At 34.6% G+C, this 243,198-nt stretch overlaps 12 protein-coding genes across 14 annotated transcripts; 9 read left to right on the top strand and 3 right to left on the bottom strand.

Moving 5' to 3' along the window:
- The first annotated feature begins 7,019 nt into the window (after positions 1 to 7,019).
- LOC100372414 (uncharacterized) lies at positions 7,020 to 11,360 on the top strand. The gene is made up of 6 exons (XM_002732246.3): positions 7,020 to 7,250; positions 8,780 to 8,960; positions 9,370 to 9,489; positions 10,532 to 10,636; positions 10,825 to 10,969; positions 11,225 to 11,360. Exons 2-5 carry the CDS (start codon positions 8,783 to 8,785, stop codon positions 10,941 to 10,943), a joined length of 522 nt encoding a protein of 173 aa, XP_002732292.1. The 5' UTR covers positions 7,020 to 7,250; positions 8,780 to 8,782; the 3' UTR covers positions 10,944 to 10,969; positions 11,225 to 11,360.
- Positions 11,361 to 12,570: 1,210 nt separating this feature from the next.
- LOC100372565 (uncharacterized) lies at positions 12,571 to 15,378 on the top strand. Its single transcript, XM_006813393.3, has 6 exons — positions 12,571 to 12,699; positions 13,231 to 13,393; positions 13,979 to 14,107; positions 14,550 to 14,639; positions 14,840 to 14,944; positions 15,219 to 15,378. Exons 2-6 carry the CDS (start codon positions 13,243 to 13,245, stop codon positions 15,239 to 15,241), a joined length of 498 nt encoding a protein of 165 aa, XP_006813456.2. The 5' UTR covers positions 12,571 to 12,699; positions 13,231 to 13,242; the 3' UTR covers positions 15,242 to 15,378.
- Positions 15,379 to 16,441: 1,063 nt separating this feature from the next.
- LOC100376524 (solute carrier family 12 member 4-like) lies at positions 16,442 to 84,085 on the top strand. Of its 3 annotated transcripts, XM_085500344.1 has the most exons (26): positions 16,442 to 16,682; positions 27,738 to 27,764; positions 44,044 to 44,153; positions 45,113 to 45,247; positions 47,461 to 47,607; positions 57,230 to 57,415; positions 59,657 to 59,895; positions 62,009 to 62,214; positions 64,202 to 64,333; positions 64,904 to 65,002; positions 65,348 to 65,405; positions 65,500 to 65,793; positions 65,955 to 66,173; positions 66,651 to 66,755; positions 66,997 to 67,091; positions 67,852 to 67,931; positions 69,305 to 69,393; positions 69,791 to 69,897; positions 71,876 to 71,995; positions 72,386 to 72,475; positions 74,551 to 74,642; positions 74,909 to 75,016; positions 75,532 to 75,552; positions 78,053 to 78,453; positions 78,676 to 78,809; positions 80,269 to 84,085. In XM_085500344.1, the coding sequence occupies exons 1-26, from the start codon at positions 16,562 to 16,564 to the stop codon at positions 80,358 to 80,360; spliced, it is 3,507 nt and encodes a 1,168-aa protein (XP_085356470.1). In that variant the 5' UTR covers positions 16,442 to 16,561; the 3' UTR covers positions 80,361 to 84,085. The 3 variants fall into 3 exon arrangements, with proteins under 3 accessions (XP_085356470.1, XP_085356471.1, XP_085356472.1); XM_085500345.1 differs by lacking the exon at positions 27,738 to 27,764; XM_085500346.1 differs by lacking the exons at positions 16,442 to 16,682; positions 27,738 to 27,764 and adding an exon at positions 30,710 to 30,788.
- Positions 84,086 to 86,840: 2,755 nt separating this feature from the next.
- LOC100376370 (uncharacterized) lies at positions 86,841 to 104,487 on the top strand. Its single transcript, XM_002736115.4, has 20 exons — positions 86,841 to 86,874; positions 87,011 to 87,096; positions 87,789 to 87,866; positions 88,083 to 88,233; positions 88,738 to 89,001; positions 89,271 to 89,951; positions 94,030 to 95,513; positions 95,738 to 95,800; positions 96,354 to 96,639; positions 96,792 to 96,887; positions 97,361 to 97,568; positions 98,630 to 98,823; positions 99,036 to 99,153; positions 99,659 to 99,764; positions 99,987 to 100,107; positions 100,335 to 100,437; positions 101,898 to 102,036; positions 102,528 to 102,652; positions 102,844 to 102,992; positions 103,780 to 104,487. Exons 1-20 carry the CDS (start codon positions 86,841 to 86,843, stop codon positions 104,118 to 104,120), a joined length of 4,827 nt encoding a protein of 1,608 aa, XP_002736161.3. The 3' UTR covers positions 104,121 to 104,487.
- Positions 104,488 to 115,665: 11,178 nt separating this feature from the next.
- LOC144355068 (uncharacterized) lies at positions 115,666 to 129,970 on the top strand. Its single transcript, XM_085500658.1, has 11 exons — positions 115,666 to 115,672; positions 115,939 to 116,061; positions 118,145 to 118,334; positions 118,507 to 118,697; positions 118,912 to 119,120; positions 120,201 to 120,366; positions 123,521 to 123,697; positions 126,622 to 126,810; positions 127,414 to 127,587; positions 128,093 to 128,314; positions 129,011 to 129,970. The coding sequence occupies exons 1-11, from the start codon at positions 115,666 to 115,668 to the stop codon at positions 129,676 to 129,678; spliced, it is 2,316 nt and encodes a 771-aa protein (XP_085356784.1). The 3' UTR covers positions 129,679 to 129,970.
- Positions 129,971 to 135,503: 5,533 nt separating this feature from the next.
- LOC144355067 (peptidase M20 domain-containing protein 2-like) lies at positions 135,504 to 142,615 on the top strand. The gene is made up of 3 exons (XM_085500343.1): positions 135,504 to 135,952; positions 136,500 to 136,788; positions 139,538 to 142,615. Exons 1-3 carry the CDS (start codon positions 135,575 to 135,577, stop codon positions 140,137 to 140,139), a joined length of 1,269 nt encoding a protein of 422 aa, XP_085356469.1. The 5' UTR covers positions 135,504 to 135,574; the 3' UTR covers positions 140,140 to 142,615.
- A 1,052-nt stretch (positions 142,616 to 143,667) lies between these two features.
- On the bottom strand, positions 143,668 to 163,360 carry LOC100376218 (diacylglycerol O-acyltransferase 1-like). Its single transcript, XM_002736114.4, has 17 exons — positions 162,928 to 163,360; positions 161,453 to 161,540; positions 160,308 to 160,348; positions 157,911 to 158,005; positions 157,286 to 157,338; positions 155,435 to 155,537; positions 155,143 to 155,289; positions 154,215 to 154,286; positions 153,717 to 153,820; positions 153,170 to 153,208; positions 149,968 to 150,009; positions 149,419 to 149,463; positions 148,724 to 148,836; positions 148,539 to 148,604; positions 147,516 to 147,603; positions 146,095 to 146,157; positions 143,668 to 145,675 (listed from the first exon to the last, which is right to left on the bottom strand). Exons 1-17 carry the CDS (start codon positions 163,056 to 163,058, stop codon positions 145,508 to 145,510), a joined length of 1,458 nt encoding a protein of 485 aa, XP_002736160.1. The 5' UTR covers positions 163,059 to 163,360; the 3' UTR covers positions 143,668 to 145,507.
- An 818-nt stretch (positions 163,361 to 164,178) lies between these two features.
- LOC100376066 (TBC1 domain family member 20-like) lies at positions 164,179 to 178,333 on the top strand. Its single transcript, XM_002736113.4, has 9 exons — positions 164,179 to 164,597; positions 167,636 to 167,824; positions 168,920 to 168,997; positions 169,559 to 169,653; positions 169,969 to 170,060; positions 171,397 to 171,498; positions 172,469 to 172,610; positions 173,181 to 173,365; positions 177,714 to 178,333. Exons 1-9 carry the CDS (start codon positions 164,507 to 164,509, stop codon positions 177,934 to 177,936), a joined length of 1,197 nt encoding a protein of 398 aa, XP_002736159.2. The 5' UTR covers positions 164,179 to 164,506; the 3' UTR covers positions 177,937 to 178,333.
- A 5,033-nt stretch (positions 178,334 to 183,366) lies between these two features.
- Positions 183,367 to 200,018, bottom strand: LOC100375920 (uncharacterized). The gene is made up of 10 exons (XM_002736112.4): positions 199,868 to 200,018; positions 195,124 to 195,363; positions 193,448 to 193,623; positions 192,967 to 193,068; positions 192,376 to 192,494; positions 191,688 to 191,897; positions 190,832 to 190,953; positions 189,947 to 190,026; positions 188,265 to 188,608; positions 183,367 to 185,764 (listed from the first exon to the last, which is right to left on the bottom strand). Exons 2-10 carry the CDS (start codon positions 195,355 to 195,357, stop codon positions 185,286 to 185,288), a joined length of 1,866 nt encoding a protein of 621 aa, XP_002736158.1. The 5' UTR covers positions 195,358 to 195,363; positions 199,868 to 200,018; the 3' UTR covers positions 183,367 to 185,285.
- On the bottom strand, positions 197,332 to 197,874 carry LOC146742220 (paired box protein Pax-6-like). Its single transcript, XM_085500657.1, has one exon. It carries the CDS (start codon positions 197,872 to 197,874, stop codon positions 197,332 to 197,334), a length of 543 nt encoding a protein of 180 aa, XP_085356783.1.
- Positions 200,019 to 200,458: 440 nt separating the features above from the next.
- Positions 200,459 to 204,114, top strand: LOC100371875 (6-phosphogluconolactonase-like). Its single transcript, XM_002736088.3, has 4 exons — positions 200,459 to 200,807; positions 202,146 to 202,355; positions 203,204 to 203,344; positions 203,643 to 204,114. The coding sequence occupies exons 1-4, from the start codon at positions 200,544 to 200,546 to the stop codon at positions 203,760 to 203,762; spliced, it is 735 nt and encodes a 244-aa protein (XP_002736134.1). The 5' UTR covers positions 200,459 to 200,543; the 3' UTR covers positions 203,763 to 204,114.
- An 11,209-nt stretch (positions 204,115 to 215,323) lies between these two features.
- Positions 215,324 to 241,035, top strand: LOC102801560 (uncharacterized). The gene is made up of 32 exons (XM_085500656.1): positions 215,324 to 215,421; positions 215,637 to 215,943; positions 218,269 to 218,410; positions 219,779 to 219,901; positions 220,276 to 220,398; positions 221,308 to 221,424; positions 221,645 to 221,779; positions 222,558 to 222,680; positions 223,087 to 223,257; positions 224,651 to 224,776; positions 224,903 to 225,022; positions 225,200 to 225,384; positions 226,941 to 227,127; positions 227,394 to 227,587; positions 229,535 to 229,733; positions 229,947 to 230,125; positions 231,079 to 231,253; positions 232,205 to 232,315; positions 232,803 to 232,987; positions 233,174 to 233,327; positions 233,617 to 233,820; positions 234,770 to 234,901; positions 235,093 to 235,393; positions 235,496 to 235,605; positions 236,441 to 236,604; positions 236,917 to 237,009; positions 237,550 to 237,658; positions 238,137 to 238,209; positions 238,462 to 238,519; positions 238,661 to 238,731; positions 239,376 to 239,451; positions 239,870 to 241,035. The coding sequence occupies exons 1-32, from the start codon at positions 215,324 to 215,326 to the stop codon at positions 240,011 to 240,013; spliced, it is 4,689 nt and encodes a 1,562-aa protein (XP_085356782.1). The 3' UTR covers positions 240,014 to 241,035.
- The last annotated feature ends 2,163 nt before the right edge of the window (positions 241,036 to 243,198 follow it).

Here is a 243,198-nt window from a genome sequence, read left to right as displayed (position 1 = left end):
ATTCAATCGTGTCTAACAATGTATTCCTACATTTAATTTATCGGTAAGACCCGTTATAGTAGTAATTGTTGTAAAGTTATTGTGTTATTTCACGGGTCCTATTGAATACATAATTAGTTTGCCGTGGGGGGGGGGGGTAACAATATGAATGACGTCGCACAGTGACATGAAGTACAGACATTTACAAGAGACTGCATGTTTTAGCATGTGTATATTTCATCCAAGTCGGTTCTTTCTAATGTCATAATTGAACCACTCAGCACAGCATGGTATATTTACAGCTACCGATTGAAACTCCCTAGCCCTGTACCCAGTAGTAGTATTATAGGGTTACAGCGTTTTTTAAAAAAAACTAGAAGTGGATATTATGATTTCAATTGGTGAGGCATGGGTAAAACAAGGTGTTGGTTGAGAGTCGAAATTTTTAAAATTATTTAAACAATGTTCGAGCGACACGGATTCCCAATGTTGACAAGAACAAATCAGCAAGTGCTCCAAACTACACCAACATAAAAGATTTAAGCTAATTTTTCAGCAAGAAAAATATTTAAGATAATCCAATACATAGAATTGCTCTGACCAGACTTTAACTGTCCGCATATATTTTTTTTTAAATAGAAACGGGAAGACACTCTAAACTCTTTTTTTGTTCCACCTTTCATAAACTGTTCAGTATATTCCATTATATTATCGTACTGGATGTTATCCAGGAAAAATGTATCGAGCTGATGAGTTGTATCAAAGTTTCTTGGAATAAAATTTTATTGTTCTGTTTATAGTGTTCTCCCTCAGCTATTATATATTTAATGATACTACTATTGTAATTTTGGAACAGTGGTCTATAGTATGGAATAAACATATTGTTACAATTGATGATGATGATGATGATGAAGATGGTGATGATGGTGATTTATTCATAACTTTAATAATACGATTATTTCATAGTATTCAGCATACTATATATTCCTAAAGTACATTCCTAACTAGCCATAAGCCCAACCATGGTTGAATATACATGTAATAGGTTTTCCGAGACGTATTATACATATACTTAGTACCTTAGTCACGATGAATACATTTTCTCAAAATTTACAACAATGGACATGATGTCACACTTTACCCATAATCCTTTGCTGGAGAATCAAGATGGCGGTCTACATAATACTGATGAAAAGTTGAATATCTAGAGAATGAAAAATGATATAAAAAAAAATGTAAATTGCATTCTCCTGCATTTGTGGAGGTCTTTCTTTATGGAGCATTATGTTGTTTGGCTTGACTTCTCCTTTAAAGTTGTATTCCAGAAATTCTCTCACTCAGACCCCTGTGAGCATCATACGGGGTTTGACTTTTGTTCAACTCACAAGAAATATAATCCTGAATTAATTTGTTTAAGTGTTTTTGATATTTGATATTTCAGATATATCTGTTACTAGTATTATGTGTTGTATCATCCAAAATAAGCACAATGTAAGTATAAACATGTTATGTCCACAACTAAAATACGGGAATATACTATTACTAGAATATTGTAGTGGTCTGGCATTCACTTGGTTAGTCTGAAAGATACCGTAACGACCATCTTCAGTTCAAAAACTAAGGCAAAGCATATACCTTAAAGCGCGGTGGTCGTCGTGCAGCGCGTGTTCGAATTTCATGTAAATAAACAATGTATTTTACACGCGTTGTAGAAGTCGCTAAGAGTCCCACATCGAACAGGACGCGGCACGACGACTGCTGCCCTTTAAATTGGAAACGTCGTGCATGTATTTTTGCTTGGATGGCGTTCAATTGGGGTGGATCACTTGACACGTACCGTGCTGGCCAACTTCATTTAATTGCTTTCTGAGCGTGACGCGGAAGAGCGATAGACTATTGTTTCACGTGCCAACTTTCCCACGCAATTTGTGTATTGTCTTAATGCGTTGGTACCTACACGTAACAATGACATATTGTTAGCATATTGTTGTGACGTAATGTTAGCCACGTAATGTTGAACACAATTTATAAAAGTTGCTTAGTATTTGCTAAGTATCGAGCAATTTATGTATGTATTTATTTTTTATAACAAAATCTTTAGAAATCATGGCAGAATGTACAACAACCATGGATGAGAAGCGTGTTTCTATTCGCGCCTACATTCCTGTGTGCTAAAAGAAAATACCCCACATCTATTCAAAAGTGTCATATTCAAGTTATATATCCAAAATTGAACAAGTCAATTTATTTAAACATTGGAAATAAAAAGTGTTCCTAGTTTCATGTCATTCCGAACTGTGAATAGTCTATTGAATTTGATCTTTATTGGTTAAGGGTGACTTATTAGGTTAACGACTATCTTCACAGGATCCTTTTTAGGGCAAGTTCCAGACATCCCGCGGCAATTCGCTACGCATTGCAACGGATACGGTGATTTTTTACGAGCAGTATAGACAGTTTTACGTTCCTTCCGTTGACCCTATATTATTACAAATTCCGGACATGACATCAGGGCGTGAATGCTCACGATTATTTACATTTTCTGATACTTGTATACTTGATGTATGTGTGTCTATTTGAATCCAGAATCCAGTGTCATTAGACTGTATATTAATAATGGTAAGGACAAACCAACTTGGGATTCTTGCAGACAGGGTCCTGTGGGGAAAACGTGCCCACACACTTTTACTGTATATTCAATTTTAATATAATGGCCAAATACAGCATCGCATTTTACTAACTTGTTACAAGAAAAGACGAGTTGTTGAAAACGGGCAAATATTATTTGTGATCGTTGAAAAAAACGTTGTAAAACGCCTCCTCGTTGGGTAATCCGTTCATCTGCAAAACGTACAATATCGAGTCGAGTCGAGTACCTGCCCACAATACCACGGAGTTGTGATTTATTATAGTCCCTCTATGAATGGTATAAATCACTCAGTTCTTACCAATGAAACGTCCCAATGTCTATACTGCATACAAACGATACAATTCAAAACGGTAGATGATATGTACTGAATACTGTCTATACGTGTTCGTACAATGAGACCAATACAACGAGACAGACCTCTGCATGATCTCAGCCATTTTCAATAGACATAAACAGACAACGAAGGGTAATATTTTAAATATACTAGGACCAGTGATAATGAGTGAGTCAATCATTTGTGTCATGCTTGTGGTTTTCATGGCACTACGCCACTGACTTTAGGCCAAATGGGCACAACTATGAGATCACTTGTGAGATCATTTACAGCAATCGTGCCGGACCAAGTATAAACGTGACGATTATGAAACTATTCCGACTAACTATTTCAAACTATTAAGCACTGTAAGCACAAGTCTGTTGTTAAATTAAGACTATGGGCGCTGGATGAACCAGTGAACGTTCGACCATTTTTGGTGTTTTAGATGATTTGTTTGAATGTTAATTTTCCACGTTGATGTACTAGTACTCACCCGATCACTGTCACGACAACGGACTATTTGAATCGACAACAATCTAGTTGGTGAAATACAGAAGTGCACATGTGTTTTGAATATTTGGTACGTACTATTAATCCAGGAAGTATGCGCATTTGGAGAATTCCGTTATTTCTTCACAATGATTATTATAATTGCACATTAATAATATTCTTCAAGGATACAATGTTTTTAATATTATCAGTTACACATATCAACATGGAATATAACACATATCCACAAATACGCACAATGTTCCATACTGCACATTTAACAAAATATATTATATTTTCCGCTCGTTATTTTGTTTGATAGATTGCATTTCTTTTTACCTAATTAAAATAAATGTAGTTATTTATTCTCATTTACTGTGGTTTCACATATAACGTAATATAGTTATTATCTGCACACTCCCATGTATTCCAATTCTGTTTTACTTCATATAATCTGAACCTTTCTGTGTGTATATATCACAAATGTATGAAATAACAAAATCCTCCCGATGACTCTGGTTCGTGAGCTGCAGCCGTACAAAGCTGATGTCACTCGTCGTTTCTGTAATCGATACCGGAGCACGTGATAATTATCAAATTAAAGCGCGGTAGTCGTCGCGCTGCGCATGTGCCACATTTGTGTTGATAAACATTGATTTTCCCACAATCCAATGCGCTCTTCAAATGGAAATCACAAGTATGAAGTTTGACCTGGGTGCGACTTGCATTGATTACCGCCAGTGACTCCTTCGATACCTTCCAGTAACATGAAAATTACTTAATTAAAGCTTGGAAACGTCTCAGTTCGTACTCGTTGATCTGCGCAACAGTCAAAGTCGCCATCTTTGTTTATATGAGACCCATATATCTCGCACATGCGCAGCGCGACGACTACCGCGCTTTAAAAAACAAATTCTGCACAGGGGAAACAATTACTTAATTGGAATTGAAATAAGATTACTAGTTTAAAAAATAAAAAGAACTCAATCTTAGCGTAGTAATATAGTGAAACATTCAGTACATGTAGATCCATGTAAAGAATTTTCATTTCAGCTTCATTTAAAAAAAAACGTGAGAATACATTGTTTCTATGGGTCGCGCCCTCTTATGACGTCAAAATGGCGTATATGGTCGAAAGTAGCACGGCACCAGCATATTTGGTTTTGTAAATTTGTTTCATCTACAATAATTGTAAAATCTCCCAAAACATAATCTTCATTGATAGACGATCAATCATTGTCGCTATCGATTAAAGCGTTTCGATACTAATTATAGAGGGCGCAACTTACAGAAAATGTGTATTGTAGGTCAAGAATGTAGAACGTTTAAGAATAATATAATTATAATGGAAAGTAATTTTAAAGTTCCAATGTCCCCCTCATCACAAACATGCTATAATTTCGTTCTGCATCTCATCATATAAACCATATTGGTGACAGCAAACATGAGAGTCTATTAACAGAACAAAGACTATGTGGCATGCCATTGATAACGAATGTCACTGTGACATTTTGAGGGTTACAGTGAGCTCTCTACAGTGAATTCAGAATAAAGCGCATTCCAAACTACAGTAATATGATAATGTTCAAAATTGGCACAATTAATTAAATTCAACAAATATGAACTATTCGCAATACCTGTATTTTTCTTCTTTTGCCCCAATGATCCGTAACGAATAATCTTCACTAAATTTAATGTAATTGTGTGTGACATTTTGACTGAACGCATTTCACGAATTGGTACATAGGGCTGGTGGCATATAATGCGTTAATATAATAAATTAATATTGAGACCCCTATTTTCGACAAAATATAGAACTCTAATTAAAACTACCAAATTCTAAGGACAAGCCGCGTATAGATTTAGCCTTTTTCAATATGTCTCTACGTATGTAAGGAAATAATGAGACCTCTGAGTATGTTAAATCGTGGCCCACAAGGAGTCAAATAGTCCCATCAATTTATCCCAATTTTTAAATGTCCATGTTATGACAGTTCTCCCAACTACATTCTTCACCACGTAATTTAATCACAGAGATTCGTCGAGTCCAGACACAATTCGATATTTATTGTGACAAAAATTACATGTTTTACATAGTAATAATCTGTGTGTACGGCACCGGCCTGGGGGAGAATACCCACGAAATTGGGACTGATTGGTACGAGCGTACGTTTAGTATGCCAACTTGGTCAAAATCTTTTATTTGTTCGATTTTTCTTCACAAATTATCGAAAATAAAAGCAATTATACTCCATTTCTTACAGGTTGCTCTTATCCGATATGCCAGTAAGCACCGTAGTAACGAGTACACGTGTTTCTACATCACGAATATTATGTGAGAACTACTTATAATGTTGTTTGCGGTTATTTTTTTGACGAATATCGCCCCTAAAGTTAAATCGGCTTGTTTACGTGATGGAATGCTTGTATTTGTATTGTTTACTGAATATTCATATATATATATATATATATATATATATATATATATATATATATATATATATATATATATATATATATATATATATATATATATATATATATATATATATATATATATATATATATATATATATATATATGGAAATGTTGTTTCCCGGATGAAAAAATTATTTAGCGCGACGTTAACGTACGAGTATACGTTCCCAATTACAGGAGGAACCGGTCGCACCAAGCATCGAATTACCCCCTGAAATTGCTGGAACGTTTTACCAACTATTCACATTATTGAAAAAAAAGTATTGAAAATAATGAAAACAGTTTGAGCGTATTTTTATTTAGGATACCGAAACTGGATGTTCCCCTAGTTTGTTATTGAGTCAATGGAACCCAACGATCTAGCCGTTAATTGACAAACCGTCTAACTGTACTGCAACCATTGTTTGCTCGGCTCATTAGCAGACGTGGTAGCTTTCATGTCTTCAATATCATGCTGAAACCAGTTGAGTTGGTTTACGCGGGGGAAGCCGTTAATGGGGAACTGAATAATAATTGTGATTTTGACAAATATTCACTAAACGACAAGACTTATGCTCTGTGAGTATAAATTAGTACTCGATTTGTGAACGCATAGTGACAGTCCCCACAAACATACACCGACACGCGCACGCGCACAAATCGAAACACGGTGTTTTGAGGCTTCATTTTCCAGCAAATCCTAATATGAGGATTGTTCCCGAGAAATAAAAAAATATCCTCCCAATACAACCCCACCTGTAAATAAGGCTTTGATTTTATTACTTCTTATTCTAGTGGCTCATTTCCACGTCTTGGAACACGTATGCGTACCACATATCTTACAGGAGCATTTGTTGTACATTTCTCATTACCATACTTAGTACTCGTCAAGTGTTTGTGTAAATTCCTATGCAACGCATCAATACTCGATTGCCAGACATGTCAACAATTGCTTTGAGCATACGTTTGGGCGTAGGTCGACGAAGACACTATTAACATGATTAATGTTTCCCATGTCTATATCAGATTTTTTCGTCGATTTCTTGTCATCACAACACACGCACTCCCGCTGGGATATACAGAGTGACAGTCGTAAGTGAGCTGAGACGAGCTAGTTATACTGAAACACGCCTTGACTCGCACAGTGTGTTGTTCTATGGAACCCTCCTCTCATCACAATTAAATTCAAAAGGGGTTAACCTCTGAAATACAATTTAAATAACTTCATTATATATAATACGCCTGTACAATCGTATCTCTTCAATTCGCGACCCTGGGACTTGACATTTTTCAAAATTCTTAAAAAGTTCACTTCGTACGTTCATCTCAATCAAGCATCTGAACCATACAATAATCTGCGTAAGTACCAGTTTCTTTGCTTCAATTTCATTACATTTTTGCATTGAGATGAAGTATTTCAATTATTTAGTTAACGAATTTCGAGATATTGTCTGTGATGCCGTGTGATGTGCCAATACCTCTAAACCCTGGTTCTCAATTGCAATCATGTAACCTAGATGGTTATTTCTTGACTAAAAAGTCAGACCAGTTGCGCCAATGTCAACGAAATATATCAAACGCTTGCGATTTGTTTGTACGTCAAAATAGGTGCACATTTACGTTTTATTTTATTTACGAGTTTTTTTTTATTTTCATCCAGCGAATATGTGCGCTGCAAAAACTGATTTTGTTTTCGTTTCCACAAATCCGAGTGCATTGTGAGTACCAACAGCTAAAATCGAACAAAAATACATTAAAAATATTCAATTTTATTCACATTCCACATTAAATGTACAAGACTATTAGGCCAAACGAAAGATACGAAAATTGGATAGGTTAAAATAATATAAAATAAAATAAAATAAATTAAAATAAAATGTATAACTACAGAGTAAACTTACGGAAACACATTTATCATTCGCTCTTGTGTCAACTACAGATATATTTACATGTAAAGTTATACACATTTTTGCTACAACCGCTAGTGTTGCTCTTCTCTGTGAGTGATTGTCGGTCTATCGCCCATACATCCCCGAGTACCTGTGAATTCGTCGTTTAAGGAACGGGCCGTTATTTCCGTCGATGTGTATAGGATTGAATCAACTAAAATTTGAAGATATATCAATACAAATTAAACATTAAATTGTTCACTAACGCTCAAACAGAGGTCTCTTTTGGAGTTGGTATGTGTTTTTCGATTGCGTAATACATGTTCACAAAATGCAGGTTATTATCATGATGAACAATCAAATATTCGTGAATATAACGTGTCTTGGTCTAACCACTCGAAATACAGTTCTAAATAGAATAAAAAATGTTCTAACATAACCATTCCTTTTGAAATAAGGGTTCATTCCTTAATTGTGTATTAGATACACGTATTTCGGAGTGACATGATGTCTATAGTGAAATATGTCCATTCCCATTGAAACATCGCAGTATTTAACCATAGACCCTCAGGTTGAGGGTCTATGATTTAACACTACCTAGGCGCGGTGATCAAATAAATGCTTCGTAATCCGCGGTATGATAGCGGTGATCAATGTGATTTCCCAAACAATGCGATACTTTGCTCTTACAAACCCGCCTGAATATGCACTGACACGATCTTGTTGTGTTCTTTTAAAAATCTCAGACATTACTTAATCTCTGTTGTTGGGCATAGCCGGTTATTTAGTAATTATACACGGGAACCGTTGATATGTCACGGCGGGGGTTGAAACGAAGGTTGATTTGTACGTGACTTGCCCATCAAAAAAGTTCCCACACAGGTAACAATATTTTAACGGAAATGGAAATCGTATGCAAAGTATTGTGTTTGTTGTTTATAATTACTAGCAACTGGTAACTTCAGTAACTATATATTAAACTTTTTTTTGCATCATTAGACAATGGTTTGTAGAATTTTAATTGCGAGTGTTTTGGTTGCCATGGTGGTATGCTACCCATCCACGCGCAAAGAGTACTCCAACAGACATGCAAATTTGAGGGAACTGCTGGAAGGCGTTAATCGCATATTATTAACAGAAGAAACGGACGAAGTATACGAGAACGTGCGTGTACAACAGAGTAAGTATTTCCGCCCTCTGTCGACAGCGTTTCGTATAACATTGGATGTGCATTGATTGTTTTATTCGATTGTAGAGAAATATTTATAGACGATTATTCGAAAACACGATTGTTGAGTCTGAACACTGCCCAGTTACATTGTCGGAAGATAAAACTTTGTTACATTGGGCATTGGCATTGGTTTATTTTGGTCTTTACATGGAAATACATGTTGAAATAGCCAGTATGTTTCAAGCGTGTATGGTGAACCTCAGACAACTAATGCATTAGTTGAGCCCCTATTTTCGACAAAATATACAACTCTAATTAATTTATTAGTTGTCTGAGGTTGAACAAAATGTTGCAAGTCATATTGAATGATATGGGGATGAGTCAGTGATTACTTTATCCCTGTATTCTTTCATTTCAGAAAGAGGACACTGCTTTTACGAATTGGGATTCCAAAACAGATGTGAATCGGACAAGCCTTGGTGTTACACGGGACTGCTGTCTAATGGTTCCATGGTACCGGCGTGTTTTCCAACCTCGGGTGAGTACAACGGGGAATACGCGCATGAAGCATCGTTTGAGATCACAAGTGCACGGTCCAAAGGGCGTGGTGTAACTGCAATTGTGGAACTGTATGTACTGACATAGCTATCAAGATTCGACAAAGCCTTTACACTAAACGCGCCCTCTAGTGACGAAGCGCCGACGTCACGTCAAAATGGCGTAGATGTACTAAACTTACTCCAATAATTGGGATAAAGAAAGAATTTGGCAGAATTTCTAAAAATCAAACAATGACACCGTTTAAATGAACTGCAAAACAATAATATATTAAACTATGACCTCCGCTAAATAAATAATAAACAAATACATTGAGTAACGGGAAGAGCAAAAATAATAACAGTGGCAAAGAGAGAGCGAAGCGAAGATGCTGTTTAATTGTGTCCTTATAACACCGAACCATTTATTATTTATTTGTTTATTAAGTACGGCTGCTTTTTTTGCTAATTAGTTAATTAGCTCTACTAATTAGCTCAATTGTAGTATTTGGCTAGCTTTCCAGCCTTGTAGGGGTGTTTCTCTTCGCCCCCAGAACGAACCTGTTAATAAACATCCTTGATCACAGATTTGTACGCACCATGCACGTTCATGTCCCCAAACCTCATTGCCGTATTAAAGCGGGGGAAGTCGTCACCTGCGCATGCGTCAAATGGCCATAGCGCGTCATTGTTTACAAACAAGAATCTACCCATGAGCCTTTACGTTTTTAGCGTGTGTTGTTATCGTCGCTTGGGACTCAATTCCCGCGCGTGCGCAGCTGACAACCCTCCCACTTTAAGTATCATGGCATCATTGAAGATAACATGTTTATGTTTGACATGTAACGAGATGGAAGATAACACATATTTAATTAAAAAATGTTGAATGCATAACTGTGAATAAAATATTTGAATAAAACGCCTTGAAAGAGTCGAGTCAAACAGTCGGGAAACAACTCGATGCATTTCAAGTTCTTTGTATACAGAGGGCGCTCGTTCTCGTTCAACTACCGTGATTACTCATCATATGTCGATGTTTTTCAGAGCCATGTGCAGGTACCAGGGGTGCGTGCAGTCAAAACGAGATGTGCATCAAGGTTGGACGCACTGGTGGAGTATTTGGATTTGAATGCGTCTCGGGGCTAGAAGGTAAGACGTTACACTTCTACTTTATGGAAGATTCACTGAATATGTCATGTCTTGCTTGTTGATCCTCATGACTGTTTGCTTCGCTAAAACACCACAATGGAGAATTATGTATGAAATAAAACACATATTTACTGATGAAAACTAAGTTCACACAAGAAGTTCGTAACTTGTTTTCTCATCCTTTTCAGAAATTGTGGTGGAACCTAGTGATGATGACGTGTTTGTTGCCATCTGTGACTACTGCGCAACTACCGGTAGAATCTGCCAAGAACTCCCTGGCAATGACATTGGTTGTTTCTATTTATAAACACCCTACCTCGTGTTTTGATTAAGGTGATATATACTATTGTGATAATAACGACGAAGGCGAGATTATTTGAGAATACAGCTTTCCTATAAATCGCGCCCTCTCGTGACAAAGCGTTCTGTGGCGTGAATGCGTGCAAGGGACGTTCCCAGTCTTGTAACAGATGTGATCTGTAGTCGCTATATGGTAAATGATGGGCAACCACACAATCTAACACAATTATATATTTGACAGACATTGCTTTCACTTCATATAATTCTATTTTCATTTTATTTCAACAGTTTCTGGACTATTTATAACAGCGTAGATCTACAGGGGTTGCACGACTCGTCATAGCTTTTTATTTTCGTTTTTTAAGTGATATCTAGAAATGTAATTTTTTGAGAAATGTTATTAAACAATGGTCTATTTTATAAAGCCCCTGTCCATTAATCGCAAAAGTACTATGTTCTATCACATCTATCTAATCTGTAAAAGGTAATTTCGTCCCTCCAGTGTTGTATATGTTACAAACATATCGACAAAAATATTTGACGGATCCTACCCAACGAAAAAAAAAGACAATAACACACAGTAATACTGGTAAGCATGTACACGCTAACTACTATAGAAGTGTAGCCTCTGGCTGGCATGCATCATGTACACGCTAACTTCTATTATAGTGTGGACTCAAGCTGGTAAGCATGTACATGCTAACTACTATAACAGTGTGAGCTCAAGCTAGTAAGCATGTACACGCCAACTGCTAGAACAATGTGTGAACTCAAGCTGATAAGCATGTACACTCGAACTACTATAAAAGGATGGGCTAAAGCCGACAAGCATGTACACGCTAAATATTATAACAGCGTGGTATGTATCAGTAGTATTCACTCAGGTATGAAATTCCGAATGGAATTCATTGTGGTGCAAATATCATTCTATCTTTCCTGAATGGGGAGCGAAGACTTGGTGTATGTTTAGAAGTGTTATTTGGAGTGTCACGATCTTTGCGCCTCAAACGTTCCTCATCAATATGTATACGCGCACACTCTAGTGAACTTAAGGCGGTGTGGCTATTTCACTGACTTTACCGTGCCGCTTTTACCGTGTCCATTGGCTATCTCTACCCGAAATACGCGAATAAAATTTACCTATTAACAATTATATTCGAAATTACCTTTAGATGAATAAAAAAAAAACTATAAACTGGTAAAGTGCGACCTATAATATTGAAAACACCGACACTAAACGTTCAGCATAGGCTATAAAATTGACAGTGAAGGGGCACCTCTGACTTAGTGTAACCAATTTAGGTCTTACCCACCCTCGTAACGTCTCAGTGACTCAGAATAGAATAATTTAGTATACTGTGAATGTGGATTCATTCTTCATTCAATCACGTGATTAAATTTTCCGTAAAATCTAACACGATCTGATAGTCAACAAGTGTACTTATAATACAGTCGTCATGGTATATAATACCTTGACCGTGGTCTAATACTAGTTCATCTATTAATAAAACAATGAAGATCGGGGTGACAAGTATATACCAAGTGATCTCTATTTTAAAGAGTGTCCTCATGTCGCTCACATCTCGTCAACCATGACTGAAATGCTTTACATAGTTCAGTATTTGAAGTTGCGAGAAACATTGTGTCGAGGTCACGACTGCCTGCCGCAGCTTGATTTGCGTATTGTCTCTCACATTCCACCCACGAGTCCAAAGCGTGAAACTTGTAGTTTTTGAAGATTTTCGCCATTAAGAGATACCCAGGTAAGACAGGTCGCGTTATGGAGCGATATTTTTTAGCAATCTCACCAGGCCGATTCCTCTCACTGGATTTCGTTGTCATTGCTGTTATTTTGTTAGACACTAATACTATAATGTGAATAATTGTTGTGCCAAGAAGATATTTTTATTTTTTTAAACTTTTGTTCTGAATGGAATACATATCTATACTAGTGTTCTGGTGACTGTATTGCTGAATTACAATTTTATGAATACACCACCACTAACACTATTAGTTTTATTTAATATCGACGACATGTACTTAATAGTATACGTCAACACATTTGTTACTTCTGTAAGTGTGAAAGATATTCGAGCTAATTTCTGAAAAAAAATATTATTATAGTTATTATATCACATTTGACGTAAAGGCCTGCATACTAGTGTATACGCAATTGTCGGATTAAATTGCTCATGGTCACCGATTATCGGATTAACGCTACCACAATAGCGTCACGTGGTTTATCGTGTGTGTCGAGTATTTTGGTGAATTATCGCAACAAATTTATTTCATAGAATCTGCAAAGCATGAATCTAAGTCTGGTATGTCTACTCGTGACCATGGCGACAACGACGACGTCTGCGTATAACGCAAATAGACTGGAAGAGTTAAAACGTCTTATTGAGGGGGAATTGGACGAGGAACTGCACAAAATGGAAGAGAAAGGAATCTTTCCAAGTAAGGTTGGATGTTTGGTTCATGTTAAAATAGTAGATCGGCCTTGATAGCAAGGACAATGGTCAGAGCTGTCTGCTTGTAGCGAGTTATTGATCCATGTCAGGAGATGGGCAAACACAAAAGCCAACGTGGAGCTGTCAGTGTTTTATGTGACATTGATATATCGCTGATATATTCCCTGTGTTGTGGTATCAAGACGAATTATGTATATACTATACAACTTGTATAGTAGTAATAGGTATAGGTAATTTTGAGTATTTTTAGCATTGCTCAAAACATTTTATTGGTATTATTATTATTACATCTTGCTAAAAACAAAAGCAAATTAAGGTATGATTTATCGCAAAACTTAAAATGATTTGTATATCTGTGTGTAATGAAAATTTGGCAGACGGATTATTGTTGTTTTTCAATATTTCGTAACGAATACTACAGATATAAATTATACTAACAAGTTTAGTTAATATGTATTTATACAAAAAAATCATTTTTCATCAGATCACATCACTGTAAAATATGTAGTGAGTGGCAAGCAGGAAGCTATAAAATACGTTATCATATACTTATTTCGTCTTTTTAATCTAGAAAGAAGTTTCTGTCGTAATAGTGACGGCAATTTCGACAACAAGTGTCCTTATTCAGCTCCTTATTGTTTCACTGGGATAACATCCAACGGAGACGCGAGTGCACAGAACGTGTGTTCGCCCTCACCAGGTAGGTATTATTCCAATCCATTGGGCGCAGGGTGGCTACTGTTTTTGATAAAGTTCATCACCATACTTTAATATTAAATCAATTAGTTTAAGTCATAATGTGTTATGAAATTCACTTCTATGTCTGCAATTCAATGAGGATATTCATATGAGTAAATCCGCATTAATGAAAGATTGGATTATACATACCTAATATCATACTGTGGAGCTGTGCTCATATAATTGCCGAGGGGTCTATGAAAACTTACTGAGCCAAGAGGTCTCACTGTGCTAGGGGTACCAAATATGCATATGAGATCCCCTACTGAATACATAATATCCGATTAATTAATAATGTATGATTTGGAGGAGAGGGTTCTAATTCCTGAACCTACGAACATCATGATCCACCCCAACATCGCGTACACACTATGATGAAATAATTAAATTGTTTGAATTTTCAGATCCATGTGGCGGAGTTCCCTGTAGCTCACAAGAAAAATGTGAAACGTACTACCTGAGTGGGGAACCTGGTTTTAGGTGCACAATCAGTGGTAATCATTTTTACATTTGTCGTATATACTTGCAGTACAACTTGAATGCAACTTGAGTCATTGAGTAGAAATGTCATGAAGATACACATTTTCTGGTTTATCTTTTGAATCCTGTACAGACGACCATGAGGGCGCCTCTCACATGTGACTTGGTTGATTAACAATTCATTTTCTCTCTCTATCTCCTTTGCCTGTAAAAGACGAAGTTGAAGATTTTGTCCGTTTCTGTGACTTCTGTGAGAATGACCTTGGAAGGCAGTGCGAGACACTTTCACAAGGCGGGTTTGGTTGCATGCGGAAATCAGGTGACCATAAATGACGAGTAAATTATTAATACCAGGAACAATTGTGTTATTTCACAATAATTTGACGTGAATATATTTGTGTAAATTAAATTAATGATGTATGCAACATGTTTTGTTTTGTGACAAACTATTGGAGTACGGCGGGGGCACATTGAATGTCATCATGGCGGTGACAACTTGAAGAAGCTTGCGACCGTGACCGATACCCCAAAAAATCGATGTGATTCAAGGTTGCTAAGCTTATGGTGAATGTTTGAATTTTGTTCTCTTTCAGGAGGAAGTCGGATACTAAACTGACACAGAGTTGTGATTAATTGTATCTAATCTGAAGTACTTATCACGTGGTAGACCAATGTACCCTACTAGTAAATAACTAACATGTGATGTATATTACACCGTCAAATAACGTGTTAATAAAATTATTATGTATACTACATAGTATTTGCTGTCGAATTATGTTAGTTATTTTTTTTTTCATTCAGTAAAATATTTACCTCAATTTATAAATGTTGTGCACGATATTTGAATAATATCACTCGATAATAACAGTGTGGCACTTTTCGAGTTAGCTGAGAGATTTATGTTGATAAACAGTGATTTCCCACAACTTATTGAGTTCTCATAATAGAAGATTCCGATCTAGCCGCGATGTGTACAAAATACCAATTTTGATTTCCCTCAGAGAACCCATATCTCTCGTGTTGAGAAATGTACTCTCCTCCCTCCTAGTAACCATGACGATGTAACCATTTTCCAAACTTGTTAATCATAAATGACATGTTATGCTTTTATAGTTTATTTGACATGTAAACATGTCTAATTTCTATTCCGTCGATTCAATAGTGTACTCTGAATCACACCGTGACATAGACCCATCTAAACTAGTTGCTTTAACAGTCGCCCGATTGTGTTCACGTTTGTATTATAAGTTTTAAATGTATATTTTCAGTTATATTCAGGTTCAGATAGTTTGTACGCCGACTGCATGCTAAATATGTTTGTGTAATATGGGCACCAAGCCCGGTAACACCAGTATAACATACATTGTTTTCCGCGTCCTTGACTGGCTTTGGCTCCACCCACCACGCATTACAATCGCGCTTATTGCTTTTTATTACGAAAAATGATTTACTGTGCCAGTAAACAACGATATAGCTAAAGAAAAAAACATATATGAACCAGACAATGTTTTGCAATAACAACTTGTGATGCCTTTTTTTAGTAATGAATATAATTTACAACATTTCTTGTATGTAAAATCGGATTCACTAAAAATCCACCGCTCGCGAGACCGGATTGAATTGAGAAAGTAAAAAAAAAAATCAACTGATTCTGAGAAACGTTTACCAAAATTGACTTGGCCTGATTTACAAATTAAACCCGTCAGACAAGGTCTCGTTTAATCAATTGTAATGCTGAAAGTAATTATTTTAATACGAAAGTTTGAAAGTGAAGTTCATCTACCCGCCGTGCATTGTGGGGGTTTCGGTGAAAGCGAGGCTACACAAGACGCCATATTTTCAGTGATTGATTCTCGAGGAATAACAGCCAGGGTTTGCCAGCCTGCAGAAACAAAAGTAACAGTCGATTGCCGTGATTCCATAATACTCGTCAGCGATGTCTGTTCGATTCGTGGTTACGAAACCAGATGAGGATTTACGAAATACTGATAGCGAGGAACCGAATGCCAGTGACGGAAAAAATTCGCCAACGGGCATCGAAATCATCGATATTATCGGTAAGTCCGTCCGTCCGACACTGGCGACACCCGATTTTCCGATCAAAACTTCTTTAGTTTCTGTCACAATACTTTTCACATATTAGTTTATACCGAACGTTTGAAAACAAAAACATTAGTTCTTTTCTAACGTACAAATTTAATATGTCAATATTTTATGGAACTACATCTTCTGACGACATCCTCTTCGACAATGACTTGTTAAGTTGTGTAGGCAGCATGTGCGGAAGTACTACGGACTGCTTTTGAATATTGCCACCCATTTCCGTCCGAGAACGCCTGGAATTTATAAAACTGTCGATTAATCTGCCATAAAAGTCCTTCGACTAGAGCCCATAATATTACTTTTCCTATTTTCGAGAAGAATAATAAAAACAAAAGAAACATTCGAAAATGACATGTGTCAATATTATGATAAACAATGATATTGCTATTTATTTTGTACACTAACGACGCGATTCGCCGTCAATTTTTGAAGTGCCCGGGCTCTTTTGTCTATCTTTTTCTTTATACCCAAAAGAGGGATGTATTCAAGTGTCAACTTTGCTTTGTTTTTACATACAGCATATTTGAAAGGCTGCATATGATATATTTAAAGATGCAGAGAGTTATGTGAATTGAGTATTTTTGCCACGTTATCATTATTAAAGTCAAAGTCAATATTGTTTTACATATTTCTTCAAATTGTTGATTAAGACCTATATCCATTGGGAAATTACAGCCAAAACAAGGTCAGCTTGGACGTTCAGTTGCGAGACGTAACAAAAAACGCAGCCAGTGATACATTTTTAATATAAAAATACAAAATAAACGCAATCAGAGGCGCCGATCACACGTGTTGGTAGTAAATAGAACGCATTGTGACACAGTTTCACCAGCGTCTTTCACTGACGCAATATAATTATGCTATTTCCCAACGCACTTATATTTAATACATTGACGAAAAACACCACAAGAAAAATGTAAATCAGGCTTGTAATTACTAGTAACTCAACTCGAACGCAATACTCATCTCTGTAAAAGTGGATAAATTCGAACCAGCCAGCTCATGACCGGAGACGTCCGCTCGTCTTCGTTGATAACTCGCCAATTCACCATAATCGTGGTGGTGAACTGTTTAGCTGATTTTTTAAAAGATGGACATTCAATTCGTATTCATCCTAACTTATTTGAATATTCTTTCGGAAATTTGAGACATTGTTCAAAAAATCCTGTATAGTTATATGTCTGATGTCAACTGATAATACGCAATTATCCAGCCAGTACTAGAAATTATTACTGATAGTAAACATGTTTTTTGTATTGGAAAGTTGGATACTTGAACGTATAGTCTCCGGGCGTGCAGTAGACAGGCTTAATCGTACTGTCACATGTTTTTCGTCTTACTTAGCCTTGTCTTTTCGTCTTAACTGTCGCAGTCCGCTTCATTGATTGTTTAGTTTGATAATTTATAAACATATATTCAGCGTGAGACTGTTGCTTTCAAGTTGTGTTAATACAAAGATGATTTAAACTTGTCCCTTCCGTTACCAACATATTCAATATACGGAAATAGCATGTGTGTGCGTTTGCATGAGTGAAAGATGCAGGTGAGATTTCTCGTCGCAACATGTTCTATTTATTTCCAACGCGCGTGGTCGGCGCCTTTGATTGCGTTTATTTTGTTCTTTCATACTCAAAATCTATCGCTGGCACTGTTTATTTTGTCATGTCCCACAACTGAATGTCCAAGCTGACTTTGTTTTGGCTGTATGTCTATTTAGTTCAAAAATTAAGAAATAAATTATTCACAAATTTATAAAATTTGTAAAATGTGCCCAAAATTTGGGTAGGAAAATATATGTTCCAAGGGTGTAATAGTTAATCATTAGCTGATGTTGGTTTATTTTCATAAATTTAAAATTAAATGACTGTTCTCTGTAAACAATGCAAACACATGTCCTTTAGTTTTGTAATACTTGCTGACATCAAGAAGTCTTAAATTTTTCACTCAATGTGGTCGAGAAAATTTGTGTGATATTGAGATATATCTATACCATAGGTAACAATGCCAAATAACCTTGAATAGACAATATTTGCCTTTTTACTTCTCATTTTTGTACAACAGTTCTTCTAAATTCATACTTTGGCTCCAACTTTTTTTGATCACATACATAAAAGAAAAATTTTAGTTATCCTCCACAAATGAAAGCATGAATGGACAATGTGTACTTGACTGTTTCAAAGATCACTAGTAGTAGTTACTCATTGCACTTCTCTTCAAATAATAACATTTGACCTTTGACCTCTATGCTTGGTATGTAATCTGACTATACAGTGACTTCCCCAAGCATTCTACATACTTTTTTCGTAAATGGAAGAGTTTTCCTTAGACACAAAGCCTCTCTTGGCATATTTAGGTAAGAATTAACCTCATTTTTACATATCATATTAGGGTGTGTGTGTTTGTCCTTGTGTTACTGTGTTACTGCAATGTGTCACAGTCCCATGTAATTGTGTGTATGGCTTTTGTTATTATAAATACTGAACTTGGTTCTCCATTGGTTTAGGATGAACAGTTAAAAAAGGTAAATTTTCAATAAAATTCAGGACATTAGCTACTGATACAACATCAGTAGCTTTCAATTTTTAATGATAGTCAAATTCAAATATTTCAAGTATAGCAACTGACCAGATAGCAACAGTCAGTCTACTTAGACTGGCTGCTACTGCCTATTTTCCCATACTATGCGTCTATGGAGGAAGTGATATTTTGACCTTCTGCTCAGTTTTATAAATCCGGTCATCAAAAAGGTTGGGGAAACTCAAATTAGTCATTTCCCTTAGGCTTATAAAAGAAAAGAAGAAAAAAACTGTTTTGCTGATGTCTTGGTAGTATAAATGATGTAGATATAAATAATTTGTATCAGCCTGTGTGCTATTTATATCATAACTTGATCTGCTTGGGCCTCAGAAGAGGAAACTTACTTCAAATAAATGACGTACCGGTTGATATTTTTTAGCTTCGCTGTCGACTTTGTTGAGCGGAGCTTATCATATTAGTGATTGTCCGTCGTCCGTGTCAATGTTTTACTTTTTCGACTTCTTCTTGAAAACTACAAGCCTGAATGCTTTGATACTTGGTGTATATGTACCTTGGGTAGACCTCTCTCAGATTTGTTCATTTCATGATGATATCTTCAATTCTCTAATTTTGGTGAATATTTTTGGTAAAAAGTGATATTTTCGACTTCTTGTTAAAAACCAATAGTTCAATTGCTTTGATATTACGTATATAGATACTACATGTAGACTTTTCTCAGATTTGTTCATTTCGTGATGATATCTTCGATTCTTTAATTTTCGTGAATATTTTTGTCATTTTTGGTAAAAAGTGATATTTTGGACTTCTTGTTAAAAACCAAAAGTTCAATTGCTTTGATATTACATATATAGATACTACATGTAAACCTTTCTCAGATTTGTTCATTTCGTGATGATATCTTAAATTCTCTAATTTTGGTGAATATTTTGTCATTTTTGGTAGAAAGTGATATTTTCGACTTCTTGTTAAAAACTGTAAGTCTGATTGCTTTGATACTATACATATTGTTCATTTTTTAATGATGTCTTCAGTTCTTTAATTGAAATGTGCATTGCTAACAGCGGAGCTATCTCAGCTGATAGGATTGGATTGTGAAGCGTTGAGGCTTTCAAGGGAAATATGTCACGAATAAGTTATTTCGAAAAGTCAATTTTAAAAGTGATGAATGACCTTTTGATAATTATTAATATTATTGAACTGGTAAAGATTACATTTAGTACCCTAGCTAGCGATGGATTACGGTATCGATCAAAACACAGAATTGAGATGAACAAATATTTGGATCAAAGTTGAATTAAAATCAATTATCACATTTTTAAAGTATTAGAAGATTGCTGCAAGTTTTTTAGTTTTACAAGAAAATGATTTTCATGAGATTGGGGAAACGCGTCTTGGGGTAGGGAGTCATGGTGATTTTCATGAAAATTGGTTAAATGCCTGTAAAATGTTAAATTATGAAAATTTGTGAAGACTAAGGCTATATGACCTGTCTGTCACAGTATATGACTTACAGTACATGTACTTAGATTTTACTAAATGAAAAGACTCTTTGTACCTAAGTTTAAAAGAGTAATTGTATACAAGAACAGCCAAGCATTTTGGCAGTTGCAATATTGTTAACATCCCCGCTGAGTGTATACCAGTATTAAATGCCTATAATAATATTAGTTTGTGATTGTCTTCAGTGTTTTTTTTGCTGAAATATAATTAAAAATTCATTAATTCTCTGTTTTTATTTTGACAGTATTATTTTTGTGGGGGAAATAGGATCTGGGTATTTATGTGAATATGAAACCTTGTAAATCAATGAATTACCTGTATAATGACAGTTGATGTTCACCAGTGGGAATTCTCAAGTGATATGTGTACTGATATTTCCTACTTGAAGTCCGTAGTGTAGGAAAACCCATGTTTTTAGTTACATAGAGAACTCAGCTGTTTTCAGTTGTGGTGTTTAAGATTTGTCACGCTCTTAAGAGTAAGCTGCAGCCCTATTTTCATGTGTTGAAATAGCAAGAAAATTAAAAAACAATTTTTGAAAAGTATGCTGGCAATAATTTATGGGAAGCCTGTTAAAATGGGAAAATATAAATTCCACAACTGCAGATCAATTTCCAGGGACTTCTGTTTTATTAATTTCAAAATATTGATTGCCAGATAAGTTGCCTGTATGCTTCAAAGGTTTTAAATTAACAATTAACTTTAAAAAATACACAACGCCAAGGAGAGTATTGCATGGAGTTTTAAAAATCTTAAAAATTAAGAATGTAAAATGTTTAAAAAGTAAAAAATCAGAGTTCAAATAAATGAATGAATGAATGAATGAATTAAATAATGTGTCATTCATAATTCAGGGAATCTTCGTAAAAAAGTGTAAGTTTATTTTGTGTACTGTGCTCTCGCTGTCGCTCGCAAATGTCGTAAATTACGAAATTTGGACAAGATTTACGAACAAAATAAATATCTATTAGTAGGATTTACGAACACATTTTGTACAAAATACCCTGGCAAATCGCCCTCATTTAATTGTCAAGACTCGACTGCGATCATCACGCGTGTTACGGTTTGAGTGATTGCCATTTTAACAATGCCCCGTTACTTCTAAAATTGCAACAATTGTTACATGGTGATCGCGATCAACACGGAACTGCCACTGAATGTACTTTTCCACTCTAAATTTATTTTGGTGTCATCGCACATGCGTAGTTTAGTCGACATGTGTTTCAAGATACCCCGCAACTTTACTCTCAGTATGGGACGGTTTCATGTCGCCCTTATCAAACACGTGATTTGTTTATTTATTGAAAATGGAGACTACGTCAAAAAGGAGCAGACAACTGCTCGACGAGTATTTTTCACGACGAGATGGAGAAACCGCTAAATCGTGTTCAGAACCAGAAACCCATGGGTGTCCTAACCCTGACAGCACCAAGAAACGGAAAGTTGATCGTACTGCAGCACGATTTCAGAAATAATGGAAGGTTAGCTGCGGTTCCGTAGCTCTTTGGTGCGACATACAATCTAATTTTGCCTTACCAATTTCATTCGGACGTCTAGTTTTTATTTTTGACTCCCATGTGCGAAGCACAAAATGGGAGTCTTTGCAGTTAGTGTGTCTGTATGTGTGTATGTGTGTATGTGTGTATGTGTGTATGTGTGTGTGTATGTGTGTATGTGTGTCCGACTGTTCCACTGCTATCTCAAGAACCATACATCGGTTTTTGATGAAACTTGGTGCATAGATGCTCTGGGCCAATGCGCAGATTTGATTAGGTTTTGGTAAAAATCCATGCTCGTTAATTACCTAATTTGCATGATAATTAGCTAATTTTTAGCTGTTCTATGACTGTTCCACTGATATCTAAAGAACCACTCATTGGATTTTGATGAAACTTGGTACATAGATGCTCTGAACATATGCGCAGATTTGATTAATTTTTGGTAAAAATCCGTGCATATTAATTACCTAATTTGCATGATAATTAGCTATTTTTTAGTGGTTCCATGACTGTTCCACTGATATCTAAACAACCACTCATTGGATTTTGATGAAACTTGGTACATAGATGCTCTGAACTAATGCTAGGTTTTGATTAGTTTTTGGTAATAATCCGTGGATACTAATTACCTAATTTGCATAATGATTAGTCAATTTTCGGTTTTTCCACTGATATCTCAAGTACTAATCATCACATTTCAATGAAACTTGGTACATAGATGTCATACGACACTGCACAGACCTGATAGTTTTTATGGTAATATCAGTACATATTAATTACCTAATTTGCATAATTAATTAATTTTCAGCATTTGATATAAGTAGTTAGCATTACATTTCAATGAAACTTGGTACTTACATACTCAAGGACTATGCAGAGATTGATTGTTTTCGATAAATATTTGTGCATATTAATCACCTAATTTGCATAATTAGTTAATTTTCAGCTTTTCCACGGGTATCTCAAGTACTAATCATCGCATTTCAATGAAACTTGGTACATAGATCCTTTAGGACTATGCAGAGACCTGATTAGTTTTAGGGTAAATAATTGTGCATATTAATTACCTAATTTGCATAATTAATTTTCAGCTTTTCTACTGATATCTAAAGTACTAATCATCATATTTCAATGAATCTAGAATTATGCAGACCCAATTAGTTTCCGGTAAATATTTGTGCATATTAATCACCTAATTTGCATAATTAACCAACTTTCACACTGATATCTCAGGTACTATACATCACATATCAATGAATGTACATGGATGCTGTAGGACAATAGACAGACCTGAATAATTGTGGGTTAAAATCTGTACATATTAATTACCTAATTTGCATAATTAACCAATTTTAATCTTTCACACTGATATCTAAAGTACCGTAAAAACTCCAAAATTTCGACTGGTTTTAAATAATTTGTGTTAGAAATGTGACGTGTTTTTAGAGTCAAAATTAAGGTGCATTTTCGGACGGTCGAATTTTTCAGAATAGAAATCAGCAAAAAAAAATGGGGATGATAGACAGTGTGCTTCATTAGTTTTTAAAAAATGCAATGTCCGTCAATTGACGTAAACTTCCTCATGTTTCACGGTAAAAGCAAAGGTCGTGGCCGAGTTGTAACTCAAAATCTAAACAAAGTCATCAATCAGTGAGTATTATGACAAGCAAAACAAAACATCAAGACGCGGAGAAGAGGTCAGCACAAAACTAATAGGTCAAAAGACAAAGCTGTCTCGCACTACCTAGGAAAACTTGCGAATGTTCGAAGTACAGGTACCCATTGGACAAAAGATACATGGAAGTTTAGCAAACGATCTCCCCGACCCAGTGCAATGTATCCGGTTAGAATCAAAGCTCACGTGTCCCTTATTTGAGCACCGTACCGGTGATTTGAGGGACCAAATTCTGCCGTAAATTCGCCCTTGGATTAAAAAATATAATGGGATTTAAGAAAATAAAATGGGACTTTTAAGGTGTATTTTGGCGTCATTTTTCGGACATTTCAATCAATCCTGCCGGCTAAAATAGAGTCTAAGTTTTACCGTAGTCATTGACGTCTGTCTATTCAAGAGTACACGTGTATGATTTTTATCGTGACTAGCGTGAGCGGGTAAGCTTCCTTTCGAGAATGAGCTGTTATCACTGTGAACAATGTTAAATTATTCTTCAGATGACCAGTTTATTTTTTAAAAACAACTAATTTTTTTATTTAAAAAAAATCATGCCGTTTTCGCATCATCCAGCTTTTTGATTGGTTAATTAGCGATTTGACCTATTTGACCTAAGAGAACATGGCGGATATCCTACAGCATCAAACGTTTATACGAGACCGGAATCATTCGCTTACGATGAAAAGTTGACTTTTATTTGTATTTCATAACCATTCAACAAATTTATTTTGTGTACATTATTATAATCACTACTGAGTACAGTAATAATCAACAATTCAGAAACGCAGCATGCCGAGATTTTTGTGTTCGTTTTTATTTGAAACTTCGTTTATTTAGAATATATTTTCGTTACCAATAAAATAAAAATCTCTCAGTCAATCAGAAACCCGGATTCATGCCTTTGAGGAAGGTCCCGTTTGAACGCTCACATCGGTTTTTTTTTCGTTTGGGGGAAAACTAAAACTGGTCGCAATTTTCGAATAAGAATGAGTCGGCAATTTTTAGTGGAGTCGAAAATTTGGAGGTAAATAAAACACCAAAACCCGGCAAATAAATAGGCGGTCAAATTTTTAGAGGGGTCGAAATTTTGGAGTTTTCACGGTGCTAATTATTCCATTTCAATGAAACTTAGTACAAAGATGCTCTAGGACAATGTACAAACCTAATTAGTTTGGGGTAAAAATCTGTTCATATTAATTCCCTAATAAGCATAATAATTCATAATTTTTTGGTTCTAATCACATTTCAATTAAACTTGGAGACATAGATTTTCTGTTACATTGCGCAGACCTCATTAGTTTTACACTCAAATCTGGTCATATTAATTTTCTGATTTGCATAATTAGTTTTCAGCTAAGTAATTTCGAATTATATTTAATGTGTCTCCAATACTCTCAGCACATGGGAGTTCTTTCTAAGCTTTCTTTGATTGTTGTTGTATGTCGAACATGTCACGTAAATAATGCGGTCGGCAACATAGGGCTATGATTCCACAGCTAATGGAAGGTGAGACAATGTTAGCGAATCGATCGAAAAATACTATAATTTGTGTAACATTCTTATAGGCATTCTTAGCATTGAGATCGAGTTACAAGACCAAAAGTTACTTTTTCACTTTAATTCAGAAATTTCGATGAAAATAATAGTCATTTTGTGTCGTCATAAACGTCAACATGCGGGTTTGCATGATGAGCACGGGAGATTACTTCATAATGATATTGATTGGCATAGAGTTTTTTTTTCTGAGAAATTTCCAGTGAACTTTTGAATGATGACTATTTTCCCCACTGTTAACAATGTGAGTTTATCATGAATATGTTTAATTAATACTGAGTTATTCAAATAAAGGTTCTGGTGTCTACATTGCATATTTTGTTGTGATGTTTTGTTGTACCATCATAAATGGTACATTTTGTGGAGCAGACTGCCTAATTTGATGTCATGAAATTACACACAAAATTAGAGCTCAGGTTGCTACCAGCAAGCACCATTTTCAGCATGCTGTTCTTGTTTTTGGCGGACGACAGAGGGGACAGCTCCCTCTCCTTCTCTCTTCCCCGTTGTGCTCGATCGCGGGAAAATGCTCCGCAGTTTCCAGACAAAGTTTACTAATACTTTTTTTTCCTGATTAGTAAATTTACTATTACCTAGCAAATTCCAGAGAGAGCCCAGGTGTATCTGTATCACAAATGCAGACGAAGTCCAAACGTAAGATTTATGAGTTTCGCTTGACCATGCATGCATCCAATTATATACATGCTGCTTGTTGATTTTTTTTCATGTTGTTGAGCTACAGTGTTTCGGCGGCCATTTTTGTCCCATAAACCACCAAAAAACATACCATACCATCAACCGTTTCTCAGGTATGCCTTCACCAATTTCATTCAAAATTAATATTGATATCACTCAGTTTATATTGTTATTTGATTCAAAATGGCTGACTTGTGACCATTTTTGTCCAAAAAAAACAAGATTTGAACATGTTGTCAACAGTTTCTCGGACATGCCTGAACCAATTTCAACCAAACTTGGCATTGACATCACTCATGGCAGGATACTGATGCACGTCATTTTTTTTTGTGATTTCTCATACTTTTGACTGATTTTGTTGAAAGAAGATATAATGACCATATAATGTAAACATTGGCACATGATTTATTTTGTTTTTTGTTTCCATGACTTTTGACAGACTGGTGGCCATTCTTGGCCCCTAAAACACCAAACATAATTTCATTAATCGTTTCTCAGGCATGCCTCTGCCAATTTAATTTGAGCTTGGTATGAACAATCAAATGATGGTACTAATCCTTCTCCAGAAGGCCAAAGTGGTCAAGTTCCATTTTTTACCTTGAAGACACTGAAAATCAATCTCAATATCAGTCCGATCTTGTGATGTATGTGACTTAAGATTGCACTAAAAACTGAACAGGACTATGTCATTGACCTTTCAACCCTTGTATTATATGTGGTCACTATCAATGTAAAAGTGCATGGTGCTGGCAGAAGATGCGTTAAAGTTGAATTGTCAGCAAACGTCTATACTGATAGAAACATCATGACGCATCATGCTCTTCAGTTATTTATTGTCTTTACTACAATAAATCCCATCATGCATTGCTATTCTGTTCAAGTTGTGCTTCAGAAGCATGCTAAACTTAACTATTAAACCTTGAAAGTATGTGATGTTTGAAGTTTGCTCAGTTGCTCAGAAACACGAGTTAAACATTCGTCTTATAAATTCAAATGGAAGGGAACTAATGGTGTGGTGTGCATACCAGACTTGTCTTAATAAAAAATTCTTCACATCGATTATTGATTTTTTATTATAGTCCAATTTCAATCGTTGAACAGATAATCCTGCTTACGATTTGGTTGCTTGATGACACCCTGAGATGCTGAAAAGTCAATCACATCCAAAATTACAGTTTTCAGTATATGCATGTATTGTATGCGCAGATATTGGAAAATGCATTAAAATGTGAGCCATGTAATTTGTGGTACATGAATGGAATACATACATTACATTTACCGGGGGTATACTAGTACATATAGTATGGTCAGACAACAACTTTTTGGTACTAACTCAGGGAGTCTTAATCAAATTTGGTGAGATGCAGTATGTGTTGCTGTTGTGGACTCCCCAAGCTTAAACAAATGAATTTGAACTAAACCCTCAAGCACATTCGCCCAATTCATACACTGAAATAAATGTATCGTTCATATCACATATTTGAATATTTATTGCAATACTCAGAATTCAACTTTTTAATTTTACATTTTATTGTTCTTCATGCTGCCAGGAGATGGAAAACCTCCAAGAAAACCGGGTAAGAAATACAAATGTTTACTATGAGGGAGATGGTTGTTGTGTTCAAATTTCATCTGAACAAACACCGCATTTCACATGTGTCAGTAATGTTGCATGGGAGCCACATCCAACATGATATGCAGTGATGATTTCTGTAACCTTTTTAAATTTTAATGTTTACCTGTTGACTGAGGGTACACGTACTTGTGTACAAACAATTGAGGAACTAAAATAGACATTTTGTTGTGACAAACAGGGTGATTAACCTCAAGAAAACTTCTAAACCTACCAGCTACAAAATTATTAGTGGTATTTCTATCTTTCGTCTGTATAAGTGTGTGGCTGTATAAGTGTTCTGTATTTATCCGGTTATTGCCCAGGAGCCTAATCGTGATGTTCCCCTAGAGTATAAGCATAGTGCTTTCTGACCATTGTCTTTCAGAATAACTTAGCAATATCCAAGCAACACATGGTGCTATGTTGAACATATCATTCGCGACTATTCTTTAAACTTTTGGGTTTAATGCATGCTATTATACCTTGAGGGAGTCCCAACATTGGAAAACCAAGTGCACCATATTTGCTCTATTAGTAGTGCATACATATAAATTAAAGTATTATTTCTGTAATCAAAATTAATAATATTTTAATAACTCAGTATGCAATAAATGGGATTTTTATATGATCTTCTATTGGAGATGTGCTTTTAATATAGAAAATATGGTGCCATATTTGCTATACAATAAATGTAATTTTTGGTTTATTTGCACTTAGCTATTATAACCATGTTTAGACTATTAGATCTATATTCTGGTGTTGTGTGATGTATGATGTAAAAGTAAAAGCATATTAATACAAACAAACTCGAACAAAGTGATTTGCATGAAGCGTGTATCAAATTTAAACATTCATTTATGAATGATTCATTGTAACATCTACATGTTACAGCATAGAGTAATATGTGCATTCACGCTTTCTATGCTATGCACCAGCCAACGCACCAGCCAACGCACCAGTTCGGTGTTGTGCATAAGACAAGCTGAAATAGGTAACACCTCTATGAATTGAACACCTAACACAGGCTCATAGAATGTCATAATAACAATAATGAACAACCTACTGTGTGCTATACTGAATTCTGAGTCAATTCTAGTGTAGAATCACACACACTATCTCGCATAGAATTGACGACTCGTCAAAAATGGTACGCTACTGTGGGTCATTGATTATTAGTGTAATAAATACAGTACATATAAATGTATTTTTATGATAAGTTAATTTTATATTAAAAGACTTAATCATTTCATAATGCAATACTGAGAAAACTCAATGACATCAAAATGATGGATATTGATTATATATAGCTAATACTTGAGCTCCATTAATTCTGTTATGAACTTGAACTTGAGATTTTAGAGGGCACCCTGTCCCATTTTCAAGTTTGATAAAATTGACTTGGCTTATAAGATTTGTATATAGAGTAAAAACTACCATATTTTGTGGGGGCACTAGAAAGGCAAACTCCATTGGCATGGAGGCAATTGCCTTATAATGCCTCGGTGAAGTTCAAGCTCTGCTGTCATGTGACTTTTTAAAGGTGGAACGTACCAGCATAAAAATATACAATGAGTATATGTTAATTTATTTGTTATTGGTGGATGACTTTCAACTTTTCTGTAGATGGGTGATGTGTTTTCAAATGCAATGTAGACTGAATTTGCAGAAGACTATACATGTACACAATGTTACTAGTTTATATACTGTATTAAGAGCTCACATGTTTAAAAATACAGATGCCCTGGTGAAAACATTCATACTGGCAACCTCAATGTAAAAATGACCAAAGTAATATTTAGGGCCATAAAGATAGTTGGGTAAAAATCCCACCAAAACTAACACTTACTCACACACTCCATTCACTTTTAATAATGGTCAATTCAGTAATCCAGGAAAAATCAGTCTTTCATTTACAGCAAGATCCCAGTGCCCTGTTTCCCTCTTTGCACAATACCTGCGTTTACAAATGCTTCTCAATTTCTAAATAAATATAAATATTATATAATATTATGCATATTCCAATAATTTACATGCAGAAACCTATTTAACATCAGAGCAAAGGTATCTCTCGTGATAACCAAGCAGTATAAATAATGTCCTACCATCATCTAAAAATTGATGATGAGCTTGTTGCTAGGATACAGACTCTTGGGTATTACAGCTGATTAAATAAGTCACATAAGAAAGTATTCTTGCATTATTGCCTAGCTATCTATTTACCATGTTCACCTATGTACTTTACACAAATAAAACCCAAAATCCATGTGGAAGGCATTAAATAACGCAATGTAGTGACAATCAGGGTATTATGTTTTCAGAATTATCACACTATTTAGGTGTTCTTAAAAAAACATGGCTCTTTGTCACCCCTTACACCCCTTGGTTATAATGAGGTTATAAATGGTATGCTTATGCTCAGTTATTATCACCTGCCAAATATGCTAATTTTTCCATGGAGTGGTCTTATTTCCACTATAAAACCATTGATTTTCACGAGTACCAGTATTTAATTTCACTATTATGATGCTTTCAGCCATTTCACTGGGTTTTAAGTTCACAAAATTGACAGAGAAACAGTGAGCCTTAGTATTATTTTTACATGTTCAAGTGGATTTAATTTAATGAATTTTACGTATCTGCAAAATTAGTTAAAATAAAAAGCTGCGAATATAGTTAATAAGAATAATTAACAGTATATGCTTGCATTGAAGAAATATCGTCATTGTATCTTACATGTGCATGCATATTTGTAAGTGATTAAATTAAACATTGAATCAAGCTCGCTTACTCACCCAGCAGATATCAATAATGTATTTTTTCAGCATATTTTTTGAAGCTTACCATTGTAAGACCTGATATAAATAGTTGTACTGACAACATGATCTAAAAATAAAACACTTGTTGTGTATTGATACGTAAATGAAGGACGTCAGCCTCATGATTTGTGTACACTGCCCTGGAGTTGTTGGAAATGATGAAGTTGATGGTGAGAAAAATACTGTTGTTTTGATGCTAGCTATTTGTATGTATATGTTAACCAGACACCAGCACTCAGATTTGACATCATGTATGGGAGTTTACCACATAAAATCTATAAGCAAATCTATAAGTCCATGTACGCTGAAGTCAACGGTGAGTATTTGATAAGCTGTTAGGTAATGTGTGAAGGGAAGTAAGGTTTTAATTGAGCTACCTGTAATTATACACAACTCTTTAAAAAAAAAAACATAATATTGATGGGCTAGGCAACAGTTCTGAAAATTTTACATCACTCTGGCATGTGTGCATGGTGAATTTTGTCACAGAAACATATTCCATATTTGGGACCCTGTGAGAGGCTGTGTCTATATAACCATCTTTCTATCATAATTTTAATGCACTATGCGTTGTTTCAGCTAATCACTTGTGGGCCCTAAAGTCCATATAATCTTAGGTTTCCCGAATACATATGCTAGTGAATCGATGAGTCTCTACCACTGATTTTGGTCTTTTCTATCAAGTCTGTAACACTCACATGTGACGTGTGAATCCTATTTTAGCTCCGCTGTCGACTTTGTCGAGTGGAGCTTATCATATGAGTGATTGTCCGGCGTCTGTCCGTCGTCGTCTGGTGTCCGGCGTCCGTGTCAATGTTTTACTTTTTCGACTTCTTCTTGAAAACTACAAGCCTGAATGTTTGATACTTGGTGAATATGTACCTTGGGTAGACCTCTCTCAGGATTGTTAATTTCATGATCATATCTTCAATTCTCTAATTTTGGTGAATATTTTTGTCATTTTTGGTAAAAAGTGATATTTTCAACTTGTTAAAAATCGCAAGTCCAATTGCTTTGATATTACATATATAGGTACTACATGAGGACCTCTCTCAGATTTGTTCATTTTGTAATGATATCTTTAATTCTCTAATTTTGGTAAATATTTTTGTCATTTTTGGTAAAAAGTGATATTTTCGACTTCTTGTTAAAAACGACAAGTCCAATTGCTTTGATATTACATATATAGATACTACATATGGACCACTCTCAAATTTGTTCATTTCATGATGATATCTTCAATTCTCTAATTAGTCCCCGTTCGGACGCAGTGTTTTGCCCTGTGTGCGTCTGTGCGTCCGTGATCACCTGTATCTCGAACATGCATGGACCGATTAAGTTCAAACTTCACTCATACATCACACATTATATGGGACATATGCACATGCATTTTTTTCATGATCTGATTAACGATAGCCGAATAGCGACCATTTTAAGGCCGAAAATGCATCAAAATCGCACATTTTCACCATTCCGGACCCGGATCTCAGTTATGCATGGACGGATTTTGTTCAAATTTGGTACATACATTAAACATAATAGGACCTTGATGCACGTCATTTTTTTTTTTGGATCGGGTTCGAAATGGCCGACTGGCGGCCATTTTGTTTTAAAGAATTCAGTTCTGGATCCGTATCTGAGACATGCTTGGATTGATCGAGTTCAAACTTCACACACACAAGGTACATCATGTCACAAATATGTATGTGCATTTATTTCATGATCTCATTAACGATAGCCAAATGGCGGCCGCTTTAAGGCCGAAAATGCATTGAAATTGCACATTTTCACCATTCCGGACCCGGATCTCAGTTATGCATGGACGGATTTCATTCAAATTTGGTACATACATTAAACATAATAGGACCTTGATGCACGTAATTTTTTTTTTCGGATCAAGTTCGAAATGGCCGACTGGCGGCCATTTTGTTTTAAAGAATTCAGTTCTGGATCCGTATCCGAGACATGTCTGGATTGATCAAGTTCAAACTTCACACACACAAGGTACATCATGTCACAAATATGTATGTGCATTTGTTTCATGATCTCATTAACGATAGCCAAATGGGGGCCGCTTTAAGACCGAAAATGCATTGAAATCGCACATTTTCACTATTCCGGACCCGTATCTCAGTTATGCATGGATGGATTTTGTTCAAATTTGGTACATACATTAAACATAATAGGACCTTGATGCACGTCTTTTTTTTTTTCGGATCAAGTTCGAAATGGTCGACTGGCGGCCATTTTGTTAAAGAATTCAGTTCTGGATCTGTATCCAAGACATGTCTGGATTGATCAAGTTCAAACTTCACACACACATGGTACATCATGTCACAAATAGAGATGTGCATTTGTTTCATGATCTGCTTAACAATAGTGGAATGATGGCCATTTTAAGGCCGAAAATGCATCAAATTCACGTATTTTCACAATTCCAGAACCGGATCTCAGTCATGCATGGATGGATTTTGTTCAGATTTAGCACAATGTGTTGTACATATGCAGGTGCATTTCGGTCATGATCTGCTTTGAATGTATATGTCACTCAAATATGAACGGAACGGGGACGTGTCATTGACAATGACTTGTTTTGATGAATATTTTTGTCATTTTTGGTAAAAGTGATATTTTCTTCTTGTTAAAAACCACAATCATTTATGGTTAAAAATTATATTTTTGAATTCTTGTTGATAACAGCAAGTTCCATTGCATTGATACTATGCATATTGTTCATTTTCTAATGATATCTTCTGTTCTTTAATTGAAATGTGCATTGCTAACAGCGGAGCTATCTCAGCCGAGAGGCTGCTTGTTTTTTTATTCCCATCCTCAGATTGAGTTGAACTCTAGACTAATTATGCATCTGACATCGACTATACCACAAATTTTTATTTCAGAAAGTAGAGCCAAATGCGTAATTATATGTGGTATATTTCTCAATCAAGTTAAAAATATTGTTAAATTTAATATAGGCCTCTGTATCGTTAGAATACAGTCCTGTTCTAAACTAGATGCTGATTTAATAACACTTGAAAATTCACAAATTCAACCAGCAGATTTATTCCATATTGTGGCCATCTGTGTCGATGAAGGTTTTGAAACTTTTGGCCAGTATTTTCAGCCCTTTGTCTTCATTTAATTTTCAGCCATATACAAAAGGTAGACTTTATGCACATGTTTCACAACACATCGATTGAGTTTGTACAGCAAACAAGAGTGAAACAAGTGAAAATACAGCATGTGTTCTGCATATCAGTTGTTAAATAACATACTAATAATTTGCATATCACCAGTGAATATACAGGTCGATCACATTTGTCATAACTAATCGCAAACTCATGTTCCAACAATTTGGTGCATACTCCGATCGATGTGTTTAATATTCATTAGAAAGTATTTCACTCGTACGTATATGGATATCCCATGAAATTCTATAGGAACACCAAAAATGCAGGTGGGATGTTTTTCTTTTGCTCATTTGCATATCTGTAATCGTGAAGAAGATGTTGATTTTATTTGTCAGTGCAATAAAATAAACTGCAGTACAAATCATGTACTACTAATAATATATAGAGATAATAATATACATAATAATTCATATTATAAACAAACTATTAATTGATAATAAATATGTACCATCATAATATTAGTTGATAAAAAAAATGCTTACTGTGCAAACAAGTTTCTTGGTTAGTTCTCAAATAATAGATATGCCATGCTTTTCAGATATGCAACGTGTCAAGTAAAGGAAATGATCATCTTATGTCTGCTGAAATTTCCGTACACCGTGTTAGTCTACAATCACTTCTTGGTTTATTGTGTCTTGGACTTCATCCATGATGTACATTGTAAGAGTTTTAAATGTTCTACTGTGATTTCCAGAATTCATTGAAATGGAAGACATTACGCTCTTATGATCTTGTGGCCAGATACATTGTGGGGTGCGGATATAAATATTGAACAAATCTAGGACAGGTTGGTGTCTCCTCTGAGTGCAAGTCTAGTTCAATCTAACATAACTACATACAGAACTCAATGACCCTTATCATGAACAGTAGTGGTTGAACTACCTCTTCTCTTGCGTCAATGCTCTGTGAGAGCTACAGCGCTCATATCTTTAAATGAATTGTTTGCAATCCCATGATGCCTGAGTGCATACTTTGCAGTATTCTCATGATAACCTTATTCCTGCTTGTACTTACAGTCAAGCGAGAAATTATATAATAACCCCCAAAAACAGGGAACTAGATTTGTACCTGTGTGATTATTAATGTTCAATGACGAGTCTATCATGTGATAGTTTGTTGTTGCGTACCCAGTGTTCAAATCTGTAGGAGAGTTTTATGGAATTCTGTTATTTCTGCCAGATGTATAATAATGCCTCTTACTTTTGTGCTCTGTATATTCTTTATACTAGGAGAGATTAATTAACCTGTCATTGTCAGGAATAGGAATGATTGAGTGTGTATTTTTGAGTGACACCTGTCTAAAACTGTCCACAGTGACATTTGTAGAATGAAATCAGCAGGAAACTATGAAAAGCAGTAATGGATTCCGGAGAGAATACTTGCATTGGAATCTGGGGTTCTTTTATTGGATTAATGTTTTATCTGAGCATGTGTTATGATTTGAATTTCTGGTTCTAGGTACCCACCAACACATAAATGTATAATAATTACAGTCATCCAGCCAGCAACCCTAACTCAAATGAATATCCTCTAATTCAACTGGTTTTAGGTCCCCATCAATCCATACCTTATGTCATTGACTCTACCAGCAACCCAACACCATTCACCTCAACCCCACCCACCCATTAAGGTGGGTTCACTCCTCCACATTACACTCTTCTAGGCATTTTTTTAATATCTTTCAGCTAGCCAGTTAAAAAAACAAACAAAAACAGACATTCACGTTAAAAGTTATGGATGGGATGTTGATTCATCTAGCTTGCCTATTTATTCATGCAAATAGTTTTTAATGCTTGTAAGGGCCACGATGAGCACTGCACTGGGCGTTCAGTATGTAGCTAAAAATAGCAAGTACTGTAATTCTTCTATTAATCAGACCATGAAAAATAAAAATTTGGAGGTGGCTGAAATGTTAAGAGAAAAAATAAAAAAAAATTTTTTCAAGAGGTTAAATTATTGCAATGGTCAATGATAGGATGATTGTTGGATTTAAGATGTTAATAGAGTGCATTTGTGGCAGAAAAATGGTAAAAAAAACCTCTGACATTATTGACTCCCATGTGCGAAGCACATAATGGGAGTCTTTGCAGTTAGTGTGTGTGTGTGTGGGTGTGTGTGGGTGTGGGTGTGTGTCCGACTGTTCCACTGCTCTCTCAAGAACCATACATCGGTTTTTGATGAAACTTGGTACATAGATGCTCTGAACATATGCGCAGATTTGATCAGTTTTTGGTAATAATCCGTGGATACTAATTACCTAATTTGCATAATGATTAGTCAATTTTCGTTTTTTCCACTGATATCTCAAGTACTAATCATCACATTTCAATGAAACTTGGTACATAGATGTCATATGACACTGCACAGACCTGATAGTTTTATGGTAATATCAGTACATATAAATACAAATACATATAGTTTTTCAGCTTTTCTACTGATATCTAAAGTACTAATCCACATTTCAATGAATCTAGAATTATGCAGAGACCCAATTAGTTTTCGGTAAATATTTGTGCATATTAATCACCTAATTTGCATAATTAACCAATTTCCAACTTTCACACTGATATCTCAGGTACTAATCATCACATATCAATGAATGTTCATAGACCTGGATAATTGTGGGTTAAAATCTGTACATATTAATTACCTAATTTGCATAATTAACCAATTTTAAGCTTTCACACTGATATCTAAAGTACTAATTATTCCATTTCAATGAAACTTAGTACAAAGATGCTCTCTGACAATGTACAAATCTAATTAGTTTGGGGTAAAAATCTGTTCATATTAATTCCCTAATTAGCATAATAATTCATAATTTTTTGGTTCTAATCACATTTAGACTTGGTATATAGATTTTCTGTTGCATTGCGCAGACCTCATTAGTTTTTTCAGCGAAGTAATTTCGAATTATATTTAATGTGTCTCCAATACTCTCAGCACATGGGAGTTCTTTCTAAGCTTTCTTTGATTGTTAATTAACATTAACGTCAAGGTGGATTCTGAAAGTGGGCTGTGGCAATTTCCTAAAAGTTAGAATTACTCGAGAAAAACTTTTTTTAGCAAAAATGCTATCTAAATAAGTTTATGGTAGTTATTGTCCCACCTGTTTTATTATCTTTACCACGTGGTGATCCTAATGTCTGTAGTGTGTGCACTTTTAATTTGTCTTTTATTTTTCGTAGAAATTTAAACCATAAGCTAGACTTGCATACAGTTCTTTGTTTATTTGTTGTTTCTGTTTCCTCAATAAAATAAAATGTTGTGTTAGTGTAAATGGCATAAGCCAAGTTTCCGCGAAAATCAGGTTACCATACAAAAAAACAAACAAGGGACTGTATGCAAGTCTAACCATAAACATATTTGTTAAATATTTAGTCATAGAAGTTACATGGACAATTTAATCTGGGTCTCACCCCTATCCTTGTCTTTAACACCTCTTGCCATCTCAGCAACCTCTACATGTAGGTAATAGCATTATTTTATGATTTTATTTATTCTCAGTAGTAATCCAATTTTATGTTCAGTTACATGTAGTCTCTTACAAAAAAAGTACATGTAGTCTAAAGACAAAATATGCAGACTTATTCAGGACAGGAACCACACTGTTCTCTCTAAATAATAATGCCCATCCCAGTACACAGTGCTATATTGTTGTACACAATGCTTTCCTTCATTTCCACTTTACGGCTTGCTGCATTACACTGTCTACTCAGACATGCTATAAAAAATGAAGTTGTTGGTTCTGTACAAATACTATTCAGTTTGTTGATAATCAATGTTTAAAGCTCAAAATACAACACTGGATATTGTAGTCATTTCTTATGTCTTGTATAAAAATATCATGCATCTATACTGTATGAACAGTGTATTAAAGGTATAGAGTGAGTGTATGTGAATAGAATATCTTGCTAAAAGCGCACATTAACTGCACTGACCGACTTGTTATGCGCTGGGTGTCTTGAAAATTTTTATTGCTCATCGTACGTAGTTACCATAATATTTAGTGTATGTATGGAGTATATAAAAGCTATTAAAAAAGACTAAAAATACAAGTATAATGTAGTAATGAGTAAATAGCATCTGGCGTTTCACACAGAGTATTTCAAGCATCCATTTGATGTCCTGGCATGACGAGTTTCGTCTGAATTCAGCACTTACAACCTAATTGACACTGAAATCTGTTGCATGCACAACGCATATATAATCATTTTGGTAACATTGTCACAATGGGACAAATTGTTTTTCTATGTCTTAATAGTGTGAGAAAGCTTTTTTGTAAAATTGAAATAGGTCCCTGCATTGTTTGTTACGCAGCAGAAACACTGTCCTTTGCAGTCCAAGTCTTGAAAGCGTTATTCGATATCATAAGCCATTTAATTTATTTCCCAGGAAATTGTATTTCACTCCAAGACATCAGAAAATCAGTGTGTGTTTGATAGAAAGCTTGTTACACGTACATGTAAAAATAGATAGGGATTTACCTTTCCAGACAGGTTAAATGGATACCTCCCCTATAAAAATGTGCAAAAATTGTATACCTGTACCCTTCCACAGGCTATATGGGTATTTTTATGTATCGTGTATGTGATATGAGTTGTGGCCTAAATTTTTTTTTCACAAGCTCAATGATTTACCCAGCAAAACATAATGATTGCATTTACTGGGTAAATTTGGTTTGGAAGTCGATATTGTAGATAAGATCCAGTTCAAAACAACTAACTTGGCTCCTCTGCAGTACCTACTTTCCATAGTGATATGGTGATGATGATAGATGTGGTGTTCCATGTAAAGGTACTTGATAGAAATTGGTTTTGACATTTACTGTACTTCCTAGTCCTCAGGGATATTTATAATTGAATGAAATAACTTGTACAGTGTTATTGGACAGAAAAGAAACATCTGGCAAACATTCTTTTCAGGTCTTGAATGCATGCTGCCTCAGATAGTACATTGTATGAAACACCCACCCTTTCATACTCTGCTGAAACCTTGTGCCCCCACTCTAAATGTAATGCTATCAAAAGCTGTGATAAGTCATGAAATCAGTAAATTAAAAAACTGATCACCTCATCTGTTTGTTTGTTGTTGTTTAATACAAAATATAAGTAGAACTTATTTATCTAAAGCTTTATAAATAAAATATTCCCTTCACTTCAGGCATTTTGTAGTCAAATATTGTGAGAAATTTAACGTACATGTACATGTAGTATCATTGGATTGCTATATTCTTGTCCTGGAATTTGAAAATGTCTTGTAAAATCAATTTGCAGTTTGCGATCACCATGGTAACAGCTACCATGATAAGTGTATTCACTAGTTGACTAGCAAATACAGGTTAAACCCTGAATTCTAAATCTGTCAAAATTGCCTTCACTTAGCAGTAGGGTATGTAAACACGTGTCAAAGCATTTGGATAAAATGTGCTGTGCTAGTGATTAGATGACTGATGGGGAAAATGAGGAATTTCTGCTGACATCGCCTGAGAGTCAAATACATTTTAGGCTTTTATATTCAAGTGACCTTTTCACTGCACATGCAGATTATGCAATCATTGATGTATATTCCAGTGTACATACATGATTTGGGATGGACGTATGCTTTTACATGTACATACCATCAAGTGCTGCCTCAGGATAGTATAGTATAGTGACTTTTTGAAAAATTATAAACCATAGTTACCTGTAAGGCAATAATTGGTTGGACGAAGAATCAAATACTAAAACTCACACTTTTGATAATGTCAAGGTCCCTGGGGCACAATGTATATAATCAAAATGTAAATCAGATATTAAGTTGTGATTATTTCAGAATGCCTAAAAATAAGATTAAATCTCAGGAATCTGGTTGTATGAATGATTGGATGGTAATTGCTTTTTGATTAGCGTGAACAGGATTCCGGAATTAACTTGAGTTTGAAAACATGTTTACAGGTATTGGGTGTGTATTGTAAGAGAAGTTTTTTGGTGTCGTGTGCAGATCACAGGTTTCACAGATTTAAAATCGTGTGTAATTTTAGCTGATTTGGTATGTTGCATGGATATTCATTGGCTTGCAAAGAAAACGTCCTTACATGTAGTTCTTTGAACTAAATGTCATATTTACCGAGTTTCAATTTGTCTGTGTGACAGTCATTGTAGCTATCAGTGCAGTGAGCAAAAATAAAACCTTGCCTTTTATAAGTGCTGTACAGACCTGTCATGTGAAATCTCATACCTGCTTTCAGATACATGTAGTTTATTTCCGCTAAGTTGAGCCTGTAGAAGTTCATGTAACCATTTTCTGAATGGCAGTTTGTACAAGCTGCTTGATTACATATACACTACCAGTAATATATAATAACTGACTCTAAACTGGATATTACCGTATATTGTACAACGTATGTATAAACCATAAGTTTATTTGCACAGTATGCTAGAAATAGTACACCATTTGAGTTGGTTTAAAAATGACAATAATAAAATATTTTCATTGAAACATGAATTTTTTATTCACAATAAAACAGACATGAGTTTAATATGAAAGCATAAATCAATATGTATTTGTATTCCATTATTAAATGTATCGTAGCATTGGGAATCGTAATAATTGACAATCATGGCTTAAATCAGCTCTACTGTATCCATACAGACATACCAATTTAATCCCAATTTTAATTAATTCAATCTTCAGTGTATTTAAAATGAAATTTTAATTCATCAATGCATTCCATACATTAATAAGTAAACATCTGTACCTGCAGTCCAATTTATGTTGTAATAAGTATTTGATATGCTAAGAAATTATTCATCTGTGGCGGCAGCATCTGTTTATAACTCTTGAAATGTAATATTTAGTATGATGACCAGCCAAGCACGTTGTATCATTTTACATTAAAAATTTAAAAACATTGTCGTTCGCGTAAAGTTGAGTTTCTGAGATTCTGTTCACTGGAGTGATTATTGTACATTTACCAGACCGTTGCATAATATAATATAAAAAGGAGAAAAGATTTGATTAAAATATTATAGTTAATACTTTACATATTACAGTTCTTTCAATGTATTTAATAGAAATCAAGGTTAAAGGGTGATGGTCGCTGTGTGGCATCATATTTGATATGGGACTCACAGCAACATACACAATTGTTTTTTTACATGATATTTGAACTTGTGCTGCAAGACAACCACCGCCCTGTAATGATAAAACACACATACTTCTAGGCTATTTGGGAAAAAAATTAAATATTTACCGCATTTTATTCATGGTGGTGGATATCCACGCTGTATCATATAAAAACGATCACCAGTATTCGTTAAGTAATGATCAAAGACCAAGGTTTTAAATTAGTGGCATATTTAAGAGGTGGACGCTTTGCCAAATGTGATGCCAAATATAAAAGTTGTGCAAAAGTTGGGGGTGGGTGCTTGACCGGACATGGGCGCTAACGTGGTCGAGTATGGTAATGGCAAACATTGAATTTGAACAACGTACACCTAAACTGTTGTTTATCTGACCAAGTACATGTAACTGCCAAATATTAAAAGATATGTGTTGATATTATGAATAGTTTGTCTCAAAAAATATGAAAATGTGAAAATATTTGCTCTGAATTTTGGACACTCAAAGTGTTAAAATTATATATGCATGTACATGTATATTGTATCAATTGTTGATGCAAGGAATTTTTTATACATAGCTGATAACTATGGAATACATTAGATTAGATTTACCACCTAGGTCAATGGAATGCATGTCTCACTATCGATATAATGATCCAGATGAGAGTCTACATGTAGTTAAATTTCCATCTGCAGACCTGATGCGCTCGATTAATAATAACTTGGACAATTGTTAATACTGAATAAGTATCGTAAAAGGGAGTATTGCATTTAAATAACACAAATTGACTAATAAAACATGTTTTCAAATCTTGTTTTTGTCAATAACGCAATCTTTCACATATTTTTTTGATTCAATTTGCATATTTATAGTCGTCTAAATGATCAAAATGAAAATGAAGCAAAGAATAAGGTATTTATTACTCTCTGTACCCCAGAACATTCGTCCCAATGGTATAGGTATCATGCGGGCAATAGCATTAACACTGGAACGAACGATCTGGGGTATCGTCAGTGATCAGAAATCTGTTATCAACATCCAAAATAATAACTTACTAAACAATGTGAGTAGGAACGTCAAATTACTAATGTTTCTGTACATTTACAACAGTGTACATTGTAGAACCATATCTTGATTGAAAATAGCGCAGTGTGAATGTACTCTAATTATTTTATGATTTATGTAGTATAGATATCATACGATCTACCGAGCAAAATAGGTTAGTTTGAAATTCAAAATATATTTTGATACAATCAATTGGTGATGAGATACAAAAAGAAACAGGATGTGTGTGTGTTCTGCACATTTCCTGTTTTGTTCAGGATGTGTAGTTTCAGTAATCATAAACAAATCTATTTTTACATATCAAGTTAACTACCTATTTCTGTGATGGTGTTAGAAGTTGAAGGGATCTGATATGATGTCATGACGACATCATGCAGTACGTCATGTATGTAAAAATAGTGAAATCAACCATGTTCGGAAACCAGTTATGGGTCACACATTAACAAATAATTAGGAAATATGGGTCGCATTTGCAAACAATATACTGTAAAATACTTTATTTTCGCTTGGAATTAATTTTTACTATTTTCGCTGAAGGAATGATTCAATGAAAATAACATCCAGTGAATATACCTTTTTCCTATATTTTACATTCAACTTATCAAAAATTCCATACAAATCACCCAGAAAGTATTTTCAGCAAAAATTAATTCCAGCTAAAATAAAGTATTTTACAGTATATCAAATGATACAGTGCCAATTCCGACTTGGATTTAGAGAAGTGAAACCCACTCTTTAGTTGACACACAGTAGATGTTTGTTTAACCTTTGTATGTATCCATTCTGTCAGACTAACATATCGCCTAATTCACCGTTGGCAATGGCGATGAGTTAGCAGAGACTGAAAATTTGGGCCCAAGTTAGTATCTGAATGTTATGTACTCCTTCTACAATATATCTAAGACGACTTGGAATAAAACTGTTACTTTATTAATCAACTAGTATCTATAAATGCATATATAAATGATATCTACTAAGTTTCCTAGTTTTTCTACTCTCTGCCAAATAATTACCGTCGTGGGCATCATAAAACAGTACTGATTGTACTTATATCATAGCTTTGTTACAGGTAATTTTCATTAATCATGATAAAAATTTGGGTGTCACATCGCAGTAAATCATTATAATTTGTTATATATACCACCATAATGTTATTCCATAGTCATTATATCCCTCTAACGTCAGTGCTGTAATGGGTAATGACATCCTCACAAGTAGATAATGGACACTTGCATTTTGTGGTATTGCGTTTTGGCAATATTATTGTTATTTTACAACTCCAACAAATACATGTACGTTCGTTTTACTACATTGCCATGGTATTGCAAACTCTCCCCTGTGAATTTTGCTTGCAGTTGTACACATATAATTGAATGCTAAGATGGGAAATTACAGGAAATTAAGTTACTTAGATAATCTGGTCAGGGATCACTAAACTCTGAAATTACAGAGCTGTAACTGTAGTTTTTACTACATATGCTTAAACAAAATGTATTATTAGTCCTCGTTCGGACGAAGTCCAAAAATGGGGACTTATAATTCGGTCTCCGTCCATGCGTCTGTGCGTCCGTCCGGAGTCATATCTCAGAATCCCTTGGACTGATTCTGTTCATTCTTTGCATGTGCCTAGTACTTTATGTGGGACATATGCACACACAGTGGTTTAGCGATTCGATTTAAAATGGCGGACTGGCAGCCATCTTGTTTTTTGAAAATGTTGTATTTTGGACATGCTTTGTCAGTTTTCATTCAAACTTGGTACATAGATTATACATGTTAGGATACATGTCCATGATATACTACTACAAGGAACACAATCTGTTGTATACGCCACTTGGAACTCAAGTTTCAAGGACATGCTCGCGACAACCCCTCCTCTTTAATATGACGAGCACAAAGAGAACTTTTAAACATTTAACAGGGACATTTTCAATGACTTGTTTCATTCTCAATCTGTTGCAATTACATTTTTAAAGCATTTGATTTTAGTGTCTTTAGGTAAACATGGACGAAATTGAACATGAGAACTTCTGTTTTAAAAGTATATTTTTATGTGTTTTTTTAGGTGAGAATGGCCGTGAGTGTAGTGAGACCTCTCCCTTCATGCAGCTGAATGAGGTGGAGAAAGGTGTCAGTGCAGCACCTGTTGAAGAAAAGAACCTGGCACTATATGAGGTAATGTCTTTGTCTTGAGCTCACTGATTTTATTCAGGGTATTCAGTTTCAAGAACAGATGCTGCCGTGAAGACAAATGTATCTTTAACTTCTCAGCAAAAATTGAAATATTTTAGTAACCTTTTAGTAACCTAATATAAGTCCAGTCAAATTACAAACATACATGTATAAATACGCACGCACAAGATTCAGTAGTTCATTTCAATGTTACAAGATGTCATGATACCCACAATGCATCATGCTGTTTTTTCTCTACCCTACTACAAAATGACAATACCATAATGCATCATATCTATACTTCACTACCCTGATACATGATGAAATAATACCCACAATGCATCATGTTGGTTTTCACTACCCTGATACATGATGAAATAATACCCACAGTGCATCTTGTTGGTTGTTTACTACCATGATACATGATGAAATAATACCCACAATGCATCAAGTTGGTTGTTCACTACCCTGATACATGATAAAATAATACCCACAATGCATCATATTGGTTGTTTATTACCCTGATACATTTTATGCATTGTGCAGAAAAACAAATCATAGAGCATTATTGTTTTTATTGCACAATGCAATTGCAATAACTATTCTGAATAAATAAGAAGGGTGGTATTTCTGTTGAATATTGAAAACCATCCTTGTCGTAATGTAAAATTGTAATTTCCTTTTGGAAGTCAAATTGGTCATGTGATAAAAAGTTCATCATCTGATATCACTTACTAATAAAACTGATTGATAATAATACCATTATTGGCTAGAATTATCCATTCATCTTTGGTTAGTAGACGATAATAGTCCATGATGTCATCAATATCAACCAGCTCTTCAAACAATTGATATTCGATGATAACCTCATTGTATTAAATATCATTTACACATGATTGCCTAAAAATGAATGACAGTTATTGTAGTCATGGTTACTTTAGTATACTTGTTTTATTCTGTAGGATGAAATGATACAACGTCCCAAGATTTCCACACTTCTTAGTAGTTTAGTCAATTACAATCCCTTACCTCAAGGACCTGCAGACAATGAAGATACACAAGATCCTTCCTCTAAGAAAAAGACAAAACAAAAAAAGGTACGTTATATTTTATATCATTCTGTGTCATTTCTGTGAATCAACACATCTTTGTCTTTTTCTGATGTGTAAATTGTATTTATGTGCATTTATTATTACATATCTGTACATATCAAGTAAACTATTGCAAACTTATACCACGTCTGGAATTGATGAGGAGTTCAAAGACAGCCGGGATAGCCAATGAAAAATTGAGGATTACGGCGATACCATACATTGTGTTTTAATGAACAAATGATAGAGGAAAAAATAGATATTTTGTATTTATGTATAAAATTAACCGCATTTTCTTACTTCAGTGAGCAAAGCAATTGCTTGCTGAATCTTTCCATATTATCATTTCATCATGGTATAAGCCACAAACTCAAACTTGTGGTCGTTGGTTTACAGGATAATAGAAATTATATGATAATCTTCTAACTCGAACAACATGGATCATGCTGTAAGCCGATGGCCACTCATTGAATTTTCCATACATATTGATGTTTTTTCACTGTAGTAAGGTGGTCTCTCTGCCAAATTAAGATTACTTTTTCATTTGTCTCACAGAGATCAATTCATTGATTTGAAAATGTTAAATACATGATTTTTTTTCCTGATAATTTATCGTGTGTTTGCATTGTTTTTGTTGTAGGTTTCTGAATATATAAACTGTTCTCTGGTCAATACCATTGGATAGAACTGTTCTCTTACAGAAAATGAAGGGGCCCAGTTGAGTGTAAACTAATTAAACAAATGGGATTTATGTACTAAGCATAGAAAAAGAGATGTCTTCCCAACCTCAGTGCTTTTGTGATTGCTTTTACTGTCAAATACCAATCGTATGCTGTCTTCATGCTTTGTACACATAATAATTTTCTCTGCTATCCAGGAGTTAATTTGCTGGTTGCTGGGGTCATATTAATCAACAAAAAGTGATATATATATATATATAATTCCCTGTATGATATATTGTTGACCTGTATTATTTAGTATTTTTGTTTTTATAACAAAATTTTATGTTGATTTTACATTATTCACAAATGTTTTTTAAATATTATTTATTTGCCAGAAATTTATTTTATCAAAGACACTTTTCTCTGGTTGCTACACTACTATTGTTGAGTTTGCTGTATAGAATAAGTGATTTCATTACATTTCCATAGTAGAACTCAATGGCTGCTTTCCTTCAAAGATGTCTTATATAAACAAATTCTGATATACTTAAGTTATATAAACATTTTGTGAAACCATCCTAGACATAACTTAAGTGGAAATGACAAAGTGTGTTGTTGTTTGCAATTGTAATTTGGCTTAACAGACTTGCTGACCCCTTGAAATTACCTCAGGCAAAAAAGCATCTAAATTGTCGTATTCTAACAGGGTTTGCTCTAGTGTCTTAGCAAGATGAGTCCCATTTACAAAATTTTAAGAAATTGAAATTTGCCCCTGGTTAACTTTATTAGAGATTGGACCCCAACTTGCCTGAAAAACTGGGTCCCTCTTCAATTATTGGAGTCCGGGAAGCAATATATGGGGTTAACGCAATCCCTGTCTAAGAATATTGACGTTACTTGTTCTCTATAGTTATGAAATGCTGCAAATAATAAAAGAAAATACAGTGAATGAATTAATTTTTCACTTGGCTCTAGTTTCACTCTTGTGCAAGATACATCAAATTGAAATCATGTAAAAATTTAAACCATATTTAAACACCAATTTGCATAATAATTTGAATAATTATATCCAACTGAAATTAACACTCACAATGTACAATTATGCTAACTTTTATTACACCAAGAGTGATACAACTTAGTACAAGTTTTAAGTTTTCAGCGACTTTGACTTTAACATTGACTTTGATTTAAAAAGTCAGCAATGGCACAGTGAAAATGGTACTCTGTCAGGATAATGACTGTAGCCGTAGCCGACCATCGTGGCATTACTGCCATCCTGTTTGTATCCTCAGAAAAAAAAGTGTGTTTGCCACGTCCAACTTTAATCATCAAATCTATGAAGTCATGAAATTCATGAAATCTTTACTGATCTCAGAATGCAGTCTTGTTATACAGCTTATTCATTGAATGTCAATTGATTTTGTCATCAACAGTTCAGATAAAAAGATGACCTGTAATATATGATTATTTTTAGACTTTTAATTGAATGCTTTTGATGCTTGGTATAATTTTCAATTTGAATTTTTTTTTATCTGACCCCCCCCCTTTTTTTTTCAGGCTACCAAAATGGGGACTATTATGGGTGTATATTTACCGTGTTTACAAAATATTCTGGGAGTTATTCTTTTCTTGCGTCTTCCGTGGATTGTGGGAAATGCCGGAGTGCTGGAAGGATTTTTTATTGTATTTATATGCTGTTGTACGGTGAGTAAAAATTGCAAAATGAGTTATATATTATATTACTATATTATAGTGAAAAGTGCACACAAAAGCTATAGCATGTATTAGTTGAAGGCTACATTCCAAGGATTAAAGCTTCCTCTTAGTTTTTTGATACAACAATTTCTGCCTACAATGAGCACTATTCATATCTATGAGCGTTGACTGTGCGTGCAAATATTTTCTAAACCTTCTTAATTACAAGTTAGTTGATCTGACCATTCATTGTTAATACAATGTACATGTACTAGAATGGTGGTGTGATTTCCTTCATGAGTCTTTTATTGAGATATACATTGTGACGTTGTTCACCCACTTCACTCTTTGTGACAGGTAACTATGGAAACTGACACACATACACTAAATTAATATATAATAGATGCTTTATTATTTTATTATGGAATAATAAAGCATACAATTATTATTATTATTATTTAGTCTAGTGGAATTGTTGCTATATTTACTACACCGTATATTGGCATCGGTAAATCTAATTTCTAATGAAACATACTTGGGGGTTGGCAGGCATGCTGGCTGGCAGGAAGACAGGCAGACAAGAGATGTACAATGAGTACATAAAGATTCCAAGTGTACATAAGCAAAATAAATCACACAAATATTATAATAACAACTGAATGGTGAAATAAGTACCGGTAGACATATTTGCTCCTACTGTAAAATACTTTATTTTCGCTTGGAATTAATTTTGGCTGAAGGAATGATTCAGTGAAAATAAAATCCAGCAAATACTGTAGAATACTTTATTTTCGCTTGGAATTTATTTTCGCTATTTTCGCTGAAGGGATGATTCCGTGAAAATAAAATCCAGCGAATATACTTTTTTTCCTTTTAATATTCCACATTAAACTCATGAAAAATCAGTGAAAATAAATTCCAAGCAAAACGCCCAAAAAGTCTATTCAGCAAAAATTAATTCCAGCTAAAATAAAATATTTTACAGTATTAGTAGCATCTCTTTAATAGAAGCACACTAAACTGAAAATTGCATTTATTCTATACACAATCATCCAAATGTGACTTATGTTTTTCATAGAACATCTGTCAAGTGCAAAAGCATATGTGCTAATAGTAGTATTTTTAACCTTTGTGACCTTAAAATTCATCAATTTCCTCCAACCCAAATCTCAAGTTACTTGTCTGCTGCCACAGTCACTCTACTAGGACGCTTAGGAAGCGCTATTGTTAAAAGGTGTGAACGAGCAGCTTCTGAGAACTTACGCTGGTCTCAAAACTATGACGTAATTGTCATCGGAGGGCGCTGTTTTTCTCCATTATTCATTGCGTTCGATGTTGCTCGAGGCGACTGTGAATTTTTTTAATTGTGCTTTATTTTTACATCAAACTACAATCTCAACTGAACTATGACTAGGAGTGATATTGTATTTTACAGATGAGCGTTCTTTTGCAATCTTGAAGATGCTTTATCGAGAAAACCGGTGTTTTATTGACAGTCTCTTTGTCTCGATCTCTAACAGTCTTTCGGTTCGTAAAATAAACCCCTCGCTCAGTTTAAAAACAATTTTATAGTCACTTTATGGCGAAATTTTGCATGTTTTCGTCGTCTATGGAGGTAGTCGCCATGTTGCTTTATTGCATGGTTTTCAATGGAAGTAATCGGACGAAAGAGATTTTTGATTGTTGTGTTTTCATATTCCTCCATTCGCTTTATTTGACGACTGATACAAATCCCGTTCAGCTGTATCGGTGCTACGAGTCATATTTAGTTTCGTTTGAATATTTTTTGTCATGACTTTGCTTTGTGACAATTTTATGAATGGTTTATTTCAGCATGCTCGCACTGCTTTTTGATTCAGGCGAGACAGGGTAAAATACCCGGATGTTAATTTTTGTGTTGGAATTTTTTGGGTGATATACTAATGTAGTATTCTATTAACTATTAATAATTTCAGAATGCCATACAAGACAGCAAAATTTTCTCGGGGGAAAAAACGTATACAAAGTATGTTTATTTCCGCGTTTGAGACTGCTCTTCGGTGAAAGGGTAAAGTGCCATGTATTGTAATGCTTTGTGGGAAAAAATGACGCAACTCTCGCACTGTCTCGCACTGATTTATCGCGTGTTTTACGTCGCCAGTTTTATGCTAATGACTTCTTAGCTCGTTAACACCTCTTTTGTTAGCTCCGCTGTCGACTTTGTCGAGCGGAGCTTATCATATGAGTGATTATCCGTCGTCGTCCGAGTCAATGTTTTACTTTTTCGACTTCTTCTTGAAAACTACAAGCCTGAATGTTTTGATACTTGGTGTATATGTACCTTGGGTAGACCTCTCTCAGATTTGTTCATTTTGTAATGATATCTTCAATTCTCTAATTTTGGTGAATATTTTTGTCATTTTTGGTAAAAAGTGATATTTTCTTCTTGTTAAAAACCACAATCATTTATGGTGAAAAATGATATTTTTGAATTCTTGTTGAAAACAGTAAGTCCAATTGCTTTGATACTATACTTATTGTTCATTTTCTAATGATATCTTCTGTTCTTTAATTGAAATGTTCATTGCTAACAGCGGAGCTATCTCAGCCAAGAGGCTGCTTGTTTCAATATTTATGGAGACAAGGGTAGTTATAATAGAACTACGTGGCGCTTCCTAACCGTCCTAGTAGAGTGACTGTGCTGCTGCATAATAAATTTCTCTGTATTGTTCTGCACGTAAATACGAATTCAGCTGCATGGTTATAAAAAATGTATGCATAAATTAGATAACTGTACTATATATTTATGGTAGATGCATAGGATGTAGCTGAGTCGGCAATCTCTATGCTCTTTCTAAATGTTAACTAAAAAAAAAAATTTCCTAAGTACGCAAAGAATGAAATCTTAAGGCTCCTGATTCCAGCAATTTGTGTAATGGACAAAAATGATTATAAAAATGAAATTGAAGTATAAAATAATGTAAGTGTGAGTAGTCCATTATGACCAGTGTCCACGGAAATAGTTTTAAATCTTGGTGATGTTGCTGTTTCATAAAGAGTGATGTTTCCTGTGTAATGTACATGGGGATTGATGTGCAGGGTATTTATACATGACAAAATTGAGAAAATCAATTTTTATGTATGTAACTTGGAGCCAGCTTAGGAGGTAATTTAACTGCATGCAATGACGTGATAGTCAATAACAGTACACTCTTATAGAGTTTAAATTCCTATGGTATGGGTCAATTCTGTAGAATCAATATTAGTGTAAAATTTTCATGCGTAACATATCCATGTTGCATGTCTTTTCGGAATAAGTTATGAAAATAGTATTTGCTGTTGAAATTGGAAACTGCAGATTTCAAAATTTGATGCCTGTCAATACTCTTTGTATATATTCTAAGTTCCACCTACCCACAATCAGGCTTATTACTGTAATGGTTTCTCAAATGGGAAAATTGACTTGGATACTTGAAATATACACAGCAATGTGATTGTCAATAAAGCAACACTGCTTCATTACTGTCAAAAAAATATTTGTATAATACACAGCAAACGTGTACAGTTTGCTAGTTGCTTCAGTTGTTAAATTCTATTTACATCCCGGAAATTGATGCCACATATTGCATCAAAAGGAAATGGATTGTTCTTTGCCAGGGTACCATGCATTGATAATTGATTGTGTACAAGCTGCAGGGAGTTGTCATTTGAATAATATTACCATATATTTAACATAGTAATCTGGATGGCCTCCTATACTTAGATATAGTCTGTAGAAAAATATAAATTGCAATTGAGATTTGTGAATTGTTTCACGATGTCCACACGTGTACTATTAAACATCTCTAATCTCTTGCATACTATCAACACTTAATTCAAATACTGTATAATACTTTATTTTCGCTTGGAATTTATTTTCGCTATTTTTACTAAAGGAATAATTCAGTGAAAATAAAATCCATTGAATATACCTTTTTTCCTATATTTTACATTCAACTCAACAAAAATCAGTGAAAATAATTTCCATACAAAACGCCCAAAAAGTCTTTTCAGCGAAAATTAATTCCAGCGAAAATAAAGTATTCCACAGTACTGGAATTAGTGGAATTAATTTTCGCTGAAGGAATGATTCAGTGAGAATAAAATTCATTGAATATACCCTTTTTCCTATATTTTTCATTCAACTCAACAAAAATCAGTGAAAATAAATTCTATACAAAACACCCAAAAAGTCTTTTCAGTGAAAATTAATTCCAGCGAAAATAAAGTATTTTACATTAAACTGTATTCAACACACCGCCTGCTGAAAACCTTCACGGATAGCCAAACTGAATGGATAAAATTTTTGTCAGCGATCCATACAACTTTATGGTCATGACTAACACACTTTTGTGACAGGAATTTCCCTAAATTTAATAAACTCATTGTTTTCCTGGAATCAAGTTTGGATACCAACAATTCATATTTATTTATTTAACCTTTCACTTGGCAAAACATCAAGCATTTGCTTTTAAAATTTCCACATTGTTACTAGTTTGCTGTGTTCCATTTAGAGTGCATTTTTACTCCCCAATTTTGACTAAACTTTGTGCGTGCGTCTGTTCAGACCTGTATGTTAGACATGACTAGACCAATCACAATCACAATCAAACTTCACACATACATCATACAATTACATAATACATGTATTATGCATGTGCACATCAATTTGTTTCACGGTCTGATTCAAGATAGCCGAATGGTGGCCATTTTTGTACTAAAATTCAAATTCAAGCATTTATGGATGAATTTTGTTCAAACTTGGTACATACAGTACGTTGGACATTATGGGACCTTGATGCACATCATTTTATTTTTCAGATCAGATTCAAAATGCCTGACTGTCGACCATTTTGTTTTAAATGAATACGTTTTTAGCGTCATATCTCTGATACGCTTTGACTGATTATGTTCAAATTTTATATATTCATTTTACATCATGTTAAAGATATATGTATATGTATTCTAAATTGTTTTAATTAATGCTGTTCCAGAGCAATATTTCTCAATATGGACATGTACTCATTTGACGATCAGATGCAAGATGTCAATCATTTTAATGTGAAAAAAATCATAATCAAGCATCATTTTCTGGATCTATACTTCTGACATGTTTATGTTCCAACTATATTACTATAAACAAAACTATATATTTTAAATTTGATAACTAACTGGGACTGTACCATACATGGCTTGTTTTCTTTGCATTAATCTGTTTTTGCGTGCGTCTTGAAAAACATGATTAAACTGCCTTGAAGGAGAAGACAACTCAGTAGTGGGTAGGTCAAGTGAGCTGGCAAGAAAAATAAAATTGAAGGAAGTAAATTTCAAGCTATTGCTTTGTTAATAAATGAGGCTCTAGACTTGTATGTGCATTGTGGTATTTCTAAATTTCTACATCTCATTCATGTATACAATAGAGAAATGATCTGTTTATGATTGCAATTGAACAAAAAAGTGTCAACATTCAAGTTTTATTTGCAGGTTAATTGGGTGCCACTATATGTGAAAGGTGTTGCATACCTTATTGTTAAATTTAGCTTGTCTAGTCTAAATTGTATACTGGTGCATCTATGGTCAATTACTTAAAATGAAATCAAGTACATGATATTAGTACAAAAGACGAACACTGATTTTTCAGATATCATATTCAGATTGAGCTCCGATAAATAAAAGCCATTGGAGCCTTCCAGGGGTCCAAAGCTATCTATCCATGTCCTAGAATCATTGAACTCCATTGTCGACATAGTTTAAATTGTAATTTATTATAAAGTGAATTCACTACAAGATTCCCCTTTTAGATCAATAGACAATTATTGTAGTGGCAAGGCATGTACACTATCAAAAGCCATGGTTCATTGCTGAGACATAGGTATAAATGGTTGCTGTCATTACGTCTTGCCTTGCATGTATTTAAAACCTTGCTCATAGGTTCTTTTAATCATGGAATATACCTTAAACTAATTTCAAGGTAAATCTTTTATAACCAGTTTTTGAATATAGTGTCTGGTTTTGCATGCATACTATTTACACATGAATAACTGGGAGCTCTACTTGGTTGGTAATGTAATGTAAACTTGATGAATTTAGGTCAAACAATTTGTTAGGAAGATTTCTTTGATAGTATATGGTGTAACTAGATGACAAGATCCTTTGGGATGAGAAGCAATTATGTAGGCTGTGACTGTGATGTCTAGCCTTTCAACATAATTCTCTGATCTCAATCTCCGTTCTACTTCTTTCAATTCCTGCTTTATCTTACATGATGCATATGCTTTGATCACGAATCCTATACATTAACACCTAGTCACTTTTACATACAAAAAAGGTAACTAGGCATGCATGCTTTCAAACTGTGCTTCTTTGTAAGTGTTGTATCCATAGTTGATGCAGAGGAATTAGTTGCCATGGTAACCATAAATACATAGCCTAGATGGTTAGTGCTGCACTAACACTTAATTAAATTGAAAGTAAGTAGTTGATAATTGGCAATTATCAATAGATTACTGGCAAAGCTAGCATGTTAAAAAAAAAACGTTTAAGAATGTGAGCTTGCACTGACCTTTGAACTTTAGTACTATTTGCATAATACACTGAATGCAAAAGTAGCTGACCTATTGGTATTCTTTCTATCCTCAGAATTGTTTTTGTTATAGAAAATGGGAATGTAATATCCTGAATGTAAATAATAATTGATAATCATGCACTAATGGATTATTTACTTTTTATATATTTGGAAATCAGAAATGAATAAAGCCATGCATAGTTGTGAAAGCATAAGACTCTCTTCTCCATCAATTTTCAACACATGAAGCTTGTTAGCTGCATATATGATTTAAATTGATATCAAAATAATTTTGAAAGCAATTAATAATCTTAGTATGGTAGCTGAGTTTATTGTGCTTTAATAATTGTTTAAAAAAAAGTTACTACTATAAATGGATTTATTCAAAACACAATTTTTTTGGCATTTGAGAAAATAACTGTGCATTCACATATATACAGTAAGCCAGATAATGTAGTTAGTCACTTTGCTGAACTAAGGCATTATTTACTGCTCTGATAATGTATCAATAATTATACCTGTAATTCTGCTGACAGTTTGCATCTCCAAGGACTCGTTAAATACCAATCTTCTACTGATTTATTGTTTCCATCATTATGAACCTTTGAACCTCTAATATAAAGCTAGCAGTGACGGTATACAGCGTTCTGCAGCAAATTTTCATTTAAGGTAGCGGGACTATTATTTGCATACTTGTTTTCATCTTCTAATTGTGACTAAATGACTACAAATAGACCCGGGAAAGTATATATTTTTAGAATCGCCAGACTTCAAGCTTTTCACAAGTGTATTTTGCATGCCCGTATCTGCATTCTACGACGCGTTACTCAGCCAAAGGTGAAAAATTACTTTTTCTGTAAAAAAAATAATTACGCATTTATGCTGGCGATAAGAAGTATTTTTTTCATTTTTCCCAGTTGTTCCATAGTCTGGTAAATTGAATGTGTTTGGTCAGTTTTATTTAAGCAACGCGTTTTAAAAAATAGTGTGTTGAATTTCAATTACTGTTTTAGTCGCATTGCCTCCAACTCAAACCACAACACATTGGTAAATAATCCATGAAATTGTTTGTCTGGACACATTCAAGTTCCTCTCACTGTCACCTTAAAGCTGTGAAAATTTGGTGTTAATCCGACGATAATAAGTATACGTTATTTTTTGTTAAAGACCTTGTATTTTGAAAAACATAAACTCCTAGAAAACGTCCATGAAGTAACAGCAAAGATTTTCAAGCTTGTTTATCGGCACAATCAATTTGTTTTCCCATCAAAGTTTGTTTTAACATGTGTAGGGACATCCAAATGTGTAAGGCTATTGGAAACCAAAAAAATAAAGTAATGGGATAGCTATAATTGGATAAATTCGGCATATGAAAACACCAAAATCAATGATTTTTTTCAGTGGCTGTGTGACCTTGTGTCTGACACATTCATATGCAAATGACTAATCTGTGAAACAAATAGGGGCGAAGACAAACCACTCAAATGTTTGGAAACACTAATTGTGTGTCAGATAGCTACTGATAACACATCCTAACATTGCTTTGTCTTGAGTTTATCTTTGAAACTTATAGGCACACAGATTAAACCTGTGTTGTTGATTTTGGAAAACACTACTGAGGCTGCCTTGCTTCCCTTCAGAAAATCTATATTTTAACCAACTTACATGACATTCTATGTTATGTTGACTTTATCACATGAAAGTTTATAGTGCATTTCATCAATTAATAAATAAATGTGAAAATCGTAATTTTCAACACAAATAATAGTCTTGCTACCTTAACAAGACTTTTTAATATTCACCGAATTATATTCCAGCTACCGAATGTTGGGGCATTAATTATTTTAAAAATATGATTTAGTGATTGTTAGATTTTATTTTTTCTCTCTAAAAGTTTTATTGTATGAAATTGTTTTTCAATAGGTTAGCTCAGTTTATGCTCTGTGGTGTGTTTAGTCCATTTTATTGCTTGTTCATTGCCGAAACCCTAAAATATTCCCATGGGTGAAACAAGCAAAGTAATAACTAAAAGACATCTAAAAAATTTCCACCAACACATTTGAGTTTAAGGACCTCTTGCCCTGGATTTGACATTTATAAAAAAAAACTATAATCAAACAATGAATAATATTCAAGTAAAATTAAAATTTATAGTATCAGTGGGGCAGTCGATAGTGAAATTGACATATACCGGTAGGTTAAACATCTCCCTGTCATGACCAGACAATTTTGTACAGTACAACATGACTCAAACATGCATGGCGACATGCATCTTACTTCTCCTGTCATAAATTATTTTTATATTGAGGTATGCATGAACAGAGAGCGAACTAAAAATATATGATTGTATAAGTTGTGAATATATATATATTAGAGCAGGGTCTGAATTATTAGTATACTAGGCCAAGGCCAAGATTTGTGAAAAGAATGGTATTTTTCAAAAACAATGTCATAGTGTCCTAAGTGTCTCACCAAGCTCTATTTGTATGTATGTATAGGAGATGTTATAAGGAGCTTTGTTGTGAAATTCAATACTGTGGAATACTTTATTTTCGCTGGAATTAATTTTCACTGAAAAGCCTTTTAGGGCGTTTTGTGTGGAATTTATTTTCACTAATTTTTGATGAGTTTAATGTGAAGTATAGGAAAAAACGTATATTCGCTGGATTTTATTTTCACGGAAACGTCCCTTCAGCGAAAATAGCGAAAATAAATTCCAAGCGAAAATAAAGTATTCAACAGTAAATGGCTGCCAGTAGACTGTAACTTTATACGTTAAATGATGTGTGAATGAATTGTTGTGTCAGACTTGCTTCAAATGATGTGTGAATTAATAACAGCATTATATCATTATAGTCCCACATGGAATAATTTTAATGAAATTTAAATCCCATCTGTAGAGCTTGAATAATTAAAATGTACCACATCTGAAGAAATGCATGTTTATGAGGGATCTGTTTATTTATATTAATATAAGTTTATAATATGGTTGTTTTGTTATTGGAAAGTAAAACTAAAATTATCCAATTATGTATGTTATTTTTGCAGACCATGCTGACAGCCATCTCAATGAGTGCCATAGCAACCAACGGTGTCGTCCCCGGTGGCGGATCATACTTCATGATTTCCAGGGCTTTAGGGCCTGAGTTTGGTGGTGCTGTTGGTATTTTGTTTTATCTTGGGACCACTTTTGCTGCTTCCATGTATATCCTTGGAGCGGTCGAGATATTGTTGGTAAGGAAAACTACATTGGTCTCAGCGATGTAAATAGAACCTCATCACTCAAATATTTGCCATGCACAAATTTCTTCTAAAATTGTTTTGCTGGTATTATCTCCAAATTATGACTACAAGCAGAAAAATGTGTTTAATGAAATTTTTTTATTTTGGTACATGTATGAGGGAATTTTTGTACAGTAATGCTTTTTACCTTGCCCGTACCATCAAAGATGGAAGGGAAAGGTATATTAAGGGAAAAATTTTGTCCGGCGTTGTCGCTGTTGTCGTCGTCGTTAATAATTGTTATTGTGTGCATAATAACTTTACTAATTCTATTCCAAACTTCACCAAACTTGGTCACCTTATTCATCAGTATAAAGTCTTCCCTGAGTTTGAACAACAGATGTCCTGTTTGAAAATATTTTGCAAAAATTGAGAAAATCTGATAAAATATTTCGACTGTTTCTACTTGACTGATCACTGGTGATACACATCAAAGGTCACTGATCTCAGTGGAAATATGCATTGTTGTATGTGTTCAATGAAGCAAATGATTTATCTTGTAATAATATCCTTGGTAATGTATATCAGAATCCCATACTGGGTTTCAAAACCAACTCATGGAGAGAATGCACAGTCTGATACACATTTGCAAACCTACCAATAAAATCCTATCGAAAACAAGATGTCAGAAAATCAATATAAGCACTCCTGTGAACTGGGTGCCAAACTTTGATCAAGATCTGAAGCTAATAGAAAATCCGTTTGGTTCAAAGTTATCAAATCAAAAACAATACATAAAAAGCAAAACATTTAATCCACATTTTAAAAAGAAAATTGTTCTAAAATATATGTATTCTGTATTTGACAAACAGTTCATTTGACAAATGAAAACTCACAGGAATATGTTTCAGCTGTTAGAACAGAATGATAGAGTTTTTATAATACTGGTTTAAAAACGCACTTCAAAGATTGCAGTGTTTGAAAATGTAGATTCTCAGGAGGCAACAGTACTGTTGACTTCTCCCTCCACTGGACACCAACTAACTATTTAAGTTGATTTGCATACAAAGCAGAGCTTGCAACATGATAGCTATTCATAAAGGGTGTTTTTTTTTACTTTTCATATAATACAGTAGTCACACAATGAGGCAGTTCATATTTGTCTTAGTGAATCATTAATTTTTGACAAACACCTGTACAAAATACTTGGACAAAAGCCAGCTAAGATTTTCTGTTATCTTGCATGTTTTATGGAATCTATTCACGTCTAAATGCAGCACTTTTTTTTTTTTTTTGCGATGAGGCATTTGTTTTTATACTAAAATATCTTTACTTTGAATAAAGCTGGAAATTATGTCCCTTAAAATAATTAATTAAACAAATAAGGCATCAATGTTTTTGTAAGATATTTACATCTTTTAAGGACATTCGGTAGACTGATTCCCCACTGTTGGTTCAACCCCAAAACTTGTTTGTATTCAAAATTAATTATGACAATGCATATTTATATTGAAACAAACTATGATAAAGGGAATTATATTATATAACAAAGGGCAAGGTCACCAGAGTTCAACTATGTTATAATTGTAATAATCGTGTATGATGTTAGAATTGTATAGTCATCATCAGCGGCAAACAAATTCATACACTTCTTCCTCCCTTTAAAAATGCTCTTTTAATAGAAAACAAAGAAAGCTTAGAAAGAACTCTTGTGTGCTGAGAGTATTGAAGAAACATTAAAATTAATTCAAAATTTAAGATTTTAAGACGGAAGTCAAAAATATGGTACAGCTACTCTATTTGACTTGAGCTTCTAATAGAGGATGCCGGGGTTTTTTCTGAACAGGGGCGCAGCGCCCTGATACTCTTGCCTGGCGCCCTCTTACTGAATTGCCGATTGAACTTTCAAGTCATAAATATATTTCTTGAGCCGCTTCTGCTTCTATACTTCTGTGTACAACATAAAATCTTTCTCAAATATATTTTTCTCTGTGAAAACTTGCCAGCAACACCAGCTGACAATGTGGACACCAAATACACTAAACTTACTATTAAAATTAATTAAATGTTTCAATAGCCATAGATAAACCGTTAAAAAAACGCAGAAACCTTCCGATATGGCGTTTCCAGGTCGATCGCCTGTGTGTGCTCCCTCTTGTTTATTTTTTTCTAGAAAAACCCCTGGATACAATATATGTCATATGAAATATGATGGCAGAAGAACTGTATTAAACTTGCACTTCTCTGTTTCAGACTTACATGGCTCCTGTCTTATCCATATTTGGTGATATTAGCGGTGTCGGAGCATCCCAAAGTCCTGTTATGTACAACAACATGCGTGTATATGGTTCTATATTGCTTATATTGATGTGTCTAATGGTTTTCGTAGGTGTCAAATACGTCAACAAGTGTGCATCGTTGTTCTTAGCGTGTGTTATCATATCTGTTATATGTATTTATATTGGGTTTTTCGTACCACACAGTGGACCAATGTAAGTATGCCCTCGTTTATGACATCTTTTGAAATCAACTCTATTGATTCATTGATTCTCAATTTACAGAGGGAGGCACACATTTACTGTATGAAAGGTTGAAAAGCTATAGAGATATATTAAAGTCTATTCAATATCTTGAAAGTCAGTAAACCAATTTACTAATTTGTTTGCAGCATGTCAATTGATGACAAATTTCCAATCAAATTGACAAGGGCTCCATTTTGTCTTGTGTTCTTCCTCGCATCTGTTTACCCAGCTTCACTATTCACTTCATGTACGCCTACATGCTGTCTTCTGTATATTGCCAATCAGTTTTGTGATGGGAGCTGCTGTCGTTTTGCAAAATGAATTCAGATCTAATCTTTCACAAAAAGTTAACATAATTGTAACCATACAGATACCATAAAGATCATTGACATTTGAACATTTCCAGAGGGTTTGTCATAATTCTCTCAGCATTGTAAGACATTTATGATGTATTAATCTCCACATAGCAGTTTACTCTATTCAATAATGATCTGTTGTATAAATAGTTAGGCATGACTTAGGTATACATTAAGTTAATCTTGACTTAAGCTTCGACAGGATATTTGCTATATTAGTACCTCTATTAGTAAATGTCAGAAGTATGTCCATGATCCTATTCTAATGATCCAGCATGCAGTAAAAAATGCAATTTTGGGTGTATGGGTGTTTCTCGTAGATATAAACAGAATGCTGTGAGTGGCTGGTTATTAACATGTGGTCAAGGGACATACTGTGGAATACTTTATTTTCGCTGGAATTAATTTTCGCTGAAAAGGCTTTTTGGACGTTTTGCTTGGAATTTATTTTCACTGCTTTTTCATGAGTTTAATGTGAAATACAGGAAAAAAAGTATATTCGCTGGATTTTATTTTCAAGGAATCATCCCTTCAGCGAAAATAGCGAAAATAAATTCCAAGCAAAAATAAAGTATTCTACAGTACATGTATGCCCCTGAGGATCACATCCCTTGCTTTTCTGCCGGATTCCTTAATGAAAACATAACTTCATGCAAATGTGTACTAATCATCTTTAAACATTAAAACCATCCGCCAAGATTAAAAAAATCACACTAAAATGCAATTTTTGTGTTGACATGCACCTCTGTTGGAAATAGAATAAACCATAGTCCCTCTATAGTCCCTCTATATATCCCTCAGATTTTCTCGCAATAAAACAACATGAATATTAAGAATTTAGGGGTGAATTTGTACCTAATGTACTATTTAGTTATCAAGTATATGTGATCTTCTCATTGAATTTAAGATAAAGTGTTACTTTAATACTGGGAAAGTATAAAATGTGTATAAAAAAATGAAATTATTTAATTGTTGGAAAAACCTTGTACAATGATTGACATGGATATGATATATTGTTTCATGAGAAAAAAGAAGCAAATTTTTCAAAAGTTTGATGTAATATGTCATAAAAAAAAGCAATATACTGCAATAAATGTGCACTGTATCCTATGTAGGTCAAAGGTTGATACTTATATACAGCAAATAGTATAAATCTTTCTCTGTATGTTTCATCTGTCCTTTCCCTAGTTTACTGTCGAAATCTTGTGCATGTGATCAACTGTAACTATATCAACTGTAATTATATTCAGAGGTTCAACAAATATTAAATGTAAAAAAATAGTTGTAAAATAAAATATGTAAAATGTGCATTGAATACACAAATGCTTCAATTTTAATATACCGTAATTGCCCAATATTAACTGCAAATATCGTAGATCAAATGTCGAAAAGAAATATGCGACAGATATGAACATTCTTTTGTGACTTGTTTGTTATAAATTTCTTGTAAATTTGGTTACTCCTGAAATATCATGTACGCCACTTTTCCCACCATAAATTTGTTCTTATGTTTCGTAGTATTTTGATCAAGAGGTGAAACTACTACTATAAAAACTGTACTAAATGTCACAACTTTTATGCAACATAGACAATGAAGCTTCCATTCGTTATTTTTTCATAGATGCTGAAAATGAGAGGGGTATGGCTTCTATTAGAAGGATGCTGTTTCTGATACAGATTTGATTATATATACAATGAGAAATTCATTCATTTCATTTCTACATTAGGTATTGTGAAATGGATGGTGATAAAGCGCTACAGAAGGATACAAGTGAGCCGTGTTCGTGGTACTACGATGATGGCAACTATACAAGTTTAGCAATTATGTATTGTGATTACAACAATCCTAATCTAACCTGTGATGAGTACTATGCAAATCACGAGTTAAAATCTGTCAATTCCATCCCAGGGATTGCTAGTGGTGTGTTCATAGGTGAGTTGGCAACAATTCAAACTTTGTGTTTTTGAAATTTTTTTAATGACAGAGAACTATTTTGAAAATTGAGGTCACTATACCATCAGCTTTAAATACGTTCTACCTGTACATGCTATTTCAGCAAATTCGACTTGATCCAATAATTAAGCAAAACTTGAATTCAAATACTGTAGAATACTTTATTTTAGCTGGAATTAATTTTCATTGAAAATACTTTTTGAATGTCATGTATGGAATTTATTTTCCCTGATTTTTGACTAGTTGAATGTAAAATATAGAAAAAAAGGTATATTCACTGGATTTTATTTTCACTGAATCATTCCTTCAGTATTCTACAGTACCTAAAATACCTCATTATAATAATTCAGTCAAAATAATTTAATAATTACGTTTTGCTGAATAAGCTACATTTAACTGAAAAAAAAAAAAAAAGCAATGGTAGCCAAAATAACACGATAGCATAAGAGATGCACACTTTACTGTAAATTAAGATTTTTTTGCCCACTAGAGGGCACCAAATAATAGTTGGGGGCGCTGTGCAAATATTCTGTTGGGGCATCAGTTTTACTAGTATTTTAATACGTGTATGTCATACACAGACTCAGTTTTAGTACTGCTTGAAATATCAATATGTAATATTTGTTAATCTTAAAAAATCACCATCTGACAATCAGAGTTAATGATAAAAAAAGTTATCACCTAAGATGTTCACTTATTCATGGAACTGGATGATACACACATAATCTGTGATGTCACTTGTCCAACTCTATGTACAAGTAATGCCAATTGACAACCTCATACCATTATATATAGGCTAGAGTTTAATCAAATTATTCCAAATGAGTGCTCACAGCTTTAGTTAGTGATTGGGTCTGTTACATGTCAAATGTTACCTAATAACAGTGGCAACCAGTGTGCTGTATTTGTCATTTAAGGAGGTCAAGCTTCATTCTTTCATTATTATGAGTTATATTGGGTTACCACCAAATTGGTCACCAGACAATTTTGATTGAAATATGGAAATAGTCAAAATTTGCATTTTGCACTGGTTTATACAGCATAATTATTTCTGTGTATTTCAAAATTTTGCTTGGTCATATGGGAGAACAAAATTTTGTATTATTATGGATATTGTTAAAACATTTTAAAAATAACATTTAATTTCAATAAAAGTTTTCTATTATACACAATGAGTAAAGTCTCTTCCATAATGCATTGCACATGCTCAGTAGTGCAAAATTTGGCTCAATCTGCCTTACTCATGACGATAACAATTACTATACTGCATTCTGCTATTAAACTAACAGCACCTGTCCAGTTTAATGTTGTTATGCACTTGCAGAATACTGATACAAATAAAACTAAACTTTCTCTTTTTCTTCTATCCAACTACTGCAAAGTAATTGGTCTCCATGCCAATGACAAAATAAGGTCGGGTTACAATGTGATGTCAGTAGCATATGACTGCTGAAGACTGTTTTCAATAATGCTCATGGTTTATTTTTAAATTTCCACTTATATCTTATAATAAATATAATAATTATGCAGGAATTATATTAGTATTGATGATGATGTGATGTTATTAAAAAAAATTGAAAAGGTAGAACCAAAATTATGTGCAAAGCCAGAGATAATTGATTATAATGAAGGTTTATAAAAATTATTGAATGGAGTAAATTAAAGCAAGGCCAGGTTAAAATGTCTGCTGACTTGTCCACATTTTTAGAAGTAAGTCATCAAAGTATGTTCTATCAAATAAGCATTTAACTGTACAAAATGTACCAATCTATCCTATCAGAGACTAGATCTGTACGATGTCTATCATTGATTTATTTCTTTTGCAAAGGAGATGAAAAGTGTTACTTTACAATTATTTTCCTGAGAACGTGAAGATGAATCATTGTTTTTTTGATAAGGTAAATATTTAAGAGAAGCAATTCAGTTGTCATGGAAACTAATGACTAACCTCTATCTATCATTGTAGACAATGGGAAAAACTTGTACAGAGCAGAAGGAGAAGTGTTACCACGTGAACAAGGCAAACACAATCAGATTGTGGCCGACATGACAACTTCATTTACAATTTTACTAGCAATCTTCTTTCCGTCAGTCACCGGTAAGTTGTTTATCTTTGCTGAGTGGTCTTTTATCTTGTGCGTATTTCATGATGAGAACTGTGTCTAATAATGATCACTTGCGTAGTTCCAGCTGATGGATGGTTCTATCTATTCTTGGAGCAAATGGCCTAATCATTTGTGACGCAATAATAGAATGCTATTTATGTGTATTACTTCTGTACAAATTAGTATTTAAATTGGATTTACAGTTATTTGAGAAAAATACCATGGTTGATAACGCTTTAAGTTCTGAAATTCCAAGCTAAATTGAATAATTTTAATGCAAATAAAATTAAAACAGTGTCTTCGCAGCATTTTTCATTTTTTTCCAGAACAAAAAACAAAACCTTTAAAGCACTGTCAAATACTTTATTTTAGCTAAAATTAATCACTGATAAGAGTTTTTGGTTGTTTCATATTAATAAATTTATTTCCACTGATGTTTGATAAATTGAATGTAAAATATAGAAAAATGGTGTTTTCATCCCTTCAGCGAAAAGACTGGTATATTACAGTACACTACTTCTTGGTTTTGAACAATGTATTGTTATCTCTTCTTATTTCTTTAGGTATAATGGCAGGATCAAACAGATCTGGTGATTTAAAAGATGCGCAGCAGTCAATACCAAGAGGAACCATTGCGGCAATTTTGACAACTACTTTTATTTGTATCCTCCACTACTTTGTACAGAATTTTCTATTAGAGCGCCCTCTAGTGTTTGAATCTTGATAAAATTATAGTTGTTGTTAAAATTACCATATGTTACAAATTACTTCATTTGAGTTTTTTACTGTTTCAATTATATATCTAAATTATGACATGTACATTTCAAATATTAAATTTGTTCTGATGTACATTGATTGTCAGTCTAGCGTATCTCTGAACCAGGACCAATCACAAAATATCTTACAAAATCAATGCTTACTTTCAAACTATTGTAAAGCGGATTTTGACTGGCTCATTTTTGGTTCCTTCAAATCTTGTGACAATTTTCTTGACTATATTATTGTAGATTTGACAACTGTTTTGTTTTTTGGTGCTACTGGGAAAGGAGTCGTTCTCAGAGATAAGTAAGTTCTATCATTTTATGAATTCAACAGAAAATAACAAAATATTGTTCCTACTTTGAACTCCTCTCATCTCATTCTTCTTTCCATTTCGCAGGTTCGGTGAAAGTATTGGTGGTTCGTTGGTTGTTGCTCAGCTGGCATGGCCAAATGAATGGGTCATACTGATTGGCTCTTTCATGTCAACTGTTGGAGCAGGGCTACAGAGTTTAACTGGAGCACCACGTCTACTACAGGCCATAGCAAAAGACAATATAATTCCATTTCTAGCAATATTTGGACGTGGTTCTTCAACTGGGGAACCTACATGGGCATTATTATTAACGCTTTGTATATCAGAAGTTGGGATATTAATAGCTAGTTTAGATATGGTAGCTCCTATTATTACTATGTAAGTCAATTTTAATAATTTCCACTGTACATAAAAAGAAGGGTAAAGCCCCGACTCATTTGCATTCTATGCCGAATGTAATCTGTGATGTAGAATGTTGGTTGACTGCAATATGCTTTTTAAACTTCAGTTCTAATCCTATTCTAATCTCTACTCCACAGGTTCTTCCTAATGTGTTATATGTTTGTTAACTTTGCGTGTGCACTCCAGACATTGCTAAGAACGCCTAATTGGAGACCACGATTCCGTTACTACCACTGGACGCTATCATTACTCGGTGCTGGGCTGTGTATTTCTCTGATGTTTATTTCTAGCTGGTACTATGCATTGGTAGCTGCAGCAGTAGCATTATGTATTTACAAGTACATAGAATATAGAGGGTGAGTGTATAGATTTAATAAGATGATAACACATTCACTCTATATAATAGACAATTTATTTTGAAGTCTTGATTCATACACTCATTTCAATGACACAGACACATGCCAAAAATTATCACCTTCATTTTGAGAGGGAATCCACAATATATTAATAAGTAATGCTTCACATTCTAATTTTCCTGCATCAAGTTTGTCATCTTGAAACAAAGAGAAGAACGTCTGCTTTGTCGTCTGAAGACACAATCTGACTCCTGGGCTTTGATAAATTGAAATAAGTTTCACAGTTGATTCCCACAATTTTGGTTGAAATCGCTACCGTAACAATTGTAGTAGAAGCCTTCAGAGCTGAATCATTTTACATATTTCACTGACAGCCTCCTATAATAAGTAGTGCCAAATGTTTTTATCCTATGCTTAGTTAGTTTGTTTCCATGGTAGCGGGATACAACTGATTTTTCTAATATTTTTTTATTTCAGTGCTGAGAAAGAATGGGGAGATGGATTGAGGGGTTTGTCATTAACGGCCGCAAGATTTAGTCTACTCAGACTTGAAGACAACCCACCACATACCAAAAATTGGAGGTAAGTTCCCCCTGTACAGTAATGGAATGGTCCATACATTGGTTTCCTTCTGTAACACCATTTATTTCACTGGGTTCACAAACTTCGTAGGAAAACAATTATTTCTATTACCTTATTTGACATGTTCATGCAGATTTTACTTATCAGTGTAAATAGCAAAATTAATAACCAGCAAATAATAATTAATGCATTTACATTATTCAACCAAACAGACATTACAAATTTTGCTCATATTTTTCAGACCCCAAATTTTGGTTATGTGTAAATTGGATGGGAACTACCAACCAAAGGAAAGTGGGAGAAAACTACTGACATTTGCTAGTCAGTTGAAAGCAGGTATGTATCCAGTTTATGTCTACAGATTTATCACTGCAAGCCCCTATTGATTGTCATAATACAGACAAATTTGTTCCAAATATATTTGACAATAAATACATTTGTAATTATTGTATTCCACATTGTGAGTTGATCATTTTGAATCAGAACTTTAAAAAAATCCTATTAATAGATGTGACAGTTGAGCTCAAAAAACTAGTACTACAAATCGTATTAACTACTGTGGAATACTTTATTTTCGCTGGATTTAATTTTCGCTGAAAAGGCTTTTTGGGCGTTTTGTATGGAATTTATTTTCACTGATTTTTGATGAGTTTAATAAATATAGGAAAATATAGGAAAAAAAGTATATTCGCTGGATTTTATTTTCATGGAATCATCCCTTCAGTGAAAATAGCGAAAATAAATTCCAAGCGAAAATAAAGTATTCTACAGTATGAAGTATATAAAAATAATACTATTATAATATGTGGCACTTATTGTTTTATTAAATTCATATGGTTCTTATTAAGGGGTTACTTAATGTTAACGCATTGGCTGCTGTCACAATTTTTTTCCATTCATTTTGACGACCTGTAACCATGGAGGTTTTCAGTGATCTGTTAACCCCCAAAAAAATCACAAACCCCCTCAATATTTAAGAGAGATTCCCATTGAATACAGATGTAAAGATTGATTTGATGTTTGTGTATTGCACAAATAATATTTACAGAAACTAAATGTTATACTGTGTATTGACGTTTAGTATACATCATCACAGGTAAAGGTCTAACTCTGGTTGGCAGTGTCATTGAAGGAGATTTCCTCAATAACTACGGAGAAGCACAAGCAGCTAAATTAGTAAGTTGTCAATCACTATTGTAGAGAACAAATGAACAGTACTTCTTGTGTGTACTAGTATTGTTAATAGTTTTCGCTACTGTGTAAGCCTTAGTTTTTCTACAACTCTTAACCAGTGGCATCATTAAGTTTCTTGATCAAACTCACCCCAGTTGAGCAACTTCTGTTTTATGATGTATTTTGGTGTGATTTATTCTGCTTTTCTGTGGCAGCAGTTTTCCTGTGCTCATTTTCTGAGCCAGAATTCAGCAGTGATGTTATAGTAGTTCTCCTTGGTTGGTTGGTTCCTGTCCAGTATCTCAGAAAATTTAAAATCTATTTCTTACGGTGTTCAAAATGTCTTTATTCATTGCATGGCCATCCATAATGTCTATGAGTATGAGTATAATGAGTATGATTTGTGTAGCCTTCAATAATATGCTTGTCTAATGGTTGAATGCTACTGGTGTTTAAAGCGGGAGAGTCATCACCTGCACATGCGTCAGATGGCCATAGCATGTCAATGTTTACAAACAAGTGTCTACCAATGACACATAGCATTTGTTGTTATCATCACTTGGGACTCAATTCCCGCACATGCGCAGGTAACAACCCTCACGCTTTAACCTTAAATCCTCATAAAGTATATATAAATATAGTGCTTTACTGAGAGTAAACCAAGTGGTAAGAGGACACTAATACAGGATTGAACCATATTTTTTTTAGTAAACTGCTGAGTCAAAAAGCATTCAATTTTAGTCAGTAGACGTCCCAAAAAAAAACCTGTTGATTAACTATGTTGCACCTACAATGTCACTTGTTTCTGGAGTAAATTTTAGCAGTTTTTGGTGAATTTTCTACAAACCCTATTGTGGTTATGTATGCAGATGATAGACTGATGATCAGATCAGAAAAAAGCTGACCAAGAAGTACACAACGCACCTACAAAGCATGTGTTATCACTGGCCATTTGTTGCATTACTTCATCAATCAGCTGCTTAGCTCAGTCAGTAGAGTGATTGCTCCACAGCTTGGCTAATCAGAAGAAAGGTGATTCCAGTACCAGGTCTTTGCCACTAAAAATAATTTCTAATGTTGTATCTCATGCAAGTTCATCATGAGAGAACAACTTTGGTCTGATACTGCCCGATTAGGCATTAAAAACGTTCAACAGAGAAATCATTTGATTAACGAGTAAACCCAGACAGTTTGTAATAAAGAAACTGATCAATTCCAGAGAAAAGTGTTGGTTTCAGGATAAAGAAATGTGACATGTCAAACAGTGTTATAACAGTATTTAAATTTTTTTATAAAAAATGTATCGAATATTAGATTCAACAGGAAAAATGGAGTGGAGAATAATCGGGTCATGCATGATTTTGTTTCATTTCTAGTGTCTTCGAAAATACATGGCAGAGGAGAAGATTAGAGGCTTTGCAAAAGTACTGGTGTCTAAACGAGTATCTGATGGCATATGTTCTCTGTAAGTCGATTGTACTTATGTCTAACCCTTGTAGGGTGTGGCTGATGTGATGTTTGATGTATTGTTCACACAGTGTACTTACTTTCTAGTAGAATGTAGGTAGTTTTCTTCAAAAAGAATATATTGTATTTAAAAAGTATGTGATAAGTGTTCAAATCAATATCCAACTATTAATAAATTTTCACGTCTATTTATTAGGATGTAATTTAGATCCTAGAGAAGCATCTTCTCGGGGTTTTTTTGTTGAATGACTACCAATGATCTTAAAGGGGCACTTCCAGTTAAGCCTAATCTCACAACAAATTTACTTTCTGGATTAAAATTACACAAACAATAGTGTCCCATGATTCTTGTATGTGTATGCTAACTAAATCATATGGCTACATGTGTATTGCAGTATCCAGACATGTGGACTTGGTGGTTTAAAACACAACACTGTAGTTGTGGGATGGCCATATGGATGGAGACAGGCTACAAATGAAAAGTCATGGAAAGTATTTATTGGTGAGTCATTTACCCATGGTATCAAATACACACATGTCCAGATACACACATGTCCAGATACACACAGGTCCAGATACACACAGGGTCAGATACACGCAGGTCCAGATACACACAGGTCCAGATACACACAGGTCCAGATACACACAGGTCCAGATACACACAAGAGTCCAGATACACACAGGAGTCCAGATACACACAGGAGTCCAGATACACACAGGAGTCCAGATACACACAGGAGTCCAGATACACACAGGAGTCCAGATACACACAGGGGTCCAGATACACACAGGGGTCCAGATACACACAGGGGTCCAGATACACACAGGGGTCCAGATACACACAGGAGTCCAGATACACACAGGAGTCCAGACTAATCTGATTAAAATCTGATGTAGTGTACGGGCTTTAATTATTTTGGCTATAAACCTATTTTAATTTTATTTTTTATTATATTTGTTATTAATGCCTTTTTATTTTATTATTTTACTTTGATTTGATTTTGCGATTTTTTTTTAATTCCGCCCTACCTACATCTGATCCGATGTAAGTCCCGTTCAAATCTTGCATAAGTAACAACCAATCACAGCCCCGCTTTTATACAGGCTATCGGTTGCTTACTTTTCAGTGTATACGGGCAATCTTTCTGTACATTATATTTTGCCCACTTGAATAAACCATTAATAGAAAATTGCTAGTATATTTTTATTTACAAAAGAAATTCCACAGCATTTTACAATTTTTGTCATTACATTGAATATTTGTTTCATTTCCAACAAATGTGTACACTTCCAGATACATCTTCGCCAGCCAAGGTTTGTTCATTCAGTCATCGCTTCAATTTTACATCAAACACTGAGCATAATTATCTGGAATGGAAGCAAAACAATAAGTTAATTATAATGATTAGAACACTGTAAACAGCTATAGTAAACAATGCAAACTGATTTTAAATTGTATAATGGTCACCGGCCCACGGCATCGGCGCAGAAAATTGGAGCAAAAAAAACATTTCCTGATCAATTGCGATGTATTCCAAATAAAAAATATTTTATTCCAGTCCAAATCAGCTCAATTACTTTAATAAAGAGTTATTGAATAATGTACAAATTGTTGATACAATTTGATGAATATTTACAGCTACGGCTTCAATACCATAGACAATTTTGGCCTGATCGTCAACAAAACATCACCCGTCTCCAGGGCAAGCGACTGGAAAAATAACTACACAAAATAACGATCTAAACTCGAACCATTCGAGCCACAATATTAACATAAAAATGACTTTCGTTGCATTTGACAATGATAAACTTACCGAAAAGCTGTGTTTTTCTCGGTCGCTAACGTCTGTATAATCCGCCATTTTATTTGAGTGTGTTTGCCCCCGACTCTGCCCCGTGACGTCATCATGTGCGCTATAGAAGGAGGTCTGTGATTCGTTGACTAAAATCGTCGATAGTGGGTCTCATTGAAATCTCGTTACATAGGCATCGGGTCAGATGTATGTAGGGCGGAATTAAAAAAACAAACACGAAATCAAAATCAAAGTAAAATAATAATAAAATTAAAAGGCATTAATAACAAAAGTAATAAAAAATAATTAAAGCCTGTACACTACATCAGATTTTAATCAGATTGGAGTCCAGACAAACATAGGTCAAGATACAAACAGATCCTGATAAACACATATCCAGATATCCTCATTCCAGATTCACACAGGTCCAGACACAAACAGATCCTGCTCTGTAAAATTACTGTTCAGTATAATTAAGCTACTTTTTACCTCATGTCCATGTTGAGGTGTATAGTCTCTGAATTTTACCAGATATCATCCCCAAAACAGTTTAATTCAGTATAGCGCATTCTGATTTGTACTGACAGTGTTAATACTTCCCTTTTATGTTTATTTCTACTTTATAAGGCTAAATTACCAATTGTTTGACAATATTTGATATACATGTTTTTGTTTTGTGTTAATCAGACACCGTTAGGGTTGTGTCGTCCAATAAAAATGCGTTATTGGTACCAAAGAACATTCATCTATTTCCTGAAAATTCAGAAAAGTTTGAAGAGGGCACAATAGACGTGTGGTGGATTGTACGTATCCTTTATATGTAATGATATCTGACTGGTATAGAAATCCTAATAATGTTGGACTAACCTCCAATAATCTTGAACCAAGTCTCTATATTCAGTTATAGCATTCAAATCATGTAACGAAGGTTTCTGATTGGCTGAGTAGTATGCTGCTTGTAACATTAATTCTTATTCTTACTTTTTAAAAAATTAAAGCGATGTACTACTGATTATATGAATTACAATGAAAATAATGAAAATGACTGAGAGTATATATGTGGGTACTTTAGCTATCAAACATTATGACAGGGATATGACTGGTTGACTGAAATATTGGAGTTGATCTGTGTGGCATCACTTTTATTTTATGTTGTGTACATGTGTCATCAATTTCCTTAATCTAGCTAACTTACAGATGATGGAGGTATGTTAATGCTGTTACCATTCCTACTAAAGCAACACAAGACATGGAAAAACTGTCAACTTAGGATATTCACTGTGGCACGTATCCTTTTACTATAGTTATCACCCAACTGTAAGATTGGTAATACCTTCATTGCATCCACCGAATCGCACGGTCCCATGTCTTTGACCTATAGACCTCTACACGATACCGTGCAGGATCTCATAGGCTAATTGCGTATCTTAAGCAGTGAGATCTGATTGGGCGCACCTCGAAACAAGGTGCCCAATCAGCTTGGGCGAACCAAATTATAAAACAAAATATCACGATTCATGGGCGCCGCCTTTTTGTTTAAAATGAAACTCCAAAGAGGGATTTGTAACACGCAAGCTGATTGGACAATGATTAGCCACAACTGACTACTGGGGGCGCTGTTAGAATACGCATATTTGATGGTCGTCCTGCCAAAGTCTGTTTAGAGGCTTGGCCGAATAAACTTAGACCTTGGCTAGCGAAGATGCCTTCATTGATGCCGTTCTCGCATTGACCATCCTCAGTATGGTGGCCAATGAAATTACCATAACACACACACAGCCTCCATGGATAGCTGAAACCAATGGGAAAAAATGACATCATCAGGCGATGAGTCAATGAGATGGCACATGACATGACAGAACAAAATAGAAATCGTCACAATGGCCCACATCTCATTTTTGTTTTCTTTTTAGTTTCTCTGTGTGTGTACGCTTTTGTTTCGATAAAAAAGAAAAAAAAATCACTTAAAAGTTCTAGTTGTACAATATTTGCTATTTATCAGTTTGGTCTTCACTGCTGTAAAACATGTTGAAAAAGCGGCATGCAATTTTAGCGAATTTGGGTAAAATGACATAATAGCGAAATGTTTATTTAGCGAATCTCTCTTGTCATTGTTGATTTCTTTGTTTGGCCGCCATTTTGAATTTATAATAAAGTCATTAACATGTTGAATTAGCAAATCAGTTTTCTTGCTAAATTCGCTAAAAAAAGACATGCTCGCGAAAAAGACATTCCTACATGTCTCAGAATTACACTCTACATAGATGATAACTAAAAACCTAAAAACTTGACCTGCTGATGATTTGCAGTAAGATGTATAACCGCAAACAATTTCCACAGTTATCCAAACAACTATAGGCTTACTTACAGGGCATTTGTTCACAAGCTCGATACGAGAAGTGATGAATTACAGCTTACAAGATTTCTGTCAATAACAATCAAAAGTGGACACCTCAGATCCAGTCTTGGCTTGTTTATTTTGGCAACACTGCTCATGTTCATTCAACTCACAAAAACTCAGTAACTTGCTAAAACATGCCTGTAAGAACTCTGTCGGACTACGCGGCATCGTCTTGAGACAGTCCGCTACGCGGTTCTAATGGCTTAAACAAACTATTAACAACTCTGAACTCTAGGTGGCGCTCACAATAAATCTTCAAAAACAGTAAAATCTAAATTGTTGGCTTTACAAGATGTCTTAATCTGCCATTGCAACATCTGTTGTTTTTCACTAAAATCTAGTAGTGTGGAATGCTTTATTTTCACTTGAAATTTATTTTTGCTGAAGGTGTAAAATCTAATAATAGTAATATGAGGTTATTACAAGGATACCACAAAGTATGCACAAAAGCACTAAGTTGACCGTATCGACCAACACATAGCAGAGTATGATATTGCTGTACTGCCTGAGTGCATACTTTGCATTATTCTCAAAATAAACTTCCTATTATACATCTATTCCGTGCTTGCAATAATAACGTAATGAGAGATAACAGCTAGAAATGGCAAGGATGAACATTGTGCGCAGTGCGAACATTTGCTTTCCAGAAGGTGATTCTATTTTCATAATGCGCTTCTGTGTCTGGCGTAAACATGTCGCACATTTACCAAATTTGAAAGATATTCAAACGTATCACTTTTGAACACATTCATACATCATTTTATGGGCAGGTAAATTCTATTGTTTTCAGTGTCAGAGGTAATAATAACTAAATGTGATTTATCCAGAGCATTTACTGAGGTGATTATGTTTTGTGATGCTGAAACTTCAGATAGTCTCAATATCTGAGTACACATTGTTCTTGTTGTATGAGCATATTATCATGATATTGTGTTTAAAAACACCTTAATCAAATTCTCAGAGATGGAGGATAACAGCATACAAATGAAAAAAGATCTTGAAATGTTTTTACATCTGCTTAGAATAGAAGCTGAAGTTGAAGTCATTGAAATGGTTAGTAGCTAGTCTGTTTACAAGCCTATCTCTCTCTCTCTCTCTCTCTCTCTCTCTCTCTCTCCGTCTTTTCATACTACCTAGAAGAATAGAAGTTTGTCCATCCATGCATATGGTTTTGAATCTTTTTTATTTCATAATTTCAGGATGGTTCGGTCACTCTATCAAAATTTTGCTTTCAGAGGTGACACTGTTTTTATGTTGATGTAAATAGTTCAATGTTTGTACTGATATTTGCCATGCTCTGAATTGTCTGCTTTTCTCAGCTTGACAGCGACATCAACGCATATACCTATGAGAGGACGTTGATGATGGAACAGAGACACGAAATGTTGAAAGAGATGAAACTAACAAAGAAACAGTCAAGACGTGAGGTGAGAAATTCAAAAAAGTACAGACTTATCCTTTGTCTTGGCAGCTCATTTCTGAATATAATTCACTTCCCTTCACTCTATTTTAATTCCTCCTCAGTTTGAGAAGTTTAAGTCTGATAATTAATATAACTATACACATGTAGTTATGTTTGGCTCCCTCTGGTGGCAGAATTCATAAAGCAACCTTTTTTTGTTAGTGTTAAATGAAAACAACATTCAACAGGAACATGTTTTTTTTTGATGCAAATAAAAAATTTAATTTCACATTCTGTGAGTGGAGAGAAATCGCAAAACTTTGTAGCTGTGAACATTTAATTCACTGAATTCTGTCATAAAAACTCTCAAAACATAACAATTTATAGCTGTGAAAAAAAATACCAGTTTACAGATGTCACCTGCATTTCTACAACCTTTGACCTGAAGATTTAAAACTTCTCAAGACTTTTATAAATTGTCTTGTTTTTTTAAAAACTCTTTTATTCAGTGTTTATTTCCTTTTATGTTCAATACTGCAGGGATTTATGCTGACTGCGGAGGTGAGATACGTCACAAAAACACAATCTATTATCACTGTTATCACTACTACATTCTCATCACAAAAATGATTTCACTGCCCATGTGTACTGAGAAATCAGTGCTGTGTGGGTGTCATCACCCACGCTATGAGTTGGCATGGTTATCTACCCTATGAAGTAGATCTAGTAATATACAAAGTGATACTAACAACCCCATTAAAATTTACATAATTTGTTTGATAATTAACATACATCATTTGCTTGAGCATTCAACCAGAGTCAGTTGTCCAAACATGTTTGCTGGCTGATACATTGTGATGTTTTTATTTCCTGTTGGATGTCATCCGGAAAGGGAACTTGTACAGTAGATCTCGCTCGTTTATTTGTTCATTCAGACCGGCCTGGACCAATTTTGTTTGAATAGTGGTACAATGAAAAGTCATAATGGCATACATTTTTATGGATTTTTTTTTTTGTTACAATAATTTTTGTCAAGTTTGAGCATTTCTCAGGCAAATTAGTAATGACCAGTGGTGGATTACTGATCAGATTTGATTCAAAATGACCGACTGACTGATTTGTTTTTGAATTTCATCGAAATTTACCTGGTAACCAACTGGCGGCCATTTTGTTTTATTGTTAAGGTGTCAAGTCCCCCCTGATCTATGACACACTTAACCGATTTTGTTAAAATTTTGTTCAAAGGCAAGTCATATTGGTTTAAATATGCATACCAATTAGTTTTTATTTCAATTCATTTTTTTACATTACTCCTTCCTCCTTAATGTTGTCTGCTGGTGACCTGTCTAGATATTGTATGACCTTAGATGTTGAAATAGGTGTATGACCATGACCTTTCCAGATGTAAGGGGTTGGCCATTTGAAATCATGGGAGGGGTAGATTTGTTGAAAAAAAATTACAAGCCTGCCACTGAGAAAAAAAAATGCATGCAAGGTATTGCAGCAAAGAAAGGGCGGCATATTAAAAAAAAATCCTATTTTTCCAGCCCCCCCATAATTTCAAATGGTTGACCCCTAATATCTTTGTTGACCTCCGTAGATGTTGTATTAGTTGTATGATCTCACTGAATGTTGTATTAGTTGTATGACTTCCCTAGATGTTGTGTTAAGTGTATGACCTCCTACATGTTTTTTTAGGTGCATGACCCCCTCCCTCACAGATGTTGTAGTTGTATGACTTCCCTAGATGTTGTGTTGAGTGTATGACCTCCTACATGTTTTTTTAGGTGCATGACCCCCTCCCTCACAGATGTTGTAGTTGTATGACTTCCCTAGATGTTGTGTTGAGTGTATGACCTCCTACATGTTTTTTTAGGTGCATGACCCCCTCCCTCACAGATGTTGTAGTTGTATGACTTCCCTAGATGTTGTGTTAAGTGTATGACCTCCTACATGTTTTTTAGGTGCATGACCCCCCCTCCCCCACAGATGTTGTAGTTGTATGACTTCCCTAGATGTTGTGTTAAGTATATGACCTCCTACATGTTTTTTTTAGGTGCATGACCCCCCTCCCCCTCAGATGTTGTAGTTGTATGACTTCCCTAGATGTTGTGTTAAGTATATGACCTCCCTAGGTGTTCTATTATTTGTTGATTTCCTAGAATGTTGTATAACTTTATTTACTTCTCTCTACCTTCCCTTATTAAAAAAAACAAAACATCATATAATGCATGAGTTGACCATTTCAACTCATGACAGCTGGTTCAGACATTTGTTATCAATCGCCTTTGTTTTTTTGATATCAATGTTTTGTTTTGTCATATGCAAATCAGACACCTGTTGAATAGAAAGTTGATATAATTTTGGTATAACATTTTGCTTATTTTCAAGAATTTTTCAATAATTTTGTTTCTCATTTTTGGGCAAAATGGACCTGAATTTCTATTGGCTATAGGTCTTAATCAAAATTTGTGAAAAAAGTCTTTGAAAAATCAAATATTTTCTATTTTGTGAATGGAAATGAAATTTGACTATGGAATTCAAAGGTTTAATGAAAATGTGCTAACCACTGTCAAGTCTGATATGGTCCTATACTGTTAAACCATTTTTTCACTGGGATTAAATTTCATGGTGTTTTGAGTAATTTCACTGGGTTTTATGTTCATGAATTTAGCAGAGAAACAATGAGTTCTGTTGTTATTTTACATGTTCACATAGATTTAATTTTGAATTTTACTTATCAGCTAAAATAGCAAAATTAAAAACCAGTGAATAATGTTTTTACAGTATTAGGTAAAAACTTACATGATTCATTGGATGTGTATGGTCCATTTCATTGCCATATTTGCCCTATTAAAAGCGCATTTTAATGAGAAGTGCAAAAAAAAAATCGCATTTGTTGTATCATCAATTATCAATCATCAATTAAAATATTACTAATTTTTGAAGATAGGAACAAGTCTGTTATTTACATAAATTAAAGCACATGTGCAACTAATAGAGCAAATACAGTATATTTTATATCTATTAACAATTTAAATTGACTTGATTTTGTAATTAGGTTCAACGTCTTCTGGACCAAAGACATCCTGCAATGAAGGACCAAAAAAAGCAAGATAGTTTCAATGAATCAGTGAAAATGGAAGAACTGGCAGCCGCAGATGAAGCACAGTTAGTCGAAGAAGGATTGATGGAAGGCCTGGAAGAAAATGGAGAAATGCCGGGGGAGTTCAGCGCCACTGAGACAGACACCGAGAGCAAAATGGATGGTAATGATGCAGATGTTGAAAGCGACACGGATGAGGGATGTAAGGTTCCCATAGCAACCATTGATGTTGACAGTGAAACTACAGATACTCCAAGCAGACCAGCTGCAGAGCATAAGAAACTGCCAAGAAAACCTAGTACAAGACCAGCGAGGGAAATCAAAGAATACTATAAAAATTTACTTCATATCAAACCGTAAGTTTATGTTAATTTCACATACTTTTTCTGCAAAAACATTGATTGGTATATTTCTTGAATAATTAATTTTATATTCAACATAGATATTTTGATCAATGTTTATGACTGAAATTAACAGAGACTGTATTGTACATGGTATTAAGTGACAGTAAAGACATAAAGACCTTTAGTTTGTTGCATACATTTTCTATATTTTATTGCGTTGTGCTCTCTCCACAGGCATGCCTTGAACGTACGACGCATGCACACAGCGGTGAGTCTAAACGAAGTGATTGTAGAGAAGTCACATGATGCTAAACTGGTGATACTGAATTTACCTGGTCCACCTACTAATACAACCGGCGATGCGAACTGTATCCTTTGATTACTGGAATTTACCATTCATAATAGAACTTGCATGTTTATGACATGTTTATGACAATATTTTTCTAGGACATCATTACTGCTACTGTACCTACTCTCCCCTTTTAACCTAAAAATAGATTTGTGCCTATACTATAGGTGATTTTGAGATTTCCAAACCAGTTTAGTGGGAAACATTTTCTTTTTGTGTTAGTAATCATAGTCAGTAATCATAATTTGTTCAAATCATCTATTGAAATTGGGATATATCTTAAAAAATATTTCTACATTTGATATAATCTTATGAAAATTCTGAAAAGATTTTGTTACGAGTGCAGATTATGTATTAGGAATTTCTGATGAATTTTATAATTAATATATCTAATATAGTGTTGTGGCATTAGTACTTATATGTCACTATAGAAGTGATTTAGTTAATTAGTCCCCATTCAGACGAAGTCCGAAAACTAAGACTTATAATTCGGTCTCTGTGCATCCGTGCATCCATGCGTTCGTCCGGAGTCGTATCTCAGAATCCCTTGGGCCGATTCTGTTCATTGTTTGCATGTGCCTAGTACTTTATGTGGGACATATGCACAGGCAGTGGTTTAGCGATTCGATTCAAAATGGCCGACTGGCAGCCATCTTGTTTTTTGAAAATGTTGTATTTTGGACATGCTTTGTCAGTTGTCATTCAAACTTGATACATAGATTATACATGTTAGGATACATGTCCATGACGATTTATTTCACAATTAGATCAAAGATGGTCGACTGGCAGGCATCTTGTTTTTGTTTTTTATGCGGTATCTTGGACATGCTCTGTCAGTTTTCATTCAAATTTGGCACATACATGTACTTTATACATGTTAGGATGCATGTCCATGACAATTTGTTTCAAAATCTGGTCAAGGATGGCCGATTGACAGTCATCTGACTTTTTGGCCTTACTACTATATTTCCACAATTTAAGTACCATTTTCATTCAAATTTAGCACATACATCATACATATCAGTGTGTTTCATAATCAGATCAAAGAAGGCCGAATAACGGCTGTTTTTAGTTTTTGGCCATAAGACTACTACACGGAACACGTGTTTTGATGTAAATAAACAATCTGTTGTATACGCCACTTGGAACTCAAGTTTCAAGGACACGCTTGCGACAACCCCTCCGCTTTAATATGACGAGCACAAAGAGAACTTTCAACAATTTTACAGGGACTGTGTCATTTTCAATGAGTTGTTGTAAATTAAATCGGGGGAGTCGTCACCTGCACATGCGTCAGATGGCCATAGCGTGTCATTGTTTACAAACAAGCGTCTACCCATGAGCTTTTGCATTTTTAGTGTGTGTTATCGTTGCTTGGGACTCAATTCCCGCACGTTCGCAGGTGACGACCCTCATGCTTAAATCTGTCTCTAATTTGCACCTGTGTCACATTTTATCCTTGACAGTTACTTTAACAGATATTGAATTCTTAGAAGTATTAACTGAGGGGATTGACAGGATTTTAATGGTGAGAGGCGGAGGAAGAGAGGTGATTACAATTTATTCATGAGGCAAGACGGCAAAACTTCACAAGTATGTAATTCAGAAATATGGCGAAGATTGGTTTCTATTTTCAAACTTTGTGGATTTTCTTTGTTTCTCTCTTTTTTGGATCAAAAGTACTAAGTCACATACTGTGAACAAAATTCCATAGCATTCTCTAAATTTTGTAATTATATTTAGTGAAATTGTATTTTTTATTATTATTACATCAGGCCTATTCTATATTTGTGTCTTATAAGTTTACAAGTCTTTGAATTTAAATATTGAACAAATCATGTTTTATCAGTGCTAGCAAAGCAATTTTTTTTAAAGAGTACTTTTTAAATACAATTTACGTTATTTTGTATAGATAGTGTGTTACTATGGTGACATGAAAAACATATTTTTGTGACATAAATAATCCACTTGTACACGTCTGTGGTGTAATCAGGTGTATCTATAATCCAGTAATTTAAGTATGACAAAAACGCATTAAAAATCAAAAATAAATTGAATTATGCAATAACTGCTTTATGCATATTAAATATTCCTGCCTTTCCCAATCTTTCAAGTTAGGTTTTTATGAAATCTCTTCTCAGGTGTATTTGTTTTTAATTTTCATCGTATTTGCTATATTATATGGAATGCATATAATAAAAATCATGAATGAGAGAATTGTTGGTAATGGATAAAATCTCACTGTTACATATTACAACAAGCCTAGACAGCATGTACAGCAAAATTTGTATATTAGTTGTATTGCCTGGCCTCATAACGCTATGAGAAACCTGCTGAGCAAAAGCAGTGCAATAATTTTCCATGTCATGCATACCCAGGCCTGTTTGACCATATTTGGACAAAGGTATTCCTTTTATAGATTTAAAACAGTGCACATTCCAAGCTGGTTCCAGCCAGTCACCCATTACATCACAGCTGAAATTTGTAGCAAATTTGTTTTGCGATCGACAGAACAGAATTATGCTGTTAGGCTTTGGGTGATTTCTGGTTCAAAATAGTTACGATAGTCTTGTTGATATTGAGGTATCAATATGTACTGTAACACTATATACAATTTTCAAAATCCACATATTTTTACCAAAATTTCAATCAAGAAATTAAGTTCAATTTGATCCAAAATTATTCAAAAAAGAAAAATACAAGCAAAATTTTGTTGAGAAAAATTATGGCACTCAAAGTATTAATATTATTCATAACCGCCTTTCACCAGCTGCAGCAATGGTGGTTTGCACTATTTACAGACAGACTAATAACAAAAATATCTGCAGAAACAAGTGCAGATCCTTCTTGTTGAGCAAGGGTCATCTGATACTGTAATTAATGACCTCCATGCACACTCATGCCACCTCCCAATTCTAAGGTGACATTGTACATTGTATATGGTGCATGCTTGGATGTAGATTAAAAATGTCCTCTCTGTTCTAAAAATGATCCGATAAGATCAGACCACCACAGAAGAAAAATCATAAATAAGTTCTATGGTCTGTAATTTCTATAAAATCTTAGATCAAAGCATATCTTGATGGAGAAAATGTAACAAGAAAAATGTTTTTTTTTTTTTTTATGTGGATAAGATTTACCATTTTGGTTGTTAGCGAATGGTACAGGAAGGTGTTGAAAGCATAGACATATTTTTATTTATGTGAACCAGCAGTTTTTTCTTATTCCTGATTATTTTATCTATTTATACTTGTATACATCTCCTTTTTTTAATTAGTCCTTTTTAATACTTTTGTTGTTGTTGATATGTCATGTACATATGCTTTTTCTGAACATAGAGGCTAAATGTAATATTATTTTTGTGAAATTGTTTAGTTTTCTCGTGATATGAATGCACTGAATAGGGGTGTTAAATATCTGTCATTGTCATCGTTGTCATCGGTATTATACTGATAACTTTTCATGTGGTCATAAAACTTAATTAGTTGCTTTTCTTTTTCATACCAAGCTGTATTTTCAAATGGCAATCTTGCATGTATATTTCAGAGGTATCATTTTTTTAGTTTTATACTCAAAATGTTTTTTAAAAATATAACTTGCTTATTATTGTGGACATAATTCATGAGATATTAGTCTGATTGGTGCTCGATTTAAATTTTTTTGTAGTTTTCACTTCAACAATTTCAATCGTTGTTACATGTAGACAGTTATATTTAGATTTGCATGCCATATCGGAGGTTTCAAACAAATTATTACATATTAATCTTTTGTATAACGATTTTTGTCACCTTGTAACTCAAAATAAGACTGATTATTTTTTTTTTTAAATTATAATCAAGTGTTGTAGCCAATAAGAAATTATTTTCATTTGGTTTCATCAAAATTTTAAGAGTTTTGGAAAATGCATATACTGGGAACAATATAGTGTTCAAGGTCTTAAACAATCAGAGTAAGTTTACAATAGTTTAACTATGTTCTTTTTATTTGGTAAAATTATGAAATCATCTGATATTTTGTTGTATACCAGTAGTTGATTATGTGCATTTAGAGAGAGAGAGAGGTGTAGATAGAATACACCAATAACTCAGATTTTCAATCTCTTCCAGGGCTATGACAACCTTTTATTCATGTAACAATATCTTATTTTGATACTGTAAGCAATACTATTATGTTATATGTGTATTATTTGCTGTAAGTGACAACAGTCAGCACAAGATCCATAAGACTCTGTAAATTAATAGACCGTAGTGTCAAATAGTATCAAAACATTGCATGGGATTCAACAAACGCAAATGTATTTTTTGGTTATTTCCACACTTAATAATGTGCTATACACATTTAATGAGGGTCAATTTTGAAGTAAGAGGACGTCAATGCCATATTTCTCTCTGAAAGATCAGTATTTTGACATTGAACTACAAAGAAGTTCAAAATCAAATCATTTTTGTGGCCGACTTTCAATCAATCAATCAATCCATGCTTTTATATGAGATCTTGCAGTGAACTTAAAATTATCTCGTGAAACCATGTAATAATAACACACACCAAAGCCTTGCACTAAACATTCTATTTAAAAAAAATTCTATTTAACAATTTTAAGCACTATGTTATGTCTATATTACAAATGTTGTCATTAATGTCATGCAATATATTGCGCCACAGTCAACCCACATCATTCCGGCAAGATGTAACATGCATATTTTTCCTCAAAAGTGCTTGCCGACTTCCAAACATTTCCTGGTACTGTGGAATACTGTAGTTTTAGCTTGGAATTAATTTTCGCTGAAGGAATGATTCAGTGAAAATAAAATCCAGCGAATATACCTTTTTTCCTATCTTTTACATTCAACTCACCAAAAATCACTGAAAATAAATTCCATATAACACATTATAAAAAGTCATTTCAGCGAAAATTAATTCCAGCGAAAATAAAGTATTTTACAGTATGTATATTTGCATCTTTGGATAGAGATTTGTTGTTCTTATATTTGATTAAATGTATAACAGCAAATATATTAATGATGCTTTGTCAGGTTCAGAGGTTTTGTAATAAAGCACCATACGTGTAGAAGCGCAAGTACCTTGTGTAGTCTTCCATGAGTCCTGTCTTCGTCATGACATACCGGTAAACCAAATTGATGTCTATGTGCTTGAGAAAACATGAAGGTGGATGTGTACTTGATTTGTAATTGTATCTTCCTATTCTGTCAGGCATACCTTTATTTTCAAGAAATGTATATTTGTATTATAGGCAATCACCAAATTAAAAACAGTGTTTTTTTTTTATAATACAAAGTTTGACTGGTGAAAATGTAAGTATATGTCATCAAACTGTCTGTCGTATGGATGTATGTTGTGATTTCTGTGTAATATGTGGCTCTCTGAGCACTCGTTTATTATATTCTATCCATAATTAGAGGACACTCAGAGCAAATTCAAACCTCTGCCACAGCTGCTTATGTCCTTGTCTTTATTAATATCTCTACTCTATTGTATTCATACAACTTTTTATGAGAAAAAACCCTTTGTTATATTTACTTGCGTTTTCAGTCTCTTTGTGAAAAGAAAATCAAAATTGATCTTGAATATTTTTTTTACTGAACGAATTAGACAGCGATTCTATCTACCTATGAATAATCATTGAAAACATTTCTGTTTTCATGACTATGAGATCCAGATCTTCCTCAAACGATTTTTCATGAAAATTCCTGAACATTTGGAGTTATAAATGGAGAAAATCGCTTCCATGGCAACCAGACCCAAATTTTCCCAAACATGTATTTGATTGGAATCTTCCCTGAAAATGTCATGAACATTCGTTCATAACTATACTAGTTACCAATAGACTAAATTCCTGTTTCAATGATAACCACATCACTACCAAAATGACAATGGCAACCCATTCTGAAAATTTCATGGAATTCATCTTAAACTTTTTGAGCTGTACCGCTTTCTGATGGACAAGCAAACCAATAACCAAAATTGTGTAATTTGCTGCAATGAATGGTGTATCTGTTCCATTCAAGACATAATCCCCTCTTATATCCTTTGATACTTCCCCTATATTTGATCGTTTCGTATTACCTACAGCCATTAGAAACCATAGGACGGATTCTGTAGATGTGTTATTAAACTATTATATAGAGCAATACAAGACGTTGCGTTGCAGGTAAGGAAGCAATATATCATTACACAATACCCAACAACGCTTCCGATCGTGAAAACAAACGTTAGTTTTATGTAGGGTTTGGTTTGTTTTGCAATTCATTCCAAGAGCAGAATAAGTCACCCATCATCCCACAGAAAATGTATGCATTCGCTACAATGTTCATTTCGTCAACATTTCTAGATTATTGCGCACAGTAACTTTGACTTCTCTGTGTGGGTCTGTATGTGAAAATAAATAGGTCAACATTGTTTTATTAGGTGTACTAGTGTTGGGAATCGCGAATTTTATATTGCAAAAATTATGGTTATATTTACACTACGAGTAAATACTAGTAGTATAGTATATTTTATTTGACACTAAATAATATATTTTATTACATTATCTTATTAAATATAATAAAACACAAGTACACACACGAGACAAAAGAAAATACATAAATAACTAAAGTCTAAGTAAAATTACTTATAGTAAAATAAAATGCTGTCAATAAATTTGCTAGTACTATTGGCAATGAACCCATCTCTCGAACTTAAAATTTCTGTAAACATTTGTTGTTTTGATAGTTTAAGGATACTTTCATTATAAATGCTAACTACATTCAGAAATTGAGTACGAGCATTTGTTATTCCAGTATGGTTACAGTATAAAAGTGCATGGATTTCATTGCCAATAGCTCCATTGGTATATGGTGATTCGTCATATGGGGGGGGGGGGGGCAAGGGTTATTTTCGTTCAACGTAAATGAAATATTTTTTGTTCGTACAACGTAAATTGAAAAAATAAATTCCGTAATTCTGTAATCACAGGCTAGACGTACAGCGTAATCAATCAAATATTTTTTTCGTACACTGTAAAAATGTGTAATTTTTCTCGGTACGTACAAGAATTTACATCCAAATAAAATAATCGTAAAGAATAATCCAGGGAAATTACATTTTTAAATCTGTAAAACGACTACATGACACAATTCGTTACAAAATTGAATGTCAAGACGTAAAAGGCCCTCTAACCGAATGAAGAGCATTACGAGGGTAGTATGCGCATGCGTCTCTACACACGGCGTAGCAATGGCGGAGAATTTGAGTCGGAGAGCTCTTCAGATCATTCAATATTCCATTTTTTAACACTGTAAACTGTAAAAACGTATTTCTTTTCCTTGTAAATTGTAAAAAGCCATTTTTATTTCCCGTAAAATTGTACCAGTTACCCCCCTTGCCTCCCCTCTATATGGGTGATTCGTCATAAGGGGTATGGCCCGATCGGCCCTTCTAAATTCGCCCGTGGTTTCAGAAAAGAACAACAAAATATAGCTATTTCTGCTGAATCAAGAGACTATACGTGCACGAGTATTCAACTGTATTCTCATTCTTTTTGGGACATTCGTTTTTACTTCCGTCTCTACTTATTCTAAGCAAATAACACCGAATCTACTTATTCAAGCCTGACATGTGACATGTGGGTATAGTAGCGCCCTCGCCGGCTGAACGGCGAGGTCTGTATGAGGACGCAATTTCATTTCTGAGTTCTGGTCGGTAGAGGACGTTAGCATAAACTTTCTGCCATCTCATGCACTGGCGTTTGTTTCATCTCCCAAAAAAGTTTCATTTTGAGTTTAATAAAATAAATTGCAATTTGATTACTATGTTAATAACTTACATGCGTGAATGTGTTCTCCGCCTTTCGCTCAAGTAAATTCTGCTGAACAGTTGCCAACGGCAACGATGGAACGCAGAAGAGGGAATCGGACGCGGACAATCGCTTCAATAGAAACAATGAATAGAATACATCAGATGACCGACACGATTTAGTACAGTGCAGTGCGAAGATGTGACTGCGTTTGGTTAAGGGGAAATCATCACGGTTGTCGTCACAGTTGGTAAAATGGAGCCAGATATACAGCATTTTGTACCGCAAGGTAAGTGCTCAACTCAGTTGCCGTCACGCATCGATGTTATGATTTCGGCCGGCCATTATCGCAGTCATCGTACTCAGCGGACGCCCATACCGGTCGATCTTTGTCTCTGATCGATATTTTCATCTATGTTTTTTAGGTACCATTCCGACGGAAGGAGAATTCGTCAAATATCTTTGTGATCGCACATTTGTCGACTATTTCAACGTGTTTCTGTCGCTTCCGGTAAGATCCGAAACTGAACATTACTCCATTATTTTTTTTTTCGAGAAGAGAAAAACTTTCACAAACTAAGCAGTGTGCAAATCAGCAATGCGATAGTGGGGTGTATTTGCGTCAATGTTGCTAACAACTTCTTATTATTCTGGTCTACTTTTACTACTATGTAAGCGACTGCTAGTGATTTTGCAACATGGTGAAACATTTTAAAGATGCAATATGGACGAAAATATATATTTTTTTTAATATTATGTTTGAGACTCCATGTTGTAGACCAAATCGGGCTGTGTTTTACCATAAATTAAAAATACTGCATTTGCAGGACACATAACATTATTCGTTAGATGAAAAATCAAAAACACTAATACGCATGCGCATCGGTTGTTATTATACATACCAATTTCTTGAGTATTAGAGAATGTCATTGTGTCAAGTTCATCGAACGAAAAATCACCATGTGCTGCAATAACAGTGATTTGCAGATCATGATAGTCATAGTGTAATCTAGTCATCAACATACAGTATCAAAGAACAATATTTAAAATGACATCTTCTCCTCCATATCACCTTTTTTTGAATAAATATGGTAAGATGAAAGATAAATGTGTTATACCTTGTGCCTATTTCGTACAGTCCGCCCACCTGGGAGGGCGCTACGTCTGGTACACCACAGTTAACAAGGTTAACGTTTTTTGTAGGTATTTGCACAGAGACTCATCTACCGTTACTCGTTGCAGTCATTTGAACTAGATCCACCACTGAAGAGAAGTCAATATGTAAGTTTTTTCGTCATTTCTGAGCGTTTCCGTAATTACTCTGCTCACTGGTGGCCATGAGTGTTTGTAAAATATAACCGATAAAAACAATGCAATTGAAAACAGTGAAAACAATTGAAGTTGTAATATCATTAGAAATGACTTTAGGACTAGATACTATTTAGTTTTCATCAAAGTGATTATTTTTTTATTCATATTTTTTTTTGTTACGTTCAGGATTTGGACAAAGTCTGGTTAATGGCTTGGGTACGGACACAGAGGGCGCCACTGTTTTTCAAAACTGATCTATTCAATGAGTTTTTGTTATGCAAGTATTTACAGAAAACAGTACTTCGTTTGTCGGCAAGTTCGCATGACATTTGTTACAGTAAGTTGTGTATTTTTATACAAATATCCATGACGTCACAATATTTTGTTTTTTAATGTGTCAATATTTGCATTCATCGGATTGGGAATAATGGAAGGAATACTAGTATTAGATTTACGCTATAAAAGTTACTGCGTTCATTTAAAGTATTTGGGATTTACACCTGGACTAAATCTGCACATTATAAAAATAATAGTAACGCAAGGAGATGTTAAAACAATATGTTCTTGTATTAAGGATTGCGTAGTGTCAGTTCTCAAAATGTGAACAGAAAAGTTATAATTGCCTATATTCCCTTAAAATACATACATTTCAACAAGCAGTCGACAAAGTTACGTTTAAAAAAGAATATATGTATATTTAACAAGTAATTTGCAAATCAGCTCAGAACTGTGCATGTTCAGTCACAAATGCTGCCATGGTAATACTTCTGAACAACGACTCAGAGTTCAAAGAAACAAAGTTTGTTTCCATTCTTTATATGTACCGGTATATTTCCTCCAGGTGCCGTGAAATCCAAACGTGATGAACATCTTATGTTAAAATGCATTGGTAAGGTTTCTGGAATGAGAAAGTTTCGTAATTTTCTGTCAACTACGGCAGGAGCCAATAGTTTCAAGTTCTGGCTAGATGCCGAACAGTTCAGAAGATTACCGATATCAGACACCGAAAAGCATCGTGAGCTCTTTCGCCAAATTCAGTCGAAGTACTTCAAAAATGGTGCGGCGCTCGAGTTGCCTGAAAATGCTAAATGGGTTGCTTTTTCAGGTCAGTAGTAGTAGTTGTTGCTGTTGTTTGTAAAGTACTACGTAAGAAAACAATCAGTCATAATAACTTGTTGACGGCAGTTTATTTAAGAACCTATTTTGTTCAAATGCGCAATTGTGCTAAACTCCTGCGATACTTCAATGTACAAGGAAACAGTTTTTAATGTCCAAACGATTTCTTGAATTATGAACCTAATTTGTACTTATTTTGATAAATTTTCACTTAAAATAATTGAATGACGTTGAATATATATATTTATACACACACAGATAATTCAGATACAACCCGCTCCATGAGCTTTGACGGTGGGTCCTCTCGATTTCCGTCACCGGATTTCAAGTGTCGAGGAAGGCGTGGCAGCATCGTCGGCAGCGGAGTGGAATTCAGCGGAAGACTGCGCTCAGGATCCATATACGGTGATCACAACGTATCTATCTTTGCAAACAACGTGTTCGTCGCGATGCAGAATTTCGTTTTGAAGACTCTGCGGACGTACTGGTTGCCGAGATACGTCATTCACTGTAAAGTCACGTGGCACAAACGAGACTGCAACTTTGATTTGTCGATACAACCACCTGTACAATCAGATTTCGAACAGGCGGTTATGGACATCGTTGATGACATGGGGGATGCCGGGAAGAAGGCGAGGCAACAGTTTCTGGACAAACAGAAATTTAGCCATTTGATGTCTATGTTTAGGTCGACTGAAATACGAGGACCTCTTGAACTTATTGAGGAGGACGACGAGTTCCAGTTGTCGGACGATAGCAGTAGCAGTAGTAGTGAAGAGGACATAGTCGATGAATTCTCAGATGGTGAAAAAAATCAAGGTGGTGAAAAAGAAACTGAGAGCACAGGGCGGAAGAGCACGGGGCGTAAGAGCCGTGGGGCCGAGTTCGCATTACCTACTTTAGAAGAAGGCGAAGAGGAAGAGGAGGTGGAGGAAATAGGTGAGTACTAATAATTGTAGTGACTGTAGCTTATGTAGTTCGGGGTTATTTGTATTTGCCGGAGTTGCCTAAATTCGGTCAATTGCATGGGTTACTTTTGGCTACCTTGTTCTGTCAACTGATTTACATGACTTACTTAGGCCAGGATTACCTGTATTCAGTCAACATTATTGCATTGCATGACTTACTTAGGCCAGGATTACCTATGCTACCTGGCATGGCTTACTTGTGGTTATCTTGTTCTGTCAACAGAATTGCATGACTTACTTAGGCCAGGATTACCTATATTCAGTCAACATTATTGCATTGCATGACTTACTTAGGCCAGGATTACCTATGCTACCTGGCATGGCTTACTTGTGGTTATCTTGTTCTGTCAACAGAATTACATGACTTACTTAGGCCAGGATTACCTGTATTCAGTCAACATTATTGTATTGCATGCCTTACTTAGACCCGGGTTACCTATGCTACCTGGCATGGCTTACCTGTGGTTACCTTGTTCTGTCAACAGAATTGCATGACTTACTTAGGCCAAGATTACCTGCCAGTGTATTCAGTCAACATTATTGCATTGTATGCCTTACATAGGCCCGGGTTACCTATGCTGCCTGGCATGGCTTACTTGTGGTTACTTTGTTCTGTCAACAGAATTACATAACTTACTTAGGCCAGGATTACCTGTATTCAGTCAACATTATTGCATTGCATGCCTTACTTAGGCCAGGATTACCTATGCTACCTGGCATGGCTTACTTGTGGTTACCTTGTTCTGTCAACAGAATTACATGACTTACTTAGGCCAGGATTACCTGTATTCAGTCAACATTATTGCATTGCATGACTTACTTAGACCAGGATTACCTATGCTACCTGGCATGGCTTACTTGTGGTTATCTTGTTCTGTCAACAGAATTACATGACTTACTTAGGCCAGGATTACCTGTATTCAGTCAACATTATTGCATTGCATGACTTACTTAGGCCAGGATTACCTATGCTACCTGGCATGGCTTAATTGTGGTTACCTTGTTCTGTCAACATAATTGCACGACTTACTTAGGCCAGGATTACCTATATTCAGTCAACATTATTGCATTGCATGACTTACTTAGGCCAGGATTACCTATGCTATCTGGCATGGCTTAATTGTGGTTACCTTGTTCTGTCAACAGAATTGCACGACTTACTTAGGCCAGGATTACCTGTATTCAGTCAACATTATTGCATTGCATGCCTTACTTAGGCCAGGATTACCTATGCTACCTGGCATGGCTTACTTGTGGTTATCTTGTTCTATCAACAGAATTACATGACTTACTTAGGCCAGGATTACCTGTATTCAGTCAACATTATTGCCCATTGCATTGCATGACTTACTTAGGCCTGGATTACCTATGCTACCTGGCATGGCTTACTTGTGGTTACCTTGTTCTGTCAACATAATTGCACGACTTACTTAGACCAGGATTACCTGTATTCAGTCAACATTATTGCATTGCATGACTTACTTAGGCCAGGATTACCTATGCTACCTGGCATGGCTTAATTGTGGTTACCTTGTTCTGTCAACAGAATTGCACGACTTACTTAGGCCAGGATTACCTGTATTCAGTCAACATTATTGCATTGCATGCCTTACTTAGGCCAGGATTACCTATGCTACCTGGCATGGCTTACTTGTGGTTATCTTGTTCTGTCAACAGAATTACATGACTTACTTAGGCCAGGATTACCTGTATTCAGTCAACATTATTGCCCATTGCATTGCATGACTTACTTAGGCCCGGATTACCTATGCTGCCTGGCATGGCTTACTTGTGGTTACCTTGTTCTGTCAACATAATTGCACGACTTACTTAGGCCAGAATTACCTGTATTCAGTCAACATTATTGCATTGCATGCCTTACTTAGACCCGGGTTACCTATGCTACCTGGCATGGCTTACCTGTGGTTACCTTGTTCTGTCAACATAATTGCATGACTTACTTAGGCCAGGATTACCTGTATTCAGTCAACATTATTGCATTGCATGACTTACTTAGGCCAGGATTACCTATGCTACCTGGCATGGCTTACCTGTGGTTACTTTGTTCTGTCAACATAATTGCATGACTTACTTAGGCCAGGATTACCTGTATTCAGTCAACATTATTGCATTGCATGCCTTACTTAGACCCGGGTTACCTATGCTACCTGGCATGGCTTACCTGTGGTTACCTTGTTCTGTCAACATAATTGCATGACTTACTTAGGCCAGGATTACCTGTATTCAGTCAACATTATTGCATTGCATGACTTACTTAGACCAGGATTACCTATGCTACCTGGCATGGCTTACCTGTGGTTACCTTGTTCTGTCAACATAATTGCATGACTTACTTAGTCCAGGATTACCTGTATTCAGTCAACATTATTGCATTGCATGACTTACTTAGACCAGGATTACCTATGCTACCTGGCATGGCTTACCTGTGGTTACCTTGTTCTGTCAACAGAATTGCATGACTTACTTAGGCCAGGATTACCTGTATTCAGTCAACATTATTGCCCATTGCATTGCATGCCTTACTTAGGCCCAGGTTACCTATGCTACCTGGCATGGCTTACTTGTGGTTACTTTGTTCTGTCAACATAATTGCATGACTTACTTAAACCAGGATTACCTGTATTCAGTCAACATTATTGCATTGCATGACTTACTTAGACCAGGATTACCTATGCTACCTGGCATGGCTTACTTGTGGTTACCTTGTTCTGTCAACAGAATTACATGACTTACGTAGGCCAGGATTACCTGTATTCAGTCAACATTATTGCATTGCATTACTTACTTAGACCAGGATTACCTATGCTACCTGGCATGGCTTACTTGTGGTTACCTTGTTCTGTCAACAGAATTGCATGACTTACTTAGGCCAGGATTACCTGTATTCAGTCAACATTATTGCATTGCATGACTTACTTAGGCCAGGATTACCTATGCTACCTGGCATGGCTTACTTGTGGTTATCTTGTTCTGTCAACAGAATTACATGACTTACTTAGGCCAGGATTACCTATATTCAGTCAACATTATTGTATTGCATGCCTTACTTAGACCCGGGTTACCTATGCTACCTGGCATGGCTTACTTGTGGTTACCTTGTTCTGTCAACAGAATTGCATGACTTACTTAGGCCAGGATTACCTGTATTCAGTCAACATCATTGCATTGCATGCCTTACTTAGGCCAGGATTACCTATGCTGCCTGGCATGGCTTACTTGTGGTTACTTTGTTCTGTCAACATAATTGCACGACTTACTTAGGCCAGGATTACCTGTATTCAGTCAACATTATTGCATTGCATGCCTTACTTAGGCACGGGTTACCTATGCTACCTGGCATGGCTTACTTGTGGTTACCTTGTTCTGTCAACAGAATTGCATGACTTACTTAGGCCAGGATTACCTGTATTCAGTCAACATTATTGCATTGCATGCCTTACTTAGACCCGGGTTACCTATGCTACCTGGCATGGCTTACTTGTGGTTACCTTGTTCTGTCAACAGAATTGCATGACTTACTTAGGCCAGGATTACCTGTATTCAGTCAACATTATTGCATTGCATGCCTTACTTAGGCCAGGTTATCTATGTTGCATTGTATGGCTTACTTGGGCCGGGGTTATATATATTCAGTCAATATTGCAATGCATGGTTTATTTGGGCCAGGCTTACTTAGGCCGGGATTATCTATATTTAGTCAACATTATTGCATTACATGGCTTATTTAAGCCATAGTTACATATATTCAGCCAACATTGGGACTAGAGGCTACCGTACTCTTAGACTGGACAAGCTGTGGCAATTTTAGTGTTCCAACATTCGCTCACTCAGGCCGGGGGCTATCAATTCAAGCAACATTGTTACATTGTATGATTTAGGCCGGGTTAATGTGTAATTATGTATTTATCATTGTGAATAACAAAACACACATACATACATACACACACACACCGAGTGACGTCACCATGGACCATTCATTGATGTCAACCCCTGCTAATTCTCCCTCCTCTTGCTGCTTACAATAACAGCGGTGAGTAGTCCTGAAGACAGTCCGCAACCAAAAGAGCAACCCATAGTCGCGGACAAAAGCAACGTGGCTGAGGCGGAGGCGAAAAATAAAGACGCGAAGAATAATGTTTTAGATAAATATAAACGTCGAAATAGCAAGCTTGGAAGTTTCCATTCAACTGGCTCGTCGAAGGATAGTTTACTGTCTTTGGGCGGAACTGACACTAATAGTTACTACATGATGTCAATTTCCGGTAAGATACGACGTAAAACTGCCGCCAATCCAACTAAGAAACGACGTAAACACATACCTGGAGAAAAATCCAATCAGATGTCTTACGTGTTTGACTTCGAGACCATGACACTGATGCGACGAGACGAGTTCGATAAACTGAAAAAAGAACGGAAACAGAGAGACAAGGAAAGAAAAAAAGAAGAGAAAAGATTAGCTGCAATAGAGGCTGCGGCGTTGACAGCTATGTCGAAATCGAAAAAGGGTAAACAACAAGTAATGTCTGGCAGTAAAGGTTCGATTAAAGATGGGGGGAAAGGCAAAAGGGGCAGTTTACCACCAATAGCGAACAGAGGAAGACGAGATACAGTGTTTGCTCATCGGGCGCCAACTGTTGAACTATTAAAAGCACACGGCAAAAAACGAAAAGGTTCCCTGAAAACACCATTACCCAGTAACAACAAACAAAAGCGTAACTCTATTACCGGCTCTACAAGCGGCAAATCATCGCCAGGTTTAAAACTTTCCAAAGACACGATGGGCATTTTGAACCACGTGACACTGTCGAATACCTCGCAAAGGTTGTCATCGAAATCACGTTCTCAAGACTCGCCAACTAGTCGCAACAAGAAGGAGGGTGAGAAGGAGCACGAAAGGACATTCGATGAGCAAACACATGATGATGACGAATTACTATTACACCTACCCGATATATGTCTTTCGGAAGAGATCATAACACGAGGCATTCGAGAAGGCGATGGTGACTTCCGTCGTCCGAACTCCAGAGGACGAAGATCATCGTCTGCACAGAGTGAGCATCAGAGTTACGATCTGTTTCCCAGACTCTCCGAGGAGAAACTTCACACGGCAGCGCCGGTCAGCAAGCTCTGCGATGGCTTTATTGATTTCCATCTTGGTGAAACTAACTACAAATACACCCACATAGGTTTGGTTAACGCCATTGCTGCTGATAGACTAGCGGGTATGCCATTTCGTACATACCTCCAAAAACATAGGCAAGTTAAAATGATCAATTACTTGACCTTCTGGAACAAATCTCAAGAGTACTTGGCCACTGAATATTATCACAGTGACACAACAGACCGCTCTATTAAGTATCGCTGTGCTAAGGAGATCATCTCAATGCATCTTGTCAAAGGAGGAAAGTCGTCTGTGAATATAGGCGAACAGTTGGCCAATAAACTGGTTGAACTTCTTCCCGAGGGCCTAGGAAACCAACTGTTGATGCATGCTCAAGAACTAGCATGCGAGGTGAGTTCACGCTAATATCTATTTTTAAAAACGCAATTTGTTTTTGTTTTCGTGTGACGTGATATTTTTGTTTGAGGGCGTCATCATATAATAATCGACTCATTTTGTCCATCCTGGTTTGCAGCTATTGATGATGTAAAATAATTATAATCATGTATTAACTAGGCTGTAACTTAACTTTCAAACGTTCTGTGATAACACATGATTTAACTCTTATTTCTCAGGCTCTTAAAGATTCATGGATGATTTTCCAGAAATGCGACGAGGAACGTTTCTTAAGACATACAGTAAGACTACTCACATTATTATACAATGCATTAATTATAATTTAATTAATTTTAATTTGCTCTGAATCATTTGATATTTCGATGTGGGCAACGCTTCTACTCGCTCCCATGTGCGCTTGCACTATGCAATGTTTGAGGAAATGAGTGAGGGCGATCTTTACTACAACTGGCCGTTCACGTAATTTAGTATGCTTTATTGCTAGCTTATTATACTGCGTAGAATTCACGATGCTAGAAGTATATCCCTCCATCGGGAGATCTCACCGTGGTCACCTATTGACCATACGATTGGTTGAATTAAAACGACGTCAAAATAAGCATTGTCAATTAACTGGAGGTTCATGCCGTGTTATGGGAATTTCCCGGGAGTAATTCTAATAAGATATTTCTAGCGTTGGAGCTGAAGTTGGAGTGGAATGGAATGTCTCATACATTTATTTACGTTGAAATCATAGTAGTTCATTACGTTCATTAGTTTTCATAAACGCGCGTACAACGGAGTTATCATGCAACACAAACATTACATACATGTTTTAATTAATATATTAATTAGACTCGAAGAAAGAAGGTTCCTGAACACGAGGCAACCAAGGAAGACATAGGCAGAGTTCGGGGCACTGGCTTCCCAGACGGCCTCCCTCAAATTTCCAAGCCAGTACACACAAAGAACAAGAAAGGCGCCGCTGTTCTACCGTCTGCTAGGACTCAGCGTGAAAGATTCGACGAGTACCATGACGACAAAGAGACAAGACCGCACACAGAACAGGCGCCACCTAACGTTATCGCACCACACCGAATGGCAAGGGCGCTTAAGCTGGCGGGAGGAATTTCTCAACTCGGTGAGTATTATTTCTAATCAAACCAAAATTATGGCGCGGTACAGAACTATGATAACGTGGAATATAATATTCGATGTGAACATAGAGCTTCATCATGCGAGTCAAGATTTATTCAGATGTCGTGTTTTACTGACTCTATCCTCATATCCTAGGCATTGAAAAAGACGAAATCAGCGACCTGAGCGATATTGACGATGAAGACGATGAGGGGAGTCTTAAGAGAAGGGAACAAGTGGTCATCAGAAGACGTAAGTAGCACGGGGGAGGGGGCGAAGCAAAATTAGTTGAGCAAAATGTTGTAAGTCTGCTCTCCAGATCAGATAATGAATCCCTGTTGTAAGCGGTGAACAATGTTACACGGGAAACAGTTAAGGTCCAACATATATAGTTATAATAGTTATAGTCAGTGCATAGACAGGTTAGTTTTTTTATTTTGTCATCCAACAAATACTGGTGCGTTTGCTGCATAAACAACAATGTTTTTGTTTACAATAAATAGTATCAACTTTTAATTAAAGGGCGGCAGTTGTCGCGCCGCGCACTGTTAGATATGGGACTCATAGCGACGTATACAACACGTGTAAAATACGTTGTTTATTTACATGAAATTCGAACACGCGCTGCGCGACGACCGCGTTTTAATTGGAAATGATCAAGCTCAGACTAATAATTTGTAGTGTGAAAGTTAACGCAGTGATATCAATTGTTATGTACTTTTCAGGTAAGCCGGTCGAGATAATACGTATGACACCACGTGTTGCAAGTCGGTCAGCAGGTACAGCAAGTGGACTGCTAAGCGGCATGAGTAGACATAGTGTTATGAGTATGTCAGAAATTCAGATCAGAGATCGGGCTTCTGGTGATCAGCCATTTTTATTGAAAAGCATCCAAAAAAACGGGCGGACAATCAAAAGACCACCAAGACCAAGGTATGTATTTTTTTAACGGCAAGTTAGTTAAGAGTTTCAACACGTTTAACGAAGAATCCAACAAAGGCTGTCAGTGGAATTATGGTCGCGCTGTACACCTGAACTTTACAGGCACCGGCATCTTGAATTTTCAAGGTGAATGTTCCGGCGAAGCACTCCACTCTATATCACCTTGAAGTATTTCATTAGGACTATGTGTATGTGACAATGCCCTCACAGTTTAGAATCAGTTTAACAGCAGCCAATCATATAACTTCTTTCTTCAACGCGCTTGGCCAAGCTATCAAAATCTTCGAGGCGGAGCTAAGTCACTAAACGCTCCACGTTGCTATTTAAGACGCGCACCACAATACCATGTATTTCTATGGACTCTGCGCGAGCTGCTGTGCACTGGTCAAAAAATCGAGAAAACAGCACAAACTTAACTTTGAAGAAATCCAACCAAATTTAAATAGTTTGCATATGTAGGGGGTGACAACAACCATCCCATAATACCGTTTTCTGAGAATTTATTGGTCTTTGTTTCACCATGATGGTTGCCAGGCGGTGAAAATGCCTGACCCGAGAATAAATGTCGCAGAGCACAGCTAAAGCTGTGTTTGCTTGGATGTCGAGGCGATACAGCGACAATATCCATACATCATGCAACTCACTGATATTCAGACCAAAGCTATTCAAGCTTTACTTAATAATAGTGGTAATAGTGTTGTCACCACTGTTGACTATTATAGAAGAGTAGGTGTTATACCCCAAAGCTCGTGATATCACTGCAACACATATTGGCAGTAATGAAGCCGAAAATATCAGAAATGCAGAGCTCCGAGCGTTTTCTGGCAGTCTTTGTAACAAAGCTTTCTATTGGTCGGTAAACTTTCTATCGCGCAACCACGTGACATACACGATTATGAATGGTATTACCGCACGGTGTTGTAGAGAGAGGAATGTCCGAACGGAACAACACCGTGCAGGCGGACGATGAGGCACCGGCCGAACTTGCAATTGGGCCGTCATGTTTGCGAGCACACTAATCATATCGTTATACTTTTGTTGATGTCTTTCAGAAATTTCTACGAGGTTCTTCGTGCATCCGATCATTTGGAATACTTTAAGCAGTTCTTAATGAAAGAGAAGTCGGAAACACCGCTGTTATTCTGGCAGGCTGTAGAGACTATGAAACAGTGCAAAGATGCCAAGACGAGGTCCAAAAAAGCAACCGCCATTGCCAGGAAATTCTTCAGCAAAGCGACAGGATCAGGTAATTACAAGGAAATCAGCATTACCATGGCAATATTGTCGTTAATAGTCCAAGTAGTCTATTATACTTCGCATGCTGTGCTGTACATGGAGATATTATCACGGAATATCGTGCATGGCGGAATATTGTCACTCTCACTGGCTTGGTATCTATCATTCTATCTTCATTATTTTGTCGTAATTTGTCGTGTTTAACATCCTTCCATTTGATAGGTGCAGCGTTAGAATGTAGAGCCGAAGTTATTGGAGAAATTCCAAAAATGACCAATGTGACGCCGCCAATGTTGCTTTCTGCACAGGCTTGTATCGTGAAAAGTATGGACGAACAATGGTAAGAACTTGAGCGTTTATCGTTTTACTTAATCAGCCGCTTAACGTCCCATAATATGCATAAAGTCCATAACGGTTTTATCATATACCTTATAGTTATAATTACAATTTTATCACTGTGTGAACTCAAACATACGACGTAATTTAAAAATGACGCGTGTTGTTTTGAATGATGAAAGCTGATATGAGGGCGCACTTCCCGTAGCGTTACGAGGCCGGGCAATACAAGGTACTATATATGATAAAGCCAAAACAAAAATTAAATCTGTTTGTAGTCGGCGCGCACGTCTGTCCAAAAAGCCGCGCTGGTAAGCTTCTTTTACCTGAAACAAAAAAAGAGGAAATGGGTCTGCCGTTGATGACGCAATATCTTGTTTACGCATGCGCAGCTCAACTTTTGACGTTTATTGAAAAAAATCGCATCACTGCATGTTTTGAACAGAATCAAATCTCTTTTTTTTCACTCTTGTATCAATCTCACAATTAACATTTAACCTTGACTTTAGGTTCCAGAGATATTTTGACACATTTCCAAGTGATGGAATAGAACAGGATGCCAGGCATCAGGAGGTATCGGCTGCCCCAGACAAAAAATTCTGTCGCGAAAAAACGGTAAGTTCTTTTTTTAAGTTTCTCTTATTAATCGTAAACAAAATAATCCATATAAGTATGGTGCACCGAATGCCCAATTTGGAGACATTTGTTTCCGAGTAAATCTGTCAGGGACTCGGGCGCAATAACTATCGCCCACCACGTCGGGCTAGTGTCACGTGCGTTCATAATGTGTTCTGATTGGTTAACACTGTATTGACAATTGTATCCTCTTGTTCACAGAAAGCCTTCTGGGCTATGTTCATCCAAAATGTGATCAGTTTCCGCCGAGGCCTCATGACGCCAGCCACCCTGAACCTCTTCAAACAATTTTTAAAAGACGAAATAGCAGCTGACTTGGAAAGTAAGTATACCCCTCTCCAAACGATGTCCTTTGTTTTTGCATAGACCTTAAAAATAAATATTCACTTTTATGGTCTATGGTTTTCGTAATTCTTATGGAGTCTTGCTTTCAATTACGTATGTACTTGGACGCGTTGATCTGGGTAACAATAGAATACATCAATGTATTATTATGTAAAAAAAAAACCATCAAATTATTACATATTTGTACATTATTTATTATTATAGAACAAAGGATCACGGGAAATACCAGCAGAAAAGTGATCAGTCACAAAATCATTAGCGTTGAGAGACTAGAAAGTGACCTGGCTTTCTGGGCTGAAGTAGAGAGGTTCGGTATAATATTTAGATTTATCTCTTCCATTTTTAGCTCCGCTGTCGACGAAGTCGAGCGGAGCTTATACTATTACTGATTGTCCGTCCGCCGCCGGTCGTCGTCCGTCGTCGTCAACTTTACATTTTCGACTTCTTCTTAATTAAAGGCCCAGGTATACTATAAATACGCTCCTAAACAATAGGGATCATTTCCTTGCTTGTCACGCTGTAGTAAACAGCTCCAGCCAAGCTCCGGTAAAAACGTGTTTTCTCGAACTTACAGGTCGATTATGTCGTGCCAAAGTGGATGCATGTGACTATGAATATCACAGCAGTGACTGTGTGTAATATTTATGACAATAAATTGTGTACGAGCTGAGATTTTGGCGGATAAAAGTAAAGAACATGAACCGGGGAAAGGGATGCGCGACTAATCTTGAATAATTACTACTGTCAATCAAAGTCATGTGATGTTGGACCGCTGAAACAGGATGCATCATAGGCTACGCAAGTGATTAACACCATGCATTAGAATAGCCACACCTCCAATTCACACTTGCCCAGGGCAAGTGAATTGGGCCTTTAAGAACCGCTAGCCCAAATTATTTGATACTTGGTACGTGGGTGGACTTCTCTCAGATTATTATTTTGTGATTATATCTTTAATTCTCTAATTTTGATAAATATGTTTGTCATTTTTGGTAAAAAGTGATATTTTCGAATTCTTGTTAAAAACCGCAAGTCCAATTGCTTAGATATTACATAAGTAAGTACTACATGTGGACCTCTCTCAGAATTGTTCTTTTCGTGATGATACCTTTAATTCTCTAATTTTCATGAATATTTTTGGTAAAAAGTGATATTTTCGACTTCTTGATAAAAACCGAAAGTCCAATTGCTTTGATATTACATATCTAGGTACTACATGTGGACCTCTTTCAGATTTGTTCATTTCGTGATGATATCTTTAATTCTCTAATTTTCATGAATATTTTTTGTAATTTTTGGTAAAAAGTGATATTGCTTTGATATTATATATACTACATAGGTACTACAGGTAGACCTCTCTCAGATTTGTTCATTTCGTGATGATTTTATTCTTCAATTATCTAATCATTTTAATGAATATTTTTGATAAAAAGTTATATTTTCAAATTTTTTTTGAAAAAGCAAGTCTGGTTGCTTTAATACTATACATATTGTTCATTTTCTGGTGATATCTTCAGTTCTTTAATTGAAATGTGCATTGATACCAGCGGAGCTATCTCAGCCGACAGGCTGCTAGTTTGTATTTAAATTTCTGTCTGTTTTATAAACGTGATACAACCGGTTCATTGCGAACACAAACTACTGTTTCTGCTCTCAGCGTGAATCGCTGTGTAGTTATGTTGACACTCAGACTAGTTGTCTGAGATTGACGCTAAATGAAAACAATCATTGCATTTGTTTTCGAAAAACAAAATAATCTACTTTCAGATTTAAAGAATGCGTTGATGAGGTCGCCCGTGCAGCACTCACTGGGACGTACTCGCCAGACGACGAGATACTGGTTCACATGAAAGCCCAAGCTATCGTGGATTGTTTTATAGAATCACAACTGCCACCAAAACTGCAGGTACGACAAAGTTTTTCACAAAAATGCCATTATTGTGTTCAGTTGCCTATCCCACCTTAAGACGAGTTTCGTTGCATATGTGCCATTTAAATTTTCGATGGAGTGTTATACTTCTGGTTAGGGTGGTGTAAAACATCACAGGTAGCAGAAACTTGGCCCTGCGTGGACATCGTAACACTAAGATAACGCACCTACAGCTAAAAAAAAAGGCCTCCTATCGTGAAAACCATAATGTATAATCTATCCGTGTTTTATCCCATCGGTACACAGGCAGCGATTATTTGGCATTTTTAAGTGTGTTCAGTTGTCTAACTTAAAGGGGAACCGCTCAATCCCATGGATTGCACCAAAGAATCATGGGACACTATTGTTTATGTTGTTTACAATGTTAATCTTTTGTTATCCATTGTTATTTTAATCCAGAAAGTAAATTTGTTGTGAAATTAATCTTAACTGGAAGGTGCCCCTATAACGCAATGTTTTTTTTCCAGATCAACGTATCCCAGGACACAGCGGATGCCATTTTGGATGCATACCACAATGGTGTTATAGAACGGGGTCTTTTCCACGATGCAGCCGTCTCAATCTTCACAGTTCTTCTCCACTTTTGGAAAAAGTAAGTTCATGATAGTTGTTCGGTCACGATAGTATTATTATAAAACTTACTTACATTGTGCAACTTATGCAGTAAGAACCCACATATTTAAAAGGGTGATTTACGCATGCGCATTGGTTGCTACGACAACAACTATGTTTATTCATGATGGGTATATATGTTCGACATAATGACCGTCACATGCCTTACAGATTCTGTAGGGAGCGGTTTAAACCGAAACATTCGGAGAGTAGGAACACGATTGTGCCCCACGTACCCCCGAAAAGGGTCTCGAAGAAGCAGCCAAATTATCTTGAAATCAATAAAAAGAAACTTTACAAGATGGTGGCTGGAGCAATAGGTACGTCATTATTACGTCACGGAATGTATGTAGACGGAGTTGGACATAATTGAGAGACCGACTATCATTCGAGCTCAAAATATGCGATTGCACTACAAAGGGAAGCGCTAATAAAACTATAGGGAAAGCCTCAATACTACTAGCACGTAGTACGAAAAGGGGGCAGCCGCGAAACTAGCGATCTTGCGAATGACTGAAAAGAAGCTCATGAAGTGAAAGTTTTAGTTTGTGTAACATGGTAAATGAATGTCGTATAGATTGTTAACGAACATCATGTAGGATATATACAAAGTGATGCTGCATTGTTTGAGTCATGATTGAGTAAATCAGTTACAAAAAAACGCTCATATTTTAGAAACCGCGCCCACTTTTGCTCAATCACGCCCAAATTTGTAAGTCGATGTTAACCAAACTTCGAGTTAGGGGCAACATAAATTGTTACTCTTGTTTAACGTCTATATTTAGTAATTCGAACTTTTAATTAACAATTAACCGAACTTCCGAGTTATGGGCAACCTAGATTTTATGTTTGGTTTAACGTTGTATGTTGCCCGTAACTCGAGGTCAGTTAACTATTAATTAAAGTCCGAGTTACTAAATGTGGACGTTCAACAACAGTAACAATTTATGTTGCTCGGTCAACAAAAATAAAACTTTTTGCATGGTTTTTGCAAAAAAATAGTGTCAGCGATTTGACATGATTCTTTTCCCAACCTGAGATTGTTGAGCAACGGACTACAACTGCAATAATTTTAGCTGATTATTTTACTTATTATTTTGTTTTCAGACGACGATCCAATGATTTCGTTCAGTTTCTCACATGGTTTGCGATTGATATTACCACCCCAGATTCCCAAAGATCTAAGAGTTGACGAAAAAAGACCTATGTTCCTCTACAACTATAACCAGCATGGTCGCCAATATTCGAAATTCGTCGATGATAAGGGATGCAGATTCTCGCGGCTTGCAGATCTTCGAAAACTGAAGCTACCAGGGACCGGAGACTTCGGTGAATCGTCATCATCCTTACCATGGCTCCCCGCTTCGCCTGGCGGTAGAGGGCGAATCTCATCTCGAAACGCAAGTCGGAACACGGCGACCAGTTCAAGCACAGAAGAAAGCATATGATTCATATATAAAACAACTTAAATTAAATTAAATGAAACTCATTATTATCGTTAATTGCACTGTTTTGATGTTGAGTTTTTTTTTTTTACCGTAGATACTAGTTAAAGCTACCATGCATTGCGTAAAGTGCATATCGTTCCACCGACTCTTTCAGTCGATCTTTCAAGTACGAAACCACAAAGTCGTTTCATATATATAATTGTGTTACGAGGAAAATACTGTAAATTGAATTGTTTGTAAGTATAGTGTTATAAAAAGGCACTGTGAAAAGCTATCATCACGGGCAGCCACAAATACACACCTTAATTTGTTGATTTCATCATTTCACAAACTGAATAAAATTAGATACCGGTAATCGTATATAAAACCACAGCCCATAATTTAATTTTAAGCATATTGATATATCGTAGACAGCACAACGTGGAGACTCAAGGGTCTATGTTTTAATTGGATTGAGTAAGTTATAATATCATTCCCGCTTTGAAGTATGAAACACAAATAAGTGTCCCGATAGCTGTGGGCCCATAGCTCTTCTTGTGTCGGTCTTTAGTCTGTGTGGTGGTATTTTATTCATTTCTGATACATTTTACAGCAAGTATCAGAAGTATTGGGGCAGCCAATTTGCAAACTCGCTAGTGAATTGGCTAACTGCTTGGGTTTTGACTAAACGATTGACTTTCGCATCTCGCTGGCGCCGACTTGTGAGCGCGTCCACTCTGGGCGAGTCTATATTGCAGTAGAGGACATAGAAAGCTTTTTACGCAGCCTGTCTAGATTCCCCTGAGTAATTTGAGCCCCCGGTTTGAGCCTGAAAAATAACCAGTCAGCTGGCGTACAAGTGATAATATGATAAATGCGATTATTTCACCGATATTATATGGGGGTAGCCATCTTGAACACTGCTTGAAACTACATAATGTAAATAGTCAAGTTGAGAAACATTTTCCTACAAATCAGGGAAAAAATAACAAACTTTCACATACAAAAGATCCGTTGGGGTAAAATTAAGCCGACCGCTAAAAAGTCATTCGTCATTTTTACGTGGATACGAAAGAAACACTTTCCCTAGTATATTTGAAAGCGAAATCGCCACCTAACTGTAAAACCGTCGCTGATTAGCTCCCCAAGTATGACGATCATCCCCTACCTACCGTTATATAGATTTGCCGTATACTAAGTGGGCGTGGCCGCAAGACGACGCCAGCGAGATTCGAAAGCCAACCGTTTAGTCAAAACCAAAGCAGTTAGCCAATTCGCTAGCGAGTTTGCAAATTGGCTGCCCCAATACTTCTGAGACTTGTTGTAATAGTGTCATTAAATTTGTTACTATAGGCTTTCGTAACACAAACGCGCAATGCCACCCACCTAGCTGTGGGTCCTGGCGTAACTCGTTATTACACATACTATTGTCGCCCGTGAACATGATGTCGACTGATCAAGTACGCCGAGTTTGATTTTGCGCAACGGACGGCAAATTAGGAATCTTTGCAAAATAGTGACCGAGTCGCCAATGGATGCTGTTTCACATTTCTTACTGGAACCTCACAGCGTCTCATATTGTCATCGTGTGAAGTGTTGCTTAGATTAACGTGTGAGCCCCGATGGAACTCGTGGTGATGCCAAGTTTATAAGAACAAATGCCAAGTTTATTAGAACAAATATACTAGTACATTAAAATAAATCTTATTAAAAGGCGATAGTCGTCGCGCAGCGCATGTGCGACATTTGTGTTGATAAACATTGATTTTCCCATATATAAATGAGCTATTCTAATGGGAATCACAGGTATGAGGTTTGACCTGGGCGCGGACTTGCACTAATTACCGCCGATGACTCCTTCGATACCTTCCAATCACCTACAAACACCTAACTAAAGCTTGGTAACGTCTCAGTTTGTACTCGTTGGTCTGTCCATCAGTCAAAGTCGCCAACTTTGTTTATATGAGACCCATATATCTCGCGCATGCGTGGCGCGACGACTACGCCCTTTAACATAATTGACAACATTCATTCAGTGCAACCGAGTCTAGAAATAACTAAAATAAATGTCCCAAATAGCCTCAACAAGGGTAAGTGGGATATTCGCATATAAAATACGCGCAATCACGGTCATGCAACAAATGAGTTACCGTGATGCGACATATTTTTGCTACTTTCGATTATTCGATGTAAAACCTTCTCTCCAGGGCTCGGCTGCACTTTAATTTCCAATCCCGCCAAAACAGTCCGAGACAAACCTCAAATGTACAAAAATGACGCTCTGCGCACTAAATCGGTCCCAAAACAGACATATCTCGATATCTGGCTATATTAGTTATTTGAAAACTTGCGCTTCATGTGTTTAGGTTAAAGCCTGACTGACTTTGTAACCCCGCCCCTCATCCCCTGAATAAATTAAAAAATAATAATAATCATAATAAATCATGCCAAAATTTCTCTGTCTTGACATGCAAACAAATTCCAGATTATCGTGACAACATATTAAAAATATTACCCGCTTTCAAAAAATTCCTCTCGGAATAGATATTTCCGTCGATGAACGATGAAGCCGTCTCCATGGCTCAACTGATGGAGTACTGATCTACGGGAGCAAACACGCGACGTTCACCGCTAAGAGGTGTGCATTCTGCGGTGAGCCAGTGTGTGGTACATGATGTCTCTGTAAACGTCATATAAAGATATATTGATAAAGCACCCTTCAAAACGTAAGTACATGGTGGTCCCGATGTTGGCGATATCGCGGTGTCACGTGCCACTCACCAAATATGGTATTCCCGGCCAGACCCGCCTGGATCCCCCGGGGCCCACGTAAAACCCAATATGAACCCTAACCATAGACATTTCCCTAACCAAATGGCAAAGCAAGAATTAGCATTAAATTTATTATCTCTTTCACTTACGAGACGGACAATCTTATATAATAATAATCACACGTTATAATTATACATAACACAAAAAGATTGCCAGCGAAAAAAGAAAAGAAAAAAACGGTAATATATCCATGGTTATGTAATTTAGTGTCTTAGTTTATTAAAAATAATCGCTCACATCTCCCTTCTGTAGGCGTCCACTCTACGCATTTAAACAGTGACGAATTTATCGCTATTTGAGTTGACTTTTTACTAGTCGCTCCTCAGTACTGTAAATAAAAGGACAAACACACGCAGCGCGGGCGTGCTGGTGTGATGCATGACAAAATAGGTCTTCGTATATTATAAGAGAATATTTCAATGACACCGACATCTCGTTTAAAAATATTAATTGGCTTATTTAGGTCCCGTGTTATTACAAACGATTATTTTATCCCACTGGCCACTGGCGTAGCACACCAGCAACGTTTTGCCCAGCTTATGTATGCAAACTTGGTGACGTCATCTGGGTCAAATGTCAAATAAGTCAGTGTCAATTCTCTCACACACATACACACACGCACTGCACCATAAAACTCAGAACTAGTCGGGTCCGTGTACTTTCTCCTTAATACCAGCTGTTTAAAGGAATTGTTCATGGAATTGAATATAACTGTGCTGTGGTGAGTATAGTTCACAATGTCACTATTGAAATTCAAACTGAATTTTTATCTCGTATTGTAGCAGACGAAAAAAATGTGTCGTTCCAACTTTCCCTCCCTCTCAAGAGGAACGAACCCGTTTCCGGGGTTATGGTGTAGTGGGCCGGGTATTTCTCGTCATAAACTATAGTACAATACGTTCATTGCATTCATTGCGAGTGTTTAGTGTACTTGTATTCATCAATACAGGATATATTTTGCGTAATTTCCTTAGGGGACAAGCATTCAAAATCGGGGGGGGGGGGGGTGTGACTGGAACAGCATTCATGACCAGAGCAATTTTTTCGCGATGTCTTGTCTGAACGTTGTCATTTTTTTAAATGTGCCAATATATTTCCTCTGCAACACCTTGGATGCAATTTGTTTTTCTCTCAGCATCTAGTTTGCATTTTTTTAGCATATTTTCTAGCCATCCCGCGGTTTCAAATGATCGACACTTCATAGTACACCGAGCGAGAGACAAGTTTGAATGACAAATGGACGTGATGACGTAGGAGCCCTAGTATGGTTGTTTTCAATATATTTACATTACGCAGTTTTGTCACAGTGACAATAATTCACAGACTGATATAAAAAAATGTATTTATCACCTAATTTAAGTACTCAGATATGAAAGGCATTCGTGAGTAATATTAGTCCATCTTTGAACAGAGAATCTATGTCTGTGTGCTTTATGAAATTTTTTTCAGTTGTTTTGCCTGAAAACGTACTACAAAAAGTGAAAAAAATCGTGAAAACGTAAATACAAACATTTTTAACACGGTCTACGCTGTGCAAAGTAAAGTTATTGTAGTGAAATGATGCATGTGATAAAGTAAAACTGGGGAAAATAAATAAATGTTTACAAATATAGTTAGGAAAGAAAGAATAAACACTGATTTCACATTTGTCAGTTTATAAAGTTAGTAGTAATTTATTGTATAATCTAATGTCTTTGCAACTTTGAAAGAACTACACTTTTCTAACATAAGTTGTGCATATTTTAACTTAATTGACCAAACATTTTCTTAAGATTTAGGGTGTAAAAACATGTTATTAAACATGTTAAAGTAACTAGGTGATTTGAACATAACTGTGTTAACTGACAGGGACTTGTAGTTCAAACATATTTGAATATGCAAATGAGTCATATACAAATCTGTGTTGTGCAATGATGATAAGAAGTGCATATAAAACAGTACAGAATTCACCTTAAATGCTGAAAACTCAATGGCAACTATATCCGTGGAACTGCATGGTGATGTATGGCTATTGCCAAGAATCTCTGATGTGGATATCTAGTGAATACCATAACTGTTGAATTTATTAAAGTACACATAACTTGACATTCATGTGCCTACTCGCCTAGCTTGTCAGTTGAAAAGATTCCCATCAGTTGTTTTTTTTGAGGTTTTTTGTTTGGAATTTTAGAAAAATTGAAAGAAGATTTTTGTTTTCATAAAAAATCATAAATTTAATAAAAAGTCCATGTACATGTATGTTGATGTTAAAACGAAAAACGACCACATTTTCCTTTTTTTCTTAGCTTTGCAACAATTATTCTACTAGTTAACAGGAAATAAAATAAAGTATTATTAGAAATACCCTAGTCCATGTCCAATCAAAATCCAGTCATAATTCATGATGGGGAACTGATGCCAGGAAAGTTAATTTAATAACATTGAGTTCTGTATTCTGTTTTTTTTTTCTTTTTTTTTTCTTGTTAGTTTATTTTCACGATTATTGTTAGTGAGTGTATGTTTCACTCTGTTATGTAACCATTTAAATTCCTTCCAAAACGTTTTGAGCAGTTTTAGTAAATAAAATTGAAATTACATTTATTAACACCAGAATTGATATCCATTGTGAAAACACTAAGGTTGGGAAGTTATAAATATCTAGAACTTAGAATTGTAAAACTTTAAATTGGCTGATTGCCTAATTCAGTGACATTATCACTTACTCGGCTGAATGAGTGCACACAATCTTTGTCACGTAGAACAAACCGCCTCAAAAAGTTTATTACCAGTTTAATAAATAAAATAAAACGTATTACCAGGTAGTTTACTAGGTACCATTAAAAAAGAATACCCAGAAATCCTCAAAATCCAGCAAGAGGAGTTGGGTTACTATACTGTTTAAAATTCTGAAATAAAAATATATGGTCACCGAACTAAGTTTTCCACAAAATGACCTCGAAAATTGATCAAAAATAGTTTACTATTGGTTCCTATGGCAGAAAAATAGCATTATATCTCAAAATTTTGTTTGATGACCTATGCTGATATGTGGTGTGATGAGGACTAAATATGACTGTCACGAAAAATGGGAGAATTTTGAATATTAGTATAAGTTATTCATGGAATAAAGTGTTTACATGGAATCCTATGGAAAATTTTCTAAAATGGCCGTTTTTAGATTATTTTGCATATGTTTTCCTGGAAACACATCCTTCTTTCTCTAGAAAAAAACGTTAAATAGGAATGGTGTGCATGTATGTGAATCATCACAGCAATTTTTGAATGAATTTTGGAAATTACTCTGAAATATTTAATTTTTTTTTTATTCACAGGAAATGTGTTTTGAGTGTTGTAGAATGTTATTACATGTCCAAACAAAAAAACAAATAAATTGTAATGTATGAAACAACCAATGAAAGTAGCCGTTAATAAACTATAATGCAATAAGCTGTTATGAATCCCACATGCTTTACCATTTAAATAAAACCTAAATCTGTCTTGACAGATTTGTTTATTGTTAAATTTGTATATTTCATTCACAGAGTAGTACTCAAATGTTAATTAAATTTAATGAATGACACGAGAAGGCTATACTTTTGTATATCTGCTGAAAAGAATGTGTTTCTTATTAGATTTCATGTGATATTACTGATTCTAAAAATGTTTGATCTGCCAGAATGAGCTTGTGAATATGTAATCACTACATTGTCTATGGCTGTTATTAATTTGAATCGTTTTCATGTTAAAATTGCCATAGTAAACCTAGCAACAGATTGAAGGTCATTGATCCTAGATTCAAGGTATGCTGACAAAAAACCTATATAATCCGGTACATTGTGGTTATGACATGTTCTCAGGCCTCGCCTATATTTGATGTACTGTATACTGAGGTAGTGACTCTTTTTTATGTCACATTTATTTTGAATTTTATATAATTTATTTTTTATTTTCTGATGATTTTTTTTTATATTTTGCAATTTAACTGTGTTTTCTGAAATTTCTAGCTTGAGTTAAATAAGACTGGTATACCCAATATTGACTTTATTAACAATAACACTGAGCCAAATATATTGAATTGGATGCATACCATGTTTAAGTTTTGTTAAATATGATCAAAAAGAACTGGTACAACCATTTATTATTAATTGACAGATGATTGCAAGACATAAAACTCTTGATTTACACTTATGGGAAAAAAATATTGGTTGCCAGTCGACAGTGCTATACATTGGTGCATTGATGATAAGGCCAGACTTTTATTATCCCTTGTTTCGCAAACCCACCAAATGAACAGGAGCCGAAAATGAAATAAAACTAAAATTTTTAAATTTTATTTCAGCATAATTTCTCGCGCCCGCCGAAAAAATGCAAAAAAATGCTAAAAAAATATTATTTTTATCTTTATTTTTTTACCACCCGCTGCATAACAAATCCAAGTTGCATTTTCGTGGGAGTATCATGATCAAAGTATTGAAGTCTCTCGCAGATGAGGAACAAGGTTATACATGGAATAAAAATTTATTTCATTTCTTCTCTCCGATCAATGATCACACAATCTAATGGAAAAAAAGAATTCATTTTTTTTTCCGCCCTCCTCAATGCCTTATAAAAACTCGAGAAACAAGGAATAAAAAAAAGTCTGGCCTAAGGGCAAAAAGTAATGAATACCGGTAAATCCCAGAGGCCTTATCGAACACAAGCACCTAAAGACTTTGCAAGATTCTCCCAAATCAATTCATGAGGAAATCTTAATTCTCATTCAAGTATACATACTATGAATACCGGTAGACTCACCCAAGCTGTGTATAGTGCTCACCCCCATGTATGATTTGAACACAGAAATTTTCAATCTTATAAAATATTTAATTACGATAATAGAAATTAGTTGTAATTGACTAATTGTTAGCTATGTAATTCTTGTTTAAAATCCAAAAAGTATAGGACTCCTTTATAACTCATGCATTAAATGCATACATGATAGTGCTGCCTTAAGAGTACCAATTGTATATTCTTTTTCTTATCACAACAGTGTAGAGTCTTGTCATAGTGAGAAAGTTCTACTTGACAGCTTGTTTGGACTTTGCTCTTGAAGTAAAATTAGAACAGTTACGTTTACTAGCCTACTTCTCACTTTCAAAGTGACTGTAAACATACATAAGCAGTTTGTATCAAATATTCATGCTGTTAGTCAAACCTTCCAAAGAATGTCAAAAAATTATTACATGTAAAACGTGTGTATGTCACCACAAAGTGGCATAATACAAGAAAATTTATATCACATTGTTTGATGTCATGTATTGTCGAACGTTTTTTCATTGTACATGCTATGGAGCTTCTAGGTTTATATACGGTCAAATAGCTACAGTTTGTGATAACAATTGTTTATGTTGGCAAACTCTTCACTTTTCAGAATTGATATTTACTCGTAACACAATGTATGCAAGTAATTCATGTTAAACAGAACACTTATGCATCACCAAAATTATCATACTACTATCATATACTATACCCACAATGATATACTCGTATTTGGTGTTATTTAAGCAATGGTACCATGTACAACCAATTTCAATACTTCACTTTTTCTAACTGTAGAAATATACATATGATAAATAAATAATCACACAATAGTTTCTCCAACAGAAATTTAGGATTACCACCAGTGTACCTAGCATCAACCCTCATTTATATACAGCTCAAATTTGGTAGAGAAAGAAGAAAATAGATACAATTATAGTACATTTTTTGAAATTGGCCTTTAATTGAAGCCCATGTATAAAACATAATGTATGCTGTGGCAACAGGGCTTGAAAGGCACCCATTTTCAATATAAATTTTTTTAAATAGGAACAGTTTAAAGGGGTTTGACCTGAAGGGCCAGTCGCTTACACTATTTGTTGGTAATTTAATGATTACAAATCAAAAATGAGTTATATAATCTGCTAACCTGTGATCTAAGAATTTGATCTGACCAGTGTGACATTGTGGTGCACTGTATTCTGGGTAACCCAAGGTTAAATCTGAATTTCAACTCAAGTTCACATGGGAAGATCATTGAGAGAACGGCTGCTTGGGGATCAAGGTGTGAAGAGTAGTGTGAGTAGCTAATAAAAAAGTAGGCTATCAACCCTGATTTGGCCAAAGCCCCTGTAGTTTATATGTTTACCAACCTATCTATCACACAAGGAATGCAACACAAGTGTCAGCAATATATCGTAAGATTTAATTAATTAAAACTTTTAACCTACATGAAGAACTTAATTATCTTGCCAAGGATGGGGGAGATTGATGCCTCAACATCTTACAGAAAATGCCAGATGCTGAAACAATAAATGTAGCAGTGACATCACAGTATCAGCTTGATTGCAGTCTATGTATCAATGATAAAAATATATAATAATAATTGAGAAATATCAATAACAAGATATTTGTCTTATGAACACAAATACACAACATAAATTAATTTCTAACATATAGTTGTAGTGACTGGCAAGGGACAATATAAACTAGGAAATATACTGTATTTTTCAAAGCTAAAGCACCAAGGAAAACTTGCTGGGACGTCAATGCTTTGCTGTTTTGATGCTGATAATAAATCGTTAAAATAATCCATTGAAGTACTGTGGATACTGCTTAATATTGCTTAATTCTTGTTTGTTAAACCTCTGTGTGTACAGAACTTCAAAGATGTATTATGCAGAACATGGAACTACGGTAATTTGATATTAGTACTTTTTGGGCAAAATATGATATTTTCGGCAAAAATTGGAGTTAAAAGAATGTTTTGTTTTTCTGGTATATGGAGAAATTTTGTTCAAATTTATATACCTTAAAGACAAATTACTGTTTTTTATCGTGGTCCACGCACATTTAGATAGAAATTTTGAGCAGACTTAAGGGAAACTTGTGCCAGTTACATGTATGAAGGGATAATCAAAATAGTAATAAAAATACTAATAAAAATTCACATATTACACATCTATAAACTACTAAAAAATATTGTAAAAAAACAAATATGTTTTATACTAAAATTTCCAAGATAAAAATATAAAAGTCAAATAACCCAAAATATTAAAAGTTTATTTGATATCTACTTTATGAAGATGTTTAATGACATATAAATCCACCAATTCTAATAAGGGTAATGAATATTTTTAGCTCCGCTGTCGACTTTGTCAAGCGGAGCTTATCATATGAGTGATTGTCCGGTGTACGTCGTCCGTGTCAATGTTTTACTTTTTCGACTTCTTCTTGAAAACTACAAGCCTGAATGCTTTGATACTTCCTGTATATGTACCTTGGGTAGACCTCTCTCAGATTTGTTCATTTCATGATCATATCTTCAGTTCTCTAATTTTGGTGCAAGTCCAATTGCTTTGATATTACATATATAGGTACTACATGTGGACCTCTATCAGATTTGTTCATTTTGTAATGATATCTTCAATTCTCTAATTTTGGTGAATATTTTTGTAATTTTTGGTAAAAAGTGATATTTTCAACTTCTTGTTAAAAACTGCAAGTCCAATTGCTTCGATATTACATATATAGGTACTACATGTGGACCTCTCTCAGATTTGTTCATTTTGTAATGATATCTTCAATTCTCTAACTTTGGTGAATATTTTTGTCATTTTTGGTAAAAAGTAATATTTTCGACTTCTTGTTAAAAACCACAAGTCCATTTGCTTTGATATTACATATATAGGTACTACATGTGGACCACTCTCGAATTTGTTCATTTCATGATGATATCTTTAATTTTCAAATTTTGGTGAATATTTTTGTCATTTTTGGTATAAAGTGATATTTTCAACTTCTTGTTAAAAACTGCAAGTCCAATTGCTTTGATATTACATATATAGGTACATTTGTACTACATGTGGACCTCTCTCAGATTTGTTCATTTTGTAGTGATATCTTTAATTCTCTAATTTTGGTAAATATTTTTGTCATTTTTGGTAAAAAGTGATATTTTCGACTTCTTGTTAAAAACAACAAGTTAATTGCTTTGATATTACATATATAGATACTACATATGGACCACTCTCAAATTTGTTCATTTCATGATGATATCTTCAATTCTCTAATTTTGATGAATATTTTTGTCATTTTATGGTAAAAAGTGATATTTTCTTCTTGTTAAAAACCACAATCATTTATGGTCACAAATGATATTTTTGGATTCTTGTTGAAAACAGCAAGTCCCATTGCATTGATACTATGCATATTGTTCATTTTCTAATGATATCTTCTGTTCTTTAATTGAAATGTGCATTACTAACAGCGGAGCTATCTCAGCCGAGAGGCTGCTTGTTATTTTTATTATTGGTTTTGTAGGTCAAGTTGTCATAATTTATGGCTGTTTTTTTATATCAGCTTAGTAACTGTAACAGCTGGCAAATGCCAAGTGACAATTAAAGTACCTGTCTCTGCCAGGTACTGTACACATGTAGGTCTTATGATACTGTCATAAATATTATGGTGATTGCCTTTAATAAATAATGTCTAAAGAAATTTGCTCTTCTTGACGTGTGGTAGCTGACCTCTTATTAATGTGTGACTGGGTGCATTGTCTGTTACTTATGAATATGCTGTAATTTATGTTCGTACAAAGTTCATAGATTACTTATAAAATACATATCTTGTCTATTATCAAAATACTATATATGATCTATATATATGTGTGAGTTGGACAGGCATACATGGTGGTTCAGATGTTTTCCTTTATGCTGAGCTTACTGTTTCTCGTGCCATGTATGGTTAGTATTTTCTGTTCAGATCAGGAGGAATTTTAAAGTCATTGCTTTTTAAACTCTAAGGTTTAAATTCTACCATGTGCTGCCAGTGTATTCTTATAAGGAAGTATTTTCTTTAGGAGCATGCAAGTTCCTGAATGCAAGTTGAGTCTGACTTACTATAAAAGATATGTTTATCTACTATCAGAATTCTGTCATTAAGTTAGGTATTTTTTTGGTGAACTTACACTTAGAAATGATTGTCTTCTCAAATTTTGTTTATCTTTCAGACCTAAAAGAAAACAGGAATGGGAGTGGCATTAGGATGGGCTTGGTTGTTTTTCAACTGAAACATTCACTGTTTTTGTTCTTACTTTGCTGTTATTCCACACAAATTGCTTCGATATCTGTGGGTAAGTATGTGCTGTGTGCTGCAGCATGTGTGTGTCCCATGTGATCTAGAAACATTTGTAAAATACATTGTTTGTGAAAAATTGTTTGGCAGTTGTGGCATTTTGAGAAATAAGACATCCAAAATGCTCATTTGGACACAGTAAATTAATTATCCCAATCTTTGTGCAGATTATTAGACAATTTTCAACCAGGCTAGCCATGCATGAAAAATTGAGAACATAAGTTGTATTAATTAGTATTTTTTGAATTCATAGTACAGCATTTCATTAGCATGACATATACCTATACAGTATACCTATCAGTGAAATCAGAGTAAATAAATAAAGTAAAATAATTTAGACTGCTTGGTGTCAGACACTAGCTAGATAACAGATTATGGATTTTTGACAATCTGTCAAATCATGTGAGGCTCTTAAATGATGGCCAGATATAATCATTTTGATTGAAGGTGTGCTGAGTTTGTAGAGGCTGAACAATTCATAATTTCAAGATGTGTACTATTTCGTATAGAATAAGAAAACAACCTGGGTCTTGATGCTTTTGAAAATGTCCAGTGAAATGTGGTTTACGATATGTTTTTTCATGTGCAATCTAATATCATAGTGTATGTTTGTCTCTTGCTCGTGTATTCTCAAACACTGGAACAGATTACTATGTTATGTTATCTAAGTCACACCAAGTGCTTTATAGATTCTGATAACAGATATGTTATTATATATCTGTCACCATATCATCACTTATAGTGTGCCCTAAAATTTGCCGTATTGAATGGACTATCTGTATCCAAATGCTAATTCAAAATATGCAACAATTATGCAGTATTTCAAAGATGATGTTTTTGGAAATAAAGTTCACCATTTTACTCAGTTCCTATACATCCACAAAATGGATTGGATTGGTAAAATGTATAATAATAAAGGCATTACAAGTATGCACTCAGACAGTACAAAGTCACGTCATCCTCTGCTATGCGTTTGTCAATACTCCAGTTGCTGTACTGTCTTTGTGCAGACTTTGCAGCATATTTGTAATAACCTCATATTATAACTACATGTACTGAGGGTGGGAATGATCTGATTAGATTTTGAGATAATCTATACATGCATTGATTAGTAGATTTTACGTTTATCTGATTAGTAGATTTTAAGTTAATATACCGTATATATATATATATATATATAGTAGATCAATCAATTTAAATACAGTTGTACAATCATTCATAGATTTTTGAGTTTAAATCTACACATTGATAAAAAGATCTAAAGATAATCAATGTATTGATTAGTATATTTTACAGCAAGTCTCAGAACTTGTTCACTACTTTGGGTTTGACTAAAGAAGATGACCTACAATTTTAATATTACCCTTCATTCTGTCACCATCAAATACTAAAGATCTAAAGATAATCAATGTATTGATTAGTATATTTTACAGCAAGTCTCAGAACTTGTTCACTACTTTGGGTTTGACTAAAGAAGATGACCTACAATTTTAATATTACCCTTCATTCTGTCACCATCAAATACTAGTCATCTCTAAAAAAAACAATATTTTAAATAAGTTTGTAAGGTTTTACAAAATTTTTGATGTTAGTCAAGTTTTCAGCAAATTAGTGAGCAACTTTGATAACTTGCTGCCCCAATACTTCTGAGACTTGCTGCAAGTTAGTTTGTATATGCTGATTAGTACACAGCTCTTTAGCATGGACTAAGAGGTATAAAAATTTAGCCCATTCTAAGAACCAGTAATTACAAGCTAATGCTTGGTAAATTGTAGGATAATCTGTATATATTGATTAGTTAATTATAAGTTATTGTATACATACCTTGATTAGAAGATTTGTTCTCTAAGTTGATAGAAAATACACCTGTATATGGCAGCCAGGATAGTTTTTTGCATGATCCAGATGGAGAGGTAGCCAGGGTAATTGTACAGTGCCACTGTGCCTGAAATACCTGTTATTATTATTATCAATATTATTCTATTAACGTCTTAGATATTGTTTCCAGTAAAATTTGTTGTTGTTGTTGTTGTAGTTGATCATATGTTTATGTTATTTGATTTTAATATTCTTAATTTCAGATATATGTGAGCTGAGTAGAACAAACAAATATCTACAAGAAGATTCTCATGGATATATATTTTCACCAAATTATCCAAACAATTATAGTCATGACAAATCATGTGAAATTAATTTAATTGCTCCACAAGGATTCTATATAAGAACACATTTTCTGGATTTTAATATAGAACGTTGCAATAATGGATGCAAGTGAGTATATACATAAAATAGCCCCCTAAAACAAAAATGTAAAGTCTAGCATACACAAATGTTCAGCAAAACCATCCATTAGCCAACATATTTTGGACTTTAGTGCAAATATAAAGTTGCCTTATTCCCATGTTTTTCCTAAACTATTATGATTCTTTTTGATTGTTTTCAGTTGTGATAACCTAATTATTGTTGGTGAAGAATTAACAACTCCTTCACCATCTCTAAGAAGACACTACTGCGGTTATACATTGCCACATGATTCTATTTCAGTGCAAAATACAATCAAATTAATATTTTATTCAGATACAACTATTAGTAAGACTGGCTTCAAGATGGAATTCATAGTAGTTAAAAGTGAAAGTAAGTAAATTTATGTTAGTATTTAAATATCTGAATTTTTTTTAAAAATCAACATTTTTAGAATCCATGATAATCCATCTGAATTTGTTAATAATTCTTGACAACCATAAGTAACCATCTTATAGTTACGTATTATTTTATTGCCATAGTATCCAACAATTTTGCGATATGATAAGACATTTTTGTGTACTTTACCAGTCTGCTTTTATTTCAGCACCTTGTGGGACAAGAATAAGTGTAAACTCTGACAGCCATTATACAGAAAAGAAATCATCAATATCAAGTCCCAGTTTCCCAGAGCCTTATCCTTCTTATCTGCATTGTATGTATCATATTGAGGCAAATTATGATGCAAGAATTAGAATTTTATTTGAGGACTTTCAATTGGAAAGTACATCAGAATCTTGCCAACACTACGTCAAGGTAAGTTGATATTGATTGTCTTGTTGGTGTTAATTGTAACGCTATTAACTAACTGAAATTTCATTCATATATTTACAATATCTTTTCACCGTAAAGTACCTTGTTTGAGATGTTTTGGTTCAAATAAATACAGAATTATTTTTGGCAAATGCATAAGAGTTTAACACCATGGGACAGCATGTGTTGTGAATTTTCTGTAGTCCAAAACAATTTCCTGCTGTCTGTAGGTATTATATACCTACTTATAAAGGAAAGGTAAATATAATTCTATAAAAAAAATCTATAATTTCCACCATCTGTTAATACAGACTGCTCAGCAGACCAGATCACACAAGTTTTCTGTATTCACTGCCTTAAAATACCCTTTCAACAATATCTTAACACTTTCAATCCAGCAAGGAAATTATGGCAAATATATTACACCATAAAAACTAGAGGGTGAGCTGGAGCAATATGGAAATAAAACAAATGTAACAAAAGGAGCAAACATTTCCAGAATGACTGCACAAAGTACAAAAATCTGCAAACATGTAAATAAAAAGATTGTTGACAGGCATATGTAATGAGAATAAAATATTTGTAAGATTTCCAATGAATATTTCCTTATGCAAATTAGTCTAATTGATGATATTTTTACTGAATACATATCAGGATCTGTAGGATTCCTTGCATGTTTTTGTTTTTGTTTAGCTTTTACAATAAGAGTAAGAAAGAAACTTGTCTCAAAAGTGTGATTATAATCACATATTTAGGTTTTAAATATATCAGTCTCTGTGAATGTCTGTTTAATCTTGTTAATTTATGACAAAATGTCTATTCTGTATTATGTTGAATTACAGATTTAACATCATTGACATTTATTACCTAGTAGCTCACATTTATCTTTATTTTTACATCAAATTGTCATCATTGAAAATGTCAAATTTTGTGTGAGTGACTGTATATAAGTTGTAAGTGCCATATTTTTGTGAACTATGTTTACACTGGATATATTTCAGTCCATATCACTGGTTTAACAACCGTGCAAAGAAAGTTATACATGATCATATAATTTTATGGAAACATTATGTGTCTTTGTAGATATGGAACTCATCAGAGTTAGATGAAGACTCAATAGTTGGTCAATACTGTGCTGACAAAAGACCAACACCATTCCAATCAACAGGTCAAGCAGTAACAATTTCATTTTTTGCCAATAATAATACAAATGGTGTTGGATTTAAATTCTCTTATGAAATTGTCACAGGTGTGTAAAGTATAATTACTTTTATCATTTCGAATTATATGTTTTGGTCTGATATTATATGTAATTCTAAAACTGCTCTTTTTTGCCTATCACATTTGTCTACTCTATATTGCATGTTTACAAATACTGAAGTAGATTTTTTGAAAATATTTAAGGGAGAATAAACTGCCATTTTAATCCATGCAATACAGATCCAAAATCATCTTTGTAGTATCAAAGGTAAACATAAGGGTGGTGATTTATGTACCGAATACTCATCTGAAATTTGTTAATACAAAATAAGTAAACACATAATGGTATGTCATGTAAAATTGCATATATTTATAAAAATATCATGCAAATAGCTGAAAAATATTGTTTTTGGTTGATCAGATTGTCATTATACAGCTGCCTAGGTGCAGCATACTACATCATAAACATCCCCACATACATATATTTGGTACTATAAATCAATACTTTTATTAGACTGTTACAAAATCCACAACAAACACTATTCAAAAATGTGTATATTTCTTATTTGACAAGTGCAATGCAATTATTTTACATTATATAAAAATATATTTATATTATTAGCACATTATTGTACATATAATTATTGTAATCACTATTATTATAACTAAGATCAGATGACTTTATTGTACTTTAAGGTAGAGATGCAGGTTGGGAGACTATATTTTTAATTGCCTGTAATTACATGAGTAAAATATACTTTTTACCAATCAAGTTATATATCACTTGAAAGAGTTTTATTTAAACTTTTGAGTTTTATGGTTTACAATAATGTACTATGATACCATATTAAGTGGTGTTGATTTTGGGTTAAAATCATGCATTTTAGGTGAAAGTGCACTTAAAACTATTTAACTTTTGAATGCATACCCTGATATAAATCGTTCACAGTTAACAGAGCCGCTAATTGGCAGCTCTATTGTTTCTGTTCCAGTGAAGACAGTGAAACCATACAAAGCCATTTACTTAGGATAGACCTGAATAATGACCCCTAAAAATTTCATTGAAACAAATGAACCGTCTAGAAGTTAAATAGTTTTAAAGTTGAAATTTTGAGTAAAAAATGAAACTGAGATAATCGCCATTTTGTAAAAAAAAGTTTTAAAACGAATCATTCGCTTCATATGTGTAACAGAAACTCCTTGAAATATACCATACACCGTAATTTGCCGATGTTAAATCGTCAGGTAAAAAAAATAAAATAAAAATATTTAGAATTCGAGGGAAACGGATGAAAAATCGTCCGCGAAGTCTCAACCTTGCGTGAAAACTGTCATAGCGTTGTGTTATCAATTCCACTGAGGGAGGGACACAATGGATTACGTAAAGCCGATGACATATTCATACAGTTATATAAACATAGCGATCGCCATTGGGTGGGTTGAGTCTAAATTTACCTTCCCTCAAACCTTTAAAAAATACTTTGTATGATGCAGTTCCCGTGGACCATGCGAAGTTAGATGACCAGGTTGAAATGGGCCCTAATATTTTACTACACAACGGCTATTCGCAGTTTTTACTACTCAATCACCCAAACGCCGGTGAAACAAATTCGAAATAAAGTCACATTGAAAAGGGAACTATTGTAAATCAATGCAAGTTTCATTCAACTACAGACGAGACAGGTCGATGCAAATTAAACGAACCCTGACTTCTGGAAATACCTCATTCATAGAGTTCCTTAGTACCAGAGGTCGCCGATCACGACCATACAACGTAGTTTGCGACATCGCTACCGGTGCAGCTAGCTGACAAGGGGGTTTCCGATTAAGGTAACCAAGATGGCATCGCAGAGTGCATGATTTTTCTACGGTGTTTAAAAACAGCATCTCATTGCCGATTTTTCGGTAATTTCCAGGGTATTTTTGTTATTTTTAATTAACCAAGTATTTTATGTTTGTGTATTTTAACACTGAAAAGTTAGCGATGACAGCAACAGCTGTGTTGTTTGTCAATTGCATCGCAATTCTATCAGCACGATAATCATTACAGCGAAATGAAAAATGTTTACTTCAGTGGAAACGTTTTTTTAGTTTTGCCCACAATGCGAAAAAGCTTGAAATTTATACACTAAGAAAACAAAAGAAAGTGTGGCCTTGTTTTGCACGAAAATTAAATCGCCCTATCGACGCTACCTCCTACATGAAAATAAATGAAAATCAATTTATTTAAGGGTGAAAAAGTTTACCTATCAGTTACAAGTGTATGTTTTGTTTCATTCCGCTTGCATGCTGGAAGCGTCTACGTCTTGTCTGTTTTTGTAGTTTGCTAGTTGATCACGCTTGAGGTAAGTAAACAGAGAGCCAGGACAGGAAGTCGCACACCGGCTGCTCCGTAACTGGGGCCAACAATCATTTGCATATAACATTGACAGTGACAGTGACTTGTCAATCAAAGAGCAACGCAAACAAACTTTTGGGACTTTTAATCACATAAGCGTGCCTCGGTTCCCTATATTTTAAAATTGATTTTTGAGTATGTTCCAACAATGACAATGCTCCGAAATTTCAACTAAATCTAGCCAAGACTGTCTGGGTAAGAAAAAAAAAAAAAAAAAAATTCACGAAAAGTGCCGACGAACCTGCATCTCTACCTTATATAAACAACTAATGTAAAATGTAATTTTGTCTCAATATTACATGGACTATGAAATATGACCGAAATACACTCAAAATGCTCAGTGATGTGTCAATAATTTGTTCCTATTTCAGATGTGAGTTGGTTCAATAAACCAATGACAGGTAGGACAAATTTTAATTTAGGGTTCTCATTTATCAGCAATTTATTTTCCAAAGCCATAAAAGCTGGCAGCATAACCTTTGTATTACAAGCTTTTCAATGTCTGTATATTTTTAGTTTTTGCATCGAGTATACACTTCTTGCTCATAGAACTAGTAACAAATCAACTTTAAGCCACCAGAAATTGATATTGCTGAATAAAAGTTTAATAAGTCAAATAAAAAGTGGAGTAAGCAAAGTTCCGTTTCTACAATGACTGTGTGATTTTCTTTATATACTTACTAGTAGTGCCTTTACCCTTAAAAAATCCAATTCGCCAATTTTAATAATTTTTTTAATGAGATAAAGACAATAATCAAAAGTGAAAAGTCATGATACTGTGCATATTCAAACTTTATATATTTTTATTTTCTAGATTGTGGACATAGTACGTTAGATCCAATTGGAGGATCATTAATTAAGGAACCAATTATGTCTGATTTCTCTGTTGCTGGTGGACGTATATATTATGACTGTGTTTGGACATTGTCTGCTCCAGCAGGCCATAGAGTACTTCTTTATAATAAACTTTTTCCACATACTGGTAAGAAGAATATTTTAATATGATGTAAATTTTCCTGCATTGGTATATACATAAACATTAAATATGGAGAAAGGTTTACTGTAGATTTTATAAATTTCATTACCGGTATTATGCAAAGAGAACAGGGAAAAATAAAATAATAAAAGTAATTTATCCATATATTGACAATATTTCTTTTTACAAAAACCATATGTAAGCACATAGTTGTCTAATTTTTGTCCAAGATTTACAATAATTGGTTTCACTCACAAAACTCTGTATTTTTCCATCATTTTTGTGTTCATGTTCGGTCAGATAGACATCATCGTTTGAATTGCATGGTCCCGTGTCTTCGACCTGTAGGCCTCTACACTATACCGTGCGGGATCACATAGGCTAATTGAGCATCTTAAGCAGTGAGATCAGATTGAGCACGCCTTGAAACAAGGCACTTCCTGTTTTTGTCGCTATGAAGACATCCTTCCCACACAAACTGTGTCGATGGCCGTACCTGGCTTGGGTTTTAATTTAACTATTTTCGCTGATAAGTAAAAATTTGCTTAATTAGTCTCCGTTCGGACAAAGTCCGAAAACGGGGACTTATAATTCGGTCTCTGTGCGTCCGTGTGTCCATGCGTCCGTGCGTCCGGCCGATTCTGTTCATTGTTTGCATGTGTCTAGTACTTTATGTGGGACATATGCACATGCAGTGGTTTAGCGATTCGATTCAAAATGACCGACTGGCAGCCATCTTGTTTTTTGTTGTATTTTGGACATGCTTTGTCAGTTTTCATTCAAACTTGGTACATAGATTATACATGTTAGGATACATACCCATGATGATTTATTTCACAATTGGATCAAAGATGGCCGACTGGCAGCCATCTTGTTTTTTGAAAATGTCGTATTTTGGACATGCTTTGTCAGTTTTCATTCAAATTTAGTACATAGATCATACATGTTAGAATACATGTCCCCGACCGTCCGTGAGTTCCTGAGTCTGTCCGCCCGACCGTCCGTGTGTCCGTCTGTTCGTGCGTCAGTCTATCCAACGTCATATTTCAGAATCCTGTGGACCGATTCCTTTCATTCTTTGCATGTGCCTAGTACCTTATGTGGGACATATGCACATGCAGTGATTTAGCGATTCGATTCAAAATTGTCGACTGGCAGCCATCTTGTTTTTTGAAAATGTTGTATTTTGGACATGCTTTGTCAGTTGTCATTCAAACTTGGTACATAGATTATACATGTTAGGATACATGTACATGACGATTTATTTCGCAATTGGATCAAAGATGGTCGACTGGCAGACATCTTGCTTTTGTTTTTTTATGCAGTATCTTGGACGTGCTCTGTCAGTTTTCATTCAAATTTGGCACAGACATGTACTTTATACATGTTAGGATGCATGTCCATGACAATTTGTTTCAAAATCTGGTCAAGGATGGCCGATTGACAGCCATCTGACTTTTTGGCCTTACTACTATATTTCCACAATTTATGTACCATTTTCATTCGTATTTGGCACATACATCATACATATCAGTGTGTTTCATAATCAGATCAAAGATGGCTGAATAACAGCTGTTTTTATTTTGGCCATATTACTATGACACGAAACACGTGTTTTGATGTAAATAAACAAATTGTTGTATAAGCCACTTGGAACTCAAGTTTCAGGGACACGCTCGCGACAACCCCTCCGCTTTAATATGACGAGCACAAGTAGAACTTAATGGGGACTATGTCATTTTCAATGACTTGTTAAATCTACGTGAACATGTAAAATACCCGATAACAATGAAACTAATTGTTTCCTTGACAAATTTGTGAAATTAAAACACAGTGAATATGCTCAAGTCATCAAAATAGTGGAATTAAATGTCAGTGAAAATAAATGGTTTTACAGTGATACTTAATTTCTGTTTTACCTCACACATAAGATCCTATAAAATCTGTCTCAAAACAATTACATATGACTACAAGAGTTAATTTTGCAACGTATTTATATGGGTAATCTTTGAGTTGCATACTACCAGTGTATTAATGAACATTAGAACATTAAATTAAATACTAGTATGCAGTCACTATTTAATGTACATGTGACAAAGTGAGGACTTTGGCAACATAAACTAGTACTTAGATGAGCCAGTTATATATAAGAACGTTCTAATATATATTTAATGATAATATCGTATAATAAATATAGTCAGTAAAGTCAATCCAGTTTTATAATAATATAACATCTGATCTGAATTGATTATTCTTTGATAATAAATCATAAAAAAGTATGCACATTTCACCATTGCTTAGTTCATTGAGGTTGAAGCCGTATAAAATTAATAAATCAAAAAGTCACATTATTTGCTAGGAATGTCATATTGTGTATACCATGTCATCTGTATATATTTACCGTTTGTGAATTACTTATTAAATTATTTCAAATTTAGGTTGTTTTTTGACATCATATTTTTTTCTGATTCATAAAGTAATAATACATAAGCACAACCGTATTCTCACAGGGTTTTATTTTTCCTAATTAAACATGAAAATAAAGAAATGTTCCATTCGATCTACAGAGGAGGGGGGGGGTGTATTTCTATAAATTTGCCCAGTAATGATGACGCAGCTTTATAAAAATGTGACATCACAATCTTGTTCATTCTGATGGGTGAGTTGGTTACCCATGCTAAAATTACAGAGTTCCTGTTTTCTCTCATAAGATGTATGTGTTGCAGTCACTTCATTTAGATAAACAGAACACATTCATAAAAATGTTTTGACACATTTACCAAAACTTATCTAAGAATGTTGCTGTTTTTTTGTTTGGTGTACAAAAAATTTAGCGATGACAGTAATTTCTCTTTAATTTGATTGCATATTTATAACCACAATTGAGGCATATACACAACATTGTGATTTCAATGATTTTTTTTTTCCAGTTTCAGATGAATTCAATTCTGTAGAAATTCGCAATGGACGGACATCAGTATCTCCTTTACTACAAACAGAGAATGATCATTGGTCAACTGCAACATTAACTACAAGTAATTGCGTATATATTAGACTTACTGCATGGTTTCATTCCAGTGATGCATTTCTTATTGTTTATGCTTCATTCATTAGAGCAGGTAAGTTATTTTCATTGTATGTTAGTTTTTAACATGATATATGTATAGTACACTTACACTAACTCTGAGAATTGTACTGCAGCAAAAACTAAAGCAAATAGTCTTTTAGGATAATAAGGTCTCCATTTTGTCTCACAAACAAATGAAATGTGTGTCCATTATTTCATTGTTGGATTTGGTTACAGAGATACATTGTATATTGATTTAAAGTCAAGTATTTATTATCAGCCCATTTGTAAATTACATGTAACGTCATAATGCCTTGGCCAAGTTTATCAAAAATGTTTATGAGAAATGGTGGTGTATTATAACCTTGATTTTAGTGCTCTAAATACAATAGGCATGAGGACCTGTCTGTAAAAATACTGGAATTGTTTCTTGTCATTATGTTCTCCAGTTTGAAACAAGTGTAACATGCCATTATTGGGGGGGGGGGGTGCATATGTGTCAAAATGAAACAAAAAATGATGACAACTTAAACAAGAAAATAAAAATTATACATACAAATACTAGATATAGCAGCAGGTTTGAAATGCAATACTTAAGCTGTTGTTACATGTACATCTTTTTAAATTTCAATATATACATTATTTTTTTTTATAGAAGATGGTAAATGTGCTGATAACTTTTTTCTATGTGCGGGTGAAATGCGCTGCATACATTCCAGCTTAATTTGTGATGGGATTGATCATTGCAAAAATGGACCAAGTGGAAATACCAGTGATGATGAAAGATCTGAGCTTTGTTCATTCAGTACAACAGTTTTGAATGACAATGGTAAATATAGCCAGAAAATTGTTCCAGAAAATTGGTTATAGAGTATCCAGGCTGACATTTGTTATTATTGGGCTTTTTATCCTGAAAATAAGCAAGTGTTACAAAGTACTATATAAAATTGATGACAAAAAATAGCTAGGAAACTGAACAAGGCACAGACTTGTTAATTCACTTCTCAACATTGACCTTCAATTGTCTTCTCAACATTGACCCTATGTTCATCTACTAAATTGATGGGATAGTTATTCTATGTTGATACTGAATGATTTTCATGACAAGAAAACAGCTTTAATATTGTGATATACAAATTTTCATGAAAATCAGGGAGCATTGCGAAATATTGTATCAGTGAAGATTTCACTGAAGACTTTAGACAGTAAGTCACAGTTGTCAAACATTTCTTTTTGTGAATATTGTGAACAGTTTATATTGTTTTGATATATTTAATAGTATACATTTATATCTGCATCCCATTTTGACCTCAGTTAAACTTTCTATTTTTCAGGAAGCACAGCAGTGATTATCCAAAATACAGCGAGTCATAATGTATCAAGTAATGGGACAGAGGTCAACTCTTCAGTTTTTAGTCCAGATATCGCATATACAGTCAGTGCTATGTCTGTTCTCACCATGGTTATTCTACTACTTATTATCAGTATTAAAATTTGGATGAATAAGCGAAAACAGGCAAGAGCTGCATCAGCTAGCAATGACATTGGTTCAGAAGGTGAGAGAATTGCAACAATGTTGGCTAAAATTGTTTTGGCATAGAAGTTGAGAAGAAGTCAGTCAATAAAAATATGATTTTTGCCGCTTGTTTAGTCCAGTAGCAAGCATTAAATCAAAAATAAGGAAATAGAGTTTTCAGACCACCTGTTGGATTGTATGTAATTGCTTGACTGTGTACAACAATAAGGAAGTGTTACAATTGATTATTATAAATTTTTGTTGATGTACACATGAAAAAGTCATGGGGAAACAACAACAATGACAACACTCACCTCAACTTTTCACACTAATACTGCATGACAAAAGCCAGATTTCAACATAGCAGAACACACTAAGTTTATCTGGTGTTTGTTTGTATTCTGTTATTTTGGTATGTCACAGTCACAGAATTTGATTTTTCCTGTCCAATAACCTTTATGTTTATATAAAAAGAGTAAGATGCAAATAAGGAGTGAATGAATTGTAGCTACTGTAACATAATTTATTTTCACTGAATGAATGAATTAGTAAAAATACATTTTTTTTTTCTATTTTTTACATTTAACTCATTCAAAATCAGTAAAAATAAACAGCAAAAATGTTTTGGCAGCACAAATTAGTTCAAGCTAAAATAAAGTATTTTACAGCATTGCATATTTACAATGGAAGACAAAAGTAATTGTTTTGTCTAATATTTGTTTATGTACTTTTTCAGATGTTTTAGATACAAATACAGTCACAGTTACAACTCGAACAACTCCATTTATATATATTAATCCATCGTTTGATCCAGAGAATTTAGGGATTGTACCTCCTCCACCTTATGACCAAGTCATGCAGTCTATAGCCAGTCATAATGGACTAGAGTCAGGGACTGAAAATAGAAGACACTCAAGTGACCCACCACCGTATTATCCCGGACATGAAACACCAATCATGAATCCAATATACAATGCCCGTAATACTGTGTGGAACAATGGTTATCTTGCAAGCCATGGGTTTGAAGGTACCAACAATAGCATAGACTATGGATATTATGGAGGCAGTTTGCAGGTATCTACCAGTTTACCACCCCATAGAACAATGTATAATTCTGACAATTACATGTGTCAAGATGATGACAGTCATTATGAAAATGATATAAGTACTGAAAATAACAATGATACTGCCACAAGTGAAGATAGCCAAGATGATGGTAATATTTATTTGGGTGATGGAGAGGAAGAGCTTCATGATAAAGACAATGATGATATTCTGGATTGTTCACTGTTAGTTGTCTCATATGATAGAAATGATGACAATGAAGAGGCAAATAGCTCAACATCAGATAGAAACTCAGAACAGTCGTTATACTTGGATCCAGAATGTTCTGTTGAAGTTTAATATGAGTTAAGGCGTGAATCATAATATCTGAGGGAGAGATGAAGGTTCGATATTTTGTAAAATTGTTGGTCATCCCTTATATGATCTAGCAGTAATCTTCCTAACTACTGATCTGTGAGTCCTAATAATAGTAATTGTAGTAGGTACTAACTCGATAGTCAGGTGAGTTGAGTTAATCACCAGAAAATGCATTGTCCAAATTTCTTTAATTACCTTCTTACTTTATATGGCTGGGTGGATACATTCTTTACTTACATATGTATATTACAGTTAGGCCTGATATAGATGACACAATATACATAAGGAACTGGATTCCAATCTGCTTTAATTCTAGTAGCATTTTTGTTTGACTGTTTACTCACATCAAACTTGAATGTCTACAAATAGTTATGCACTGCTCAATTGTGTATTATCATGTTACAAGACCATATACGTACTGAGTTTCCTTGCTATGTTTTCACATATAGAGGAACATGGCTGAATATATGAATAGTTTTAGTTATTTATCACTGTGAAAATCATACCGTTAGTTACCGAAGCAGAAAAAAAATTGACCCTCATAAAATGTATTGGTTTTATACACCAATATTTGAATAAAGGAATTTATTTTGACTTCTGCAGGCTTTTTAGGCAGACTGGTTGAAACTACCAGTAGAAATTTTTTTTATCCAAGCAATTTTATATACTTTCACAAACAAGATATTGAATGTTTAGTCTTGTTGTTTCCAAATATTTTATCTCACATCAAAGCGTTACTTTTAGACATTTTATTTTTTTGTTGGGTATATAGCGTTTGGACATGCTGCTTTAAATGTATATAAGTTTCTAGAAATATAATGATTATGATTCCTGATTTTTGCACTTCAAGTGTAAATTGGTGGATGTGAAATTATTACATTGCTATATGAGAGTTACAAAAAGTGCAATATAAAATTTGCAATGAAACATTCTACCTGTGTACTGCTCTCGATAGAATGAACCATTCAGGTAAACCCTTTCAAATTTGAAGAGATGAATTCTGCCATTCATAAACAATGCAATGATTTCATTTATACTTTACTTTTACAAATATTCTGAGAATTATTCTGACAGACAGTTAGATTGTTAGTTTGCAAATTTGCATAACAATGTAAACTTGACGTCGCCTTTCTATTGACACACCCATAGTTTTTGATCATTCCATTATCATACTAGAACCTGTTCATTAGAATATACAAACAGGTTATTTTGAAGTGTTTCAATATTTCTTGAATTACTTATAGATCAACAAGAAATGAAGAATAATCATGTTGATCATCCCTATGGAATAGTCTATCTATTAGTGCTGGCAAAGTCTAGAACTAATCAACTGCCAAAGTACTTTGCAAAGTTGTGAGCCATCTTGCTAACTGAATAATTCTCAGAACTACTGTGAATTCAAATATTTAATAGTGAAGCATAGAGCAGCCATTATAACATATGAAAAATTTGGTTAGACTCAGTTTTTGCTTCGAAGCTTCAATATGCACATTTAATTATTATAGGAAAGTTTTTTTTTTCAAACATGTCTTCGTTGTGTGTTCTATATAGTGCCCTCTAGTGTTCAAATAGTTTCGTAACTGACTGTCCCAAGATTTAGAGAACCAATCCCTATCAACTTTGAATAACTGAACATGCACTTTACTAAAGCCATGCTTAAACAAATAAGGTGCTCTATTTTTACTAGAATATTATCATTTTGGGTTACATGGAAGTATATAATTGTATGATAATTTTCAGAAGTCACTATGATGTGTAAAATGTCATTTGTAAGCTTCTGTGTCATGTGATATATTTGTCAGAGTACTTCTTTAAATGTTAAACATATCTATCATTGTTTATATTAATATCATTGTTTATATTAGCTCATAGCTTGTTTTATCCATTTGCTTCAACACAAAGTGTTTTTGAATAAAAATGCTGGAATCTCTTTAATCACTCGCTAGGTGATCGTCGTGTCATAGACCAAATTCAAATGAACCTGCAGGTTGGGATCAATTATATTGAAACATATTGCCAGAATCATGTATATTTTTTTAAATTAAAATAAATTATATATTTATGATCTATTTAATTATTTTTATCACACTTGAAATTATGAAATAAAAGAGAAAAGTATTTAAATTTAAGTATCACTCATGTTCATTCTTTCATTTTTGCTGTGTGTTCATTATTGACAACTCCAATGTTTGTTCAGCTTCTTTTTCACTGCAATCAATTAGGTTGCCTCATTGGTCTACAAGCAAATAGGACATTGCCCTTCTGTAGATTATAATAATAATTATCAGAGTGATAAAGTGTTCATTTCTAGAATGTATAATATGAGTTGAAATATTGGGTTTTGAGGAAGTTGCTTACTGGAAGTATTTGGGCATCAAGTTGGCTTTCGACAAATCTGTTTTAGGTGTAAACAAATTAGGTTAAAATATTGGGAGAATATCTCACAATCAGGAGACTTTAACCCATTTTTTCTGTATGAAATAAGAAAGGTCAAGGTTTTAAACAACGGTAGCTCATCCTCAAAACGAATGTATTAATTTACTGTTGGGTTGTTGTAAAATTGCACAGTCCATATAAATGTTGCATACTTGGGTTGTATTCCTATCAGAGTCACGGTCTCCTAATAAGACCTAAATTTATCTTCTAAATTATCCCAGTTTGCTTTGGGGTAAGGCGCTTCTTTCTATCACTATACAGTTAATTAATTTCTAAAAATATTTTTGCAAGGTTGTAAGGTACCGGGTATTAAAATTGGTGAGTTTGACATTAGACCGGTGAGGGCGCTGTAGGTGAAAAATAAGGAAAGAAAAATGCACACACATTGAAACGAGGGTCTTGGGCCCAGTTAGCTGCGGTTCCGTAGCTCTTTGGTGCGACCTACAATCGAATTTCGCCCTAACAATTTCATTTGGACGTCTTTTTTTTAATTTTGTCTTTGTACGTACGTTTTAATTTTGTTGTTGTGGGCCGGCTAAGAGTCAGTCACGTAAATAATGCGGTCGGCAACATAGGGCTATGATTCCACAGCTAGGGTCCAGTAGGAGAAACTATTACAGACTATCTACAAATAAATGGCGTTTTCAAATTGAATATGCACACTCTGAAATACACGAAACTGTATGTACAAATACAAATATTGCTAAAGACAGACCAAAGTCCTCCAAGGATAATCTATTACAAGATGAAATCAACCTGTAAACAAAAACTCTATATAAGGTCAATCACCTTGAAAACAAAGTAAAACAGAAACTATAAGTATCAGCTTCGATGGGAAGAGTGGGAGAGCAGAGTAACATGCAGCAGGGACTGTGAAGATCAGACTGCTAGTAATTTGAAAATGCCAACATTGATATGGTAATAGAACGTGAGGTGATTGGCTGGGGATGATATTTGACCCCAGTCCTAACTGAATGATGTCACCAGCCACAAATCTAAAACTACAGAAATGTACGCAATTATAGAATTCAAAATCATAAACTCACACGGTCTACAAATAGAACTTAGACGACACCAGAAGCCCAAAATAAAAGTAGAAAACAGAAATAGATGATATCAGAGGTACATTACTTGGGGTTTGTAACTACGGTGACATGATACCAAGATCCCGTCACAATCTCGCTCTCGCATAAACGTTCAAACTCAGAAAAAATGCGAATGCGCATGCCCGAGGTAACTAGGATACTGGGATGTCCTGGTGGATCAAAATAGCTGCCCACGATATGACGGATTACGAGAACTATATTTTCTGTACATTTTCGATGTATTACATTTTTCACTATGATAGTGACAAGAAAAGTTTATTTTTTTCATTACAAACCTTGAACATTGATATGCGTCATGTCAGAAGGTCGTAGCCTCAGTCTCGCTATCTACGAGAAGAGACTTGAATGGGATCTTGACATGATGTCACCATTCAGTACTATGCGAGTTGCAAACCCCAAGTAATGTACCTCTGATGATATACATTTCATTACAATTTACGAAAATGATAGGAATGAGAGACAATGTATCATTTGAAAAAAACTTTGACAAACAAAATGTATAACTCTTGAAAAAAAAAATGCTGTCACTTCTGACAAGACCTTACTCGCAAACAAAAAATAATAATAATAATAATAATAATAAGATATTATATATACATGTAATAAATATTGTAGAAAATTTTAATATTGCTGTTTAATACTCAATACTGTAGGCCAAATTGTATCATAATTTATATTAAAAATGGTGCATTTGTAGGACACATCAGTATTCGTTAGATGAAAAAATCAAACCCACCAATACGCATGTGCAGTGATTACTATTGTACGTACCAAAAACAATTAGTGCACATGCGTAGTAAAGAATTCTATTGACCAGCGAATGACGAAAACTCTGTGTGTTACACGGAGAGCATTTGCAGCTCATGATAAATCAAAGCAAAATGTTTTCATCAACATTTCATCTTGCCTGGGGTAGTACTATCAGGGGGAGATTTCTGTACTCTCGGGTTCTCCACACTTGCCAGGGGGGAAATTCGTCTCGTCTCTCTATCTCGTCCCCTTGAGGTACGGGATCGGGGAAGTCACTTATACTTTACAGTCAAATAAGACGCACACAACGAAATACGTTTCAGCTCTCGTCTTAGTCGGTCAATCGAGCACTCTATAAGACACAGCGCCCTGGGGAAAAGTCCCCAAGACTCTCACAAGGCTGAACCAAGACTCGCCCAAGACTGGACTGCCTCAAGGCTCGCCCCTGGACTCTCTCGGACGCTCCAGGACTGCACTCTCTCTCTACTGCGTCTATCGTGCTGTGCTCCCCAAAACCAACTCAAACTCTCTTTATTCATTTTCAAAACTCTAACCAATCAAAGCAGTAAAAAGACTCTAGGGCGTAACCTTCAATCATAAAGCCAATCACACTAAGTACTGAATACGTCATATCTTTTCATTAATCGTTCACTACATTAATAACTATGGATGTAAACTGTCAGAATGAGTAGTCTAAAAAGCGGCGGTTATCTGGTAATTAGTTCCAAATCACTGAGCCAAGTTCCGTCCAAAACTTCAAATAGGCCTGAACGATGACAGACATAACACAGCAATTCGGCTAATAATCAACTAATTAAGTCGGTCAACAGATACGCAAAAACAAATTCATGACAGTACTTGTAAATCAGATTTAACAAATTATACCATGTTCAAATAAAATATCTGCGTAATATTAGTAGAAGTCCTTACCGAACAAGTACTTGCTCACTCTTAAGAAAATAAAAAAATATTGAATATATATATGATATGTACAAGCTGGGACTTTGTATATTTATGTATAAATATGCAAACAATATCTCTCTACCGTATTCAATGGCATATTTACAAAAAATTCTTAGTGTTACACACACAATATTTAGGAATAAAAATAATTTAAAACTACTGAAACTCAACAAATCTATATAAGAAAGTGCCTATGCATGAAAGCCGGCTTACAAAGCCTTTTTGTTACAATGCAAGTTTAATGTTCATTTATTGATCGTCTAATGTGTTCTTTTATTTTGTTATTTTCATCTTTTGGGGGATCTAGGTTACGAGACCTTTATGTTCTTTTTACATGTACTTTCTCCTACCCTACAGTTTGTATGATAAGACACGATCTTTCAATGTAGCGGTGTAACAAGTAAATAACTGGGCGGGCCATGCTAATTACATTTCCCATGACGCACTGGTTTGAACCATTCAGTTTGGAATACATAGCGCCATCAACGAATGACCTTTATAATACCGGGACATTGGAAATTTCCTGGACCTCGTTTTCATTCTTCTGTTTTGTGCATGCACTGCGTGTGTGATCAATCGAGTCACCATCCGTACTTTGAACGTGGAAAGCTATCGACGACGACATGGCGACTAGTGTGTTACAAGAGTTAGCTTGTCAAACCATCGACAAGAGAGAACCAGAACTATATCAAATCAGTCAGGACATCTGGAACAACCCCGAGCTCGAGTTAGAAGAGCAACATGCTCACGACGTTTTGACCTCTCTTCTCAAGAAGGAGGGATTCGATGTCGAAGAGAACTTTATACTTCCTACGGGATTTAGGGCCGTGTTTGGTACAGACGTCGGTCCAAATATCTGTGTAATTTGCGAGTATGACGCCCTTCCTGAAATCGGTCATGGGTCGGGTCGGAACTTAGTTACAGAATGCACCATAGCGTCAGCGTTGGGCTTGAAGGAGGTGATCCGTACGTCAATGGCAGCGCGTAAATCGGTTGGAAAGGTGAGAATTACTATAGAGAGCGGGGAAGCCCGGCGGTTGGAAAGACTGACAGAGTGAGGGAGGGAGAGAAAAAACATGGGGAGGGGTATCAAAAGATGAGAATATTTATTGTCCTGGTTACCGGATACACGAGCCTATACTGAACAGCTAGATATTTATGGTATTTTTTTTGTTAAATCAATAGTTTGTTTAAAAATAATCATTGAAGTTTGCGTAAGTTCTGTCACATATTCTAGTGTCGTACATACAGTAACATTTTTGTGAATTTCACCCCCCATCTAATTGTATATGCCCCTCCATGTTAATATTATGTCCTGAAATTGGGAATAACACTGGAGACCCAGGGAAGGGATTAGTTATGTATCAATCATAGACATTCCTGGTAGTGAAAATATAACGTTTTTCAGTAAATAAGAAAGCACTGTTAACACGTATTTATGATGACTGGAAGTTGTACAGGATGAAATTTACACTATTAAGTGCATGATTTAAACTAGAGAAATCAAAACGCATCTATGTACTAGTAACCATGTAATGTCCTTTTCAGGTAACTGTCTTAGGTTGCCCAGCCAGTGAGAGTGGTGGTGCCAAGGTTGATATGTTAACAGCTGGTGTATTTCAAAACATTGATGTAGTGATGAAATCACAGCCTCAACACCATAACATAGCAAAGGCAGTCTTACTGGACATGCTGCAGATGAAGGTAACTTATAGCGGCAAACCAACGCATGCATCATTACCATGGGAAGGCAGGAACGCTCTGGATGCGGCAGTGTTGTGTTATAATAATATCGCAGCATTGAGGCAACAGACAAAAACAAGTATGCAGATACATGGTAAGTCTATCAGTCTTGAATGGCATGAGCCAAATAGAATCAACCAAATCACTATCTCCAAAGAGGGATTCAATCAGTATGATACAACTCATTTCTTATTAGGTAGAAAAAAATAGATCTGTACATTTTGCACATTTCGTTGATACAAAGTTAAAAAAAAAAAGAGAACTTTTTCCAGAATTATCTAATTATTTTGTTTAATTTTGCACAATATATTCATATTAAATTCTGTGGCAAGTCTTAGAAACGCATCAATTTACGTAATCCGAATCTGTGATTACCGGTAGGTCATTTTGAGAAGCATTATAAATTTAGGTGAAAATTTCCAATCTAAAACTAATAATACTTCCAATCAAGCAGTGTTTCAACACGTAGTATAAAACACATTATCGTTGCTGTGTGTGTGTAGTAAATTAACGTTATGGGATTGAAACCTACTGAAGTGTTGTAAATTTAATCTCAACAACCATTAAGTCCTATCTATCGTAGTGTAACTAATTCCTCTATCTACCCTATCTTCTCATAAATCTACTCTCCGTCTCCATGATAATAGTTACTATAGTGTTTGTGATAGATTATTCTTTTATCTCGCTAATTGTGTCGCCCTCAAAAAAAACATCTAAATGTCGGAGTCATTTTCATCAGTGCAATTTATCTCTTCATACCCTAATCAAATTATTTTTTACCTTTTGACTGCTCTGAAGGAAAAAGTGATCTGCAGAATTTTGTTTTCTTGAATTTCCAAAATATTTAAGTAAATTATACAGAGAGAACCTTAATTATTTCACTGCTGTCTGTAATTCTTTGTTTCAAATTATATTTGACTACTGTACGTGAGATTATATTGCAGTGTTTACATTTTTTTTTAATAACATTTACGCTTAAACCACCCTTTTCATTAAATGTTAATCGTTTTCAATATTAAGTGTGCAATCATGTTAATATCAACTCGAATAAATTTGGCTCCATAAATTGAAAGCAATAATTTAAAAGTTAATTGATCAGTTTCTGGGTTTTCTGAAAAATAAAATAAACACCCCCAGCTCTGCATTTTGCCCCCCAAATCTGAATATTCCCCATTATGTGCTTTACAATACTTTATTTCAAATCTACCATAAAAATAATAGTATTTGCTAGGTTTGAGTCGATACAATTACTGTACTGCCTTTGTGCATACTTTGCTGTATCCTTGTGATAACTTCACAGTACAGTACAGTTTTCACGTACAACGCTGCCTCCGCTTTGCATGAACAAAAGGCAAGCATCGCTACAATGCGGCATCATCCCCGCCTTGCATTAGCTGTGATCATGAATTAGCTTTGCCTAAAATTTTAATAGATAATTGTTTTTCTCAATGCAAATGAATTATTTTAACAAGATAAACATTAGCAAAACTGCGTCACATTGCTATTGCATATCAATGAAAGTTTCTAACGCGTTTCTTGGCAATACGTGGAAGCAACACAATCAATAAAATGTTCAAGAGTGACTGTAATTGCCTTCATGCGTCAATAAATCTAATACCTTAAGACGTCATTTCTTTGAAAAATCTATGCATATATATTGTTAGGTGTTGACTGACTGAATAATTAAAATGAATTCATTCATCTCATTTCCTGTTTACGTTGTCATCTTTCACTTTTAAATATAATGGGCCAGTTTTGCATGATTTACTAAGTTAACTCTAAATACATATTATTAAATGGTGATTCGTAATTGGTTGCCATAACAACCATGCAACAATAAAAATTTTCATCTAGAAAATATTTGAAATGATGTGATTCAGTTCACTATAATACAGTTTTTGTATAACTGATTGTCATCGTTAACACTTTCTTGCGGCCAAAATAGCTCAATTAATTTTTATTCAATATTTTTTCTAATTTGTATGTCATGCATTGTGTAATCTCAACTCTGATGTCGGAGTAAAAAATATAAACTGGATACTCAATTTTGACATAGATCAGGTTTAGTGTAGCTTGAAAACTAAAATAAAAGTAAAGAAAAATATCCAGAGAATATGTAAAGATAAGCACTTATTTTTTTTAATTTGTTGATTGTTGAAACTGAAATACATAATGGGCCTGTTGAACCTATTCCTTTATAGGACCCACTGCATCATGGTTGATTTGCATTTAATAGTGTATTGCATGACTGTGAGGGAAATTGATGCGCTCAAAAGTTAATGTAAAATAGTCACTTATTTAATATTCAGTTTGATAAAAGCATTAATTTTCACTAGTATTCAACACATTGCCTGATGCTAGGTTTGCCAGTAAAACAGTGCTCTATATTTAATCATAGTAATTTTATATGTTCACACAGGTTTAATTCAGGGATTTTAGTTGCAATGAATACTGTAAACGGGTTAATTAATCATTGGGTTTTAATTTTGCTTATTTTGCTGACTAGAAAATGCGCTTATTTAAAACCCAGTGAATATGTTAAATTTAGCACAGAACACATTATCTAAATGATAAAACTGTGAATTTAAAACCCACTGAATATGCCTGAAATGGTAAATCAGTGAAATTTAAACCCAGTGAAAATTAGTCATTTTACAGTAATTGATGAATTTGGCAGTGGTACATACATTTCCTTTATTTGTTCCAAATTCATTTTATTTTCATTACCAAGCTGATAGTTAGACACTTTATACCGGTAATACTAATATTGTCCTTGAGTTGTCTCACAGAATACTGAAGTAGTTTTTCTGGCATTTATTTTCTTTTTAATTTCTGCATTGCAGGCATTATCAGTAAAGGTGGCGTGATGCCAAGCATGATTCCTGAGGAAACTGAAATGGAATTCTATTTACGAGCAGCAGACGCCAGAGATCTCCATATACTGCAGCAGAAAGTAGCAGCATGCATCATAGCTGCTGGGAAAGCTACTGGCTGTGAAGCACACTTTGAGTTTTCAGGGAAACCATTTCGTAATATGCTTCACAATGACGTGATGGTAGAGCTGTTCCAGAAACATGCCGAAATGCTTGGAGCAATTTTCCCATCAGACCCCGAAGTACTTGTCACGCCTACTGGTTCATCCGATATGGGTAATGTGTCGTATGTAGTGCCAAGCATTCGACCCACGTTTAGTATTGACACTCCTGCGATTGTGAAAACGGCCGCATACAACCAGGCTGTAGGCACAAAAACTGCACATAAATGCACACTGATAGTGGCGAAAGCCATGGCTATGGCAGCTGTGGAAGTTCTGGAGGAACCTGAACTCTTCGAGAAGATTAAGAAGAATTTTGAGATTGGATCAATACCACACTCGCCAAGTGATTCATTGAGAACTCGTTTATCGAGTTTTGGTTTCACTAATGGTGATGCAATGGAAAATTAGTTATTTTACAATCCTTTGTCGCGTGGCTTGGTCAGTTACCTGTATGCTATTTCTATTTAAACAGATGTATATTGTTACTCAAACCACCGATTGTACATGGAAATATATACAGTGTACAATATTATATTACAGAATTACTGTGCATTTAAATAACATGCATTTTAATTAACTGGGTGCATAAAAAGGGTACATTAAAAATAGAAGTCTTCACGTACCAGTACTTGTGTTGACAAGAAGTGGTTTAATCAATTTGATGTTAGGTTTTATTAGTCCCAGTTCGAACGTAGTCCGAAAACGGGGACTTATGTTTTGCCCTGTGTGCGTCCATGCATCTGTGCGTCCGTGATCACCTGTATCTCGAACATGCATGGACCGATTAAGTTCAAACTTCACTCATACATCACACATTATATGGGACATGTGCACATGCATTTTTTTCATGATCCCGAAAGATAGCCGAATAGCGGCCATTTTAAGGCCAAAAATGCATCAAAATCGCACATTTTCACCATTCCGGACCCGGATCTCAGTTATGCATGGACGGATTTTGTTCAAATTTGGTACATTAAACATAATAGGACCTTGATGCATGTCATTTTTTGTGTGGATTGGGCTTGAAATGGCCGACTGGCGGCCATTTTGTTTTAAAGAATTCAGTTCTGGATCCGTATCTGAGACATGTCTGGATTGATAGAGTTCAAACTTCACACACACAAGGTACATCATGTCACAAATATGTATGTGCATTTGTTTCATGTTCTCATTAAAGATAGCCAAATAGCGGCCGCTTTAAGGCCGAAAATGCATTGAAATCGCACATTTTCACCATTCCGGACCCGGATCTCAGTTATGCGTGGACAGATTTTGTTCAAATTTGGTACATACATTAAACACTATAGGACCTTGATGCACGTCATTTTTTTTCCCGGATCATATTCGAAATGGCCGACTGGCGGCCATTTTGTTTTAAAGAATTCAGTTCTGGATCCGTATCCGAGACATGTCTGGATTGATCAAGTTCAAACTTCACACACACATGGTACATCATGTCACAAATAGATATGTGCATTTGTTTCATGATCCACTTAACAATAGCTGAATGATGGCCATTTTAAGGCCGAAAATGCATCAAAATCACGTATTTTATCAATTCCGGAACCGGATCTCAGTCATGCATGGATGGATGGATTTTGTTCAGATTTAGGGCATATATTAAATATAATATAAGCTTGATGCATACCAATTTTTCTTCGGATCAAGTTCAAAATGGCCAACTGGCGGCCATTTTGTTTTAAAGGATTTAGTTTTCGATCCATATCTCGGACATGCCTGGACAGATCAAGTTCAAACTTCACATACACATCATACATATGCCTGTGCATTTGGGCCAGTCCTTTTAAGGTCAAAAATTCACAAAAATTGCACATTTTCACCATACCGGAACTGAATCTGTCATGCGAGGGCAAATTTAGTTTAATTTTTTTTTTGGATTGTGTTGAAAATGGCTGACTGGTGGCTATTTTGTTTTACTGAATGCAGTTCAACATCCATATTGTTGCCGCTTTGAATGTATATGTTACTCAAATATGAACGGAACGGGGACGTGTCATTGACAATGACTTGTTCTCATACAAACATCATTGACTCTGCTAAATAGCTTTTTATCAAAGGAAATTGATGATAAAGATTTCATGTCATTCTGGTCAACTTTGGTATTTGTTGACAAACATGCTTGACCTGTTCTGATCGGTCAATCAATGGGGTTTTATCTCTGCAAGAACAAGTTTTGTGGAGGACTTTTATTGAATATGTGATGCAATCTAAAGTAGGGTAGATAGAGGCTCCTTTCACTTTATAATCAGATGACATCGCTTCCAACTGCATGTGATTAGTCAGGTACAGGCCATTCTCTGAAGGCATTTGTCAACCAACAATTCTAGTGCTTTTATGCACAGGTGCCATATTTTTGTGCAATACATCTATATTAACAAATATAACTTGTTTCTTTCCTTCCTATATGGCATCCACTTAGTCTTCAGAAAGCAGCTTGTTTGTCGACGGGTGTTGTGAACATATATTCTACCTTGTATGTATGCTACCTTACCTAAAGGGTAGATTATTTGTACCTATGCCATGATTCAAGTACAAAATGTAGTTTTATTCAATCGCTGTCTAAATTGTATATACCGGTATATATTGTATATAGTGTTTTGGCTATATTTTGTAGCCACCGTTGCATTCATTGATTAAACTTCTTATACCTTGTTCCAAGCTTTATGTCGTGTCCTTTTGCAACTGCACTGAAAAGCACCTTACTTGAGTAAATTTTGACTTTTCCTGGTCAGTTGGGAGGGCTTTGGTACATAGGCAAGAAATAATGGGTGGAAAGTTGTCTTCTGTTAGTTTTGTATATCATTGAAACTCGACTGGTAGCCATTTTTGTTAAAAAAATAAATCGCAAAATTGGAACAGGTCATTAACTGTTTCTTGTACATGTCAGAGTCACTGTCATGAACTCCATAATGGTTTACTGATGCACATTGAGATTAGTTTCAAACCGATTGACTAGTGGCCTTTTTTCTTCTGATTTAACAGAATTGCCTCAAGTTTAGTGCGATGTACCTTGTAAAATTTGTTTTATAATCCACCATCATTTAATAAGTTTGTAGCTTTAAGAACTAGTTTGAAATAATCCGGATCCAAAAATGACAAATATTCATCAAAATAAGAAAATTGAAGATATCCCGAAATAAACAAATCTGAGAAAGGTCCACATTTGGTACCTACATGTATAATATCAAAGAAATATAATTTGCAGTTTTTAACAAGAAGTTGAAAATATCACTTTTTACCAAAAATGACAAAAATATTCAAAATTAGAGAATTAAAGATATCATCACAAAATGACAAAAGCTAAGAGGTCTGCCCCAAGGTATCTGTATATATATACACCAAGTATCAAAGCAATTATAATCGTTTTCAAAAGTAAGTTGAAAATGTAAAAAGTTGACACAAGCAACAGACTGACAATCGCTTATATAAGATCTGCTTCACAAAGTCCACACGTGTGCACCACATGAAAACATTGTCAAACCACACATCCATAATTTGCACAAAAATCACACTGGTCATGGTACTCATGACAGATTCACAGTGCTGGCAATGCTTCATGTGGAAAGTATCACTTTGGTGGCCATGTTTTGAGTATGTGCATTTGGTAGCAAAGGAATTCAGCGATTCATATTCTTAGCAGAGTTTAAAAGAGTCGGAATATGATCCACACATGACCCTATCTCAATCTGATTCAACAATAACAATATAACACGCCTTTTACCTGCATGTCACAATGAGAAATAAGGATAGAACCCAATCACCATCAAGTTGGGTGATGTTTTTAATTTTTAATGACCAGCCAAATTGATATTTGGGATAGTTATAAAATTATGATACACTTATCAGTATACAACAAATTCAACTCCTGGTTTATGTGCGTTTCTAATAAAAAAAAATTCTGGAATTACAAATGACTTGTGTGTGTAAAGAATTTATTGGAAGACAGCAAATCAAATCAGATTCCCATTGTACAGAATCTCGAAAAATACTAATAGTTAAGTTTTACTGTGAATTTTCTTCTAGACAAATAACTCATGAAATTAAGTACATTCTGGTAAGCTTTTGTATATATTCTTTTAACAAGAAATTCCTGTTAAAGTGAGGGAGTCGTCACCTGCACATGCAGCAATTAATGGCCATAGAGTGTCGTTTACAAACATGAGCCTTCGAATTTTTAAGCATCTATCCATGAGCCTTTGCATCTTTCAGCGTGCATTGTTATCATCGCTTGGGACTGAATTCCTGCACATGCGCAAGTGATAACCCCCTCCACTTCAGCTATATACCATCACCTGCACAATCCAAACTATGGACATAGTTTAGTAGTCTACCACAATTTATCTGTATCTGGAATCTGTATCGATAATAAATGACTAGAGACTGGTCAATATAGTTTTAGCCACAGTGACTAATACTAATGTTTTTATTTGCTAATTGTGTTGTTTTTGCTCTGTTATCAGCAAGTGGTTATGTAAATGACCTCATGGTTAAATAATTCAAATTTCAATAATGATTCAGCATACAATCAATAAAATGTTTGGTTCATGTTCATAGTATTTAATATATCTGAGCATTTGGAGACAAAAATAACAAAATTTATAGTAGCCAAAACCTAAAATAAACACCATTGGCAAAGTGTTAGTAGAAGCAAAGTATCAAATAAAAAAAAATTGCTTAGCACTCTCAGACACAAACAAATGAAAATTTCTGCTTACAACTAAAATTTTTCAAACTGTATGATTTTTTGAACGACTTATCAGTTAGCTCAAAAGTTAAATTAATAGAATAAACAGCCAATGAATTAAAGTACTGGCAAATCTATTTCTGCACAGGTATGTCTAACGCATGCTTTTTGGTTTATTTAGTGTACTTTTTTGAACTCGGCATCCCTCAAAAACTAATATTACATGTAATAATAATGTAAATAATCGAGTTTTCATGTTTTCCTCATAAAGCCATGTTGGCTGTTCCCTATCTGGAATTCCTCCCTATTTTGATGAAGCATACACATGACACCAACAGAATATTTGTTGTTGTACTTAACAAAGGAGCTCGGCACTAAACACAAAGGTAAGTTTACTGACTTAAAGTAGGATTTAGATTGTGTTATAATTCTCCTTGGAAGAGTTCTAAGCAGATATTTTCATATGCTTGCCAATCATTTCATAGAAATACCTAGTCATTGCACATTTTTTTTTTTTGTTATCTGACCACACATTTATTTGGTTTTACAACTTTGTTCCAAATACAAATGATGACATCATGTTCAAAAAATACTTTATCATAATTTACATAAATGTTGTGATAAACTATTACAGTTGTAATACCAATTTTCCATTATATATATTCTTTAATAAAAGTTATAAACTCTAACTTCTATAAAACTATTATAACCCAGTAAACATAAAGTAGACATTTTCCCCCACAAAAAATACTTATTATGCTACAAAATTCAGTCCAATAACAATTTCTATTTTTTAAACACAGTAGAAAGATTGTTTACTGACAGCGCCCTCTATAGACACAAATTATTCGTCTGTAGAGGGCGCTGTACGCCTAGTAGCACATGATTGAATTTTTTTCAACAAAGTATATTGGAAACAGGATTAGAAGGAAGCAAAAATTCAGAAATAATCAGCATTTCAATGGAGCCATAATTGGATCATCGTCTTCATTCTTCTTTTTGATGCACTCCATTCAGAAATCCCATTCGTATGAAATCTTAGTGTTTTGTTCATTGCATAAAGAAGACAAATCAGACCACTGTGGAGTTACTTTGTTGCAAGGCATTCTGTACAACATAATCATGGACGTACATCATTATAGCCACGGGTTGACCAGCAATTACTGACATCCACACCATCATGTTACTGTAGACAGGCGAAATCTTATGAACTCTGTTCACAACAAGAGCCAATGGTACCTGAGGAGAAAGCAGGATGAAGCAATGATAAACCAGCACACTCTTGAATGAAGTATGTTCATAGAAAATTCGATAAAAATAGGACTTACGAAAACAATGGACAACAGGAAAATTGACACAAATAGGTGATTTTCCGTTCATTGTGAGGTCTTATGTAATGCGTGAACGACATGGATTGAACGTACTCCACAAGAAGTATAAATAATAAAGGTGTCACGAGAATGCAGCAAAAAATAAAGGTTGATTATGGTAAAGACGATAGCTTGGATCTCCAATACGCATCAGTACTGCTTTCACACATGTACTTCATGTACCCTCATATTATTCACTGTTTAGCTGTATAAACTTCTACACAGTTATGGATATTACAATTGAACAGATTTTAGAAGTCAATGTATAACAAGTGTGATTACACTCACCTGTGTCATCATACCCATGAAAGCCCACAAGCGGAACATCTGCAGCGGTATACTCACGAGATACTGCGAAACAAAGACAATTTTATTAGATATATAATGGACTGGTGGTATAATCATCTCCTGTATTGTCACAACAGGTAAGATAATAAGCATTAAACACGACCCCTAAAGGTCACATATCCTGATATCTTTGTATGACCCCTAAAGGTCACACATCCTGGTACCTATGTATGATTCTAAAGATCACACATCTCTGTACCTGCTGAGGGTATTCTTGCACTATAATAGCATCAGATTATAATTCTATCATTGCCATAGTGAACTTTTTTAGAACTTAAATGACAAATGTTTGCATTTCGAGAGGAATTAATTGAGAATATCACATTGTGAATCTGTATCACTGGGAAGAATGTTCGGTCTTCAGAAGGTCATATATACAAATGGACTTATAACAGACAGCTGCATGTGTACATTATACATGTACGTTGTGGTTATAAGAACCATAGCACACTATGATCAGTATCCACAAATCATCCCCATTGTGTATCAATGTTTAAAAGTCAGTTGTATATGGATATGGACACAAAGAACATCAGTAAAATTGAATGTGATAATGTGAATAAAATAAAATAAATGAATTGTTTTTGGTCAGCTACTTTTCAAAAAACGTCAAAAAGCACATCATCACACCAATATTTGGAATATCCCTGGATCAGTCTAATAATTTGGGTGAGAATATATTAATTACAATACTTTAATTAATCACATCAAGTAGTAATGTTATTTCACAAAATAGACCCCCTCCAATTTGGTTATATACAGTCCTAAAATTTACGAAGAAGTTGTAGAAAAACACCTGAATTTGTCACATCAAAATGTTTGATGGTATATAATTATTCAAAGAAATACATTGGCATGTGACAACTTTCTTTAAACTAGTCATTGTTAATTTTTGTTTACTTTTATTGATTTTAGAAACAAAAATAATATTGCTGTAGATTTTTATCTACGACACATACAACTACTTGTATGTACATATTCCAATGTTTATACTTATGTATTGCCATATTCTGCAACCAATCACAATCCTGCTAACAGCACATTGCTGTGAAGCTTACCACCTGTTGACTGCAGGAGATAAATTATTTTCAACATGAAGTAAAAATATTTCACACTTTTCATGCAGTGGAATATTTGAATACGTTGCAATATCATGTTCACCAAAGAACGTACACAGTGGTTTGATTATCCAGTTATCTATAACTAACGTCTGAGTATTTTTCAGCATGGAAATAGCTAACGGTGCACAAATAATTTTTCTCTCACTTTCGCATTTGGCTAAGTTTCATAAGTATTGTAAATTATCTAATATCAGTGTTTGTGTGGGCAGGGATGAAGTCAGAAAAAGTTTTGAGACTCACCTCATGGAAGAATGCTGACAACATAAATACAGCAACTTGACCTTGCATTCTCGTGTAACCTCTCGTCAACATTGGTTTGTACAAATGTCTGAAGAAAAAAAAATCACAAGTTAGAATGACAAAACCGAATAAGTCACTGTGACAGAGACATTATATTCCAAGAGCACCACCCCCAACCCAAACAACTGTTTAAAAGGGAACTTTCCAAGCCCAGGGATTGCACCAAAGAATCATGGGACACTATTGTTTATGTTATTTACAAAGTTAATCCATCTTTTGTTATCCATTGTAATTTTAATCAGGAAAATAAATTTGTTGTGAGATTAGGCTTAACTGGAAGTGTCCCTTTAAAGAGTCAACATATACCATGTAATCATGTCTAAATACAGATGTGTCATGTTTGGAGATTTGGAAACCGAATTATATTAGCCAATCCAGTGAGCACATTATCTGCGAAACTGTTCAGATAACTTAATGTCCTTCCAAACAATTGAGAATGATAATGATTTTTCGTTAATTTTGAACCGAATGTACATAATTTCTCATTGACTACTTGGTTCATCAACAATATTGAAAAAATTATTCTGTTTATTTGTGAAATGTTACAAAAGTGAACTTTTGCTCAAAGGGTTAAATTAAATGGGGTCAACAGTGACATGAGTTTAGTTTACAAATACAGAGAATTGGAAAGTATGTAGCATTATATTAATGAAGCTTTGCATCCATAGATGTTGATTCTATTTCGAAATACTAGTAGCACACACTTAATTTTCATTACTAAGAACATCATTAGCATACAAATAACTTTCTGGAAAATTTGATCATGGCAGTAGAGCTGAACTTGAGATACCTGCACAGAACACTGATGTTTGTCTCTCGTGTAAACAAAAGGGGAACATTAAGAAGACAACTGTTGTCATTGTGTTGCCCATATTCATTTTAGGAGAACACATGGCTGGATCTCTGACTGTACAACGAATGATTCTGAATTATGATGATATTAATGCAAGTAAATTTACTCACCGACTTCCCCATTTGTGTACTGGTATATTCCAATTCTGCCAAAAATACCCAAGTGTTTCCGAATTCCTGTGAAGTATATAAAATTTACAGATGGCAGTCATTGTCCATTAGGGAAAGCAGTTTCTAAGATGATAATGTTATGTTCAAAGAGAAATAATAGTTCTCAGGTTCATACACACACTTACCACCAATCTCTATAAAATTCTCTGTCCCCAAACCTCAACACTTCCGCCAGGACATTTAAACAGGAGTGGAAAAACCAGTAAAACCATATCAACCAAATAAAATGATTTGGGATCTACAAAACAAAGAAATGAACATTTTATAATTAAATACTGGTAACTAACTGACATTTTAGTACAGATATGATATATGATATACGAATACGATATACGAGATATGATATATGTGCAGTGTGGTACGAATTAAGATATGATATATGTGTGACTATTTCTGTTTATTCATTGTAAAAGTGTTGCGAAAATCAATGACTACACAACTAATTTCACAATTTTATTTTCCCCAAAGAGACAAAATATTTCACTCAATCACCTAAAATTGTCATTTGCAAACTTTTTCAAGCGGTTGCTCGGCAAATCATCACCCCTTATAACACACAATTTTTGGAGCTGAGTACTAAGTCTGACAAGTACCGGTATGTTAATTTCATTAGAGACAAATTTCTGTGAATTTCATGATTGAGTGAAATATTGTCGAATTTTGTAGTTTTCATTGGGGAACTAAAAACAAGAAGTCACAGAGCGACTTTTGCAAACTTTCTTCTCAAGATTAAAAGTAAATCATCAAACCACAAGTAAACGCAGTGAAAATCACATCCGCTCATATACAGACATTATTTTTATAATACGGTATTGCTTACTGCTAATTTCATTGTTCTTTCTAAAATTCTTGATAAATCCATTTCCTGCAGAAGAACGAAGCACATCAGAACAAATATTAGACCAACAATCCATACACTGTATGATTATTGTATGTAAGATTTAGGTAACAAGACTGGGCATAAATACGATGAAATAAATTTTAATGTTCAATAGCGGTTGAAAAAAAACAACCTATTGGGGTACTGGTATGTTATAATTGTTTTTTTAGTATAGGGAAAACAATTGGGTATATCCAGTTTTCTAGAATGGCTGTACTCCACTTAGGACAAGAAAATTAATTTCTGTTTCTTGTATGTAATTCTGACACCTTTTCTGCATACAGTCAAAAGTTACTGTTTTATTTTCAACAACCTTTGAGTCTACCTTGTGAGATTCAGGTGAGTATGTAATTTTAAAGAGATATTCAACATAAGTTGCGAAGCCTTTATCTGGCATTCTTTTTTCACTACAATATTAGTACCAGTATATACATTACGGCATGATTTCACTTTTCTCTAACATTTTAAACACCATATAGATATACTTACACTGAACGGCTTCATAGAGTTTTGTACTGTGGGCACTATCCACTGCAAAAATAAAACCATCATAATTTGAAACAATATGATATTAAATCTGACATTCCTACATCAACAGCAGACAACCCCCTGTGACAAGACCTGATTGCCACGATCACCACGGGGAGTGCAGACTGATAGCATCACGCACAACGGTATGATAGTATGTATGTCATTTACTTGTCGTTATGGCGGTAAGTCACATTCTGATTAGTGCTCTCTCGTGTCACAGCGCTACTGGAAGTGCAGACCACCCAATGCAACATGATAAAAATGAACATGCTCAGAATCCATGCACAACAGAAAAATCCATTATTCTTTCGCATCACATCGCATACAACCCTCTACAATGTGAAAGTTGCATCGTGTCATGTCAGAGAGGGTAGTCTACTGCAGGATTTACATAAACTCTCCTTTCCTGAGCCCCTTGGTCATCAAGTTTGCAAAAAGTGAAGCTTCTGGAATTTACTGGAATGTTTATGTTGTCTGCCATGTTGACTATAGTGTGTTGTAAGAGTACAGTTATATTTGTTTTACTGCTATATATATATACCTCACTGTCCCTTATAAAATAATTAACATAAATTTGCATTAGAGATTTCAGAAATATAGGTTTGTTTTGGTGATCATCTCACAAGAGCATGACATATCACTTGCCATTCCTCAACTCATAAAAGGTTGGTTTAATTTAAGTACAAGCTAATTGATACCAGCGATATTGTTGGCGATCCGCTCCGCTCCGCTAGGATTGCCCTTATAATCACTTTTGTCGTTTTGTGTGTGTGTGTGTCTGTGTGTGTACATTTCCAGTGTTCCAGTGTTCACGTATTATTTCTTCTGTGACTTTTTTGGCTTGGCCGATTTCGTTCAAACTTGGCAGGTAGGTCACACCTTCACCCTAGTTATTAGGAAAAATCTGCAAAATATTTTGGCCCACCGTTGCCATAGCAACAGCCAAAAAACTGATTTTTGGATAGCTTCGCGCCAAATGTATCTCCTCCTACAAATTTGGGATAAAACACTTCAAACATAGCTCATTCTACTCAGCTTGAGTGTGGGCACAAAGTTACCATTTGAATTTTTGATATCTGTTTTCATTACCGAGAAATTTGACCCTAAAGTTGGGGTAACTTTTCACCAGCAAGGGCTTTTAACTCTGTGATTGTTTCCGCTCGGCCGGTTTTGTTCATACTTCACAGGTAGGTCGTTCCGTCACTAATTGGAAAACAATCCTGGCCCACCATTGCCATTGCAACATCCAAAAACTGATTTTTGAATACTTTCGCCCCAAATGTATTACCTCCTACCAGTTTTATCGGTGTCGCTGAGTGTATATGATAAAGGGAAGTTGTGCAACCAAATTTGCCAAGTTCGCAGTTTTTCGCCAATAAAAAAATAACTAAGGCAACAACTCACGGTTTTTCAGCATTTTTGTAATAAAGACATTATTCTCCATCAATAATCCGCCCAAAACAGGAACATTTCTACTAATTCTTGTGTTTTTTCGACGTTTTTCAAAAAACCTGCGATTAGGCTGTGAAAGTAGAACATTCCGGAGGGGGCGAAATGGAAGAGCCATATTTAACGCGTAAAAATAGAACGCGTATTTTGACCTCTATGCGGTCGTCGCCAAAGAGCCCCGCGTCCATCGCCTGGCAATGCTCTAAAATTGACTAAAATTTGGGCAGTACTGTCAGTCACGAAAATTGATGAATAAATTAATACACATAAAATATGAATCACGGGCTAATTCAATGGTCACCGAACACTCCACTGTGGCAGGATAGTAGCGTACTGTATATTTGACCCAGATTTGACAAGCGTGGTACAGTTTTTTGCGCGTGTCCGTAATAACGCGCACAAAGAATTGTGGGGCAGAGTCCTTTATTTGCTGGCATTCTTGATTTTTGACTGCAGTTCTTTTTTATATTTTAGAGTAAATGCTTTTGATATGCTCTTAGGTTGCTTAATATCCGTCTGAAATTCTGGGCTGTGGTCATATTTTTCGATTAGGAGTCGTATATTTAAATTACTCACTGTGACTAATGTTTTGCATTATGAAGTATATTATTATGAAGGTCAACACACTGTACTCTAGGTAAATATTTACCATCTCGTTATTTCATTATTTCGGTTTCCAGCATTTACAGGAAACGCTTCATTCTAGAAAATGCTATCGCAAAACGGTTGGAAATAATAAATGTAACAGCAGAATACGTCCTAGCACAGTCACTCGACTAGGAGAGTGATTGTGGTCCTAGTAATAAACTAAGTGACTTCCAAAAACTGAATGGTGTTTGCGAACTTCGTATTAGTTATAAACCGACGTTAGCTTCACGTTTATGTCACACCATGGAAACAGCCAAAAACTTGGTGCTTGTTTTTGAGCGGAGCGGATCGCCAACCAGCCTACCGGCTTGTTTTAATACCACTGAAATAGAATTACTGGTTACCATCTAACTACTTGTCACAGTACTGTGTTCAACCATACTTGATAATCGTAATATTTTTTTTTTATATATATATTCGGTGTCTCTCCATTAAAATATTGTTTTCCTATGTATACATTTTGAAAATTAATTCCTGTGAAAATGACATAATCCAGGAGAGCATTCATGAATGTTAAGCCACACCCAAAGATAGATTTTCTATGGATTGTAAAATATTCCCAATGCACTTTTTGAAGGGTGGTACATTTTGCACTAACCAGTCATTGGTGGCACTGTTGCGAGATACTGAAATAAAGTTTGGGTTTATACACACCAGATAACTCAAGTTTTTCGATAGCATGATGTTCCCTATCTGGATTAACCCTTCTCCACCCAAAATGCATGCAAATATATTGGTATTCTGTGAAATTGCCGCTGAATTATAACATCATTTTGGTCCATACGAATAGTTTCAGATATATTGCTTTTACTTTTTGACCAAAAGGTTTTTCAATTCTTATCAACATTGTATATGAGGAGAGAGCAGACTGTACACACCAAAAGTTGACAACGACGCTCAAAGGGTTAATTCTCCATCTTTTTCACAAGAATCATCCCTGGCCCTATTTAACATAAAGTAATTTAAAAACATTGTTCCTTCTGTAAAAATGAATTAAAATAATCCTTAGTCTACCCAAGCCATTAACACATATACCAATACTACCGTATATTAAAATTCCTACCTGTTGAATCAAGCCAAGTACAATTTGTATTAGAAAAACCTGCAATAAAAACAATGAAATACATCAAACAAAATTCTCTGGCATATTTTAATATATACAGAAACACATTCAGCAAAACACTCAGCAACTTAGCTGACAATTTTGCTGTTATGGTGTCCAAAACAATGTGGCACAGACAGTAAAATTGTTTCTAAAGTTACATGTTTAAATCAGAGGTACACAAAAATGCCATACAGGAGCTTTCAAGCAGAGGTTAGAGGTTCTCGATAAATTAATTAAAATATTTGTATTGTAACAAATCAGTAAACATATTTTTGAATTTTATTAGTTAGAACACTGAATCAGTATGAATAAGCAGTGAAGTCTATATGTGTTTATTCAATGAATATATCGAATTATGTAACAAAGCAAGTTTGTTTCAATAAAATAAAATTCAGCTTGATTGTAATCTGCACATGTTTGAAAAACATTTGACGTATACATAAACATTTATACAAAAAATTGAATATGCAATTCATTGAAAGTGTTGTGCATGTATGTTTCTTACCATTTCTACAATTCTACGGATTAGAAATCTTTTTCTTATTCTTTCTGATCTGGGAAAATTCAGTTCATAACAGAGTGTGGGAGCCAACAGAAAATAGTAAAGATCTAAAAAGTATATAAAAAAAAGTGTCAAAAAATACGCTAGTGTTACACATTTTTAACTAGAACATGATTGTAAAAAAAAAAACAGTCCTTGCTTTTATTTGTAGCCTTGATAAGTTTTATTAAAAACATCTAAAATACCACAGTTTCAGATATTTCCAACTAAACCTTGGCACAAGACAGTTTGCCATTACCGGTAATTCTATTGCGGCATTATTACCTTGTCAGTTTTACTGCACACTAAAATAATTCATTGAGTCCATGTGAATCTATCATAGAAATTAATATTAAGTCAATCTTATTTGGAAATGGTCGATGAAAAAGCTAAAATAATACTAATTAATTGAACATTCAATAGAGTTTGTACATAACCATGAAACACACATGACTTCCTTACCTTTGAGATTCAAATTATCTGGATACTGTACCAAGTGTGTTGACAGTTTACCATTAGGAATTGTATAATGACCTGTAAATGCAACAATATAAAAACTGTAAACATCTCACTTTACATTCACCTAATATCAGAAACTCATCAGTGAGTTTTGCCACTAGAAATATTCATTATTTGAAAATATAAGAAGGTGTTTAAGAAGGAGATCTCACAAAAGTCGCTGTGACTTGCTCTGATGATTTCAGTGAAATGTTTGCAGCTGCAAAATTGATTTAAGAACGTTCATAATAAGGAATTTTCTTGAAAGCCACTCTGGCCACATGTCTTAATGACCCCAGTGTCCTTGATACTGCAAGCTTGATTCTTCTTCTTACTAATCTGATGCACATCTTGCAACGTAGACCAGGAGTTTGTTTTATAGAGCATGGAAGGTTTACTGGTATGTGAAAACAACAACTTTCCTTTGACATGTTTTACGGCTAGATTAAATTATTTCTTTACTAAATAATAATCAACGAAACTTAGAGAAGTGTACAAATACAATTACCCTGAAATTGTGTAATTGACAATCTGTTTATGTCACTAGTCTCTTGATCAGAGTACATTCTACACATGATTCACCATGACCAAAGACATATCGTATTATATATTAGATTTTTTATGAGGGGTTAATTTCTGCAATTTCAAAGTAAAAGAGTTTAAGTTCCGCATACAAGCATGAGTGTAAAAAGTAGTGTAACATATTACACAGGTCTGTGCTAAGATAGCACGTACTGTGATGACAACACTACAATGAACATCACTGCTATGATATTATTAGTGATTTTCCCCCAACCTGAGAAAATTAAACTCTCACAAAGTTAAAGCGGTTTTATATAATACAGTATAGCAGGAAATGTGTTTACAGAAAGCAGAGTAACAAACAACATACTTTCAGATTTGATTCTTGATCTTCTGTGTCTTTTACGGCTGTGTTTCTCTTTTTCCAGCATCTGTCGGCACCATCTATTCACCAATACGTAGGAAATCAACTTTAAAAATGTTACTGTGTATATGGATAAGGCAAAAAAGGCACCAACTGTGGAAGAAAACAGACAGTGTGATTAAAGACTAAGTTAGGGGGTTAGGATGGGACAATGAACCCATATACAGAGTAGCTCATTTTGCTTATTCAACAGTATGAAATAAACTGAGAATATTAACAAAATATTTCCTTTAAATACCTGGATTTGGTCTGTAAGTTAAAATAATAGCCGGTGCGAATAACAATATTAGTGCTATATTGATACCATTCAGAACTTTTCCTACAGATTCAGATATACTTTTCTGTAAAAATAAAAAGCAATAATGTAAGACAGGAAATAACATCTCAATGCTAAATTAGGCATTAAAATTCATAATAAATAAATTCATGTTGAAAACAAACAGCACTTTAGAAAAAGACTTTGACAGTGTGATTTTTACCCAAAACAAAAAGCGATTGAAGAATATCCATATTTCTTGATTGAGCAAATGCAAACTGTTTGGTTTACACAGGTCTTATAGTGAAGCCTGTTTACACTAAACATTAAATTGTTTGGTTTACAGAGGTGTCAGTTTATAGAGGTTTTACAGCAAGACCTTTCTAAATTGAACATCAATGAGATTGAGAAAAAATTGTTTGATTTACAGAAATGTAAATCAATAACAGGCTTTGTATACAATTGTTCTAACAGAGAAGAAACTATGTTCACTGCCAGTGAAACAAGCAGCCTCTCGGCTGAGATAGCTCCGCTGTTTGCAATGCACATTTCAATTATAGAACAGAAGATATCATTAGAAAATGAACAATATGCATAGTATCAATGCAATGGGACTTGCTGTTTTCAACAAAAATTCAAAAATATCTTTTTTCACCATAAATGATTGTGGTTGTTAACAAGAAGAAATATCACTTTTTACCAAAAATGACAAAAATATTCACCAAAATTACTGTAGATAATTAAAGATATCATTACAAAATAAACAAATCTGAGAGAGGTCCACATGTAGTACCTATATATGTAATAATATCAAAGCAATTGGACTTGTCATTTTTAACAAGAAGTCGAAAATATCACTTTTTACCAAAAATGACAAAAATATTCACCAAAATTAGAGAATTAAAGATATCATTACAAAATGAATAAATCAGAGAGAGGTCCACATGTAGTACCTATATATGTAATATCAAAGCAATTGGACTTGCGGTTTTTAACAAGAAGTCGAAAATATCACTTTTTACCAAAAATTACAAAAATATTCACCAAAATTAGAGAATTGACGATATCATTACAAAATGAACAAATTTGAGAGTGGTCCACATGTAGTACGTATATATGTAATATCAAAGCAATTGGACTTGCGGTTTTTAACAAGAAGTCGAAAATATCACTTTTTACCAAAAATGACAAAAATATTCACCAAAATTAGAGAACTAAAGATATCATTATAAAATGAACAAATCTGAGAGAGGTCCACATGTAGTACCTATATATGTAATATCAATGCAATTGGACTTGCGGTTTTTAACAAGAAGTCGAAAATATCACTTTTTACCAAAAATGACAAAAATATTCACCAAAATTAGAGAACTAAAGATATCATTACAAAATGAACAAATCTGAGAGAGATCCACATGTAGTACTTATATATGTAATATCAAAGCAATTGGACTTGCGTTTTTTAACAAGAAGTCGAAAATATCACTTTTTACCAAAAATGACAAAAATATTCACCAAAATTAGAGAATTGAAGATATGATCATGAAATGAACAAATCTGAGAGAGGTCTACCCAAGGTACATATATACACCAAGTATCAAAGCATTCAGGCTTGTAGTTTTCAAGAAGAAGTCGAAAAAGTAAAACATTGACACGGACGACGGACAATCACTCATATGATAAGCTCCGCTCGACAAAGTCAGTTTAGTTCAGTTTAGACAAATTTTACCATACCTGGAGTTTCTTAGGACGACATTAGTGATGATGGCAACAGAAACAAAGCCGCTGTAACGATGTACAACTCAATTAATTATGCACTTCAAGAAAACTTACCTTGGACAAAAGAGTTTCAAAAGAGAATGTTGCAAAAATAAACACATTGAGTGCTGTAAATAACAAGAATATAGAAAAAAAAACTTTACCAATTATAGATTTAATAGCAAATTAATTTAAAGGACTCCAACACGTGCACATAATTTACTTTGCTGTTATACTGGTAGTTTGTCTGGTCATTGGTTCTTACCTACATGTACATTACATACACTGTACATGATACCAATTGATGGCCATACATTTACTCATATTTCTAGTACCTTCACAATAAGAATTTAACAGTGTCAAGTTCAATATAAATCCAGTGCAATGTATACAATGCATTCACAGTAAATGTCATTGTTCGCTGTGCCACAATATGATGCCTTAAAAAAAGCTGCTAATACGACCCAAACATTTAAAACCATATGCCTCTATAATACACATAACTCTAGTATAGACACTGGCCATCTAAACATCCAAGCCTCCATCTATTAATCAAATTTGACAAGTGCAATGAAAAACTTTTAAGCTGCAGCAAATTGATTTGGATGTTGGAGAGCAAGTTTTATACTATAAAAGTCTAAGCCTTAGAACATGCTTGACTTGAGACATTACAAAAGCGCACAAATGAGTTGGTACTGACCGAGTATGACTGCAACATTTGGAAAACTGTAAGGCGCTCCGTGGAGGTCCAGAGAGAGACTGATCACTTGGAACGGGTCAATAAGAATACCATATCTGAAAATGACACACATAATAATTATCGAATTTGCTCTATTAGTAGCATATGTGATTACATGAATTAAAGATATTCTGAGGTATTTCTATGGGCAAAATAAGTCAATTTAATTATTTTGTATACAATAAATGGCATTTTTATTTTATTTTCGCATCTTGGAGATGGAATCCTAATAGAACAAACACGGTATTACTTTTAAGGGACCCTGTCATCTTCATTCAAAGGGATTTGATAACCAACAATCAACAGTTAAAAAAATAAAACAATTCATACATTAGCACATGTGTGTATTAATTCAAAATTAGTAATTTAAAATAATGAACATTGTTATATTTTTTTGTTCATGATTTCCAAAAGCAAAAACACACATATCTACTCCTCATTACATAGGCATACAAGACTGCCTGTACCAATGCTGAATAAGGGTAAATTACACCATAGTCCTTGAAACACACCTTGATTGTGAACAATACTAAACACTTATATGCCATGGCTTTATCATATATTCCTATGTAGTACAAATGTATGTATATTCATGCAAATTGCAGCCTTGGTGTTAAAAACATTGCAATTAAAAACACTCTATAATAGACCCATTCATAATACTCTGTTAAGTATACAGGCACATGTTTACATGTATTTAGTTGCAGGAAGGGTGCAACCATACTGGGATAGACTGTGACGCAACTAAAACATGATAGCAATTTCCTGAAAGTTGGTGATTTGTTTTGAACTATGAATTTGAATTTATGCACTTTACTTGTTTGCCACCAAAATAGGCATTATATTACTATTGGTACCATGGAAACAAGTATCCCATTTTTTTATTTGCTCTTCCAGTTGATGGAACCTGTAAAATATCAATAACAGTGTTTTTAAATTTTCCATTTTCCATCTTTAATAATCAAACTTGTGTTAGTGTTCATCTCTATATAAAAAACACCTGCCTATAGTGACCACTATTAGGGTGTCCCAAGGCATAATATATGTATTAGCAACCTGTGTATAAAGACCACTTGTCTATAAAAGATTATTTTAATTTACCTTATTTATTTGGTCACTATACACAGTTTTGATTGGGAAAAAAACGTCAAAAAATATAAATACCAGAAATGATATTTTTCTAGTAATGTTAAGTCACGTTAATCTGTCTTATGTATACCCAGATTGATACCGGGACATGAACAATACTTTTCTACATAATAATACAGTTGAAAATACCAGCATACCGTCTGCCTGTGAGCGGATGAAATTGCTGTTATAATCCTTAAATATAAACCTCAGATAATCCCTGAATATAAAGATATTGGGTCAATGTCTGGTCATTTTGGGAAATAACTAACTACCAATAGGTATTCATGGCTACTAGAATGCAAGTATTATTGTAAATTGTTAAAGCAAAAACATTTTTTTTAAATTGATGGGCCAATACATACCGTGTTCTTCATAGAAATAATTATGATGACATAAGTTGTGCCAACGAAAATTCAAAGATCTTTTAATCTTGCATTCACACCAACATTTTTACAAGAAACATAAACATGGCAGCCACTGACTTGCAGATAGCCGCCATTGATTCAGTAAACCATGTAATTCTATCTTTTGTGTACTTTTGAAACAAAAATGTCATAATTATATACATACATATAGTACATATAAACTTGTTGGACCCAAGCAGCATATTTCGAGTTTTATTAAAGTTACTGTACTGGTCAATATAAAAACCTAAACTGCTTGAAAAATAGACATGTATCACGAGCACCCACGTTGAAATAATATAAACATATCGGTAAATGCAGTTGAATGCTTCATTTCAGGTCAGTAAAACATTAACAACACCTAATGCAGATGGTCGCAAGAGGCCATATTTAAGCCCCTATTGAGTCGTGGTAACATGTTCACATATATATTTGTAAGCAGTGCAACTATTACATAATAGTTAGCCGGTGCTGATTGATGCCCCTACAAACAGGGCTTAAAATCTAAGTTAATTTAAGTTTGTTACACTGATTTAATATGTTCACATCTATTTTTTACTAGCATCCAGAGAAAGAATAGATATTAATAAAATGCAAGTAAAAATTCTAAATTTTGCTTCACCTTTTTCTGACAACTTTAAAATGCTATTATTCAGATATGAAAGTATGATAGACTATCATTAAACGTATCCAACCTGTTGAATCATTGACTCAAGGTTATAGGTCAAGGTTTGATTACGTACTGGTACTACCGGGTAATACAACAACATTTTTGTTTTAAAATTGGCTGGTCAGTGTGTGAAGAGTTTTGAAATGTACTTACTTGAGAAGATTTTCCAATACAAGCCGAATATTTGCCAATCCCTGTAAATAATAAAATACTACATTGTGACATATGACCGGAATTGTAATACTGATTATATGTTAACCTAATAGATAGCATTAATGGGTTTGTGAAGCAAAGCATAAAACTGTATTTATTATACAGATAATAACACACATTTTATTTAAATTTGAAAATTATAATCCAATGGACAAACGCTTTCTTTGTGCAAGTTAATTGAGAGAGGGCATAGACTTTTCATGTATTGTTTCCATAGAAATTTAAAAAAACAGTGTCTTTGCATGGAACAGCTTTGGCCAGTCATGCCATAGATCTGTCGAATGAATCATGAATGAAAACTGTCAACTTGCATCAATTTTGTTAACATGTGTTGCATGAACAAATACAATGATTCAACTGTTGAGTAACCAGACATTATACTCTTCTCAATATTCTATCCTTACAGTATGAAAAATCAAATCTCTATTTGGGTCAAATTATTACAATCATTACTGTAAACTGTTTGCATGATGCCGATCACTGGTAGCATAGTGGTTGTTGCATCATCAAGATGAATATGCATGAGGTCATTTGATTTGGAGTTACAAATCAGTAATAAAAGCTAAAATATCAACAGGTGTACTATTGAGTTATTGGAAACATTTTATTACGTATTTGTACAGGAAGTAAACTTTCCTGGGATTCATAACAAATCACTGCAAGGCCTCAACAAAGAAATGCACATGAGATTGTAAATGTTTATTCTAGTCTGCTGCTGTATATGTTGTCTGATTTTTTTGGTAAGATCTTGTAATCTCAGATTATAGCCTTGAACAGCAACAAAAATTGAGTAAAGTGTTAAATCATATATATTCAATTTAAATCCACTTTAAATCGTGAATATATACTACTTAGAAATACACATAATATGTTGGTCAATATTGACGATTTGTTGGATATTTCACCACAACTAGACTGTTCCAATTTGATTTAAATCATCATCAATGATCATGAAATTTTTAAAAATAGGCAGATATAATCCAATTTAATTTCATTTGGATTTCAATTGCCAATATCATAAGTTTTAATGGTAGCCTTCATCAGTAAAAAAAAAATTATGGAAAATAACATTAAATATTACTTACCAAAAGAATGACACACAAGTTCATAACTCCTCTGAAATTTGTCCATCCACTGTTAGAACTGAGCAGTGAATCCATGTGTTTGTGGCATCTGAAATCAAGCATAGCAACTTATCATTACAAATGAAAATGTAGTAGTTATGTAGTACTGTAGAATACTTTATTTTCGCTTGGAATTTATTTTCGCTATTTTCGCTGAAGGGATGATTCCGTGAAAATAACATCCAGTGAATATACTTTTTTTCCTATATTTCACATTAAACTCATGAAAAAATCAGTGAAAATAAATTCCAAGCAAAACGCCCAAAAAGCTATCGCTATTTTCGCTGAAGGGATGATTCCGTGAAAATAAAATCCAGTGAATATACTTTTTTTCCTATATTTCACATTAAACTCATGAAAAAATCAGCAAAAATTAATTCCAGCGAAAATAAAGTATTCCACAGTACTATATTCGCTCAAACACCTAAAATTGTATTTACTGTATACTGGATCATTAAAATATGACTTAGTATGGTATTTACATGCGTGGCAAAACACAGAGCTCGACCCCAAGTATATTTTAACCCACTGTTGAAAAACATATACATGTATGAATCAATTAACTTGGTCTTGACCCCGGTTAGTTTAATTTCTAACTCAAATCCTGAAGCCACGCAACCAAAAAGCGATAATGATAGCTATAACGGCCTGTTTAAATGATGTTGGAACCAACTTGAAATGTAGCAAAAATATATCAGAGACACAAGTGACACAATGTTCTGGTCCACCATTTTTTTTAAAACACTATTAGTGATGGTGTGAAAGCTGCATTAAATATAAACTTTTAGCCAACTAATAAGGAATATTTACAAAGTACATGAACCCTTCATTTCTTGTTAAAAATGCACCAATATTTATTAGACGCATAAAAAGGACCTTACAAAAAGAAATTTTAAAACTATAATCTAAAAAAAAGCCTATTCTAAAAATATAAAACAAATCAAAAAAATATATGAATAAACAATAAAGACAATTTGCAACCAATATGATGTGACACTGTATCTACTGTAATTAGTGGTGGGAATTAGTTGCTAAGCCAGTTAAGTTATAAAATTTCTATAGGTTTGTGAACTAATAGTTTGGTGAATATGACTGTCGGCAAAGTGTCTTTTTTATTTAATAAAATGTGTATTCCAACAAAATACTACTTAGAATTTTAAAAATTGTGTGATTTTGTAGTGTAGAAACATATAGACCCTCAAAAAATTGATGGTCTTACCGTCTATGGTAGAAATTAAACATCATGTGTAATCATATGGTCTATGGTGGAACCAAGTTTTAAAATTTGCATGAGGTCAAACATCAAATAAATTATGAAAACGAGTGCTATGGAGCTTTATGATAAAGTGTCAGTTAAAAAAACAAATATACAACAAATACACACAGTAAACTCAAACAACGCCACCACAGATGCTAAGTATCTGAATCTGACTTACGGTTTATCTGGCTGTAGAGCGCGTTCTTTTTCTTCGTCTCTGACCATCTCGTCAACAACGTTTGTCGACATGATGCGACGAAGTCCCTGACGCCCACGTCTTCGTAGTACTTCTGTCTCTCCGTCAGACATCGTTACGCTTTTTTTTTGCTGTCAAACCAGAAAATTAAAACCAAGAATCGTGTGAACAGTAACGAACACAGCACTGAGCAGTATGACTGAAATTCGCACAACTACCACACCGAGGTTGAACTCTTCAAAATTTGGTTAATCACCAGACGCCGTCGATTGCAGGTTACAGGTAGGTAAACACAGCGTGGGTCTGAAAGCAAGGCAGCGAGTCGCCCTGTGGTCGGCGAATGCCCGGTTAATGACCAGCCAACAATGACCCGCAAATACGTACATGTATACACAGAGGTCACCACACAGAAGATGGACGTGCAGTTAGCTTCAGATTCAGATTTCAGCGTCTGATTCAGTGAGTTTCTCCCAATTGACAGAGCAAAATATGAATTACTAGTACTTTGCCTCTCTGCCTGTCCTTGTGCATGGAATTAATTTCAAACATAAACAACATTCTCATTTTAATACTGACAGAAAAATAAAATTCAGTCTACAAAGTCTTTCAAACTCAAAGTGGTTTTAATTGCCACACGTAATTTTGGAGTTACCAAGAGAATACCCCCCTCCCCCGGTACTGTGACTATTTTGCTATTTTCTTTATTATTAAAGTTGTTTTCAGGATTTTGGTGGAGTGAACTGTATTTCAGTTTTGTTTTGTTTTGAATCATAACATTACATAATATCATGTTAATTTAATCTTAATATTTGTTTCCTCTGTAATGTATTAGCTTAGTTTGTTTTATTTTATCTATTTATATTTGTTGTAACCTTTTATTCCTTCTTAAACTTTTGTAACCAATGCCAATCCCTCCCAGGAATGTGTAGGTGTTAATAAATTTATTATAATGCTGGTTCTGAATCTAAGGCTGAATATGAGCATGAATCTGAGGCTAGCTTTACACGCATGATAGAAAGTACCCTTAGCTTAGTCAATATTTGTCTATCCGATTCGAGTATAACTTGTGTAACAGTGGATTCTTCTTATGAACTTATATGTATTTGTAGGTGGTTTTAGTGTGATATTCGGGAAGGGAGGGGGTCTAATAATCATTATTCACAAACATTCATATCAAGATCGTACTCCGTAAGTTACAGGCGCAGGCACGTTTCCCAGCGTGCACTTGTCAAAATGTCAGCCTTCACTGTGTTTGACGTTTTCACACCTCTTCTCCTTTTTAAAACGTAAAGATGTTTTATCGGCGTTTGTAAGAAACGTTCCCGTGTTCATCGCTGTAATCTGCCAAATCCTGGCGGCCTCCCGGGTAATGTCAGTTTGGTTCTGTAAAAATAACGATCAAAGACGATATGTTTTGCGTGAGCAGATAATAATTTATTGTTTTTGAGTAATAACAATTTTGAGTCACAGCCTGCCGACATCCAGGATTTTTATTTCAAGCCTTACAGTTATCAATCCAAATAATTTACTTGTTCCTGTTCGAAGTATCACATGATAGTCTATGAATTCAACCAGAAAAAGTAGAACTTTGACAAAGAAGAAGCCCAGTGACCATCTATCGCCGGCGACGAGAGGGGCTTCTCCGTGCAAAAGTAGGTGCTTAGAACTTGGTTCATCCCTTAAAGCATTATTGGGAATATTTAATTAATGAGTCACATGCGTTCCAAATTATTGCAGTCATGCACCAGTCATTATAGCCCGGCTTCTTTTTAGACGTTATGGCTTTGGTCCGTTTTGGGCCCAATTAATTAATCAATCCTAGACGTTACGGACCTGAACACGGTGGTCGATCGTTTCGCGTTTATGCCTTTCTATGGTTTGTTTGTACATGATATCAGGGAGCTGTAATGAGTACAACCATAAAACTACAAACGGGTTTGTAGTTCCATGGTACGACAAATGTACAACTTTAATACTCACAGCATATTGTCCAGTGGTGCAATTAGGATTGGGATATGGTCAATTTATTTAGCATGACAATTTCCGCTATTGCCTGCCGTTGTGCAAATAGCTTGCCTATTTCCACCCCTGGTAAATAATTATCATTTTATCATCCTAACAAGAACAAGCCAAAAATGCATACATACCTCTCACCTACCCCGAACCCTATCGGGTAACCCCAATTTTGCCTTTAAAAAGAGAAAACAAACAAAAAATCATTTTGACTTTGTTCGAGATGGCGAACAAAAATGGCAAAAAGTTTGCTCATACATCAACTTATGTATACCACATGTCAATTAGTTGATTGTCTTGCTTCTGAAAGTTACTATTATATTGGCAGATTTGCTGACTGGAAAGAGACATATAATTCACCCAGCTGCGAGGCAAATAGCCATTCTGTTCTTTTTTTTAAGTAAAAAATGAGGTAAATTAACATTTTTCACTTGGGTGACACGTGTCAAAATACCCACGACAATTGAAATGGTAATAAGTGCAGTGAACTGATCACTTAACCACAGATGTCACATTCACCAGTTAAGGCTTTTCAACATAGTAGCATTAAAAAAATATATTTTCAACTTGTTTATTTTAAATTAATTTAATTGTTATATATATTTATTTACATGAGAAAGGTACAACAGTGGGGTAACTGTGTAGTATTTATCACCTGACTCATTGTAGTCTAGTTTGCATTTGAATTGCCAACACATTATAGGCAACACAAATGACACAAAACTAACTCACTGTGCATAGAAACTCATGCAACAAATGCAATCAAAAATGTACAAATAACCAGTTTATTTTATTCACACAACTCACCATGGAAACTTATTCCAACATAACCACATATATGCATCTTTCGAACTTTGACCCAAACTGAAATGTATTTTCTTTGTCAGTGGGCCGTACATGCCATGTACATAGCTGTCATTCAACCTAAATACAAAGATATTGAGTTAAATCGTAAAAAATGTCCTAAAATACAAACAAAATATGTTGCAGTACATTTTATTTTTAGCTCCGCTGTCGACTTTGTTGAGCGGAGCTTACCATATGAGTGATTGTCCGTCGTCATTGGTGTCAATGTTTTACCTTTTAGACTTCTTCTTGAAAACTACAAGCCTGAATGCTTTGATACTTGGTGTGGTAGACCTCTCTGAGATTTGTTCATTTCATGATGATATCTTCAATTCTCTGATTTTGGTGAATATTTTTGTAATTTTTGGTAAAAAGTGATATTTTTGACTTCTTGTTAAAAACCGCAAGTCCAATTGCTTTGATATTGCATATATAGATGCTACATGTGGACCTTTCTGAGATTTGTTCATTTCGTGATGATATCTTAAATTCCCTAATTTTGGTGAATATTTTTGTAATTTTTGGTAAAAAGTGATATTTTCGACTTCTTGTTAAAAACCAAAAGTCCAATTGCTTTGATATTACATGTATAGGTACTACATGTGGACCTTTCTCAGATTTGTTCATTTTGTGATGATATCTTAAATTCCCTAATTTTGGTGAATATTTTTGTAATTTTTGGTAAAAAGTGATATTTTCGACTTCTTGTTAAAAACCAAAAGTCCAATTGCTTTGATATTACATGTATAGGTACTACATGTGGACCTTTCTCAGATTTGTTCATTTTGTGATGATATCTTAAATTCCCTAATTTTGGTGAATATTTTTGTAATTTTTGGTAAAAAGTGATATTTTCGACTTCTTGTTAAAAACCAAAAGTCCAATTGCTTTGATATTACATGTATAGGTACTACATGTGGACCTTTCTCAGATTTGTTCATTTTGTGATGATATCTTCAATTATCTAATTTTGATGAATATTTATGTCAGTTTTGGTAAAAAGTGATATTTTTTTGAATTCTTGTTGAAAACAGCAAGTCCGATTGCTATACATACTATACATATTGTTCATTTTCTAATGATATCTTCTGTTGAAATATGCAATGCTAACAGCGGAGCTATCTCAGCCGACTGGCTGCTTGTTTTTTTATTTTTACTTGATATGAACACTACTTTGAAAATTATTTGTACCACGGCTGAAACAATCGCCCTGTTCAAGGATGTTGCTTTCAGAACAAGGGCCATAATATCAACTGGGGCCGAAAAGAAATCATACATTCCCCATACAGTCCCTGCTCCCCTGATTCCAATTCATTAGTCTGTAGTTTGAGATTGAGGCAAATCTTTGTGAATTTAAATATATTGAAATGCTATTCAAGAGCATTAGTAACCCTCATCTTACCAGCCCCATGTACTTTTACATTTCCTAAACCAGATAAGGGCTAATGAAAGTCAAACAATTAAATGGGAAGTCAGATGATCATCAACATTTGGGCGTGTTTAAGTCGTTTAGTACTTATTTCTCACAATTTGTGGATCAGTATCAATGCTGTATCTTTTTTATTTTTTTAAAGATATCGTACACAATGTTAGCTTAGTATTTCCTCCCATAGAGTACGTTGCATGTTTATTTTGTCCATGGTCCCAAATTGTGTAGCAATACACAGTGGATTCGCAAAATATCTAAAAAATATCAAAGATTTTGAAGAGAAAATAAATTTTTGGTGAGCAAATCTGCAAAAGTTTGCTTGGCAGACCAGATAAGAATCTTTGTTGTAAATTGTAAAGAATAGGCAAGGTATCCATAATTTCACTATGTTTGTTTTTGCAGTTGATGGTGACTCTGGCAGAAAGATCAAATTAGCTGCCATCCATAAAGCTTTACTGTCGGATCCAGTAGATGTAGCCACATTGCGCAAACTTGCCATCAGTCATGGTGGACTACTGAATGATGAACTCCGAAGAAAGGCCTGGCCGAAATTACTAAACGTAAATGTTTTTGAAATTCCACCCAAACCAGGTAATTCAGCTTCCACTTGAATTTTCAAGATATCAAGCTTACTGCTATTACGTTGAAGTATCTTGTAAGAAATTGGCTTATGTTAGTTGCTCCACCACATTGTTGTTACATTTTTTGCTGTTACAGTAAATCAATGTACAATTTCTGTCGCTATGTTGAGATTGTCGTGTCAGTCGATAAAATAAAACACCTTGAAACTGGAGTCTTTTTGTTGTTCAAGTAAAATTGTCTGGCACTGGTGATTTGATGAATGGATTTTAATGTGCAGTACTTTGTCACATCAAAGAAAACTGATAAAATATTGCATTGTAATTTTGATGTGATCGCAGCAGAAATGCATACTCGTAAATCCTGACAATTTACTCAATTGTCAGAATGAACTTCCACCAAATGGGAAAACATAGATTTCTCGAATACTCAACAGGCATTCAAAACAAAAACAAACTTGCGACCCTGTCAATGCATAGTTGGCCACCATTTTGTTTTCAGAACCTTGTTATCAGATTAACAAGTTTATCAGGTATAGTGGTACTTTTGGTGACCTAGTATGTGATCAATGAATACGATAACACATAATTAGATGCCATTTTTTCACATTGAAAATTTCCTGCAACTGCACTCTTGAGAATGGTGAACAACTCAGAATAAAGTAAAAAGTTTATAATCATTGTCGTATATGAAATGTTAATATTTTTAATAACAAACCTGATTTGTTTTCGCGCACAATCAGATATGACCTCCATGAATGTCAATCCTCTGAATAGTTAGTTACATTGTACTGGCAACTGACAACAAGATATTCTTGTCTGAGTTACAAGATGAGATTCTGCCAGTCTATTGTTGGAAATGTGTTTTAAGTGGCGTGCATGGAACTCTGTGCCAAGAATTGCCATAGCCAACTTGTATTTCATTTATTCAGTATACAACAAATGTTATATTGGGTCTTACGCTTCTAATGTAGCAAATACGGTACTGAATTTTATGAAATCTGAACATTTATTCCACCAGATTTTGTATCGTGTCACTCAAGAGATACATTCACTAGATTACCGGTATATTAATTCTGTTTATCTCCCATAATATTCTTGATATTAGATGCAGACGTAACCAGTCATCGCGATTACCACCAAGTTGTACTAGATGTGAACCGATCATTAAGGAGATTCCCACCAGGTATGTCGTCCTGGTCTCACTTGGCATAATGAGTCTGAGATAAACAGACAATTGAGATTCTGTAATTCCATTATTTGAAGCGTAGCCCTATATGCTGAAAAGATTGTTTATTTCCAACAAAAAGTCAGCAGCATTATACAAGTAGCAATGTTGTGTGATTAAGGTTATTTTGATTAAAGTTAATGCTAAGGCTGGCCATAGACCTTAAAAGACCTTAAGGTCTATGGGCTGGCCACATTAGATAAATTTTATTTTGAAGAGATGCTTAACCACACTTTTCTCATGAAAACAGGATGGAAATTGTGTACGTTTCCATGTGAATGGAAACTGAATAATATGATGAAGTGGAAGACTAAATTAGGAATTTATGATAATTTCAACATGACAAGTTTGTCAATTGTTGGCCAATTAGGCATTCAGCTGTGGGTAATTTTTAAAAACTCTAGCGCTTAACATATTGCCTGAACCAACTGAATTGGACCTCACTAAAAATGCATCTAAATTAGTAAAACATGGAAATCAAACATTTTATTTCAAATAGATTGTTTGTGTTTTTGTCAGGGATGCGAAATGATCAGCGAGAAGTGCTACAAGAACAACTCATCAACGTCATTGTCAGGGTTTTGTTGAGAAATAAACAACTGCATTATTATCAGGTATGTCTGCATTACATGACTCCACAAACATCTTTCATCAATGAGATTTTTTTCTGTCGCTCGCTTGCTTTTGAAGTTGCTATCAGAGGATTATGAAAATATACAAAGCTCAGAAAACGTCACAGCTTGCATGTATGAATTTTAGAAAACAATTTTTGTGAATTTTAGAAATAATTGTTGTGAATGCTCAATTTTTGAAAAAAAAATTAACTAACCAAAAATGTTTTTCTTTCTTTTAATTATAATTTTGTGAAAATTAGTTTTCAGTGTACAAAGTACAACCTTTGACCCGTTCTATTTTATATTGTTTGTCAGGGATATCATGACATCTGTGTAACCTTCCTACTTGTAGTTGGACAAGATTTAGCATTTGCTTTGATTGAAAAATTATCAACCCATCATCTGAGGTGAGCATTCAATGTCTTTGTTGCAAGTATAGGAGAACATACTTTGTACGTATGTACATTAACTGACAGTCGTTCACACCCAAAGATACAATAATTTTCTTGCTATTTTTTATTGCCATCATGTATGTGTCTGCTGTTAATTAAATGTTATATGAGCAACATGGTACTGACAATATATAGTGATCATGTCTTTGATTACACTCCATCACAATTTTGATTGTCAATCATATCACATCATGTCTTTGACTGTAATTCCTGTGATTAAAGATGGTCGACTGACATCAGGCAGCCCTCAATGGATAAATAGAGTGCAAATATTTAAACGTCTATTTAAAGGTTTCTGAAACAGCTTTTAGCTAGATACATATATATTCTGATAAAATAGTTTCTGCTATTTTATGTGATGTTTCGTGAAATTTTTGTCATTTTGTAAATTTATAAAAATGGACAAAAAATAATAATTATGTTTCTTTGTTTAGAGCCTTTATTTTAAAGCCACAATAGCTGTAACTGATTTTTATTTTTAATAAAACATTTCTTGTGTCATTAGTTTCGATTTTTAGCAGCCATTACCAAAATGTGGACACTCAGAACTAAGCAGTACGCTGTATACTGACATTGTACATTATATCCCTTGGAAGTAGAAAAAGATGGCTGCAGGGTTGCATCTAGGTCTCTAGAGGGCGCCATCTATTGAAATCTATTTTCTCAGGTCCTCATATTGTGGTACAAGATGCCAATTTATTGGGGGCCCTGGGCAAAATGTCAAGATATTGTGGGGCTAAGCCTTGCTTTGATAGCGCCTCACTGAAAATGTATGTGTTATATCTGATTTCTATAGTTCCCATCCCATTATCTAGTTATATCTATAAAAATCACAGCTGTTGCTGCTTCAATAATGGTGCCAAAATAAATCATAATCGTGTAAATGTAAATCAAATACATCCCTGATCCATGCACATCATCTTTTGTCTGACATGTGCATGTAGGTAGATCATTCTATAGTATCTATGATAAAATTATTAAAGGCTGGCAGTCGTCGTGCCGCGTCCTGTTCGATATGGGACTCATAGCGACGTATACAATGCGTGTAAAATATATGTTTATTTACATGAAGTTTGAACACGCGCTGCGCGACGACCATCCTGCTTTAAGCTTATCTTAGCAGTGTAAAACAGTTTCAAAATTGTTCTGATTATGAACACTGAGGGCACTGTCCAATTTCATACATGAGCAACAAGGGTGAAAATTCTACATTGAGCCTGTATTACGTTCATTTGAAATCTCTTGTTCTTCACTATTGGTCATTTAACTATTACTGTGTGTCATCTGGCAGAGATTTCATGGACCGTACAATGGACAGTACAAAACATATATTAAACTATTTACTACCTATCATTGGAAAGGCTAACCCTGAACTCAGAGAATTTATGGACAGGTAAGTATTGGATGTGAATGAATGAATGAATGAATGAATGAATAGTGGCTGTATTTTGGTGATATTTGACAGTATTCTACTTAGTTAAGTACTATAGAACTTTATTATTATTATTATACATCTGTCACTGTAACGCCTTAAGTTACAGCATCCCATAATTTTGTGGTATTTTACGGGATATTTTCATCCTATCATATTAGGAAATGCAAATTCCAAATATGGAATGATAGCGCATAAGCGTGCTCTAATAATAAAAACAAACATGGCTGCCACCAAAGTTTCACCAGACTCCACACAAACAAGTTTGATGATTCTGTTCTAAATATTTTGGTTTTTGGCATTTCCATTGTGTATCCTTAGAAGAAAAAGATGTATAATAATAAGGTTAATATGAGAATACCTCAAAATATGCATTCAGAAAGTACGTCACGCATTGACGTCCGCTGCACGTCGGTCGATACTCCATCTGGTACTGTCTTCATGCATACTTTGAGGTATCCTCGTAATAACCTCATAGTACTTCATAATCCGCCTAATTATAATTTATTTGTTGTGCACAAAGTAATATTGATGATACAATGTGATGCGACTTGTATGTGGTATTAATTCTCAAGGTGCTTTACGTTTACACAGTTCATCTTGGCATCTAACCAATGCAAATTATTTTCTCCTAGCCCATGGACCAAGATAAAGTAGTTATTAATACATCTGTGATATGATAATTAGCTTCAATGCTTGAATGGTTTTCTTGTGGACTCGAATACCATTACCTTTTTACGTGCTTTACGTTTCAGGTTATTTTCACCATGGCTGACATTTTGTTTTTAAATTTGATATATAGTCAGACTGATTCATTATCAGTAGGCAGTGTCAAGAATTAATCACCAGTGTAGATTAAACATAATTATTTAATAATAATTAATTAATCAGAAAGTAACTTTATTATTTTTCATTATTTTAAACATTCCAGGTCTACCGTTGGTACAGTATTTGCCTTAGCCTGGTTGATTACGTGGTATGGCCACGTACTGAGCGATTTTCGTAGTGTTGTTCGGTTGTACGATTTCTTCTTGGCCTGTCATCCTCTCATGCCTGTTTACTTAGCAGCTGCAGTAAGTCTTTAATTTAATAATTAAAGTTTTTTTTTATCTCTTGAGACTGGCGAACATTTTTAAATTAAAAATCAAATTAAAGTTATATTTTGAAACATGATGTGAAATCTTTTTGTCAATCATACATTTTTGTTCCAGTGCCTCACAAAGGATTGGTTGTGCGACATACTAGGTTTACTGCTTGTGTAATTCCCTGTGATGATGTGTCTTCCATTGTCTGAAAACTGTATTATCTCCAATAGAAGTGCACATAAACTAAAATGTAGTGTTTGTATGTCAAATCATTAAAAGCAGACGCTGACATTGACATTGACATATTTACATGTGCTGCTAATAGAGCAAATATGGTACTTTTGAATCATTTATTTGGGCAGGTTAGTCAGCATTTAATAAATGGGATTTAAAATGTTCCTATACTGAATTACACTGTAAGCAATGACTCTTGACTGAAGTTTGTACAAAGTCAAGATCAAACCAGGCTCATCTTATTTGCATCGTTGTACTTTGTGATCCAATCCAAATAGTAGACATGTTATCATTTTTCGTTGTAAAATTATTTCTTAATTTCAGATTGTGTTACATAGAGAGACTGAGGTGCTGAGTGGCGAGTGTGAGATGACATATGTACATAGTTTACTTTCTAAAATACCGCAAGATTTACCATTTGAAAACCTTATAAGCAGAGCTGGTGATTTATTTGTACAATATCCGCCGACAGCATTGGCGAAAGAAGCACGGTTACAGTATAAACAAAGGTAATTCATCATGGTTGGTTTCATGATTTGTGTCAAAGTGGTGACATACAATACAGCATCTTGTCCTATTCAACATAACATTTGTCACACAAAATAAGCCTGGGTAATCATATGTCGCGTATTTATTCCAAGATGTTGGTCAATACCTGTAGCTATTACAGTAAGTTGTGTCCATTTGGTTTAATATAAACAAAGAAAATATTTAAAAAAATGCATAAAAATGTTCAAAATAACATTTTGGTGAGAGTAATGATAGCGTTCAAATGGTTAAGGGGATTTAACTGAATTTATGCCGTTTTGGGACTGAAAATGAACTGTGTTGGGACCTGAACAAAGTTGAATTGTTTAATATTTGTTTAGCTTTGTATTCGTGATTTTCACAATGTTTAGACATTTTCTACAGTGACACAGATGAAAAAAATAGTTTAGACATTGAATTTTCAAAATTTTTATTTTATAATTTCTAATAACATCATATATTACTAAAATTCTGTCAGGGAATCACCATATGTTAGTCATTTTTCAGTATTGCACAGGGTCTCTGCATCTTACCATATTAGGAAATTAATTTAATTCCCAATAAAGAACAATTACAATAATTGTCACTATTTTGATTTTTGGATAATTAGTGGATTTTGTTCAAACTCATTCTTTTTTTGACTCCCATGTGCGAAGCACATAATGGGAGTCTTTGCAGTTAGTGTGTATGTGTGTATGTGTGTCCGACTGTTCCACTGCTATCTCAAGAACCATACATCGGTTTTTGATGAAACTTGGTGCATAGATGCTCTGGGCTAATGCGCAGATTTGATTAGGTTTTGGTAAAAATCCATGCTCGTTAATTACCTAATTTGCATGATAATTAGCTAATTTTTAGCTGTTCTATGACTGTTCCACTGATATCTAAAGAACCACTCATTGGATTTTGATGAAACTTGGTACATAGATGCTCTGAACATATGTGCAGATTTGATTAGTTTTTGGTAAAAATCCGTGCATATTAATTATCTAATTTGCATGTTAATTAGCTAATTTTTAGCTGTTCCATGATTGTTCCACTGATATCTAAACAACCACTCATTGGATTTTGATGAAACTTGGTACATAGATGCTCTGAACATATGCGCAGATTTGATTAGTTTTTGGTAAAAATCCGTGCATATTAATTACCTACTTTGCATGATAATTAGCTGATTTTTAGCTGTTCCATGATTGTTCCACTGATATCTAAACAACCACTCATTGGATTTTGATGAAACTTTGTACATACATGCTCTGAACTAATGCTAGGTTTTGATTAGTTTTTGGTAATAATCCGTGGATACTAATTACCTAATTTGCATAATGATTAGTCAATTTTCGTTTTTTCCACTGATATCTCAAGTACTAATTATCACATTTCAATGAAACTTGGTACATAGATGTCATATGACACTGCACAGACCTGATAGTTTTTATGGTAATATCAGTTCATATTAATTACCTAATTTGCATAATTAATTAATTTTCAGCATTTGATATAAGTACTAATCATCACATTTCAATGAAACTTGGTACATAGATGTCATATGACACTGCACAGACCTGATAGTTTTTATGGTAATATCAGTACATATTAATTACCTAATTTGCATAATTAATTAATTTTCAGCATTTGATATAAGTACTGATCATGACATTTCAATGAAACTTGGTACATAGATGTCATATGACACTGCACAGACCTGATAGTTTTTATGGTAATATCAGTACATATTAATTACCTAATTTGCATAATTAATTAATTTTCAGCATTTGATATAAGTAGTTAGCATTACATTTCAATGAAACTTGGTACTTACATACTCAAGGACTATGCAGAGATTGATTGTTTTCGATAAATATTTGTGCATATTAATCACCTAATTTGCATAATTAGTTAATTTTCAGCTTTTCCACAGGTATCTCAAGTACTAATCATCGCATTTCAATGAAACTTGGTACATAGATCCTTTAGGACTATGCAGAGACCTGATTAGTTTTAGGGTAAATAATTGTGCATATTAATTACCTAATTTGCATAATTAATTTTCAGCTTTTCTACTGATATCTAAAGTACTAATCATCACATTTCAATGAATCTAGAATTATGCAGACCCAATTAGTTTCCGGTAAATATTTGTGCATATTAATCACCTAATTTGCATAATTAACCAACTTTCACACTGATATCTCAGGTACTATACATCACATATCAATGAATGTACATGGATGCTGTAGGACAATAGACAGACCTGAATAATTGTGGGTTAAAATCTGTACATATTAATTACCTAATTTACATAATTAACCAATTTTAAGCTTTCACACTGATATCTAAAGTACCGTAAAAACTCCAAAATTTCGGCCGGTTTTAAATAATTGGTTTTAGAAATGTGACGTGTTTTTAGAGTCAAAATTAAGGTGCATTTTCGGACGGTCGAATTTATCAGAATAGAAATCAGCAAATGGAAAAATGGGGATGATAGACAGTGTGCTTCATTAGTTTTTAAAAAATGCAATGTCCGTCAATTGACGTAAACTTCCCCATGTTTCACGGTAAAAGCAAAGGTTGTGGCAGAGTTGTAACTCAAAATCTAAACAAAGTCATCAATCAGTGAGTATTATGACAAGCAAAGCAAAACAAAACATCAAGACGCGGAGAAGAGGTCAGCACAAAACTAATAGGTCAAAAGACAAAGCTGTCTCGCACTACCTAGGAAAACTTGCGAATGTTCGAAGTACAGGTACCCATTGGACAAAAGATACATTGAAGTTTAGCAAACTATCTCCCCGACCCAGTGCAATGTATCTGGTTAGAATCAAAGCTCACGTGTCCCTTATTTGAGGGACCAGATTCTGCCGTAAATTTGCCCTTGGATTAAAAAATAAAATGGGATTTAAGAAAATAAAATGGGACTTTTAAGGTGTATTTTGGCGTCATTTTTCGGACATTTCAATCAATCCTGCCGGCTAAAATAGAGTCTAAGTTTTACCGTAGTCATTGACGTCTGTCTATTCAAGAGTACACGTGTATGATTTTTATCGTGACTAGCGTGAGCGGGTAAGCTTCCTTTCGAGAATGAGCTGTTATCACTGTGAACAACGTTAAATTATTCTTCAGATGACCAGTTTATTTTTTAAAAACAACTAATTTTTTTATTTAAAAAAAAATCATGCCGTTTTCGCATCAAAATCCAAGCCAAAATATCGTACTACAACATCAATCTCTTCCGCATTGCGTTCAATAACATTAACATATTTAAATAAGCTATGGTAATTTGAATACGTTGGCATCATCCAGCTTTTTGATTGGTTAATTAGCGATTTGACCTATTTGACCTAAGAGAACATGGCGGATATCCTACAGCATCAAACGTTTATACGAGACCGGAATCATTCGCTTACGATGAAACTAAGTTGACTTTTATTTGTATTTCATAACCATTCAACAAATTTATTTTGTGTACATTATTATAATCACTACTGAGTACGGTAATAATCAACAATTCAGAAACGCAGCATGCCAAGATTTTTGTGTTCGTTTTTATTTGAAACTTCGTTTATTTAGAATATATTTTCGTTACCAATAAAATAAAAATCTCTCAGTCAATCAGAAACCCGGATTCATGCCTTCGAGGAAGGTCCCGTTTGAACGCTCACATCGTTTTTTTTTTTCGTTTGGGGGAAAACTAAAACTGGTCGCAATTTTCGAATAAGAATGAGTCGGCAATTTTTAGTGGAGTCGAAAATTTGGAGGTAAATAAAACACCGAAACCCGGCAAATAATCAGGCGTCCGAATTTTTAGAAGGGTCGAAAGGGTCGAGTTTTTACGGTACTAATTATTCCATTTCAATGAAACTTAGTACAAAGATGCTCTAGGACAATGTACAAACCTAATTAGTTTGGGGTAAAAATCTGTTCATATTAATTCCCTAATAAGCATAATAATTCATAATTTTTTGGTTCTAATCACATTTCAATTAAACTTGGAGACATAGATTTTCTGTTACATTGCGCAGACCTCATTAGTTTTACACTCAAATCTGGTCATATTAATTTTCTGATTTGCATAATTAGTTTTCAGCTAAGTAATTTCGAATTATATTTAATGTGTCTCCAATACTTCTCAGCACATGGGAGTTCTTTCTAAGCTTTCTTTGATTAATTATTTTGCGCACTCTTTGAATCAGCTAACTTAAAATAATAATAATAGCTCTGATCAAACAAAATCAGAGAAATCTTCCATTAATGTTGTGGAGTACAAACAAATGAACAAATTTAAAATACTGGTAATTCAAATTTACCAATCTCACTGTTTTTTTTCAGTTCAACTTTATCCAAACACGACGAGTTTGAACAGACATCCCTACGACAGAGACCAGACACAATACTGAGACAGAGAAAAAAGGGCAAATTAACGACGAGTCAGCTGAAAGATATCAACAAGAAAGAGCACAGTCCAGTCGTGAAGGTTGCTATATGGGCAATCACTGCATCGGTTGGTGCCGCACTGTTTGCTGTCTTGAACACTGCAGCTGAATGGATGTGATTCTAGTCAGACTTTGTGAATTTTTCCAACAAACTAGGGAGTATGCACATTTATATGCAAATTTTACACCTGTTTGTTTTTGTTGTCCAACGTAAATACTTGTAATAATGAAGTTTTGATTTATTATTGCCATGTATTTGAAATTTGTAAACATTCATGAATTTGATAATGACAGGTGTAAAATTTGCATTAAATTTAATAATGTGTATTTATTCATTAAATGCATCAGATGCCAACAATTGGTCATTGCACAGCTGTGAAGTATTATTCTTCTATAAATGACCTATTTTAAGAATAACCACATGTGCGATATTGCATTGGTATATAACCAAACATTTTTTCTGAAATAATTTAAGAAAGATGCCAGTATACACACTTCTAATGTGTTTTTTTTATTTCTCACACATGAATCACCTTGCTGTTGGTCTATTTATTTTTATGGTGCCTGCATTTACTTCTTGTTGTAGTACCAAGGATTTATAAAATAAGCGTATGCAACTTTTATATCTAATTACAATAATATGTGCTGTGGGTACTTGTAAAGGGTTGATAACGTAAACATTTATGTGCAAGATTATACACAACAGTAGACTCAGACTCGCTCATTCACATTTTTAGCATTTCTAGAAATGTCCGTTTTGATTTTTTTTTTTTTTTTTAACAGTCTCACAATTTATGTGATTTCATATTTGGTTCTTCATATATCATATTACATCAGTTGCAAACCCACATCTTATGGATGCTTGGTATAGTATAGTATGACTCATACTGGTAATTAGTCCCCGTTCGGACGCAGTCCGAAAACGGGGACTTATGTTTTGCCCTGTGTGCGTCCGTGTGTCCGTGCGTCCGTGATCACCTGTATCTCGAACATGCATGGACCGATTAAGTTCAAACTTCACTCATACATCACACCTTATATGGGACATATGCACATGCATTTTTTTCATGATCCGATTAACGATAGCCGAATAGCGGCCATTTTAAGGCCGACAATGCATCAAAATCGCACATTTTCACCATTCCGGACCCGGATCTCAGTTATGCATGGATGGATTTTGTTCAAATTTGGTACATACATTAAACATAATAGGACCTTGATGCACGTCATTTTTTTTGTTGGATCGGGTTCGAAATGGCCGACTGGCGGCCATTTTGTTTTAAAGAATTCAGTTCTGGATCCGTATCTGAGACATGCTTGGATTGATCGAGTTCAAACTTCACACACACAAGGTACATCATGTCACAAATATGTATGTGCATTTGTTTCATGATCTCATTAACGATAGCCAAATGGCGGCCGCTTTAAGGCCGAAAATGCATTGAAATCGCACATTTTCACCATTCCGGACCCGGATCTCAGTTATGCATGGACGGATTTCATTCAAATTTGGTACATACATTAAACATAATAGGACCTTGATGCACGTCATTTTTTTTTCGGATCAAGTTCGAAATAGCCGACTGGCGGCCATTTTGTTTTAAAGAATTCAGTTCTGGATCCGTATCCGAGACATGTCTGGATTGAGCAAGTTCAAACTTCACACACACAAGGTACATCATGTCACAAATATGTATGTGCATTTGTTTCATGATCTCATTAACGATAGCCAAATGCCGGCCGCTTTAAGGCCGAAAATGCATTGAAATCGCACATTTTCACCATTCCGGACCCGTATCTCAGTTATGCATGGATGGATTTTGTTCAAATTTGGTACATACATTAAACATAATAGGACCTTGATGCACGTCTTTTTTTTTTTCGGATCAAGTTCGAAATGGCCGACTGGCGGCCATTTTGTTAAAGAATTCAGTTCTGGATCCGTATCCAAGACATGTCTGGATTGATCAAGTTCAAACTTCACACACACATGGTACATCATGTCACAAATAGATATGTGCATTTGTTTCATGATCTGCTTAACAATAGCGGAATGATGGCCATTTTAAGGCCGAAAATGCATCAAAATCACATATTTTCACAATTCCAGAACCGGATCTCAGTCATGCATGGATGGATTTTGTTCAGATTTAGCACAATGTGTTGTACATATGCAGGTGCATTTCGGTCATGATCTGCTTTGAATGTATATGTCACTCAAATATGAACGGAACGGGGACGTGTCATTGACAATGACTTGTTGACAGATAGGTTAATATAATTTCTAATTAAGACACTGCTTGTAGTAGTTACTGTGGTGTTATTTTAACGACTTTGGCAGGTTTTTTAATGTACCTAACCAACTATCCATGCAGGAAAGTAGGTAGTTAGTTTTGTAAAATAATACAATTGAAAGAAACAAACTTTAAAGTTCTTGTATTTGAAAACCTGCCACTGTGAACAATTCTTGTCATATAATAGAATGCAGGGCCTCCTATGCATATCATTACCTGTACATTTACTGCAGAGCACAATGCTGACAACCCCTTTTACTGTTAGATACTTCTTTTACTCAAATAGTACAGTTTTTTTTTCAATGTGAATCCAGTTTTGGTGTTGCATATTTCACATACCATATATGGTAATCTATTGTATTCTTCAGGCAATGTACGTTATGCAATTATTTGTAGTATGGATGTGTAGAGTCAACAATATTGTCATTTCAATAGTTAAAGGGACACATGCCGTATCTGTTGACAGTAGTTTTCAATTTATATATATATATATACACGTAGTGCTTATGTTAGTGTGCAATACTGTTATTTTTTTTTTAGCTACGCATGAATGAAGCTCACTAAATTAATGCTTGATGATTGATTGTGTTCAAGTATTGATTACACTATCCACACTATAACAAAACTCTTCAATGTGGCAGAGTTACGTTAGCACTATATACAGCGAGTCTATGTTGACTGGTGGAGATCCTGCAACAAAGATTTGATACCAGTGACCATTCAACAACAATAACGTAATATATTTTTATTTAAACTCTGTATATGCTGTTGTGAAGGAACAACTACGCTGTTTTTACTGTATTTGTCGTTACGAACGCTTCTCTTAGAATGAATGTGTGAGCTGAAAATTATGACACTCCTGGAAGTTTAGAAATGATAATTATGTAAATTATTTGTACGGATTCTAATAGAACAAATATGGTTATATAAATATACAACTGATTATATTACTACCCGGTAGTCATAATTTGATTGTGTTTGGTCCTTTGTTATGGTTACAGGTAACCAGTGTTGAGTTAAAACAAAAATCATGTTTGAAATAAATCTTTGCTGAATATATTACACAATGTGATTTTTGGTTTATATGCGCTTATATTGTATATGGCTTCTAATAGAGCAAATACAGTATAATTAACAGTATTTTCATCATCAGTGCAAAGTTATTCATATATTGAATTAAAAATAAAAAAAAATTTAGTGTTTTACTTTTGTAAATCTTACAAACTGTGCAAGTAGACTCATTTGATACACAATAGAATATTTAAACTTTGAACAGTGTTTCATAAATGTGTATTTTAAACTCTTATAGTTGTCTTTGGTATACTTTGTAGTTTTTTTAAAGAACAAAACTTATTTTGCTAACTGCCAGTTGATTGGTAACAGGGCCATGTAACAGGATATTAAGAAAGATTTCAAGTAAACTTTGGGGTGCGTATATACCGATATATATTGCATATGCATGTAGTTGGCATGATATTGTTGTTTATAATTAAATAAATGCTGCTCCGACTGATAAATATGATATATAGAAGATAATATTTGGTAATCGTAGTCCTAAATAACTATTAAAAATAGCTAGACGTTTTGAGCAATGGCTCTTTATCGATAGCATAGAAGAAAGTGTTATAACGTACAGGTAGAACATAGGAACGCGCATTTATTTGTTCTATTGTGGAATTTTTTGTGATTCTAACTTATAGTTCATGCGCGTTCTTACGTTCCTATGTTCTACCTGTACGTTATAACACTTTCTTCTATGCTATCGATAAAGAGCCATTGCTCGAAACGTCTAGCTATTTTTAATAGTTATTTAGGACTACGATTACCAAATATTATCTTCTATATATGATATTGTTGACCATTTTACCACTATTTATTGTACATGTATTTCACATGAAAAAAAGTAGTCCTTTTTATACTGTCTTTTTAAGTCAAACTGTTGACCGAACAGTTGACAAATTTCACCCTCAGGCTATCAAATTGTTCTGATGTTGATACCAACAACTTATTTTTTACTGATAAATAATGTCTTGTGCATGCATGTGCATGGATTAGTATCTAAGCAACCGCCTATCATTGTGATGGACTATGTTCATTCATTTGGTTTGTACACTTTATTTTGTCAGTAGTATTATGGGATATCAAGTGCAATGTAATATGTAATAATATAATTTATTTTTGTTTTTGTTGTAAATGTTTTAATTATGATGATTCATAATATATAAATCTATGCTTGTGATTTGTCAGTGCTTTGTTTTCTTTACTCAGAAAAACTGTTCTGCAGCCATTACTGAAATTAGACTAGTTCCTCGGATTGTCCAAGGGTTCTTTGTACAACAATGCTCACCCCAGGGGGCCAAGTATCAGCTGCCATATCATTGGTTCAGATCAGACATGCAAATTGTCTGAATATAATCACATGATCTCTCACATGACTGGGTATGCAACTAATGAATACATTAACCTCAGAAAGTGTTATTTGTCATGGCATAAAACTTAAATTAAGTTTTCAAATCGAAAAATTTGAAGAGATAATCGAGATATTGATATCTAAGTATTTTTCATAAAACAGATTTCCAGTTTAAAATTTTGAGTTTTGTTTTCATTCCAAACAATCTGAGTACCAGATTTTCCACTACATAAATTACAAATCTCATTAAAACGATATGTGGAGGTACATTTCGATATTTTTGTATGTATTTATTTGATTTTGGTAGACTTGGTATAACTTGCATATGACTCTATTCTAAATCTCATAATTGCAGTAGATGTTTATTGAAACAGAAAACTCTGCACCAGGATTCATGATTCAAGCACCCCCTCCTGCTTGAAATTAAATAATCCTGTGATTGAAGTGAATAATAATTTATACTAGAGTGCTTGCAAAAACTTCTGGTACTGTCAACAGTAATATGAAACAGATCACTTTCTTACCAAACCATGAATTTAAATCCTAATCAAAATGTACTAGTGAGATTTTCGTCTTTTCCTCTTCTCAAAATACAATTACCATATACATACCAGGTCACTGCCAAGTCTAATCTTTGCTCATTAGACAAAATGAGTATTAACGAAGCAATAAGGACACGTATATAATTACCACTGTATCTAGGGTAGGATTCAGGTACAGGCATAAATATAATAATGCACTAGTACATGATTTAATTTTCAAATGGGTAATGGGCTGGGAATTGAATTTTCCAACAGATTTTCAAATCAACAAATGTTTTTGAGGTGAATATAGGAGACAAAAAGTTTTTTTTTTATTACATTCATTGCAGAATTTTATTTCATTAAAAATTGTCATACTGCTGTGCACAAGGTATGTGCTACAAAACATTGAGATACAAGTACTGTAAACAATTTAATTTTCACAATTTAAGGATTTTTTGGCATTCACGAAGGCAACATTTTGCAAATTCACCGATGCACTGTGTCATAAGACACCAAAGAACGTTTCACTGCTTGCTACGAAATTTCCCGGTTTTTCACCAACTTGAGAATTCATGAAAATTGTTAGTGCAAAATTAAAGCGGTTTACAGTATACAACAATTATATGCTTTTATACAAAGTACTAAATAAATTGTGTTTTGTAAATTTGGATGACCCTTGTAATTCAAAGTTATTTAACTGTAAATCGACCAAGCTTGACCAATTGGTTATAAAAATGATAAAAAAACTTGTCTATCTGGATACTGATCACAATAACTATAGTCACCAAAATAGTATTTTTTTTATATTTTACAACTGATTTTAGTGACCTTTAATTTGCATATTAAATGATTTTGATTAAACATTTGGATTCAATCAATTCACAGTCAGTACTGGGTTTTGATTGTGGATTCAAATTTCGTAGAGATCCACAGCTGAGACATTTTAAGTAGAACATTACGTCAACTACGTCTGGTCCTAAAATGACTTAACAGACTTGGTGATATACAAAGCACCATAAATAAAACATAAATAAAACAACTAAATGGACGGTTTTGCTACAATTTCTCCCGAAAAAAAACTTTACTTTAAATAATATGACTTATATTTAAAAAAAGAAATCTCCATAACTGTACCTTAACAATTTGTTCATCTATAGCATTTATCAGTTTTTCGGTCAAAGTACAAGTTATGGGATATTAAATAATGACTTAAAAACATTTTTATCACAAGACCTCGTCACAAATGTGAATATGAACAAAACAGATGACATGCCAAGATACTGCAGACTTACAAGTCTTGTTTTTGTTCATGTATGCTCAATATGGGTCAAATGTGACAACATGTGTTAATACATTTATTTGTTAATGTCTATGGCACTTTAATAAAATATATTGCTAAAAATATGATATGAAGAGGAATTGTAAAAAAAACTAAATAAATATTCCTTTTGATTAGTCCAACACTTTAGATATTTTACATGTCATTTCAGTTAGTGCAGTCAAAGCTAAAATCAAAATAAAAGTGTAAATCTGTGTGTGATATACTGTAAATTCTTTATTTTAGCTTGGATTTTATTTTCGCTGAAGGAATCATTCAGTTAAAATAAAATCCAGCGAATATACTTTTTTCCTATATTGTACATTCAACTCGTCAGAAATCAGTGAAAATAAATTCCCTACAAAACACCCAAAAAGTCTTTTCAACGGAAATTAATTCCAGCTAAAATAAAGTATTTTACAGTATGTGTGAGTACTGTAAATAAATGTGGCAAATTACGAGTATGTGAAGTTGTACTACATCACTCCCTACTACAGAGGGCTAATCACTCATTTTAAGCACTTGGTAAAACTGCATCAACTGTCCGATTGATAACAAATAAAAAAAATAGTGGAATACTGGGCCATTGATAAAACATTAAGATAACGGTAAATGTGACAATAAACTTTAATATTGGACGTCAAACTGATACACAGGACATTTTATCTAACGAAGAAAGCACCTTAAAAGGGCAAAAACAAAATATCTATAATATTGACATCTGTTTTTTTTTTTTTATTAAGTACAAAAGCTGCTGGTCAACATTTTCTCTTTGCAACATTTTACTAAAATAACAAAAAATATACTTTTTTAAAGAAAATAGTCTCTTGAAGGAAATATTAGATATTCCCTTTTCAAGTGATATGAAATGCAAGTAAACCTGGAACTGGAACTGTTTCAGTCACAAAAATTACTGAACTGCTTAGAGATCTTGTATACTTGGCTTTCTTGAGCTCTTCGGTGTTCTCGACCTTGATGATATCGCTGATGGCTGACCAGCGCTAGTACCATAGCTATCTCTCAGAGGGTCAAAGTCCAAAGGCGGCACTTCATGTTTTCTGTATGGTAATGTATTTGTTGTAAATGGTATAGAGTCAAGACTACTGCGCATGGCGTGCTGTTGTGCTATGCTGCTTTCGTATGATGATGCCAAATTCAGAGGTGAAATTCGGCCAATGCCGGTGTGACTTTGTGACTGGTATAGAGTGCCATTCGCTAACTGTCCACCACGTTTAGTCTGATTGATAGGAATCTCATGCAAGGATTCTGCATCAGAGGAATCGTAATCCATGGCGGGTTTCGCCGGTGTAATATTAATCTCAGGTGGCGGTGGTGTATAGAAACGCTGTGGGGGTATTGATGGTAATGCCTGGAAGCCTCTTGGTGTGTAATTCAAACTTGCTGTACAAGAGAAAATAAAATATCCATTACCAGGTGATCATATAACTCAGAAATATATCTATATTTAAGACAAGCAGCCTCTCGGCTGAGATAGCTCCACTGTTAGCAATGCACATTACAATTAAAGAACTGAAGATATCATTAGAAAATGAACAATATATATATAACAAGTCATTGAAAATGACACAGTCCCCGTAAAATTTTGGAAAGTTCACTTTGTGCTCGTCATATTAAAGCAGAGGGGTTGTCGCGAGCCTGTTCTTGAAACTTGAGTTCCAAGTGGCGTATACAACAGATTGTTTATTTACATCAAAACACGTGTTCCGTGTAGTAGTAACATGGCCAAAAATAAAAACAGCCGTTATTCGTCCATCTTTGATCTGATTATGAAACACACTGATATGTATGATGTATGTGCCAATACGAATGAAAATGGTAAATTGTGGAAATATAGTAGTAAGGCCAAAAAGTCAGATGGCTGTCAATCGGCCATCCTTGACCAGATTTTGAAACAAATTGTCATGGACATGCATCCTAACATGTATAAAGTACATGTATGTGCCAAATTTGAATGAAAACTGACAGAGCACGTCAAAGATACGCATACAAAAAAAACAAACAAGATGCCTGCCAGTTGACCATTTTTGATTCAATTGCGCAATAAATCGTCATGAACATGTATTCTAACATGTATAATCTATGTACCAAGTTTGAATGACAACTGACAAAGCATGTCCAAAATACAACATTTTCAAAAAACAAGATGGCTGCTAGTTGGCCATTTTGAATCGAATCGCTAAATCACTGCATGTGCATATGTCCCACATAAGGTACTAGGCACATGCAAAGAATGAACAGAATCGGTCCACAGGATTCTGAAATATGACTCCGGACGGACGCACAGACACACACCGAATTATAAGTCATTATATTATGGACAGACTGACGCACGAACGGACGGACACACGGACGGACAGACTCAGACACTGACGGAAGGCCGGGGACATGTATCCTAACATGTATGATTTATGTACTAAATTTGAATGAAAACTGACAAAGCATGTCCAAAATACAACATTTTCAAAAAACAAGATGGCTGCCAGTCGACCATCTTTGATCCAATTGTGAAATAAATCGTCATGGACATGTATCCTAACATGTATAATCTATGTACCAAGTTTGAAAGAAAACTGCCAAAGCATGTCCAAAATACACTATTTTCAAAAAACAAGATGGCTGCCAGTCGGCCATTTTGAATCGAATCGCTAAACCACTGCATGTGCATATGTCTCACATAAAGTACAAGGCACATGCAAAGAATGAACAGAATCAGTCCAAGGGATTCTGAGATATGACTCCGGATGGACGCACAGACACACACCGAATTATAAGTCCCCATTTTCGGACTTCGTCCGAACGGGGACTAAAAAGCAACGGGACAAATCTGAAAGAAGTCCACATGTAGTACGTATATATGTAATATAAAAGCAATCAGACTTGCGGTTTTCAACAAGAAGTCAAAAATATCACTTTTCACCAAAAATGACAAAAATAATCATCAAAATTAAATAATTGAAGATTTCACAACGAAATTAACAAATCTGAAAGAGATCCACATGTAGTACCTATATATGTATTATAAAAGCAATCGAACTTGCGGTTTTCAACAAGAAGTCGAAAATATCACTTTTTACCAAAAAGCAGCCTCTCGGCTGAGATAGCTCCGCTGTTAGCAATGCACATTACAATTAAAGAACTGAAGATATCATTAGAAAATGAACAATATATATATAAAAAGCAACGAGACAAATCTGAAAGAAGTCCACACGTAGTACGTATATATGTAATATAAAAGCAATCGGACTTGCGGTTTTCAACAAGAAGTCAAAAATATCACTTTTCACCAAAAATGACAAAAATAATCATCAAAATTAAATAATTGAAGATTTCACAACGAAATTAACAAATCTGAAAGAGGTCCACATGTAGTACGTATATATGTAATATAAAAGCAATCGGACTTGCTGTTTTTAACAAGAAGTCGAAAATATCACTTTTTACCAAAAATGACAAAAATATTCACCAAAATTAGGGAATTAAAGATATCATCACAAAATGAACAAATCTGAGAGAGGTCCACATGTAGTACCTATATATGTAATATTAAAGCAATTGGACTTGCGGTTTTTAACAAGAAGTCGAAAATATCACTTTTTACCAAAAATGACAAAAATATTCACCAAAATTAGAGAATTGAAGATATCATCATGAAATGAACAAATCTGAGAGAGGTCTACCCAAGGTACATATACACCAAGTATCAAAGCATTCAGGCTTGTAGTTTCCAAGAAGAAGTCGAAAAAGTAAAACATTGACACGGACGACGACGGACGCCAACTACCAATCACTCGTATGATAAGCTCCGCTCGACAAAGTCGACAGCGGAGCTAAAAAGCATACAATTTTCCTCAGTCCAGAATTGTATCTATTTTAAACTGACCTGTAGGAGGGATACCCTGTGGTCCATATCTCTGTGACGCCATATATTGATCTAGTTGAGACTGTGGTAGACTATTGGATAAGTTTAATTGTGTTGTGTAGTGTGGTCCCCATGGTTCTTCCATGACTAGCGATGACCTGTCAGAAGGTAGAGATGATCGCCGTGTCCTCTTTTTCCTCTTGCTCTTTCGTTTCACAGAGTCTTCGGCAACTGCAGTCTTTTTCTTTTTTTTCCTTTTCTTTTTCTCTTCATCACTCTCTAATTGATTTTCGTTGTCTTCTAATACACGTTCATACTTTTTATATTCTTGGGTGCTTTCTTCGTCAGATAAAGTTTTAGTATTCCTGTAGGGGCACATACAAATACTGGAGTATGAGAACAATTCAATTGAAAATTGATTTAACAAAAAGCACATTGTTTATGCCTATGCAATTTTTCCCACTCAGTTTTGATAATCAACATCAAAATGACACGAAGAGAGCAGAATTAATCTATCATACTGCCCCCTCCCCCATGTGTATTTGAACACATGTATAAATATTGATCACATGTATCTTTTTCTCAGACATACAGAATGTGAATATCAAATTGATTACAAAGAAACTGTTCTGCAAGATTTATTTGTAATGCTATCCAAAGACTGGAACTTGTAAAAACAAAAGAATCTACCGGTAGTACTTTTATTTTTCATCCAAATTATTTGCCTTCAACCAAAAGAAATGGTGCTAATTTTATCAAGAACTATGAAACCATGTTCTACCCCACTGTTTTACAAAACTGGTTGAACACCAACACAATCAGCCTTAATTGAGAACACACAAACACACAATGGAAAAACCAAAACAGAAATATCCACACTATACTACCATACAATCCCTCAAATAAGCGCCACTATAATTCAAGAGCCAGTCAGATGAAAAACTCAAAATCGCGCCAAAATAGAGGATTTGAATAGAAAAAAATGTAATTCTATTTTAATACTATTTGGACAAATAACTGACCTTCCACCCAAGGGAACACAGTTTAACCCCTGTACTATCAGCCTGAGACTAGCTAACTTTTTGTGAGTATTGAGCTTTCTGACAATGATTTTGATGCATCAATGTCAACAGACACATAAAACATGTTAATTAGTTAGGTGGATTTCAACCCCACATTGTAGGTACAACATTAACAATACTGAAAAACAAACATTGACAGCATCAAAAATAAAAAACACTTGCAACATGGATTTAACCCTAATTAAGGCGCCAGGAATTCAAACATGGCGCTTATTTGTGGGATTTGACAGTATGTACCTATGCATCTTGTAAATGATTGGTAAATAATAATTATCCTCAGTGCCGTGGGCTCTGACAATTTATACTGGCACCAGCATCTTGCCTAGTGGAATTATACATACAAACAAGATAAAAATAACACAAAATACAAAGACACATTAATTACGGGTTTTGTTACAAAGAGTTTCAGTCATGCTTGGAAGAAGAAGATCCAGTTGTCAATGCAAGAAATGCAAGTTCATGGACGGAATAACATTCAAGGTATTGTGGATTACGTGGCAAGCATTTACATTAAGCAGTGGGGAAGCAAGAGCAGTGGGGTCTGAAAGTTAAGCAACATGTTAACAGTGAACATAAAACAGTAAACTGGGGGAATGTAAGATCCATTATCAGTGCACATACTTAATAAGATCTGGTGTCGGGGACTTCATCTCGATATCTTCTCGTTTTTTCTCGACCTTTGCGGGAGCGACATGGTTTCTCTGTAAAAAAACCAGAAAATACATCTTCAATTTACTTCTATTTGATTTGATATTATTAATTCAATGAGGAAACCTGGTTACCGTAAATACTCTAACTTAGGCATCAGAGAAGAATGAAAGTTCTTAATTTGGTTCTAAAATTGGCGTCACAAAGTGTTGAAAGTTTACAGTCAAAAAAAAAACAAAAAACGTTGGTATTTCCACATAACAAAAAATACTTTGTAATATGTAATATTTTGATCTAGTCTAGAAGAAATTACAAATAAAAACAAACATAAACAGGTCAAGAATATTATAAACCAATCAGAATGCTGGATGGTGTCAATGTGTTTGTATTACCACAGCTCATTTAAATATGTTAATTGAAAAAGTGACATGAAAAAGATAACCAATGTTGTTGTACAATTATTTGGCATAGATTGGGGTGGGGAAAATGCACAGTTTTTTTTTTACAATCAGGAAATCAGTAATTTTTGACAGATTAATTAAGCAATGAAGAAACAGTTAACATCACTTACAGCAATAACAGCTCATTGTTGAGAGTTAACTCTGATTCACGCTAGTAACTTATTACTTTTCAATAGGCATCAGTGACTATGATTTAGGCGCCAGGAAAAATAGATGTTGGAAAAGTGATGTCTAAATTTATGGTATAGTATTTATGGTAGTTTTCCTGATTCATTTTAAAATGCAATAGAAGATTATTTTATACACAGCGTAGTTGTTCTACATGTAGCATACATCCCTGCACTATAGAAGACAAATTTACACTGATACAGATACTAGTGATGAAGGGGATTCTTACTTTAATTTTTTTAAACCGGGGAGGGTCTGCATCAGCACCAAAATTAGCTTCAATGTCATCTTGTTTGGCTTCCTGCTCTCGCTTCATGACAATGTAATCATACGTTGTCATGCCTTTACAATCTGTGAAGTTATCAAGAAAGTAGTAGTACTCAATGGGAAAACAGAAGAAAAACACACAAGTCACATGTGAAGTCATGATAGCATTATATGATGATGTCTGTTAATAAAACATCTTCATAGTAGTCATAAAACACCTGCCTTTGAATTGTTTCTATCATAATAATAAAAAATACATAACATGTTCAATAAATGTTTAAAATGATATTCAGGGGAATATTCTACATTCACTTCATAATATTGCAGACCTATTCGGGCACAATATTAAAGTTGAAATCAGGAAAGATTTCCAATCTTTGACTGGCATACTCATTGGTAAAGGAGGTGTGGAGAGCACATAAGATGATCACTTGACCTGGAAAGTCTGTTTTCTGTGTAAATGGCTGTCAGACAGCCTTTTTGAGTGATGTGCATCAAAATTATTTTATGTTTAGTTCAATGTATGTACCAAAGTTGAGCAAAATCCATCCATACAAGACAAGTGCTGGAATGACAGCAATTGATTTAATGAATTTTTGGCACTAAATTAGCAGCCATTTGGCCATCTTAAATCGGATCACATGCAACTGAAAATCCCAAAATGTATGATGTGTGAAGTTTGAATGTGATCAGTCCAGGTATGATACAAGTTCGGTCAAGTGGATAAATTACAGTCCCTCTATAGAGGAACTGTGGATATATGCATGCACAGAGGTGAAATTGCCAGTACCCATTGTTGGACAAATAACACTACTTACTGAGATAGATATGAAAGATGACGAGATGAGCCAACAAACCAGTGGCAATGACTGCTAACACAGAGGTTACCAATATAACTATGAAGAACGCCATAGCAGGTACAACAAATGAGAATAGTTCCATGTTCTCATACAGCCATGTAGAATTATCACAGTATGAACTGGATGTGTTCGATGAAAGCACAACATAGTCATAAGAGCTCGTCTCAGCTGGAGTTGGACAACAAATATATATAGTATATGATTATATATATTTATTAATTATGCAAGCTAGGGTTGAATAAATGATAAAATTAAATGAAACGTAGTAGGGGTAAATCCTGTTGTCGACTGAAATCTGCAAAAATAGTACATTGGAACACATACATAGAGGGCAAATGAAGAAAATTGCGATCGGTGATCAAAGCAATCGGCCATGCGGTTTTGAACAAGAAGTAGAAAATATCACTTTTTACCCAAAATATTCATCAAAATTAGAAAATTAAAGATACCATCCCGAAATGAACAAATCTAAGAGAGGTCTGCCCAAGGTACATATACACCAAGTATCAAAGCAACAAGAATTTTAGTTTTCAAGAAGAACTCGAAAAAGTAAAAACGCGGATGGCGACAACAAAAACATCAATGAAAAGCACAGTTACATGTCACATAGAGAATTGATATAGAATATGGAAAATAAATTACTCACCAACACAGTCTGGGAAGAGAAGGCTAGGATCTACCCAGAATACAATAGTGACGTAAATAGTTATAACTAATACAAGTACTGCTGCCAGCAATCCGCTACTGATAGTTGCAAAAAAATACCTAAATAACAAAAACAAGTGTATTTTACTTAAAAAACATAAAACTTTGATAAAATTTCCATGATCAAGTATATTTGAATGAATGGGCTTAAGATTAGAAACCACCTACAATTAGACAAAATACCAACCACAGTAGCTAAATAACTATGCACGATTTCACTTTCTTCAAGAAGGAAAATGCACTTCAGCTTAATTTGAATGCACATCAAAATTCATTTTAACAGCTGTTTCAGGATTCCTTAAGTTTCAGACAAAACAATTAATGACATTAAATCTGAAAACAGACCGGATCAAATATATTCGAAAAGTGAAAAAACAATTGCAAAATGTGTACTAACTGGCACTGTCTACGATTAGCAACTAATGAAATTAGTATTGAAATCTATCAGAAGGGAAGATAAATTTATCACTCTCCTAGCAACTGAAATCATTGAGGTGAAGTTAGAAGTGGTCTCCTAGCAACCAACACAAACCTGTAATTTCGACTTCCAACGCAGTTATTTAGCCATTTACAGTGATGATCAAAATTCTCTATACATTTATTACACACACTGCAGTGCTTGGATGTAGATGACCTATAAACAGACAAGAGACAATTAGTGCTTATTTATATGCATGTTACGATATTTCAGCGCTCCAGCGAAGCCAAAAGTAATTTATTTGCAATGAAGAAAAACAAAATGGTATTATGTGATTAAACCACCATTTCTCTAATAAATAACTAAAGATTTATTATTCTAATTTAAAATAGACTTCATACTGTTATTAGTTGTAACCTCCCTCCCCCAATAGAAAAATCTTCAAGGTTAACTTTTAGTAGTAGTCAAACCTGTGTATATTATATGACCATGCAAACACTCTTCATTTTACATAAATGCATGCACTACTAATAAAGCAAATATAGTATTCATATAAATATCATGTGAGTGACACGTAAACACTAAAGTTACTTACACATCAACTTCGCACAGATAACAATGTGAATTCTCAATAACATGGGGATGGGAGTTTCTATCCAACCTAGGCACTACACGGTCTTTAGCTAGCGTCAACGTTGCTGGATCAGCAGGATTAATACTAATACTGATAAATTGTACAATAAAATGTAAGAGAACTACAATACCAGGAATCTATGAACAAAAACAGTTAAGGGAAAATATACAAAATGGAGATTCTATAATATAAGTATGTGTACAGAAATTTGCCCTCTATTATTCATATTTTTTATCACATTATTTAAAAATTGTAAAATGTTCATCAACTTAACAATTTATATGAAGGAGTTAAATAAATAAAATAAAGGGTTGAACGCATTTAGAATATATGTGATATGAATCTCACCAGCTGCCCATAGTAAAGCTGGGTGAAGGTCAAAAAAACATTGCCCTACAAGAGACACACTTTACCACTGTAATTCTCTATTGGCCAAATTATATAATATGTAAAGCATAATTTTGGGAGAGATACATTTTTGATAAGCACCAAATTTTTAGCAGTAAACACATCACTGAGTTCCTTGAGCCAGAAACTCTGCCAAATTGTTGTTCTTGTGAAGTCTATAGTAATTTCATTTAAAATGTAAAATATTAGTAATATCTGACAATCATCTCAGGATGTAAATTATTAAGCAGCAATATGGTAAAACGTGTACTGTGTTTATTATGGATAAAGCTGACAAACCAATATCATCTACTTAAAGTACTGCAAATACTGTATAAACACTCAACCATAAATTATTGGTTTTATTGCCTCATTACTTTTCACTTACAATGTATCACTTTTCTCATAATACAGGCAATGTCCAGCATCACAATACCATGAACTAAGCTAAACTAACAAACAAGTCATTCACTATTGAATCTTTGATCAATGCACAACCCCCCAAAATGCTCATGAACTGACTTCCATGAAAGAACACAAAATTTTATTATGCAAGGTAATTATAGACACATAAGAGTAAAAAAAAATTCAAATAAAACAGCAAGTTACTCCATAAACAGAGCAAAATGTAAAATCTTTGTCTCTCTGCCTGTCCACGGGGCATGGAGTTAAGCTCAAACATAAACAAAATGCCTATTTTATGGTAGAAATTACAACTTTGTAAGAAGTATTATTACCAGGGCAACTGAGTAAGACTGATACCTGCCTAATGCTAAACAATACTTTAATACATCATAGCTTGCTCATCTATTCACAAAAACCTTTTTATTGCCTTTTGACTCAGATGGCCACATAGCCATGTCAAGTAGTCTCAAACATGAATATGGTTTCTGCGGCATAATGCACTATTGCTATATGTCAGCACTTGAACTTGCAATACGAGCATAAACTATAAAGTCGAAGAGACAACAGTGACATTAAATGTTCAGAACTGTCGCCCATCACAAAAATTTATTTAAAAATAAATAAATAAAAAACAACCTTTTTAAATGGAATATGTACACAAAGCTTTTATATCTATCTTAGCTATAGCATACATAAGTACATACACTCTATATAATATTGAAATGATTATTAAAAACACAACACTTCACAAAATTTCATTCTTGTCTTGTGTTTTTAAACTCTGATGAAGATTATATTCTCACAAATAAGTAAGGAATGTGTATCAACTTGTCATAAAAGGATACAATATAACCAGCCGGCTGCCACTCATACGGAAATGTTGGTACAATACATCCAAAGGCAATAGCGGCGAAGTAACAAATGAATATCCATTCTACAAACTGCAATGGATGCCATGGGCATGTCCAACCATTCTTACGAGAATGTGTTCTGTATGACAGTGCACCATCAGATTCTGAATGAACACTGTCACCATCGGAATGTTTCTTTTTCGTTTTGGATTTCATGTTGGTACACATGAAGAACTGCGTATAAGAAAAAAGAAAATTATCTTTTAAGCTATTATGCAAGCAGGGAGCTGTAATTACAGTTTTACAGCGAGCGCAAGATATTTACATACACCTAACTCGCGCACCCGCTAGGTAATTACCGAGGGACTTTGCAACATCCCCTGACACTTTGCTAGACGCCCCAACGACCGTTGTAGACGCAATAAAGTTACATACACTCTCACGTGACAGTTAATCAAAACACCGGACGCGGTATGCCTTTGATGTGTGGGCACGAGGAACAGGGGTAGTTGGAATATTCCATTGCTTTGTAGGTATAACAATCATTGCTGTGTAACACTTGGAAGAAATATAAAACGAACATAAAACTGGAAATAAATATTAACAAGAAACGTTAAAAGTAAATTCCTTCGATTGTTAGTTTGTTGAGATGTTGTCAATGGGTTTATACACAGTCCTATTAAAAATGTCGCGTTTGCGCATAATGGCATGTCCCATTGCCAGTTTGCCATACAGCGCCCAGTCAGTCTTTCCCAGAAATCTTCTACTTATATAGTTTTACATACTAGTACTAGTATATGCACAGGGAGCCCAGGAACTATGATCAACTGTATGCACTCCCTGTGAGGGGGGTGTGTCGGCTGGTATCTAGTGTAAGAAATAACCAAGGGATGAAGGCTCCAGCCAGCTCATATTTTTTAAACTCGAAAAAAACAGACGAAAAGAATGAAAAATAAAATCTATAAAAAATACCAGGTTGAAGAATATTAGTTGCTCAACTGGTTGAGCAAGGCTAACCGAGTCGTGACCTCAATGTGGTTCGTAACCAGTCTTGTGATTGGTTGTTGACAAATGCTGAACAGGCCACGCCTCCAACTGTACCGTGCGTTCGGGCAAACCGTTAGGAATTCCTAAATGGAGTCAATTTGTGTAGTTTTCTTGATTTATTCTGCAGATATCGGTAAAATGTGGGTAAGGCTTTGGCGAAATTTGAAGCCGAATTTTCCGGAGTGCAGAACGCACCTGATAGTTGCGAAGTTGTATATGGACTGCTAAAAGGCGAGCCCACCCGATATTTTAATAATTATATTTATGAGTATACTCATTATTTTTTACACCCTGTAACACATTCGTCAATATTTTAATGTTATAGGCTGTGAGACTAGCGTCGAATATACAGTATAATTAAATGTGTATTTTTTTTGTTGCAGACTCTCCAATAAAGTCCTCCCATGACAGTGACGAAGAGTTGTCGGGGCAATTTTAAACTCCAGGGAAACGAATTGTTTTGAAAACAAAATAATCAACAATGATCTAACCTCAAACTAAGTAAAAAATTTAAATAATTTCAACGGTTTTATCTCTCCATCCAGTGTTTCTATTGGTCAACCCTAACCCTGTAACAGTTAATTTTAGTGGCAGACCTACCCCATACGCAACTCATATAAAAAAATAATCGACAACATTTTAGAAGAAAGAACATATTTATTTATCAATTTACACTTTCCAGTAAGTTTTGTGATAAGGCTCCACCATCAAAATTTAGTATGTTTTTTTAATGTTATCTAGTCTAGACTATGGCAATTCCACAAAAGCGAAAGAAATTGCGCGACATCAAGGGCGTTATTGATGCAAGTCCGTCAATAATAGCAGTCTCGGTAATAATTTTCTCTTCCCTTGACAAAAACACATTTCACATGAATTAAATTCAGGTGAGTATGGTGGTTGAAAAAGTAGCGTAACATTTCTTGTTGCCAACATTTCACGAAGCGCTGGCTCAGTTATTCGGCCATGGTGAAAACCACAATTATCCGTTATTACTGTATCGTCTGGTGACAATACATGTTGCCCATTCTCGTCGAATAACTCCATGGTCTCTTCAAAAAAATTAAGCATTTCGAGTCCACTGGAAGGACCGTCTAAAATGTTGAAGTTACTTACACCTCGGGCGTTGTGTAAGAGACTCACTGTAAAATTGACGTCTTAAGCATAGCGTTGAAACTCGACAGCCTTTTGACCGCGTAAACTGTGACCGTAATCATGATTGCGATTTGGAGTCGTTCTCTTCACACCAGTCTCGTCGAAAAAGTGCAAAGTTTGTGGATCAAGCTGAGAAACAGTGTCTATATATTGTAATATTCGTTCCATATTTCTTTCAGTAACTTGCTCAGTAGGAGTTTGACTTATTTTTTTGAACGAATAATTCAAATCACTTTTCATTATATGATGTACCATACGCACCGAAGGCAAATTTTCCTGTACGCAAATATTTTCCCTCAAGAGAGACATGCGTATTTCCTTTGCCGTTAGGGATGGTTTCTGTAAGATTTCCTGTGTAGATTTCAGTCGACGACGGCCGCTACTCTTGTCGGAACGTATCCAACCGGTGCGACGGAAATGCCTCACAATCCCCTGGACCGTTGCCCTCGCTAGACCAACTTCCTTGGCGATCATTCGCAAACTATTTCCATCAAAGAAAAGACGAATTATCTCCTTCCGAGTGTTTTCGTCTACACGCTTTGGCATAATAGCAATAATTTTATAGTCAGCGAGCAATTCAAACTTGAATCCAGAAACTACACTGAAAAAAACTAAACTGTTCTCGCGATGGTAATTCCATTATATGTTAGGGGTGTTGTATTACATGTTTGTATTAACAAGGTTTATTATATTAATGAAACGTTCAAAATAGAATTTATTTATTAGTAAATAAACGAGCATATCTATGCATGACATAATAAAGTGTCCGACTACAACAATGAATAAAACATTGTTTGATAAATGTTTGACTGGGCGCTTACACGTTGTAATTGTTGAACCCATCTGAAACCCCGGACCGTTGTTTTGATTGAACATGAACATGTGCTTTCCATCTAAATCATCTGAGCGTGCTCAAAACCAAAATATAGCAAGTACGCATGTATTTAACCTATTGACCCAGAAAAAGTTAGAACAGCTCATTATCTGCCTCATGCATATTTATGAGGGGAAAAAAGGCCATTACAGGCTAATTCCCGATGGGGCAGTTGCCAGAGCTGTTGAATGTCAAGTGTTACACAGATTGTTATAACTACAAAGCAATGGAATATCCAAACTACCCCTCGTTCTTCGTGCCCACACATCAAAGGCATACCGCGTCCGGTGTTTTGATTAACTGTCACGTGAGAGTGTATGTAAATTTATTGCGTCTACAACGGTCGTTGGGGCGTCTAGCAAAGTGTCTGGGGATGTTGCAAAGTCTCTCGGTAATTACCTACCGGGTGCGCGAGTTAGGTGTATGTAAATATCTTGCGCTCGCTGTAAAAACAAATCCAATATACCCTTTGAATGTGACGTCACTTAGACACCACCATGAGACAATCCACAGATTATTTTCAAAAAGGTAACTATTGGTGACAAGGTCACTGATATCAAAGCAATAATCATTTACAAGACAGAATTTCATTGGTGTCCTACAACTCAAGCATGCATAAAAGGACCGTGTATTGCAAACATGTTACAGTTCAACTCAAGCCGGCTCAACTCTCCAATAAATTCTCATGGATGAACTCCTACAAAGTTCAGCCTGACATAGCCTGACATAGCCTGACATATTAAACAAGAAACCCAAAGTGAAAATCATGTTTGGCCACATCCGTATGAATACAAAAAAGATAAATCTCCTGTTAATTGGAGTGAGAAGCTTAACCTAGCATATATATCATCACATGGAATCTCTAATAGGATCAGCATAACCATGAGCTGTATCTGTTTCAAAAAGTCAAAACAATACATTTCCTTACAAGACAGATAATGTAAACAAAATGAGCCAACTGTGCCTGATGATCACATGCTGCAATCTACAGTGCAATACAGCAACTGTGTGCAATTCCATAGATCTTTTAGAGCAGTGGCCATTTATCTTGACCCGAGTAGATTTTCAATAAAACAGGAAGTAATTCCGTTACACCAGGCAGCTCCCTGGTTACACTAATTTCATTACTAATTAGGACATAAGTAATTAAATCCAGACTGAATCATGGAACGTTTGTGTTTCAAAAGAACATAATCCAATGAACACAAAGAATGAGGCGGGGAGGGGGTCGATTTCTAACCGCCTTATTGAGAAAGTATACCGTCGAACAAACGAATTAATCATGACAGATTTTAGACAACGTCTGTGGAATAATAACACACTGCCCTAAAGTGCGCCCGGTCAACACAGCACTTACAATACAAACGTGGGGCAAGTTTGCATGGAGATATCACTAGAAAATAACACGCGTGTAACGTAACTCTTTACAATGACTGTCGTACATTTGCAAAACGTGCCGAAAGTGACCAATGTAAATACATATATACAAAGATATTATTGTCAACTACACTTGTCTGCAAATTTGTCAGTAATCACCATCGCCCGGCGTTTCCTTCAACTGTGACTGTTATCATTGAAGGCGATCATAAGTCGGGCGAACTGGGCAGTGCAACGACTAACCGAGACAGAAAATGCATGAGATGAGATAACAGGGCATAAACTCACCGTTACGCAAATCAAGAGTCTATCCGCAACTTTGGCACGGAATTAAAGAGCTGTATGTCACAGACATAGTCAAACATCACCTAAACCTCCTTCTATCTTTCGCCATTTTGTGTTTTATTTAGAACACGCCTACTCACTACATTATGCCGCGTGACGTCACATTCAGCCTAAATAGTGCCAATTGATCATAAAATATTGCCATTATAATGGCAACATTATTTTCTGTACAACAATGATTCAATTATAATGTACTAACTGGATTATAACATCTGTGATACAACAACAATATTTTATGTATGATAGTTGCGCGGTATAATATTGCTGGTTTGTTTGTTACGCGGTCGTAGGAACCAGCCATGTTTTGGCAACACAAATAAGTTACCCTTGTTCGCATCATTCAAAATTATAATTAATTTTTTGACTGTGAATATATTTTATCTGTATTTAAGTCAATTATATGTTTTGAATTGAGTGTATTTTAATAATACAAAATGGATGCAAAGTTTATATAAATGTTTGTGTTTATACATTGTAATAATAAATTATTCTTGAACGAGGATAACGCAGCTTGAATAGAAAGGTCAACCTGTGTCACACGTGATTTTAAATACAAGTGACCACGATCTGTAAGATTTACTTCATCTCCGTGATTGCATCTATTTCAGATAGTTCAAACATGCCATCTGAAAGAAAAGTGCATATTCTTGACGAGAAGGACATTCCATCGCAAGTGTGCGCCTTCGTAGCGGATAAAAGCAGACATGCAATTGAATCGCGTGGTCAATTTAACGTGGGCGTGTCCGGTGGTAGTGTGGCTAAAATTTTAAGCACTGGCATGCCCGGTTTAGAAAATATTGACTGGACGAAATGGAAAGTATTTTTTTGCGACGAACGTCTAGTGCCATTTGACCACGAGGACAGTACATACAAGTTTTTTAAAGTAAGTTTTCATGTCCGGGGGGATGGTTCGAGTATGGAATAATGGTAATCTGTGATTGATGACATCATGATGTAGCGGGTTGACCATTAGAAATCTTGGAGGTGGGGTTTTGTAGAGAAAAAATAATCATACAGGCACAATGACAAAAAAAAGCTATAAAAAAACTGCACACATTTGATAGAAGAAGGCAAAACATTTTTTGTTACAGAAACATAATCCTGAGAAATACCCGAGTACACGAGTATTGATCTGCTGGTAACTTAGCTGTGGAATCATAGCCCTATGTTGCCGACCGCATTGTTTACGTGACTGACTCTGCCCGGCCCAGAACAACAAAATTAAAAAAAGACGTCCAAATGAAATTGTTAGGGCGAAATTCGATTGTAGGTCGCACCAAAGAGCTACGGAACCGCGGCTACTGGTAACTATGGCAGTGACTGCTCATTAACCATGGCATTTATTGCAATGTCATGAAGAATGGGATGATCGTAATTAAGGCATATATCATCTAATATATCACCTGGAAATGTTATAGCTGTCATTCATTGTTTGACAAGTTAGTATACAGATCAGTATGTTGTATTTATCAGCCAATCACTGAAAGTGAAAGCAAAATGCCTGGGCTATCTAGCTCCAATCTAACTTCATCTACTATCTTCCACCTCAGAGTTTCTAATGGCCAACCTCAAAACTTATCACTGGAATGCCTATATGTATATTTAATCACTCTTTAAAAGGTAGAATGCTACTTGCACAAGTTTATTACATGTGTGCATATTTTAGCGCATATAGTAGTACCAATATGTGTCAAAATTTGATGTCAAAGTCTGTCTACAATTATTCGTTTTAGTCAGCAATATGTGATTTTTCTGGGTTCACTGTCAATTTGATTTTGGAAAAAAACAATACACATAAAATACTATTTTAGCAGTGGTTTCCAAAAATCACAATGAAAACACATTTCCTCGTTAAAATCACACTAATAATATTGTAAATTTATTAATACTGCTAGATATTAAAAAGCTCCTTGTAAGACACTATATATATATTTTTTTCACAATATGTCACAGAACAAAATTTTAAGATGTTGAGCTCTAACCTTGCAATAGGAAACAATGGTAAAATGCGCAAAAGACAAAACATGCTATTTTCACTGTTTATCAATTGATTTTCTCAGAGAACAGTGACCCAATATTTTTATTTAATTTTCTTCATCCTAGTAACATGATATATCAAATATCTAAAAATAAAGAAAATGACAATATTTTTATATTTGTTACATTGTAGTGTTTTACTTTTAGTAAAAGTGTGATTATTTTGATTTAATTATTTTGACAGAAAAACATGTTCAATAAAGTGAACATTCCATCAGAAAATATTTTCCCCATTGATCCATCATTGAGCGTTGAAGATGCAGCAAAAGATTATGCAAAGAAGGTGGATAAGGTTCCAAAAGAAAACAATCTTCCTGTGTTTGACTTGTTGATATTAGGTATGGGACCTGATGGACATACATGTTCCTTGTTTCCTGGCCATAAATTACTACAGGTAAGGTCAATAAATAAATAAATACCTACATAACATTCCTAATTAAAAGCATCACTTTCGTTGTGCAATTTTATTCACTTCCAAATTTTGAATTAAATATGCACGGTCTATATAAACCAACCAATGTACTGGTGCTTCTAAAGGAAATTTCTCTGATTGATTGATCTGCAATTGATTTATTTCACTTCCACGTGTATAACCACAGCAATAGATGTGTAGTATCTTCTGAAAGGAGCAAACTGATTGAATTCAGTGATAAAGTGTCATTTGCATGTGTCATGCCATTTGGATCTGCTACTGTAAAGTACCCGGTACTCTATCTTCGCCTCTAGTTTTAGAATTTGCAGTTATTGTTCCCGTACATTTGCATACTGAAATTAAGGCAGTTGGGCCGTATACACTAGTCCTGCATAATGATCAATTTATGAATATTTATGATCTTATACAAAAACTTATAGAATGAATAAATAGCCCAAAAGCCATTGATTGTCATAAAGTTCCTGATAAATCAATGAGCAGCATGTCTATCAGATCTACCGTTGTGCGAGATTCGAGTTTAAACACAACCTTTGTGGTTTCTCCTTAGTACAGTAAAACTTGGGCGATGTTTCATTTTTGATGTCTACTGATCTGTATAAAAGTCCTGGACAATTTATGAGAACAAAGGTGTATAAAAGTTCCAGGAAAATTCGGGAAAAAACAAGTGTAGTTCTGCAGTGGAGCATTCTGATAGGACAAAAAGAATTAGGTGTTTTTAATTGAGGACGTTTACCTCAATTATGATTTTGTCTGCAATAGTTCAAATTTTGGTCTGTAATGTCTAAATTTGTAGTTTTGTTTCTTCACAGGAAACTGAAGTCGCAGTTGCCCCGATTAGTGATTCACCAAAACCTCCACCGTGTCGAGTTACATTATCGTTTCCTGTTATCAATGCTACGAGATGTGCTATGTTTGTATCAACAGGTGCTGGTAAAGCAGATATTTTACAGGTATAATTAATGGGGGAGAGTGGGAGATTGTAATGTTCAAATGTGTTAATGTCCATGTCTAGTAGATTCACAGATAAAATGTTTACTTTTACAAAACATCAAAAATAGTCGCTAGAAAAGGAGTATGCATATGATGTGTAGACAGTTAGTTGTGAAAGGAATTCGCGAACTCAAATTATATGAAATTTTAAAATAATTGTATTGATCTTTTTTTTTTTCAAATTTTCTCTTTTTGGTGTAATTGATAATCTATGATGATGAGAACCCTAATACATTTTTATCCATTTAAATTTTTCAGAAAGTCCTTGAAGGAAATGATTCTGCTCCTCTACCTGCTGCTAGGGTAAAACCAACAAATGGTGAGCTGCATTGGTTTCTGGATACAGCTGCGGCTGCTGGATTGAAAGCTAAATACTAAATCCATTCGGTTGTCAAACCTACAATTTGTTCTGAAGTGTATATAAAAGATTCTCAGAATTCAGTAAAAATGAGTTGTAAAACTAGTCTGGATATTGTAATTAAAAAAAAAACTACATGTATATGGACAACCATATAATTTACTCTTTGGATATGGGCATATCTCAAGGTGTTCATATAGCTGCAATGATATTACCGGGTATGTACTCTTATGTAATTTAAACGGCTCAGCAGGATCAGCATGCTTTACACCTATAAGTGCTATTGACAGCAGAGACATAGACCACAGGATAAAAATATGATGCTTTTAAAGAAAGTCATTCAATAAAAAAGGGAGAATGTGCAAAGGTAAACACTACTTGGCTGCTTTGATAAATTTCTTCTAACGTGGAACATTAGGGGATTCCGGCCTGTGATACCAGTTATTTGTATGCATGTGACAACTTATGGTAACGTATTAGCTCTATTGAAAGCACATTTTTAATAGAGCATATAAACCCCAAATCACATTTGTTGTATACTGAATCATTAAAATATTCCTTATTTTGACCATAGAAACATCTCTGTAATTTACAACAGAATATTTACTAGTAATAGAACAATTATGGTATCGCATTTCTGTGTTGGTTTTTAATGGAAAAGTATACAAGTGCCTCTTATTTCTGATTTTAGAAATAAATTTAACTTTATTTTCTCTGGGAAAAATTAAATATTATTGTTGATATTAACAGATGACACTAAGCTAAGTCTCTGAGCAATTAAGTTGACTAAAAACAAGGCTTAAATGGATCACTGCATGAAACAGATGACAATTTTCAATTTTCTGGAAAACTTGTACCAATTTTGCTCAAATTGCCACCACCTTGCTTCATGGAATTGTGAATATTGAGTAAAGTTTGTTTTAGTCTTGAGTGAGAGAGTTCAGTGTATAATAAATCTGTGAACTCATTTTATTATTTAATTACTTGCATTATGTCTGCAAAATGCAATCTCAAACTACAATTGATTCAAATATGAATGTTGACAATTAAACATTTAATCTGTTATTCTACATTCCTTTATTCACCTAAATTTCAGCCCCTTTATAATATAGGTCATGTTACCAAATGTCACCTGTGTCTTTATTAGTCCCTACTGGGACATAATTTGAAAATGAGGACTTGTTTCAATTCAGTGCATCCACACCTGTATCCAAGACATTCCTAGGCCAATTGAATTCAAACCTGCATGCATGGTTAGGTACAAGTGCATTTGTTTCATGATTCAATTCACAATGTTGCAAAAACGAGCATTTTAGTGCTAAAAATTCAGGTCATTAATTCCAGAACCAGAATAGTCTAATTGCAATTTGGCCCATTGAAGTCTGTGTGTTGACGTCACACGTCCTCTCCAACCAATATAATATAAAGTATTAAGCAGGGGAGAAGTCTGCTTGTCGTAGCGTATCATTGTTTACCAATGACCCTTTGCGTTTTTTGCGTGTGTTATTGCTTGGGACTCGATTCCCACGCATGCGCAGGTGATGACCCTCCCGCTTTAAAATAAAGGTTTTCGTATATGTAATGTACATGTAACTTGCATGAACTGTGTTCCCATTTTTAGTAAGTATATCAAAATTTTATTCTGTGTCACTTAAAACTTGGTGCTGTTGACCAATCAGAATGCTTTGTTGCTAAACTTTATATACACTAAATTTCCTTTTTTCTATCTGACTTGTTGTCTCTAGATGAAACCCTGGCTCAGATTTGCCATGCTGAGAAAAAAAAAATCTTAGATCTTGAATAATCATGCAGATCTCGAGTCTCTGGTCCACCTGTCACAATTTCAGTATGCAAATTTATACCATATATACCATAGCCATAGTAATGGACCATCATATTTGCATGACCAGATCTGTTTTAAAAACAATTCCATAGAGCACACTATTAAAAGAAAAATTGCATTTTTTGGCACTTTTTAAAACCCAGATTTGTGAAATAATTGAGGACAACAAAAAGTACCTCATCATTCACAATATATAATTTTTATAATATATAATGTCACCAGCCTACAATTTGAGATATGGCATAATATTTCTGCCATAGGAACCTATGGTAAAATTGTTATAATACTGTCAATATGGCCATATCCACTAGAATTCAACCATCATTTTCCTGAAAATTAAACTGGTGATCCCTAACTCTTTTTAACTCAATATCCTTATATTGCCTGGAATACAATTTATTGAAAAATGAATAAATTCTGTGTTTTTTTATTTATGAGTAGGCTTCTACCTTAAATCTATGTGGGGTGTCCCATTTTCTTGTTTTCAAAAAAGTTTAATGAGCTGCGCATGAGATTTTAATCTATTATGACAAATAACATGCAAATAAATTTGGATAGCGTAGACAACATCATTGAGTTTTGAAACGCCCTCTACGATCCGTACCTTATTATTACATGGATTGAAACAGCGCCGCTGACGCATAGAAGTGAAAAAATGTCCACACTCCGCGCATCAACACTGGTATACAACAATTAAACATGAGATTAACGCAAGAACAGAAACAATCACAAACATGAAGAATATGTGCAACTTGTTAGTGAATGGAACATGTATGCAAATGAATTCAATTTATAAATATGTCCAGATTACCCACTTCACACTCACTTTATAGTGTTGTCGTATTACCCCCATAGTGACACACGTGATGATACAGGATTTACCGATATTAAAACACGCATGCATTTGATATAGTACTAGTATTTGTATCGCACGTTAATTGTAGTGAGTTGAGTAAATACCGATGACTATTTACTGTAATGCAGGGTGTACAGTCCTGTTCGACACGTAATATATTACGTAATGTACCCAAATATAGAAAATGTGTCATTTGTAAATTCAGTAGTTGCATCATTTAAATTATTTTAATGCAGAATATCAATCACTCAAAACTAAGGACAACTGCAACTACTGAAAATATTGAAACTAGTATAATGCAATGGACTTGAATAACTTAAATGTGTAACAACGTGATACCTATGTATGTTACGTTTTAGACGATCTCTATATAGATGCCAGAGGATAATACATAAAACATGCAATTACAAGTGAACTAGCATTACATTTCATCTGAATTTTGATAAATTAACATATACTGTAGTAAGGACTTTCTTCCGAGCACTTTCATTTACTAGTAGGCAGTTCCAACTTGCCAACTTTATCAACTAAAATACGTGTGAAGTTCCAAATGCTAAATTAATTAAAAGCGATCGCGCATGATTTGATTAAATACTTTGCAGAGAACTGATTTAGTCTTGGCAAATTAGAATACAAGGTAACATATGGCTATATCGTAGATGTTCTTCCAACATTCACGAAACACACTTTATTCGCCTACATCGCAAACACAATATTGGTTTAGTTGTTTGGCCGGGTAGCACTAGTATCTATCATTATCCGGATAATGTCCATGACTTGTGATTTAAACAATAATACCATCTATATCAAATGATATGAGTAGAAGTGATGTGATTTATTGATTACATGAAATAAATAAATGAAATTTACATTAAATTGCTAAATGTTAATAATCACAATGCAGAGGTCAATCAACTTGAACCCTACTACAGTGTGCATTTTGTCTATTCAGTGTTTAGTGTAACTGCAATGTACTACGAGAATGGCGTACCGACACTCTCGTATTGCAGCTATGCGTCATAAAAATTACATTCACAAATTACAAGGGGTGCTTGCGCTCGTATTATACGGCAATGTTTAAAATGAAATGATGGTTACGCTACGACGACAAAATGTGTTGCTGTTTCATGATCAAGTTGTTGTTTTTATAAATTTGGCCAATGCAATATTCATTGCAATGTTTTCCATTATTATTATAAATTTGTTTTCTACTGTCAAATTATTTTCTTACCGGCATCCTCATATAATCTCTTTCCTTGATCGCTGTAAAAAGGGCATGTTGGTATAAAATGGTATTCGTCTTTTACTTCAACCTTTGAGCAAAGATTGCAGATTTTTTTTTTTTTTTGGTAATTTCGTTTTTTTTTTATTAGTATGTCTCCTTGTGCCGATTTGGAGGTCGTGGTTACATAAATGGAACCTCGGTTTGTTTTTCCTTGGTTTGATAGTTTCGGTGTTGCCTGATTTATTTCTTTTTTCCAATGAATGATGAATATTTTTACTACTTTTTCTGTTAATTGTTATTACGAAATACCATTTACTATTTAATTGTATGTTTGATAACGCTGCTTCCTTTACCAGTTTGTTTGATGTGTCCATTAATCGGTTACTGTAGCAGTGTTTATTCATTTGTCTTTAAATAAATAAAACCTGAAAAAAAAACTTGTTTTGACAAGATAATTCAGAAATTTATATTAAGAATAATTCATAACAAAATATATTCCCTATGCACCCATAAATAATTTTCATAATTACACAAGAATATACGGAAAAAAGATAATTTGCTATATTCTCTATATGTTTGCCTTTTGTTTAAAATCGACACTATTAAACCTGAACTCCGTAATACTGGGAAATCGTTAAATTTGTAGATAATATTAAAGATTTTGTGTACTGCCTCTACGAGGAAGGGTTAACCATATTTAATAATTTCATTGAATACTTCCTCTTCCGCCGTTTCTTTGTTTTTTATTAGTCTTTTTTTTGGCTCTCCAGGAATAATGTCGGTATTATTTAACGCGTTGTGTTGCAACTCTTTTAGTTCATGAGTGAAATTATTGTTAAGGACATTCTTATCTGTTTTGACGTCGCACGATGGGTTTAATAACCATATCACACATCGTACTAAGTTCGGCGGAACGTTTGTAGGTATATTTAAAATTAATTCAAAATTGAGGATTAACCTTTAAAGCAAGCTTGGCGACTAATATTTGTCTGTAATTTGTACAACATGGAAACAATGTGTTTGATTACAGTCTGATTTATTCCAGATCGCTTCTACTAAAAGTTCAATTTAAATCTGATTATTTGAAATATCAGAAATTGGCTAATAAAAATTAGTTAATATGAATGTTTTTCGTCATTAAACTAATCCCGTCTATGAATTACCCCAGAACATCTATTCACCACATTTCAATGAAATGTGACAATTTTGCAATTAGTATGATTGAGTTTCAATCCAAAACTATAATTAGATCTGCAGAATTGTTCCCATGCATTTATATAATTAGTATCATTACAATGCAAATGTTTTTTTTTAGATAAAGGTGAAAAACTGGTTAATTATTATACCAATTAGGTAATTAATATGTATGGTTTCAGTTCAAAACTAATTAGATCTAAGCAATGTCCCAGGCACCCATGTACCAAATTGCACCAGAATGCGATGATTAATTTAAAATAAATACATAAATGAGGTCATCAAAGACGGCTTACGATTTCCACGTTACAGTGCATGAACCGAGCGTGCAAAGCTTTCACGTTTTTCAGTGCATCATCATCCGGTGTCGATAATATGGGCTTTGTAATGATAATTGTACAACTGTCATTAAGATTTCATCACGCTATATCAAGATTACACTGTCCGTGAATTCATTAGCAATTTACACCTAGATGAAATTTGTAATCGACATAAAATAATAAACCGTTTAATTTTCACTGCTAAACATTTTCGCGATGCCAGCATTTTATGGCATTTAAGAAGACAACATTTCCTGTCGCGGAACACTAGATTTTTTAGTTATTGCTACAAAACGTCGCGTTTTCCACCGACTCTCGAATTTACTCTCGAACTTTCGGTTTACAGTGGTTGTTAGGTTTATAATTGTTGTTGGTGACAGTATCTATAATAATATTTGTTTCCTCTATCGTGTCTATGATTGATGCATTATTATTATTATGCATGCATCCATTGTCTCCAAATTCCCGGATCAAAATAATTTCCTCAATATGTCCATTAGCAACACGTCTGACATTAATTGCTTCATTTGTGAGTTTGATTGGATAATATTGTCAGCCTTTCAGCGACATAGACAACTGAAAAGTCGTATTACATGTAAAGGAAACGCATTGTAGTTTAGCCTAACAGTCGCACATACTAAAGATCGTAGGATTTTAAATCTCCGACGATGCGACCTGTTCACTTATCATTGTCATTGATGAAACATAACTACTTGTTTATTTTCCATAAGTCAGTGCTAATTCGGGAGCTGATGAAGATTGAGTCGGAAAAATAGACAACCTCGACATTTTATCATGGGTTGGAACTTAAATCCCAGAGTCCACATACTCGGGCTTTATCCTATACGATTCATCATTGTCATCGCCGATTATTACATCTGAATGTACACAACGTGAAATGAGCATAATTGTGAACTTCAACTTTATGTTGCCGAATGTGTCCCTTTAATCAATTCATTCACTTTTTTGGCAGGCTTCCAATCAGAGTGCAGCGTAAACACGATTTACCTTCATTCCCAGGCATCAATGCCAGTATTTACCCTGGTATATATTAATTGAATATTTATTGTTATTATATTTATTATTAAAACAATAGTAACTGATTTTATTCGAGTGTTCTGACTGAGAAACAAGGTCTGTTATTTTCTCGCCCTTGTACGTATTCATATTTAAGCCCTTTGTTTTCGTGGGTGAACCATTATTTTGCGGGGATATTTTACACAGGAGTGCTAATGATCAATTATATTATCATGATAAATAGTCTAAAAATGGACAAGCATACATACAATGGCATGCGGGCAGGGTGAATACTTGTAATGTGAAAACCAACATGGAGTTGATCAGCCACAGCCGTGACTAAAATCACCGAAATTTGGAGCCTAGACTGCTTCGGACAATACTCGACTCAATTTTCCGTATGAAATGACAGGTAAGGCGTATTTATTTATTCAGAATTTCGACAAAGTTCTGTGTTGTAGCACTGGATAACGCCCATTTAATATCCACTCCCCACTTGTGCGAACAAGTAATGATATTATGCATTTTTCAAACTATTGTCATACCACTAAAAAGGTTGACCCCACCGGGTTTTTTTCCAGGGGCTGTGTGAATAAAATACACGTATTTGAAAATATAACATAAATTGAGACGAGAAACTCACAGCCGACTTGTTACTGTTCTCGGGATTATAATAATATATATATATCAAAATTACATTATTGCGTCTGTGTTATGATTAAAACCAATACTATTAGTAAAACATTTCACCAGATTTCGTCGTTCTAAAATAAATATATAGCATTACACGATACTTTTCGCCAAATTTCCGACGTGCGATCAGGTGTGCTAAATAACAAGATATGTTTCAAAATCGGCATTCGAAGAAATGTCACAGACCCGCCAGCTTCACCCGTGTCTGGACGATGGAAAAAATAAAAATAAAACAAACCTAATAGTAATCATATATACAAATACCAGTACTCTTCTCCAGTGTTCATGAAGTAACTAAACTCTTATATATAACTGCGTCTACAACTTTCTGTAATCCTGTACACAGTGAATCCAACTACCAACAACTGTTCAGAAGTGTTCAAGTGTAACTTTAATATATGTAGGTAAATTGATATACCAAGCCATGAGTTATATTACAGTCTGACGTATTAGTAATTATCATACATGGAACAAAGTAAATAACGAAAGCGGGTGACATATTTGATCAACACAGTCGTTGTGTAACCACCTGTTAGTTTTAATACACAGTTTATGAGCTGACATTCGAAATTTATAAACGATACGCTCTGTCTATTACTATATAATAAATATCGACTGCGATCGAATTCAACCTTAATTTTGCGTAATGTATAACTTAGAAAACATTTGCATTTTCTCGAAATCTTTGTTTTGCGGATGTGCCCAGCTTACAAAAACCGATTGTTCGCACACCAAGATAAAAAAAATTATATGTATATGTATCAAGTTGTCAGTCAGCGATATAGGGCCATATTATAATTATATTTTACGTATACAAATATATAATTCAATATGACCAGGTTAAACTGTGGTTAAAGTTACGGATTTATTAGTATAGTAAAGAAAATTACACGTAAGATATACAATACAAATACGTTTAATATACAATCACAAATATGTCACCTAGATTCGATATTATATCAACAGTCGTCAGTAAGTAACTGCAAGTAAAAGTGTAGATTTTCAAAATTGTCTGCATGCAACACATTAAAACCAATATTGCAAAATAAAATAAAACAGAACAATTCTATGCGTGAATCAAGCCCTCCTGTTCATAACGATTTGTGATTTTTTTCCTTACCTATGTATTATAAATTACCACCATTAGACAGACAAGTATGGTCGCCCGCAGTACAGCTTAAATTAATACAAAACGAGAACATATTATTGCTCCCTAAAAACATTATACCATATAGTGTCAGTTGAACGATAGGGGCTGAATATTAAAATAGAGAATATAAAAAAAACACAGTTATGGTTAAACAGTGAGCCATTCGTCAGATTCGCATTATATGATTCGCGGTATGAATTGACGTGGACACGAGAAACCCATAAGAAAAACGTCTGCTTAACATGAGACAAACGTAACACGTTGGATTCACACGATAAAAATAAAAACAAAAACAAACATGACATGAGACAATACGACTTTTGCCTCAAATAAGACATAGTATGCTTTCGTTTCACATGATAGAAACAAACATAACCTTTTGAACAACATTACAGAAACTGTGCGATTCTGTGTAATTTTAGCAGTGAGTAGCACGCTATCATTTAACGACTATTCTACGGTATGATGCTCCACTTTACCTCAGACTAGTAATATTACTAGTCTGAGATTTTACCGTGTCTGCCCAAATAATAAAGACACGTTTTATATTCGTAAATAACTGACTTGTGTGTGTTATTAATTTTCTATTCTGTCTGATTCCATAGTCACAATACAATATTGGGTAAGCTGAGAATCGATTTAGTATTGGGTCACTTAATATATATTGTACTTTCGTAAAAATATATTTCCACCATAACAAAACGCTTTTTATTCACATAAGACAAACAACACTTTTGAACTACGTGGGACAAACATAACACTGGTGCCTCAATGAGACAGGCATAACACTTTAGATTCAAATGCGATTTCGAGAAGTCTTGGAAAGAACACAATTGTGTACGTCAACAGTCGTTAGCATAGTCATTACCATATGATCTTGTTGAGTCCAGTGCGGACAAGGTAATTTCAAATTTTCTCCAGTGACTTACTGACAGTGACAGAGACACGAGTGAAATTCCCTAGTGCTTTTCGTGCAACAATATAATTTTATAAATGTATATTTTTGAACTCGTCGCTAAAAGTGAGCTCTACATATTGCATCTGTCAATGAATCGGCTTACGTCAAAGACATGCAGTGATGTCAATATCCTGTTGTTCGTGACAGTATTCTAAAAACAGTTTACACAGAAAGTAAAATACGGGTAGAGTGGTTGTGTGTGATGTGAAGTTTAGAGACAAGTCCACGTTTTAATTCAAGCTACACGGTATTTTCTACGTACTATCCATTCTACATCAACCCCGCGTGACAACCACCGCGTCAAATATAATCACCACGCAGTGGATATACATTTGGCTGTTTCTGACAACCCAGTTCAGGTAACGCCGACCCATAAACACCGTGACAGGTAAAGCGCATTCGTACTAGCTGACACGTAATGATATTATAGATCATACATTTTAATTGCAACAATCAATTTATGTCAGAGTAAAGTGTCAACGTTATTTATCGATTAAACCACTTTCTAGAAATTACATTGTTTGATTATTAGTAATTCATGGGTTATGATTGGTTGACATTTGACGTCATCGGTCCCATCGGACAGAATGTAGTTCATTTCACTAACCTTTTCCACATATTATATTATTTTAGCGTAAAGTATACATGTAATTTTGTGAGATGTCGTAGTTCGAACTCTCGTTTTATGATCGGGTATTCGGGTTACTGGTATATGTATTAAACGCAGTTTCTCGCTCTCGCCAAGGTCAAACAATTTACAATATGCACAATGTTATTGAATTTGATGTTAAATTATTGTAAGTATTGTAAGTTGTCTTTAGCAGATGTTTCAGTTTTATTGAAACGCATAGGAAAATTTGTACTACTATATGAGATAGAATGAACAACATCTAGGAGACCCAAAATGTCTCACCGAGAGTAGAATTTCGGTGTAATTTTGTGTAAATAAAATGAGATACACAATCTGCTGAAAGCAATACCATGATTGGACCAGTAAAAGATATCGATTACAAACACAGGTACTATTAGCAAAAATATTCGACAATCGACGAAACACAATATGTAGACTCATATAATATGCCACACTGCATGTTGTTACATAATTGATGTAAGCTATTAATATAATATATATATATATATCTTTTCAAATACTGATATATTTATACATGCCCCCGACTGTTATGCAAAAGCTGTTGAGCACGTTCACACAACTATAATTGGCTGAAGATGAATTTGAGAAAGAAAGTTTTTATATATTCGCACACTGTGTGGCAGGTAAAACATACGTTGATTTTGTGAGGTGAAAATTGAATTGAAAATTACATCAATATAAATAATATTGCGCAAGCCATTCATGCACATATTATGCAAATAGTTATCGATTTAGAAATTGTATATGCAAAAAAGACAAATATTACAATATGAAACAAGGGATTTGAACTTACGACCCCGAAAAATTTCGTTGCGTGTACAATTACAATAATTTATTGTGAACAGGTTACACCTGTTGCCATAGGATACCGTTAATATCAATATACTGATAATTACAGACCAAATACACAATACAAATATTGTGAACAGTTTAAAAGGTTATTATCATACTGATTCGATACTGTGCAGATAATCAAATTCGATATGAGTTCAACAGTCGGCATTGCGCATGAGTAACGGCAAATACACGTAAACACATTAAAACTACCATTACAAAGTACAATGAAAAAAACAATAACACACAAGTGTTCAAAATTTGACGATGGTTGCTGCGTTTAAATGAGAGTTTAGTTGCTACTGCCCATTGCCACAATTGTGTTAGGTCATTCTACGTATTTGTACAATTATTATATAACAGTTTGTCATTGCGATTTTGGTAAACTAATAATTTGATTATCAAAACCCAATATAAATTGTCCACATACTGTGACCTTAATGTGAAATTGTTTACATTAATAGAACACAGGGTCAATGCATATATTAGTGTTAATGGACGATAAAAATAGATACCCGTTTAGAGCAAGCGAAGCTATATTATATTTACATTAAAAATTCATCTATATTCATTATATTATGAATAATGATGACCAGCTTTATATTAAATGTATATCTATTTTACTGACACCGAAGATCGTCACATGACAATAATAAAAACAGCGCACTGCGTATATAAGTTCTCGTACAACTGCATTTTCAGTTTTTTGATAATTAATTGGAGGGGAGATATATATCAGGTAATGCATGTTTTTAATCTATTAATGTAATATAATATTTGTTTTGTTACACGTACAAGTAATTGCTATATAATTATTTTTCTTCTTTGCTCGACAGACTATGTCTGAGTCATCAAGAAGTGCACCCTTCAAAGCAAGCTGGCTATATGGGCACGCTGACTTGAACAGCAGTACAAAATCATCCGGCGACATGACAGAGTAAGTATCATAACATATCGAACATTTTCGTCTGGCGTGCATAATTGTACACGATAATTAAAAAAGAGAAACTACTATTATATCTGTCAAAAATGAACTTAAAACGAACTTAGAAAAATGAACTTAGAACTTAAACGCGCCGTAATAAAGAATGGCGATAAATACGATATGCTGCGGTGATGGATTTATGACTTTCTTTGTTTCATTTTATCCAGCATCACGGATGAACGCGGGTTTACCGACAGAAAGGATTCTTCACAACGGCTGAGCGTTACGTACGCAAATCCACCCAGCGTCATCGTGGAAGAAAAAGACACGAAGGAGGGCAGAGTTGGGTGTTATGCTATTTCTAAAGAGTATATGAACAATACCACTGCACATGGCATACCTCGTGTTATACAGTCAAAGTCGACATGTGGTCGTATCATGTGGAGTCTGATATGTGTATGTGCCCTGACGGCATTTCTTGTACAGTCGTCGCTCTTGATTATACAGTATCTAGAATATCAAGTCAATAACAAGGTAATAAAACATACGTGGCTTCTTAATTCACAAATCATTTAATTAAAACTTGTATGAATAATTAACATCACCATCGCAAGGAGCATATAGTTGGTATTGCGAAAACACATCAGTGGAGCTAGAATGATATTTCCCGCATGGAAAAACATAAAATTAAGCCAGCATTTTTTTTAAATGTACCTTCATATGATGGATATTATTTTATCAAAAATATACTTTATACTGTGGCAAGTTTACGCGACAAAAGGTTTCGTGTGTTAACATCCACAGTCGGGAGTACCAGTTAGTAATCCATACACATACGGCGATGGATGTAAACGTGTTATATGCAATGTATCTATTATGCACTGTGATGACTAGTCGTTGTAACATGCAATTGTTCAGGATATACACGTACTGCCCAAATCAAATAGATCTAGAATTGTTTTCGAAAATGTCAACACTAAGAGTTCAAGATATAACCAAGTTCTAAACCAACTTCTGAACTCAGCAACACTAAATCAATATATTGCATCCTTATATCTCCTGTGCTTGTCACAACATCGTCTGATCTTAGTAGCGTGACGTCACGAAAAAAAACTCATCAAAATTGTGATTAATGGGGTCAGAATACAAAACATTGAGCATGGCAGGCACATTTAGTTCCGAGTAATTATAATGCCCACCCATGAGGGATAATGACCTTGATATGACAGTGAAGCATACACAACACCCATAAATCATCTTAGTTGAAATCTAATGTATTTTTAATACGTTTTTAAATATAACACTCTCACCAGTCAGGCTTCTTGTTTAATAGACTATTCTTAACTCTTTTAAAATGTTTCCTATATCTACCCCATTCCTTCAATTGTTGCCTCCGCTGTCCTAGACACATCTTGAATATGTGGCACAGTGTAATTGCTAATTAATTATACATATACATCGCTGCGATGATGAAGATGATGTATTCAATTGTGGTTAACATATTTGCATGTTAATTGGATAGATGTATTCTATAAATTTAACATGTATCAATAAAACATTGATAACACTATATTAACTTTGTATGGTGCGACTGTCCAAACATTTAATCATTTCATTACATTCATTCATTCATAAACGTGGACATATACAGCCATTATGATTGGTTGGTTTATGTGTCTAAGTGCGTGGTGGTGGTGCATGCAAGCCAATGCTCCAATATTTTGTCATAATATTAATACCATAATACGATAAAAACTTTCCGTTTTCGACATTGGACAATTCTTGTGTTTTCATGCTGAAAATAAAGTAAAACTTATTTAAGTTATTGTTCATATATAAGTTGTTGAACACACTGCATAGTTTCAATTTCATTCATGGTTCTTGCAATCGTAATTCATAACAAATAAAATACAAAAGTATAGATAATATAGCAATTTTTTTTGTTTCTGTAATATTCTTGTGTAATTGGTTATTATTAAAATTATTATTCTTAACATATTTCTGAATTTTCTACTCAAAATCTGACCCACCCCAAATGAAAGAAATTTACGAGGTTGAGAGCGGAAAGTGTGTATTGCAGTGTCTGTACAACTTATATGTGCAACAATTATCATTTCAGAAAATGTCAACAAATGGTATTTTAATATATATATGTTTATGTCTGTATGTACCTGGAACAATTGATTCGTGCCAAGTGTAACACATGGCAATAGCATATAATACACACCTTGTATATTGTGGTACAATATGGCACATCATCAGAACTTCCGTCATTTTAATACTTTTAATTGATATAAAAACAGTGCATACTCCCTATTTAACACAGAAAACAAAACATGTGTGACCGACACAACCGTCATTCACAAAGTTATATTGCCAAATTTGCATTTATCATATCAAAAAAATGATAAATTCCAGAATTAGTCCTATTTTTGACCCGTGACACGGTATTCCGTCAGGGATAGATTCAAATTAAAAGATAAGCGTAAAATAATTAAGTTGCATGAATAATTTATTCTTATAATACAAAAAAGACCGTTTTATGCAATTAATTACACTGCATCCAATTTAGTAATGTATTTTTCAATGGACATAACATTAAACAATATGACTACACCATTTACTATTGTTTTAATTTTAGACATTCCTTTTTGAAAACTAAAAAAACAAAAGCACGTAAAATGACACCTATAACGTTAAATTGTGCGTAATATTTTAGCACACAGAAATGAACAATGTGGAATATTTAAATTTCTCACCAATAGCATATGTTATAACATTTAGTTTATTCATCTCCTATGAACAAATTGTCTTAAAACCAGAACATTCACTATTATGTATGTGCTGTGACTTACTAAGGTTAAAGTTGTATCCAGTACATCATTGACGTTCCCAAGCATCACTGTCTGCAATACAAACAAACTGCGCAAGTCAGCCATCAGCCAATCACCACATGCCAACATTCTGCTCGTGGACGAGGGTAACATACTCCCATACTACAGTAAGTAAATACACTTTCTTTCTGTTGACATAGATTGCACTTAGATGTATTGCTACGCCACTCTACCGAAATTGAAACTACGATTGCAACCAATATCACTCTCTATTGAGTAATAGGCACATGTGTCTTACAAATGTGTTCGGGACTATGTTCGAAAACGATCCGTGGTACATCGTGGACATTCCAGGATGTAAACTAGTTCTTACAATTAAATAAATACTAGTACATCATTAGTATATTAGACCCATTTTATATGATATTTCAATCGTGTGCATGCGACGCAAAACTTAATATATTGCCAAATATTTTGATTTTAATCATTTCCATGAGATAGCAAATTTAGTATTTCTTTGGCAAATTTTTAATTTATTATCAGTATCAGTGTGTTTAAATTTCCGCGAAATAACATTATGGCATTTTACGTCTGTCAAACAACGGCCAAATAAATACGTGAAATCATTAATTACTAAGGACGTAGAATTGGAAATTACTCCAAATAAACAAATGTCCAATTCGGGAACAGGATATATATTCGGTTATTGGTGCAATAGTAGGGCGCCACCAGACGGCTTAGCAAGTGCGTCGTGTTTCTATCATGAAGTTGACGCTGATTGTGCACAAAGGGGCTTAGCCGCTCATCCCGCCATTGGATGACGGCACATCGTGTATGTGGTGTTTACAAAGGACGTGCAGATGATCCGTGGTTCATCGTGACCAATAATAAAATGATTGGTTGTCCAACTGTGGGCGTGTCTTTTATTTCTGTGCTAAATGTGCAACACCAAAGTCCCGCCATTTATTTCTCATGGTTGTTCGACCATAGTCGTCTGCATCAATATCATGAGTTCTAAGTTTGGTTTACTATGTTGGTAAATCCGCGCAAATTCATTTTACCGCCACTTTACAGCGGTATTCACACAGACACCAGTTAATTCCGTTACCCAATGGCTGAAGCAATTTCACCAGACCAGACACGCCCCAAAACAGATGACGACATTTGACAGGATCGGCCAATGCGCATGCGTATAACACAGCTGGTACTAATATCCTAATATCTTATTTTGCACTCGTACAATGCAAAATACATATTTGATTAGGTTGGTTGGCCATCAAGTACCATCCTATGGCACCCAATTCATATATCACCAATACCATAGTACAGAGTTAAGTTAACAACGAGTCAAAAATAAGACTAATATACTAAATTTTTATTTAATTAATTAATTGTAAGGATGGGATTACATTGTGAAATGGCCACGATGTACCGCAGATCGGAAACGTAGCAGGAAATCCAACAAAGCGAGCATTACTTGGATTTCGCCGGCTACTTTTGATTTGTGAAACTTACCTTGTAATTTTCATGTGTAGGTCCCTGTTTAGCTGGTGACTTTGCGTGTAGCGATGGAATCGCATGTATCAAGCCCTACTTATTATGCGACGGTATTCGACAGTGCTCAAATGATGGTAGTGACGAAAATGGATGTGTATATGGTGAGTACAATGTTACGTACCCACAAGTTAAATTAAGATTTTATTAATGAAGACAGTAAGCTGAAAAATAATGTCTTAAAAATAAAGATGCATATAACACAGACACACATAGACAAGTAATATAAAACGCAATGAAACAGTACGTGCATGATGAAATAAATAATTCAATCTGACCTGCACAAATGGAGCGTGAAATAACATTGATGAAATTCATGGAAGAAATAAACATCGTTATAAATATCGTTGTCTGTCCCATAAAATGAATCATTCAATCCAAATTATTTTCTCTGTATCCACAATGTCTGAAAATGTGTAATGTCGACCTCCCTTTCCACCATGACTGATTTTACTGTTGGCGATGTTATCATTTTCAGGTACATGCGGCAAAAATCAATTCCGATGTCAAAATGGAAGTCCCAGAGGGCCGTGCATTCCAATACGCAAACAATGTGACAAAGTTGCAGACTGTTACGAAGCAGAAGATGAACAGAATTGCGGCAAGTAATAACTCTTATGTACTGCAGTCATGTGGAAGAATTTGGTGTCAGTTTAAATATTTACAGTTTTGAATATGTAATTACGTAACAGGTTATAAAGCATGGTTGTCCGATGTATAATTTGTTCGAGATAATTAATGGCATATAGTGTTATCTATCTAAATTATGCGTTAATATGGAATACTAGAGCGCACAAAGCTGTCTGAAGAGTCGTCACCTGCGCATGCGTCAGATAGCCATAGCGTGTCATTGTTCACAAACAAGCGTCTACCCACACGAGCCATTTGCGTTTTTAGTGTGTGCTGTTATCGTCGCTTGGGACTCAATTCCCGCGCGTGCGCAGGTGATGACCCTCCCGCTTTAAATATAACCATATAAAGATGTCCCAATTTTACCCAAATATTGCTGTAGACACAATTGCATGCACAATGATCCTACACAATACTAATGTCACATTAGTTCATTCGAATTGTACATGTTGGGGTTACGTACGCAGTTCATATTTACTGTCATTCAGCATAGTATATACCATGCAATCATGTATATTTATCACGGAGAAGGTCGGCGCCGCATGTGCATAACGATATAAAAGCAAAAATGACACAGGAACACGTATAAATGTACTAAGCAGGATTTACATTTAAAGTCGTGAACATTCTGAACAATTATATTTACAATAAAAACAGACGTGCACGTTGAAAATGTAAAATTAAATTGACAGAACATATGATATTTATTTTTTAAATTATCAATCAATTAATCAATCAATCAATCAATCAGTCAATTAGTTATTCAATCAATTAGTTATTCAACAATTAGTTATTCAATCAATTAGTTATTCAATCAGTCATTCAGTTTTGCATCATACGAAAGATTCAATTTCAATTTCACTTCTGTGGTTAAATATAGAATGCAGAATGCAAGAATTTAAATGTACCGATGCTGGTAACTGTCTTGAGAAACACAAAGTTTGCGATGGTCATTCGGACTGTGGTGATGGATCGGATGAAGAAAATTGTCCAGATGGTGAGTTTTGATGTCACACAACAAGACATTCAAATATGACACACGTACGTTTTATATATTTATTAATTAGAAAATATTTGATTTTCAAGTTCCTGAATATATATATTGATCTTACAATGGGTGAAAAAGGGTCATGCCGGTTTTTTGAGTTTATGTTATTTTGTCGTCAGATTTTTCCATGACAATGTACATTACTTACATTAAGAATGTGTTATTTCAGTCAAGCATTGTATTAATGGTTTTCTGTGTGATCGAAATGTGACTTGTATAGCAAATAGTTTCAAGTGTGATGGTAGTTATGACTGTAATGACAGAACCGACGAACTCAACTGCGACCTTGGTGCACTGGTACCAGGTAAGTACATTTAAAATATAATTACCATTTTTGAGGGCTGTTTTAAACTCGCTGTGACAGTTGATATATGTGACAGTTGAATTGTCTTTTGTTATCTAGGTCCCTCGCGATCGGATTCTCAATCTTGTTTTTTCTCGTTCTAATCACCTAAACATACTCAACACGATATTTCAGTCTAATAGTCGTTGTTAGTAGAGCGGTGACTGAAGCAACCACCGCAAGCTCTAATTTTAGTCAATTATTTGCGAAAGGATATAACGTTGTTCATTCTAAAATATTGTGACACAAAATTAAACCTACAAAGTCGTATTAGCCAATCCATAGCAATGACTCATCATATTCGAACATTGAACCAATCACAGAAACTGCCGTCACGTATTGATAGCATAATAGTGTCGCCTTGTAAGTGTAAGTGTAAGACTTAGTTAGCGTTGCATTGGGTCAATAACTCGCTTTAAACTACCGTTTAAATAAAATCTGATGACGACATATATTAGTATGCAAAAGAAAATTATATTATATGTAACCATTAAAATACATAACACACATACAAAAATTACGTTGTAAATTTATCAAATTATTTGTTGACATATCTGTATGGGATTTAGAAACTGTGAATTAAATTTATGTTCGCGAGATGCTCTCATGGGATAGAATTTTGCCAACTCTTAACTTATAAATTGATATAACACGAGGTAGCTCCGATCCCAGTTGCTTAGTACGGTGCTGTACGATTTATAATCCATTATGTTTACGATTTTGTTTCATTTACCTGCAGGATTTTGTACAATTGATCAGTTTCGATGTATGACAGGCCAATGTATCCCTGAGTATTTCAGATGCGATGGTACATTTGACTGTTTTGATCAGTCAGACGAGGACCCAAATATGTGTGGAACTGGTATGTATGTACACAATATCTTATAGGGCGGCGGTCGTCGCGCTGCGCATTTGCTACATTTTTGTTGATAAACATTGATTTTCCCACAATCCAATGTGCTAATTACCGCCGGTGACTCCTTCGATACCCTTCAATCATCTAAAATACCTAATTAAAGTTTAGTAACGTCTAAATTTGTACTCATTGATCTGCGCAACAGCCAAAGTCGCCATCTTTCTTTATATGATACTCATATATTTCGCGCAAGTTTGGCGCGACGACTACCGCCCTTTAAGTTCCCTCCATAATAGATCAAACACAATTCCCGATCTTAATTTAAGATTTTCTGCACCATGTTTGTCAGTATCAAATCTTCCTATCGTAATCTTGCCTAATCTCTGCACTTAACGTGTTATTATTATTGTAGGTAGCAATACGAGGTGGAGAGACGATGCTCGCTGTGGCCCAAACTATCTTTTGCCCGATGGCAGTCCCGCTGAGTGCGACCCTAATTCCGAATTCTATTGCTGCTCCCCTTCTGATTGGTGCGGTAATAGTTTTGCTCACTGTGAATGCATCGGATGTATTGACTACCGTGGTAAGTCGTGATTATTTGTCTCACCTAAAATAACGTTCGTAATATGCAACAATGCATATTAATTGCTCAATTTGCATACTTATCTAATTGGATTGTAAACCTTCGTTATATTCATGTCCTTGTTCGTTGTGTTGAAATACGATTTCTGCAACGGAATGAACTCATTTGCATATTTATTTTTTATTTCGAATCTGAACCGCCTCGCCATACAATAACCAGACTTCAGAAATTAGATCGGCTGAAATGCTCTGATGACGTAATATTGAAGTTCAATTTTGGAAAGATTATTTTATTATTATATTATATTATATTGGTTTATTTAAAGGGCGATGGTCGTCGCGCTGCGTCGTGTTCGACGTGGGACTCATAGCGACGTATACAACGCGTGTAAAATATATTGTTTTTTACATGAAACTTGAACACGCGCTGCGCGATGACCACCGCGCTTTAATAAATCTTGCACTATTTCAAACCCGAATACAGTTCGTGACAACGTTGAAACATTTTTATGCAATATAGAGCTTAAATTTTTATTATTATTATTATTATTATTATTATTATTGATGATTTGACTTTGAGCCTGGACAAAATAAAATGAATATAAATTGAATAAACGAGGGGTGAACGCGAAAGTCATGTGACCGCAACAATCCCAACAGACTTGCCATCAGTGTAAGCGCCCTCACATAACCGGCCAGATTCGGGTTTGGAATGATTAACATGTCTGATAAGTTTCAACCAATCAGAAGACAGGCTAATTAACATATCAACTGAGACCCGGGAAACCATACACACCTTCAGAGATAAACTTAGATCCCGAAAACTTGCGTTCTCGGAGAAACGATGGTTTTTTTATAAAATTTTGTTGGCGCCAACAAATTAAACATAGCGTGAGACAAGTAAACACAGGCACGTGCAATGTCCGGTTTATTTTTATGATCCGGGGCTCGGCTGCTCCACCCACGACGTATGACGTATATGCAAATTTACAAGCCCGAATCTGGCCGGTAATGTGAGGGCGCTTACACTGATGGCAAGTCTGTTGGTATTTCGCGGTCACACGACTTTCGCGTTCACCCCTGGTTTACGCAATTTATATTTATTTTTCAAGATATTTCATCGAAATCGCAACAGACTGCAAGCAAATCTAATTTACCCCCTAAACCTGATTCGATTTACATTCAATGGTCAGTAAAAACACCCGGAAAAGCAATTTTCATTTGATGGCCAAAAACGTGACTGCGTTTCAAAAAACAACAACTATTAAATATTCCCAGTCCTAAAAGCTCTGACTACGTCTAACACGTTTTACAACAATTGGTGTATTTATATTGATGCGTTGCGAGCGTATTTTTCAAGATTAATAAGCCATGTGACGTACATTTAATTACAGTGGGGCCAAGTGGACCGTGCGGAGTTGGACTGTTCATGTGTCCATTGGAGGGAAGATGTTTGTCAGAGTCACTAAAATGCAACGATGTGCCTGACTGTGCTGATGGATTCGATGAACAGGATTGCCGTAAGTTATGACACAGTATTTCATAAGGTTTGATTGCGGTTTGGCAAACTTCGGTACAGTAAACCTCAGTACAATACACCACTGTAAAGACGTTAGATTATTAATCATACATTCACTCCTTTTCAGCATGCTATGGATTCAGATGTATCGGTATGGACGGGGAAGAAAAGTGTTTCCTAACTGGCTGGGTATGTGATGGCAATACTGATTGCCTTGATGGTAGTGATGAAGCCGATTGTAATGAAGGTAACATATTATCGAATAACATAAGCAATTTATCCGAAAATTTTAGGTTATAGATTATCACATTATACTTGTACTTGCTATTACAACAAATATAGAAATTATAGTTTACTTTTACGCACTCCATCACGAAATAGTAGATCAAGAACAACGATTTCCCTTTTGTTTCCCCACTGACAGTTGATTGTAACCAGGAATTCAACGAAGACCACGGAATCATATTCTCCCCAAATTATGGTCCTGGACTGCTATATCCTTTCAATCGGGACTGCACCATTACAGTGAACACGACGGGCGGAAGGATTGAATTCACTTTCTTAGAGATGAATTTAGAAGACAACGGTTGTGCTTACGATTACATACAGGCAAGAAATGCCCACTTCATGCGATTATCACTCTGTCGTGCATGCAGTCTTCTGCTGTAGTCACATGGTTACGATTAATTGTTCAATCTACCAATAATATTTAAAAGCTTATTATTTAGGTTTTTTTACTGCACACAATGGTAGTCTTTGCGACTAGTGCGTCTGTATATTTGTGTGATTGTGCTTGAACCAAATATCAAATTAATGCCACTTAATACATAAATGGTCTGGGAAAATGCGCAGACCTAATTAGTTTTTGGTTGAGATCTGTGCATATTAATCAATTGATTTGCTTAATATTTAGCCAATAATGTTAAGCCTTTCCACTTTTATCAAGAATCAATTATCAGATTTGAATGAAATGTGGTACATATATGCTCTGGTATGTTGCGCAGACCTGATCAGTTTCTGGTTCATTATGTGTATATTACCTAATTTGCATGATAAGTAGCCAATTGTAAGTATTTCTACCTGTTTTTCAAGTACAATTTAACAGATTACAATGAAATATAGATGTCTGGGATAATACGCAAATTTGGGAAGTTTTTGGTTCAACACCATGCATCTTAATTACCCAATTTACTTATTAATTAGCCAATTTTAAGTCTTCTCACTTTTTTCTCTTGAACTACATTTATGGTCTGGGAAAATGCGCAGACCTGATTAGTTTCTGGTTGCAATCTTTAGCTTTTCCACCAATATCTTGACCACTTGTGAGATTTCAATGAAACTAGGTAAACAAGTGCTCTGGGATAGCCCATATGTACGTTTATTTTAGAGTTGAATTGTGTGCTTACTAATCACCTAATTTCTATGAATGTAGGTGGTACTTGTGGTGGTGCAATTTATAGATGTTCCACAGATAACTTGAGTACCACACAAACTTCAATAGCACGTGGTATATAGGTGTTTTTGGTTAACTTATAAATCTGATTACTTCAGGGTTGAAATCCATGCATAATAATTACTTATTTTGTATGTGACCTAATCATGCATATGCATAACTGTGTTTTTATCTCGGGCTCTATTGCTGCCAGGGATATGCATTTAGTGTTATATTTAATGCATCAGACAATAGTTATGAAGAACATATCACATTATCATATATGGTCATGTTACCTCATCAATATGCTTAACTTCAATGTATTAACCACTGCTGTAATGAAAGCATCTGAATTTTAATTGCGCTGTTAGACAAAATATCTGCCCAAAATATAAAGTCATATGGTCATAATTTCATTCAATATTATAATAGCCGCTGACCACCCTGGTCAGTGCTTGCAGTTATATTTTTTTTGTTATATTTGCCGTAACTGTAAACGTTAAAAGCAAAATAAGACATATTTCAATGATTTCGCACGTGATTCTGATATAATAAATACAATTTCCCCTATTTGTACTTTGCCTAGCACACTGGAGTTCTTTCTATGCTTTCTTTGATTTCCTTAATTTGTCTAATCGTAGGAGAGTTGAATACATTACATAATATCATGCTAGTGACACTAGATACATAACATTCATGTATTATAACGCACGTGTCTTACATTTACATTTAGTTTGAAGACGTAGTTTCGAACAAAATATCTGAAAAGTTTTGTGGAACTAGTTTGCCAAATCCTTGGACCTCTGATACAGGTTTGGTTTTTATTAGATTTGTGAGCGACTCGTCTGTCAACGGTTATGGGTATAAGATTACATTCCAACCCGGTACGGAATCTGATGTTCAACCTACACCGCCGCAAGGTTAGGATTACATTTTATCAATATCGAGCCAATGTCATCACGTGTTGACAAACTAAGGTCTCCAGTCTACATTCCATTGTTGATAATTCGATTTCTGTCTGTATAATGTAATGCAAAAACATTAAGCTACCCCGTTATTATAATTATAATAACCATCAACCAATTGCAAGGACCAGAACCAGATTTAAAGCTTAGCTACTATACTTGGATATACACAAATATAATTATTATACAGTTTGTAATTGTTTCGGTTTTTTTTTACACAGACAACTGTAACGAAGTATTCTCCTCTCAGCATGGAGTAATACATTCGCCAAATCACGGCAACGTGTATCCAGACAACTTGCATTGCACTATTACTATTGGCACAGGAAACGTTATGAGCGGGTCACTAATGCTCATTTTCCTTGAATTCAATCTACAAAACGGCTCTCCCGAATGTAATAACGATTATGTTCAGGTAAGAATTGCCGTAAACTGTTGTCATCTTTTTATTGGTGAGATCCTTCTAGATTATTAATTGTCTTGCATTGCAGGTTATAACAGAATTATGTAGTTAATCACAAAAATATTATTACAAAAAATGTTAATACTGTCATAAAAAAATCGACAAATGTTTATGATTTAGAGCTTGTTTACCCTTATTGTGATCAAGACGATAACTGAAACTAAAACCCACATGTTGATCTCACTCCCAGAAAATATTGAGAATCACTTCTAACTGAAACTGAAATAGACATGGATTTCACTCCTAAATGAAAGTGAAATAGACATATGGATTTCACTCCTAAATGAAAGTGAAACAGACATATGGATTTCACTCCTAAATGAAAGTGAAATAGACATATGGATTTCACTCCCAAATGAAAGTGAAATAGACATAGTGATCTCACTTCTAACCGAAAGTGAAATAGACATATTGATCTCACTCTTAACTGAAAGTGAAGTAGACATATTGATTTCACTCCTAACTTAAAGGGAAATACATATACTGATCTAACTCCTAAATAAGAGTAAAATACACATATTGATCAAACTCCTAAATGAAAATGAAATAGATATATTGATCTAACTCTTAAATGAAAGTGAAATGGACATATTGATCTCACTTCTAACTGAAAGTGAAATAGACATATTGATCTCACTCCTAACTGAAAGTGAAATAGACATATTGATCTCACTTCTAAATGAAACTGAAATGGATATATTGATCTAACTCTTAAATAAAAGTGAAATGGACATATTGATCTCACTTCTAACTGAAAGTGAAATAGACATATTGATCTCACTTCTAACTGAAAGTGAAATAGACATATTGATCTCACTTCTAAATAAAACTGAAATAGACATAGTGATCTAACTCTTAAATGAAAGTGAAATAGACATATTGATCTAATTCCTAAATGAAAGTGAAATGGACATATTGATCTCACTTCTAACTGAAAGTGAAATAGACATATTGATCTAACTCTTAAATGAAAGTGAAATGAACATATTGATCTAACTCTTAAATGAAAATGAAATAAACATATTGATCTAACTCTTAAATGAAAGTGAAATGGGTATATTGATCTCACTTCTAACTGAAAGTGAAATAAACATATTGATCTCACTCCTAACTGAAAGTGAAATAGACATATTGGTCTCACTCTTAACTGAAAGTGAAATAGACATATTGATCTAACTCTAAATTCACGTATATTGATCAATCTGCCTGTGGCGAGGCGATTGACGTGACTGAAAGTTATAATCCTGTGTTTCAAATTATATGCATGTACAATTTATAATTGTGGTTGTCCTTGCCGATAGACAGATTCGTCAATCGTAACTAAGTAGATTCTTTAGAATCGGCTACGCAACTATATATGTTGTTTGTGATATCCGATATTTGTCATGTGTATTACTATCTAATCACTATCAGAAGTTGTTCTTTACATGTAATTTTGGCTATGTAAGTGTGGTGAGGTAGGTCGCGTGATTCCCTATGTTTGCAATTGCCATGATTATGTGGTCGAATTGTGTGTTGTAATACGTTTTATGCAATATTTATTGATTTCACTCTATTGCCTTTAAGGTGAGAATAACCAACATATTGGTTATATCGTAGGTATATTAAGAGCATACCAAAACTTTGAACTCACCTTGCCACTGCAAACACGCTCTCAACTCACTACCTCACTGTAAACTATGCATACATAGATAAAATAGTGCCAGATATAATGTAATGTAGACCTGGTCTATCTTAGTCATTAAAGTGGCGATTTTGACATTTGTTACGATAATATGTCGAATATATTCAACTGCACCTCATCATCAACAATTTATTAGATTCTCACCAACTGTTATGCAGGTTTAGATGTCCAGGTATCATATGCGATATTCATAAAAATCTTACACTTTTCTTTAGTTTGTGGATGGTGTTTCAAATCAGACGTCTAGCAGATTTTGTGGAACTGAACTGCCACCACCTTGGGTTTCGGACACAGGATTGGTTTATGTTCATTTCGTAAGCGACTCTTCCGTGGGAGGTTATGGCTATATATTGCAGTTTGATTCGTATTATATGGAAGCGCGGTCCTTGTTAGGAGAACAGCGTTCACCAACAGGTTAGTCTAGTCTAGTCTAGTCTAGTTCATCTTACATATGCGGTGTATGTATGATATATATATAACGTGGTATACTGAATTGATTGTAATTTGTGGCATTACGAAGGTATACAAGTGATGACAATAAATATATTGAACTTTAACTGATTATATATATTTTTTTAAATGATAACAATGGATTGGATCTAATAACAACGTGCTTTATAATTGTAGATTGCAATGAGATTTTATTTGAGCAATCTGGATTATTATCAACACCCAACTATCCGGGAAATTATGATAACAATTTAAGATGTACTATCACGATACATGTTGGTAGCGGACGTATTTACCTTGAATTTACGGCTTTTGAGTTCGAATTTGTCGATGAGTGCAGATATGATAACGTTCAGGTAAAGTTATTGTTTGTATATACTTAACTACACAGGTTGTTAATTGAATTGATTGAATTGAATCTTGGTTATTTGCATAGATATATAGTCAATCACAATTCAATATTCAACAGGTTTGTTGGCACTTGAATTAAACGTGTTGCTTAGCTAGAGACTGTCATTATCATGGAGCGTTATCCCGTGTTGAACGTAATAATCAAACAATTATTTTAAAATTTAGAAATTAGGCGAAAATATCCTTTTATTTGATTGATAGCATGGTTCATAAAGCTGTACATAAATAGTGAATGAACAGCGTTTTACATAACACTTAAAATCTGGAACTATGACAACCATTTCAATTATAATCATCGGTGGAATTCGTTTGCAGTGATCAAAATGGTTACGCAAATTATCCATTATCTGAAGTCTCGTGTTTTACAGTTGGTCGGAATAATAACATTTAAATAGTTCCTCAAATTTGTGTTTATTTCCTGTGAAATGTTCGTAGTTTGTTTTTAGTGATCGAAATTTTGAATAAGCAGGTTCTTTGTCAAACATTTAATCCTAGTAAAGTATTTCTCACTTCTGGTGTCATTGTCCTAACGTTTTGAAATAAACTAGGGCGCTTTCTTGTTCATAACGACATCACCAAATATTTAGTGCAACATTTAGAACAAACCATAACAACACAGAAAATACAAGGACGAAGATAATGAATTTCAATCGCATACGAGTTCCCTGACATGTTTTATGTTTAACTCGTTTTTGAGCATGTTTCAGAGGAAGAGAGAAAACGTTTTCGAAATGAAGAGGAAATGTTTTTGCTTTAGTGCCCACAAACATGCATTGATACATTATGCTAGTCTTGTTTGAAAAGAAAAATATATCACTGGAGAAATTACTTACGATGGCTGGTCATACATACACAACACAAAGTACATTGACCTGTAATCGCTTATTTATGAACTCAGATTATAGACAATATCTCTCGGAGAACCACGCCTTTATTATGCGGAGTATTACCACTTGCCAATTGGACATCGGACAGCCAAGATGTATCTATTGTTATAACCACTGATTCAGAACAAAGTAGGACTGGTTTCGCTGCAGTGTATGAAACATTGCCACCTCTTAATGATACCATGCGTAAGTACCTTGGAGATGATGTTGTCTTTATATTTTCCGGATTTAGAAATCGAACTAAATTGATTGTTTTTATTGTACGATTATGAATTGCAACGAAAAAATAATTTCTTATACGGAGAAAATGTACTCCTAAATCTTATCACTTAAGTTTTCTGCATTTTAAGTAATAAAACCAAAGCGATTTTATGTCCTGGGCCAGTCAAACTATGATTAAAAAAAATCGAGTATTTGCGAGTGGAATTTGAGGAAATTGAGGAGGTCAATTAAAAGCTTATTGATAGTAAGGTCAACTAAATATTATACGTTGTTAATAATTAGTAATTGGACGAGTATAAAAATATATATTATTGCTATCACCGCATGTATGAGGACAAATAATCATACACCAAATAAAAACGAGAGAAATTTTAAATACGGCTTTGTAACCCTACATTGTGTACAGCTGTCCGTCATTTTATGTATATACTGTAGAATACTTTATTTATTTTACTTTATTTTCGCTGAAGGGATGATTCCGTGAAAATAAAATCCAACGAATATACTTTTTTCCCTATATCTCACATTCAACTCGTCAAAAATCAGTGAAAATAAATACCATACAAAACACCCAAAATGCTTTTTCACAGTATACAATGTATGACTATTTTCCATTCATACATGGTTCTGGCATATACTACTTCTTTTGATATTTGTCTGTCCGGAGAATAACCATGTTCTGCGCCAATTTCACAATAAATATACAGAAAATTCATAGCGTAACAATCAGCAGATTCACACAGTGTTGAGATGTGGTTAAAACAAGAATTTAATTTCTTCACAACTTTCAGAATACGAATTAATTTAGTTCAGCCAAACATAATTTTAATTAAGTTTATCTTGTATTAATATGCATTTCGAAACAAAAGCAAACATGCTCTAATGACGTAACTGTCTTGTTAATTAATTCAAAAGCTTGCTATGGTTATTCATGTGATGGTGGAATCAGATGTTTGCCGTCATCTGTTGTATGCAATATGAATAAAGACTGTGAAGATCATTCAGATGAGGCAGGTTGTACGTTAAGTAAGTGTCTAGATTATCAGAAAAAAAGTGGCTTTCAAAATATGATGTTTAGCTGGTTAATATTTATTTTAGCTTGATTGTACTGACGAGGCGTGTTTATGATTACGCGTGAAGATTTAAAAGAAAGAAAATTCATTCACAAAATATCCAAATAAAAATTATGTAAATTTGTAACACTCTACAGTCCCGTCATTGATTATTAATATTATTTGCTATTTAATGCAATGCACTAGAAATCGTCTAGTATATAATCAACACGTCAACAACACTTTGCCAAAATCACGCAAAGCAAAATGGGAATCAACACTTTAATGAAGCAAATACTCTTATGAAGTTATCAAATAGAATATGTAAACAAACGAACATGTCAATATTCCTTTAATATATATATTGGCTAGTCTAAGAGCTCTTCTATATAATTCCTGTGAGATGTATGTTTTAAAATTATTATAATGTACATATTGATCACGCAACTTTATTTTCTTAGATTTTTGTGACGTAACCCTGACCCATGACACTGGTTTTGTGACGTCACCAAACTACCCTGACAATTATCCAGCGTCGGTTGATGACTGCGTCACCTCTATCGATATTGGTTATGGTAGAGTTGAACTCGTTTTTCAGACATTTGACCTTGAGAACTCAGAGAATTGCGTGGCTGACTACTTAGCGGTGAGTCGTATAATCAATTGTGAATCGGTTTTGCCTTGCGCAAATATATGTATTATATGTCAGTACTACGACTGATGGATGGACGAGCCAGTAATATCACTATTAATAACACAAAAGTTTACAAACACAACTAGAAATTGTTTTTAAATTGTATGTAGCCAAACGACGTTGATTTACTTTTTGCAGATTACAGATGGGATTTCCAGTCAAACTCTATGTGGCAATTACTCATTGCCGGATATATGGCTATCTGATTCACATAACGTGTATATAAGATTCCGCAGTGATGACCAGATTGGTGGAAATGGATTCAACTTGACATACAGGCGAATCGATTATGGTGTGTACACGGTGGTTGTGGTTATACGATTGGCCGGGTGAATATTTGATCGATTTAGCATGCGCAATTCAGTACTTGTAGTATATGCAATTTAAGTCATACAGACATATTCTTTGGTAATGATATACTCATCGACAATCAATGATTCAATGAACTTGAATAACTAGTATTCGTGAATTCATTATAACATGCTCACACCTGAAAAGATTTGAGCATCCCTGTACTATATTAAGAATACAGAATATTCAATAATTGCTTCTTATATTTTACTTACCTCTTATCTCATCAGACGAGCCGTGTTTTCTGTGTGACAACAATACTCAGTGCATTCCACTGACGTTACAATGCAACGCCTTTTCTGATTGCGTAGACATGACGGATGAAGAAAACTGTCCCACTAGCCCGACGCCATTTAGACTGACATCGCCGCAGACAACGCATTTCTACGTTACGCCTACTTCTATGCCAAGTAATCAAACAACAATTTCTACAAGTAAGACTAGGTTTTTTGTGTGTTTTTTCACTGATCACAGTGTGTATTCTTGAATGGTGAATGAGAGAGGCAAATTCATTGTTTTAATCATAATGAGATAAGAAGATTATCAAATTCGAAATCTGGCATTGTAAGATAATTTATGATAAATTATTTATCTATTGCTTTGCACTGATTGTATACTAGGCCTTGGAAATGGCCGCCTAGAAATGACCGTCAAGAAATGGCCGCCTAGATCTCGTTGAGAGCGAGACTTGCTTTTGTTCCATTGTCGCTCGTCCTCGCATCCGCTGTGTTCATGACTTATGTAACCATTTTTGGAATGGTGGCCACGATAACGGGAACACAAAACAGACCACGTGACTGTCCCGCTCTCAACGAAGTCTCAGCGGCCATTTGCCTCTAAGATCATCTGATTGATTTTTACTATTTTATGTCCGAGTATTATACCCTGTTCTCAGGTATGCCACAGAGCCGGCTTGACTAACCTGGTAAACAATCGTCATCAGTGGTTTTAATTGGTTCTGTGTTCATAAGTGTATAAAGACTAAACTGAGCCGGCGCTGTTATCAGCAGCCATGTTTTTAAAAAAAAAATACTTGCAATGAATGAAACTCCAGAGAGAGCCTGACACTGATGACGTACTTTCAAGGCGGCGTCATCTTCAAACGTGCTCAAAACCGTTTCTGTAAGTACGGGGTGCCGGTCGTGACTTAAACTAAGTCGGCGTGGCGTTGTGTACATAATATTCTGTTACTTTATGAACTGTCTACATATTATGTTTATATTATGATGTATTAGTAAGGTTTCTCTATATTTGTGGACAGTCTAGCAAAACCTAGTTCGTGGTACTCCCTAACTCAATGATAAACTATGCACATTATAAACGTATTAATACTCATAAATCTCGGATAAAAAAATTTTTCATACTTTTAAATTATCATTTCAGATTACAGCAGTGAATGTAAATCCGGCGAATATCGCTGCGACAATGGACAATGTATTCATCGGTATTCCAGGTGTAATCTACTAGTGGAGTGTGACGACAGAAGTGACGAGACGTCATCATGCCGATTTAATAGTGTGTTCCAAAAAAAACAATGTATCTTCTAAACATATATCCGACTATGATAATGATCACCTGATATTTCTTCGATTAAATTATGAACTTCTATTTAAGTACCGCATATGAACATACGCACAAACGTCTGTTTTATTGTTTTTATTATTTATATAGTGTGTCAAATAATGTCAAATTGGCTCTCGTTTCAGCATACAATACAACACACAGTGTGTTTGATGGCGCATGGTACAGTAACTTCCTTGATGTAACAGATGAACACCATATTTATCAGACATTTCGTGACGAATACTACCGTGATAACGGTTTTGATAGGGTCAAAGGTGAAGATCCACCTGACTGGTTAGGTTTCATGACATTTAGTTCATCACCTGATTTCAGTGACATCCGTTCTGTTTTAAAACTAACGCCTGAGGAAATATACAATTACGGACACCAGTTGAATGATTTTATTTTACAATGTAGTTTTGATCAGCAACCATGCAATATGAGGTGAGTCCATTATAATTGATTTAACATGTCATCCGTTGTGCCTCTAAAACAAACTAAGTTGCTATATATATTGCTGATTGCCCGATTCATTTAATTTTGCAGTGAAGATTTCACAACTTTTCAGGATGACAAATATGGGAACTGTTTTGAGTTTAACCGTGCAGAACCTGGGAGAAAAACACATGATGCGACACGAACTGGGGCGAACTTTGGTAAGCAATAAAGTACAATGCACATACATAAATACAACGTCGTTTAGCAAAATTCATGGAATTGTTTAATTTTAACATTTGTACTTTCCCCCTAAAACAGGCTTTGAGTATATATTTTTGAGAAGATGAACACTGCGCAATATATCTTCAATATTAATATGAACATTCAGAGCTACATTTCAGTCGTCATGGCGTAGTTATGGCAGGAGACCTGTTGTGTGACCTTGTAACGATCACTCGTGACCATTAAATTGCGAATTGCGCGGGAAAGATGTGCGTGAAGTTTGAAGGCGATACATAATTTACAATCTTACATATATATTGCGACTTTTCCTTTAAAATTGCGATCATATGATGAACATGTATGCTAAGTTCATAATCCCTTTTTAGTATTATCGGGAACAGAATATATGACTTATGAATTATGACTTTTAACCTTGACATTGAAATGTAACATGATGAATATGTGTGCCAAGTTTGAAGGCGCTGACTATTTTTCGATTTTACTTATGCAATACTGAACACACATATACACATACTGTAACTTTGACTTTCCAATTTTTCCCTGCGCTGCGCTGTGAGTTGCAGGGGAACACGTGAGACAAGTTTGAAGGCTCTAGCCATTCCCCTAAACTTTTATAATGAACGCACCTTGTGTTCATAAAATGTTACCATGTATTTATATTTTATTTGGTACTGATATAACCACGAACTTGTTTGTCAGGTGTTATCAAACCAACTGATTTATCTCTCATTATCATCAGTCGGATGTGTTCTGCCTAAAGAATAGGAACGCAACTTTTAATTGATTATGCCTTACACACTTATCACACAGGATTGAAATTAACACTGTTTATGGAGCAGTCTGAATACATCAGTATCTATGGTCGTGATGCCGGTGCACGTGTAGTTATTTTACCAAATGATGAACCAGTATTTCCATATGATGAAGGTATTAATATAAAACCAGGCACTGTGACGTCGATTGGAGTCCGTGAGGTATGTTACTGAAACATTGTCTTTATATTGGTGATTCGTGTCACACTATAATGATCATACTTACCTCCCGCAATAATGAATGAAAAACTTTCTTTTTAATGTAAGAAGGGAAGTGTGTAGTGTAGTGTAGTGTAGTGCAGTGTAGTGTAGTGTAGTTAAGTGTAGTGCAGTGCAGTGCAGTGCAGTGCAGTGCAGTGCAGTGCAGTGTAGTGTAGTGTAGTGCAGTGATATACATCACCGTTATCATAGTCTATTAACACTCCATTCAAGTATTAGTTATGGCATTTAACATATGATAGTTTTTGTTTTCAGCATAATATCGAGAGAATGCCATCACCTCACGGCAACTGCAGTGATGGTAATAAGGACACTCTTTATGGAAAGGACAATCGCTATACGGCATTGGTAAATAAGTGGGTTGTTTATCACTGTCATATCTTTATATGTGATTATATTGCCGTATTCTGAAAAACTTTGAATTTGTTTTAAAACAAATATACCAAAATACACCAACTATACAAATATATTGATTGATATATTTATTTATTGATTGATTTATTTTCATAACTGTATCAATATCTGGGATCAATAATTAATACTCGCAATTGATATATAACACACGTACATTTAGAGTAGATAGAATTTGTAGTCACATGAATTGTATTTCCAAACACTTTTGTACTCATATTGTTACAACATTGCACTATTTTCCTCATTACTGACTAGAACCAGTGTGCTTGAATTGTCTCGATATTACTCATTTTGATCTATCAGGGGTTCGACGCCAACACTTAAAGGGCGGCGGTCGTCGCACAGCGCGTGCCCGAAATTTAATTTTAAATAAAGAATGTATTTTACAATGTCGCTATGAGTCCCATATCGAACACGACGCGGCACGACGATCACCGCATTTTAATATTGTCTCTGTTCTTTTTATATTATTAGGCTTGTCAGAAAACGTGTCTTTTGAAAAACATGGGTGATAGATGTGGTTGTACAGATGATTTGTATCCGGTAGACGTCCCAGAATGCTCAGTATTGAATAAAACACAAGGTATTCGCACTTATTAATTGATATGTATGGCCGAGTAAGCCCGTGCATTAATGCGTGGTATGTGGGAACCTTGGACCTGTATCAAATGTGTTTATTTTGTAAGATATCGCCAATTCTCTATTTTTAGTGAATATTTTTGCTAACAATTGCTATTATCAACTTCTTAAACACTGCTATCCCGATTGACACCATACTCAGTATGTAGGTGCCCTTGGTGAACCGCTACCATGTTCATTCCCTTTTAAGCAAATGTTTTATATTTTTTTAAAACATTTAATTCTATTTCCTAAAATCTGTTTGATGCTTGAAATGTAGACATTTCTAAGAGATTTGTAATCTCACTGATAAGACGTTTAATCTTATCGCATAGAACATCAACTTCGTTTTGACAAAGACATTTCATAAAGACGTCAGATCCATTTTGATCACGCCTCTGTGTGCTTACATAATTAATAACTAATTTATATCCTTATTTCAGATTTATGTCGCCAGTTAGTGTATTATTTATATCATAAAAATAAGCTGAGTTGTGATTGTGCGCAGCCTTGTTGGTAAGTGTATACCGTCTTCAATTGTCTTCAGACTGCGATATTGTCTTTGACCAAAACGAGAATGTCTCAAATTGGTTATTTCCTAAAGTATTCTGTTTAACCAATCGATTTATTCTGTTTCATATATTTACGTCGAGTTAGCTTGTCGTGCGGTACTTAATAACGTTCTTATGTAAACATTTGAACGTTTTCTGAATACCTGCGATTTTAAAAACTACTAGTAAATTATTTCTAAATATGTACTTATACCAGGGATAAATGGTATACTGTTCAAATGTCACAATCAGCGTGGCCGTCAGAAGTATATTTGGTAAGTTAATCGATAATTCTATCTATAACTCATTTGTAGTGACAACATGTCATCATATCGTATATGAGTTAATGAAACTTTCATAATCTACCAGTTTTTATTTCTCAATTGTTTGTTATTACACATTGTTTGTTGTTTTAGAGTCATTTGTTGCGTGCAGTGCATTCTACGAACAATAAAACAAGAAATCTTAATGATATGGAACAAGTGAGGTAATATAAAATATCAACTCAATTCTCTTTTAAACATTAAAATCGACTGTCACTTTTTACAAAATACCTTGACGTAATTTCTCCCATATTAGAAAAATGAGCAAGAAATTTAGCCAATCATTTCACCAAAATGATTGTAGGGATAATAATGGCGTTTAAAGTGTTAAACTTTACGATAATTTCATCCACATTTCATAATGATGAAAATCTATATATTCACCATTGCTATACTGTTAATGATAATTGATGAGAAATTGAAATATTGAAAACATGCAGCTGTCTGTAGAGAGACGTAATTCCATAATCAACGAGAAACTGTAATAGACTAGATATTGACTAGACAGACTTTCAAATGTAATTTAAAATCCGACCCTGGTTTTTATTACCGACTGAAGCTACACTATGCTAATTTACTTATTTAACCCAGACTTGCACTGACCTATCACGTATTGCCTCTTATGGGGACAAACAATGATGTGTTACGAAATATTCACAGTTATCACCCGTCACAAAGAACAACTGAATATTTTCCTGATCGATGACTTATGTTTCAGTCAGAAGTCTATGATACAAAACAAGCCACACATGTCTAACTATCACTCTTACTAATATTGTTTTTTTCATTTTGTTTTATTAATGTGCAGTCGAAATCTTGCGAGTCTGGAAATCTACTTTGATGAATTAAATTATGAGCTGATTGAGGAACAAGAAGCATATCCAGTATGTTATATTCTCAATATGTGTTTTACATAAGCGAATATTTTATGTTAATGACCATAATGCCATTTAGTAGGTCAAAGTAATTTGAACTATTAGCAACTAATGGAACAGTTATCCTGACACGTGGACGTTAATTCGGTAGAAGTAAAGACTTAATCGTAAATGCCAACCATTATGTTGACAATTGTATGTTCACTAGCTTCAACGGAGAAATATTACGAGTTATCGACTTTTTATCAAGAGTTGGACGTGGTGTGGCTCTATGTGTGAGAAGGAGCCTTACATATATTATTACAAATGCACGTTTGACGTATGACGTAGTACTAGAATGTCCTTATACGCATGACAATTGTAGTGGGTATACTCAAGTAATAATTAGACATCTTGGTTGTAAACAAACTATAATTGTTGTTTTCAGATTGAAAACTTATGCAGTGACATTGGTGGAACACTGGGGTTGTACATCGGCATCTCAGCCATTACTGTATTTGAGTTCATGGAGTTCATTGGCGACGTGTTTGTGCTTTTACTGGCCCGAATGAGGGGCAAGTCTAGGATGTAGCGGTGAGAGGACTGGAGTCATGTGCAACAAACCGCAGCAGCTTATCTGTCCGTTTGCATTCGCTATGCGCCGTTTATACCATCATGTCATTTTTTGTCTCGAAGACAACGAGAGTGGAGCTTGAAATGGAATTGCACAGTTATATGCTACTACGTTAAATATTAACATAGCGATCAAATCAGTGAACGCACATTTCGGGCCTTTAACTATCGCGCCATTCATAAAGTTTTGGCACGAATTCGAGGTCAGAAAAACGAACGCCGGAATTTTAAAACATTTATGTTTATGAAATTGATCAATAGATACAACATAGGCGATATGCAGAACAAGGATACATTATTTTTTCCATGGGCGTAGCTTTAAATATAAAGCATGTATAAGAATATTTCAAGTGATGCACTCTGACTAACAATGAGTAATATCAAATTTATTATTGGTATGTTAATAAGGAATTGTAAATATACGATAAGAATATACATACCACATTGTCCACTCTTGTACATTCTGAATGCACCTAATTATGCACCCAAAAAGCACATTGCGCTAAAGGGATGTTTGTTTAGTGTATATAGATTAGGTGAACCGTCAATTGTGAGTTTCGATCCTGTAACCCGCCATTACTGCACCATAACAAATTAAATGTAATTCCATAGTGTTTTATATATCATCGGTTAAATTATCAAATAATGTCGATACTCTTTTATACCAGTTGTTCTACATTATTATAAGCATTATTGAACATTACTATATACAAATTATGATATCAAAGTAAAGAAAGAAATTCTAATAATCGTTCTTCAAAGTATATGCTAATGCAGGCCTCGACAGAGAAACCAACATTAAAGCATGTGCCACAGTAATGTCTTGTGTTTGATTGTCCTCTCCAGTAACTGAATTTACTCCATACAATATTGTGTTTCATTGATAATCACGAAATATGAAATATACCTTCAGAATGTACTTTCTATGTATATGTTATGTAACACACGATCTACTTCATCAAATAACTCGTAATTTCGTAATTCTAGTCTGACATGCGTTTTTTATGTGTAACTCTTGTAATATTATATATCGACATGCGTAAACGTGAGTTAGGGATTTGGTACTTAACTTTGGAACACGAACATGTTTACCAATTTGAGATGTGTGGACATTCTCTCAATCTAATGGGGTTGGAAGGATGGATCAAAGAAATATACAAATGACAGAAGAACTTTCAGAAGTGTAGAAAACATCAAAAATTTGTCAAATTCCCAGTATTATTTTATTATAGTAACCATAACCATGCAGCGCATTCTATTCTGGTATGTGAAATATAAACACAGACGATTGTGTGTGCAAGTGTCGGACCGACGATTTCTGTAAAGATAAAGCAAAGTACTGTATGTGTCAGATGATCAAAGAAGAGAGACACTCCAAACGTATGTCATTAACGTATAGGAAAAAACGTGTCTGTACAATGTATGCACTAATGATCATGTAACACATTATTCTCACAAATTTCTATATATGCAAATGGGAAAAATTCTGTGGTTGTATTTATATAGAGTTGTAAATACCTTTGTAAATTCCGTCTTAACCTATATAGTAGTAGATTCTAAATTAACCAGACTTCATAAATCGGTTAAGTTGAGTTCATGGAAAGATGTAGAAAACCATCATTCCTTACTTCATCACTTTCACAATAACAAAGAGTAACTCGTATATATTGGTTATTCGAAGTATATTTATTTTAGCAGCCTGGGTGCTTCAAACTGTTCGTTTACGCTCATAAATGTAAATGTACAAACGGAAAAGCACCGAAGCATTAAAATGCGCAATGTACCAGTCAGCTTCTCCTATAAATAAAGTTCCAGTCCATTGGTACGACTAATTGTATACTATATAATGAGCTGTTCTAAACAAATGTCACTTGAGAAATTCTGCTGATTAATACAAAGAATACATTGTAACATATGTCGTCCAAACTATTACATCATGCTAATACATGGTATATGAGGGTTGAATAACAAACACCGCAACATGAGTTGAAAGCTCACAACAATACAGACTAAGACAAATCCTACTTGAATAAGATTACGTGTAATTGCACGACGTAAGCACTTCACGCAGGTGTGCACATATATTTATCAACTATATATTAATGGTAAAATAGAAAAAAAACGCTCTCAATTGATATCCCAAATATATATCATAATTGACTGTGTGGAATTAAAAATATAATATATTTCACAAATATACAATATGATAATTTATATTGGTTTGGTATTTTTAATTTTAATAATGTTCGTGGCTGTGCATCACGGCTTTTTTAATCAAGACGACTGGACATAAATTTCAATTAGATTTTTGTAATAACTTCTCATTATGAAATAAACAAATTGAATACGTATCATCTAACTGCTTGAGCGTAACGTGAATTGAGCCTGGAAAAATATCCGTATGCAGAGTGTGTATTGTTGACAGAGGCGAAGCAGAAATCAACACTGCTATCTGAGGGTCGTCAACATAGTACATCGGCCGTGTACCCACACCGATCCCATTGTAGTAAACAAGCTACGGGCTACCGTCTGAATATGCACACACACAAAAACAGCACACTGGGGGCCACTCAACCCTAAATAAACGCGATTGAGCAACACATTTCTGAATAAATGAACAATTATATCTAACACACATAGATGTACAATACAATATTTACAAGCTGAATACAGTCAGAACCCGGATATTTGAAACATTCAGCTGGGATACTTTGGGGACAAGTTAGGAAATCCTACTCGGGATGAAGATTTTACATGTTTATCAACTTCCACTTTCTGGTAGCAAAAAGATATATTTACTCGTGTAGACAAAAAAATGCCATATTAAATATATGTAAATCGATGTGAATCGCTAACAAATATTCGCAATTTTTAGTGTTTTTTTTTGCTTCTTTCAAGAAGTGTTTTTAATTACTTTCTCTACATATCTTTATTAATGCAATGTTAATTGCCTTTTAAACTTGCGAATAAAAAATCTCCTGTTATATTATCGAGATCCATCGTTTAAAGTAACAAAAATTATATGTAAAATATTTTCTGGAGATAGAGTACTTCATTGCTGTCCGCCGGAATTTTTTGAAAAAATGTTTCCCGCTTCACAATATGCAGATTAAATGCAATTTGATCAGATTAGATTCAATGTAA

This window comes from Saccoglossus kowalevskii, chromosome 6, assembly GCF_978046115.1.
Source record: "Saccoglossus kowalevskii chromosome 6, keSacKowa6.1, whole genome shotgun sequence".
Lineage (NCBI taxonomy): Eukaryota > Metazoa > Hemichordata > Enteropneusta > Harrimaniidae > Saccoglossus > Saccoglossus kowalevskii.
Note: the sequence above shows the minus strand (reverse complement) of the source record. Positions and strands in the feature narration are given on the sequence as shown.

What these genes read in the sequence shown, in the direction of transcription:
- LOC100372414 (XM_002732246.3), top strand. Translation starts at nt 8,783, where the DNA reads ATGGTTTGTAGAATTTTAATTGCGAGTGTTTTGGTTGCCATGGTGGTA. An exon ending in GAACGTGCGTGTACAACAGA is followed by an intron (nt 8,961 to 9,369) that starts GTAAGTATTTCC and finishes CTTTCATTTCAG; the next exon opens with AAAGAGGACACTGCTTTTAC. An exon ending in GGCGTGTTTTCCAACCTCGG is followed by an intron (nt 9,490 to 10,531) that starts GTGAGTACAACG and finishes GATGTTTTTCAG; the next exon opens with AGCCATGTGCAGGTACCAGG.
- LOC100372565 (XM_006813393.3), top strand. Translation starts at nt 13,243, where the DNA reads ATGAATCTAAGTCTGGTATGTCTACTCGTGACCATGGCGACAACGACG. An exon ending in CGTGTGTTCGCCCTCACCAG is followed by an intron (nt 14,108 to 14,549) that starts GTAGGTATTATT and finishes TTGAATTTTCAG; the next exon opens with ATCCATGTGGCGGAGTTCCC. An exon ending in TGGTTGCATGCGGAAATCAG is followed by an intron (nt 14,945 to 15,218) that starts GTGACCATAAAT and finishes GTTCTCTTTCAG; the next exon opens with GAGGAAGTCGGATACTAAAC.
- LOC100376524 (XM_085500344.1), top strand. Translation starts at nt 16,562, where the DNA reads ATGTCTGTTCGATTCGTGGTTACGAAACCAGATGAGGATTTACGAAAT. An exon ending in AAGCACAAGCAGCTAAATTA is followed by an intron (nt 67,932 to 69,304) that starts GTAAGTTGTCAA and finishes TTTCATTTCTAG; the next exon opens with TGTCTTCGAAAATACATGGC. An exon ending in GTCATGGAAAGTATTTATTG is followed by an intron (nt 69,898 to 71,875) that starts GTGAGTCATTTA and finishes TGTGTTAATCAG; the next exon opens with ACACCGTTAGGGTTGTGTCG.
- LOC100376370 (XM_002736115.4), top strand. Translation starts at nt 86,841, where the DNA reads ATGGAGCCAGATATACAGCATTTTGTACCGCAAG. An exon ending in CACTGAAGAGAAGTCAATAT is followed by an intron (nt 87,867 to 88,082) that starts GTAAGTTTTTTC and finishes TGTTACGTTCAG; the next exon opens with GATTTGGACAAAGTCTGGTT. An exon ending in AAAAGACCACCAAGACCAAG is followed by an intron (nt 97,569 to 98,629) that starts GTATGTATTTTT and finishes GATGTCTTTCAG; the next exon opens with AAATTTCTACGAGGTTCTTC.
- LOC144355068 (XM_085500658.1), top strand. An exon ending in TAAACTTTTTCCACATACTG is followed by an intron (nt 123,698 to 126,621) that starts GTAAGAAGAATA and finishes TTTTTTTTCCAG; the next exon opens with TTTCAGATGAATTCAATTCT. An exon ending in CAATGACATTGGTTCAGAAG is followed by an intron (nt 128,315 to 129,010) that starts GTGAGAGAATTG and finishes GTACTTTTTCAG; the next exon opens with ATGTTTTAGATACAAATACA.
- LOC144355067 (XM_085500343.1), top strand. Translation starts at nt 135,575, where the DNA reads ATGGCGACTAGTGTGTTACAAGAGTTAGCTTGTCAAACCATCGACAAG. An exon ending in CGCGTAAATCGGTTGGAAAG is followed by an intron (nt 135,953 to 136,499) that starts GTGAGAATTACT and finishes TGTCCTTTTCAG; the next exon opens with GTAACTGTCTTAGGTTGCCC. An exon ending in AACAAGTATGCAGATACATG is followed by an intron (nt 136,789 to 139,537) that starts GTAAGTCTATCA and finishes TCTGCATTGCAG; the next exon opens with GCATTATCAGTAAAGGTGGC.
- LOC100376218 (XM_002736114.4), bottom strand. Translation starts at nt 163,058, where the DNA reads ATGTCTGACGGAGAGACAGAAGTACTACGAAGACGTGGGCGTCAGGGA. An exon ending in AAATGTTGCAGTCATACTCG is followed by an intron (nt 157,339 to 157,910) that starts GTCAGTACCAAC and finishes TGTTATTTACAG; the next exon opens with CACTCAATGTGTTTATTTTT. An exon ending in ACTCTATGAAGCCGTTCAGT is followed by an intron (nt 149,464 to 149,967) that starts GTAAGTATATCT and finishes GTTCTTCTGCAG; the next exon opens with GAAATGGATTTATCAAGAAT.
- LOC100376066 (XM_002736113.4), top strand. Translation starts at nt 164,507, where the DNA reads ATGAATTCAACCAGAAAAAGTAGAACTTTGACAAAGAAGAAGCCCAGT. An exon ending in AGGGGCTTCTCCGTGCAAAA is followed by an intron (nt 164,598 to 167,635) that starts GTAGGTGCTTAG and finishes TTGTTTTTGCAG; the next exon opens with TTGATGGTGACTCTGGCAGA. An exon ending in TTATCAACCCATCATCTGAG is followed by an intron (nt 170,061 to 171,396) that starts GTGAGCATTCAA and finishes GTCATCTGGCAG; the next exon opens with AGATTTCATGGACCGTACAA.
- LOC100375920 (XM_002736112.4), bottom strand. Translation starts at nt 195,357, where the DNA reads ATGTGTACCAACATGAAATCCAAAACGAAAAAGAAACATTCCGATGGT. An exon ending in TATCTGTGCGAAGTTGATGT is followed by an intron (nt 193,069 to 193,447) that starts GTAAGTAACTTT and finishes GTCTGTTTATAG; the next exon opens with GTCATCTACATCCAAGCACT. An exon ending in GTTGGAAGTCGAAATTACAG is followed by an intron (nt 192,495 to 192,966) that starts GTTTGTGTTGGT and finishes TTTGTTATTTAG; the next exon opens with GTATTTTTTTGCAACTATCA.
- LOC146742220 (XM_085500657.1), bottom strand. Translation starts at nt 197,874, where the DNA reads ATGCCAAAGCGTGTAGACGAAAACACTCGGAAGGAGATAATTCGTCTT.
- LOC100371875 (XM_002736088.3), top strand. Translation starts at nt 200,544, where the DNA reads ATGCCATCTGAAAGAAAAGTGCATATTCTTGACGAGAAGGACATTCCA. An exon ending in GTACATACAAGTTTTTTAAA is followed by an intron (nt 200,808 to 202,145) that starts GTAAGTTTTCAT and finishes TTATTTTGACAG; the next exon opens with AAAAACATGTTCAATAAAGT. An exon ending in GTAAAGCAGATATTTTACAG is followed by an intron (nt 203,345 to 203,642) that starts GTATAATTAATG and finishes TAAATTTTTCAG; the next exon opens with AAAGTCCTTGAAGGAAATGA.
- LOC102801560 (XM_085500656.1), top strand. Translation starts at nt 215,324, where the DNA reads ATGTCTGAGTCATCAAGAAGTGCACCCTTCAAAGCAAGCTGGCTATAT. An exon ending in AGAAGATGAACAGAATTGCG is followed by an intron (nt 220,399 to 221,307) that starts GCAAGTAATAAC and finishes GGTTAAATATAG; the next exon opens with AATGCAGAATGCAAGAATTT. An exon ending in GCGTGGCTGACTACTTAGCG is followed by an intron (nt 232,988 to 233,173) that starts GTGAGTCGTATA and finishes TACTTTTTGCAG; the next exon opens with ATTACAGATGGGATTTCCAG.